At 39.1% G+C, this 216,487-nt stretch overlaps 10 protein-coding genes across 14 annotated transcripts; 7 read left to right on the top strand and 3 right to left on the bottom strand.

Moving 5' to 3' along the window:
* Window positions 1–6,875: 6,875 nt before the first annotated feature.
* LOC124856134 (protein bassoon-like) lies at window positions 6,876–32,935 on the bottom strand. Its single transcript, XM_047346358.1, has 3 exons — window positions 32,642–32,935; window positions 13,315–13,705; window positions 6,876–7,079 (listed from the first exon to the last, which is right to left on the bottom strand). Exons 1-3 carry the CDS (start codon window positions 32,818–32,820, stop codon window positions 6,876–6,878), a joined length of 774 nt encoding a protein of 257 aa, XP_047202314.1. The 5' UTR covers window positions 32,821–32,935.
* Window positions 32,936–34,028: 1,093 nt separating this feature from the next.
* bap1 (BRCA1 associated protein-1 (ubiquitin carboxy-terminal hydrolase)) lies at window positions 34,029–42,979 on the bottom strand. The gene is made up of 17 exons (XM_047346360.1): window positions 42,785–42,979; window positions 42,555–42,584; window positions 42,387–42,441; window positions 42,124–42,256; window positions 40,556–40,675; window positions 40,182–40,243; window positions 39,878–40,020; window positions 38,296–38,374; window positions 38,073–38,196; window positions 37,786–37,882; window positions 37,277–37,440; window positions 36,755–36,888; window positions 35,963–36,426; window positions 35,633–35,859; window positions 35,380–35,472; window positions 35,215–35,287; window positions 34,029–34,830 (listed from the first exon to the last, which is right to left on the bottom strand). The coding sequence occupies exons 1-17, from the start codon at window positions 42,822–42,824 to the stop codon at window positions 34,697–34,699; spliced, it is 2,172 nt and encodes a 723-aa protein (XP_047202316.1). The 5' UTR covers window positions 42,825–42,979; the 3' UTR covers window positions 34,029–34,696.
* Window positions 42,980–47,652: 4,673 nt separating this feature from the next.
* rad54l2 (RAD54 like 2) lies at window positions 47,653–70,434 on the top strand. Its single transcript, XM_047347612.1, has 22 exons — window positions 47,653–47,817; window positions 50,406–50,602; window positions 51,407–51,707; window positions 51,794–51,930; window positions 52,019–52,159; window positions 52,269–52,501; window positions 52,608–52,790; window positions 52,886–53,019; window positions 53,107–53,303; window positions 54,784–55,126; window positions 55,212–55,389; window positions 55,477–55,707; window positions 55,807–55,925; window positions 56,154–56,272; window positions 56,377–56,476; window positions 56,546–56,751; window positions 56,857–57,032; window positions 58,561–58,757; window positions 61,353–61,537; window positions 61,664–61,753; window positions 61,829–61,921; window positions 64,757–70,434. Exons 2-22 carry the CDS (start codon window positions 50,455–50,457, stop codon window positions 65,725–65,727), a joined length of 4,482 nt encoding a protein of 1,493 aa, XP_047203568.1. The 5' UTR covers window positions 47,653–47,817; window positions 50,406–50,454; the 3' UTR covers window positions 65,728–70,434.
* A 1,691-nt stretch (window positions 70,435–72,125) lies between these two features.
* Window positions 72,126–75,238, bottom strand: LOC124857073 (transmembrane reductase CYB561D2). The gene is made up of 3 exons (XM_047348173.1): window positions 74,912–75,238; window positions 74,789–74,826; window positions 72,126–72,786 (listed from the first exon to the last, which is right to left on the bottom strand). The coding sequence occupies exons 1-3, from the start codon at window positions 75,042–75,044 to the stop codon at window positions 72,283–72,285; spliced, it is 675 nt and encodes a 224-aa protein (XP_047204129.1). The 5' UTR covers window positions 75,045–75,238; the 3' UTR covers window positions 72,126–72,282.
* Window positions 75,239–85,122: 9,884 nt separating this feature from the next.
* Window positions 85,123–96,949, top strand: rassf1 (Ras association domain family member 1). Its single transcript, XM_047346835.1, has 7 exons — window positions 85,123–85,243; window positions 87,505–87,957; window positions 88,616–88,740; window positions 95,317–95,421; window positions 95,942–96,230; window positions 96,302–96,417; window positions 96,510–96,949. Exons 2-7 carry the CDS (start codon window positions 87,681–87,683, stop codon window positions 96,657–96,659), a joined length of 1,062 nt encoding a protein of 353 aa, XP_047202791.1. The 5' UTR covers window positions 85,123–85,243; window positions 87,505–87,680; the 3' UTR covers window positions 96,660–96,949.
* Window positions 96,950–98,237: 1,288 nt separating this feature from the next.
* On the top strand, window positions 98,238–101,995 carry tusc2b (tumor suppressor 2, mitochondrial calcium regulator b). The gene is made up of 4 exons (XM_047347990.1): window positions 98,238–98,397; window positions 100,061–100,308; window positions 100,635–100,755; window positions 101,204–101,995. The coding sequence occupies exons 2-4, from the start codon at window positions 100,160–100,162 to the stop codon at window positions 101,267–101,269; spliced, it is 336 nt and encodes a 111-aa protein (XP_047203946.1). The 5' UTR covers window positions 98,238–98,397; window positions 100,061–100,159; the 3' UTR covers window positions 101,270–101,995.
* Window positions 101,996–107,769: 5,774 nt separating this feature from the next.
* hyal2b (hyaluronidase 2b) lies at window positions 107,770–113,320 on the top strand. Its single transcript, XM_047348736.1, has 4 exons — window positions 107,770–107,931; window positions 108,270–109,252; window positions 110,971–111,057; window positions 111,146–113,320. Exons 2-4 carry the CDS (start codon window positions 108,302–108,304, stop codon window positions 111,533–111,535), a joined length of 1,428 nt encoding a protein of 475 aa, XP_047204692.1. The 5' UTR covers window positions 107,770–107,931; window positions 108,270–108,301; the 3' UTR covers window positions 111,536–113,320.
* A 7,934-nt stretch (window positions 113,321–121,254) lies between these two features.
* On the top strand, window positions 121,255–128,754 carry abhd14a (abhydrolase domain containing 14A). The gene is made up of 5 exons (XM_047347938.1): window positions 121,255–121,533; window positions 124,315–124,597; window positions 124,750–124,865; window positions 125,502–125,737; window positions 128,011–128,754. Exons 2-5 carry the CDS (start codon window positions 124,332–124,334, stop codon window positions 128,200–128,202), a joined length of 810 nt encoding a protein of 269 aa, XP_047203894.1. The 5' UTR covers window positions 121,255–121,533; window positions 124,315–124,331; the 3' UTR covers window positions 128,203–128,754.
* Window positions 128,755–132,199: 3,445 nt separating this feature from the next.
* On the top strand, window positions 132,200–143,686 carry LOC124856080 (aminoacylase-1A-like). 3 transcript variants are annotated; one of them, XM_047346272.1, is made up of 15 exons: window positions 132,200–132,359; window positions 132,696–132,841; window positions 134,054–134,118; window positions 134,200–134,304; window positions 134,398–134,492; window positions 134,651–134,727; window positions 135,949–136,038; window positions 136,957–137,013; window positions 137,198–137,271; window positions 137,860–137,909; window positions 139,228–139,372; window positions 139,461–139,529; window positions 139,652–139,731; window positions 142,965–143,025; window positions 143,136–143,686. In XM_047346272.1, the coding sequence occupies exons 2-15, from the start codon at window positions 132,715–132,717 to the stop codon at window positions 143,298–143,300; spliced, it is 1,260 nt and encodes a 419-aa protein (XP_047202228.1). In that variant the 5' UTR covers window positions 132,200–132,359; window positions 132,696–132,714; the 3' UTR covers window positions 143,301–143,686. The 3 variants fall into 3 exon arrangements, with proteins under 3 accessions (XP_047202228.1, XP_047202229.1, XP_047202227.1); XM_047346273.1 differs by lacking the exon at window positions 132,200–132,359 and adding an exon at window positions 132,415–132,560; XM_047346271.1 differs by lacking the exon at window positions 132,200–132,359 and adding an exon at window positions 132,424–132,580.
* Window positions 143,687–150,707: 7,021 nt separating this feature from the next.
* On the top strand, window positions 150,708–208,637 carry cacna2d2b (calcium channel, voltage-dependent, alpha 2/delta subunit 2b). Of its 3 annotated transcripts, none has more exons than XM_047347835.1 (38): window positions 150,708–151,163; window positions 160,441–160,522; window positions 180,149–180,265; window positions 180,695–180,754; window positions 183,881–183,925; window positions 186,985–187,120; window positions 187,801–187,932; window positions 188,034–188,091; window positions 188,190–188,240; window positions 189,056–189,155; window positions 189,255–189,416; window positions 189,526–189,636; window positions 189,739–189,817; window positions 192,916–192,965; window positions 193,113–193,202; window positions 193,307–193,372; window positions 193,514–193,588; window positions 193,673–193,747; window positions 193,839–193,910; window positions 194,054–194,125; window positions 196,106–196,167; window positions 197,910–197,986; window positions 198,079–198,139; window positions 198,213–198,310; window positions 198,392–198,482; window positions 198,568–198,630; window positions 198,718–198,821; window positions 199,555–199,650; window positions 199,770–199,861; window positions 200,184–200,231; window positions 202,319–202,390; window positions 202,477–202,629; window positions 202,704–202,756; window positions 202,903–202,958; window positions 203,333–203,456; window positions 203,571–203,680; window positions 203,786–203,868; window positions 204,642–208,637. In XM_047347835.1, exons 1-38 carry the CDS (start codon window positions 151,027–151,029, stop codon window positions 204,753–204,755), a joined length of 3,327 nt encoding a protein of 1,108 aa, XP_047203791.1. In that variant the 5' UTR covers window positions 150,708–151,026; the 3' UTR covers window positions 204,756–208,637. The 3 variants fall into 3 exon arrangements, with proteins under 3 accessions (XP_047203791.1, XP_047203792.1, XP_047203790.1); XM_047347834.1 differs by having other exon boundaries at window positions 150,709–151,163; window positions 199,552–199,650; XM_047347836.1 differs by lacking the exon at window positions 183,881–183,925 and having other exon boundaries at window positions 199,552–199,650.
* The last annotated feature ends 7,850 nt before the right edge of the window (window positions 208,638–216,487 follow it).

Genomic DNA, 216,487 nt, shown 5'->3' with positions numbered 1-216,487 from the left:
CTGGTTACGGTCCAGAGGATCGTTCCTGGGTCTCTGGGTCCTTCATCCTGGACCCTTCTTTGATTCAGGACTTTCTGTCGTCGCAGGCTGGACCTTCGGGGCCGCCAGGTGGCGGCCGTTAAGGAGGAGGTGGTAGAAGAGTATGCAGTTCTGCTTCTTCTGCTAACCATCTTCCACCACCAGGTGCTGCTGAGGTCTGTGTCTCTTGGGTGCGACAGGTGTTTCTCATTCTGATAATCATCGGGAGGAGTATAAGAGGACGAATCACCAACACTTCTTTGCCTGAGTGTTTTGCCTACAGCGGTACCACTACCTGGCCAAATCTTGAGTTTTGAAAAAAATTTTAATCTTGTACTTTTAGATTGAAGACAATCTAACTTACCGTTCGTCTCGCTCCTCCTAGGCTCCACGTCCAGTCAACGTCTCTGTCTGGTGACTGATCGCCCTCAAACCTCCGAAGAACCCGGATCAAGCTCCAGCTGGCAGTCCGCTTCTTCGGTACTCCTCCCTCGCATGCACTCCACCCTCCAACAATTCACTTCGCTCGGACCACGGAAGCTCCAGGTGGATCCTCAGAAGAAGCCGCCCAGGATCTTCAGACTCATCAGTCATCTCCCTGGCGGATCTAGTCCTCCCTGCACACCGTAAGCCTTCTGAATCTAAGACTGTTAACTGTCGTACGCCTAGTACTTACCTGACCTGTTTTTCTTCCCCCCACAGTCCTCCGATCCCCGTCAGAAGGCTCGCCCCGTTATTATACCGTAAAACGTAATCAAAAAATGTCTCAACAATGTATTTATATCAAGGGTGTGGACAGGTACGTGATCAGATTATTGCATCTTTTCTATTTTTTGTTTAAATCAGGTCTCCCTCTTGACTGAGGGCCCTCATAATGATTACTGGGTCTGTCAGCAGAACGTTCTTCCAAAAGAATAACATGTTTCAAATGTTTCCCCTCAAATGGATTTATTTGTTTTCAGCTGAATTGTACAGGATATTTGACACATGAAAGGGGAAAAAGTCTCAAGCTTCTACGCAGATTAACTAAAGAAGATGTAATTTTAATATTGAAAACAATGCTACAAACTTTATGTGAGCCAATAATCATCAAACATATATACACTTTGAGCTCTGAATATTAAGAGATTTATAGGTTTTAATTAGTGTTAATTAGAACTTTAAACCTAACCAGAATACTGTTACTGTGTTAATCTGTAAAACAGCTTTCCCATGTTTATAGTTTCTATGATTTTTTCTCAGCTTTTTCCACCTTATATGGATTCTAAAGTAATTGCATCAGTATATAATTGGGTCTCTTTGCTTTTGGTATTAAAATTGTGGCAGTCCATTACAACAGTGACTGATCAAATAAAAAAACTGTTTTCTGACGTCAGATTAGATAATTTACTGACCACAAAATAAAAATATATTCTTTTTACAAACAGACACCGAAATACAACAAAATCTATAAACAATTTAATGTTGTGATCTCTGAGTTTAAGTCGAGTTTTAAAGAGCACTATATAAGTAACCCAAAAATGAAAGTCAGTCAATCTCAGGTTTCCCATAATGAGAAACTACATTAGATTACAAATGTTTGATACTAAATATATGAATATATTTCACTGGATTAGCTACCATACACTGGCTTCCTTGGGAGAACATTAACCTAATTAGCCTTCATGAAAATTTAATCAAGCATAAATCTGTTCCTATATGCAAATAAAAAATGTTTAAAATAGGCCCTAAACAGTATTGGACTGTTAAAGAAGTCAATTGCAAGAACTGTAAGTACCAAACCACCTGAGGAGCTTTCAGTTTAAGGCACACAGTACTCTTTTGAAAGGTTTAGAAGTAAACACAAGTTAAAGTTTGAACTAAGATCAATACTTTAACCAGGACGTTCACAACCTATTGAGTTCATTTCAAATGCACCTACAAAAAAATAACAACTGTTTATTCATGACACTGCGGACAACTTGTTTTCCCAAGTTAATGCTGCGTTGGGAGCTTGAGAAAATCAATTGTGAGCCTCAGGATTACAACCTGGGCAGCATTAAATCAGTTAAAAGACCCCTATCTCTTACTGAGAAACCAGACATTTTAAAATATACTGTATGTCTTTATGTCACAGTTTTAGGAGCAGGAGAGCACTGAACATGTTTGCTTCAAGTCCAGAATGAAACGTTTCATTTTTTAACGTGATTGTCTAAGGATCATATCCATTATTTGAAATTGCTTGTAAAATATAAAACCTCTGAAGAAATTACATCCACAGCTATAAAGCTATGTTTATGTCAGCTTGTGCATTTGCCATAGGTTGTGGCGAAAGGCAACAACAAAAATTTTAAAAATGTATTTTTTGCTAAAACTTGCACTGACACTATGACTCGAGTATAAAACGTTTGAGTGCTCACAATGTTTAGGAAAGTGCTAAATTAATTCAGTCCATTTATAAATTCTGTTAATACTTTAATGAAACTGAGCTTCAACAACAGGATCCACCTGATCAACACAAACTTACGTTCAGAGGTTGTGTGACAATCCATGACCAAAACATCAAAATCTAGAGATGATTACAATTTAAAAAAAAAAAAAAACAATCTCCACATTGACTTAAATTTCAGATTTTAAAAGTACATTTTAAATACAACAAAATAATATATTTGATCATATTTTAACAACAAATGCTTGATTTTAACTTCGAAAGGTTTTCCGAGACTGAAGAACAAGTTTTTGGGGTTCTTTTTAGATATTGCCAACCATCACAAGCACAATGCCAAAAATCTAAAATAAAAATCTGATGCTTAAACATTTTTAAAACTTCCTGGGGTCATGGAAAATCTATAAGCAGCCCATGTCCTACCTGCAGTGGTATAAAACAGTCAAAGCGACCTCAGTTCTAAGAATCAGCGAGCAACTCTTATACTTGAGTGTAGCTAAGACAGTTTTATACTTTATCTTTTCCGCTCATCAATTTCGGAGTTTCAACACATTATTGGATGGTTTGTGGCTAGTGTCCTGCAGCTCATCAGCTCTGAATTGTAGTTTAATCCCAAAAACAAAGTCTGATGCATGTTAAACACTGACAACTAAAAGTTACTTTGCATGACCCACTTCAAAAATTCTACGGTTTTTGGACACATTACGATATATCGTTGACTTTTCTGAATCTGCTCCCCTTACTCAATTTTTCTAAAAATGTTTGATAAAGTGAGAAAAACTAACATTATAACCATAACAATTACCTGAAAATATGGTTAAATCCTATAAAAATCTACAGGAAATACATTTTTCAGTTCATCACTACGAGTCATCCTGTGTAAGGAGACATGTTATAGCTCTTTTTACCATCTTAATGTGCAGTAAGTCTGACAGGTCTTCACCATGCCTGTACTACTTCAGTTGCAGCCTTGCTCCAGACAAACTATTCTGGCATCTGCAGCTTTAAATCCAAGCGATGTGCTACTGCCAACTTTCATCACAAGATGACTTTATCTGCCTCCGTTCTCTTCAGTAGGTGGCAGAGAAGACCTTACCCGGGAGCTACAGGTCCTTCTCAAAATATTAGCATATTGTGATAAAGTTCATTATTTTCCATAATGTCATGATGAAAATTTAACATTCATATATTTTAGATTCATTGCACACTAACTGAAATATTTCAGGTCTTTTATTGTCTTAATACGGATGATTTTGGCATACAGCTCATGAAAACCCAAAATTCCTATCTCACAAAAGTAGCATATTTCATCCGACCAATAAAAGAAAAGTGTTTTTAATACAAAAAACGTCAACCTTCAAATAATCATGTACAGTTATGCACTCAATACTTGGTCGGGAATCCTTTGGCAGACATGACTGCTTCAATGCGGCGTGGCATGGAGGCAATCAGCCTGTGGCACTGCTGAGGTCTTATGGAGGCCCAGGATGCTTCGATAGCGGCCTTTAGCTCATCCAGAGTGTTGGGTCTTGAGTCTCTCAACGTTCTCTTCACAATATCCCACAGATTCTCTATGGGGTTCAGGTCAGGAGAGTTGGCAGGCCAATTGAGCACAGTGATACCATGGTCAGTAAACCATTTACCAGTGGTTTTGGCACTGTGAGCAGGTGCCAGGTCGTGCTGAAAAATGAAATCTTCATCTCCATAAAGCTTTTCAGCAGATGGAAGCATGAAGTGCTCCAAAATCTCCTGATAGCTAGCTGCATTGACCCTGCCCTTGATAAAACACAGTGGACCAACACCAGCAGCTGACACGGCACCCCAGACCATCACTGACTGTGGGTACTTGACACTGGACTTCTGGCATTTTGGCATTTTCTTCTCCCCAGTCTTCCTCCAGACTCTGGCACCTTGATTTCCGAATGACATGCAGAATTTGCTTTCATCCGAAAAAAGTACTTTGGACCACTGAGCAACAGTCCAGTGCTGCTTCTCTGTAGCCCAGGTCAGGCGCTTCTGCCGCTGTTTCTGGTTCAAACGTGGCTTGACCTGGGGAATGCGGCACCTATAGCCCTTTTCCTGCACACGCCTGTGCACGGTGGCTCTGGATGTTTCTACTCCAGATTCAGTCCACTGCTTCCGCAGGTCCCCCAAGGTCTGGAATCGGCCCTTCTCCACAATCTTCCTCAGGGTCCGGTCACCTCTTCTCGTTGTGCAGCGTTTTCTGCCACACTTTTTCCTTCCCACAGACTTCCCACTGAGGTGCCTTGATACAGCACTCTGGGAACAGCCTATTCGTTCAGAAATTTCTTTCTGTGTCTTACCCTCTTGCTTGAGGGTGTCAATAGTGGCCTTCTGGACAGCAGTCAGGTCGGCAGTCTTACCCATGATTGGGGTTTTGAGTGATGAACCAGGCTGGGAGTTTTAAAGGCCTCAGGAATCTTTTGCAGGTGTTTAGAGTTAACTCGTTGATTCAGATGATTAGGTTCATAGCTCGTTTAGAGACCCTTTTAATGATATGCTAATTTTGTGAGATAGGAATTTTGGGTTTTCATGAGCTGTATGCCAAAATCATCCGTATTAAGACAATAAAAGACCTGAAATATTTCAGTTAGTGTGCAATGAATCTAAAATATATGAATGTTAAATTTTCATCATGACATTATGGGAAATAAGGAACTTTATCACAATATGCTAATATTTTGAGAAGGACCTGTATATGGATGTGTGTAAATGGAAAAAAGTCATTCTATGCCCTCTAACTTCATCACTGATCATTTTAAAGGTTGATGAAGCTGAGCTTACAGTTCAGCTGTTGAGCTTAACTTTTATATTTTGTGATCATATCAGACCACCTCAAGGTTATAAAATCTGAATTTTAGCTGTTTAAAGACAAGAGATAAAAAAGGTCTTGGAGGTTCCAATCAGGAAAAACAACAGGTGGTATAAGTACTAAAGTACCCACCACATGTATTGGTGCCCAAAGTAAAAATGTGTTAAAAGCATTTTAAATAATTATTGCTTTATTGCAGTAGTATAAACTCAAATTAGAAGATTGACTGCAGTTCAGTTCAGATATTTTTTTACCTTCTTAATGTTCCTATTTATAGTGGCATTTTGGGTCCTCATCCAGCCTTGTTTGTCACAGTTTCAGTTATTTTAAACGGTTAACCCTAACTTTAACCCTAACTATCTTTTTCCGACTTAATAGCTGTACTCAAATTAAAGGTTGGATTTTTTATTTTTTTTTCGTAGTGATTTTTGTTTGTTTTCAGCAAAAAAATTTCTTTTATTTTGTGTTCGTGGAACAGGACCCAGGCATAGCCCGGAGCCTGGGAGGAGCATAATAACAATTTCTTAAATAAGAACAGAAAATCTTACAGGAGCTAAAGTAAACAGGATGAGGAAAGCAGCTGAGTGACAGGCATGTAGTCTGGGAATGAAATGGGAGGATCCAGCAGGGAGCAATAATAACAAGTGAGTTTAAATACTGAGAGATGATTGAAGAAATGACATAGAATGCAGGTGTGGGTAATCAGGAGGATATGTGGATCAGCTGGGGCAAAAGACAAGCAGGAAGAGTGGGAAAGAAGACTGATAAACATGAAAAGAGCTCAGCTTGAACACAACGAGATAATAAATCAAGGGAAAAGATAAATTGAGATGTAACAGAATATATAGGAAACGTAAAATGAGAATGAACTAAGAAACTAAGCACAAAGGAATAACAAATATGGCAAGAATATAAAACATAATCACCAAGGAAAAGAAGAAAACGCGGACATTAACAAAAACGTAAAACTCCAACACTGAAGTAACTAAGATTGTGCTACTGCAAAAAATGATACATTAATTTTTAAGGTTTTATACATATTTACCAAGCAGGGGTGTGAACAGATGTGAAGTGGCTGTATTTTGTAATTATTCTGTTGTCTAATAACTGAAATCTGTGTGACCCATTTTATTGGTGATGTCAGTCTTTATTTTAGTAATAAGTTTTAAACCAGAAAAGCTGGTTCTGACATGCAGTTTCTGGTCAAAGGAAGGCGGATCATATATTTTGCGTCTAAACACATTGTAGAGGGGGTGTTTATGCAGAATTTTATCTCCCTCTGGCCCGACACTAAAAGTCCTAATAGAAATAATTGTTTTTGCTGTGTTTGCTAAATGTGGTATGTTTGAATACTGCCACCTACCTGAATTATTTTGTGCAGAGGGGGAGAACCAGTGGGCCTATGTGTGGGAGTGTTTGTTAAAAAACAAGCCCTGTTGGGCAAAAAAGGGCTGAAAACATCTCCATTGTCTTCTTTACATTTTGAAACTGAACTATCATAATTTCATCAGTTTCTTTATTTTTTTAATTTATGTGTTTTGAGGGTGTCACCATCTCCATAACAGAAAACTAGCTGGCCTTGTGCAGAAATTACTTGTTTTATTTGATTGCACATTTTGTATTTTCTATTTTTCCCAGGTGCTGAATCGATGTAGAGTTGCTCTGCCGTGTTCTAAACACTGCAGCTATTATGGTTAATTTATGATGATGGTTTTCTCTCCTTTTCCGTCTCCTCCTGCTGCCACACAGCTTTTTCACACTGCTCACTCCTTTCAGCTGTGGCTTTTCAGGACCGGGCCATTGCTGCAGACAAAAGGAGGGTAGGCTCTATAAATAGAAACTGGACCAATTATAAAGCAGATGTTCCCCTGTATGATGGTAGGAGAATGGCGTCTGGGGAGTGTCTGTGGTATTTTCACTATAACTCCCTCTGTGCTCATGTTCTGTTGTTTGAAGCCTGTCTTCAGATGACCTCGTCTCTATGAATCTCTAGCTTCCACCTCCCCAACAACAATGGGTTTTTTTTAACTACTTTGCAACCACCTTTTTAAAAACGCTGAGCATATTCATTTCATCTCTAAGTTATCTCCTGCAGTTTATCACATGTGAACAGAAGTCAACTGCATGATTGCTTGCAGGTCTCAATTGTCAGACTAAATCTGTAAACAAAACTGTTCCTTTCAGCCTGACTGACAACCCTGTAACACACTGTGGCATATGACATCCATTTGTTGCTTGCTGTTTACATCTGAGCTGCATTCCCGTCATTAAGTTGCTTGACACAACACTGACTTATATTTCGAGCATACTCTTCATCTCCCATACTAATCTGCATAAACACAGCTAGTCTTTACTGTTTTTATCAAGAAGGAGATATTGAACTAAATGTTTTTTTAAAGAAACTATTACAATCTTTATGTTTAATACAGAGATAGGACAATCTGCGTGTTTGTGGTAAAATATTCACTTTATCTCAGCTGTCACCAGGGCCATTACATAGTCAAAACAGAATAAGAAAAACAATAATGCACATTTACATGCACTGTTGAGAATAACATAACCTGCATGCCTTTGGAAGAAACATGCATGGGAAGAAGTGCAACAAAAAGGACTGCGTAGCAGAGCTTGAAATCAGAGAAAAATCTCTCCTACAAGGCTGTAATGCTATCATCTCATCAACAAACTAACCCTTTTTGTGAGATTTTTTAACGCAAAAAGCTCAGATCCAGGATCAGCCTTATTTAGTTTTTATAAGGTATGTTTCTTCTGATAGGAAGTAATATAAACATTTTGTTTTGTCCCAGCTAGAGTCCAGCTTCAATCTGTGTAGAGAGGGTGATGACAAGAACAACTTACATTTTAAAAAACTCGGAGCTCATCACTAATGATAAATAATCAGGATACCGGTAGAAACATGCAAAAAGGGTTTAATTGCTGTGATGCTAATAAAGATTTTTCTATTGATTATTGAGATGGGTATAAATAATTTTGGACATGTCATTTTCTGATAAAATGTAAATAAAGCAGGGTTTTTTTTTTCAGAATTAACACTCATGTTAGATTGTTTTATCTTTTGAGAGAGGTCTGTCTCATTTCTTATCAGAAACAACTTTCTTGACTTAAGTGAAAACACTTTTAATGCCAGGGGTATGAATATGGATGGCCTGCATCTTTTAATTACTTTGTTTATCATCTGTTCTTGAATTTTCTCAGATGGGGACATAGTGGGTTGATTTTTGAGCTCTGCTAGCCTTCTTTCTTGAATCTAAAGATCTTGCAGTAATCAGCGATGGATGTTGCCACTGAAAATTACTCAGCTTCCAAAAAATGTGGTTAATCAAAGTTTTTATGCATATGAACAAGAGAGATGATTACTCTTTGCCATAGAGCAAGATTAGTTTTGATAGTTTTTCTTCACTTAATTTAAGACATAATTTCAAAAGTGCATTTTTAAAATACATTCTGGGGTTACCTTTGATATCAGTATGACCAAACAAATACAAAAAATCTTTAAAATTACTTTAATTACTATAATCTGTGACAGTTAATTCAGTTTAGACAAAGTATTTGTTAAAAGAACCAGACCTCTTTAAAGCAAGGCATGATCTCTGACTAAACATGCCAACAAGTGAGTATTCCTGGCATGAGTAAATGCTGCAGATATCCTTCAAAGTCCAGAGAGACTGTGCAATTTATTATGATCAGGGAAAACTATTCATAAGATCTTTATGACCTTGAACAACTAAATCCTAAATATTTGGGATCAAGAGGATTTGTCTGTGTGCTCCGGATTTCCTTTTCAGCATGGCTATCCAGGGCAGTCACCATCACAATAATCACAGTTCCAATCATCATCCTCAATATCATCATCACCTTGATCTGCCCATAATCAATTTCAATTCTAAGCGATAAGGCGAATTTCAGATAGGCTGCAGTGAAGCCAAAGCCCAGTCCAAGTTAACTAGGTTATGGGGGTAAATCTTCAGGTCTCCAGAGGCCGAGCGCTTTCCCTCAATGTCTCTGTTCCTGTCAGCATCTGTCCGGCTTACCGAGGCTAAGCTGAAACGTACCCACCTCCGCTGTTCTCTTTACTCCCTCGCTCTCCTTCACTCCCTGTCACGATCTATTTTCCACTATCTGTCTCCGCTTTGGTCCATGTGTTTTTTTTTTCTTATCCTTCCATTCCCACACCCTTCTTTTCTTTTCCTCTAACAATGGCAGCCTCCCAAGTTATACTACATTCATGCATGCAGACACTAAAGCCTAAACTCAGCCATTACCCAGTATATTTACATCAACGCTGCATGTGTTTGAAACAGAATCATTTACTTTCGATAACTGGGTACGTAATAAGCCTGCGGCTGCTCTCGTAGCCTGTAGGCCAGCATTGTTACAGTTCTGTCACATGACTCATTGAAGTTGATGTGAAACTTTGTGACTGGTGACACAGCCGCACTTGATTCACAGTAACACTGAGGCATGGCCTAATTCATATTAGGAAAGTGATTTATTTTAGGATCAAGGTGAAGGGCTTTCTTAGCTATCTGTTCATTAAAATAAATGTTTAGATGGACTTAAATGGTTGTTAATGAGGGGGGAAATCTGTTGAGTTTTCCGAGTAGCATCAAGTATTCCTAAAAACTATCACGTTCTTATAGAGGATGGACATACAGCTCCGTCACTTTTACTGGCAACTGTGGTAAAGATTAAAAAAGTCTTAAAATGAGCTCAGGCCCAATATGCATAATCATTTCTGGAGCTTTTCTTTGTTCACAAGATTGCAGTCCATTCCTGATATCTAGTGAAGACTACAGCTTCTGAATTGGCAAAGTCATTCACAAGCATCTTAGCAGATTTTCTGGATTATTCAGACATCTCTCAATAGCTTTCTTTCAGGGTCTTTGAAATGTTTTGCTTGGGCCTATACTGTATTTGATTGCTACAGCATAATCTCTCACTGATAAAAGCAGAATCCAGCCTTTAACTGGAGTACATTTATTCAGTGGTAGAAAAATCTCACATTAAGAAATAAATGCTTTGTACACAAATACTGATGCCAAACTTAGTACCATCCGTAAGAATTTATACAGTCAGTCAGTCATTTTCTACTGCTTATTCCATAGTGGGTCACGGGGGAGCTGGTGCCTATCTCCAGCAGTCTATGGGCAAGAGGCAGGGTACACCCTGGACAGGTCGCCAGTCCATCGCAGGGCAACACACAAACAACCAAGCACACACTCATTCATACACCTAAGGGCAATTTAGAGTTACCAATTAACCTAACAGGCCGGAGTACCGGAGTACCCGGTGAGAACCCACGCATGCACGGGGAGAACATGCAAACTCCATGCAGAAAGACCCCCGGCTGGGAACCGAACCCAGGACCTTCTTACTGCAAGGCAACAGTGCTACCAACTGCGCCACCGTGCACCGTTATACATTTATCTAAAATTTAATTCACACCCTTAAATTTTCTTTCTTGGAATTCTTGACTCAGTTAATAAGCATATGTGTTGACCTTCACAATATATCTGCAATGAAATGCTATCCTGCTGCAAATTCAATGATCAAATGCAATAACCTGGGTTTCCAAACCAAATGGCATTACAAACTGAATTTGACTTCATGATTAGACTGATTTAATTATATATTTTTGTATATAAACTGGATCTGTGCCTTGAGATTATATGTGATGGAAAATATTGCAGCAATGACCCCATCATATTATTACTTAATCTCATGCTGCGTTATGCAGACGCTCTGTCTGCACTAATGATGATTGACTTATCTTTGCATGCCGAATGCTAGAAGTTGCTGAAAAGGCAAGAGACCTGGGCCACTGTCTAGAGCTTTATTCTGTTAATAATTCAGCTACCAATTCTATAACCATTTTGATGCTCCCAAAGATAGGAACTGTCCTATCCTAAGCTGGTCAGGTAATTATTAATTATGGAAAAAGCAAAAATCAATTCAGTTAAATTCAGTTTTATTTATATATCCCCATTTCACAACACATGTCGTCTCAAGTCACTTTACAAAGTTCAATCAAATCATACAGATTTCAAGTCGGGTACATACTTAATCCTAACTATCAAACATCAAACACTGTAGTCAGATTCAGTTTATTGTTCAAACTGGTTTAAAGATTTTTCCATCTAAGGAAACCCAGCAGATTGCATCGAGTCTGTGACTTGTAGCATTCACTCCTGGATGAGCATGTAGCGATAGTGGAGAGGAAAACCCCCTTTTAACAGGAAGAAAACTCCAGCAGAACCAGGCTCAGTGTGAGTGGCCATCTGCCACGACCGACTCAGGGTTTGAGAGAACATCAAGGCTTTGATGGCAAAAGTTACTTACTGTCCTCATCCAGCTAGTACACATGAAAAATACAAAATGCTTGTGTGCATGGCACATGATTCACATATCAGAATTGTTTTTACAAAATAAACTTAATTTCTTCTCATTTATGCCTGTGAAATTAGTTTTTTAGAGACATAATAAGAAATAATGTGACACCAGCCTATGTTTGGAAATAGCTTCCAAAATCTCTACTTCCCTAAATGTGCCCATATCTACAGTGAGAGCAATTATAAAAGGTTTAAAATGACTAACACCATGACAAACCAGGCTGAGTGAGAAAGAAGTTTATCTTGACACCCCCCACAGAGACGAGGATAACAAGCGAAGAAAAAAAATTTCACTGTTAGAAAATTGCTGTAAATAAAAGATAAATCTATTCTAAGGCTTTATTTTAATGAGCTACAACAACATTTAATTTCCCTTTGGGATTAATAAAATATCTTTGAATTTGAATTGAATTCTACCCATTTTTAAATGTGGAGAGTGCTAAACATCACAAAACATAATGTACTGTCAACATTTAATAACAAGAATCTTTTACATTACCTTAATTATATAACCTGAACAATAAATTATTGCCATTTATATCTTAAATATGGTTATTTCCAGGTTTTGGTACATACACACATTTTAAGTTTTGCAAATTATATCCAACAAATCTGAAAAATCACGGCAAATTGTTGCTAGAACAAAAGGTTCACAGCTCTCAGCCAGCATGCAACTGATCTCACATGTTCCCTCTTGTTCAGCTGGTGCATTACAGACTGTGAAGCAGTCAAAGCCAACTCAGCAACAATAGTCATCATCAAGACAGCACATCAAAATTGATCAGAAAAATCTTTCCAGAGGATTAATATTGAACCAAAGAGCAATTTAAAATACCCCCATGCACTTATTTTATATGAAAATACCATTTGAACTGTATAATAAAATTTTTAATAGCATATCATGCTGCAGTTAGTATGTTTTAACAAACAGCAAAAAAATGGCAAAATGTTATTTAAAAAACTTTAGGGTTGTCAGATTGTTCTATTGTCCATTTTAAACCATTTAAAAAAAGAATGTTCTGTAATGCAGAACATTAACCAAGGACAATTAACAAGGTTTTTATTTTTCATTTTTATTTAGAAAATCACAAGCCAAGCAATAAAAAGTAATCATCATTTCAGGTTCTCTTCCTCATTCAGACTAATTTTGTGTACCTGAAGCAGTTGTGATGTCAGTAACACTGTTTCCATGTGAATGCATAATAGAACACATTCAGCATTACCACATAAACCACAGCATATCACATATGTTAAAATCTTAATTAAAGTCAAGTTTTTATAGCAGACATTTAGATTTTTCTTTTCTGTTTTATTTATTTATATTTTACTTTTTTAGGCATCACTGTTAGTGGTGCTGAGTGGAGTTATTAAGTGTTTTGTTATTTACTTTTAATCTCTGCCCCTGGTACCTTTTAACAAAATGCTGTTTTGCATATTTTTCTTTCTTTTTAATTAAATCCTGCTCTTTTCAACTCATATCTAGCTCTATATAACTTCTGTTTTTATATAAAAGTTTAGAAAAATTTGTAAATAAATAAAAATCGTAATAATAATTATACATCTTATGTAAAGGAAAACGCCAACAACAATAAAACAAGCTTAACAAAATCCCTTAAATGAACCCTGCCTACCTCTGTGAGGTGAGGGTTGGGGTTGAAGCCACACTGGTTGCACACCATGGAGTGGCACTGTGTGCAGTTGTTGAAGTTGGGTTTGTCGTCCCCAGTGCCCGTCAGGTCGGTGGTTTTGCAGACAGGACACAGTTTACTGCTGGGCATCGGAGCAATTTGAGGCACAGAATAAGGGGAGGTGGGGACGCTCCCACGATCTGGGGACACAGAGGGGGACCTTCCAGTTCTGCTGCCACCCAGGTCAACCTGCAGATTCTTCCTGGCCACATGTCCCTGGCCCTGCTCTGCTTGAGGCGCAGCATGTTGACTGGCATCGTGGGAGGCCAACCTGTCGCCTGGCCCATGGACGCTCTGCATTCCTGCTTTAGGCCCAGGGTCGGATGGAGATGGTCTGGAAGAAAAGAAAACGAGACCACCAAATAGGTTAGATAATCAGCCTGTCAATGGAAATATTTCTCTAAAGTTGCAAAAATAAAAGGAATAGATTTTTCTTATTACATTATAATTTTAAATATTACAATTTTAAGCTAAAGAAAGATGTTTGTGTTTTTTCAGCCTATTTTATTAAAAGCCTCATATTGATTAAAATGCTCCTGAGATTATTTCCAAGCAGTTCTGTCAAATGACTTTTTCCAAGCACCGATAATTAGTCTTTACCTTATTTGCACTCCAGTGTTGTGTACTGTTGTATAGATACCCTTGATACCCATACAAAGACATTTTTAAGTTACAGTAATAGTAGACCTTTAAACACAGAAAAACATACCAAGGTGAAACGTTTAACCAATGGCTCACCAGACAGAAGGGTAATAACAATAACATATCTGATTTTAATGCTGAGCCACACATAGAAGAAGACAGCCGTCAGGGTTTATAGCCTTGATTTAATTCAGACCACATTTACATGAAGCAGTTTTGTCCAAATAGACAGTTAAAAAATCATAAGAACCGCAAACAAAGTCTGTAAATCATGCAAAAAGCCCTGAAAGCCAAAAATGAAACATAACATCTTCATTTGATTCGGTATAAATGAACCAATGTCAGTAAAAAAACATGAGTGGAGCACACGTAAGAGAACTTGTGGATTCATTGTGCATTATAAGTCATGCTTCAGTGTAGCTCATCTGGTTAAGACGGTGTGCTTGCAACCAACAGGTCCTTTGCTCAGTTACTGCCTACCACAACAGGTTTTTTTGAACCAGTCACAGCTAAAAATGTATACATTTAGACTTCAAAAATATATTAACCCACTTCATTCTACTAAACACTTTTACTTTTGAACCACATATTCTCAAATATTAGCCTAAACTCCTTTGGACATCTTGGACATTGCTTAGACATATTTTCAAATCTAAGGGATTGCTGGGGTGTTAATTATGCAAAAGCAGTCACTGTGCACCACAACCACACAGCTTTCTAGGGTGAGTGAGGGACAGATTGCGGAGGCTGTTGAGAGAAGAATGGAGCAATGGTGACAGTTATTAAGGGTGAGAAGAAATTTGTGATTGAGGAGGATGATGTGCATAATTACATGAACAAAGAGGAATAAGTGAAGAGAAAACCATTTTTGTTCTATACTTTTAGGATCTGTACTATAATACACAAAATTCAAATTCAATTCAAAAATACCTTATTCATCCCAAAGAGAAATTAAATGTTGTTGTAGCTCATATTATGCAGGTTTCTTTAAAGAGCCATGTAGATGCTGATGGCTGTGGGCAGGAAGGATCTCCTGTCGGTCTGTCTTACAGCAGATCTGAAGAAGCCTCTGACTGAAAACACTGTTATACAACAGTCTCACCAAGAGGATGCTCAGGGTTCTCCATAATGTTCTTCATTTAAAAAAGAACGAAAAGTAACAGAGCTACTCCACCTTGAGCAGCGCAATTCTAGATTCAGAGAAGATTCAAAAAAGGGCTTAAAAAGATTGAGCTGCATTTGATGTTTAATTCGTGAGGAGTTTAGTTTTTTATTTGAATACATTTGTAAGTATCTTAAGAAATCCTGTATTTATATTTTACTCTATCCAGTTTAACATATTTTACCCCAAGGATTAATCCAAGAATGTCTGTTCATTGCTGAATTATCCAGTTCAGATGTGTTTATTATTTTGACATTTTGAACAAGAGATGATCATATGCAGTTCGAACTCATAAAAAAACTAAGACATTTACATAGTTTAGCTTCAACAGGAAGCTCCAAAGCAGATGCCAACTTCAATGTCACTAACAGCAAACATTCAAACTGTCAGGATATTTTTAAAGCTTCTAAATCATTCATGTCTTGTCCTAACCAGGTTCTTTTTTTCACAACTCACCCCAAAATGCTACCTCAAATTATTTAAAAGTGGCCGAGACTTTTTCTTTTATGTAACCGAGTGTCTAAAGGCACCCTGAAGAGCAGTCTTTGTCTTAGTTGACCCTGTCAACACAACAGGTCAACTCAAAAATAGTCTCCAAGGCCAAAGAGCTTTAGTTTCAGTTCATCTGACCAAAGGACATGCTTCCAGATGTCGCGTTCTGAGGTTTAGAGTGACCAAAGCACAGACAAGAGCTCGGCAGCAGCATGTTTAAAGGAGTCTTCTTACTTTATTTAAAGAATAATCCAAAGGTTTTCCAACGTAGCAAGAACGTAGCAAAATCACTGCAGATACAAGAAATCCAAAAACGTATGAAGTTGATACTGCAGGAACATAGTAGGCAAAGTACATAGACGAAGATAGGTGAGCAGAGATATGAACGGGGATTCGAACGGAAGGAACCAGCCAGGAACAAACAAAAACAGAGAGCTTATGAACAGAGGGAAGTGGAGTATGGACCAATGAGAAACTGAGGCAGGTAATCAGATGAGATGGAATTCAGGTGTGGACCAGGTAGTAGAGAACTGAGGGAATGTGAATAGTTGCTAAGTTAACAAGGCTAGAAACAAAACGAAACACAAGAGAAGCTAGATAAGAACATAACCAAAAGAACCTGACTACAAAAACAAAATTATAAATAACAAAGCTCAAGGAAACAGAACTAAGCAAAACTATGGACAAAGATAATAAACCAAAAGAGACATAAGAACCTAGAATAATCAATAACTAAAGTAAACCGAGAAAATAGAGGGAATAGAAAAAACACCAAAACCTAATAATTAACAAAGAACCCATAAAGAAACGAAAATAAACAAAACCTAAACTACAGAAAGGGAACCAGGACGAGGAGGAACAGAAATAAACTAGTAAACAAAGAGCGCAGGTGAACAACTATTTAAACATAAATAAACACAGATATACTAAAAGGGAAACTAAACTAGAAACTACAAGAAAGACAGGAGAACTAGAATACAACAAATATAATAATAGACATAAGAAAACCATAACAAATAATAGAAAATAAACTACTAAAAGAAGAAATTAGAGAAATTCCAAACTGATAGAAAACACAAGACCACAAAAAAACCAAAGATGTCGCTTCACGACACCAGTATGAATAATCTTCCCAAGATGTCCTGACTTTGCTAAGTCATTCACTAGCATCTTGGCAGTTGTTCTGGGGTATTCAGAGACATCTTGCACTAGTTTTCTTACAGGATCTCTGAAATCTTTGTTTTTGTCACAGAGTTTTCTCAACCAACAACTGAAACCCTAACTGTAGTTTTTGTATTATGTGTAAACTGAGAGAAAAATCTAAGTTATACTAACCACCAGCGGTTTATACTTCTGCTCACTAAAAAGGTCAGCTCTTAAGAAGGCTAATAATTTTGACAGTGAGATGCAGTATTTGGATTTTGTGGAATAATTTTATTTGAGTGCAAAACAAGGTAAGCATGGTTTATAAACATAGGACATTTGAAAAAGCTATGATAAAAATCCTTTACTTTGATATTTATTATAAATGTTTCTAAACTGAGAAAAAAAAAGTTATTTAAACTTTTACCTTACCACCCAGTCAGACTTTTAGACATTAGCGCAAACACTGAAATAGGAGCAGCGAATTTCCACTGTCACCAACCAAGCAGTACAGAGTAGAGGACACAGGTGTTGAATTCAACAGATACGAACCAAAACCAACCTCCTGAACTAACACATAAGGGCCCTTAAATACAGGTTTAGCTAAACCACACACACACAATAGGGGAAGACAAAATGGCTGCGACATAATAACAGGAAATAAATCAAAAACACCCCCTAAGGTTCCCCCCACTTGGCATGAAGCGTTTGGTTCAGTCCAATGAGGCCATCAGCAGTACTTCAGGAATCTCAGCCCTTAACCACACCTTTTGCCCATCAGGAAGGGGAAGCCAAACACCAAACACCCAGGTAAACTCAAACAAAGAAAAGAGTATTAATACAACATAGAACTGAAGTGACCTTGCAGTGTTAATATGTGTGCACTTCATATAAACATTGTAAGGTGATAGAGGAATTAACAAAGACACTATATAATTAAGGAATATTTAAAGTAATGACTACAAAGTAAATTAAAGGAAAACCAGAAAATAGTAGGATGTGGTTCTTACCCTGTGTGGCTTGCCATCACACACCCCTCCTCTTCAGGACTCTCGCTGATACAGCGAGAGAAATAATCAGCAACAAGGTTCTCCTTGCCTGGTATATGGCGCACCGTAAACTAAAACGATTGTAAGGCCAGGTACCAACGGGTAATTCGTCCATTTGTGTTCTTCCTCTTCTTAAGCCACTGGAGCGCCTGATGATCCGTCTCCAAGGTGAAATCTCTTCCTAACAGGTAGTACCACAGCCCACTTGATTGCTAATGCCTCCTTCTCCACTGTGGAATACCGAACCTCCTGTGGAAACAACTTCCGGCTGATGCCACTGGATGACGGTCTACAGTGGTTTCCTGAAGGAGAACAGCTCCAAGACCCCGATCTGAAGCATCAATTTGTAAGATGAACTTTTCATCAAAGTTGGGATTGTACAATACAGGTTGCTTACTTAATGACTGTTGGATGTCATAAAATGCTGTCACCGCATCCTCTGTCCATTGTATGTGATTGGGAGAGTGGGATCCCGTCATGTCAGTGAGCAGAGCTGCCCTATTCACAGTACCTCCCTATGGCAGAACTGGGGGATAAAACGGTGGTAGAGCCCAGCCATGCCCAAAAATGATCTAAGTTGCTTCCTCGTTTGGGGCAGAGGGCATGATTCCATTGCCTTGATTTTATCAGTCTGTGGTCTGATAACCCCCTTGCCGATGACATGCCCCAGGTATTCTGTCTCAGCCACCGCAAAGACACACTTTGATGAATTTACTGTCAACCCAGCTGATTGAAGACAATCCAGCACAATGCACAGATGTTCCATGTGCTCCTCCCAGGTGGTACTGTGAATGACAATATAATCCAAGTAAGCAGCTGCAAACTCAGAACAGTTATGCAATACCTGATCCATCAGCCGTTGGAAGGTGGCTGGATCTCCATGTAATCCAAACGGCAAGACTGTGAAGTGGAACAGCCCCCATGGCGTCCTGAACGCAGTGAACTCTCTGGATCGTTCAGTGAGTGGGACCTGCCAGTAACCCTTACACAAATCCAAGGTAGTCAGATACATTGCTTTTCCAAGACGTTCGAGCAGGTCATCAATTCTAGGTGTCGGGTAGGAGTCAAACATTGACATGGAATTTAGGTATCTGAAATCAATGCAAAACCTAATGCTTCCATCCTTCTTAGGCACCAAGACCACTGGGTTACACCATTCACATTTAGATTTCTCAATGATCTTTAGGGACAGCATCAGATCAACTCCAGCCTTTAATAAAGACAGCAGGCGTTCTGGGATTCTATAGCTTAATCGTCTCACACCTCGCAAAATAATATCATGTTCGACAACATTAGTTCTCCCTGGTTCTGTTGGAACAACGCAGATGTACATAGCTCTCTCACCTGCTGCTGCTTATCCTTGGGAAGATGGCCAAGGTCCAAATCCAGAGAGCCCACATGTGGTAGGTATTGCTCATCCACTTCATCCTCTTCAGGCACCCTCCGTATGAGCATTGCATCTGCCTTGTGTTCCATACGCTGCACCACTCTTTTAGGAGATTTATGTGCAAAACCTTTCTGGGACGCAACTGCCCTGGGGTGGATACCTCATATGTGGTGGGTTCGAGCTTCCTCATGACTTCATATGGCCCCTGCGACTTGGCCAACATTTTGTTGTTGTCGCTGGGGAGGAGTACAAGCACTTTTTGTCCTGGAACAAACGAGCGCTGTCGAGCAGACTCATACCAAGTCTTCTGTTGCTCCTGGACCTTTGACATGTGCGATTGGGCCAGCTCACTCATTTTCTCCAACTGCTCTCTCATCTGAATAACATAAGACACCATGTTATTGGGTACTGCCCCCTCCTTCTGTCCCTCCCAGATTTCTCTCATCAGAGAGAGAGGGCCCTGAACTTCATAACCATACAACAGCTCAAAGGGAGAGAAACCAGTGGATGCTTGCGGTACCTCCCTATAAGCAAAAAGGAGATACGGTAGCCACTGATCCCAATCTGTGCCATTGTCATTGATAAATTTTCTGAGCATCTTTATTCAAAGTTTGGTTACAGCGTTCTGTTATCCCATCGGTTTGAGGGTGGTAAGGGGATGTTCTCAGGCTCCAGATGCCCAGCAACTGATAGACTTGCTTCAATAAAGTAGACATAAAATTTGTTCCCTGATCAGTTAGTATTTCTCATGGAAACCCAACCCTTGCAAATAACTGCACCAAGCAAGATGCAATAAGTCTAGCCTTTATAGATTTTAAAGGGAACACCTCAGGATATTTTGTTGCATAATCTGTTACAACAAGCATGTAGCGATTCCCTGTTTTACACCTCTCCACAGGTCCAACAATGTCCATTCCAAGACGCTCGAAAGGAGTACCGATGACAGGGAGAGGTTGGAGTGGAGCTCTGTGGGGAATTTTAGCAGAGGTTATCTGACACTTTGGGCAACTTCTGCAAAACTGAGCCACATCTTTGCTCAGACCAGGCCAGAAAAATTGGCGTTTAATGCGAGCTAGGGTTTTGTGCTTACGTGGGTGGTCAGCCCAGGGGATTGAATGCCCCAAGGTGAGAATGGCATTTCTCACTGGTTGGGGAACCTCTAGCTGCAACATAGATCCCTGCTGACGATAAAGGATGTCATTTGCAAAATGTACTCGTCACCATTAAGGTCTGGCTCCACTCTGGGTTCCTTTAACTTTGCCTTCTGTAAAAAAGGTGTCAAAGACTGATCAAATTGTTGAAGTTCAGCAATATCCTTTGGAATATCAAAGCCACATGGTGGCATTGCTGGCTCAGTATCCATTGGTACGTCCACCGATGAAAACTGGAACTTCTCCTGCCTTTTTTGCCTGCGGGTCTTTCGTGGCTTCACTTCAGTAGTTTCCAGTTCCTCATTGAAAAAGGGCAGGGCAATCAGAATTTCAGAGCGGGGGTCGGTTCGCTTGGCCTGGGCTCTGGTAACAGCCACAGTAGACTGACCTTGCAGCTGATGAGTCTTACTAGCACTTGCTGACTCCAGATGGTGCTGCTGAGGAATCCGCCAGACATCCTGGGATGTTTTCCATGCATTATGGCTCCAGGCTTGTCCCTTCTTTCTGCCAGTGGCAAAGACATCCGCTAGCTCAGCTGCTTTCATTGCTGAACCAGGATCGTGCTCCCTGATCCAAACCTGCAGCTCAGAAGACAACATTCTCAGGAACTGTTCCAAAATTATAGTTACACCAATGTCATGAATGGTTTTACCCCTTGGCGGCATCCATTTTCCATAAAGTTCCTTCAGCCTTGCATATAACTCACGAGGGCTTTCATCTGGTTTGACCTCCAGGGACCTGAATTTTTGTCTGTATGACTCAGGGTTAATGTCATACTTCAAAAGGATGGCAGATTTGACTTTATCATAATCTAATGCATCATCAACGTCCATATGTACGTAGGCACCTCTAGCCCTACCAGTAAGCAATGGTATCAGATGAAAAACCCAATCAGATTTTTGCCACCGATAAGCTTTGGCCATACGTTCAAATGTGACCAAACAATTTTCAACATCATTGTCTTCAGTTAACTTTTCTAATCTACAATCTACTTGTGGAGGGAACTGAATAGCCGATAAAATGGTTGGATTAGAACCAGCTGACATTACCTCAGCCTGGTTCTGCTGAGCAGAGGTAGAAGGCTGATTGTCAAAGTCTAATAGATCAGAAATAGTTGCTGGAGAATCTGATATTGATAGTTGTATTTCAGACTGCAAAAGGTTAAACTGATGTTGAAGAACTTTAAATCGCTGTTCTTGACGCACATTTACCTCACTCTGTTTTGCATCTCAGGCGTCCAGTTGCCCCATATGAGCATGTAGCATAGCCACCAGATCAGACAGAGTAGGCTCCTTCTCTTCTCCCTCCATAGTTTCAGTAACCCCAGAGGCTCCATTTCCCTCTTCTTCTGCACCGAGTGGCTGAACAGATCCTTTTTTCTTGTCGCTTTTGCCACCACGATGCCTCCTCCTTTGATGGGGGGGTTGAAAATTGCCAAAGGGGGGGACAAAAAAACAAAAAACAAAACACTTGTGTCCAGTACTGCGTTGATCCTTCTCCTGACACCAAACAACATATACCTTGCGTTGTCAAGCCCGTCATCTTCGAAGATGGTCTCAGCAGCAGCTCGGCATCCAAAGTAAAAGGAGTGTGAAAATAAAGAGAGGACTAAAAGAGCTCAATTACATAAATTGTTAACCATTGTAAGTCATTGCCAAACTGGTTAAGCTGCTGCATAACTCCAACCTTGGTCAACTTATCTCAGGAGTCCAGTTTTCACCACAGTCAGCTCATCTGCACTGTTAGTCTGTCACATCTAAAAATCAACACAACTGTTAACAGTTCAGGGGCAACCTTTTTCTTCAATATCATCAGATACGCACTCTGTACTTAAGGTGCAAGAATAAATATTATGTAGCTGCTGTTCTCGCAAAGCACGGGGTAGTTTCACTTAATCACCTCCACTTGAACAGCTCAGACATTGAGTCTCTAGTGATTAATGCAAAGCCTCAGGCTTTGCTTAATGAGAACAACAGAGAAAAAGTTGAAAGTGGAAGACACCTTTTCATAAGATTCCTTTAGATACGGGCAAATAGGAGTCCACTGAGAACAACTTGTGCCCACTTGTCTAAGGCACAACAAATTGTCCGTATTATCACAAAACGAGTAAAGAGGCATTTGTACAATGACAGCTCGTTGTAATGGGAACACCGTGTAAAACCTCTCATTGTAAAGCAGCAGAGAGATGCTTCCATCCTTAGCTGTGGCAGCAGTACATTTAACAGGATCATGCTGCCATCTAAATTAAACTCATTAGCATCACACCTGCAGGGCAACATGAATTTTTAAAAGGAGTTCAACATTTTTGGGGAATACATTTAAACAGTGCAAAGGAGTTAGATGAGAACATTTACACCTCTCTCCTATTTGAACAGCAATAAGGGCATCGCTGAATGTGTCAACTGTGGAGAATGATCTCACTACACTGCTCAGGTATTGCGTTATAGAGGGCCTTGAGAAAGTAATTTAACAAATCTGGTATGCTCTCTTTACCCTGATACCTCTAAATAAAATCTAAAAGCAATTTATTTCAGAATTCATCGAATTAGTAAATTCAGTCACTGTGTGTAATTTAATCTCAGTATACAAACAGCTGTTTTACTGTTGCCTCAGGGGTTTCTTAGAGACTTTTAGAGTACAAACTGCATCAATTCAGTTCAGTTTGTTATACAAAAATGTGCACTCCACAAATCTGGCAAGACAAAAAGTAAATGTTCAAAGAAACCTATAAGAAATTACATGTAAAGTTTACAACAGACCATGTAGATGACACAGCAATAATAAAAAAAATAATAAATAGAAGAAACAAAAAAAAAAGAAGACAGTAAACATGTGGAAGAAGGTGCTCAGGTCAGATGAGAATGAAATTGAACTTTTATGCCTACATGCAAAACAGTATTTGAAGAGGAAAACTAACACAGCACCTGAACACACCATCACAATGGTAAATATGGCAGTGGCAGCATATTGCTCTGGGGTCATAGTACTGGCGTGGAAACTTACGTCTACAGCAGAACAGTAACACTAAGTATACAGCCAAAGCTACAAAACATTTTTGTATGTTAAAACAGCGCATTCAATGTCCTGACGTCATCATAATTGAGAATTTGTGCCAAGTCTTAATAATCAACATTTTCAACATTTAGAAAATCATGAATCCTTTTTCTTCCACTTCACAATTAAGTGCTACTATGTCACACGAGATCCCAACAAAATACATTTGTGGTTGTAATGTGACAAAATGTGAAAACATTCAAAATATATTTATACTTCTCAGAGGCACTGTAGGGGGAACACACTATGAGAGCTAACTAATGCTTAGACCAGGATGCAATGATGCCCTTGCTAATTAGGTAACAAGATGTTGGTGTCAACAACTGGGAAAACAAGGAAGGGTGTCACATCCGATGCTTGTAACATATTCTCCATCAAGCCTTGCAACATTGCAGGAAAGTTTTTACTTTTCTTAAACAACCTGAGTCTGACATGTAAGTACAATAAGTTCTACACTTAAAAATGAACCACTGTTGTGTCTAAAACAAACAGCACTGCAAAACCCAACATTAAATTGGATTTTTATGCGTTTGTTTTTACCTGCTACCTGGAACACAGGAACACTGGTTCACACTTTTTTGGCTGAACCCCAGGCAGCTTTTAATTTGGAGAAAAATAAATATTGTGACTATTATTATTATAAATAGACATGATTACTCATAAGGGCTGCAAAGACAATGTTTGTATTGCTCCTAAATAACAGAATATGTGGATTTCTTGTTGTGGTTTGTGTGATTGTTTGGGAATTAAACTACAAATTCAATTAATTACAGAGACCTAGCCCAAGCCATAACTGTGTGACACTTATAAAATGGTATTTTAGGACCAACAAAATAATTCCTAAAGAGCAATTAGCTGAAAGAATTGCACACTGTATTGCACACTTTATGTCTTAAAGACACCTTTAAATACTGTTTAGCTGCAGTAGAGTGTTTAAGGTCTGACACTTTTGTTCTCCTCTTGTTAACTTTACACATTTGTAAACATATATTGCACAATATGCTTTTAGCTCTAAGGACTGGACAGACATTTTGAGAAAGAGCTTCGTAAAGAACTTGGAAGAACTTCGTAAAGCTTGGAGCAGTACTGTGGCTTTAAACGAAAACAAGAAAGTCTGACTTCTTGCAAGCAAAGTAAGCAATTGGCAGATGTTTCAACTGTTACTCAACACATTAAATATTTACACAAATATTTCCACAGGACTCTGTGAAATGTGGGTAGATTAATGCTCCAAGGCAAACAATTAGGCTAATAATCATTCTTCCACCTTTACTAACTGCTGTAAAAGTTTCTTTTTATGTTTTTAAGTGTATTGTTGCTATTTGTATGTAATTGTTTTGCAATTTTAGCATGAACTGAAAAAAATCAAACATCATCTATAAATATAAAATAATATACAATAGTTGGTCCAGAGAAGTGTTTTTTCCTGATTGATAGACACTCAAAAGTTACATGTAATTGTGAAGTGGAGGAATGGTTTTCAAAACTGTAGAAATGCAAACATTAGAAGTAAGGTGTGCTGGGTATTATCCGTCTTTTATACTTATAACACTAAACAAAATCCAGTTCAACTAACTGCATTCAGAAGACACCTAGTTAGTAAAAGGAGTCCACCTTTGTGTAATTTCATCTTAGTATAAATACAGCTGTTAGGTGAAGGTCTCAAAGGTTTGATAGTGAACATCAGTGAACAAATAGCATCATGAAGAAAAAGGAACACAGCAGTCAAGGATAGAAGTTGTGAAGAATTTTAAAGCATGGTTAGGATATCAAATAATATCCTAAACTCTGAATGCCTCACACAGCACTGTTCAATCCATATTCAAAAATATAAAGAGTATGACACAAATGTGAACCCAACAACACATGACTGTAATCTAAACTGGCAGGCTGGGCAAGGAGGGCATTAATCAGAAAAGATGAAGTTAAGAAGGCCATGGGAGCTCTGGAGGAGCTGCAGAGATCCACAGCTCAGCTGGAAGAATCTGTTGACAGGACAGCTATTAATGGCATCCCTGGACTAAATACAGGACAATCCTGGAAGCAAACTGGTTAGAAGCTCATTTATGTGTTCGAATGTCCCGATCAAAAGTCCACTAGAGAATCTGCGGAAAGAAAATGGATGATAACAGATGGTCTTCACAATAAATGTTGAAGCCTCTGTTATTTGGAAGACTTTAATGAAAGGCTTAGGATCAACTTAATTTTTAATGTAAACACATAATAGCAGGGGATTTAAACAACAATTTGTTTTCACTAAAATCTAATCAGCCAAACGTATAGTACTTCAAATTGTGTTGCAGGCCATCTTTTCACTGAGCTATAATCAGTCACAAAAAGAACTACTGGTAAAGAAGAACCACTTTGAGAATCCAGACAGTAAACCGTCTCATCTGTTTTATAAACCAGGTACATTTTTCCTTTCTAAATGAATATAAAACACATATGCACGTTGTAGCTGTGAACATAATCTGATATGTGTTTACTAAACTTTAGCTAGATACTGTATATCAGTATCAGTTTCCATTTAACAGAGAGCCTATATGTTTCTTATTGATTTATACATCTTTCCACTGTAACTGAAACAGCCCGATTAGGGCTTTGGATTGAAAAGCTATCCTGTGTGCTCCATTTAGTAATATTTAAAGGTCAAAGCAGAAGTGTATCTCAGTTGTATGCAGAAGGGGCATTCATTGGGAGTTTTAAAATAAATACCCGAGCTTTGGTCGACACCCTAAATCTGCTCAACAAACATAACATTAATAGCTGGAATATTTTTTGTGTGCACATTCACTGAATGTCACATCAGATGAAGGCATTTTTTTTACCCAGAGGTAAACACCTTCAGCTTCATAATTAACCAGCAGGACGGATTTAATTTTGTCCTGCAAGGTGTTGTGGAGACCTTAGACACCAGAGAAAATGTAGTCAGAATGAAACAAAAACAGGAATGTGCATTCTGCCTAAAAATCGTGTAAATGTGGTTGAAAAGTAAAGGCTGACCAGCAGTCCTCATGAAGACATCTGCTGATGTCAAAATGTGGCAGAAACTTAAGGTTCATCAAAGGTCCTCGTCAAAGCAGAATTTTGACATGGCTGTTAAACTCAGTTTATACAGGCTGTATGAACTAAAAAAGTCATTTTAATGTACTTTGTACTTTGTAGGCCAAATATTAACAATGACTGGCTGATTTGAAATACTAATAAAAACTGGATGCCAAGTAAAAGAAAATCTGTGTTTTAATAGCAACACTGCGAAACAAAGCACCAACATGCAGCCTTTAGTCATTTAAGAAAAATAATCACTCAAGAGAATATGCTTTTGTGTTGTTACATATCAGAAGTTATGCATCATTAATTATCTTATCTTGCAATGACACATGATGATAAGAAATCCAACACACAGTTGAGGTTTAAACTACACACACACTCATCATAGTATAAATGTTTTACTGATTTGAGGCTTTTAATTGTGGAATGAATAAACAAAATACAGCTCCAAGGACTTGGTGCACATGTTTGAGCTTGGTTTTGATTTTGTCTAATCCACAAAGGGTAAAGGTTTTATATATATATATATATATATATATATATATATATATATATATAGACTCAAATACATACGTACAGTTCCACTATATTTGGTTACATGTTTCTTAGCAAGTTGTGCATTTTTGCAGCCATCAACAAGCTTCTGGCATTAGAGAAAATCCACTATAGATTCAAAGTTGTGCGTCCAGTCTATGTGTACAAAAGTCACTGAAGTTATTTGTTCTATTATCAAAACAAATGGTGAAAAGTACAACATTAATTTTTATATTTATGCGAATAATGAGGGTGTGTAAATGTCTGACCAGCAGTTTAATTTTAGGGTTATCACTGTTTTTTTCTATTAGTCTAAATTGTTAAAAAGTCTATAACAAAATGCCTTAAGGGAAATTAAACTATTCATTATTTGTGTTTTATAAAGTCTGCCTCAATTATCGCCAAAACATATTTCGTTACGGTTCACCACACTTTTAATTTCTACACACAGAATGTTTTACTAAATCAGAGGAGGCAAGCTTGTTTAAAGAAAACTTACACTACAGATAGTGTAGTGACTGCTTTATAGATCAGTGGCAAGTTGCATACCATCCATGCACTTACAAAATAAATCCAGCATAGTATTTATGCAGATGAAATATTCAATATGCTGAATGAAAGATGATCAGGGTTCAATTTAAGCCACAGCTTTTTGCAGCCCTTTACAACTAAGATATGCAATTTAAATTCTGGGAAACAGCATAACGATGATTATAAAGACTCCATAACCACGTATATGTTTTAGATATTTTATTCAAGTAACGCATCACTGTCAGTATGCTGCCAATCTCAAACAGGTATTGCAAGTATTGATTTTTTCGTACATAACAGCGGCATCGTAAATAATAAGAAGGAATTGCTTTTCAGATCATTTATTAGGGAACCATAAACATGTGGTATGTCAAGGCTAGGCAGGCTGCAGTGCTCTGACTGCTGAAGGTAAATAAATCATTAGGACATACTGTCTGAGCAATACATCTTACAACATGAAGGTATCTATTATTAACACAGACTTCAGTAAATGTACTTTTGTATCAGTTTAAAAAGTATAAATGATCCTAGGATGAGTTTAACAAGCAGACTTTTCAACAGTTAATCTCCATTCTTACAGCATAGAGACAAAAGCACAATTTATTACTAATTTAGCTTAAAATCTTTACAATTAAAACCACTGACAGGTGAAAAGCACAGATAATTACCTGTTTCAAGACAATTTTCTGCAAGAACAACCTTGGAATTAAGTGTCTTGAGCATGAAGCATGAAACTCATACATGCATCACTCACATTTTAGCATTGCTGCAGATCACCCACAACTCCTCATGGAAACCACATTCAAGGAAAACACACATGGGGACAGCTATGGTGTCTTGCAGCAGCTGATGCTCATCAAATGTCACCTCTAAAACAAACTGGATGGGTTGTCAGCCAGGTGTTCCTATAGAACAGGTTCCAAAAAGATCGCCGGCTGACCAGATGCAACTGCTGTTATTGTTGTTGTTTTTTTAATAAAAACACAATGGTGGCATATTTTGTTATGCATATCGTGCATCTTTCAACTCAAAAACGTTCAGTGGCAAATCAGAGCTGATACTGGTTGTGTAAAAACACAGCAAGAAGGCTAGATCAATTCCATGTTGTAATTTCACAAAAAAAAACTTGCAAATGTTTGATCCTCCCTAAAATGTATTCTGAATTTCTGTAGAACATCTAAGTGAAGGAAGATAGTTTTTCTACACACAAACAGTCAGTGTTTGCAAACCCTATTAAAAATCCTGACTGGTGGCTCTCTTGGTATTTAGCTGCAGTACTGTAAATGGAAGTTAAATCAATTTCAACTATGATTTATTAACACCACCCAGCTATATAAAAAGACTGGCAGCGTTTATAAATTCAGCTAAAAATAGGGGGTGCTGCTGTATGTAGTGCAGTGACCCACAATAGCTGATTGGGGATATCAAAACTAGAGATGCACCAGTTAACCAGCCAGAGATCGTGATTGGCCTATTTTCCCTTGATCCCCGCTGAGTGGTGATAGACAGGTCAAATACTGAAAAATTTTATTTTTTCCCTTCTTTTCATACAACTCTACCCATTTTTGGTCTAGTAACGCATCAGCCTATAATATGTTCTGGATGCACTTTTTTGAGTTGAGTGAAAATCAGATAAGACTTAGAAATATATGCTAATGAGAATCTCAAAACAACTACCTCTTTCAAGGAACCTGCAGCACAATTGCTCTTTTTGCATTTGTTACAGTCCTTAGAAATGTACTGCCAGAACAGTACTGCAGTAGCACACTGAGTGTGTTGCTGTAAACGGGAAATACTTGGAGCTTGTGTCAGAATGCTCTTCAGTAATGGTCAACATTGAGATGACTGTGCACTTAGAGAAAGCTGTTATGATAAGAGTAGAAAACAATTATTGTGGTGCTCACTGGAGCAGAGGGATCGGCCAAATATCTTTGCAGAAGACTCCTATAAGGAGTCTTCTGCTCTTACTGAGATTGAATGCAACATAATTTGGTCTAACACCGAGCAAAGAAGTCTTATGGATCTCACTTTTGAGTAAGGTAATATAAAAGATATAATATCCCTGTTCACATTACCAAGCAACTCGTTTCAATTAAAATGAAAATCTTCTGTCAAGTCTAAAGCCAGGCACTGTTTTATTGCTTCTGAAAGTTTCACAGGTTTATAAGGGAATATGTTAACACCAGATTCATAATCTCAAAAAAACCATTTAAAACAGCCATGTGCTTTATTGTTTCTCTCTTTCCTTCTTCTCATTTCTCATTCTGCCTCTCTGTTAGCACACTCAGTCTCTGCACTCTCTTTATAAGAAACCTAAGGGAGGATACTAGGAAGAAATCAAGATATAAAAAAATCATGAGATTACAAGGAAGCCATGAGCATTTAAATCAGCCCCACATAATACACAGGCCAGACAGCGAGTGTTTTTCTACACAGATACGGTGCAAAAGTATTTATACTACTTGAACTATTTCACATTTTTTAGGGATCTTATGGGATAGACCAACAGGAAGAATTGTGTAATTGTGAAGGAAACGGAAAATAATGAACAAATGTATTTTTCTGAACCAATATAAATCTTAACATTTGGGGCATGCATATGTATTCAACCCCATGTACTCTGATATCCCTAAATAAAATCCAGTCCAACCATCTGCCTTTAGAAGTGACCTACTTAGTAAGCAGAGCCACCCATGCCTAATTTAATCTCAGTATAAATTCAGCTGTTCTGCGAAGGCCTCGGAGGTTTGTTAGAGAACATTTGTGAACAAATAGCATCATAAAGACCAAGGAACATGGCCGACAGGTCAGAGGTGACAGGTAAGGGAGAATTTTAAAACTGAATGAAGTTCTAAAACATTGTTCCAAGCCTGATCTCACAGACCACTGTTAAATCCATCCACTCAAAAATGGAAAGAGTAGGGCACAACTGCAAAACTACCAAGACATGTTTGTCCACTTAATTGACAGGCAAGAGAAGAGGAGTAATAATTAGAATAGCAAACAAGAAGGCCATTGTAACTCTGGAGTAGATGCAGAGATCCACAGATCAGGTGGTAGTAGCTCTTGATAGGAAAACTATTAGTTGTGAACTCTACAAATCTGGACTTCAGGGTAGAGTGTCAAGCAGAAAACATGCCTTTCCTAATGAAGGACAGGGAAGCAGATCAGAATTTAAAGGAAGAGCAATATTTCTAAATATGGGGCTACAACAGAGGAAAACCTATTACAGGCTGCAAAAGACTTGAGACTGGAAGGAGGTTCATCTTCCAGTAGGACAACGACCACAAACCTACAGCCAGAGCAACAATAGAATGGTTTAGTTCAAAGCATGTTCATGTATTAGAATGGCCAAATCAAAGCCCAGACCTAAATCCATCTGAGAATGTGTGGCCAGACTTGAAAATTTAGTTTTGCAGAAACTCTCTAACCAGTCTGGCTGAGCAGGAGCTATTTTGGAAAAATGAATGAGAATGAATATCAGTCTTTGGATGTGCAAAGCAGGTAGAGACAGACACCAAAACTTGCAGCTGTAACTGCAGCAAAAGGTGGTTCTACAAAGTGTGGTTTAAGGGGGGTGAATACATATCCACACCACACTTTTTAGATGTTTATTTCTAAAGCGCTGAGAATTGATGTATCAATTCCGTCCACTTCACAGTTATGCACTATTTTGTGGTGGTCTATCACATTAAATTCAAATGGAATACAATAAAGTTAGTAATTGTGATAGAACAACAAGGAAAATTTCAAGGGGTATGACTACTAATGCAAGACACTGTAGACAACACTGAAGAAAGTACACGGCTTTCTCATAAAAATGTTACACCTCAGAATATGTCACTGCCATAAGTCATAGTCTCAAACAAAGCATCAACTCTATATCTTGTAATGAAGTAAATCTGTAAATCTATTTGCACACCAGCCTGAAACACTCTTGCACAGAGACAACAAGCAGGTGTGGCAAATCCATGATGCAGCAGCGTCTGTGTGTGTTAAACTCTACAACTGTTGAACTGTGTAATTAAGGCAATATCAGATCTTGTTATGGTAATCCCTAACCCGCACCCACACCAAAAACACCGACATGCAAGCTGTAACATGTGACCACAGACACGATCTTAGTAGGGTTAATATTTTAACAACCTACACTGCATTATTATAAGCCAACAATGTGGGTTTAAACATGGAAATGCTAGTAGGAGGACAGCACTGTCACAAATATAACTGGAATGCCACTGGATTTATTTCAGAGAGGAGATACAACACCACGTTCTCTAGAATAAATGACCCATTTCTGTCCAGGTGCACTTTTAATCTCACAGCATATTGATTTGAGATTGATATCTGGTAACTAAGACAGCTGTAGCATATGTGTTTTTGTCCTGCACTCTCAATGACGTTGGTGATATCTGATGGGAGCACTGACATCCTACACAACGCTGTCATCAGGGGAGACAGATGTCTGCTGCTGCCAAGGAGGAAGGTGTGTTTTTCAGAATGGCCCTGTATTTACTGAAAATCACGTCAAAGAAGCCTGTAGTAGAACCAGCCCACCCCTTTAATATCAATTGAAGGCAATTTGCATTTTTTCCCACTTCATTTCATTTTTATTATTAATATTCTGCAATTTGTGGTGAAAATTATATGTCCAAGATCCACGTTTTAACATTTAGTTGGTCCTGCTTGAATTTCATTCATGATACTGAATCCTCAGGACAGACATCGTAGAAAAGGGCGTAGAAATTCCTGTTGAAATTGCTTAAAGCTATATTGACGTGCGATTGCTTTTACATCTAAAGGTTTGCGTGATCGATTTAAAGCAAATCGTCAATGACAGATCAGATGCCAAAATAAAAGAGGTTTCAAGAAGAGGTTGTTAATAGTGTTGACAAGGGTATTGGAATAAATAATTAAGCGCCCATTCAGGTCTATCTAGACGCAGTCGGTTAAGCCTATATCTACGCTGCTGGCTGAACTAATGTACGCTACAACACGCTGCCATGAAGCCTCCCTGATTTCGCTTCATTGTGCCCACTTTGTGTGGTGAAGGCTCCCTAGCTATCGTGGCTACCTGTTAATCCCCGGGCCGGACGCAGCCCCACTTCCTCCGGCTGGCGCTCCATTGCTGGGCTTGATGAGCTGTCCAGAGTCCGGTGGTGCTGAAATGGAAGTCGGAGCCCCCGCTGTAGGGACGGCGGCGCCGGGCTGTCCCGCCTGTCCCTCCCCCTCCATACTGGCCTCGTTCCCCATTGCCACGGGATAGGTCTCGACGGAGAGAAACGGTGGTTGTGGGTGGTTTTTACAGCTGGGGTAAAAACTCGGATGGAACTCAGCGTCGCTCCCCTTCCGCCATCATCACCTACAATTCAGCATCCCGCACGGAGCACGCGCGCTGACGGCGAGGCCGAGGGAGCGCGCTGACGCAATGGGTAGTGACTTCTGTGGCTCGTACGTGCGCGTTCACAGGGCTCAGCTATCTTAAACCTAAACCCAGCACGCATTCAGCCTCCCCCTCCCCCCCAACCCCCTACATCAGGATTGGTTAGCATTTTATTAGAACAATTAAATGAATATTATATTTATGAATGATATTAATGATTTCTGATGAGGAGGAAACAGAGCGGGCCCTAAATTAAATGGGTCCCTAAGGAGAATTTGATTTGGAGCCACAATTTCAGTAAAGACCATTGCCCACCAGCTATCACAGCAACAATAATATCTATTTTAATCCAAGTCCAAGCTTTATTCCCTGCATATCATTATAAATTATATGGTTACTAGTAATCTCACAATAATGACTAGCAGAATTTGTTTTGAGCCTCAGTTAAATTGCTTGATTGAACTAATTCAGGCTGGCTCTGCCTGCATAAAAAAACAATTAGGGCCTATTTTACTGACTTTTGATGTACTTTGTTTTATGACCCCCTAAAATACATTAACATATATGCTGCTTATTGTTTCCTTGAGTTGTTTCGTTTTAATTTCAGAACATGGAGGGATGGATAGTAATCAGCCAGTTCGGACTCTCAGGCAGAGTTGTACCAAAGCATAGTAGATAGTACTATATAGCATAGTAGAAATACAAATTGTTGTGTACAAGTTTGTATAAAATGAAATGTGCAAAAATCCATAAATTATTAGAAAAAGCAATGAGAAGAGAAAACTACATTACTATTTACATGCAATAAGAACAAAAGCTAAATAGGCAGATTTTTAAAACTTATACAAAACATTAGTTACAGCAAACAGATCTGAAAGGGTCCCACATGGTCTGAATTACTCTCCCTAGCGTACAGCAACCATCACTGCAAAGGATGCATAAAATCAACCAATGTACAAACTTACATACAAATCCTATGACTTGTTTTATTAAAGCAACCCATTTATGTGTCTCTTACTCACCAACTGCTGGGATGTCATATTTAAAACTCCAAAAGTCAAAGAAATGTAGATTAGACTCAGGTGTTGTAACTAACTTTATTTCAGAATAAACAGGCGAGCAGAGAATGACTGAATTTATTATACAGGCCAATTAGCCAATTAACATATAAATATATATATAAAAAAAAAAACAACAGCAGAACACATTCAACTTATGACTCACTCTGAGATCCAGAATAGGTACAAACACAAAAAACATGTTTTTATATTTGCAGAACCTCAAGAAAGACACATGAACAAATAAAGACATTTAATAGAAAAAGGCATTTCAAAATCATATTGTCAGTTTTAAATAGTATATTACAGACTAAATTTCTCCACTGAATGTCTGGATGCTGAAATTCACTGAAAGAATAAAAAAGGCCCACCTATATATGACAAAAAACATTCAATACTTCATTGGCACTGAGGAAATATAACATTTTTGTTAATAGCTCAGTTACAGAGGTTTTACTTAAGCTTAAGCTCTATGAAATTACTGAAGACAAAAATGTGGAAAAGATCAGCCGGGAAAAATAATGCAAGCATTACTAACATTTACGTGTTCACGACCGAAAACAGTACATTTAATGAAGCAAAAAAACAACACAGCACAATACTGTCTAAAGGAATGGTTTTCAGAAGTGCAGCAACATCCTTCTTTTCCTTGCTGTGATTGCTTGGTGCTCATGGTGACTGTTTGTGATTACTGTCGTTTGGATTTGTAAGGTCGGGAGCGTTTCCTTCGATCGGGCTTCCTCTGCTTGTGCAGCCGGCCAATGCTCACTCCCTGCCGGCGGCGCACAGAAATGTTTTGCTCCACGAGGCTGGCCAACATGCCTGTAGAAGACGGACAGAGAAACCAGTGAAGGTAAGAGGAAACTCTAAGCTAAGTGGAAAGTATTTTTTGCTAATCTTAGGTGAAGTTGATGGAGAGGGAAAAAGGTTCATGTAGAATGCAACTGTAACCGTTATGGGCTGTTTTTGTCTAATATGAGAAATTCTTCACGTTTTAATCAATCTGTATAGCTAAGCAAGAAAGCATTATTCATTCTCTAAGAAGCACAGGTTAAAGACCAACTTCTTGTAAAATATTTTAAACATCCATCCATCCCGTTTCATCACATATTTTATTATTTCTGACATTTTGTGCGTTGTTTTTATACACTTTCTACATATTTCTTGCCATTACTATATTTACATAACAGCAAAACTAGTTTTTACCTTCTTGGGCCAACATTGAAATAAATGTGCAGATAAACTCGTCGTAATTGTGAGTCCTCCTCTGATCATCTATCTGCACAAATGAAAACATTTTGATTAAAAGCCAATAAAAACAAAGTATGACCAGAAACAGTAAATTCGAGGTGAATGAACAAATCCACTTACTTTAAATTTCTTTCTCTTTTCTACTTCCTCCTTAAGAAACACCTCATAATTCGCAATGTCAGCCTCTACACACTTGAGTAGTGCGAGCAGCTCCTGAAAAAGGCAATGGGGTGACCCCCTGCTTGTGTTTATGTGTTTCTACACATCAGCTTACATATTGGCAGCACAAGCAAAAAATAATCTGAAGTTGCTATGCAGTCCAAATATGCCCTGTAAGGATATGTGGTGCAGCATTTTATAACAAAGCACTTACTTTTGGAGAGTACTTTTCCCCTGGGGGTTTGCTGTCTGCTCCAGACTGTGTAACGTTGAGTTTTTCCTTGCTAGGTTTCACCTCCGCTCCATCTTCATTCTCATCTTCTTTCTTCACCGCTACAGACGGTCCCTCATCTCCCTCTTTTATGCCATCTTTTTCATCTTCTTTCACTTTGTGTTTTACCTTCTCAGGGGTGCAGAGCTTCGTGCCTTCAGCAGAATCTCCTGTACAGGTAATAAAGACAGATGCAGCATGAGGCTTACACATAAGGAATTTTAAGTTGTACTTGAGAAACTAGACTGCAATGTTCACTTCCTGTGCTCTCACCAGATGGAGGGAGAGCATAGATGACTCCGTCATCCTGTAGGTGTAGCAGTGACGCACTGACTGAAGGACCAAGTTCTCTTACAGCCCGATTATGTCTGGAGTCAAGCCTCAACATTTCATCCTCTCCGAACAGCACACGGGACAGATGGGACGCGACTGGGCTCGACGGCCGTGTGGCCGCCTGGGAGCGAGCCGGCGAGCGCAGCGGGGAGTTGAAAGCACTGCCAATTTCAGAGGCTGTGTCTGTACTTTCGTTGCTGGGTGTGGGAGAAGGCTGCGAGGCGGCCGTGATGCAGATACCCCCGGTGCGACCTTCAGTGCGCACAGACAAAGGGGTATTTACACCATCTTTTCTTTGAGCTTCCTTCTTCAGTTTCTCTGCCAACACATTGAGGGCAATCTGGCTCTCCATCCCAGTTCCAACTCGTCCCGTTCTGGACCGCAGGCTCGCCTTTCGTCTAAATCTAAAAAAAAAATTAAAAAAAACCATTTCAAACACCGTGTAACAACAAAGGTATTTGTTATTCAAACATTTAGCATTCTCCTTACAGTTTAACATAGTTTACACATCGCAACCACAAACTTCTGTGTGATTTTTTAAGGGATTTTGCTTATGGAAGGAACATTTTGTTGGTAAAAAATGTAACACAGCAAAATAGGAAGAGACTGTTCAGCTCTGATTTTGAAGCACTTCGCTCTCCCTGATCTGGCCACCACGTTTCTTAGTGGGAGTGGTTTTTTCATAATGATTGTGTTTTGTACGTAGGTCAGAAAGTTCAATTAAACTCTTGCCTGCTGGAAGCACTTGCAGAAGCTGCTGCTTCTTCTTCATCCTCATCAAATTCATCTTCATCTTCTGAGAACGATGGCTGGGGAGGGGCTGTTGCCCGAGAGCGTCCAACACCAGCTGCAAGATCTTCCTCCTCCTATGAATCACAGCATAAATGTCCACAGTCAGAGAAATTTTATTTCTGCATCAAACTGAAAACAGAAAATGTCAAAAAAAAAAACATAAACTGAAAGAAATTAAAATTCCAGATACAGGAATGATACTTAAGTTTCACAGACAGAAAATGGCAGGTATTGAGTTTAAAAGGTACCATATTATGTTTTCAGCTGAAGATAAAAGGTTTCCATTGTTTTAAATCAAATAATACGTTAATACTTTTTGGTTTTACACTGCTGGTCAGATGAAACAATTAGAAAATGTTTTCAAGAGAGCTGGACATTTGATGGTATCTTATCCAACAACTTACTGATTACTCCACTACATTAAAATCAAAGCACCAGGAATTAATGAACTTATGTTTGTACCTGCATCGGGGACTTGGCGTAGTTGTGGTTGTCGAGGAAGGCAGGCAGGCGCTGAACGATGGGGTTGACTCCTCCTGTTGGGGCCGGTGGCTTTCCCCTGACCTTTGAGCTTCCAGAGGGGCCAGCTCCATCCTTGGACTGAGCACCTAACTCGTCGACTGAATCTAGAATTGCAATCGATGTATTTTTATGAGTTTCACATTTATGATTAACCCAAACACAGGTGGCACGGAAGACTGTTGTGAACAGGAAAGTCTTGCCACAGATTCTCAGTTAAATTTAGGTCTGGTATTCGACCGAGCCATTCTGATGATCATTGTAGGCCAAGTTGCATGTTTAGGGTTGTTGTCCTGCTGGAAGAGGAACATCCACCCGAGTCTCTGTTCTTCACAGCCTCTTACAGCGTTCTTTCAACAATAACTTTCTTCTTGCCACTCTTCCATAGAAACTGTTTTGAGGCTTGAAAGATGACAGGACAAAGTTACCTAAAGACGTTCTTGGGACAGTACCTGCGTCTGCTTCCTTCTTGATGGTGTTTTCATCTGGAGAGGAGGAGTTCTGCTGCTTCTTGTCATGGACAACCTCAGGCTGAGTCAGCCGAATCATCTGAAGACAAGGCAACATATTTTAACATATTTTATTATTATGTTTTCCTTAAGACACAGACCTGACTTTGCAAGAATACTCAAGAAGATCTTGCTTGGGTACAGTTTGACGCCTCTGAATATAACTAATGCATTTCCACTGAGCTGTGAAGCAATTTATATTTGAAACTTAGCTTGGCCCAGTTCCTGACCTTCTGCAGACCCTCCAGAATTGTCTGTCGGTTCCTCTTTAGAATTTCCAGCTTAGACTCATACTTCATTCTGCGGTCAGGCACCACTGCCATCAGGTTGAAGCGGATATCATGGTACGGCTCACTGGAACGAGTAAGAGGAGTAGCAGCATAAGAATTAAACCAAAAAGGCTTGCATAGAAAGTAAAGCACTTCTGCTTTTGCTAAACGGTGCATGACTCACCCAGCAGTGGCCAGGCCGATCCTCTCCATAATGACACGGCGAGCCTTGTCAGTCCATTCCTCATCCTCTCCCCAGGGCCCTAAAGGAAAGTGTTATATATCTACATCATTTAAGAGCATACCAGCTCTAACGGCTCACCAAACAGCCCTAAATGAAATGATAAAAGTGAAAGTACACACATAATTTATAAGGTGGATAAATGCCTTAGGTTAAAATCAACGTCTTTGTTATAATTTCAGATGGAACGGTCATTTCATTTTGTATTTCAAATGAAACTACACAGGACCTTAGTTTGGGCAGGAAAATTACAGTATTGAGTAAATATTTTTGTTTTATTCTTAGACTGAATTTGGTTTTGTCACTATGTATGTATGTGTGTGTAGATAACCTAAAGTAAATAAAGAATGCTGTTCTAAAATGATGATTGCATTTATTAAGGCAAAAGAGCTACCCGAACCAATCTGGACCTACTGAAAAAAGTAATTGCTCCCTAAACCTAATAACCGTTTGTGTCACCCCAGCATTGTGATAAACGGCGAATCAGTCTTTTCAATCACTGTGGAGAAATTTTTATCTTCTTTACAGAATTGCTTTAAATTCTGCCACACTAGATGGGTTTTAAGCATTAATAGCCTTTTAACTGTGGCATCTTAATGAGATTTAATTCTGGACTTTGATTAGGCCACTCCACAACCTTAATTTTGGTTCTTTTCATTGAACCAATCAGATCACTGTAGTAATGCATAAATTGAGGACACTTGAGCTTAAGGTCATGTACTGGTAGGCTTATTCTTCATAAGGATTTTCTGGTATAAAACATAATTCATGGTTCCATCAAATATGGCAGATTGCAAAGTAATCCCAGACCATCACATTTCCACCATTGTGTTTGAGTGTCAATACAATGTTTTTTCCCTGTTCTGTAAATCTTATGCCAGATGCAACAAGAAGCTCACTTTTCTAAACGTTCTGTCTTGTCAGTCCACAAAATGTTTTACCTAAAGTCTTGTGGATCATCATTAAGTTTTGTGGGAGATGAGAGATGGGCCTTTTTGTTTAGCAGTGGTTTGTGTCTTGGAACTCTCCCAAAGATTGCATTTTTCTTAGTCTCTTTCTTATTGCTGAATTATGAGCACCAACCTTAACTGAGGCAAATGAAACCTGCTTTGCTTTAGATGTCGTTCTCGGTTTTTTTGTTACCTTTTGGATCAGTTGTTGATGCGCTCTTTGAAGAATTTTGGTAGGCCGACCACTGCTGGGAAGGTTTACCACTAATTCAACTTTCCTCCCTATGTGGATGATGGTTCTCCCTGTGGTTCAGTGCAGTCCCAAAGTCTAAAAAATGGCTTTGAAACACTTTCCAGATTGACTGATGTCAATGCAATTACTTTTTAACCAAAGAGTCAACGGAAAGCTTTTTCGTCTTAATAAATTAAATTAGCAGTTGAAACCTGCTTTTTGTGTCTTTGTCTAAAAGTAAAATTGTATTCATGATCTGAAACAAATAAACAAAACACAAAACAAACAGAAGACATCTATGAGGGAGTGAAGCCCTGTGTATACCCTATAACTAAAGTCTCACCATGATCAATGGGGTAAGCCTTGAGCCCATCAAGCTCAAAGAGGCGGTCTTTGATTGGAACGTAGCTGACAAAGTGGAAGGCTTCCATCGTCCGCACCGCACTGATCCCGTTCTGTTTCTCCGGCAGATGTCTGGGCTCCGGTCTCCATAGAAACATGAAAAAAGGACGTTTGAGAAAATCATAAATGAGCAAAAGCCAACGTATTACATAACGTGTCAGATCAGAAAAGGAAATTCTGTTTTTCACCCCCTTCAGACCCAAGGCCAGCAGAAGGTTTCAAGTGTATCACTGACGGTAGCCTACCTGGCATGGCTGTTATGTGCCCTGGCAAGCTCTGGAGCATTTCCTATAGCATAGCCTTTGCTCTGGAAGCAAAGAAGAACAAAAAGTTACTTGTGCAAATACATAATGTGTTAGAAGAAAGTGGAATGCTAAACAGAAATTCTGGATGTTGCTAAAATAAGGATTTGACAGAAAACATAAGGCCTAGGAAACAAAATGATAGAATACCACAATTAATATTGTGCAGTAATTTAATGGATATTTCAGTAACATTCATATGAGAAGCCATAATGTTTCATTTAGCTGTAAAAATTCCATTACGTTACAGATACCTATAAAAAAATTTTGAATCTTTTGAAAGCAGATGTTAATGGTTGAGTGGAGGGATAACCTACTTCAGGACTGAAGCCTTTAGTAAAAGCCTTTATGCGACTGAGGGTGGTGCCAAGCTCGACTCCGCTGCAGTTCAGAAGAACACTTAGCAAAGCGTGAGTGGCACATGAGTTTGGTATCAGCTACAAAAAGACAAGCAAATAAAAATGTTAAATAAAACAATGGCTAATAACTCTGTTTTTGGTTTCAAATTGACAGGTAAATGGAGGTTTTATTCTGTGGCATTTACAGTCAGATTTATTGTGAATTTTCTTTGATTTTACAACCACAGACTTCATTGTACTTTATTGGAATTTTATGTGCTAGATCACCAAATTAGTGCATCATTGTAAATATGTTTTTTTTTTCCTTTTGCAATAAGAAAAACATACATATATATTCTGTATGATTTGAGCAACGCTTTTAAAGCTTGGGAAAATGTTTTTTAACCTAACCCCACTTTAGACTTTTTACATTCTTGACCTGTCTGCTGTGGACCTTGGTCTTCTGGATAATGTTCGCTCACTAATGTTCTCTAACAAACCTCTGAGGCCTTCACAGAACAGCTCATACCAAGAATAAACCACACACAGGAGGACTCTATTTACAGATGGATTGGTAGTATGTCTATTTATTAAAATCCCAACAAAGTTTTTGTTGCCATGTGAGAAAATGTGAAAAATCTTACTTTGCACAAAATTGTAAACAGAATGACTTTGTTTTAATTGCCAGGCATTGGTCACTACAGTTTTGTTAAAAAAAAAAACATGAAGTATACTGGATCAAACTTGGGGTGAGTAGTATAGAACAAAATATCACTGGATCTTTATGTAAAAAATATTTTTAGGTGCCATGTTTGCTATGTTTTTACATAGTACCATAAAGAAATAACACAACATTTACATCAAACATTTCTGGGGAGATTTTAACCAGTTTTTGCAACTTCACCAACACGTGTTTGCCCACATATGATGCCCACAGCCGTCAGCATCTACAACAGCTCTTTGCGGAAAACCTCATAATGAGCTACAACAACATTTAATTTCCCTTTGGGATTAATAAAGTATTTTTGAATTGAATTGAATTGTTTAGTTAAGACCTGAAGTATACTCGGTCTGAGAATGTTAAATTAAATACGGTATTTTAATCTAAAACATAAAAAAACAACACCCGCGTAAAACGCACTCGTGCTACCTGAGAGTTAATTAAAACAGCTAATGGAAATGGAGGGAAAAAATGGCATGAATATTCTGTTTATAGTGCTTTCTACTCTCAAAGCCTTTACACACAACCGCGCACACATTCACACCCCATTGGAGTGCCTTGAAGCTATTTTGATGAATGATTTGCTTTAACTCAAAAACTCTTAATATTTCCGCTAACATAGAATCATAGTATTACAATTAATTACAATTTATTAAACATTCTAAAACTTAGTCATGCTTTAAATACCATCACACTCAAGATGTATCCTTTTCATTCATAAGAAATCTACATAAAAATGCAAGAACTACCTATTGAAAGGAAAATTATTAAAAGAATAGCTGCAACGATAAACATAATGTTAAATATATTTAAAACAAACAGTTACCTGATGAGCAAAGAACATATCATTTACAATTTCCTCATCTATAACCGAGGTCTCATCCACCAAGGTGTTGACTTTTCTCCTGGACCGACGCTCTTCAATCCACTTAAACAGGAAGATGAAGCCATAAACAGGACTGAAAAGGAAAATAACACATGTTTTTACAGCAAACTAAAAAAGAATATGAATATATTTATGTTTTTATATATTTACATGCTAGGTATGCCTTAGCAAACAAACTCATCAATATTAAACAAGTTACACACCTTTGACATTTGCTTTGCAGATCATAGATTTCCTCAACTTGGACGCCTTTGACACCTAAAGAGAAGCCAAAAACAACATTAAAAAGTTCGGATTTGTTTTACTCATGAATGAGTTACTGTTTGCAGGAGGTGTGTGAAGAATTGTAGCCTGTAAACCAAAATGCTTACCAAAATCTTCCACTAGCAAAGTAAACAATCCTGCAATAACAAAACATGAGATAAAACAGCTAAAAAAACACAGAATAATTGTTGAAAATCATTAAAAAATATTTTAGATGATTGCTTACTGTTCTACATTAAAGTTACTTTCTAGCCGTTTATTTCATAGCTACACTGCCCAGCTGGCTACATTTGAAAGCTAATGTTTGTTAGCCTAAATATACGTCAATATTCCTCACCTGGATCACTCTCCAGCTCCAGCCAGCCTTTGTTATTCATTTTGAACGTGTTCACAGAAGCCTAATATTTAAGATATATTCCAGTCCATGTCCAGAGGTGGCTAAATATATTTTATAGCTCAACCCCGTTTCCTCTGGCGAAACAAAACGAAGACAGCTCAACATAAACACAATAGAGAACACTGGTCGCTAACGAACTACATCATCAGAAGGCGACGCGACAGACGATTGTCACACAAAAGCGGTCCGACTTGACCGGGCTCCGGATCATCTCACCAAAAAGAGTCGGATCTTTCGATTCTCAAACGACTCTTAACGACTTCTACCTTTATGATTAGATATTGATATTTAATTAGTATGGGGGAATATACTAATGTGAATATACCCATGAGTTTGTTTGTCACCAAGAAATATTAAAGCAAATACCATATCTAGACTGTGTAAGTTTTGCTCTCCTCTGCATATGTGGGATATCATTTTCTTTGTTGCCCATTGTTTTGCAGGCAACTGGCTAACTGTTATCAATGCAAACTAAAAATGTATAGTACTGAATTGTATGTATTTAAACAATGTAGCAAAATGTTCATAGATGTTTTGAAATATTACACTTGAAAATGATTTGATGAGTTATAAACTGATATGCTGGCAAAAAAAAACAAAAAACTTTATTATACAAATTACTGCTGTTTTTTATGCTTGAAGAAGCCATGCCGGATTTGGAAATTGGAGGTTGGAGAGAAATTTTGGCTTCAGGCTTGTAGGGCTTTTTCCACAATAAATGCTCTAATGTCAAAGCACGGCAGGTCCTAGAGCTGTGCCCTAACTTGTTCTTTAAAAACACAGCAAAGAAAAAAAGTTCAGTTTTCCGCAGCCAGATAGATGGCCTTAGATTACCCACAATATCTCTTCCCGTGTAAATACTATGCATGAATATCTCATTCAATTCAGGTTATAATTCAGTTTGTTTATATACCTACGATTCACAGCAAATGTCACCCCAAGGAACTTTAGAGACAAACAACATACAAAAGTACATAATCAAATCATTATTCATATAGACAGATTTACATTCAGTTATATGCATTCCAATAAATCTTAGTTCTATTATGATGCAGTCAAATTCAGTTTTTAATGCCAATTGGTAAAATGCTTTTAAATCTAAGAAAGCCAAAATGATAGCATCTAATTATTCACTTTTCCACATTCCCTTCTTCTGAGTAAACATCTGGCAACAGTGGACAATTGACTGCATTGAATCGGCAGCTGTGCAGCAATCCATCATACCAAGCAGCCATCTGCTGTGACCAACTAGGGATCTGAAATGAGCAGACACACAAAAATCTCAGAAACAGTAGTCCAGGAGTAATTTCTTTGATAAAGAAAAAGCAAACTAAATTGCTGGAAGCAGTAGAACGTTTAGTTGCTGCTTCAAGAGGAGAAACGTAGCTAAGCAGATAAGTTCTGAGCCAGTACAAAAACCTATGAGATGAACAACAGGGTATATAAATTTAGTTGCTAAAAATTTTAAAACATTGTGTCTGTATTGTTTTGTCCTAAATTGGACATATTAAAAGCGAAGCTATTTCTATTGTTTTAAACATATTGTAACAATATTTTGACAGTTTTTTGGTCTCAATAAACCCTGACACACCTCAACCCTTGTTAAAGCAGTTCTTTCATCCCAACCACTGATAGAGTTGGTGTGACAGATCCAATTTTACACAGTCAGAGTCAGGAATAAAGAATAAACTGCAACAAGATTGACAGTGAAAAAAAGGCTGTGGATTGTGGTAGTCTAACTCTGATTTGAATTTCTAAGTTCAAATCAGCGGTGTCACCCAAGTAAGGCTAAATGGGTCAATAGCCATCCCCATAAATTTGCTGGCACCACCACGGGCTCCCCTGGGGGGAGGGCAGTCTTGGGTGCATCATATTTTTATGAATATGAAATTTGAATTACATTAATTTATTTAAAAATACTCAAACAATATTAGAAGGAAAATGACTCTCAAACAGGATCCAGTGCCTTGCGTTCATTGAAACATGGTGGCTGACCAACTAGGCACGACTTGTTCTATTTTTCAAGCAACAATACTTTCTCATTTAGAATAACACTAACCATGAAAACAATACCCACAAATAAATATGAGTAAGAGGGAAATCAGCATACAATTTTACCAATAGTTAAATTAAATTAACTTATTTATGGTACTTCTACAGGTCCTTCTCAAAATATTAGCATATTGTGATAAAGTTCATTATTTTCCATAATGTCATGATGAAAATTTAACATTCATATATTTTAGATTCATTGCACATTAACTGAAATATTTCAGGTCTTTTATTGTCTTAATACGGATGATTTTGGCATACAGCTCATGAAAACCCAAAATTCCTATCTCACAAAATTAGCATATTTCATCCGACCAATAAAAGAAAAGTGTTTTTAATACAAAAAACGTCAACCTTCAAATAATCATGTACAGTTATGCACTCAATACTTGGTCGGGAATCCTTTGGCAGAAATGACTGCTTCAATGCGGCGTGGCATGGAGGCAATCAGCCTGTGGCACTGCTGAGGTCTTATGGAGGCCCAGGATGCTTCGATAGCGGCCTTTAGCTCATCCAGAGTGTTGGGTCTTGAGTCTCTCAACGTTCTCTTCACAATATCCCACAGATTCTCTATGGGGTTCAGGTCAGGAGAGTTGGCAGGCCAATTGAGCACAGTGATACCATGGTCAGTAAACCATTTACCAGTGGTTTTGGCACTGTGAGCAGGTGCCAGGTGGTGCTGAAAAATGAAATCTTCATCTCCATAAAGCTTTTCAGCAGATGGAAGCATGAAGTGCTCCAAAATCTCCTGATAGCTAGCTGCATTGACCCTGCCCTTGATAAAACACAGTGGACCAACACCAGCAGCTGACACAGCACCCCAGACCATCACTGACTGTGGGTACTTGACACTGGACTTCTGGCATTTTTGGCATTTCCTTCTCCCCAGTCTTCCTCCAGACTCTGGCACCTTGATTTCCGAATGACATGCAGAATTTGCTTTCATCCGAAAAAAGTACTTTGGACGACTGAGCAACAGTCCAGTGCTGCTTCTCTGTAGCCCAGGTCAGGCGCTTCTGCTGCTGTTTCTGGTTCAAAAGTGGCTTGACCTGGGGAATGCGGCACCTGTAGCCCATTTCCTGCACACGCCTGTGCACGGTGGCTCTGGATGTTTCTACTCCAGACTCAGTCCACTGCTTCCGCAGGTCCCCCAAGGTCTGGAATCGGCCCTTCTCCACAATCTTCCTCAGGGTCCGGTCACCTCTTCTCGTTGTGCAGCATTTTCTGCCACACTTTTTCCTTCCCACAGACTTCCCACTTAGGTGCCTTGATACAGCACTCTGGGAACAGCCTATTCATTCAGAAATTTCTTTCTGTGTCTTACCTTCTTGCTTGAGGGTGTCAATAGTGGCCTTCTGGACAGCAGTCAGGTCGGCAGTCTTACCCATGATTGGGGTTTTGAGTGATGAACCAGGCTGGGAGTTTTAAAGGCCTCAGGAATCTTTTGCAGGTGTTTAGAGTTAACTCGTTGATTCAGATGATTAGGTTCATAGCTCGTTTAGAGACCCTTTTAATGATATGCTAATTTTGTGAGATAGGAATTTTGGGTTTTCATGAGCTGTATGCCAAAATCATCCGTATTAAGACAATAAAAGACCTGAAATATTTCAGTTAGTGTGCGATGAATCTAAAATGTATGAATGTTAAATTTTCATCATGACATTATGGAAAATAATGAACTTTATCACAATATGCTAATATTTTGAGAAGGACCTGTATATCCCTTCTGAGAGCCCCCATGTTTGTGAAGTTTTATGTGTATAGTATATTTATATATAAAAAAACACATACTGCTCCTTGTCCTTATTTATTTAAGTGTTTTTACACATTGTGGTTGTTGATATACGATGTGAGCGATGGAAACCAAAGTCAAATTCTTTGTATTTTCGCACAAACTTGGCCATTAAAGTTGATTCTGATTTGTGCTAAATGGGGTGTACACGTTTGAATCAATGTTTTTGATATGATGTTGTGTTTTCTATTCAATGGATTATCTAGTAATATGTAAATTACACATACCCCAGTCAAAATGGACTAACTCCAAACCTCCAAAATCTGTTGTCCTCTGGCTTGTAAATAGTTTCAAGTGACTGAATGAGGTTGTCTTTTGTAACACTGTGCACTTAAGCACAAAATATCTAATACCTGTGCCAGATTGAGGTTTATTTTTACTAACATGTTTCTTCTGAATTAATTAAAATTAATATTTTGGAGTGGCTCAACTGGAGTCCCGACCTGATAGAGATTCTTTGGAAGTAGCTAAACATAAGGGTTAAGGTTAAGAGGGCTTCCTACCTCAATGACATATAACTTTTCACCAAGGTTAAATCATCAAAACACCAGTGGAAGCATGCAAAAAGCTGGTCAGCAATTAGAATGGTAAATGGCCAGCGTATAATGCTTTATCAAGTCCGAGAATCCCAAAGCGCTTTACAACACAATCAGTCATCCACCCATTCATACACACATTCACACACTGACAATGTAGCCACAGCTGCCCTGTGGCTGACTGACAGAAGTTACTGAAATGCCAATAAATATGTTTAATTGATCATTAAGGGCATTCTGGATAATTTTGGACATGTCACTCTTGTTTCTAAATCAAGTTTAAATAAAGTCACTCGATCAACTTGATACTTGTACTAGTAATTACAAACGATATTGTAATTTTGATTTGTGTTTAAATTAAAGATTGCGTTTAAAAATTCACACCTTGCTCCTTCAGAGTGGCCCTGACTGAACGTAGGACTCAGGAACCATTGTTGTAGTTCCTTTTTCGGGGGTAGTATTTATGGTCACACTGAGAAAAATGGAAATTAGCAACGTTTATCGTTTCATTTACACAAATACAGTACTTTTCGACTGAATGTTGTCTGTATGCACTAGCAGGCTGACTTCCTGAATGGCAGAGCGCACAGAAGGTGAGCTCTAACTACACCTGGATGTTTGAGGGCAGCTGGCGCGCATCAATTAGCCGAGCGTGTTAGCCTCGCTGTGTTTTAGCTTAGCGTTAGCTACGTTACACCCACACATATATCAGATAATTATCTAGAAGAGACATCCAACTGAACATGAGGTATAATAGGAGAATTTAGTTCTTCTTCCAGCTCAGTGTGCAGTCAAACATTGCTCCCCTCGCACACTTTGAGCTTAGCTGTTTTTCAGCCGTTGAAAAAAAAGCCTTTGTTGTTGTGTAGTTAGCTAACATAGAGGCTTAATTCTGCTGGAGAAACAGCCGTATATCTCCGCGTGCAGCGGTGTTCCTCCTTGATTAACGAACCGGCTAACTGCAGTTTTTTTTTTTTTTTGTTTTGTTTGCACAGTGTTACCAACAGTAACACAAAGACAGCAGAGGTGGGTTAATGCTAACTGCTGGCTATGTATTCTAGCTCTGAGGCAGTGCATCCAAGTTTGGGTCTGGATCCCACTGTGAAAAAGGACACCCTTAGTTGTGTTAGAATAGTTTTCAAAAGAGTTAATTTAAAAGACATTTTGAACAATACCTAAATCAGATTTTTAAGCTAGAAATTAAGACAGTAACAGCATTTGAACACCTGAAAATTAGGGATAATGTACGTCCCTCAAATTACATTGAAGCCTGTGTTCAAAACAAAAATCATCATAAAATATGGCTCAACTTCCCATTTTTAAGATTTGACCTGAAACTCTCGGGAAATGTTCTTTGATGTGTATTATATCCTTTAAGCTATGAGTGTAAATGTACTTATTGGTATCAATAGGAGTTAGATTTCAGAAAAAGCAATTAAATCTTAAAGAGCGATCATAGTAATACACCTAGAATCAACATATAGCAAGGGTTTTGAACTGGTGCAAATTGAAACATAAAATTTCACCTCCCAACCCCAGCCCCCATGTTTCTGTGCACTGCCAGTCAGCTGGCTGAAATAATCCTCTTTCACTTTTCCGTCACCTATAAGACAGACAAGTTTGCCTCTCTGCAAACATTTCTTGGACGTTTTTGCTTGTGTTACTCTTTAAAGATCAGAATGGCATAACGGTACAATATTTGGAGCAATATGAATGTTGACTTGTAATTCAAATGCTAAAGGTAGCTGTTGTTTATTCAAAAAGTTTGCTTCAGTCATTGTATCAAAATTGAAGTACATATAGTGGCATAGATAAGCATATAGATAATTAACGTAGCTGTAATGACTACTATACTATTATATACATTATTTCAGCACAAGTAAATAACAGTGGTTGCTCTTGTGTTTTTAAAATAAAAATGATTAGATTATTTTATACTTTTTGCTTCATCATTTTGTGCTAATACTATTATATTATACGTAAGAACCTCATACCGGGCCATGCTTAGTTGTAAGAGGGCTTTATTCAGCCAAGATGCCTTATTTGCATAAATAAATACGAGGCTTTTAATTGTTGCTTAAGCGGTTTGAGACAGGGTGTCATTTGTGTAGGTATGTGGCAAAAACAATTACATTTATTCAGTATCAAAATGATGTTATAAACAGAAATGACACAAATAAAACTACCTATGTTCTTATACCCGCCTAATCTAGATGGTACAAATAATAAAGTTATTAAATTATTTACGATGCAAACTACTGACACTTACTCATTGTAAATTAGAAGTTCTTAGAGTGATTTCTCAAATTCTTCCGATTTATAGCTTCTTATTTTTTCTCTGTTTGCACAAAACAACTCTTAATTCAAAGGCTGTGAACTGGACAATTAAAAGCTTTCAATTAATGGCAATAATAAAACATGTATTCAGAAATGCCAACAAAGGCGCATAACAGCAACATCACATAGTTTCCAGGACAAAGGTAATACAGTTTAAGACATCAGAATACGTTGCTAACTTAAAATTGAGATAAACCCAATAAGGTCTATAGATGCCATAAATTGAAAAAGGTATCGGGGAAGAAGTTGTAGCTTTTCTTGAACAGAATGAAGAAGTCTTGAACCTTGAGGTACCTCATCGCAGAATCCTAACCAACACATTTGCATTTACACAGCATTAACACAACAGGCCTCACCCTCATCTAGTAAATACTTTAGCTATGTTTGTTTGTAGAGTTTTCTTTTTTTTAAACTAATAAACCCAGCACACATCATTTTACAGTAAAATTGGTGGAGATCATATTTTTTATTTTAGTAGAATTGTTAATACAGCTTTAAATATTTTTATCTGGCTTTTTTCTTCCTGTTAGATTGTGAAACCGTTGCACACAGTGAAAGGTTTGTGGACAGGGTTTGTTTTTAGTTCACTTCGTTCTCAGATGCTTGTTCAGTCATTTGAAAAATATGTGATTTTTAAGCTCCAAGAACATAATGTTTTTAACTCCTCACTGATCGGTCACTTACGTTTTAATGTTTTAGAGGCTAGCTTCATGTTCACAGAGTCCACTGATATCAGCTAACAATCGTGAAGTACAAATAACAAAAGATTAAACATTAATTTCTCTTAGATGTGTAGAGCCGTGACTGAGGGGTAACAGGATTTTTCTTATTCGCTTCTCTAAAGTTCCTGATGAAGGTGTGTAGGTAATACTTTGACAGCCCTGGAAGACAACATGTCTGATGAGGCAATTTCAGACAGTGACCTGGAGGCCAGCATTGACAGTGAAGAGGAATGTATGGAAAATGAGGAAGAGGAGGATGATGAGGACCTGGAGGAAGACGAGGAGGAAAATGACGGAGACGACGAAGACGACGGACTTGGTGAGCGAGTTTTTGTATTGAGCCATAACTCATTGAAAGTAGCGGTTAACCAAAACATATCTATTGAATCTTGAATCTTATTTTCATGACAGTATAGTTTGAAACAAAAAAACAAAAATTGGACAAGTTACGACATCAAATTGGAGATGTTTGTTTAAAAAGAACATTGTCATGCTTGATAAATTCTAACAAGTCATATTAGCACAAATCCCTCATTCCAACTGTCAAGCACAGTGGTGGAGGCATGATGATTTGGACTTGTTTTCCAATCACATCACCTTCTCACTCTGCACTTATTGACTGGGCCAAAACCGCATTGACCCACTCTATAAATCACAGCAAAAAACACCTTTTTCCAACCATATCACAGTACATTGGAGCTGTGTGGCCCGGTGGTGGGGGCATGATGATTTGGGCTTGTTTTACAATCTCTTGACTTTTTCACTTTGCATGTGCTGAGTGGGTCTAAACCAATGAAATGGAGCACAATCACCTTGTTCCACAGGAACTGTGAAGCATGATGATTTGGGATTGTTCTGCAGTTCCAGGACCTTTCTCACAAATCAAGAGTCCCTCAGTACACTTACTATTGTAAATTCAATTGTAAGGCCCCCTATCCGAAAGCTAAAGGCCAAATCAAAGTCATAACCTCAAAATAATTGAAATTATGTTGAACACAGACTCCCTCAAACCTTAAGAACCAAAGCAATGTCTTTTCATTTAGTTGTGTTTTGTCTGTAAATATTCATAACTAGACCTGTATTATTTGGGATTTACCTGTAATACAACCTTCTCTCATTGAAGAGCGACCTGCAAGTGCCCAGAGTCAAACCGATGGAACTGGGGATAGCAGGGACTCCAATTCAACTACCTCTGGAGAGCCTTCCTCAGAGCCTCCTTCCCAGCCTTCGTCCCGTCCATCCTCCAGACCTTCCTCTCGTTCTCAGCCTCCAACCAGCGCGGGGAACTCAAGTCAGAGCAAACCCTTGTCTAAAAAGAATAAGAAGGACAAAGCTTCTAAATTAACCAAATTACCCAAGTCTTCAAAAAGCTCCTCCAAACCTTCCAAACCAGCTAAGCCAGCTCACATGAGGAAGAATATTAGGTGGGTTTATGTGTGTGTCATGTTCAAGTAAATTGTGTAATGTTTTTTAAGTTCATGACCAGATTTCTTTGTATTTCTGCTTACAGAAAGCTGCTGCAGGAGGACCAGCTGGAAGCTGGGACTAAGGCAGCTCAGCAGGAGGAGATGGAGAGACGGAAACGGCTGGAGCAGCAGAGGAAAGACTTTCCTACACCAGCCCCAACTCTCGCAGACTCTCAACTAGGTGACTTTGCATAATCAAGAAATTATTGACAATGGTTCTGTAACATTTTAATCCTAAATGTCCTGTTTTCTTACTGTTTTTGCAACAGTTGACGCTGCAGCTTTGTTAGCAGAAGTATCTCAGTTGGTTCCAGCGCTCCAGGGCAAGCAAGATGTAATCTGTCTGGACAGTAGTGGTGAGGAAGATGAAAAGGCAGAGCTAAATTTGCCTGCCCTTGCCATTGGAGATGGTAAGTACATAAGTCTGACCAGCTCTCTTATTCAATGTTCCTACTAAGTTCAAGTAATATGGGATTTGATTGCACACTAACAGTGTTTACCTCCCTAATGATGATGTAGATATAATTGAACTCAGTTCAGGGGATGAAGACACTCTGCAGATAAGCAGCGAGTCGGCTGACGAGGAAGCCGATGCTGCTCACGGCTCAGAGGAGAGCAGCGGCGCACACATAAACGATGCGCTGAACATGCCTGACGCCCAGGGTCGAGTGCTGGTTAATATCAACCATCCTCCAGAGGAGAAAGATATTTATCTTGCCCCACAGCTGGCCCGAGCTGTTAAACCTCACCAAGTATGACTACAGCCACATTCTTCTCTTCTATCTGTAAAACTTAAAGGCTAACTTGAAGAAAGGGACGGTTCTATATGGTAAGCCTTTTATTCCCGTTTTCTTTAAGATTGGAGGAATCCGGTTTCTCTACGATAACCTCATTGAGTCTTTGGATCGGTACAAGACCAGCAGTGGCTTTGGTTGCATCCTCGCTCACAGCATGGGCTTGGGCAAGACTCTGCAGGTCATTTCCTTCATCGACATCCTTCTGAGAAACACGGAGGCCCACACTGTTCTGGCTATCGTCCCTGTTAGTAATGAACATGAACACATGTTGCAGAGTATTCTTTGTTTTTTGTTTTCTAAGTTTAACCTCTGAACTTTTTTTATTCCCCCCACATAAAGGTGAACACACTTCAGAACTGGCTGACAGAGTTTAACCTCTGGCTCCCACCCCAGGAGGCACTTCCCCCTGACACCGACCCTACATTTGTTACTGGCCGCACGTTCAAAGTTCACATTCTCAACGATGAGCACAAGTATGTAACATGTTGGCCGATCTACATGTGTAAGCGTCCACGGTCAAATATTTTGGCCATTAATCGGGCTGACTGTGTAACCCCCAGAACGACACTGGCTAGAGCCAAGGTTGTGGAAGAGTGGTCCAGAGACGGAGGTGTGTTGTTGATGGGTTACGAGATGTACCGCCTGCTGTCCATGAAGAAGAGCTTTGTGATGGGGAAGAAGAGGAAAACAAAGAAGCCTGCTGGGCCTGTCATTATTGACCTGGATGAAGAGGACAGACAACAAGAACTCATGAAAGGTGACCCCACGGATAAGTAATGTGTGTAATTATACCGTGCTTTGCAAAAGTACCAATACCCCTTGAACTTTTTCAGAAGAACAAACCTAAATGTAGAGATTCTCCCTTATAGACCAACACAGAGTTATGCATAATTGGTAAATCTCTATCAACTTTGGACATCTGAGGACTGAAAATGATACCCATTCTCCTTTGCAAAATAACTCGAGCAGATTGGATGGACTTTGACTAGGCCATGTCATTGTCTTGCATAGTAAACAATCACCCCATTCCCAGGTCTTTGCATCCTCCTTCATGTTTTCCTTCAGTATTACCCTGCATTTAGCTCTGTCCATTTTCCCACCAGCTGTGTTTTTTTTATCTGGGACCAGCTACTCTGTCTTTGCTGAAACGGCATGATGCAGCCACCACCATGTTTCATTGTGGGGAGGATGTGTTTAGGGACTTAGCCGTGTTAATTTTTGGCCACAAATAGCATTTTGAAAGTAGGCAACAAAAAATAATTTTGTTTTCATCTGACCAGAACACCTTCCTTCTTATAACAAACTCCAAACAACACTTCTCAGCTTTCTTCTTGCCACTTTTCCAATAAAGCAAGGGATTGAGTAGCCCACAACTTACAGTTATCCTGTCAGCAGTAGACAGTGAAATTTATTATATTATTGTGTGCAAATTGAACACTGTTATCAATATTACCAGAGTTTTGTTAAAATGTTTTATTAAAGGCGGAAGTTAATTTGCTAACAGTGAAGACAGTAGCAGAAATTACATTTTTTAACACCATTATTCTGATCAGCAGTAGTAGTTGTAGTATATTTATACTATAAGTATTAACAAACTTGACTAGTGCTTCTTATGAAATGATGTCATGGGCAAATTTCCATCTGCAAATGAAATGTCTTTAGGGAATTAGGAGGTAATATAAGCTGTTTAATTGGTTTGGGAAAAAAAGTTTTAAAGTTTATTTATTGTCAAGCTATTTCTCAGTTTATCTGTTGTGCCGATGCTTTACGCACAGTACAAACTTATAGAACTCCTGAGTATAATCAGACCCTTGGCTGCAAAACTGATAGTCCTATAAAACAGATAAGTTAGAAACAAGCAAACAGACAGACCAGTCAGGAGATCATGTTCATGATCTCCTGACTGGTCTGGACTGCTTATGTTGTTTTCTTCTACATGTAGCAAGAACAAAAAACACCTTTTGAAAAGCACTACGTGAGCACCACTCGGTGCTCTTTGGTGGTTGAAATATCCTACCGTTACTAAGCTTTTGAGAGGCAGTCTTCAAAACTTTTAATTTCTAGCAGTTTTAAATCAGTATTTCTGCCTGTGGAACATTTTATCAGGGGAATCATTAAAACCAATTATTGTTCCGTCCCTGGTTAGCAGAATCTCACCCCTGAGCTGTGGATCACTGTAATGCACTTTATGTTAATCACACATTTTTAATAATTTTGCTTTCATTCTCTTCCACCAGGAATTGAAAAGGCAATAACACGGCCCGGCCCAGACATTGTGATCTGCGATGAGGGCCACCGCATTAAAAACTACCACGCCAGCACGTCACAGGCCTTGAAGAACATCCGCTCAAGGCGCAGGGTGGTTCTGACCGGCTACCCACTGCAGAACAACCTCACTGAGTACTGGTGTATGGTGGACTTTGTCAGGCCTGACTTTTTAGGCACTCGGCAGGAGTTCAGCAACATGTTTGAGCGTCCAATCTTGAACGGTCAGTGCGTAGACAGCACACCTCAAGATGTTCGCTTGATGCGCTACCGCAGTCACGTGCTGCACAGCTTGTTGGAGGGCTTCGTTCAGAGGTGAAGCTTTCTCACTCAGCTTTTCCCTCAGAAACTCTACCCTGGAGGATACTTACATGTGTCTGTCTGTGTTTATTCTTCGCAGACGGGGTCATGATGTGCTGAGACACCACCTCCCAAATAAGGAGGAGTTTGTGATCCTGGTGCGGCTCTCTCCCATTCAGAAGGCGCTGTATACTGAATTCATGAAGCGCTTTCGAGAGGCAGGGAACAGCGGCTGGCTCGGTCTTAACCCGCTGAAAGCGTTTTGCGTGTGCTGCAAGGTCAGATTGTTTTTCTTTGTTTGGTAGCTGCCTCCATTGTTTTAGTCACTGACACAGCTTTAACCTGTCTCTTCTCAATGTGTGCAGATCTGGAATCACCCTGATGTCCTCTATGAAGCCTTGCAGAAGGAGAACCAGGCCAATGAGCAGGACTTGGACCTGGATGACATCACCTCAGCCAGTAACCCTCGCTGCCCTGCTCCCAATGCCGGTCTGAAGACAAAAGTAGCAGATTCGAGCAACAGCAAAGTCAACAACAGCTTGCCCCCACTCAATCCGTCTCAAGATAGAGCCAATCAGGTCATCACGTACGAATGGGTAGGTTAGGGGGATGCCATCATTTAAATGCTTAATGCATCTAAAGCATGCAGTTACAAAGGGAACCTAGCCACCTTTCTGTGCTTAACCTTTTCTTAGGCAAAGGACATCATGTCAAACTACCGAACGGGAGTTCTAGAGAACTCAGCTAAGATTGTTCTGCTCTTCCACTTGATTGAAGAAAGTGTCAGAAGAAGAGACAAGATTTTGGTCTTTAGGTAAGTCTTCTGTCCTGCATTAGAAATAATATTGCAAAATATTCAAGCCAAGATTTCTAAGGCACAGTCTAGTTTTCGAATGATGCGGATATTAAAAGTCCACAGGCCAAGCAATCATTCAAAATAAGCAACTTGAATAAATTTTACAGGGAATGTCTGAAGCCCGTTTTATTGGCTTTATTTCTGAGCCCAGTGAGTATTATGGATTCTAATCTGTGTGTCCAACAGCCAAAGTTTGTCCACTCTGACGGTCATTGAGGATTTCCTATCCAAGAGACCCATGCCCCAAGGCATCGCCTCCAGTGACAGCCAAAACCAAAACTGGGTTCGCAACCTCAATTACTACAGTGAGTTGTCCCAGATGGGCTTCTTTTCTCAAACCAGCTGCTCAGCAGGGAGCTTTGTGAGTTACAGCGTGTCCAGTTGTTTCAGCGATGATGTCTGTCTGCAGGACTGGACGGGAGTACATCTGCATCAGAGAGAGAACGGCTTATCAATCAGTTTAATGACCCAGAGAACAAATCAGCATGGCTTTTCCTGCTTTCGACACGGTAGGTCACTTTGTCTTTCAATCGCTACTCGTGCCTTTATTCTCTACTAAGTAGTGTTGTCTTCCACAGAGCGGGCTGTTTGGGGGTGAATTTGATCGGGGCCAGCCGCGTTGTCGTCTTTGACGCGTCGTGGAACCCCTGTCATGATGCCCAGGCAGTGTGTCGCGTGTACCGCTACGGTCAGAGGAAGCCTTGCTACATTTACCGCCTTGTCTGTGACTTCACCCTGGAGAAGAAGATCTATGACAGACAGGTGTCCAAACAGGGCATGTCGGGTAGGAAGCTCACATTTTATTGCTTGAACCGTTTCAAAGCCTTCACCTTTTCAGAAAGTTGCAATGATTTTCTGACACAGAAATCTCGCATCTTTCTTTTCAAAGACCGGGTGGTTGACGACTTGAACCCAGTGCTGAACTTTACGCGCAAGGAAGTCGAGTCGCTGCTGCACTTTGTAGAGGAGGAGCCTATGGCTGAGAAGATCTCACTGGAATCCCAGAGGAACTTGGAGTCAGTGATATATCAAGCCTGTGAGATTTACCCAAATCTCGTCACCAAGGTAGAGTTACTTGAAAGCTGTTCTTTCTTGTAACAAGTGCAGTAGCGGCATGCATTCTTCAAGATTGGTTGCTCTTAAAACCTAACAGGAGGTTTGGATGTTCTGCTGCTGTGCTGTAATGCTGCTTCAAGTGTGCAAAGGGGTTCAGGTCCTGATGGGAAAATAGAGGGTTAGGTTCATGGAAAACACAAATATCTGAAATATATCAAAACTGAATTAACAAGGAGGTCATTTCAGTTCTGTAAGACTGATTGGAATGTTAAAGTAGATGCTGCAGATGGAAAGTCAGTCGGTACTTGTTTTTATGCAGTGAACAAAGCACCTATTTTTAATGACACATGAAAAAACTCACCACCTGAACTAATGTCCAAACCTTGAAGGAGAGGGCATGTTCGTCCAGTTTTAGCTGCTCATCAGTGGCTTTTTCCTACTTTTGGGACTGAGGTAAACATGATTAATTACCTCTGTAATTAAATGCCTACATTTTTTGGGAAATCTGAAACTTAGAAGTTCTCAATAATAGGTTTCAAACATTGCATCTAATTTGCATGATAGCAGGAAAATATTTTATCGTGATGCTATTGCTGAACACTGTAATCATGCTGATTATGATTAACCCAACCATTTCTGACTCTTCTCTGTTTTATTGTATATTGTTATTGTTTCTTGATAAAAAAAAAATTGTCCATCCTTAAGTATGCCCATGTGTACTTTAATCTTCACATAAATACAGCTGTTCAAAGGTTTGTGCGAACAATAGAGAACAAACAGCATCATGAAGTTGTGGACAGTTTAAAGTAGGTTTACGTTATAAAACAATGTCCCAAGCTTTGAATGTGACGCAGAGCTCTGTTCAATTTCCACTTAAACTGACATGATGGGCAAGGAGAAGGTGAAACACGGTGGGGACAGCATGATGCTGTGGGGAAACTGTTCTTTCGGAAAAAGTCAGCCTCTAGATGTATAAAGCTGATAGAAACTCAGAGAGGTAGCTGTAATTGCTGTGAAAAGTGGCTGAGGTGGGCTGCATACAAATGCATGCTACACTTTTCAGAATTTTATTTATAAAACATTTTATTTTCTCTAACTTCACAGTTTTGCTGCACTTTGTAATTGTCTATCACATCAAATTCCAATAAAATACATTGACATTATCAATTACCTTTTTAAATCTAACCTTTTTAGTTTTTCTCCCTTTTCTACTTCAAGAAAATATAAAATGTTTTGATTTTATAGTTTTGTTAATATTTAATTTTTTTTTCATTGTATGTTTTCTGTAAAACTCCTTGGGTTTTAGTTGGATTTTTTGTGTAATTTGGCTTTATGAAAAATAACAAATAGGTTGTAATACTACATGAGAAAACACATTTCTCCAGTTTACCCAGTAAAATCCAACATAAAAAGACTTTAGGTTTAAGTAAGAAAGGAAGGAGAAGCAGAAGCCTCAAAACATCAGCAGCTTTAAATAACTCATGTGCTTCTCTGCGGATCTGAAGTCTATCCTTTTCTGTTTAATGTGTCCCTTTAGCCACCTTTCCACCACGAGTCGCTGCTCATGGATCGCAAGGAGTCAAAATTGACCAAAGCAGAGAAGAGAGCTGCAAAGAAGAGCTACGAGGACGAGAAACGAGCTTCTGTACCATACTCCCGTCCGTCGTACGCCCCCTACTACCCAATGAGTGAACATTCGCTGGCGAGCATTGCAGCGTTTAACCAACGCGGCTGGTAGGTTTCATCTACGCATTTCACCTTGGACTTTTTCCGTTGTTTATTGTCTTATTTTTAGATATTTAGATCTATAATCCATTTTTAACACAGTATCATTTAATAAACAGGAGTGACTACTACAAATCTCTGACTCGATGCAATCTGCTGGGTTTCCTTAAATAGAAAAACTTTTTATCCAATTTGAATAAATAACTGAATCTGACTGCACTGTTCAATGATTAGGACTAATTGGAATGTACAGGTCCTTCTCAAAATATTAGCATATTGTGATAAAGTTCATTATTTTCCATAATGTAATGATGAAAATTTAACATTCATATATTTTAGATTCATTGCAGACTAACTGAAATATTTCAGGTCTTTTATTGTCTTAATACGGATGATTTTGGCATACAGCTCATGAAAACCCAAAATTCCTATCTCACAAAATTAGCATATTTCATCCGACCAATAAAAGAAAAGTGTTTTTAATACAAAAAACTTCAACCTTCAAATAATCATGTACAGTTATGCACTCAATACTTGGTCGGGAATCCTTTTGCAGAAATGACTGCTTCAATGCGGCGTGGCATGGAGGCAATCAGCCTGTGGCACTGCTGAGGTCTTATGGAGGCCCAGGATGCTTCGATAGCGGCCTTTAGCTCATCCAGAGTGTTGGGTCTTGAGTCTCTCAACGTTCTCTTCACAATATCCCACAGATTCTCTATGGGGTTCAGGTCAGGAGAGTTGACAGGCCAATTGAGCACAGTGATACCATGGTCAGTAAACCATTTACCAGTGGTTTGGCACTGTGAGCAGGTGCCAGGTCGTGCTGAAAAATGAAATCTTCATCTCCATAAAGCTTTTCAGCAGATGGAAGCATGAAGTGCTCCAAAATCTCCTGATAGCTAGCTGCATTGACCCTGCCCTTGATAAAACACAGTGGACCAACACCAGCAGCTGACACGGCACCCCAGACCATCACTGACTGTGGGTACTTGACACTGGACTTCTGGCATTTTGGCATTTCCTTCTCCCCAGTCTTCCTCCAGACTCTGGCACCTTGATTTCTGAATGACATGCAGAATTTGCTTTCATCCGAAAAAAGTACTTTGGACCACTGAGCAACAGTCCAGTGCTGCTTCTCTGTAGCCCAGGTCTGGGGAATGCGGCACCTGTAGCCCATTTCCTGCACACGCCTGTGCACGGTGGCTCTGGATGTTTCTACTCCAGACTCAGTCCACTGCTTCCGCAGGTCCCCCAAGGTCTGGAATCGGCCCTTCTCCACAATCTTCCTCAGGGTCCGGTCACCTCTTCTCGTTGTGCAGCATTTTCTGCCACACTTTTTTCTTCCCACAGACTTCCCACTGAGGTGCCTTGATACAGCACTCTGGGAACAGCCTATTCGTTCAGAAATTTCTTTCTGTGTCTTACCCTCTTGCTTGAGGGTGTCAATAGTGGCCTTCTGGACAGCAGTCAGGTCGGCAGTCTTACCCCGTAACAGTATTTTGGTTTTTCACTTATTTTTATACCGCCAATTCACAACACGTCATACTTTACAAAGTCAATTTACTCGAATAATAAAGATTCCAAGTTAAATACATACAGTTGATCCTAATTATCAAACAATGTACTCAAATTCAGTTTATAAATCAAATTGGTTAAAACGTTTTTTCTAAGGAAACATAGATTGCATCGAGTCAGTGACTCCTCCTGGATGAGCATGTAGTGACAGTGGAGAGGAAAACTCCTATTTATCCTATTTAGGGAGCTCAGTGGATAGCAATGTCTAGGAGAGAAACGTGGTCAAACACTGAAAGGTAGGGCCCAGTGTAACTTTTGTAGAATGACAACATTAAATGTAGGTCATCTGAGGCAGGCTAGATGTAGCCTCTAGGAATACACACAAAAAAAGAGAATGTGAAGTTAAAAGTTCAAACAACAGCAAATAATGCAAAATTGGACAGTAGTTGGCGATTCTAACCGAAAGTGGCAAAGTGGTCTTTATGTTTGGAGGACCGATCCTGCCATAATTAAAAATATATACAGAAATAAATAAATGATTGGGGTTTTGAGTGATGAACCAGGCTGGGAGTTTTAAAGGCCTCAGGAATCTTTTGCAGGTGTTTAGAGTTAACTCGTTGATTCAGATGATTAGGTTCATAGCTCGTTTAGAGACCCTTTTAATGATATGCTAATTTTGTGAGATAGGAATTTTGGGTTTTCATGAGCTGTATGCCAAAATCATCCGTATTAAGACAATAAAAGACCTGAAATATTTCAGTTAGTGTGCAATGAATCTAAAATATATGAATGTTAAATTTTCATCATGACATTATGGAAAATAATGAACTTAATCACAATATGCTAATATTTTGAGAAGGACCTGTATGTACCTGACTGTTGTGAAGTGCCTTGAGACGACGTGTTGTGAATTGGCGCTATATAAATAAAACTGAATTGAATAAATCTATTTATGGAAAGCAAATAAGGCATGGCAAAGACTTATTCAGATACACTCAGACACAGAAAAATATTATATATATTATATTTGAATTTTGAAGCAGAATTGACTACAGGAACTGCTGTTCAAGTATGTGTTCGTATTTCCAGGAGCCATCTAACACGGCCAGATGACAAACCAGTTGCAAGTGTCCGGCCCATCCAGTCGACGCCAATCCCAATGATGCCTCGGCAGGTGGGAATGGGAATGGCCGGTTCCAGCTCTGCCAGCAGCCTTCCTCTCAACTTCCTGCAGAAAGCAGGAGTTTATGTGCAGAGGATTGTCACCACAACGGGTATTTAACTAATAACTACTGACATCAATCAGCAAATGAAATATTTAGTAATTCAAGCACAGCATTAACATGTATATGGAACTCTGGAGTATTATCAGTCTATATCATTTTCACCTGGATCCACAGACATTGTAATCCCAGGAGCCAACAGCACAACAGATGTTCAAGCTCACATCAGTGCAGGAGAGAGCATCCATGTCATTAGAGGATCGAAAGGTAACGTCAAGAAATCTCTTCAAGCAGAACATCTTGGTGAACCTTTTCAGTCATTTAATGTTCTCTCTAATACAGGTACTTACATCAGGACAAATGATGGAAGGATTTTTGCTGTTCGTTCTGGAAAGATCAGCAGAGCGGCAGCTGGAGCATCTGCTCCACCTAGAGGTGCAAACCTTTTTCTCATTTTATCGTCTTCTTTCACATCACTTTGCCTTTTAGTTGTCTTAGAGGATTACACAACTCAGAAGATTGGGTTCTCGTATTCTTAAAGCTCTTTTCTTGTCATGTACATTAGGTAAAGCCTGTTTTACATTTTTAATCGTGCAGCGTGGGGGGTAATGAATAAGGAAGTTTACTCACCTCCACAGACCAATACTTAATCCATAATTCAATTTAAATCTTTACTTCTTAGGGTGGTTTTATTTGCTGTAAAGAGGCAGCATATCAACTAAAACTCCAGAGAAAATGCGTTACATAAGAGGTAAAAATGGAGTCGTGTGTCATTGGGTGAAATTATAATAACTTGATCCCCTTCAAACAACCCAGGATTCTGGCTCGTAGATTGGTCAGGTTGTCATCTGGTTCACAGATCAATGAGTAAGATACTGCTGGTAACAAGTTATGTGTGTAAAGCACACCCGTCCACAGAATCACTTTCCTTCATCCCAACCTCTCCACCACCATGGGACAGACCAAAGAGGGCTCAAACAAGATCTGGACTGGGCTACAAAACCATCCGCGTGAAACTTGGTGAGAGATTGTGAGCTGTTCATGCGATCATTTGGAAATGGAAGACAAAATAATAATTTTTAATCATCCTTAGTCTAGAACTCAATACAGGGATCCTATACAGTCTTTAAAAGTCTCGAAAAGTTTGGAGTTTTTATATGTTTTTATATTTTCCAGGTCTGGATAAGTATCAAAGAAAGAAATTTCAGTACAGAAAGATGTTTAATTTTCTAGACAAAAGTCTACTATTGGTAAATAAATGCAGAGGTTTTACATTGATTTACATAAAATGGAGATGCCTTACCTTTGATTTGCCACATCACATGTTAATTTTGGACATTTTAACAGTATTTTGGTTTTTCACTTATTTTTATACCGCCAATTCACAACACGTCATACTTTACAAAGTCAATTTACTCGAATAATAAAGATTCCAAGTTAAATACATACAGTTGATCCTAATTATCAAACAATGTACTCAAATTCAGTTTATAAATCAAATTGGTTAAAACGTTTTTTCTAAGGAAACATAGATTGCATCGAGTCAGTGACTCCTCCTGGATGAGCATGTAGTGACAGCGGAGAGGAAAACTCCTATTTATCCTATTTAGGGAGCTCAGTGGATAGCAATGTCTAGGAGAGAAACGTGGTCAAACACTGAAAGGTAGGGCCCAGTGTAACTTTTGTAGAATGACAACATTAAATGTAGGTCATCTGAGGCAGACTAGATGTAGCCTCTAGGAATACACACAAAAAAAGAGAATGTGAAGTTAAAAGTTCAAACAACAGCAAATAATGCAAAATTGGACAGTAGTTGGCGATTCTAACCGAAAGTGGCAAAGTGGTCTTTATGTTTGGAGGACCGATCCTGCCATAATTAAAAATATATACAGAAATAAATAAATGCTCAATAAATAAATAAGCATATGATTAAATACACAAAAACACACAGAAAATAAATGAATTGAGAGCAATAATGAAATTATTCAATGAGACATAAATGTTCGTTTGTTCGTCGTCTTCCGCTTTATCCGGGACCGGGTCGCGGGGGCAGCAGACTCAGCAGAGACGCCCAGACGTCCCTCTCCCCAGACACCTCCTCCAGCTCCTCCGGGTGGAGCCCAAGGTGTTCCCAGGCCAGCCGAGAGACATAGTCCCTCCAGCGTGTCCTGGGCTGTCCCCTGGGCCTCCTCCCGGTGGGACGTGCCTGGAACACCTCCCGAGGAAGGCCTCCAGGAGGCATCCGGTATAGATGCCCGAGCCACCTCAACTGGCTCCTCTCAATGTGGAGGAGCAGCGGCTCTACTCCGAGCCCCTCCCGGATGGCCGAGCTCCTCACCCCATCTCTAAGGGAGTGCCTGGCCACCCTACGGAGGAAGCTCATTTCAGCCACTTGTATCCGGGATCTCGTTCTTTTGGTCATGACCCAAAGTTCATGGCCATAGATGAGGGTAGGAATGTAGACCGACCAGTAAATCGAGAGCTTTGCTTTTTGGCTCAGCTCTCTCTTCACCACAACAGACCGGCACAGCGCCCCCATTACTGTGGCAGCCACACCGATCCGTCTGTCGATCTCCCGCTCCATTCTTCCCTCACTTGTGAACAAGACCCCGAGATACTTAAACTCCTCCACTTGAGGCAGGAACTCCCCTCCAACCTGAAGAGGACAAGCCACCCTTTTCCGGTCGAGTACCATGGCCTCGGACTTGGAGGAGCTGATCCTCATCCCAGCCGCTTCAAACTCGGCTGCGAACCGCCACAGTGCATGCTGTAGGTCTTGGATAGAGGAGGACGCTGCTAATTGTCAAGCAGCTTCCAATAAATTAGAAACTGAGTGAGCCTAAAATGTGCAAACCATGGCCTGCACTTGTATAGCGCTCGATCAACTCCAAGAACACCAAAGCAATTTACAACAAATGTTTTTGTCATAAAGTCTTGTGTTATGTTAGGAAATCAAATCTTGTCTCACTCAGTGACTCTGTCTCTTCAAATTAAAATACAAAGTATCCCAGAAGTTAGCCATTGTCCATTTCTCTGCAAGGGAAAATATTTTAATAAAAATAAGCTTAGTGGCTTATCCGTTGTCTCAACGTCTGCTTCAGCTTTGAAAGAGGCTCTTGTGATAGAAGCCATAAAGTTATGCTTTGTAAATCATCATATTTTAACTCCATATATCCCATTCGGCCATTTCCTGTCATTATCAGACATTAGGGATGATTTCTTTTAAGGTCATCATTCATATTCATGACTTCATATTTTTCTCCTGAACAGACACCCAAGGCTCTCTGATCCACCCAGTGAGAAACGGCTGCTCATCTCCTGTGGATCAACAGCGGCGCTCCCCCAGTGTCAACCAGCGGCCCCACTCTCCTTTAAGCTCTGATTTTCTCAGAGAGCTCAGCCGCTACACGTCGTCTAGCAGCGATGCCATTGCCGGCAGGGGGAATGAATCATCATTGCTTTTGGACATGCCGTCTTCGACAACAGGTGACGGGGGCTCCTCTCAGACTGACGATCAAGGTCGGCAACTCTGCAACGACCTGCTGAGTTCAGCCGCGGAGATACAGCGAGGCGGCAAACGCAAGCGTGATGAAGGCCAGGACAACGCACAGACAGGAGGAAAACATGCAGCTCATTACCCTGGATTGCCCATGGCCTCTGGTGGGCTCAGTTTTCCACCAATGGGTCTGAACCTGGGGAACCTTGGTCACATGCGTCAGCCGCTTGTAATACCTGGAGGAGGATCTTCGTTCCTCCAACAACGGGGACAAACGATGGCTGACCTGCAGTCCATGTTCCCCTCAGTGGGCACAGACCTCCTGAGACAACCTGCTGCAGGGAACGGGCACCTTCCTCCCCCATCCTCATCCTCTGCATTTTCCTCTGCTTCCTCCTCCATTCCCATGTCATCAACAGTAACCTCCTCCTCCCTCCCATCTGCTCCGTTGCCCCCATACTTGATGAACCCCAACATGGCAGGCCTGCTTTCTTCAAGTTTTCCTCTCGGCTACAGTCAGCCACTGCTCTCCGCACCAAGAATGTTCCCTAACCCATTACTCACGGGGTCAGGGGGCTTCTCTGTGCCCAACTCCAACTCTGCTACACCCAGTTTCCTCTCTCATTTTAACAACCCCACCTCCAGCCTGCTGGGGGCCGCTCTGACGCAGCAAGACAGACTCCCGAGTACAGTAAACGGAGGGGACAGCTCTGATGATGATGTTATAGAGGTGACGGGACAGTAGGGTTGCAAAAAGTCTGACAAGGCATTTTCATACAGTTTTACAATTAAAGAAAACATTAGAAATTGGAATTATTATACAAAAATGAATAAAACTCAAAGGCAAAAGTCCTAAAATAAATCAATGATGTTTACATGCATCATGGTTTGAAAGTTCTATCAAATGTGATCAAGAGGAGAAAAATGTGAAACTCAGCATTGATGAGTTCACATCTAATTCAGATTAAATGTGAATAAATTATTCATAGGCAGAAAGTTAGCCAATTTCATTCATTATAATAAACATGTTACACAGGTTCTGTTTGACAAGGTGCCTTGCAGAAGTTTTCATACCCCTTGAACTCTTCCACATTTTGTCATAAAGCGGTCACAGAATTCAATGCAATTCATGGGGGTTTATGCGGTAGGCCGACACCAAGTTGTGCATAATTGTGAAGTCGAAAGAAAAATGATAGTGGTTTTAATTTGTTTTTACAAATAAAAATCTTAAAATGTGGCATGCATTTCTGTTCAGTCCCCTAAGGTCAGTACCACCTTTCTGCACAATTACAGCTGCAAGTCCTTTTCTATTCCTCTCTGGCAGCTTTGCTCATCTTTGATTAAAGTTTTTGCCTGTTCTTTTTTTTTTTTTTTTGGCAAAATACCTCAAGCGGATTCAGAATAGATGGAGTGTGAACATCATTATTTTAATTTCTCAATTGGGTTTATTTCTGGACCTTGACTAGGCCGTTCTGAAACATTGTACCTGTCTGACAGTATTTAGCTCCATTAATCTTCAAATCAACTTTGATTTGCTTACCTGTCCATGTTGATGAAAAGCATCCCTTAAACATGATGCTGCCACCACTGTGTTTCACTGTGTCGATGGTTTGTTTAGGATGCATTCTGCCATGCATAGCATTTTGCATGTAGGCCAAAAAGTTCAATTTTGGTTTCATCTGACCATAGCACCGTCCACATGTTTGCTGTGTCGCCTACATGTGTTTTGATAAACTCTTTAAGTACTGACTCTTCTTGCCAGCCTTCCATGAAGGACAGTTTGGGGGAATGCACAACTAATAGTTGTCCTGTCAATTGACTAACCTATTGACAGGATCTCTGCAGCTCCTCCAGAGTTATTATAGGAGTTTCTTTTATCTGATCTGCTCTGTGAAGTTGTATTTCTAGTAAGAATAAATTCCACACAGGTACACTTTATGTATTAATGAGGTGTCTTCTGAAGGCATTAAGCTGCATTGGATTTATGCTTGCCACACCTTTCAGATTTTTATCAGGAAGACATTTAATAACCGTGCATACTTTTTCTCCTCAGAATTATGCACTACATTTTGTCGGTCAAACAAAATCCCAACAAAATTAGGTTTGGGGTTATGTGACAAAATGTGAAGAGGTTTTAGGGGTATGAATGATTCCCTTTCCTAATGCTCCTCTTCAGTCAAACACACAGACTGATTATCTTCTCGAAAATTGAGAATCAGACCTTAATTGCTACAAATAGCAACAAAATCCTTATGCTGAATGTCTCGGACCTGTTCAACTGGAGCGTCGGGGGAGCGGGAACAGATCTCTGTCAAACGAGGACCAGCCGAATCTTTCTGGGGTGGCTCTCACGGCCTCTGCTACATTTTTACACAAGTGTCGCCAAGTAATTTCAGTTCCCAACTCTTCAAACATGTGATTCTAGCTGCTTCCTGTTGGCTTTTCTCATGATGTATCGTATAACAGCTGGGTGTGGACAGGTTTAACACTCTCCTGCTGAACACTAGTCTTCTCCATTCTCTGGAGCAGTTCCTTCTCTGTAGATAAAGGGGGTCTGTGTGTTTGTCAAAAAGTACACAATACTTAAGAGAATCTTTCGAGGCTTACCTTAAAAAGCGGAAATTTTAGGCATATTTTAGTCTTTAGCAGTTTGATAGACATCGTAGCAACCCCCCTGTTTAAAACGTCCATGTGACACTATAATTGGAAATGTTAAAACTTTGTAAATAACAGTCTTTATCATTGTTTAAATTGCAAGTCGATACTGTGCAGTGTGTAGATTTCGGTCATAGAGCGATTGTTTATTACAACAGTGACCATCATAAAGATAAACTCACCCCGGCTTTGATGAGTGAAGATATAAATTTGTTTAATATTTAGGATTTTCTTTGTTTCTCTCCAAACTGAAAAGAATGTACTTTCATGTTGTCAACACAGGGACTGGGACACGGGTTTGTACTGTGGGAACCCATTATTAATATTGGTTTTTTTTTTTCCTTCATCCACTCGAAAGGGTCTTGAGTTTTGAAATTCCTATTTAGTAAATAATTTTTATGTTTTAGACAGCTGGCGTTGTGAATATAAGCAGCAAATTTGAAAGCCAAATGAAGCTCAAACCAAGGAGTACTGTTACTAACTCGTTCACTTTATCTTTATTTAATTGTTGATCTTACGGGAGTTTCCCAATAATTTGCTTACAGCACTGGCCAGAGGTTTACATGCACTCATTGACATGAACATCGTACTCATTTTACTCTGTTCTTTTTTTCAGGGAGGGCTAATAATGCAACAGGCAACTTCAGTGAATTTTAAATACGGGAGCTGGGAGGCACAGGCTTGAGTTTATTGTGTTTTTCTCTGAACCAGGAAGGCCTAAATATATTCATACACCCCCGCAAACATTTGGAAAATGTCCCTTATATAGTTGCCTTGGAGCACATGCTTTTTGTAGCCATTAACAAGCTCCTGTCATAGCTTTGCTTGGATATTTGACCACTCTTCTTATCAGAGGTTGTACAAGGTATTTAAATTCGTTGGTTTTGTCAAACAGACGTGGCTTGCATCAGGGCCATTCCAAATGTTTAATGTTCGCCTGCTTTATCCTTTCTTAAACCAGTTTTGATGTGTTTGGGATTCTTATCTTGCTTTGAAACGTGATGTGTTTAAGGTTTGAAACCGTTTCAGATGAGGTAGGCATCCGTACTCTTGCAGCAAAACAGCCCCCAGCATAATGCTGCCACCGCCATGCTTGACAGTTGGTTGTGTTCTTTGTTTTGAAAGACTCACATTTCTCCTCTAAATATACCTCTTGTTGACACTGCTTCAAGATGTCAATTTGGGAGCAGCTACTTCTTTCTTGGTCAGCTGTATCTCAGTCTGTCAATTTTAAACAGGCTACACTGTTGACGGTATCGCCGGTGTTCAAGCAGCTTTCAGTGTACGATAGGCCTACGTTTTGGTGGTTCCTCGGCTGTTCTTGAGGATCTGAACCAATTTCATGTGTTGAAGACCATTTTTGGTCAAATGGTTGAACTGTGGGTATTCAAACAGGAAAATTATCCCAAACACACATGAAAACTAATTTTAGAATTGACTGACATTAAGCGTCTGCATTGGCCCACATTTAAAAGTCGAGCCTAAGCTTGTCATTCAACCAATTTAAGTAAACTCTGCCAAGAAAAGTGGTCAAATGTCCATATTCAAGTTTTTTGATGGTTAGAAAAAAAAGTATGTGGTTTCTCTGTACCTTGTTATGGGACATTAATAACTAGTGGGGGTGTATGTATATATTTGATGCTGTATGTATAATTTTGAACCTGTGTGGATTTGAGTGAATCCCTACTAAATTAAATTCAATTATATTTTAAATTCATTGGAGCTGATCTATTATCAGCCTGAGCAGAAAAACAGTTCCAATGCATCATTGAAAGCCCATTCATATTGAGGAATGTATGTAAACTTCTGCCCAGCATCGTTTATGGTCTTTTAACCTACACCCCACAGAAGGTCTCTCAGAACAAATATTACCGAAATGTAGAGGAACCACTGAATCTGCACAGCCTGAGTGGATGAAACCTTCAGTCAATGCAGCCACCTTCATTTAAACCTGATGACTTTGATATATATCAGTAAAGAGTCGATGCGGTGGCCTTACAAAACTGACAGTGCCGTTATGTGATGATAGCCGTTAGATGCAGTTTAAGTAGCTTCTGTCAGGAGTGTCACTGCATCTAGGTTGCTTTATGGCGGTTTAGGTCTCGTTTTTTGAATCCGTCTATTTTCTGTGTATTCTTCGAGTTGTTTAGATGTAGGAGAAGTCACTTTCCTCTGCTGGTAAACTGGGCTAAGCGCAGTGACTCTTAGCCTTTAGGAAACACTGGATAAGCTGAGACAACAGACCATTTCCTTCTGGAGTTGCATTTTTAGTTTTACATGTGGGGATCCTTCGTCCCGTCATTGAGTACTGTTTGCTTTTTGTCCGCTGCTGGCTCTTCTTTCTCCTCCCGGCTGCTTCATTTTAGTTCTGTCAGAAGACTTTGTGGATTTGTTTTCTGCGTCTCATGAGAACCTGTGATTTCTGATTTAAAAAGTGAGCTAGCACTTTGCATAAGGAACATTTCTGCATATGAACTGTGCGAGGTACATTATACTGACCCCTCTGTCATTTCTTTTAGTCTCTAGAATATTTTATTAAAAATAGTTTTTTCATGATGTCTAATTCCAGTTAATCCACTTGGTTGTTGAGTCCCTCATTTTGATGTCTAAAATGTACTTATTTATAATGTAAAATATGGTTTTTGTAACTGTATTTTTTTTTTTTACTTTTTTTGTTCCCTTTGACCCATTAATGGCTGACCTAGTAAAGATTTCATACATGCAGCCTAAATTAAATAAAAACTATGTGATATCAATGTTATTTCAAAAATAAAATAATCTTCTAATACAGTCTAAATTATTTCAAAGCATTTTTATTTTATGTCATATATTTCCCAGAGCAACCCACGACCAATGGTCACTATAGTTGTCTTCACATTGTGTGGAAAAAAATTACAAAGAAGAAATTTATATAGGGAAAACTATTTAAAACATGTAGGGAAAAACAAATATATGAAATGTGACAAGTTTACATGAGCTGGTGAAGCCTCAAGCCTATTGAAAAATTTATGGCTCAGGCTGAAAAGCAGGATCTGTGCTGGGGAATTTAACAATTAAATGAAAATGGGGGGAAAATGATATGAACAGATTATTCAGTGGTGTTATATGTTCAAAATGGAAATGATGGGCCAAGCACATTTACAGTTTTCTTGAACTTGTATCAAGGCACCTCAGTGGGAAGTCTGTGGGAAGGAAAAAGTGTGGCAGAAAACGCTGCACAACGAGAAGAGGTGACTGGACCCTGAGGAAGATTGTGGAGAAGGGCCGATTCCAGACCTTGGGGGACCTGCGGAAGCAGTGGACTGAGTCTGGAGTAGAAACATCCAGAGCCACCGTGCACAGGCGTGTGCAGGAAATGGGCTACAGGTGCCACATTCCCCAAGTCAAGCCACTTTTGAACCAGAAACAGCGGCAGAAGCGCCTGACCTGGGCTACAGAGAAGCAGCACTGGACTGTTGCTCAGTGGTCCAAAGTACTTTTTTCGGATGAAAGCAAATTCTGCATGTCATTTGGAAATCAAGGTGCCAGAGTCTGGAGGAAGACTGGGGAGAAGGAAATGCCAAAATGCCAGAAGTCCAGTGTCCAGTACCCACAGTCAGTGATGGTCTGGGGTGCTGTGTCAGCTGCTGGTGTTGGTCCACTGTGTTTTATCAAGGGCAGGGTCAATGCAGCTAGCTATCAGGAGATTTTGGAGCACTTCATGCTTCCATCTGCTGAAAAGCTTTATGGAGATGAAGATTTCATTTTTCAGCACGACCTGGCACCTGCTCACAGTGCCAAAACCACTGGTAAATGGTTTACTGACCATGGTATCACTGTGCTCAATTGGTCTGCCAACTCTCCTGACCTGAACCCCATAGAGAATCTGTGGGATATTGTGAAGAGAACGTTGAGAGACTCAAGACCCAACACTCTGGATGAGCTAAAGGCTGCTATCGAAGCATCCTGGGCCTCCATAAGACCTCAGCAGTGCCACAGGCTGATTGCCTCCATGCCACGCCGCATTGAAGCAGTCATTTCTGCAAAAGGATTCCCGACCAAGTATTGAGTGCATAACTGTACATGATCATTTGAAGGTTGACGTTTTTTGTATTAAAAACACTTTTCTTTTATTGGTCGGATGAAATATGCTAATTATGTGAGATAGGAATTTTGGGTTTTCATGAGCTGTATGCCAAAATCATCTGTATTAAGACAATAAAAGACCTGAAATATTTCAGTTAGTGTGCAATGAATCTAAAATATATGAATGTTAAATTTTCATCATGACATTATGGAAAATAATGAACTTTATCACAATATGCTAATATTTTGAGAAGGACCTGTACATTTAAAATGTTATTGTCCATCTACTTCATAGTGTGTCTTTGTTATTTTTTCATGGCCACTTGCTCTTTTTACAAATAGCACCATTTTATTTATTTTTTACTGAAAGTAAGAAGCATCTATATGAGAGTGTAAAAAGGACTGACTCACATTCCTTATCTGTATATTTTAATAGGACTTTTTATTCATTCAAATGTGGAAAGATCACAATGTAAAATTAGCATCAAAATAGACAGGAAAGTCTGTGACCTGCGAAGGAATAATATCAGTCTTTAAAGGAGTACAATGTGCTGATTTCTGTCCATGTAATGCACCTCCGTCAGGACTGCAGCCGTTTTTTAGCAATGTAAGCATTGGAGACTTGATTCATTATTATGACAGCGCTAAGAACGGGGCAGATTGCTGCCAGGTACCAGGCGTAAACCCCCACAGACGCCGTGAACCAGGAGGAGCAGAGCCCGAGGAGAAGGCTGGTACTGCCCAGCAGGAAGGTGACGAGCCCAGATGCAGCATGGTAACGCTTGAGCTTGGCGAGAGACCAGCCTTTGGCCAGTGAGTGGTAGATGAGAGGCACAGCTGCCAAAGACTGCACACACACCACACATACTGTGATCAGGCCCACTAGACCGTGCCACGAGGTGAAGTGGGCTTTACCGTTTAGGTATTTGTTGTAGAAGATAGCAGCCAGGCCCAGAACTGCACAACAGCCACAGAGGCTCTGTAGGATCCAGTGAACACGGCCTTTGGTCTTGTGTGGAAACCTCTTGATGAGGGAGCCGTGGGGTGAGAAGAGGAGGATGGCTTCCGTCATAAGGAAGCCAAACTAAAACAAAAAAAGAAAATAGATCAAAAAAGCATTACACAAATCAATGAAAATTGGTATAATATACTGAGACAAAACAGCTGCACCACTAAAAAAACCTGAAATGTTTGTAGAGAGAATGTTTATTGTTCAGCACTTCATTAAATTGCCATCTTCTAGGAACTAGGAGCACAAAACGTTCACTGATTTGTATAAACCAAACCAAAACTGCTCAATAGGTCAGTTCTTATTTTATAAAGTGTCAAATGTTTAGTTCTGTCAAAATTGCCGAACTTGTTGATGCTTTTTCATCCACTGTCCCTGTACTGTGGATGTCCCTGTACTCCAGGGCTTATTTTTCGGGCAACATTTTTTTTTTACTTAACCTCCGCCCGCAAGGGACAATTTAATTCAATTCAATTCAGTTCATTTATATAGCGCCAATTCACAACATATGTTGTCTCAAGGCACTTCACAACAGTCAGGTACATAAACTCCAAGTAATCCTAACAATTGAACAGTGCAGTCAGATTCAGTTATTTATTCAAATTGGATAAAAAGTTTTTCTATCTAAGGAAACCCAGCAGATTGCATCCAGTCAGTGACTTGCAGCATTCCCTCCTCCTGGATGAGCATGTAGAGACAGTGGACAGTCACTGGCGTTGACTATGCATGTCGTGTATGATTGTGTCGCCTACTGAGCCAAAGTGGGAAACCATTTAGAGTCTCAGGAAACCTTTGCAGGTGTTTTGAGCAAATCAGTTGATTAGGGTATGACACAATGAGTGTATAATATTTAACTTTTTCACAATATTCTAATTTTCTGAAACATTGAATTTTTTTTTTTTATTATTATTATCTGTAAGCGATAATCATCAAACTTAAAAGAAATAAATAAGCCTTTTCACCATATTCACATTTTGTTAAGATGTACCTGTATATGTATAAATGATGAGGAAATGCAACATTTCTGTGTGGTTATAAGTTTTTTTTTGTAGGCGGGAACTAGTCAGAGAGTAAGGATTCAGCTTGTCTATCACTGTTTTGAGTAAAACCTGCAGTTTATTAACCTTATTAGTTGAGAAATATTCCAGTTATTTTTCTCTCCTATTTTTACATTCCACACATTTTTTAAATCCCCTCTTACACCTTTCAATTTTTCCTTTCAATTATGCTGCTTGCACCAAGTTTAGTGTGACCAAGCATAAATTAAAAATCAATAGTCACAATACATATTTTCACTTATAACTGGATCTATCAATGTTTCATGCATTGGTTATCCTTGATTTGGGCAAATTGCATCTCAGGCACTGAGTTTTCTATTGCCTTTATGCATTTCTAGTCTAAGGGGAATGATCTGGCAATACATTAAAAAGAAAGCAAGCTGTTCAGACCTGGATTATTCTAAAGTAAATAGAGGTTATATTAAATGAAGCTGGGGAGTGATGAAACCTTTCTTCTATTTGTGAAAACACAATAATAAATGACTTTTGAGATTCTTATATTTATATGGTGTCTGCGTGAACGTTTCCATATTTTTAATGCTAAAACCACAAACAATGTTCTTAATTGGGGTTTTATATGATAGACCAACACAAAATAGTGAACAATTGTGAAGTTGGGGGGGGAAACAATATACATGGCTATGAAAATGTTTGACAAACATACATTTGAGAAGTATGATACGTGTTAAGCACTGTTGATCCCTCCTTACTCTGATGCCCAAAATCAAATCCAGTGCAGCCAGTTTCCTTCAGAAGTCAGTCTACATGTGCAAAGCTGATAGAAACATAGCCCCAAAAATGCTGTAACCCAAGCAAATGGTGGCTCTACAAAGGCTGAACACAACACATTGTACCTTATTTGTTTTTAAGAACCAAAATAAAACTCTGGATCTATTTGTTTCCACTTTACAGTCATGCACTACCCTACATAGCGTCAACCTATAATCACATAAGGTCCCAATAAACGCAGGGATGTTTGTGTTGGGGCTTGTTAAGTTTGCAGCTGAGGTTCAACTTACAGCTACTGTCATCAGGAAAGGATGCCATGAAAACCAACCTGAAATAAAAGCATGCAGGGTTGAAGATTAACAAAACGATGCACAAAGCCATGTTAAAAGGATGTAAACATTTAGCACACTCACTTGTTCCGGGTCGGGAGAGAAATGCGATAAAAACAGAAAAGGCTACGGAGATGAGGTGAGCCAGTCCCGCAGAGACTGCTCCAGTAAAACCGTAAAACCAAAATTCAGATTCCGCCTCCTTGTTGTGGATCATGTTAGAAATTGTAACGCCGGATCGTCTCCGACTCAATGAATGTGGAAGTGACGAATGCGGATGTCTCTCCCCGTACTTCAGCTCTATAACTCAAGGATCATCGGAGGACCCGGTGACTAAATCACTGTCACATAAATTTTACTTTTTAAAACTTCCGTCCGATCCACGTCGCCGCGTTGTCTCACTGCCTCGATGGGAAATATACAACTTCCGTTTAGACTTTTCAAAATAAATCTTTGGTTGGTTCATCCACTTCCTCTTTACGACTTACATTTCCCGTTTCACTATTTATTTCTCTAACTACTTGCTACTTCATAGCAAACTCACTACAATACCATACAACCACATAGTCAGATTCAGATCAAATTATAGTCAAACACAGTTGGTCCCTTAATGCCAGTTGGTAAAGAGTTATATTCAGAAGGAGGTTTTGTGCATCAAGTCTTTGCAGCAATCCTGAACAAGCATGTGGTGACAGTGGAGAGGACCTATTGCCTTTAAACAAGTATGATCAGCCATCTGCTAGAGAAAAAACAGAAAATTCAAAAAAAAAATTCGTAGAAAAAGAAACAATGACAGTACAGAATGATTGTAGACATAGCTCCATTAGTGATTCCCTCCTGGAAAAAAGCACTGCAACACACAGAAGTGGTGGGCCAGGCGTACTTTCTTGGGAATGGAAAAAAAAAAAAAAACAGAACAGTAAGTAAGTAAACTTTATTTATATATTTTCACAGATCAAAAACCCAACAAAGTGTTTCACAAGAAATACAAGCATAAAAACGCATATGATAAAAACATTAAAGAACTATATTAATACCCCATAAATAAATTTTTCTGCAGAACAGACAGTCCGGCATCTGTTTAAACATGTCAGTCTAAAACACTTATCTATGAAGGACAAAAAAAAAACTAAATACTACGGATAAACATGGGTCTTTAAAAAGGAACAAACAAAGCTGAAAGAAAGCAAAACTTAAAAGTGTTTCGTGATTTGATTTTCCTTCAGATCTCATTTAAGATGATGCTTAAAGATAAAGAATATTCTCTTAACTCTGATGGTAAACAGTTTTAGTATTTACAACCTTTAAATAGCCAGATGTTGTTCATCTATGAGGTATTTCACAGTCACCTCTACTAGTAATCCTTGGGACAAAACTATATCCAGTCCTATAAAAATACTCGCCTAAATGAGGTAGAGCAAGTGGAGGAATAATAAACATAATTCCCAGAACTCATCAAATCATGTTTCCTTAAAATGATGAAACGACGATTGCTTTTTGTCAGGATCGTAAATGACCAAGTGTTGTCAATCACTGAATGAAGAGGCTTCATAGCAGGTAAATACGGTCTCATCTGTGTACACTAAAAATACTTTTTTTCTAAAGTGTTTTAAATGTCTTTTGTTGTCAATTAGCTTTCTATAAATATAAGCAAATTTAATTAGATTGATCTTAGCCTCAAACTGAAGAACGCACAACAAATTTATTACAGATTACTAATCTTTTACCTATTTAAATAAAGCTTAAGCATCTGTATTATACTTTTTTTTCCCTAAATGTTACTCTGTAAACAGAAATTAAATTTAAACTTAAATCAGGGATGCTAGTCTTGTGTTAGACGCAAAAACGTTTTAATTGTCAAACTTTTATTCTGAAAGCAGAGTGTCCGGAAGAGATCTCTATCTAATTTGCAGTTCTTGAAAGAACAACGTCATGACTGACCTGGAGATCAGTTTATCGAGGTCTCAGTTAAAGATTAATTGAATGTAATTAAGGAAAAGGAGCTTATGGTCCTGTCAATAAATTGATTCACGTTGGCAGCAATTTTGGGATCTTTCTGCTCAGTGGCTTTAGGTACACTCAGATTTATTAATCCCAAGTGTATAAAATGGCAGACAAACATCATGAAACAGTCTGCAATTTCTCATACTTAGACTGCCAAATCCACATCCACCAGACAGTGTTCAGCTGTTCACTGGTTGTTGTGCTCCAGTTACTCCTTAATAGGCTTCCCCAGGGCCTCCACACACACACACACACACACACACACACACACACACACACACACACACACACACACACACACACACACACACACACACACACACACACACACACACTGGGGCTCTGGAGACAACAACATGCTCATTCAGGACTTTCTTCTCCTTCCTGACAGTATTCTGTATATGTACTTTATGCAAATTGGATGTGTGACAAAAAAATGATAGAAATTCATGTTATTTAAATTTTTACCAAAAACTTTCTACCACAATTCAGCAGTAATTTATGGGTTTTTGGAATTGGTATGTTGTATTAATATATAAAAAGTCTTATTTAATACTGCTAAACTCTTTATATGTTTTTTTTTCTGTTTCTCTCATTAATGTAACCCAAGAACATCAGCAGGAATCAGCAGGAAAATATTCTGATGTGGCAAGTCATGACATGTAAAATGTGGAAGTATTTTATTTTATTAGTCTCCAGTTTAAAAAACCTGTAATAAAACACTTCTGATGGCTGCTGATCATTCCAGCACACAAACATGAAGGAACTGTGATTGGATCTGTGACACTGGAAGTTTATTCACAAGTTTTTATATTTTATAAAATTTTTCAGAATGAAATATTCAGTTATTAAGTTAAGTATCCAATCAGTTTAAGGAGCTTCTCTTGAGTAATTTTGAAAACTTAAAGGGCTCTCTCAGGAGTTTTTCAGGAGTCGGGCTCGGTTACATAGTTCCAGTGAAAATAACTCTGAATTCTTTAGCATAATAAGATGTGATAAAAATGTAACGCTCTTAAAATTGTATGTTACACGTAACAGTTTGGGGATGGCTTTTTATTCCAACATAACTGTACACTAGTGCACAAACAAAGTTTGGATGAGTGAGTATGGTGTGGAGAAACTTGAGTGGACTTCACAAGGTCGGGATAAATTAAAGCGAAGTCAGGCCTTCTCCACCATCATCTGACATCAGAAATGTGCTTCTGCAAAAATAGTCAAAAATTACCATAAACACACTTCTCAACCTTGTGGAAAGCCTTCCAAAAGGTTACTGTAACCGTGGCAAACAGTGGGCTGACATCTATTAATACCTATGGATTAAAAACTGGAGATCACTCAAGCTATCCAGCACCCCTGACAGGGATGCCAAGAGGTCTGGGTACTCTGCACCACCGCTTGGCCCGTAGGCCTAAAGTCCCTGACCAAAGGCGCAGGGATGCGACCCTCTCATCCACCGGGTAAACCTGAAACATGAGACGGCTGTGCTGGGGGGAAAACATCTGGTGCCTCAGGAGAGGAAAGCACTGCTTCGCCAACACTGTTTACAGTAGGGGTGGGGAGCTGCTGACCTCTACTGGGGACATTATCGGGCGGTGGAAGGAGTACTTTGAGGATATCCTCCATCCTGCCGTCACGCCTTCCCTGGTGAAAGCAGAGACTGGGGACTCGGAGTTGGGTTCTTTCATCGCCCAGACAGAAGTCACCGAGGTGGTTAAAAAGTTCCACAGTGGCAAGGCTTTGAGGTGGATGAGATCCACCCTAAGTACCTTAAGTCTCTGGATGTTGTGGGGCTGTCACACCTCTTCAACATTGTGTGGCGGTCAGGAACATTGCCTCTGGACTGGCAGATCGGGGTGGAGGTCCCCGTTCACAAGGGGGACCGGAGGGTGTGTTCCAATTACAGGGGGATTGCACTCCTCAGCCTCCCTGGTAAGGCCTATGCCAGGGTATTGGAGAGGAGAGTCCGGCCAATAGTTGACCTCAGCTTCAGGAGGAGCAGTGTGGTTTTGTCGCGGCCGTGGAACACTGGACCAGCTCTACACCCTCTGCAGGGTGCTCGGGGGTTCATGGGAGTTTGCAGAACCAATCCACATGTGTTCTGTGGATCTGGAGAAGGGATTAGACTGTGTCCCTCGTGGTGCCTTGTGGGTGCACTCCAGGAGTACGGAGTCGGGGGCCCTTTATTAGGGCCTTCTGGTCTCTGTACAAGCGGAGCAGGAGTTTGGTCCGCACTGCTCTTTGTCACCGGTCTTGTTCAAAACTTTCATGGGCAGGATTTCTAGGCACAGTCAAGCATCGGAGGGGTCTCGTTTGGGGACTAGTTTGTGGACTATATTCGTGTCTTCTTTTTGCAGATGATGTGGTCCTGCTGGCACCCTTTAGACAAGACCTACAACATGTACTGGGGCGGTTTGTAAAACCGGTTGGCAAAGCTTTCAATTTACTGGTTGGTCTATGTTGCTACCCTGACCTATGGGCATGACCTATGGGTTTTGACCGAAAATTGAGATCCCAGATACAAGCGGCTTAAATGAGATTCCTCCGCAGGCCAGGGCGCTCTCTTAGCAATAGGGTGAGGAGCTCAGAGTAGAGCCGCTGCTTCTTCACATTGAGGGGAGTCAGTTGAGGTGGCTCGAGCATCTATACAAGATTCCTCCTGGACGCCTCCCTCAGGAGGTGTTCCAGGCATGTCCCACCGGGAGGAGGCCCAGGGGACGGCCCAGGACCTACTGGAGGGACTATGTCTCTCTGGCCTACACTATATTGCCAAAGGTATTGGGTCACACCACCAAATTAATGAATGTCAGTATTAGAATCACTTCCATGGCTGCAGGTTTATAAAGTTTGGTTTGACTGGTCTGCATAGAGTCTTTGGGATGAATTAAAGCGGTGGCTGCAATTCTGGTTTTCTCATCTAACTTTGAACACACTCCTAAACTTTGAGGAAGATTTTTACAGAATAGTTGCTATTGCTGGCAACAGTAGGTTCATCAACAAACTGGACCTTAAAGATTAAGAAAAGAATGTCATCAAAATTAATGTACAGTACAGACCAAAGGTTTGGACACACCTTCTCATTCAAAGAGTTTTCTTCATTTTCATGACTGTGAATATTGTAGCTTCACACTGAAGGCATCAAAACTATGAATTAACACATGTGGAATTCTATACTGAACAAAAAAGTGTGAAACAACTGAAAATATGTCTTATATTCTAGGTTCTTCAAAGTAGCCACCTTTTGCTTTGATTACTGCTCCGCACACTCTTGGTATTCTGTTGATGAGCTTCAAGAGGTAGTCACCTGAAATGGTTTTCCAACAGTCTTGAAGGAGTTCCCAGAGATGCTTATCACTTTTTGGCCCTTTTGCCTTCACTCTGCCAGCTCACCCCAAACCATCTCGATTGGGTTCAGGTCCAGTGACTGTGGAGGCCACGTCATCTGGTGCAGCACCCCATCACTCTCCGTCTTGGTCAGATAGCCTTTACACAGCCTGGAGGTGTGTTTGGGGGTCATTGTCCTGTTGAAAAATAAATGATGGTCCAACTAAACGCAAACCGGATGGAATAGCATGCCGCTGCAAGATGCTGTGGTAGCCATGCTGGTTCAGTATGCCTTCAATTTTGAATAAATCCCCAACGGTGTAACCAGCAAAGCACCCCCACACCATCACACCCCCTCATCCATGCTTCATGGCAGGAACCAAGCATGTAGAGTCCATCCGTTCACCTCTTCTGCGCTGCACAAAGACACGGTGGTTGGAACCATAGATCTCAAACTTGGACTCATCAGACCAAAGCACAGATTTCCACTGGTCTAATGTCCATTCCTTGTGTTCTTTAACCCAAACAAGTCCCTTCTGCATGTTGCCTGTCCTCAGCAGTGGTTTCTTGTAGCTATTTTACCATGAAGGCCTGATTCACACAGTCTCCTCTTAGCAGTTCTTCTAGAGATGTGTCTGCAGCTAGAACTCTCTGTGGCATTGACCTGTTGTCTAATCTGAGCTGCTGTTAACCTGCGATTTCTGAGGCTGGTGACTCGGATGAACTTATCGTCCGCAGCAGAGGTGACTCTTGGTCTTCCTTTCCTGGGGCGGTCCTCATGTGAGCCAGTTTCTTTGTAGCGCTTGATGGTTTTTGCGACTGCACTTGGGGACACTTTCAAAGTTTTCCCAATTGTTCGGATTGACTGACCTTCATTTCTTAAAGTAATGATGGCCACTCGTTTTTCTTTACTTAGCTGCTTTTTTCTTGCCATAATACAAATTCTAACAGTCTATTCAGTAGGACTATCAGCTGTGTACTGTATCCACCTCCTGCACAACACAACTGATGGGCCCAACCCCATTTATAAGGCTTGAAGTCCCACTTATTAAACCTGACAGGGCACACTTGTGAAGTGAAAACCATTTCAGGTGACTACCTCTTGAAGCTCATCAACAGAATGCCAAGAGTGTGCGGAGCAGTAATCAAAGCAAAAGGTGGCTACTTTGAAGAACCTAGAATATAAGACATATTTTCAGTTGTTTCACACTTTTTTGTTCAGTACATAATTCCACGTGTTAATTCATAGTTTTGATGCCTTCAGTGTGAAGCTACAATATTCATAGTCATGAAAATAAAGACAACTCTTTGAATGAGAAGGTGTGTCCAAACCTTTGGTCTGTACTGTACATGTAAAAGTAGACAGACATATACTTTTGAAAATATGGTGCATGTGAAGGCACCGACATATTTTACACACCACCGCGTATTCTCCATGTTTATAGCTGTTTAATGAGCTTTGAAAACACAAAAAACCTGTGGTATCTTGAGATGCCTACCTGACCATTGCACACAAAGATCCCCCACATGTATTTTCACAACCCAAAACAGATCTTTTATTTGAGTACCATGATCTCACATTTAAAAAAATTTTGGAGTTTGAATTCAGGTTTGAAGTTTTTGGGTTTTTTTTTCTTTACCCTCTCACTGTATTTTGGCAAGATAAACCCGAGTCCTCAGCCAGCCTTGTCGGTCAGAGTTTTATATTTTGTAGTTATTCAATTCAATTCAATTCAGTTTTACTTATATAGCGCCAATTCACAACACATGTTGTCTCAAGGCACTTCACAACAGTCAGGTACATACATTCCAATTAATCCTAACAATTGAACAGTGCAGTCAGGGTTAGTTATTTATTCAAATTGGATAAAATGTTTTTCTGTCTAAGGAAACCCAGTAGATTGCATCCAGTCAGTGACTTGCAGCATTCACTCCTCCTGGATGAGCATGCAGAGAGAGTGGACAGTCACTGGCGATGACCTTACAGCAATCCCTCATACTGAGCATGCATGTAGCGACAGTGGAGAGGAAAAAGTCCCTTTTAACAGGAAGAAACCTCCAGCAGGACCAGGCTCAGTGTGAGCGGCCATCTGCCACGACCGACTGGGGGTTTGAGAGAACAGAGCAGAGACACAAAGAGAACAAAGAAGCACTGATCCAGGAGTCCTTTCTATGGGAAGGAAAAGTAAATGTTAATGGATGTAGCTCCTTTAGTCGTTTCACCTAGAAAGAAAGAACAGATCAACTCTGAGCCAGTTTTCAAGGTTAGTGTCTGAAAGAGAGCACATACAGTTAGTTACAGTTAAGCTCAGTCAATTGCCATGTCTAGGAGAGAGACAGGGTTAAACACTAAAAGACAGGGTCATGTGGATCATCGGTAGAGGGTGAGCATTAAGTTGTTGCCAGCAGAAGCTCGGACGATTCCCCTCTCCAGAAAGGTGTCACAGGTAGACACAGATCCAGGCCAGGTGTAGCTTCTAGGAAGAGAAAAGAGAGAACAAAGTTAAAAGCTGAAATAGCAGCAAATAATGCAAAATTGGAGAGTAGTGTGAGAATGTAGCGAAGAGGGTGAAAGTGGTCATTATGTCCTCCAGCAGCCTAAGCCTATAGCAGCATAACTACACAGATAGTTTCAGTTCAGATTATTTAGTTAAACGGCGCTTATTTACAACAATGTCGTTTCAAGGCACCCCACAAAGGGTCCCACTGATGGTCATTGTTATACTAAAAACCACAAGGATCGGGATACCTCTCTCTGTCAGACTGATTATAACCATTGGAAAAGAGAAGGAGTCAAACAGGTAGCAGAAATGGAGGGTGTGTTTGCACCTCAACCATAACTGAGCCGGTTTAGGCTAAACCTGACTCCCCCTTACTCCAACCAACAGGGAGTGAGGAAGACTCCCTCCCTGATAACCTAAGCCACTCTAACTATAAGCTTTATCAAAAAGGAAAGTTTTAAGCCTAGCCTTAAAAGTAGACAGGGTGTCTGCCTCACGGACTAAAACTGGGAGCTGGTTCCACAGGAGAGGAGCCTGATAACTAAAGGATCTGCCTCCCATTCTACTTCTAGAGACTAGGAACCACCAGTAAACCTGCAGTCTGAGAACGAAGTGCTCTGTTAGGAAGATATGGAACAATCAGGTCTCTGATGTATGATGGAGCTAGATCATTAAGGGCTTTATATGTGAGGAGGAGAATTTTAAATTCTATTCTGGATTTAACAGGGAGCCAATGAAGGGAAGCTAAAATAGGAGAAATATGATCTCTCTTTTTAAATTTTCATCAGAACTCTAGCTGCAGCAATTTGAATCAGCTGAAGGCTTTTAACTGCATTTTGTGGACATCCTGATAGTAACGAATTACAATAGTCCAGCCTTGAAGTAAGAAATGCATGGACTAGTTTTTCAGCGTCACTCCTGGACAGGATATTTCTACTTTTGGCAATGTTCCGGAGATGAAAGAAGGAAATCCTAGAAACCTGTTTTAATATGGGATTTAAATGACATGACTTGGTCAAAAATAACACCAAGGTTTTTTACTTTATTACCGGAGGTCAATTTAATGCCATCCAGGTTAAGTGATTGACTAAGCAGTTTCTTTTTTAAAGACTCCGGTCCAAAGACGACAACTTCTGTTTTGTCTGAATTTAGAAGCAAAAGATTTAACGTCATCCAAGTTTTTATATCTTCAAGACATGCTTGTAGTCTATCTAACTGGTTGGGTTCCTCAGGATTTATGGATAAGTAAAGCTGAGTAAAGCTTACCTACATACCTACATTGCTCCGAATGTAGGTATGTTTATCATAGTCATTTTACTGACTAATAAAAATCAACACACATCTGCCTTAATTGCATGTTCTCTTGTCTTTCCCCTATTGAAGAGTGCCCAAGACAAAAGGGCATCTGTGTCAGGTCAGATTTATTCCTTACATAGACATGAGTTCATTTCTAATTAAATATTCCCTGGAATTTCAAACAAGATCAAATATTTTGTAAAAATAAATAGATAAACAAATAAAAACTGTATTTTAAAGGGATTGTTATGTGTAACCCGAATTTTGCCACCAAGGATTTTGTTAAAAACCTTTTCTGAGCGTACTTTCCCCACACCACCACTCAATCAAAAAAAATGTTTCTACTACTAGTGTACTAGTAGTTCTACTACAGTATTTAAAAGATTAATTTATTTTGATGCTTTTTACACAGTTTTATTGGTGGTGCGAATAAATATGGGAGATGATGTATGTCCAATTTGCATGCAGGAAATAAGAAGACCATATTTTATCATATTTTATTTTTCTTCAGCCATATTTTAGCCTGGGGCTTTTTCATCATTAAATGATTTCTAAATATTCTTTAATCCAATATTTAACAGTCTGCTCACATAAAATTGGGTTTCTTTATTAGGGAGAAATGTATCCTACTGTGTTTCTATCAGGTAAATGAAATACAATTTATCAGGTATTCTGTGTCATACTCTATAGTTATTAAATCGTCTTAAAGTTTATTCACAAATACTGCATTTATTCGTTTTTTTTTTTCTTTTAAAACAAATGACTTTGCCAAAAACTCTGGAAAAATTAATTAAGACCTCAAATTTTAATGGGATGCAAATTGAAGCCAATAAAAACGCTACTCACGAATTTAATCATAAAACAAATAATACATCATCAAAATAATCAAGTCTATTCAAATATAGACTTTATTTATTCATTTGTTTGTTTGTTCATTGAAGTCTCGGGTCATTTATAACCATAGCGCAGACTTGAATCTTCTTATAAAGTGGTATAAAGTATCAAAGGTTTATGACCGTGTTTGTTTTCATAGCCCCATCTGTTTACAGCATGCCTGTGTGCGGGTATGATGCGTGCAGCAGAGAGGATTCCTCCAGCAGCGCCTCTCTCCTCTCCGTCCACTTTAATGCCACATTTTGGCTTAAAGGATAATCCCACTCTCGCAATGTGCATGCGCAAACCCAAAGTGCGCAGGCAGATGAGGTGGGGCGCGCTTCGCTGATAATTCAACGACAAAAGTGCGCCCATTCTGCAAATATCACCTACAAACGGCGGTGGGGATGGAGTGAATGAGGTAAGCAGGTTTCTGTGAACAGTTTTGTTTGCCAAGAGATCTATCGGTGGAGTTGTTCTTGTCCCGTTCACAGATTGTGGGCTGCGGGATTAAACCGTGTTGTCCCGTTCCACGCAGGGGCTTTTGATGATTAAACGTGCAATTAATGAATGCTGATTTATTACATAGAGTAAGGCAGACAGAAGTCCGAGAAGGTAGGTATCACACCGTAGGTTTAGAAGATGTTGCTTACAATGAGTTGTTATTGCCCTGCGTGGATAATTGCACCGTGTGGTGACCCACTTGGCAAACACAGCCCCGGGGTTGTTCTTATTCTAGTCACAATAAGTTTGCTCCAAAAAGAAAATTCGTTCACTAGTTTTAGATGCTAATGGAAACATTTTAGGCTTCTCCATGTAACAGCGGAGAAGTAGTGAACCTGTGCTACTGCATGTGAGAAAATAATATTTAGTTTTTTGTAAATTTAGTAGACCACAACTGTTATCAACCAGACTCTTATATCCACCCCATACCTGCTGCTGTATATATAAAAAAACGTTTTCAAAAGCTTCTAAGTTTACTGTCCTTTGTGTTTTTATTTATTCATTTACCAGGTCTAATTTTGATCAATTCTGTGCTATTTAATAAATGATATAGTGTAGACAGTGTACAGTGCATTGCAGGTATTTTCACATTCTAAAGTGTTTCACATTTTGTCACAACCACAAAATTCAATGTATTTTATTAGGATTAGGTGTTTATTTGAAAGACCAACACAAAGTAGTACATAATTGTTAAGTAGTAGGAAAACGATTCTTGATTTTTGACAGGTAGAAATCTGAAAAATCAATAGGTTGTAAGCTATCGTTTGCTGTAATTACACCGGTGAGTTTTAAGGGTTTGGTTCCACGTGTTTCACAAATTTAAGGATTATGGTTTTTGCACAATTTTCTTTGCAAAATAGTTCAGACTTAGTCAGACAGTCTTTAGGGCATCTGTGAACATAAACTGTCAAGTATTGCCACTGACGATCAGTTTTATTTCGATAGTGTCTTAATCTGCTTGTGTTAAGATTTGGGTTTGAGTTCTACTTGTGTTCTTTGCACTGCCATGTTCTTTACTTGCTTTATTTCAATTCATTCAGGTTTACTGGATTCATTCTGTTTAGTTTTTGTTACTTCCCTGGATTCCTGTGTTGTGTTGGTTTATATATTTTCCTTTATAGATTGGGTTCCTCCAAGTTTTTGTTTAGTTAGTCTCGTGTGTTTGTTTACTTAGTGGTTTTCTGTTACCTCCCTGTACTACATGATCATCTGTGTTTGTTAGTCACCTTCCCTTAGTTATCTTCTCCACCAGCTGCTCCTGATTCTCTCCTTGATTACCTCCTCTAGTTTATTGGTCCATTCTCCTCCCTTCCTCAGTATTTAGACTCCCTGGTTTTCTGTTCACATCACTGGTTTGTCCTGTTAGTTCCCTGCCCCATGTCACTGTTTTGCTGTTTCACGTCTGCCTACTTGCCTTTGATCCATACTGTAAGTTTTCAGTTCAGTTATAAATAAATAATAAACTCACCTTCTGGTTCCGCCGCTCCTATTTGCACTTTGTTCCTACCAAATCCTGGCTGAATATGACACATACAGGCCATTTAAACATGAATATGTTTACTCTAAAGCATTCCATTGTAGTTCTGGCTGTATGTAATTGGTGAAGGTGAACTACCACAAAAATTATCCACTCTTTTCCAGGCTTCCAGGGTTGCCCTTGGTTTTGTTCTGTCTATCTTCCAACTCTCAGCAGCCTCCTTGTCTTTGCGGGGTTGATCTGGATTATACTTATCATCTTGTCCTACATTAATATAACAATATAATTCCTGGCATCAGATGACAAATGTTAATCTTTTGTTTTGCCGTTTTTGAAGATTGAGACAGAAACAGATTTAAAATGATCCTTTATGTTAAAACAAAATACAGTGACAGTCAGACGTTTATATACACTCAACATGGAGATGAATGTCAATAATTTGAGGCTTTTAATGAAATCATGATACAACTGTTAATAAAATATACAGAATTTGACTTCAGGTAGGTCAAATTCAAAGCATGATAGTTACAAAAAGTGTGGTTCAGGTAAATCTTACTAAACGTCATTTGACCAAATAAGACTGTACATGTGATCCTGCATGTACTGTATAATTTTGACACTGTATATTAGAGAAAATATATATCAAATTCAAACTTTTTTAAGATCCACTGAAGGTTTTCATTATCCTATATGTCTTCTAGGTTCAAACTGTAATGCTACCTGACTCTGGAAGTGGGCGGAAAAAAAAATGAAGCTCCAGTATGATGTGTGTGTAAATCCAACTCTGCTGTCACTTCATAAGCATGCACACACACCAGTACTCCCTCATGGACACCTAGTGCTTGCATGAAATTTCAGTTCCTGCATCAAGGACAGGATGGCTAACTGTGAGCTGATTGAGCTGAAGGACCTCAGTGTGAATGACCCCATCGAGCTGGCCATTCCATCTGCGCACATCGCATCTGCAAGCCCGGGCTTCGGCCGCATTGTCCGTCTGGTTGGAAACAGCATCAGCATCGAGGGTCCGGTCCATCATGCAGGAGAGGGTGCCGTAGGCCATGCCTTCCAGCCCTACAGCTACGCACATCTTACCTGGTGTGACTTGTGTGGAGATTTCATCTGGGGTCTCTATAAGCAGAGCTTGCGATGTGCCAGTGAGTACTTCCTTCAAGTCAGATCTATTTAAAGGCTGAGTTTATTTTTATCTACCAAGCAAAAGTGTCAGTAAAACAGGACCTCAAAGGTCTTTAAAGCCTGATATTTTACATCTTGAAGAAACATTGAAATAAGCAAGACCCCACTGTATTTTACTTTGAGTTATTCTGCAGGACCAGATCTAAGTAAATGCATAATTGATGTTTGTAAGTAATGGTTGCTGAATACTGCAGTGTCTGTCTATTTATATAGACTAAAGTAGCCTATTTTAAAAACTTTTGAAGAAGAAATATTACCAAAGACACATTGGAATTGGAGTTTTTTTGGTTGGCTTTGGATATTTTAGTTTTATTAATGCCTCAGGATGATAGATTTTCTCTCCAATCTATTTGGCCTAATCAGTCAGAGGTTCTGGCCAGTTTCATGTTCATGATAGGACCTGGGATTGCCTTTGCTTTTCTGTTTCCTTTTACTTCTGGCGTTTCTGTTGTATGCTCAGCAAAATTCAGCTGAAGCAATTACATTGAAAGAGGTGACAGTTTAGTCTGACGGTGCAGGAACAGATAATGCAATACACAGATTGTCAACTCCCATAGTTAAAGCAAAACAGAGGGACCAAAACTGCACCTTCCCTTGATATCTGTTTCTCTCCTTCAGACTGCAGCTACACTTGTCACTACCGCTGCCGACCGTTTATCCAGCTGGCCTGCAGCACACACGGAAGTGTGTTAACGGAGAGTGCAAACGACAATGAGGACTCCATTGAGACAGACACAAATGTGGTAAAGAGCAGCATAACTTGTAAACAGGAACACAATAATGCAGTACCTTGCAAAACAACTCTCATCCCTTTAATATGTTTACATTTTTCCAGATAACCTTCTATGTATTCTATTTCGATTTTACATGATAGATCAACACAAAATAGTGCATTGTGAAGTGAAAAGAACCTTAAATATAGTTTTCATAAAACAATACCAATAAAACTTTGAAAAATTGCCTTGAATTTGTATTCAGCCCTCTGATTCAACACTACTCACCTTTTACTGCTCTTACAGTGACCAGTTTTGGGGGTATTTGTCTCTACAAGCTTTCAGTGACTGACATTTTTGCCCTTTGCTTTTTGCAAAATTTCTCAAGCTCAGTCAGAATGGATGGATAGAGTCTCTGTACAGCAACATTTCCAGAGTTGCAGCAGATTCTCAATTAGATTTAGGTATGGACTTTGACTAGGCCATTTTTAGACATAAATATGCTTTAATCCAAATCCTTCAACTGCAGCTATGGGTGTATGTGTAAGGAGGTAGAAAAGAAACCATTGCCCCAGCATTTGTCTTTTGCAGTCTCTAAAAGGTTATTGTGTGTTTAGTGTGTATTTAGTTCCATCTATCATCCCATCAGCTCTGACCAGGTTCCCTTTCTGAGCTGAAGAATCTCATTCCCACAGTCTGATGTCGCCACCTCCATAAGGATAGAGTCTTCAGGGGAAAGCACAGAGTTAGTTTTCCATTTTGCATTTACTATTTTTGTTGTATTCCCTAAATGGCTTGTGGCAAACTACAAACAGGGATTTTAAGGACTTTCTTTCAACTCTTCCATTAAGGTCAAATTTGTTGAGTGCGCAGCAAATACCTTTCTTGTCAACAGATTATCCCACCTGTGCTGTGAAACTTTGCAGCTCCTCCAGAGTTACCACAGATCTCTAAGCTGCTCCTCTCATAAATCTTCTCTTTAGCTGGCCTGACAGTTTAGGTTGAAGGCAATGTCTTGGTAGGTTTGCTGTTATGCTGTACTCTTTCCACTATCGGATGATGGAGTGAGCAATGTTCTTTGAGATGTTTCAAGATTGGGATACAGGTCCTTCTCAAAATATTAGCATATTGTGATAAAGTTCATTATTTTCCATAATGTCATGATGAAAATTTAACATTCATATATTTTAGATTCATTGCACACTAACTGAAATATTTCAGGTCTTTTATTGTCTTAATACGGATGATTTTGGCATACAGCTCATGAAAACCCAAAATTCCTATCTCACATAATTAGAATATTTCATCCGACCAATAAAAGAAAAGTGTTTTTAATACAAAAAACGTTAACCTTCAAATAATCATGTACAGTTATGCACTCAATACTTGGTCGGGAATCCTTTGGCAGAAATGACTGCTTCAATGCGGCGTGGCATGGAGGCAATCAGCCTGTGGCACTGCTGAGGTCTTATGGAGGCCCAGGATGCTTCGATAGCGGCCTTTAGCTCATCCAGAGTGTTGGGTCTTGAGTCTCTCAACGTTATCTTCACAATATCCCACAGATTCTCTATGGGGTTCAGGTCAGGAGAGTTGGCAGGCCAATTGAGCACAGTGATACCATGGTCAGTAAACCATTTACCAGTGGTTTTGGCACTGTGAGCAGGTGCCAGGTCGTGCTGAAAAATGAAATCTTCATCTCCATAAAGCTTTTCAGCAGATGGAAGCATGAAGTGCTCCAAAATCTCCTGATAGCTAGCTGCATTGACCCTGCCCTTGATAAAACACAGTGGACCAACACCAGCAGCTGACACGGCACCCCAGACCATCACTGACTGTGGGTACTTGACACTGGACTTCTGGCATTTTGGCATTTCCTTCTCCCCAGTCTTCTTCCAGACTCTGGCACCTTGATTTCCGAATGACATGCAGAATTTGCTTTCATCCGAAAAAAGTACTTTGGACCACTGAGCAACAGTCCAGTGCTGCTTCTCTGTAGCCCAGGTCAGGCGCTTCTGCTTCTGCTGTTTCTGGTTCAAAAGTGGCTTGACCTGGGGAATACGGCACCTGTAGCCCATTTCCTGCACACGCCTGTGCACGGTGGCTCTGGATGTTTCTACTCCAGACTCAGTCCACTGCTTCCGCAGGTCCCCCAAGGTCTGGAATCGGCCCTTCTCCACAATCTTCCTCAGGGTCCGGTCACCTCTTCTTGTTGTGCAGCGTTTTCTGCCACACGTTTTCCTTCCCACAGACTTCCCACTGAGGTGCCTTGATACAGCACTCTGGGAACAGCCTATTCGTTCAGAAATTTCTTTCTGTGTCTTACCCTCTTGCTTGAGGGTGTCAATAGTGGCCTTCTGGACAGCAGTCAGGTCGGCAGTCTTACCCATGATTGGGGTTTTGAGTGATGAACCAGGCTGGGAGTTTTAAAGGCCTCAGGAATCTTTTGCAGGTGTTTAGAGTTAACTCGTTGATTCAGATGATTAGGTTCATAGCTCGTTTAGAGACCCTTTTAATGATATGCTAATTTTGTGAGATAGGAATTTTGGGTTTTCATGAGCTGTATGCCAAAATCATCCGTATTAAGACAATAAAAGACCTGAAATATTTCAGTTAGTGTGCAATGAATCTAAAATATATGAATGTTAAATTTTCATCATGACATTATGGAAAATAATGAACTTTATCACAATATGCTAATATTTTGAGAAGGACCTGTATTGTTACCTAACCTAACCCTGCTTTAAGCTTTACCAGAACTATATCCTTCACCTGTCTGCTGTGTTACTTGGTCTTCATGATGCTATTCGTTTGATAATGTTCTCTAATAAACCTTTGAGGTCCTCATAGAACATCGTTATTTTTACTGAGATTTAATGACATGGTGTTGGAACCTATTTACTAATCAAGTGACTTTTAGAGGCAGTTGGTTGCATTGGATTATATTTAGCGGTATCAAAGTAAATGGAGTGACAATACAAATGCGCACCATTATTACAACTTGTTTTTGCACATTTACCTTGTTCTTCTTTGATTGCACATTTTCCTATCTGCTCCCTACTTATGTGTAACTAAGGGCTGCTGTTACAAGTTAATTTCTCCATTGTGTGATCAATAAATTCTACCTTATCTTATATAGATTTTTATTTGTAAAAAAAAAAAAAAACATGTAATATTTTCCTTCCACTTGACAATTATGCTCTAATTTGTGTTGGTCTGTCACATTGTCATGTATTGTTAGTTAGGAGCTGGACCAAAGCGCAGACAGGAGCGTGGAAGAAGCATTGTAAAATGAAGGATTTAATAATTTAAAAAAACTTACAACACTGCATAAGGAGAAACAGACATGGAGCACATACAGAAAAACAGGCAGTATAACAGGAGGATCCAGTAATGAACAATGAGAACCAGTGAGCTTATTCTGAGGGGAGAGTAGAGAATGACACTAAATGCATGTGAGATAATCAGAGAATAATGGACAACAGCTGATGCAGAAGGAAAGCAGTGAGACTAACACAGAGGGAGCTGAACTAAGGCCTGGTTCACATGGCAGTGTTTTTATGCTAATTTTTGCCCCGATCTTCCCCTTCCAACATGCCCCTATCATGGGGACAGCTCTTAAGATAATCCTGCAGTGTGTATTGTGTTACGAGCAATCTAGTTTTCCTCTGAAGGATGTCGGGACCGCTCTGACCTCAAATCGGGGAAATTCAACATGTTGGATTGTCTTGGCCCAATGTCCTACTATGTTGGGTGTTCCAAGAGGGCAAATAAGCACGCAGCCTGTTGAATGTGACGTACAGCTAATCCGACAGCGATGTGACAGAAACACGAAAGAGAATTCTCTGAACTCACGTTTGATCTCGAGAGGGTTTGTGAGATTTCCCTTTTGGAAATCTGACTGTTCGTGAGTGAAACCTGTTTGTGTGTGGTGTGTTGTGTTTGTCGTGTGGCTGGACACCACACACCAAACCTGTTTTATCTATGATTTTTTATCGTCACATGTGGGGTCGCTCAGGTGATGATAATCAGATGACAATTTGAAAATCCTGCCGTGTAGACCAGGCCTAACACACAGAAAGACTTCTAACCAAAAGGAAATAAATCTAAATGCACAAAGAACAGAACACAATAATAAACTAAGAAACTAAACACAAAGGAATGAACAAATAGGGCAACACATAGGGAACACAAACAACAGGGAAATGATGAAAACAGAGACACAAAAGAAATCAAACAACTAACGATCATAACACACATAGAATCCCATTAAAATACATTAAGGTTCTTGGTTGTAATAGTACACTTTAATTCCTTAATGAGTTAGATTTTTTCATTCCTGGGAATGTTGAGTAACAGCTGTGTTACTTAGAAAAACAATACTGGAGGAAAATTTGCTTGTGCCGAGTGACCATGTATATATACTGGATGTGGGTATGCTAAAACAGATGGATGCCACCATGTCTGCTCACTGCCCACCACTGTTTATTAAAATATTCTCTGAGATGCTAGTTTGATTACTTTTTTTTACTGTTAGGACATCTGCGTAGAAGGTAATTCACAAAAGAGCTGTGACAGAAAACAATAAAAAGATCTCCTTATCTCTTTTTAAGCTCTTCAACTTCTCATGTAATAAAAATATATCTAACTAATGTTTATCCAACATATCTCCATTCTCAGACATCTTTTGAAAACAAAAATTTGGTCCCACTATACAAGAGGACAGTAAAGACATTATAAATAATTAACAAATATGTTTTTAAGTTCTTAACACTTAATAAACCCTTTATCTGTTATAAGGCCTCAATAAGATACTTTTCTTTCACTGATGCACAATCAGTATTTGGTAAGACATTTGTTACTTTTACCTTCTCTCTGACCCTTAAAATACTAAGTTTTAACTCCCTATTAGTGGTTGATAAAGTGTTTGTAGCTGTATTATTGTCTGCGTGTCAGATTTTGAAATATAGTGCTTTGTTGCTTTTTGCTATTTTGCTTTATTTTTAATGGTGTGCAGGCCAAATCTCATCACTTTAGTTTTAGGATTCTTAACCGGCATTCAGTCTGTGGAAAGCCAGCAGTGTATAAAGACTTGTATTTTAAACAAATTAAACTTTTTGTTAAAGTTAATGAAGAAACTGGAAACATTAAAGAAACTGATTCAGTGTCGCCATTTTTTCTCTTTTGCTTGGAAATTCTAACAAATCTCTATGATATATCAGTCTTAAAATAAAAAAATGTATGCATGTCTGAAATGGAAGATATTTTCCAGAATTTTGCTCTAAATATTATCAGAATAAATCAAACATAAAGTGCTAGTCATTTCCCCTGTTTTCCAAATAAAACATTTGACGTTTTTGGTTTTTTTTTTTACTTTTTCAGGTGTCAGCTGCTGGATGTTTTGTACTGACAGGTTTCTTACCTGTTTTGACAAATGAAGATTTTCTATGATCTATAGTCTATTGTAAGGTAATTTTGTTATATCAGAATCAGAAATAGCTTTATTGCCAAGTTTGTGCACACAAACAAGGAATCTGACTCCGGTACACTTTGCTCTGAGTGAAGAGCATTATTATTTTTGCAATATAAATGGAAATAAAAATGATAAAATATCTTTAAAATGTACATATAAACATAAGTGGATTTACATGAGTTTATATGGGTTATTTTGGTTTGATAAAGGGGTCATAGTCTTAAACAAAAAACAGGATTAGAATTAATGGAATTATGGTATGGCATTTTCAGAAAATATTCTTTAACTAGATTAAACTATACATAATATTTGAGCATTTTGATGAATATTTTGGGGACAGTGCAGGCTTCCCAGATACAGTCTGTTAGTCCTCGGAGCAGCCGTCCAGGCTTTGATTCCTGAACATGGGACCTTTGTCTTCCTCCCTTTACTCTCTGCCCATTTCCTGTATGTTTACTGTGAATAAAGGCTGATTGAGCCGCAAAGTCTTACAAAAAATCTGATCTACCAACAACAGACGATGCTTTAGAACATAGATAAGAAATGCTTTGTTACAGCAATATAGATACAAAAGGGGGTATGAACCTAAAAATACATTTTTCATGGATTTTAAAGTGCTTAAGTTTTCGATTTATTGTGTCCTGTTTTCAAAAAGGCTGTAGCAAAAGACAATGAAATAAAAAAAAAGTGTTTCATACAAAATATTCTGGCCTGCAGATTACAAATAACCTCAGGAGAAACGTTTTGCTTGCTGGGTGATTAAAGCATACCTGACGGAGGGTCAGGGTGGAGATGAAGGAAATGATAGGGGAACAGAGCAAAGAGAAGAGAGATTAGTGAGAGTAGTGAAGATTCTTAGAAATAAGTGGTGACAATAATCTAAAAGAAACATGTCCAGAAATATCAGGGGGGAGTAGTAAACCATGTGCCTCCTTCTACATTCAGGACGATATTTTTCCAGGGCTAAAACTATAATTCACAGCCTCAAGATCTTTCTTTCACAAAGGTGCAACCACAAGGCTTTGAAAGAGTTTAATTTGTCTTTTCACTTTTACTTCTTTGTTATTTCCCTCCATTCTTGATTCTTCTCAACCTATTTCCTTTGACTTAACTGGTTTCACTGTCATCCTTTTCAGGATGAGGAGACTGAACTGGGTAAACAAGAGTTAAGTGTTGGTGAGATTCACCAGAAGGTGAAGGAGTACAATACTCAGATTAACAACAGTCTCTACATGGTGGATGTGAGTCATAGTCAATTTAGTTCTGGAGTGTATTTTGTCCTGGTCAGAAGTGTGCATACATCCCTGAGAAGCATAAATGTATTTTAATGGTTGCACCTGAAGGTTTTTGCAACCATCAACAAGCTTCTGGAGTAATTTTGGCTGGACATTTGACCACTCTTCTCAGCAGAGAAGTCATTTCAATTTGTTGGTTTTAAGCATAGTGCATACATGTCCAATAGGGTGAGATCAGAGTTTCATCGCTAACCTGCGTTATAAATTCCAAAACCAGTTTTGATTAGTTGTCGGAAAAGCTACTTGAGTCCAGACTTTCTCAATCTGACCCAAACTGTCACCCTAAGAGGGTGTCCCTGTCCACAGAGGGGCCAAGTTAAAAAAAAAATTATTGAAAGACCCAAATTATTATAAAATTCATGCCAAGAATGGGTTTATGCGGACTTCTGAACTTTATTTAAATTGTATTTTCACAATTTGCAGATTTTTTCCTCCTCTAACTGTTGTGAATCTGTATATCTAACAGAATAAAGATGGGACGTACACTGGTTTCATAAAGGTTCACTTTCAGTTACTCCGCCCCATCTCTCTGCCACCTTCACGAAGCCAGAGCTGGACAAAGGAGAACGATCAGCAGGACAGACTGGAAAAGAGGCGGACCTCTTTCTACCTCCCCAAAGATGCGGCAAAGCACCTTCATGTCAGTTCAGAAACTAGAGTGCGAGAAGTCATTGAGGCGTTGCTCAACAAGTTCACTGTGGTGGACAATCCAGCGAAGTTTGCCTTGTTTGAACGTGCTGAAAAGCAAAGTCAAGGTAGTATGCCTGACATTAGGATGGTATTAAAAAAGAGAAAAATGCATTAAAAGTTTTGTGGTTTATTTTAGTGTTGATGCGTAAGCTGTCTGATGATGAGCGCCCTCTGTATCTGCGCTTGTGTGCTGGCCCCAGTGAATCAGTTTTGACTCTGGTTTTGAAGGAGAATGAAACTGGGGATGTAAATGTGAGTTTTCTGTTCAGCTATGAGGATGAGTAAACTCTTTATTTTACGGGTTGTTTGTGTGATTTTAAAAACAAAATTCCTTTCCATTGCAGTGGGATGCCTTCAGCTTTCCTGAGCTGAACAACTTTCTGCGAATTTTGCAGCGCGAGGAAGAAGAGCATGTGCGGCAGATCATGAAGCGCTATGCTCATGCTAGAGACATGATAAGGCACGCGATGGCCCGGGTAACTACCCCTGGTTGACAAAGAGAGATTCTAAAGAACCTCAAAGTTCAACATTAATAAGAACTTTCTCATGCCATGGAAATGGGAATCTTTACGGGTTATGTGAAAAGGGAGGACGGAGCTCAGTGATAGTGTTTCAGAATATAGTCTGTTAATGATGCAGGAATACATGTGTTTAAATGTAATGAGAGCTACTGAAAGCATCAAGCCATGCTGTATTTCCATATATACAGGCACTTTAATAAAGCTGTGATTTGGGTATGTGTATTAATGTGCAAATTATCTAATAAACTGATCATGATAACTTATAGGTCCTGTGGCATCAGTTTTATGATCCTGTCAAAGTGTGTGCTTTGGAGAAGAGTTTTCCCACTCACAATAACATGTTTTAGATCTTCAAGCACATGTTTTTAAAGATAACCTGAATAAATACAAAATGCAGCTTTTAATTAATTTCAGATATTAAGGGAAGAAGCTATCCGAATCAACCTTGGCCTATGTGGAAGAGTATTTACAACCTAAACCTAATAACTGGTTGAGCCACCCTTGGCAACAACTACTACCACCAAGAGTTTGTGAAAAGTGAAAATGAGTGTTTTACATCATAGTGGAGGAATTCTGGCCGACTCATCTTTGCTATTTCCCACTCCAAAATGTTAATTTGTTTGCCTTTCAGAAATATACTTTCTGGTGAATTCCTGTTTTGCATAACAGAAATCTAATTGAGCTTAAAATCACAAATTGATAGATGGGCATTCTCTTTCAGGATGTTCTGCTATAGAGCAGAATTCATGAATCTATCAGTTACGGAAAGTTGTCCTGAAGTAGCAAAGCTCCCCAGACCATCACACTTACACCACCATGTTTGACTGTCAGAATTATGTTCTTTTTTCTGAAATACTGTGTGTTTTACACCAGCTGTAAGAGGAAGCAGGCCTTCCAAAAAAGTTCTACTTGTGTTTTATCAGTCTACATAAAATTTTCCCATGATGCTTTTTTTCAACTGTGTTTAGTGGTATTTTTGGTCAGCAGGAGTTTTGACCCATGAATTTCTCCAATGGATACTATTTTTGCCCATTCCCTTCCTTATTGTTGAATCATGGACTCTGACCCTAACTGAGACAGGTGAGTTCTGTGGTGCTTTGTGCTCTGCATTCTTTTGTGACCACCTGGATACGTTGTTGCTTTCTAGGAGTAATGCTAGTAAGTAGGTCTCTCCTGGGAACGTTTACCACTGTTCCGTTTCTTCTGTTTGTGGATAAAGGCTCTTACTCAAGTTGGCTGGTGGCCCAAAATCTTAGAAACTGCTTTTTAATTCTTTCCAGATGAATAAGATGTAGCGACTTTATTTCTAATCTGTTCTTGAATTTCTTTGCATTGGAGCATGCTGTTTTTGAGGTCTTTAACCCTATATGTTGTCAGACAGGTTGGGTCTTTTTCTTTATTCTACAGCTCTGGCAGTAATTAGGCCCGTATGTGGCTAGTGAATTAGCACTGTGAGGTTTATCGCAATTAATTCATGATTGTGGTTTCCCACAGGGCCAGGCTGGTCCTATGGGACTACCCCCCCTGTCCACGTGGTGGCGGTAACGCACACACCATTCCAGGAGAGGACAGACGAAGAAGCAGTAACGTTAGCACAAACTGCTACTTTAGCTGTTAATGATAAGAGCTCTTTGGTCGTTGGCTGAAGTGACAACTCGCAAATTAATTGGAGAAATCTTTTCTTCTGCGAACTCAACGCTCTTCGTTTTAGGTAGGTTTACAGCGAGGCTGAAACTACAAGTGTTAGCTAACAAACTTGCTAATGTTAGCCTTTGTCAACGTTAGTAAACGTCATGTTGTTTAGAAGCTTGATGACCTAGTAAATACCTAGTAAAACATAGGGCTATTTGTCTTAGGGTAATAGAGTTGGGAGCTGCCAGGTCATAAAAGGACATTAAAGGTAGTTTATTGTGAATGTACAGAACAGGCCAGTCTCTTACTGAGCAGCTAAGCAAGTTAGCTACCACCTTGTCAACCTTACAAAGACTTTTAGAATCAGATCAGACGTCTTTTTTTTACGTTTTTTAGCTTACTTCGTAGTGCGTCACTTATATTTTGTGACCATATCTTAACCACATTGCGTGCTATTACAGTTGTCAATGCTAAGGTCACTCTTTCGCAATGAAATGAGGCATTAAAAGCTTGCACTGTCACGCTTTACGGCCCGGGTGTGATTTCTTGCATATTGACAGTCCTTATGACTTCCTCCTCTTCCTTTTGTCTTATCCATAAGGACCATAAATAAGAGGCAGGGCTGTGCAATTGGTCTTTTATATATATATATATATATATATATATGTGTGTGTGTGTGTAAGATATTTATTTGCAAAAAACAATCTTTTACAATATATTTATGTGAATATATGGTTGAATTAGGACTGCAACTAATTGAATAATGTGTTTACTTTTTTTTTTCAATTAACCAATTAATAATTGGACAGCAAAAGGTTCTTAATAGTTTTTATTTTACAGAATTTGAACCAGGGGAAGCTAAAGCATTCCACTTAAGTAGTTCTCAGTAGAGCATATTCACTGACATATAAAGTTTTTCATCTTAAATGCGCAATTTATATTTTTTCGTACAGATTTTGCTTACCGTAATTACTGCTGGATGGGTTGTTCTTTTACCAAATGGCAGGTTTTAAAGTCTGTATACTACAGTTAATGATTGTTCGATTTCTAAATAAGTTGATGATTATTTCAATAATTGATTAATCTGATTAATAGTTTCAGCCATAGATTAAATGCAGTTATTTTGTGTTGGACATTTTTTAGGTTTGAGCAATGTTTGTGTTTTTAGGGCTCTAACATGTATGGATTTGGAGATAAACCCCCAAAATAACTGATAGATTTAAAAATTCATTAGATCGCAAACAAAATAATGTGTTTAAAACTTTACATCCATATCAACCATCCCTACTTAGAAGTTAAAAATAATGCATCTATAGACGTATATCACAATACTGTTTTGGACATATAATGTCTGAGACACTGTTTTTCATTTGAGTTGTACAGGATATATGTCACATGTAGGATGGTAAAAGTTTTGAAACGATTGATCTAATTATTTTTACATCACAAAAACCTGGCAATATGACAGCGGTGTGTACACTTTTCACATTTACTCTATATTTGCACACTTTACGTAAGCAGCACTTTCTTTGCTTCTGCAGCCACATCTCATGGACATATCATGGCGAATGGCGATTCAGTGGCTTGCCTTATGCTTTTTAAGGATCAAGGCTCTCCCCGTCAATTATCTTTATCTAATACTTCAGTCTTCAAGGTTTTTGTTTTTTACAGAATAATTATATCCTCTGTAAGCGGTCTATTTCAAATGTCAGTTCCTCTCTTCATGTGTCCCTTTTCTTAAGGTTTCCCACCTTGAAGATCTCCATTTACTCCTATAAAATAACAGTGTATCACCACTGGTTGCCCTGTGACTCAGGGGAAATAATGTGCTGCAGCTGAAGATGGGGGGTAGTGGCTCCAAATCCAAAGGATTTTGGCCTTTCTCTGGCTCAGGCAGTGGAGACGATGCCGCCAAAGATGGAAATGAGCAGTCACTGACAAGAGCACGAAGTTTTCCTGGAGCGACTCCATTCGTGTTTACCAGACGAAGGTAAATATGTGCTCAGTATCCATAAATGTTAGGGAAAACACAGGGTCAGAAAAATGAGTTGGGTTTTATGATCAAATGACCCAATAAATCTCATACAAATGTTGAGAGAATTAATTTATTTAAAAGATCAATAAGCTGATTTTGTTTTCATTAATATCTTGTGTTGTGTAATTAAATTGAGCTTAAATTTGCTGCTTTCCGTCTAAGAAAAACCGGTTGTTTTTTCATTATAGTCATGTGTTTATGAGCTGTGGAAATAACTATAGTGAGCTCAAGAGGTCGAATACAAGGCCAATAAATATATTGCTATATTTTCCCCGCTGCAGCTCTATGTACTTCGACGAGGATGGTGACCTGGCCCACGAGTTTTATGAGGAGACGATTGTGACAAAAAATGGACGTAAACGAGCCAAGCTGAAAAGGATTCAAAAAAACTTGACACCTCAGGTGGGAAATCTCAATCATCAAAAGGAGAATTCACTTGTTCGGGCTTTTCCTGGCTTATTGAGAATATTTTGTTTCTTTTTCCAAGAAGTCTGACCTGCCCATTTTGACTTTATGATTTTTGTTTTTATATATAAAACATAACGAGTAAAACTGTGCCATTGGGTAGTAGTTTTGAGTTTAACCGAGAATGAAGCCATTACAAGATTTCATCCATTTAAGCATCCAACCATATAGCCTCAAGGGCATTAAAGTACAAGCTTTTGGGTGATGTGTTTGTAAACTGGTGGGAGCTCTGATGCCTTTAATGAATAAGGGAGGAAACTATTTTTTTGTCCTGCTACTCACTGACCAGAGCTAATCAAGGTAAAATTGGCCGATTGATTTGTGCATATCTAGTAAACACTAATTCTTTGTGTTTTCATTGCAAATCCCTTCTGTGTCCTTTCAGGGAATTATAAAGCTGGACCACCCGTGCATCCATGTAGATTTCCCCATTATCCTCTGTGAAGCCTGACAGTCTCCTGAGGGACTCAGACAAGCCACTGTGTCAGCTCCATCCTGGGTTTCTCCTTTTTCCCCGACCCCCACTCCCTGAAGATGGAAGCCAGGAACAACTTTAAATAACGTGATCTAAATTATCTGAAGCTCCTGTGTGAGAAGGCTGTTGCAATGTGTGCTGAGCCTCTGCATGTGACCCGTTGTTGGCTTGTGTGCAGCGAGACACAGGATGGACGGCCAGTTGGGATGGAGAGAAAAAGCAGAATCCTCTCATTTTATGGAGATCTTGGCTTGTGTGCATGTCGGCATGAATGCGTGCAGACAAAAGAAGAAACCTGTAAGAATTCTAAATATTTTTTTTTGCTGCAGATTGTTCTCTTGTACAACACATTGAACTCAATGAGTTTAGAGTAAAAGCAGTACTTGTTATTTTATCTATAGTGAGAAATTTGTCTGTGCACATTTACATTTTTTTGACACTATTCTGTCTTGCTTTAGTTTGCATGGAGAGGAAGTGGTTTGGGGCTGCAGCCTTGTGAGTTGGCAATCAGTAGCCACCCAAACAAATCTTAAGAGGATTAATATCATGTTGTAACAATTGAAGGACTTAAGTGACTACATAGTCTTGTTTGTACACAATAGCAGTGAGTCAAATAAGAGATCCTGATTTTTCTTTGCTGCTTTGGCAGGATGTGTTTCACATTTAATTTATTAAAACAATTTTTGTAATTACAAAATAAAATGTTGGCCTGTTGTGTTTTGTACTACTACATCTCAAAAGCTTAGCATAAGGTTGAGAAAATAATGTATTTAATTCATTTTAATTAGAGAAGCTCTTGTATGATTTTTTTTTCTTTATACATAGTGATATATTTCAGGCATTTCAGTTGATTTTGATGATAATTGCTTATAGCTAATGGAAACTTGTAGTTCAGCTAGAAAATTAGAATACTACATTACACTACAACAAGAAAAATCAGCCTGCTGCAAAGTATGTATGTACTGTACAGTACTGGCGCTCAGCTGGGGATTCTTTTTCATGAGTTACAGCATAATTGCAGAGCGGCATGGAAACGATCAGCCTGCTGAAGTGTTGAGGAAGCCCAGGTTGCCTTAATTTCAGCTTGTCTGCATTGTTGGGTCTGGTGTCTTTCGTCCTCTTAACAAAACTCCATAGTTTCTCTGAGCGGTTCTGGTCAGGGGAATTTGCAGGCTAATCCAGCACAGCGATACCATTGTCATTAAATCTGGTATTGGTACTTTTGGCAGTGTGCGTGAGTCCCCATTTCTCCTGGAAAATGAAATTGGTATCTCCATGAAGGTTGTCAGCAGAAGGAAGCGTGAAGTGTTCTACAATCTTTCTGGTAGATGGCTGCGTTGACACAGTGGACCAACACCAGATGACATGGCACTCCAAATCATCACTGACTGGAAATGTCACACTGGACCTCAAGCAACTTGGATTGTGTGTCCCTCCATGAATGCAAAATTGACTTTAATCTGAAATGAGGACTTTGAATCACTGAGCAGCAGTCCAGTCCTTTTTCTCTCTAGCCCAGGTAAGACTTGTGTAATGTTTTTTCTGGTTCACAATAAGCTCTTGAAACACTTCCACCTGGATGTACTTTACTTCACAATCCTCCTAATGCTCTGGTTATGCCTGTTGCTGGTGCACCTTTTCCTACCATGTTTTCCTTCCACTCAACTTTCCATGAATATGCTTGGATATGGTACTCTGTGGAGCGCATCGGTGAATTGTCTGCTGGAAAACTCATATTCGCCATTTTCCCAATAATTGTGGAAGCCATAACATACTTGCTTTAAAAAATCCTTGTTTTATCAGGCTAATGTGAAATTCACATTTTTTGAGAAATTTAAAGTTGGGTTTTAATTATTTGTAAGCCGTTATCATTAACAGAAATGAAGGCTTCAGATACATGATCTTGTTCAAATGGCTGAACATTCTAATGTATTTAATCAACACTCAATTCAAACAACGGTTTTATGTTTTGCCCTTAATATCTTTAATCCACTTAGTCATGGAAACTGAATTTAAATAAATTTGAACCTTTCCAAGGATTTAAGACTTCTCAAACATCCCAAACATTTTTACTCTTACAGAAGCCTTTCTTTCGCACTTATTAAAAAGTGTAAAATAAGACTGAATCATTGTTTGTCATTCTTAATTTGAGATGCAGTATATTTATGAAATTGACATTTATTAATAAGTGTGAAACAAGATGGTTCTGATAGACAAACTTGTTTTCCAGTAGTCATATAGGCAGCTGATGGGTGTATAAAACTGTTCCAGGTACATCGGAATACCTGAAGCAACCCCACATGATTATGCACGGTATTATCCATGTGGTTACGTTTTTGGCTTAAAAAACGTATATTTGGCAGGCTTTAACGAGGTTTTTGTGAATCTTGTATAATAACAGAACTCAGCATTTTGGGAAATGAGTTTAAAACAATCAACCAACTGGACCTGCAGTGGAAACAACACTCCTGACCTCCAGCTGAAGGGGGAAATTGCTGAGGCAAACCACTGTGCATAAGCTCCTGCTTACAAGGTCTGGATGAGTTTCAGAGGGAAGGTAGGGTCTCCTGCGGTCTCGATGGGAAAAGGACTTCTACAAAGCCGGCTAATATTGCTCTCCCTAAAATATAAGAAGAGGTCTTGGCCAAGATATACTCCACATAATTAATTATTTGAGTCTTGCTTTATCTATTGATATTGTATTATTGTGGTTTTATGACTTGGGGAAGGTCTTCTAGTGCAGTTATGGCTCCTTGTTTATTTTTTGACAGCTAAAATAACAGATAGTCTTTTTTTTCTTTAAAAATGACCCAGGAAACCACCCATCCTGGCTTTGCTGACCAATGTTTGGAGTTAGGGTATGGGCATGTAAGGTTTGGAGTCTGGTTTAATTTGAAGGCACCCACTCAAAGAGATGCTCTGAGCTCATTTAGCTGAGGACGTGTAAAAGTCAGCCATTAATCTTGTCCATGTTTTCTTTTAATAAAGGTTGGATTCAAATTTAGTGGGAAATATTTTAGTCCTATTTTGAAATCACTGACTGGAAACAGACCAGTTGCAATCCATTCAATATTAATAACAATATTAAGTAAGAGCCTTGCCGAAGGATTCATACTGTAACCCTGTTACAGTCACAAACTTCAGTATGTTTCATTGGGGTTTTATGTAGTAGAGCAACACAAAGTAGTAAATAAGTGACATAGAAGGGAAAACTGACATCTTCTCTTTTTTTCTAATTATAAATCTAATAAGTGTAATTCACATTGTATTCAGACCCCTTTTACTTGGATACCCCTAAATAACATCGAGAGGAGCCAGTTGAGGTGGCTCGGGCATCTATACCGGATGCCTCCTGGACGCCTTCCTCGGGAGGTGTTCCAGGCACGTCCCACCGGAAGGAGGCCCAGAGGACGGCCCAGGACACGCTGGAGGGACTATGTCTCTCGGCTGGCCTGGGAACGCCTTGGGCTCCCCCTGGAGGAACTGGAGGAGGTGTCTGGAGAGAGGGACGTCTGGGCGTCTCTGCTGTCTGCTGCCCCCGCGACCCGGTCCCGGATAAGCGGAAGACGACGAGTACGAGTACCCCTAAATAAAATCCAGTGCAACTAACTGTCTTCAGATGTCAACTACTTAGTAAATGGTGTCCACCTCTGTTTCACTTCATTTCAGAATAAAAAAAGCTGTTCTCTGAAAGCCTCAGAGGTTTGTTAGAGAACACTAGAGAGTAAACATCATGAAGATCAGGAAACACACTTTGAACATCTTACAGAGCTCTGTTCAATCCATTAGCCAAAATCAGAAAGAATATGGCACAACTGTAAGCTAACCATTACCTGACCCTCCACCAAACCTGCAAAGAGGGCATTAATCAGAAAAACCAAGAGACCCATAAGAAGTCTGGAGTAGCTACAGAGATCATGCTGTAGGGATGCTTTAATTCATCAGGGACAGAGAGTTTGTGGGAAGGAAGACAGAGCTAGATACAGGGCAAGAAAAAAACTGTTAGATACTGCAAACGATTTAAGACTGGTGAAGGATTTACCTTCCAGGAGGCCAACAAACCTGAATCTGTAGCAACACTTGGATTTCAGTTTCTCTTCATCCAGTCTAACTGAGCTAGCATGGACGTTTGCGATTGTGACATGACCAAATTGAAAAGAAAAGTCAAAAGGGTGCAGAATACTTATGCAAGACACTGTAATATACAGCATTCCTGATGCTAAGCAGTTATTCAGTGACAATCTAAAAAGGTCCCTGATTCGAATCCCAGCCCGGGGTCTTTCTGCATAGAGTTTGCACTTTCTCCCAGTTCATGTGTAAGTTCTCTTTGGGTTCTCTGGCTTCCTCCCATGGTCTCCCGTGTGTGTACATGCATGGTTATTTGTCCTGTGTGTCTCTGTGTTGCCCTGTAATGGCCAGGCAACTGTCCAGAGTGTACCCTGTGTCTCGCCCAATGTCTGCTGGAGAGGCACCAGCCGCTGCGACCCTACAAGGATAGGTGGGGATGGATGGATGGACAACAGACAGACATTAAATGTTACTGAAAATCCTGTCTTTCTACACGATTCAGACAGAGTGTCTCTCATAGCAGGTATAAACAGGTATAAAATTAAGCCAACACAGTCTCAGACAAATAACATAAAACAAAATTCATTGCAGCAATATTCATTAAAAAACTAAGCAAAAATAAAGAGGAGCGTCCTAAAAAATGATGAACACCCTATGAATCATTGCTATAACATGACATGACGTCTTCATTTCTGTCTAATTTAAGGCCAAAGATGACTTTTCTAGCATTTTCTCATGAAAACAAATTGAATCATCTATGGCTATTTAAGCAAAAAGTAAGTAATGATGTTTGTTCTTTTGTGTGTGGGTAAAGAGGTCAAAGAGAGGAGGAGTTTCCTGGATATCTGAAGCAGCAGTCCGTGAAGAACTTCAGGGCAGAATGAGTTGCTTTTTGACTGAGCAGCTTCAATTGCATGCATCTGCTGTAGATAGTAAACAACTAATCACCTTGACTGAGTTTCGTCAAAGGATTAAAGTGGAACCCGCTGCTGGTAAGACAGATGATCATGACTTCACTTCAAACTATTTAATTAAATCTACAGTCAGGTTTTCCAGAAATGTATACAAATCTCGCCATGACATAACATCTGTCTATTAAAACTCCTTTTTTAATGTAATATTCAATATTTTTGATAAAGTTTTTTCAGCTGAGTCATAATCAACAAAATTAACAGAAGAAACAGCTTGAAATAAATATAGATATGTGTGTAAGAAATGTTTTAAATATATAAAACTTATAACCGGTGCCATCAAGCGTTACTGGCAAGGACACTTACATCACTCGGGGTTTTGACCCCACTTTGCTTTGCAGAATTGTTTTAATTCATCAACATTGAAGGGTTTTCGAGGATGATCAACGTGTTTAAGGTCACAACAGCGTCCGGACTTTGTAAGTCGGACTTTGACAAAAGGACACACCAAAACCCTCATTAATTTTTAACTCTTCAGAGCTCAACTTCTGAATGGTTAAAATGGTTCCGCGGATCACTGTATTGTTGCTGTCATGGTTTAATCAATTACATGAAGTCATCTAAGTCTAATGTCAGAGACTAACACCAGAAAGGTTACTCCAGATCATCAAACTACAATCACTGACTGTAAGTATGATTTCCTTCTCAGAAATGTTTTGTCAGTTTTATGCCTTATTTAACATGACGTTCATCTTCCTAAAAGTTCAGCTTTTGTCTTGTCAGCCCACAGAATATTTTTCTTAACTTTTGGTGATCATCAAGCTGCTTTCTGGCGAATATGAGATGGGCCTTTGTGATCTTTTGGTCAGGACTGGATTTGCTCTTGAAGCTCTCCCATGGTTGGAATAGTTTTTGTTGGCAGGCCAACAGTAACAAGAGGGGAATATTATTTTCACACAGGGAAAGCCTGGCTTGGATCATTTTTTCCTTTGATAAATAAAATAGTTTGAAAACACATGTATGATCATCTAAAGTCAAAAATATTTTAGGTTATTTCAGGAGAAAGGGGAAAATACAATGAATGAGTAAACATACACTGTAGTTTTATAGATATGTTTTTTGTTTTGTGTTTTCAAACTTTATAAAAACTACACCAGAAACAATGTTCAGAAGTGGGGATTTTTGTCTTTTTTGGTGAACCTGGGAATTATTTAGCAGAAAAACCTGTCTGAGGCATCGACTGGATCAAACCAAAGATGTTGCTTTGAGGGGGGTCGGGGTACTGAGCTCTCGTTGGAATCCGGCTATATCCTTAAATTAATACTTGATAAAATTACTATTAGTAGTAGTATTATAGATTAAGGTTTAAAACTTATATTTTCAAGAAATAAATCGTTAGATTTGCTAAACTCAAAACAAACAAAACTTTAAAAAAATCCAGACTCCCCCCCCCCCCCCAACCTCCGGCAGCAGCTAAATGAGTTGTTGCTCAACGTTTACAGTCTCTCCCCATTCCTCCTGCCCTCATTCCTCTGGCAGACCTTTCTTTAAATACTCGAAATGGCTTGAACGGACTATGCCTGCTGCTTCTCACATGGCTAGGAGGAGGAAAGCTAACTTTTCAGACGTTTTCATGGTTGGACTAAATGAAAAGAGCAGGTCAGTGTGAAGTAAGGAGAAAGAAAGACGTTAGCTAAGTTAGCATCGCAGTTGTTAGTTTCAATGAAACTTTGAGCTAATGTGGCTAAGTGAGCTGTTAGCGGGCTGCTAGCTCTCCAAACAACGTAGAGGAAGTTTATTACTAATAAGGAAGATTAATAAGTGGGGGGCAGTTTGGTCGAGGTTTAATACTTTAAAGTTCTGGTTAATTTCTTGCTTTTGTTACAATAACACCTGTTTTTAAGCATTTGGGTAATTGAACTGTTATTCAGAACCCAGATTTTTCTGTCTAAATGTTGTTTTATTCTAATTTCACAGCCTTTCTTTGTGTCTTTCAGAAACAGAGGAGTGAAGGTGAGCAGGGAACACCATGGAGGCTGCATTCCCCTCTTTCCCCACGCCAGCTGACCGGCTGACCTGGTTGTTCCTTGCTCTGTTTACATCATGGATGGTCCTGGGTTCAGCAGACACAAAGCAGACAAGATGGCCATTATACTCCCAGAAGCCAGTTCTTCTTGTGTGGAACGCTCCCACTCAGGAGTGTAGGACACGACGAGGTGTTACGTTATCATTAGACCAGTTCGACATTGTGGCAACCCCCAATGAGGGCTTTGTCCGACAGAATCTCACAATGTTCTATAAGGAACGCCTAGGGCTTTATCCCTATTATGAGGCTGACAGCACTGCGGTGAATGGGGGCCTTCCACAGCTTGTCAGTCTCTCTCTGCACAATGAAAGGATGCCACAGGGTCTAGACAAATACATTCCAGACCATCAGGCTAAAGGTCTGTCTGTCATTGACTGGGAGGAGTGGCGCCCCTTGTGGATCCGAAACTGGGATGCCAAAGATGTCTATAGAAGGATATCACGGGAATTGGTGGCCCAAAAGAACCCTAGGTGGACTCCAGAGCAAGTGGGGAATGTTGCGAAGCAAGAATTTGAGCTTTCGGCCCGCAAATTCATGCTGGAGACCCTGAGACAGGCCAAAAATCTGAGGCCTAATCAGTTGTGGGGTTTCTATCTGTTTCCTGATTGTTACAACCATGACTACAAAGGCGGGCTAAAAAACTATACAGGACGTTGCCCTGCTGTTGAGATTGACCGCAATGATCAACTCAACTGGCTGTGGATGGAATGTACGGCCCTTTTTCCCTCGATTTACATGGGTTCTGTACTGCGCTCCACAAAACATGGACGGTTGTTTGTCCGGAACAGGCTGAAGGAGGCGATGCGCCTTGCATCTGTTGGGGATGGGTTGGAGCGTCCTGTTTTTGTGTATACCCGACCCACTTACAATAGCGAGATGACCCTTTTAACTGAGGTTAGTTGATCACAGCGCAAGGGTCCTTTCACACTCCTCTGTCTAGGAGATTTAGAAACCAGATTTAAAGACACTTCAATCAGAGATTTGTTGTTGAATTACAGTTTTGGTTAAAGTTTGACCTGGCCAATTCAGATTTTATATGTATTGGAATTATCTGTAAGGAATGTAGGTCCTTACCTAAACCCTGAGATTTCCAAAAGGTTGCCTGCATGTGTAAATCTCCCATGCCCCATGACAAACTGAGGTTGAAAGCTCAGAGAGGTAAAACAGACAACCTGTGCTGTAATGTGCTCCACGTCCTTGGTATCTTCTGAGTTTAACTTTGGGCCAGTTCACTGCCTTGCTAATTCAACGAAAGGCGGGTATGAATCGACATCCTGAGGGAGAAGGCTTCTTGTGCTTTTCCAAAAAATTGCAAAAGTATGAAATGGTGAGAAAGTAATCGGCGTCTGTAAGTCTAGCCTTCTGTTGGAGCTGCTACAGAAAATGTATTTTTCTCTAAAAAAAAGGTCAAACTTCTAGTCAAACTAGGACCAAACCAAATTATTGTGTTCTGTGTTACGTTTTTCTTGTCAGTTTCTCAGTACATCACAGACAGAGCCGGCCTAAGGCATAAGTGAACTATGCTTAGGGGTCTCCCATGAATGCTCGAATCTTAGACCATAGATCTAAAATTTTTAGCTTTGTTTGAGAACAAAAATACTATAAAATTAGATTTGAGGGTTTAAGCATAAATAAATGAAAATATTTAAAATTTAAGATTTAAAGGAATTGGCAATTTTACTTTGTAAAAGTACAAAGAATAATCTTGTTGCTTGATTATTGTGTTATCTTAGTTACAATATGAGGCTCTCTGTTTAATCTTTTCTCGGTGTTTGAGCTCAGTTTGTTTACCTTTACATCTTAGCAAATAACTAATTATCCATGACTGCTTTAAGGATCAGCCACTTAAACTTAACCCCTCTCCCAGATTCCACCAAGTCTGTATTGAAACGCTGTTTGTGACGATGAAGTTCTGAACAGGAAGAGGGGGCCCAAATCTAATTCTGCTTAAGGCAACTTAGAACCTTTGGTCAGCCCTGGTCTATAACATTTACTTTGTGGAAAAGTAAATTATTGCTTTTTTCTAGTTTCTTGTTGTGTTTGAGACTTTTCAAAACTCTTAAGTGTCTGAAGAGATCATTAATATTGACCTGGTGTTTTAACAAGGCCTTAATTAGCATATTATAACTTGAATGTGAACCAGTGTTTAGTCACAGGGACTTTCCAGAATGGGAGGGAGACACAAATTGGTTGGTACGTTTTACAATAGATATGTTAAAAATCAGGGTAAAGAAGATTTAAAAAGTCTTACACTTAATAATCTCAATTTTAGATCCTAAAATACTGAATTAATCAATTTTTTTCCCCTTCATAGTTGTAGCTTAAATTTTACGCCTGCTGAAACAGAACCGGCTTTATTGGCCAGGCTTCTGCAGATCAGACAAGAAATTTGATTGGTGTTCCATTTTGCTCTCAATGTACTGACTTTTTAAATATAAATGTATAAATTTGGTTGGAACACAAGGCAACAGGTTTATAGTTGGTCTGAATACAAGTTAGTCTGGATAATATAGCTAACTTTGGCCTGTAGTACTTATATTATTGTACTCTGTAATAATATTTTATGTAAACACATCTTCAACAACTAAAGTATACTTGTACATCCTTTGCAGACAGATTTGGTCTCCACCATTGGTGAGAGTGTTGCAATTGGAGCAGCGGGTGTGATCTTCTGGGGGGACACCTCCTATGCAACCAGTGTAAGAGCAGTACTTTCCCTTGTCCCCCGATGTTGTATAGGCTGCTGTTTTATGTTTTTCAGGTCATATCCATTTCTCTATGCTGCAGACCAGCTGCTCTACCTTGAATAGCTATCTGCTGGGACCGCTGGGCCATTACCTCCTCAATGTGACCACAGCAGCGGAGCAGTGCAGTCAGATGTTGTGCAAATTCCGCGGCCGCTGTCTTCGCCGCACACCGGACAGCGACGTGTATCTGCACCTCAGCCCCTCCACTCACAGGATCACGAGTCAGAGCGGGAAGCTGAAGGTCACGGGAGCCCCCAGCCAAGCAGAGCTGAAGACTTTCCGCATGCACTTCAAGTGCCAGTGCTACAGCGGGTACAGGGGTGAAGGCTGCGAGCAGAGAGAAAGAGGGCAGAATAGAGCCCCCTCTGTCTTTGGGACCTGGCCTCTCTGCTTTCTGCTTCCACTCGGACTTCTCTCTGTGCTTCATTGACGAAACCAAATAGCCAATTTATTCAGTGCTTCTGCCAGCACTGAAAGGGAAAGTTTTGGTTTCCTGGCACGGAGATTAAAATGAGCTTTGTTGTGAAAGTCGCTTTAAGAGCAGCAGGTACTCGGTGCTGGATTCAGAGATTAACATGGTAAAAGGTTTTTATTTCAACACACATTGTACTAAAACTACTCAGTGTTTTATCTCGAAAATGTTTTTTCTATATTTATTTTATGATAAACATAATGGATCAATTACAGCCTTAAAAACTGGAAACCTGCATTTATGTCTAGCATCATATAGCGTTGAAACAGTATTTGTATCGCATAAAACCATAATTATTAGGCGAAGACCTGATGTAGCCTCCATCTGTCATGTTCAAGAATCAACCTTTATATTGTAGTAGAGCCTTAAACATAAAATATAAAGCATTTTAAAAGAATAGTAGGAATCATGATGCCTATTTTACCTTTACAGAAACAGTGTGGCTGGACCTTCCTGTTTCGCTTCCGTTTGTGCTACAACAGGCTCTATTTTTATAGCCGCATTTTGTGCGAATTTTTCAGCGGCGTTTGGCTTGGTGCACTGATGCCTTTTTTCTTATGTACTTCGCAGTCAGATTAAATAAATTTGAATAATGTTGAAAAGTTTGTTTATTTCAATAAATCAGTTCACAGTGACACACATAGATTAATTATACATAGACTGATGTTTTTCAAGCCTTTATTTCTGTTAATTATGATGATTTTCCACTTAAAACACGACATTTAAGATTAGAAAATGACATCGAAGCAATAAAAAATAAACATTTATAAAAAAATGAAATGTATGTTCAATACCTGTTTAAAGGTAATTTTTTAAAGATACTTTAAATCTGACAAACAAGCCTCAAAGAAACTTATTTTAATTTATTGAATATGCCTATATATAAAAATGTGGCAGGAATATTGAAGATGAGCAGAAACAGATCAGTTTACACTTATTTTAACTGTGAAAACTAGTTTCACCAAAAAATGTATCACTGGCATTCAGGTAATGTCACTTCTGCCTTTTTTTTTTTTTTTGCTTCCCTATGAAAGGTTTTAGTTTTATATATTTGCATGCAATGTAAATATTTAGGGCTGATTTGAACTTGTTCCAGATGAAATTCACATTGAAGCAGAAATACTAAAGTATACTTCTCAGACGTTTTAAATCTCATTTGAAGCTGTAGCTTCTTTTAAACCAATTTATAAACTTGTTTTTTGAAAATCATCACGATCAAAACCAGATTAGCTGACTGAACAGTTTCATATCTCTATACTGACTGGTCTCAATAGTTCAATGCGCAGAAAGGTTTGCAATAGTCTTTCGTATGTGTCGCCATTTTAAAAAAATTTGCACTTTAAGTACTTTTTTCTTGGTAGATTAAGCTTCACTATGCATTTCTATTTGTTAAAAGTTGTCTTTTCTTAGCATATGGCAGCCTGTAAGCCTTCTGTCAGTGCAGAGCAGTACAAAATGTTTCAACCATGATTGTTCCTTGTTTGAATTATATTCCACTGTGTATGTTGTCCAAAGAAACTAATCTGTGATTGTCGCTCATTCCTTTGCATTTCTCCCGTATTGCTTTAGGGGACATAGGTACAATTTTGAACATGATTTCCTCTGTGCCACTCTGTTTTATAAGCGGCTTTGTCTCAGTATTTATAAGACTTACTAGAAATGTAAAATCTCTATTTTCCCAAAATGTACTGCTGTTTTTGTTTTATTGTCTGCCAAAATAAAAACAAAGTTATGTATCTTGAACATTTCATATTCATATTTTACCCTGCAGAATTTCATTATTAAAAAAAATATGGGTTCAGTATAAACCTGCTGTCTCTTGTTTCTTAGTGCAGATGGCCTTTCTCTTCAGGTTGAGCTTGTTTGTATTACTATATGTAATAATCAGCCCAAGCTTTATTAGCTTAGAAATGTTTACATCATTATTAAAGACATTTTTTTACTGTATTTTTTAAAAACGCAGTGGGATCTGAACAAATTAGAATATCATTGGAAAATGTATTTCTTTATTTAATTCTATTCAAAAATGAGCAAATGTTATGTTTACAGTGATATATTTTATGGGATTTATTTCTACAGGTCCTTCTCAAAATATTAGCATATTGTGATAAAGTTCATTATTTTCCATAATGTCATGATGAAAATTTAACATTCATATATTTTAGATTCATTGCACACTAACTGAAATATTTCAGGTCTTTTATTGTCTTAATACGGATGATTTTGGCATACAGCTCATGAAAACCCAAAATTCCTATCTCACAAAATTAGCATATTATTAAAAGGGTCTCTAAACGAGCTATGAACCTAATCATCTGAATCAACGAGTTAACTCTAAACACCTGCAAAAGATTCCTGAGGCCTTTAAAACTCCCAGCCTGGTTCATCACTCAAAACCCCAATCATGGGTAAGACTGCCGACCTGACTGCTGTCCAGAAGGCCACTATTGACACCCTCAAGCAAGAGGGTAAGACACAGAAAGACATTTCTGAATGAATAGGCTGTTCCCAGAGTGCTGTATCAAGGCACCTCAGTGGGAAGTCTGTGGGAAGGAAAAAGTGTGGCAGAAAACGCTGCACAACGAGAAGAGGTGACCGGACCCTGAGGAAGATTGTGGAGAAGGGCCGATTCCAGACCTTGGGGGACCTGCGGAAGCAGTGGACTGAGTCTGGAGTAGAAACATCCAGAGCCACCGTGCACAGGTGTGTGCAGGAAATGGGCTACAGGTGCCGCATTCCCCAGGTCAAGCCATTTTTGAACCAGAAACAGCGGCAGAAGCGCCTGACCTGGGCTACAGAGAAGCAGCACTGGACTGTTGCTCAGTGGTCCAAAGTACTTTTTTCGGATGAAAGCAAATTCTGCATGTCATTCGGAAATCAAGGTGCCAGAGTCTGGAGGAAGACTGGGGAGAAGGAAATGCCAAAATGCCAGAAGTCCAGTGTCAAGTACCCACAGTCAGTGATGGTCTGGGGTACCGTGTCAGCTGCTGGTGTTGGTCCACTGTGTTTTATCAAGGGCAGGGTCAATGCAGCTAGCTATCAGGAGATTTTGGAGCACTTCATGTTTCCATCTGCTGAAAAGCTTTATGGAGATGAAGATTTCATTTTTCAGCACGACCTGGCACCTGCTCACAGTGCCAAAACCACTGGTAAATGGTTTACTGACCATGGTATCACTGTGCTCAATTGGCCTGCCAACTCTCCTGACCTGAACCCCATAGAGAATCTGTGGGATATTGTGAAGAGAACGTTGAGAGACTCAAGACCCAACACTCTGGATGAGCTAAAGGCCGCTATCGAAGCATCCTGGGCCTCCATAAGACCTCAGCAGTGCCACAGGTTGATTGCCTCCATGCCACGCCGCATTGAAGCAGTCATTTCTGCCAAAGGATTCCCGACCAAGTATTGAGTGCATAACTGTACATGATTATTTGAAGGTTGACGTTTTTTGTATTAAAAACACTTTTCTTTTATTGGTCGGATGAAATATGCTAATTTTGTGAGATAGGAATTTTGGGTTTTCATGAGCTGTATGCCAAAATCATCCGTATTAAGACAATAAAAGACCTGAAATATTTCAGTTAGTGTGCAATGAATCTAAAATATATGAATGTTAAATTTTCATCATTACATTATGGAAAATAATGAACTTTATCACAATATGCTAATATTTTGAGAAGGACCTGTATTTCAGCTGGTCTCACAACACCTCTGTGAGACCAGCAACCTCCAGCTACAAGATCAGCCACATCTGCAGCCACTGAAGGTTGATGACAGCCCCAAGTTCAAATTCTGCTGCTCTCCAGCGCAACTCTGATTCTTCTGAGTTTCCACTGCCAGAACCTAGCTTCAGCCCCATATCCAACCACACCAGACAGCAGACCTCCGCGCTCACTTTCCCTGCACCTACGGTGAAAGTAATGGAGCCAACTTCACCTGGTTTTCAGATCTTGGAAATAAAACTAAAAAGGAAAAATCTAAAAAAAAAAGACCGCACCGTGCTTTGATTACAATGTATCAGCATGCCAGCAAAAGGTGGTGGAGGGAGAAGTTGAGGAACGAACGTTGGTGTGGCCGAGCCTATTATGATCCTGGGGTCTGTTACAATTGAGGCCAGAGGGGGCACTGAAAAGACACGCCCCGACCCAACTGCTGCTAATCCTTACAAGGCTGACTGACCTGAGGCAAATGGGGACAGGCAACCACACTGTCAGATTACTCTTCATAGGGGTACGGTACCACACCCCTTCAACACACACAACTGCCCAGCTTTCTCTCTCTACCCCTCCCATTTCCCGGCTGGGTCCTCAAACACACATGCTCACACGCACCCGTCCAACAAACGCAACCCTCTCTTTCTTCTTTTCCTGTTTTATGCAATGAAGAGCTGATTTGCAATGACTGTAATGACTTGACTAGACTGTAACATGCTATTTCAGTTTTGGAACAGAAATTTGAGAATTACATTGCAGCGTAGATTCAGTTTACCTCAAAAGCATAAAAAGTTTTTCCATTGTTTAATCTTTTAGGATCAGCAAGGAAAATATCATTTATGATAGATTCAGGAGCAACTTTAGCTGTTTTTAAGAAAGATTCACTTTCAACACTTCCAAAATTCAAAACCCCTCAATTTGACTATTGTCCTTGCCAGAAATAATACACTCTTAAATCTGAATATAATAAAGGTATTTAGTCCATCTTTCAATCTCTGCAGAAAGCTGTCATCATTGTTCAAAGCAGTGGTCCTCAACCTGTGGTCCTTGGATGCTACGCCAGAGGTCCACTGGCCATAGATTGTGGATCCTTTACTCATGTGTAGCAAATTACTCAAGGACCCACGGGCTATAGATTGTGGGTCCTTGAGTAATTTGCAATACATGAATAAAGTTTTGACATTTAATTAATGGCAATGAGAATACCTATTACATAAAAGATCTGAGCCAATAATGGGTTCTGACTTTGAAACTTCTGTGAGTTATAAACTATAACTCGGATGAGTTTAAATAGGTTCAAATAAATGTTAAATGTTTGGGGTAAGTTTCAATTCTGCAGTTTTGTTTTGTGTTTTTTTCTTTGTTTTGTTTTTGTGTTTGGGTATATCATAAAATGTGAACCCTAGCATAAAGTAATTGTCTGTATTTAAACTGAGCAGAGCAACTCTTAAATACAGCTGGGATCAAATTAAACCAAAAAAGAGGTTAAAACAGGATGTTCTCTGTCTAGGAGTAATAACAAACTCTCAGACTGTTAGAACTGCTGTTATAAATCGGTCTAAAGAATAAAGAAGAAAATAATCTGGATTCATGTGAGAGAAGACTGTTCCTGTGATTCTAAATTATTTGAGATCTCTTTGAATTGTGTGCACTTATTTTGAACAGGATCCTGACGGTTATCAAAACAAAACAGATCAATCAAAGCATTAAGATATTTCACTGAGAAAACATATTTTTGAAAAGAGATTGTTAAAAAAATTCCTTAAATTCCTCAGGTTTCAGTAAGTCGGTCGGTAATTTGATTTCATTAAAATATTCAGTAAATTTGATTATTTACAGTTTGATCAAAGAGGAAATTTTGTGTCTCCTTCTGTAATATTTTGTTGTTTTTGTTGTTGGAATAAATGAGTGTTTGTTCATGTGTTGCACTATACAATAATTCATGTTTAGCATAATGTGTCCTAATCCTAGATTGATTAAAACATTGACTTTTCAGGATAGTTAGAAAGCAACGTGGTTCTGAAGTAAATACACTGCCTGGCCAAAAGAAAAAGTTGCCAATTGGATTTACGAGCCTTCTATTAAAAAATTACTTCATGGGTGATTATCTATCAACTGACAAGTTATTTTACCCCAGCTGATGCAATGAGTAGCTTCTCATTTCTTAAACAACTATGTTGAAAGACACATCTTGTGATCAGGGAAAATATGTCACTCTGTCAAAGCATTGGCATGCATCAAACAGATAAAACATCTAGAGATTGCAGAAACGTCTAAAACTGGGTTGAGAACTGTCCAACTGTGCATTCTTAAAAACTGGAAGTGTAACCATCTACGAAGATGAAATGTGGCCGGAAAAAGCCCTGACTGATTGTGTTCAGCGATCTCTTAAATGTTCGGCCAAATCAGATCGAAGGCAAACAGTAGAACTCAGGGGTATGTTTAATAGTGAAAGTAACTATGCGCAGAGTGCATAGGTACCTCAAGGGATTGGGACTAAACAGCTGTGTAGCGGTTAATACAGGGTGTGTACTCGAGGGTTCATGGGAGTTTGCCCAACCGGTCCACATGTGTTTTGTGGACCTGGAGATGGCATTCGACTGTTTCCCTCGTGATGCACTGTGGGGTTGCTCCGGGAGTATGGAATCAGGGGCCCTTTATTAGGGGCCCTCCGGTCTCTGTACAAGTGGAGCAGGACTTTGGTCCGCATTGCCGACACTAAGTTGGACCTGTTCCCGGTGCATGTTGGACTCCGGCAGGGCTGTCCTTTGTCACCAGTACTGTTCATAACTTTTATGGACAGGATTTCTAGGCGCAGCCAAGGGCTGGAGGGGGTCTGGTTTGGGGACCAGTGGATTTCGTCTCTTCTTTTTTGCGGATGACGTGGTCCTGCTGGTCCCCTCTAGCCAGGACATGCGCTGGGGCATTTATGTCTAGCTCCTCCAAGTCCGAGGCCATGGCTCTCGACCGGAAAAAGGTGGGTTGTCCTCTTCAGGTTGGAGGGGAGTTCCTGCCTCAAGTGGAGGAGTTCAAGTATCTCCGGGTCTTATTCATGAGTGAGGGAAGAATGGTGCGGGAAATCGACAGGCGGATCGGTGCGGCTGCCGAAGTAATGGGGGCACTGTGCCGGTCCGTTGTGGTGTAGAAGAAAAGCGAAGTTCTCGATTTACCGGTCGGTCTACGTTCCTACCCTCACCTATGGCCATGAACTTTGGATCATGACCGAAAGTACGAGATCCCGGATACAAGTGGCTGAAATGAGCTTCCTCCGTAGGGTTGCCGGGCACTCCCTTAGAGATAGGGTGAGGAGCTCTGCCATCCGGGAGGGGCTCGGAGTAGAGCCGCTGCTCCTCCACATTGAGAGGAGCCAGTTGAGGTGGCTCGGGCATCTATACCGGATGCCTCCTGGACGCCTTCCTCCCGTGTTCCAGACATGTCCCACCAGGAGGAGGCCCAGGGGGTGGCCCAGGACAGGCTAGAGGGACTATGTCTCTCGCCTGGCCTGGGATCACCTTGGGCCCCCCCCCGAAGGAGCTGGAGGAGGTGTCTGGGGAGAGGGACGTCTGGGCATCTCTGCTGGGTCTGCTGCCCCAGCGACCCGGTCCCGGATAAAGCAGAAGACAATGAGTACGAGTACGAGCTGCGTAGCGATGAGAAAACCGGAAAAAAGGCTACAGTTGTCTAGCGAGCATAAATATTGAAATCTGGAGGATGAAGAATGCCATGTAGTCTAATGATTCCAGATTAAGCCTGTTCCAGAGTGATGGGCGCATCAGGGTGGAGAGAGAGGCAGGTGAAGTGATGGTCCATCATGCCTCGGACCTACTGTAGAAGCCTGTGGGGAAAGTGCACTGATCTGGGGTGGCTGCAGTTGGTCGGATGTGAGTTCAACATTATGTGCCCAAAGAATGAGGTGAGCTGACATACCTGAATATACTTATTCCATCAATGTATTTTTTCTTCCCTAATAGCACAGGCATATTCCAAGATGACAATGCCAGGCTAAATCTTCAGGCTAAAATTGCAAGATGAGTGGTTCAGGGAGCACGAGAGATTGTTTTCACAAATGAATTGGCTATCACAGTGTCCCGACCTTAACCCCATTGAGAATCTTTGGGATGTGTTGGAGAAGTCTTTGCGCAGCGGTCAGACTCTCCCATCATCAATACAAGATCTTCATGTAAAATTAGTCCAACACTTGATGGAACAAAATCTTGTAAAATTGCAGAAGCTTATCAAAACAACGAGTGTGTGACTTTCTTATGGGTGCTGACTTTTTTGTTTTTGGCCAGGCAGTGTATATTTTAACAATTTTGCAGTCTGTGGTGTATTTTCAGAGGTTAGGTCCACCTGGTTCTATGTACAGGTGGGTAGGACCAGGTAGAACAAACCTGGTTCTACCCACCTACCAGGTTTTTCCACACCTTCAGTTCCCATAGCAATGTTTAGCAGTACCACCCCTCCCTTTCTGAGTTTAAGACCGAGAGACAAAAAGGAAAAAAGGACTAAATGCATGTTTACATATTATTTAATTAAGGATAAAGCATAAAATTAATAAGGTTAATCAAATAATTTAAACATTCTTTAGATAATGTGTTTGTCTGCAGAATCATTGGGGATTCATTAGATTTATTTACACTCAGGAGGAACATCTAGCTCATATAAATGGTTATGCCAAAACTAATTTATTTAATTCTACGTACTTTCCATCATAACTTGTTGTTCTAAATCAGCAAAGAATGTGGGGGAAAACTGTTTAAAAAGTTTCCAGTATTGCACCACCTGTTTATAAAAAGCCTAATAGTTTTACAGATTTCAAAGTCACATTTCATCAGCAAATGATCCTACCAACATCTTAAAAAGATCATTTATGGAAAATAAACCAGACTTCCGTAACGTTTTATACGGAACCTATAACCATTTGAGTATGATGGAAGTTTAATGTAAAGCTTTTAAAATGTAAACATTAATCGATCAGCCTTTTTACTTTGAAAACTCAAACAGGTGCATGTTTGAGTTATGTCGCAGGAAATGGCGTACAGGGTTTAACTGTTGTTTTGTGCAGCTCGTAATAAGTTCCGATGAGCAACAGACGGGCGGTGTTGGGCGAAATTCTGTTCCCCTGAAATAATATGTTTTCCCTGTGTCGGGAGCGCGCATTGCAGCCAGAGAGGCGGATCCGACCGTCTTCACAGCTTTCCTGATGATTAGTTGGTTAAACGACGAAACGTATTCATGTCAATGTTGTTACTTTATTTTTAATCAACAGCTCCTAGAAAAATAAAAGGCTGGAATACTGTGTTCCTCTTAGATGTTCCTATAAACATTTTCCCTCTTTTTAAAAGAGAGGAAATATGTTCTCATACATGACAGGGACAGTATGTTTAATATAGGAATATGTGAAGTACTTAAATAATACTAGAGCTGATTATTTTAAACAAAACAACATCAGACATTACCATTATCAAAGCAATAGAAATATCTTTTATAAATCCAGTACTTTGTCATATTTTACATTAGAACACGATTTACCAGAAAAATAAGCTACACTCTCATTTCTTCAGGAAGCCTGACTTTTCGTGTCCAGCAGTGAGCATCCATTGTTTTATATCAGTAATAAAAAAGTAGAAATAAACACGACGTGTTGGAAAACAGTGTTTGGTGGCTGATTGATGACCGTCAAGTTAAAGTGAACATGATACAAGTTGGAAAAGACATGGATTCTTTTGGCGAAACAACACGAAGCTGTGCAAAAAAAAAACCTCACAAGACCAGGTTAATTTGGTATTTATTTTTAATTTTTCTAGGAGCTGTTGATTAAAGATAAAGTTACAACATTGACATGAATACGTTTCGTCGTTTAACCGACTAAAGCTGTGAAGACGGTCGAATCCGCCTCTCTGGCTGCAGTGCGCGCTCCCGACACAGGTGGAACAGATTATTTCAGGGGAACAGAATTTCGTACAACACTTGGACTTTTTTAAAATATATAACACCACAATTTAAATGTACGTGTCTTTACTTCTCTGTTTTGCTTCTAATATTTGGTCTGGGTTAAGTTTAATGAAGATCTGAAATTACATTGAATATATGTTCATATTTTTCGATTTCAAAAATTTGTTTTAAGCATTAGTAGCCATCAACCCCACGTCTGTCGGCAACAACCAGACATGGAGAAGAGATGAAGAAACCCAAGTCCTTTTATTTTTGAATGAATAGGGTTTAATTATCACCTCTCTGTTGGTATGTATCTTCTCTCCAAAAAGCCTCATTCTTCAGCACAAGTATTGACAAAAGGACAGCTACTGCTAGCTTAATTTGGCTAATTAACTGCTACTGATTATATGGGCTGCGGTAAAACAGTGTAAATCCATTGTCCCGGAGGATTAGCTGTAATCTATAGCTGGTGTTGCTTTTATCTGTTTAACATAGGGAGCCACTTCTACCTCGAAACTGTTCAAATGTACTCGGTCTATACAGGTCCTTCTCAAAATATTAGCATATTGTGATAAAGTTCATTATTTTCCATAATGTCATGATGAAAAGTTAACATTCATATATTTTAGATTCATTGCACACTAACTGAAATATTTCAGGTCTTTTATTGTCTTGATACGGATGATTGTGGCATACAGCTCATGAAAACCCAAAATTCCTATCTCACAAAATTAGCATATTTCATCCGACCAATAAAAGGAAAGTGTTTTTAATACAAAAAACGTCAACCTTCAAATAATCATGTACAGTTATGCACTCAATACTTGGTCGGGAATCCTTTTGCAGAAATGACTGCTTCAATGCGGCGTGGCATGGAGGCAATCAGCCTGTGGCACTGCTGAGGTCTTATGGAGGCCCAGGATGCTTCGATAGCGGCCTTTAGCTCATCCAGAGTGTTGGGTCTTGAGTCTCTCAACGTTCTCTTCACAATATCCCACAGATTCTCTATGGGGTTCAGGTCAGGAGAGTTGGCAGGCCAATTGAGCACAGTGATACCATGGTCAGTAAACCATTTACCAGTGGTTTTGGCACTGTGAGCAGGTGCCAGGTCGTGCTGAAAAATGAAATCTTCATCTCCATAAAGCTTTTCAGCAGATGGAAGCATGAAGTGCTCCAAAATCTCCTGATAGCTAGCTGCATTGACCCTGCCCTTGATAAAACACAGTGGACCAACACCAGCAGCTGACACGGCACCCCAGACCATCACTGACTGTGGGTACTTGACACTGGACTTCTGGCATTTTGGCATTTCCTTCTCCCCAGTCTTCCTCCAGACTCTGGCACCTTGATTTCCGAATGACATGCAGAATTTGCTTTCATCTGAAAAAAGTACTTTGGACCACTGAGCAACAGTTCAGTGCTGCTTCTCTGTAGCCCAGGTCAGGCGCTTCTGCCGCTGTTTCTGGTTCAAAAGTGGCTTGACCTGGGGAATGCGGCACCTGTAGCCCATTTCCTGCACACGCCTGTGCACGGTGGCTCTGGATGTTTCTACTCCAGACTCAGTCCACTGCTTCCGCAGGTCCCCCAAGGTCTGGAATCGGCCCTTCTCCACAATCTTCCTCAGGGTCCGGTCACCTCTTCTCGTTGTGCAGCATTTTCTGCCACACTTTTTCCTTCCCACAGACTTCCCACTGAGGTGCCTTGATACAGCACTCTGGGAACAGCCTATTCGTTCAGAAATTTCTTTCTGTGTCTTACCCTCTTGCTTGAGGGTGTCAATAGTGGCCTTCTGGACAGCAGTCAGGTCGGCAGTCTTACCCATGATTGGGGTTTTGAGTGATGAACCAGGCTGGGAGTTTTAAAGGCCTCAGGAATCTTTTGCAGGTGTTTAGAGTTAACTCGTTGATTCAGATGATTAGGTTCATAGCTCGTTTAGAGACCCTTTTAATAATATGCTAATTTTGTGAGATAGGAATTTTGGGTTTTCATGAGCTGTATGCCAAAATCATCCGTATTAAGACAATAAAATACCTAAAATATTTCAGTTAGTGTGCAATGAATCTAAAATATATGAATGTTAAATTTTCATCATTACATTATGGAAAATAATGAACTTTATCACAATATGCTAATATTTTGAGAAGGACCAGTATATAAGTACTCTGATGTGGTATGAGAATAAATCAGCACTAGGATTTAAATGATGTGTGGCACTTTGAAGGTATTATCAGAGGTCGGTTCAGTAGCCAAAAATTGTAGTCAAGAGTAGCACTAATATATTTTTATACAAATATATTTTTACTCAAGTAGAAGTAAAACGTAGGCATTAAAACATGACTTAGGTAAACGGCTGCTCAAATACCGAGTCACTGTAAACATAACACCAGATTTAATTTGTGAAAAAATAACTTTGGTCTCATTTGTTTGAAATAAACTCAGTTAGGCTCAGGAAGTCAGCCTTGCTGGTCATTCAGAATCAACTTTGCAAACATAAGTTGTGCTGTCGTTTTCTTCTTACACAGAAGAGGCTTTTTCTTGGAAACCTTTTAAAGACGCTCATTTAGTCTGTTCTAGTTGTACTGCCATGAATTTAGGTATATTAACTGCAGAGATGCTTTTTTATTTTTCTGGGTATGGCACAGTCTGAGCTGACAGTTTGACGACTGTCTAATGTTTTCTACTTATGAAAAATCGTCTGCTGTAATATACTTTAGATTGTTTTAGGAAATTACCGTACAATTGCCATTGACTAATTATTTTACTAATGTTGTCACACCTGCTAAATATCTATTACTCAAGTGTATTTAATTAGCAGCACTGATCTGCTTTTACTTGTAAATCCTTTAGAAACAGTAACAGTTTGCTTTAATTTTTTCCCATGACTCTATTTAATAATACTATATTTTCTTTCATTTTCATTTACTTTATTTGTTATGCACATGTTTTAGGTACTAACACATAGCATACACCATACAACATTTAAAGCTGAACCTGATTTGCAACTCTTATTTTGTGAAATATGACAAAAGCAGAAATGTTGTAAACTGGACTTCTTAGACTTGATGCATCCTCTGCAATTTTCTCCAGTCTTTCATCAAATTGAAATGAATTTCCTGCGTAATCGTCTGGTTGTGCTGGGCCTGGTGTTGTTGGGCACATTGGTGCTGTACCTGCTGCTGCCATCCATTCGCCAGGACACAATGGGGCCATCCATCGAAGCTCAAAGAACTGGGCTGGTGGCAGTTGCTGCTCCCCCTGGATCCCCGGCCCTCAATGTGTCCGTTCGCACAGGACAGCTTCCTGGAGACCCCCCACTATTCTTCCGAGAAGCTTTACCTGTTGATCGAGACGGCCAGCAGATACTGCCAAAGTGAGCAGATTTCTGAAAATACCAGTTTAACATGTCTTCACGTGCCTTGTACATCAACTGGAAGCTGCTCTTGATCACCTAGTATTTGATCAGATTGTCTTCCAGATTACTAGTTTTGACTTTCAGAGAAACAAGCTGATGTCTCTGTGCAGGCTGCAGATGGTCCTGCTGCATGGCCAAGCCTTTACCTCCAAAACCTGGGAAGAACTGGGAACCATGGCTGTGCTGGCAGCTAACGGATATCAGGCTTTAGCTATGGACCTGCCAGGTACCCTTTGAAGCGTACTTTAATAAAGTAGTAGTAATGTTGCTGTTGGTTGTAAGGATGCTATGAAAAAATTTACCTGATAGTTTAAATATACAAATTTAAATAGATGCATTACTTTGATCTCAATTTCAAAGGTAATCTAAAATTTGTGCCGTCCCTAATAGCTCAATGTTTTGCATAGGTTTAATTGAAAACTGCAGAAAATATTCATTGATTAATTTACTGGAACATTTAAACAAAAATAAACACAGGAACATTTTCTTTGTAGAATTTAGAGGATACTTTTATTTTTTGCAAAGTTTCAATAATAGTACAAGTTATATACAGTGGTTAGTTTAATAATGTATGTTTTTCCTCTGATAACGGTGCCCTCTTGTAGTTGAAATAATTTTTTAACTCAATTGTCATCAGTGCACAGTAATAAATTAATAATATTTTAAGAAACATTTTTTATAACTTATGTTAAAGATGAATTAATACCTTGCTGATTAGGAAGTGTGCCATGCTACTGGTACATTTAGGCTGCATCAAAACTATTTGATCACTTTTTTGTGTGATATGCTAGGAATGAAACACTTATTTCCCAGTTACATTTTATAATATATATATGTTATCGTTAATAAACTTTTCATCAAGGTTATGGGAAATCGCCAGACTCAGAGGCTCTAAAGACGGAGCAGAATCGGGTGGACCTCCTCTCGCGGTTCATGGAGTCCCTGGGAGTCAGGGCTGCTGTGCTTCTGAGTCCCTCGATGAGCGGACATTACTCCATCCCTTTCCTCATGAAGAACAGCGCACAGCTACGCGGCTTTGTTCCTATAGCACCAGTTGGTACCCGGAGCTACTCTGCACAGCAATACAAAAAAATCCCGGTGAGAGCACAGTGTGTATTAATTACGTGTACGTAGCACCAAATCAATAGAAAGAAAACATGCCATTAGATATTTTTTAGGTGAGAAAATAGATTAAGAAAATGCTTTCTAGAATTTGTGTGACTGATTTTCATGCCTGGACAAAGTGTATTAGGTAACCCTACATTCAATGAACGGAAAATACCAAAACATTACAGATAACTGAAAGAAAAACAAGTTTTTAGAACAGATATTGGACGGATTTAAGATCCTAAATTCCAAACGGGTCAAAATAATTTAAGTGAAACTTTTTTTATTTTTGTTTTCTGACTGGCCTTCTTAGTTTTTTGTTATTTATATTCTGGTCATACAGAAAGACATGCAGAAGCTACTATTCAGGCTGTAGCTTCTTCGTTAACCATAGTGTTATTGTTTTAGATTAAATCTGAACATGATTTTTGCTGCCATACATTCTCAGAATTGTAAAAGCTGTTTTACAAAAAATAAGAAGTTAACCTTTACGAGAACAGGTTTAATTTGAAAGCTGTATATACAGCTGAAACTATAGATTTACTCATACTGGCCTCGCAAACAAGTCTCAGCATTTTTGTTTTAGGGAAGTTGGGATTATTTCTATTTGCTAAATGCTAGAATAATGAGCACAGCAATCATTTAGAGATTTAACTTTCTTCAAAGTGAGAGGTTTACCTACATTTTCTTAGTATTTGGTAGAATTGCCTTTTAAACTGTATTGCTTGTGTTTGTGGTATCCCACCACACGTTTATAACAATAGTTTGCTGGAGTTTTGGCCCATTCCTCCGGACACAAGTAGTGTAACTGAGTCAGGTTTGGTAGCTACCCTGCCCCCAAACATCTTTAGAGCTCTGCCTGCAGTTTTTCTATGTGACTTAGATTCAGGCTCTGTGATCACTTTCCTTTTTGCAGCTCAACTTTATTTAATCCCACACAGTAGGGCCTGAACAGCAGCTGGGTATAAACAAGTAAGCAGAGCAGTATTCAGTTTTGAGGCACCCAACAAACTTCACTTGCATTTTGCTTTTAAAAAGGATAAAATAGGATAAGGTTAAGAAGGAAGCATGATGGCTGCAGGTATGAAGGATCTTTAAAATCTCTCCACCCTGCATTGAACAGAGGAGCCGTCCACCATTATGTTCCGATCCATCAAGGTGCCATGAAGCAGATGACCTTAGATTGCTTAATCTCTCCATCACGTCCCTCTGAATCCATCAGGGACACATGTCTGAAGTCATGTTTGAATTTCATGAAGTCATGATGTTATTATAATACAAAGTTCATCAGGATTTCTAGTGTGTATCCTGGCAATCACGTCATAGAGAACTTCACGTAGTACTTTAGTAGTAGCTGTGGATGTGACTACACGTTATAGATGTGTATACATGTATTATTAAAATTGTTTGCTAAATTTGAATTATTATTATGTAGACTGTCTTCACCTATATCTCCTTATCACTGTTGTTGGGCACAGAGTGTACATTTCTCATGATGACTGACTGCAAAAAAAACAGACATAAATGTTGGAGAGCTCAAAGCTACCAGACTTTCTTGCTATCAACTGAACCACAGTTGAATGTTTTTAAGTATACATTATTACATAATGCATATTTCTGTATAGCATAAAGCATTTATATTGAACAATCCTTTATTCTATTATAACTATTTAGTAGTTTTATGTAAAAAAAAACTTTCAAACTTTTTGGTATTGGGGTGCACTAAATCTCTAAACTATTAAAATCAGTAATTAGCTTCAATAGCTGTTGCTGAAAACGACCTTAGGCTAAATAGAAACCAGAAGTAGCCTATTGAAACCCAAAGGGAAATTCTTTATATTTATTTGCGTGAAATAAAATGTCAAACTTTTATTTCAACTCCTAATGAAGCCTGAGGTGTACATTTTGACGAAAAGTGGTATTTGGACAAAGCAAATGCAGTTGCAGTTTTACAGTCACCCAGCAGATGGCACTGTTGCAAAAAACATAAGGGGTCTAGAACTGCGGGTCTGAACGCGCGGGTCTGAAACTGCTGTTTCCGGGACTGCAGAGACATACTATTGGTTACACTGGGCTCACCACAGAGAGGTGTTCACTTTAAAAAAATTTTTTTTTTTACTTGGTGCTTATGCTTCCCCTCTGACAGAATGGCACCCTTGATATAGAGCCATATTGTCCATATAAAACGTGGCCTCTAGAAATACTGACTTTTACATCATCTAATCTCCCTTATCTCTTTCATTTTAAACTTGTTTCCTTTGCAGACTCTCACTCTGATTGTTTTTGGTGCCCTGGACACGAATCTGGGTGCCCAGTCTCACAAGAACCTCATCCAGCTTCCCAATCACGAGGTCCTGAAATTAGAAGGAGCTCGGCATGCTTGTTACATGGACAAACCCCATGAATTCCATCAAGGTTTGATCAAATTCCTTGACAAACTCAAGAAAGATATATAGCAGAGGAGTAGAAGGTACTAAAGATGCAAACAAAAGATGAGCAAGGAAAGGCAAAGAAAATCTGAATTTTGAGTTTTTGGAAATGCCAAAAAGTTTTACGTTAATTTCATTATCAACCCTTCAAGTAAGATCACGGGTATCAGATGGGATATGGGAGATCATATCAGATGACAGTGTTATGAATGTAATGGGTTTTTAGTAGGGGTGCACTGATGGCATTTTTCTGGCCGATAACCAATCTTTAAAAAGCCTGACCTCCAACTTCCGATTTTGGCCGATACATTTTTTATTTTTTTTAAATAATTGACACTGTCAGGTGTTATAAGGTCACAGATACACCTTGAATGTTCCAATCTTATCTTATTGAAAAACATTGAACAGTACCCATGAATCTATACAAACTTGGTGATAAGATCGGTTTAACATGTACAGGTGTTGGACAATGAAACTGAAACACCTGGTTTTAGACCACAATAATTTATTAGTATGGTGTAGGGCCTCCTTTTGCGGCCAATACAGCGTCAATTCGTCTTGGGAATGACATATACAAGTCCTGCACAGTGGTCAGAGAGATTTTAAGCCATTCTTCTTGCAGGATAGTGGCCAGGTCACTACGTGATACTGGTGGAGGAAAACGTTTCCTGACTCGCTCCTCCAAAACACCCCAAAGTGGCTCAATAATATTTAGATCTGGTGACTGTGCAGGCCATGGGAGATGTTCAACTTCACTTTCATGTTCATCAAACCAATCTTTCACCAGTCTTGCTGTGTGTATTGGTGCATTGTCATCCTGATACACTGCACCACCTTCAGGATACAATGTTTGAACCATTGGATGCACATGGTCCTCAAGAATGGTTCGGTAGTCCTTGGCCCATCTAGCACAAGTATTGGGCCAAGGGAATGCCATGATATGGCAGCCCAAACCATCACTGATCCACCCCCATGCTTCACTCTGGGCATGCAACAGTCTGGGTGGTACGCTTCTTTGGGGCTTCTCCACACCGTAACTCTGCCAGATGTGGGGAAAACAGTAAAGGTGAACTCATCAGAGAACAATACATGTTTCACATTGTCCACAGCCCAAGATTTGCGCTCCTTGCACCATTGAAACCGACGTTTGGCATTGGCATGAGTGACCAAAGGTTTGGCTATAGCAGCCCGGCCGTGTATATTGACCCTGTGGAGCTCCCGACGGACAGTTCTGGTGGAAACAGGAGAGTTGAGGTGCACATTTAATTCTGCCGTGATTTGTGCAAAACTGTGCTCTTACCCTGCTAATTGAACCTTCACACTCTTCTCTTACTGGTGCAATGTGCAATCAATGAAGACTGGCTACCAGGCTGGTCCAATTTAGCCATGAAACCTCCCACACTAAAATGACACGTGTTTCAGTTTCATTGTCCAACCCCTGTAAGTATTGGCAAGTCACCCAAATTAAGGAAATTGGGGCCAATCAATCTGCTGGCCCATCGATCGATCGGTGCATCCCTAGTTTTCAATTAAATGATCTTGGAAATATGAGACCAGCTTAGCACATTTTCTCAGTTTACTCTTGATAATAATAAAACTAGCGACGTGGTATTTGGATATTTACATGTGTGTCCTGTCTCTGGTTGCTTTTAATGACATGTCATGTGTTTGCTCATATGTTACTATTTTAATAGGTGGAGCACTGTAAATATGTAAATGTTGCTGTTGGCTGTATTTAAAAGATTTAGTTGTATGCTGACTAACACACACACAGTAAGCCAGTAACTAACACCGCTTCCAGCTAAACTAAATGATCAGAATGAAACTAATTTAAATTGTTTTAAAAAACCTTCTCAAATATTTAGATATCGTTAATGAAGTTGCAATAAATGTGGACAATCAAGCAAAAAGAAAAACAACAAATATTAAAAAATATATCTTGAAGCTGCTTGAAATAAGAAAACTACTGCATTATTTATATTTATGCAAAATATTAAGAGACACCGAAGGTTTTATGTCAGCGTTCATTTTTGTGTTTTTATAATGTGTGAATTCAGCTGGAAGAGACTTGTTCTTTGGATCATTGTCATTTGGATTATAATTGTTTTTTACACTGAAAAGAGAGCTAAACCTAATGGGGTTTTTGTTTTTTGTTTTTGTTACTTCTAATCTGTAATTCTCAGAAATGTGTTTTTACTTTGATATGTACATTCCACTCAGCAGCTTTATGTTTAAAAATAATTGGGGAAGCAGTTACAACATTGTGCAAAGATTTATTTATTTACTTTTTTTATTTTACAGTTTTGACTGGTATGTTTAATGCTGTGAATAAGTTGAAATAAATGTCAAAACATTAAGACTATTGCAATATTAAGGTGTAGTGCTTTCTTTTTTTTTTCCAGTGCGGGTCCTTGTATGTCACACTAGTATTTAAAAATAGAAAATGTTAATACAAAACCTAAATAGTAAGCACAGAATTAATATAAAATACACATAAAACTTTGTGTAAAAATGGTATATACAGAATTAGATTTGTATAAGCTAGAAATAAAATCTACGTAAATGGACGTGTATAGAATTAAGACTGTTATATTCTGAACTGGAAAGGTTTTATGGACATCCAACAGTGACAAATATTTGTCTAAGAAAGTAGATATATAGAAAATGCTAGATAGAATAAAATAATTTTTAGTGAAAATATATAACTAAACATGTCTAATTTTACTACAAGTAAAAGCTTTTCATTGTCTCACACCTGAAGTTGTATCTGGAAATTTGGGAATTACAATATAACAATCCTGAAAAGTTCAACAGTGCTTTAAACAATTAGTGGGTAGATGATAAATACTGCAGATATCTAGTCAGTAAGTCATTACTTCCAAGTAGAGGAGAACAGGGCTTTCTTCTTAACTAAAATAATATTTTATACATGCAAACTGGCATTTTTACAAGAAAAAAGAGTGTGACTTTTCATATTCATTAATTGGGCTTTAAGCTTCAGATACCCACAAGTACATTTTTTCCATGTCAAGCTATTTGAAAAATGTAATAAGGGAAATACTGAGATTTGTTACACATAGATAGTTTTTGTGTGTATTTCTAGTAATTTAACTGTGGTGTACAGCAAATGAAAACAAAAATGTCACTTTCTTTGAAAATTAGAATATCACCAAACACCAGTATAAAACAAATTTTATTTAAAAAAAATCTACCAGCCTACTAAAAGTGTATGTCCATATACTGTACAATATATGAACTCTATATTTGGTTTGGACTCAATAATAACTGCATCCGTGTAGCGTGGCGATCAGCCTGCATCTCTGCTGAGGTGTTAAGGAAGCCCAGCTTGCTTTAACATTGACCTTCTGCTCATCTGAATTGTTGGTTGTGGGTTGATATGACTTCTCAAGTCATCACTCACTGTGGAAACTTCACGCTGCGCCCTAGGCAGTTTCAATTTTGTAACTTCCCACTCTTCCTTCAGACTCTGAGACCTTGATTTCCAAATGAAATGAAAAATAATCTAAAGAGACATTTGGGCCGCTGAACACGAGTCAGTCCTTTTCTCCTCTGAGGTAAGATACTTGTGGAGTTGTCTGGTTCAGGAGTGGCTAAACACTTATGCATTGCTCTGTGAACAACCAGCTGCTTTAGCAATGACCTATTGTGGACTACCCTCATCATTCTGTGTGAATATGTAGCCTCTCTCTTGGCCATAACATAACATTTATGCATTTAACGATACGTTTTTATTTCCTTTTAGGTAATAGTTTGAAAATATAATTAAACTTCGGGGTTTCCTATTAGTTTCACTTTTAGAGTTGAATTACTGAAATAAAATAACCCCTCTATCATATTATTGATATGTCTCTTAGTGTTGAATGGGGATGTCAGCTTTGCAGTTGCGCTGCAACTATGACATGATAAACTGACTTGCCATACAGTCCGAAATGCGTTTGACTGCGTCACAGTTACAGAATGGTTTCGCCCATAGTAGGGGTGTTTTATTCACTTTTGAACATATTGTAAAAAAACAACGTTCTGTATTTACGAGTCTTAATATCAATATAAATGATTGAAAACACCGGGTCTTCCGTTGTTTGGCTTTTTAAAAGAACAAAGTGTTTTTTAGGAGTAAGGTGAAATCCCCCCTACTGGGTCTGTTTGTTGGTTGTCTGCCTCTGGTGAGTACAGTTAGTAATCATTACTGCTCCTTAAAAGTAAAATAAATAAACGTATATTTTGTTTGAAGTATTTCGCCGACAGTTTGGCTTGCTTACTACCATTCTAAGCTAGTTAACCTCAGGTTCAGCTCAGGTTACCTTAAACAAGGCTAGCCCGGTTCTTAGCGTGACTTTAGAGGGTCAGCTGAGAGCGGAAGGCAGGTAGAGTAACTGCTCCTCCGGTAGGCTCCAGATATAACCGGGTTCAGCGCTTTGGGTTTAAATATGTGCTATAACTATACACTTATTTCATGAATACTGTCAAGGTTTGCTGTAAACGTCTTTCATGTCTTTAAGGGGGTAAACAAATCACACCATGCTACCTGACAAGGACGGTCCAGCTGTTGGAGGGGGTCAGGGCTCCCCTGAAGGAGAGGACCCCTCTGTGGCCCTGTTCAGGGAATACCTTCGTCTTAAAACCGTCCACCCTGACCCCGACTATGGTGAGACTCTTTATGTCACAGCAATCTAACATTAGATATTAAAATATCCCAGACTAGTGTGCTTTTTTTTTTTTCACTTCTTGTTTAGGCTGCTTATATCTGATCAATACAAATATTTATCTGACACATTCCACAATGCAAACGTTTTGTCCATATCTTTACAGCTTATTCTCTTTTTGCTGTATCAGGTGTTGCATCACCTGCTCTTTTCTCAAAGTCCATTGGTTATCTTCATCAGTTACACATTAAATGCTCACAGTTTGGTACTAAGCTGAACATTTTCACCTGGAGTGAAATCTTATGGCCCTGAAATGGATTCAAACAAACAGTAGAAACCTGGAAATGATTGTTAGGAATAAGCATGGGCTGGTTTCTTGGGTTTTAGGTGAGCGTTGATACTTATGGTTTCACAAGAAGTTTTGTACCATGTCTGCTGTTTAAATTACTTCAAATCTTGTAATACTTTATAATGTTTTTTGCATTTAACTATTAGGTTTAAACAAAACAAAATAAATAAAATACCAAAATGCTATATTAAAACAGCTGGTGACGTTAAATAACTTTTACAAAAATGGCCTAAACAATTACTTTTCAAAATCTTTTAAAATGTACATTTGTTTATACACAACTAATACCTAACCCACATTGACCAAATCCATGTTTTTGGATCTTTTATCATGGAATCCAGCTAATATTGGAAACAAAAAGCAAGTAATTAATTGATTTTCATTTTAAAACTATATAATATTTAATTGACATACAAGTAATTTTTTTCATCTTATACTGTGACTGTAGGAGGCGCTCTTTCTTTAATAGAATTTAATGGATTTCTTTAAAATCTTTCTTTAAAATCCATCTTCAAACAAAAATTAAATAGTCTTTTGTTTTTTTGTTCATCATTATTGGTTTCTAATGAGAAAATCCAATTACCAAAACATTTAGTGTGCTATTACACAAAGAAACAGGAAAATCAGGCTGACAAACAGTGTTTCAGCTGATCCCACAGCATTTAGACATTCTCATTTCCCCTTATGGGTACCTAGAATCTCCAAAACATGCAAAATGATCCAAGAAAAATAATTTTTTTATTTGTTTTTTATGATTTAACTGAAGCAGTGAATAACCAACAGCAAAAAGAGTTGTGACTGGGAATTTTAACATATCTATTAATACTAAAACCATCCATTCTCCTGTGTTTTTATTCATTTCTAGATTCTGCTCTAAGGTTTTTGGACAGAATAGCTGAGGAGCTGGAGCTGCCAATGAAAAAGATTGAGGTGATTTACTCCAGATCAGATGCAAGCATGCTGTAAGCTTGTGACAGATGTTTCCTAATTCACCCGTTCCTCTGCTCTCAGATCTGTCCGGGAAGAGTTGTGTCGATCATGACATGGGAAGGAACGAAACCCACCCTAAAATCAGTCTTACTGAATTCCCACACAGACGTTGTACCGGTTTACCAGGTACGAGCTTGACAATCCATTTGTGAGTTCCTGTCCTGTTATTACCTGAAACAGATGAGTAAAGAATAGACCTGGTATCAATCTCTTCTCCAGGAGCATTGGAAATACGATGCTTTCAGTGCTATTAAAGATGCTGAGGGTAACATTTATGCCCGTGGATCACAGGACATGAAATCTGTGACTATACAGTAGGTATTTAAAAAAAAACAAAAAACTGTCTTGTGATCTTCTCTTGTGTTTATGTGCAGTGACAACAACCTGTTTTATCACTGAATCTGCACTCTCGTCAATTCGGACATTTTCTTTGCACAAAATGTGCTGAGTTGGGTTTTTGTTGCCTGTGTAGGTACATTCAGGCGGTCCGAAGACTGAAGGCGCAGCGATGGAAACCGACACGCACCGTGCATTTAATGTTTGTTCCTGGTAAGTGATTTGACTGGTTGCATGCTTCATACATCAGCTGTTTAGGACTTTAGGAGCTTATGCTCGGCTACACCATGTCATAAAGTGTCCTTTTACCTATTTTGCCAACCCAGGTAAAGCTATATGTAGCTTTGCAATACATGAAAGTAAATCTATTATTGCGGTAGCATGTCTTACATAAACATTTAGAAAACCCAGTCTTTACTTTGAGTACATTTATTCAGTCAAGAAGAAATCCCATTTAAAACAATAAAGGTTTTTAATCACCAAAATCACCAGTTGCAAAGTTGCAGAAGCATTTTTGCGATTTAATATTTACATTTTTTGGGATGATCAAAGTTTTTATTGAAGTTTTATTTAGGAAATTTCTGTCTTGTGTTTTGTTTCCCTGTGGTAAAAATATGGCATAACACAGAAGCCCATTTCTCTAAGTCACTGGATGAAAACCCAGGCTTATCTTGCCAGCAGTGACGGTGTGCAAGAAGGTAAGGGAGGTGAAAAAAGGCTCACTATTGAGGAACTACAGTCAAGAGTGGCACATTTGGGTCACCAAGTCTAAAGAACAGCAAATTGAAGAATCTACATGGCAACCAGTTGTTTTGGAGAAACAACCGGAGAAACATCCAGAAAGAAAAGCTTTTTTTTCTTCTACCATCAGAAACATAAACTACCAGATAATTATAAATGATCCTGGGACTTAATCAGGAACCCTGCAGATGTTCTTGGGCTGAAAGAGTGCAAGGCTTTATGAGCTCTTTGAAAGACCAGGCATGTTAATGAAGAATTTGGAGGACTCTGACTGGACGTCACTGGGACCTTCAGCTGGATTATGATCCAACACATATGGACAAATCTAAATGAAAACAAATAACTAGTGGGCTGAGAAAAGTGCATAAAAGAAGACCTAGGCCTCTGAATGATTGAAAGACTATGTGCAAAGAGGAATGGTAAATTATCCCTCTTTCTGTGTGCTCCAACCTTCAAAAATGTTCTAGGAATAAATTTACAGGTTGAGATGTTTTCTGCGAGATTATGCTACTGCAACAAAATATGAATTTGTTTTAAGGTTTCCCGCACATCTTTACCAAGGGTGACAATGAATGTGGCCAGCACTAAAACAAACAAAACTAGAGGGAACTGTTCAAATCTAAACAGCCTTTCTGTGAAAAGTCGTTGTGTTTTTAAATATTCGCAACTTTGACTGTGAGACTTTTCTTTCAGATGAGGAAGTTGGAGGCCACAAGGGAATGGAAGCATTTGTGACACATCCAGAGTTTGAAAAATTAAACATTGGCTTTGCTCTGGATGAAGGTATCTTACCTGTTTGTTTGTTTTTTTTGTACATTTCTCACATAATTCTTTATTTTACTTAAATTAAGAAATACATGTCTTTAGCTACTGAACTAAAATTGTGCCCACAGAAAAGTAGGTGTGAGAGTTGCAGTTTAAGTAAGGCAGAGAAACATTACTATTTGCTCTTGTAAAAGATCAATGCTCTGTAACACATCATAGCTGATAATAAAAGAAAAAATGAAGTGCCTTTTTCAGTAGCCCTTTGAGCCTTCTTCTATTTTTCAGTAGTTGTCAACAGGTAAGGTCTCTTTTCATAGGGATTCAGTGTGATCTGTTTTTACAGAAGGGGACCCCATATATTACTTGTAATAAAGACTGCTTGTAATGATTGTCTGAATTATCCCTTATCAAAATGACTACTTTGAAGGAATTATAAGCCTGAGAAGGTAGGGTACCTACAGAGTCTGAAAAAGTCTGATGTTTTGTCCAGGTATTTTCATGGTCTTGATAAGGCTGGAAAATTGAAGTATGGCATGGTTTTTTTTATTGTTCATATTTCCACTCTTTATTCTCCATCCCATAATGTAAAAGATCTGTCAGACTAACTGGTCTATCAGTTAGTGAGTGGTTATTGTGTTTTGTTGGAAATATTTGCCATAAATTCAAAGTGAACGTTAGTGTGTTTAAAAGTTCAGTGCCCAAAGATAAACCAGTTTGCATAATAGAAGTGGGAAAGTGGGTTTTATCTGAAATGGACCTTTTCAGAGACGGTAAATGTTCAGTTAAATCTAACAGCCTGAATTTTCTATTAAATGTAAAGCTGATTAAAATGTTTATTTAGTTTTTCCTCGTGTGTCTGGAGTGTTACTGTTGCTGATCTGACCCATATTTGACTCTTTTCATGCTGATCTTCTGTTTCTTGTTTGTGTTCTGGAGGTCTGGCCAATCCTGGTGAGGCTTTCACTGTGTTTTATGGAGAAAGGAACCCCTGGTGTGAGTACAAAACACACATAAGGATGTAAGGCTCCTGCACGTCTGGCCACTCTGTTTCTGTCCAAGAACAAAAAGAAAGCCTGACCATTGTAGAAGCTTTGTTGTTATGTTTCAAACTTTGATAGATGGCAGAAACATGGTAAAGTATTCCTTAAATAAAAACAGGATGTCTCCTTCTTTCCAGGGATTACTGTCCGCTGCCCAGGAAGTCCTGGTCATGGGTCGAGGTTTGTGGAAAATACAGCTGCAGAAAAGCTGGTAAGAAACTTTAATTATGGCCCACATTTCTTTATGATGCACTATGGAGACATGGCCAAATATTTTTGCTTAAAACATTTTTGTACACGTTGATGATTAACTAATTATACTGTAAATACTACTGTACAAATAGTGTAAACTGCAATACAATTGAATCTCTACTTCTCTAAGTTTTGGTTCTGGTCAGAAATGTAGCATTATTTTTCCCCAGCCATGTTTAATTTAACCCAATCTGCCTATTACAGCCTTGTTATTTCATTTACAGCAAAGCAATGGTAATATAGGACATGTGTCAATGTGCCCCATGGCAGCTGTGGCTACAGTGTAGTCCACCACTGTCAGTGTGTGAATGAGTGGATGACTGATTGTAGTGTGAAGCGCTTTGCGGCCTTTGGACTTGATAAAGCGCTATACAAGTACAGGGCATTTACGTGTGTTTTCTATTAGATATTTCCATTCGATTATTCGCAGTTTTATATAATCACAGATTCTGCCACATTTACAGTTAATAAAATCACTGGAACACAAAATGTCTTGTCGCAAAGATTAATTGAGACAAAACAGGTCAGTTTCTTTTCTGTGTTGCAGCGACAAGTCATCAACTCTTTTCTGGACTTCAGAGAGAAGGAGAAACACCGGTGAGAAAGTTTAAATTGTCCCGCTTTTAAATTTTCTTTTATAAATAAGAGCAGGTGAAAATCTGCTAATTTAAATAGCACATTGTTCATTCAAGACTAATGTATAAAATACTAGTAATATTAAATACGATAACATATATGATTAAAAAAAATCAAATAAAATGTAATTATATTGAGTTTCAAAGGTTGCTTAAGGCCCAAAATTAGTTCTTCGAGAGTCTAATTCAATTCAATTCAGTTTTATTTATATAGCGCCAATTCACAACACATGTTGTCTCAAGGCACTTCACAACAGTCAGGTACATACATTACAATTAATCCTAACCATTGAACAGTGCAGTCAGGGTTAGTTATTTATTCAAATTGGATAAAAGGTTTTTCTGTCTAAGGAAACCCAGCAGATTGCATCCAGTCAGTGATTTGCAGCATTCCCTCCTCCTGGATGAGCATGTAGAGACAGTGGACAGTCACTGGCGTTGACTTTGCAGCAATCCCTCATACTGAGCATGCATGTAGCGACAGTGGAGAGGAAAAACTCCCTTTTAACAGGAAGAAACCTCCAGCAGAACCAGGCTCAGTGTGAGCGGGCATCTGCCACGACCGACTGTGGGTTTGAGAGAACAGAGCAGAGACACAAAAAGAACAAAGAAGCACTGATCCTGGAGTACTTTCTATGGGAAGGAAAAGTAAATGTTAATGTGTAGCTCCTTTAGTTGTTTCACCTAGAAAGAAAGAACAGATAAACTCTGAGCCAGTTTATCTAATAAATCATAATTTCTCACCTTTTCCTTATTTTTAAATATTATTGTGCCCGTATGTGTTGAGTAAACTCATCAGTTCTACAACAGATACTACCAGACCAACAATGAAAGGTAAACTTTCATTTTAACAGTAGCAAAAACCTTCTGTATGTCTCATGATGATCTTTTCGGTTTTGGAGACTTCTTGTTTCATCTTGCGGCCTGCTCTCAGAGTGATCTTGCTTGGAAGTCCAGACCCGAGTATGTTGGCAGATTTGAATGCCCTCCACTTATAAACAATTTTCCATAGAGTGAATTGACTCACGTCAAGTTCTTTTGAGGCCTTTTTAACTCTCTTATCAGACTCAAATGCTGCTACAATGCACTTTCTGAAGGTCAACAGTTATTTCGATCATGTCATGGCGTTCATTCTTCGGTCTGGAGCACACAAATCTAAATGTCTGAGGTTTAAACAGGGCTGAGAAAAAATATTTTAATAATAAACAACTGCTGTATTATAGCCTAAATATCTAAATGTCCAAATATGTTAGAAAAACTGCCTTTGTTGTATCTGTCAGGTTAAACACCAGTGAGTGTTTCACGCTGGGAGACGTCACCACTGTGAATTTGACCATGGTTAGAGGAGGTGTGGCCTACAACGTCATCCCAGCTGAAATGGATGTCAGCTTCGACTTAAGAATCCCCCCGGCAGTAAACCTCCAGGTATGTAAGTGCACATGTTGCCTTATTCACATATAACTCCACAGTGACGAACTCGTGTGTTCAACGCAAACTCTAAAACCCCCATCAGGAGTTTGAGAAGCAGATCAAGCAGTGGTGTAAGGATGCAGGAGATGATGTCACATATGAGTTTGCTCAGGTCAGTGAATTTCCTCCAGGTTAGTCAAACAACATGGACCTGTATGATCTACTCCTGGCTGCTTCTCTTCTACTTCTGTCTGTTTTGTTGATTGAAACTCAATTTGTTCTTCTCTGTCGCAGAAACACATGAACCAGAATGTCACATCCACAGCTGAGAACGATCCCTGGTGGAGCACCTTCAGCACTGCCTGCAAGTCATTGTGAGTACATTGCAGGTCACAAGTTTACATACATACATCCTCTACAGGAATGTCAGATTGATTGGGGCTTTTAATTATTTATTTGAGTTTTTTTTTTTTTCGGGATGCCCTGAATACAAAAAAATACCTGGAATTGTATTTGAACACTGGGTCAGCAACTTCGAATTTAAGATGAGAACTTCTCTGTTCCATATAGTCAAAACTAAACATACCGGCCTAAATATATACAGTACAGACCAAACGTTTGGACACACCTTCTCATTCAAAGAGTTTTCTTTATTTTCATGACTATAAATATTATAGCTTCACACTGAAGGCATCAAAACTATGAATTAACACATGTGGAATTATATACTGAACAAAAAAGTGTGAAACAACTGAAAATATGTCTTATATTCTAGGTTCTTCAAAGTAGCCACCTTTTGCTTTGATTACTGCTCCATACACTCTTGGCATTCTGTTGATGAGCTTCAAGAGGTAGTCACCTGAAATGGTTTCCAACCGTCTTGAAGGAGTTCCCAGAGATGCTTAGCACTTGTTGGCCCTTTTGCCTTCACTCTGCGGTCCAGCTCACCCCAAACCATCTCGATTGGGTTCAGGTCCAGTGACTGTGGAGGCCAGGTCATCTGGCGCAGCACCCCATCACTCTCCTTCTTGGTCAAATAGCCCTTACACAGCCTGGAGGTGTGTTTGGGGTCATTGTCCTGTTGAAAAATAAATGATGGTCCAACTAAACGCAAACCGGATGGAATAGCCTGCCGCTGCAAGATGCTGTGGTAGCCATGCTGGTTCAGTATGCCTTCAATTTTGAATAAATCCCTACAGTGTCACCAGCAAAGCACCCCCACACCATCACACCTCCTCCTCCATGCTTCATGGTGGGAACCAGGCATGTAGAGTCCATCCGTTCACCTCTTCTGCGCCGCACAAAGACACGGTGGTTGGAACCAAAGATCTCAAACTTGGACTCATCAGACCAAAGCACAGATTTCCACTGGTCTAATGTCCATTCCTTGTGTTCTTTAGCCCAAACAAGTCTCTTCTGCTTGTTGCCTGTCCTCAGCAGTGGTTTCCTAGCAGCTATTTTACCATGAAGGCCTGATTCACACAGTCTCCTCTTAACAGTTGTTCTAGAGATGTGTCTGCTGCTAGAACTCTGTGTGGCATTGACCTGTTCTCTAATCTGAGCTGCTGTTAACTTGCGATTTCTGAGGCTGGTGACTCGGATGAACTTATCGTCCGCAGCAGAGGTGACTCTTGGTCTTCCTTTCCTGGGGCGGTCCTCATGTGAGCCAGTTTCTTCATAGCGCTTGATGGTTTTTGCGACTGCACTTGGGGACACTTTCAAAGTTTTCCCAATTGTTCGGACTGACTGACCTTCATTTCTTAAAGTAATGATGGGCACTCGTTTTTCTTTGCTTAGCTGCTTTTTTCTTCCCATAATACAAATTCTAACAGTCTATTCAGTAGGACTATCAGCTGTGTACTGTATCCACCTCCTGCACAACACAACTGATGGTCCCAACCCCATTTATAAAGCTTGAAATCCCACTTATTAAACCTGACAGGGCACACCTGTGAAGTGAATGCCATTTCAGGTGACTACCTCTTGAAGCTCATCAACAGAATACCAAGAGTGTGCGGAGCAGTAATCAAAGCAAAAGGTGGCTAGTTTGAAGAACCTAGAATATAAGATGTATTTTCAGTTGTTTCACACTTTTTTGTTCAGTATATAATTCCTCATGTGTTAATTCATAGTTTTGATGCATTCAATGTGAAGCTACAATATTCATAGTCATGAAAATAAAGAAAACTCTTTGAATGAGAAGGTGTGTCCAAACCTTTGGTCTGTACCGTACATGCACTCCCACTGATATTTGGATAAATGCTCCTTAACAAGTTGCACCTCAATCACACACTGTACATAGCATTCAATAAGCTTCTGGTGTAATTCTGGCTGAATATGAACATTTTCATATTCCCTCTTCTAAGATCACTCTTCATTTCAGAATGTGTTGAGCTCAGTTAAAATGATTGGATCTCTGGCACAACTTTGACTTAAAGCATCATATAGTCCATAAGCTTAATGTGAGCCTCCTTTATCCATGCTCAAACCAGTTTTGACGTGGATTTGTGACTATTTTCCTGTTGGAGCACCAAGCTGTTTCTGTTTCAGCTCTGCAGTTGTTGACTTCAGGCAAAGTTGAAGAATTTTGGAGGTTTCCTTATTTCATTCACTTTGTCCAATGCACAGAAGACTCTTGGCATGATCCTAATACCACCATGCTGGATAGCTCAGTCTTTGTCTGACCATAGAACATTTTTGCAGAAAGCATTTGGCTTGTCCTTGAAGGTAGCTCCATATTTCAGTCTAGATTGAAGGTGTCGATTTCAGGGCAGGGGCTTCTTTCTTGGTCGGGATCCTCTCCGTCGTTGTTGAAGTAAGACTCGTTTCACTGTAGACAATGACATAGGTGGTCCAGAAGCTTTGTAGACCTTTCCTGGAAATCGTAACCAATTTGTGTTTGGGTCATATTGTTGAGACTTGAGTGTTCTAACAAAACAGTCTGTCATTTTCTACCGCTTATTCCATAGTGGGTTGCTGGAGATAGGCACCAGGTTCTAACAAAACAATTATCCCAAAAAATAACACATCATAACTGGTTTTGGCATTGCCTTCCCAAAGCTACTTCTAAACGTTGGGTCAGACAAGAAACAGACAAGTTTAATTAAACTCCAACGATTCTACCAAGAACAGTGCTCAAACATCCATCTAAAATCAACCCAGAGGATTGTTAATGGCTACAAATAACATGTGGTCAAGGCTCAGCTTGCTAAGAGACATTTCGCAAAATATTAGTGTATGTTTATATTTGAGCCTGTGTGAATTAGAAAAAATACACAATAAATTCATACATATAAAAAATGGTTTGAACACTAATTCACTGTAAATCAGTTCTGCTGGTGTACAGTATGTGTGTAGCTTGCCTTCATAGAGTCCTCAAGCATAACATCTGCATATTGTCTAAGTGTATCATAAGTATTTCCTTGTCTCTGTATTTTCGTTTGGACGACCCTTGTAATGTGTTTCCTTCCTAAGTCTTCACAGATCAGCTGCAGTTGCTCATAAAATCCCTATTTCTGTGTTTGGCAAAGAACATTTTTATTTATTCATCACATTGCCTGGAAATGCTCTACATTTCTTATGCATCATACCTTCATCTCCACTGTAGGAATATGACTTTGGATAAGGAGATATTCCCAGCTGCCACCGACAGCCGTTTCATCAGAGCGGTAAGAATCAGAAAAGCAAATGGAACCTTTTTTGTTTAACATGTAAAACTAAACTACAGCGGTGACGGATTTCCTGTGTCTGAGTTAACAATTTTTTTTTATGACTCCAGGTGGGTATCCCTGCTATCGGCTTTTCTCCAATGAACAGGACTCCCATTCTGCTGCACGACCACAACGAGTATCTGAATGAGCGAGTGTTCCTGAACGGCGTCGGTGTGTACGAGAGGCTCATCCCCGCTCTGACAAGTGTTCCCGCCTCACCGGACGAGGCTTAGCTGAGCTTTAATCCTCACTGAAATGCATTTCAGTGACAATATGAATATTTAACTTGAGGAATTTGCAGAGATTACCAAAGAATAACAACATGTATACGATTAAGTCAAACTGAGCACTTAACCTTTGATACTTGTTAATTTTTGATGATTCTCAGGTTGTAGGCGGAGCACTGCAGTGAGTTTTGCATTACATCACATAGCATCAGATTTTACCAACATATTCACTGTATAAAACATCAACATATCCAAAAGAAAAAGATCACCTACTGTGATAAAGATTGTTTTCACTTGAACAACCATAGTGTGATAAATATCAAACATTTGTTAAATTGTAAATGACTATTCATCAGATAGAATCTTATTTAATAAATATACATTAATACATATATTTGTTTGTTACGTCTTTTGCTCAAGTTGAAGAGTTACAGATCTGTGCCAGATGTTACACTGAAATTAATTTGCAGTGCCCTGCGTGTTCATATCTCTTGAACCTTGAGGATTTCAATATGTTTGGATATGGAACAGAAAAGGCAAATTAGCACATCATTTTGAAGTGGAAGGTTGAATGCATTTGTATTCAGGCCCCCTGGAGTCAATACTTTGTAGAACCACCTGTTGCTGCAGATACAGCTGCAAGTATGTTGGTGTACGTCTCTACCAACTAACCTTTCTGTTCTTTCCAAAATATCTCAGGTTTAGTCAGATTCGACAGAGAGATTCTGGGAACATTAATTTTCAAGCCTTGCCACCGATACTCTGACCTGGCCTTTCTGGAAAACTGGAAAGAATAAAGCCTTTATGAAAGAAAGCCATAGAAAGACTGTGTTGTAATTTGCCAGAAGAAACAGCGTATGTTCTCTGGTAAGACGAGATCAAAGCTTAATGTTTTTGCTCTAACGCGAAACACTGCCCTAAAGACACCATCTCTAAGGTGAAACATGGTGGCGGCAGCATTAATGGGAAGTTTTATTTGTAACAAAATAAGAACAAAAATTCCTTACCTTTAATACATTCATTCATCTTCTATACCACTTATTCCATAGTGGGTCACAGGGGAGCTGGTGCCTATCTCCATCAGTCTACGGGCGAGAGGACAGGTTGCCAATGCATCGCAGGGCAACACAGAGACATACAGGACAAACAACCAAGCACACACTCATTCACACCTAAGGCCTATTTAGAGAGACCAATTAACCTAACAGGGATGTTTTTTGACTGTGGGAGAAAGCTGGAGTACCCGGAGAGAACCCACGCCTGGATGGGGAGAACATGCAAACTCCATGCAGAAAGACCCCCGGCCAGGAGTCAAACCCAGGACCTTCTTGCCGCACGGCAACAGTGATACCAACTGCACCACCGTGCAGTCCCTTGAATATAATGAGATAAAATGTGCTGGTCCCGATTCTGAGAAGGAACTAAATGCACTAAAGATATATTTACATTTTGAGATTATGAAGGAATTAAATCACAAAACTAAATCTCTTCCCTTGTGTCATAAAAGTGGCGTTGAAGTACATGGTTGTCATCAAACATTTTGCCATTGGGGTAACAGAAAAGAATGAAAATGAGAAGATGGCCTTACAAATCATATTGAAAACCTTTGTTTTTAGCTGAAATCGCTCATCGATAAAATGTTATCTTTAAACAGCTTAAAGTGGAAGATTTTAGAAATACTTTAAGACAAATCAGTGATTTGTCAGTGGCTGGAGTAATTCTTTACAGGCTGACAGTTGCTTAGGAATGCCAACATTTAAGGCATTTTTGTTTTCTTGTTGGCTTTGTTTTCCTTTGTGAAAGTTTTTAAGCAATCCATAGCAATTTAAATATTGAAATATTTAGGTTGTACAATTTAAGTTGTAGTGGGTAATTTAGTTTGGAAGATGCATTCAAATTTCTGCCTGAAATTCAGTTTTGACAATGTGTAATCGGAGAGTGCTTAGTTACAATTTGTGTTTATTACAAACAATCTCCATCTAAGGTGCTAATCTGCCTCAAGGAAAAAACCCTAAGATTTATAACTACATCAATAAATCATGTAAGCCACCTGTGCTGCCTTTAGATTGAACACCTCAAAGTTACAGTTGGGAGAGAAAAGAAGAGTTAGCTGACAACACAGACAGAGAGAGCTTAATCTGAAATTTCACAGTTTTTGGGCACTTTCTAAAGATGTACAGCATAATAAAATACTATCAGGGGAGCTTTATTTCAAACTAAAGTATCTGATCCACAGAGTGAAGTTTGCACAGAGGAGGAATTCACTTGAATTTGGTAGAAACAGATGACCTAAATGATGTGCTCCTCAGCCACTGCTGTCTTTTTATTGTAATGCCTATTGATGAATGTTTCAGTTTTTTCAGCAATCAGAAGGAAGCCTGTGATAACAGGGAGGTAAAAACATGTTCATCATTGTGAGGAGTCCTCAGGCATATGTTACCACTTATTTAGCTGAAAATACTTCAGGGGATAAGGAGATATTCATGCAGTAAGAATGATGAGTTTTATAGTCAAGTTCCTTCGTTGCTAAGACCCAGGGACCCAACACTGTAGTTTAAATTTTTGTGGTGATATGTCATTAGTTCAAAGTGGTCAAACAGGGTGGATTTTTCATATTTTCTTATGTTACAATCAAAACTGCCAATGAATGGCATTGAGATTTTCTGTGATATAACACCAAGTATTACATTACTCTGAAGTGAAAGGAAAAAGATAAATGCTGTGGAAACCTTTTGTATGTGAAAAATATGAAAAGCGTGGGGTCCGACTTTTACTCAACCTTGTTTACTCTAAGACCCCTAAAGAAAATCCAGTACAACGAACTGAACAAAGTACAGCTGTTTGCGATTTAATCTCAGTGTATATCCAGATGTTCTGTGACAGCCTCAGAAGAAACCCATTATCAGAAGACGTTTTATTTGCAGTTTACCACTAACCATGCAAATGACACAGCAAACTTGAGGAAGAAGGAGCTCTGCTCATGTGAGACCAAACATAAACACCTTGCCCAACATGCAAGGCATTATGTGTAGAGGAAAGCTAAAACTCCAACCTGAACACATCATCCCCTTTGTGATACATATTGCTGGCAGCATCATGCTGTGGGTTTTCTTGAGAATGTTCTTCCAACTGGATGACGAGCATAACTAAACATACTGCATGGCCAGTGCTACAGTGGAATGGTTCAAAGCATCTTCTTGTGTTAGAATGGTCCAGTCAAAGTTCAGACGTTAATCCAATTGAGAATCTGTGGTATTACCTGAAAATTTACAATAAATTCCTACATTTATTATAATATTGTTTATTAATACTTTGTATGTTATTTATAAGACATTTAAAGGTCCATTAAAATTCTAATATTTCATTTTCCCCATGCTTCCTAATGTTTCCTTTGAATAAAACCTAAACACATTAAGACTCAGTATAAATGTCTTTTATAAATGTCCTTTGCTTAAGGTTTTAGGTTGGAGGAGTCTGTATATATTGCATAATGTCTTCATATAACAAACATTTCCACCTAAAATGGGTCAGATTTCACCCAGATACAATGAGAATCCTGTTGGATGTGAACAGAATACTGAAAAGGAGAATTTAGCGCTCTGGGAACACTGAGCTCCCAAGCCTTGTTGCTGTAGCTCAGATCTGATGATGTCGATTTTTTCTTTGTTGCACATTTTAACATTTAAGACAAATATCTACTATTTATTATAATAATTAATGTTATGTTGTTAAGACTGGAAGCACAAATTATATTTTTCAGTCACTTTTGTATCAAAACTGTCAAATTTGCCTACAGTTTTAATTTGTGCACTCAAAATAGATCATAAAAAAGGATTACTTTCAATGTGTTATTTGAACAACAAAAATAAAAACAGAAGGAAGTGAGACATAATATATTTCATGTATTATGTTGTTTACATTAGGTTAAGGTCAGTCTCGTCTTCAGCTCAGCACTCTCTGGATTTGTTCTCTAATTAACTGTGCATTTCTCTCAGAGGGGGGACCATCAGGAAGACTGAGCAGCCAGTAATTAGTCTTCTCTCTCCCCAGGACATGACAGCAGCATTAACACATGGGGCCATCAGGGAGAGGAATAAAAGCAGAAGCCACATCCTTCCTCCCAGAGGGGGCAGGTGCAGTCATCCTGTCGGCTGTCGAGCATGTGAATGCCTTGCTTTGTTGCTGTTTAACAGTCTGTAGAGAACATGTGTCCTGACCTGTTAATTTTGGAAATCCTTGACTAACATGGAAAGGCAGAGTACACTTCAGAATCCTCCACAATGATTGGCTTTGCTATTAAAGATGTGTAAATGTTCTTAAAGTAAATTTGTCTTGTACAGCATTAGCCAAATCTGATGCTGGAAAGTTTAATTTATCCTGTGGTAAAGAAAAAATCCAACATTATTATTTTTTTATTCACCAGTGCAACACTGATTGGCACCCCTTCTGCAAATGCTGACAAATCCCTTTCTGCCAAATGGACAGTGCTCAGTCCTCTTTTACAATATTTCACAAGGTTGAGTGTACCCTACCCCACAGGCTTTCTATAGGACTTAGGCCCAGAGACCAGGGTGGCCATGGAAGAAGATTAATTATGTGTCAGACAGACCATTTCTGTCTTGATTCAGTCACATGTTTCTGTTTTGTGGCAGAGGCCAATACATTATTGTTTAAAATGTCCTGGTATTTTAAAGAGGTCATGATACCATGCACTCTAATAAGTTTTCCAGTATACTTAGGAAGAGAAACAGGCCCACAGCGTCACCACATTTCTGTTCAGAATTGCTGATTACTGTGGTCTCTGAGTAAATAAGAATTTCTCCACTTAACATCCCCTCTGGTTTCATTTGTGGGAAACCAGTAACAGATTCTGAGGCACAGTAACATTTCAAGTGTTGGACTATAAGAAGGACCCAGGCAGGGAGCTCAGACACAGAGATCAAACCTAGGTCATGCAGTCTGTCCATTCACCCTGCTGTGGTGTTCAGTTCCATCACTCACATAGCTCTCCTAAACATGAACAATCACCACAAGTATGCAAAAAAGAGAAATAAATCAGTTTCCAAATCTATTGAAGAAGTTGCCATGCATCCTAAAAAGCACCTCATTTGGACATGTGCAGCATTACAAGGTTCAGTTTCATGCTTGAGGGGAGAGCTGCTAAACCTCACAGATGTAGCAGTGAGTAAAAGAACATAAAGAAATCAGATCCTACAGTTGAATGGAGGCTCACTTTGCCATGTTGCTCTGCAGTCTACTGCTTCTGGCTATAATTGCAACCGAAGCCTTCTGTGATGGAAACAAGATTCTCCCTTAAACAAGGGATTAATTGTAGTCTGTCAGACACTGTGGTTTTGCTGGCACTGTACTGTACTATACTGGCCAACACATTCTCTTGCACTCATCCCCCACCTCCCAAGTCTTTGCAAATTCATGATCATCTGAACAAACAAAGAGTTGAATTGTGAAATGCAAAAATATAGGAAACAGATTACATTGTTCAGTTGCAGGTCATGAAAATAAATCAACTATTATCAACCACAATGAATGCAAATACTATATATAATGTATATATTATTGTATGATTTGTTCTTTTAAGTAACCTGCTAACCTTTTTTTTGTGTTAAATCACATTGTGAGCATCCAGTGCCAATCAAAAATAAACAGAAAACAACTGTTATTGGTGTCAGTTTCATGTGTTTAAACAACTCATATATGACAACAGTCTTGGCATGTTATTTATTGTGATAAAAGACTCAAATTAACAGAAAATTTTGGTATAAAATAAATCTTTCTTTCTTTCTTTTGCATATAGATTGCAAGTTCTCCACATGCATGCAAAGTACTCTGGTTTCCTAACACTGTCTAAAAAATATGCATTTTAGGTTAATTGGGGATTCTTATAAGAATTTAACTCCCGGAGTTTAATATTCAGATTAGCCTTAAAGCTCATTAGCTAAAATTATGGGCCTTGAAAAAAGACATGTAAGGATCTATGTAAGGTAAAAAAAAAGAAAGTATGCCTTCATATGTAACCTCAAAATTGTAGGTTTTAGAAACGGTTCACGAACTTGGCTTCACCTTTTTTAATAAATTAAGACAGTATGGAACACGTGGTTTGTGAGCTTCTTCTGAGGTGATATAATTTTTGAACATGGTTTAAACTCTAGAAATGGTAGAGGGTGTACTCTCTTTTTATCATGACTGGCGGTCGAATTTCAACATAAAGAAGAGATGAACACCAGATACTATATCTAGCAATATATAAAAAGTGCAAATCTAAAATACTTGAAAAACATTTACCTGAATGCCACATTTAAACCAGAGATAAAGACTAAAACTGAAGACTATATAAAACATTTTAAAATGTGCTGAGAGGAGAGCAGTCGGTTGGTGTTTCCTGACTGTCTTTTTGCACTGTCCGTCTTTTATTAAAAGACAACAAATGCAGATGGTGTCCAAAATTCTTTTATGAAAAACAAGCAGAAACAGATAAGTACCAGCAGATGAGTCTATGGATGAAATCCAAGCATAATGAGAATGAAAAGGCAGGTGAGTCTACGATCTGCTGGAGAGTTAATGTCAGAGTATGGACTTTAAAGCAGGGAATGAGAGACAAATAGGCACACTCGGTAAGGAAAAAAGGAAGGAAAAGTAAAAAAAAAAAAAAAAAACCACATTAATTAAATAAACAATAACACAGACTTAAAAAAGTATAGTGGTGGAAAGAACGTTTTATTATTGGTATGGCAAGAAGACCTTTACCGATGACCTTAATGGACTGTTTGGGGTGTATTCAGTGAGCATCTCAGCAACAAAAGAGTCAAGAGTTTAAATAAATTAAATCTTTCCAATTAAATATTTCCAGTCATCAATAGCAACGACAGATTTCTTCTGCTTTTCCTTTTTTTTTTTTTTTTTGTCGCAGTGTTTCAGATCATCGAGCAAATGTAAGAAAGCGTCAAAAAGAAAAATGCAGTTTTCATGTACTAACAGGGAAAAGGTATTCAAAACAACCTGGCCATGTGGGAAAATCCCATTGTTAACAAGACTTCCATCCATCCATCCATCAACCTGATGATGATCCATCCATCCATCCATCCTATAAACAGCTCAAAGTTAATATCTTGTGATATGTAATTTATTAAGGGGTTGTTCTGGGTTGTACATTTTTATTCAAACAGTTGCTATTTATTTATTTATTTATTTAAACATTCACTCGGGAAAGGGTTGGTGGTCATAGATCCAAAAATAAAGCAATGGCAAATCTCACGTGGCTCTGAAGAGATAAATAAAGCCCAACTAGATGCTGCTGCTGCTCTGTTGCCTGGTGAGCGTGAGCGCGCATGGATAGGGGAGAAACGGAGAGAGAGAGCTGTCGTGAACGCGCCAGCCTATGTGTTGGTTGGTGTGTGTGAGAGAAAGAGAGAGAGAGAGAGTGTGTGTGTGAGTGGGAGCAGGAGCAGAGACTCTGCAGTGTCTTGAGAGGCAGCTGCAGTAGTGCATCTCCCACCACCGTCCGCGATGCTTCCGCTGATGATGCCCGCCTCCTCCGCCTTCACCTGACCGCAGAAACCGAAATGAAGTCGTCGGGAAACTGATCCGGACGTTCACACCTGCTCGCTCGGTGTATCCCACCCCCACCCCCTCGCTCCTGTCTCTTGGTTCTCCGAAACCCCCCCAGGAGACAGTAAGGAGCGCTTCATCCACGCACCCAAAGCTAGTTGGCAAAATGTTTTATTTTTTATGGAAAATGGCGATAGGAAAAAGACCTCGCAGCATCGTCTGTTTAGTATCAGTACAAATTCTCCTGATTTTCAGCGCATCGTGGCCTGGAGCAGAGGGTCTCACATTCCCACAGCAATATACGTAAGTAACCCTGACTGGGAGAAAGGAACAGGAAGCAACTTTGAGCTCGACCACAGAAGAGATGTAACTCAGTCAGTCTGCTTCGTTTTCTGCTGTTACATAATTGTATGCTGTGTTGTTGGTGACTTCCATTAATATACACGCAGTGCTCTGAAAGGTGTTGTCCACACTGTGGCTCAGCATACAGCAGAGATCTTTACGCACCATTTGCAGGGAAATGTAGGCAATAAGATCTCAAGCATGCAGAACCCCCCTCTATAAAGTCTGTTTATTAAGTTTTATCTGACAGTAATGGAAAATAGTTTAATCTTCCCTGTGACTTATCCTTATATTTCCATATGATGAGTTACATCTTTGATTAGTTGCTGATCTTGACATTTTGCCTTCTACCAACTGTGTAGAGTTTGAAATACCGCTCATAAATCCATTTTAGTTAGGTCTGGGAGATGTGCTGAATTGCAAATTGAGCTGGTTTCGATTAGTTTAGATTCTGAGATATAGATTAGATTTTTTTCGGAGCTGTAAAACTTAAAAAGCATTGTGCAAAGCAATTTTTCCATATATTTACCACTGGAAAAAATGCTTTTCAGTGCTCAAGAAAGGTGTGGTTTTCCTCCCTTCTTCCTGCTGAAAACTGTTCCCCAATTTCCCCATTTTCTTCCTTTTTTTAAATGAACCTCTGCTCTTTGTTCCCAACCTTTAACTCGTTACTGTTGAGTACAGCTGGCGCCTTGCTTTGGACCGCAGTTCTCTGTCAGCCCTCCTCCAGGCTCAACAACCATGCTGCTCTGAGGAGAGGAAAGGAGCAGATGGTCAACTCATCTTCAGGGTTCATGACGAAGGATTTCTGGCCAATCACAACTGGAGATCTGAGGTGTATTTACCAGTTAGAACAGGGAGCTGTAAATCATATGGGTTGTTGATCACTAAAGGTGTGTGTGTGTGTGTGTGTGCGCGCGTGTGTGTGTGTGTGTGTGTGTGAAAGAGAGTGTTTTATGATGAATTAGGGTGTTGGAAATAGTGTATAGTCAATGCTTTCTCTTCCTCCTCCCCTTTCTTCTCTGGTGGTTTTTCTGCTGAGTGCTCTAAAACAGCTACCTTGCCCTGCACCCAAGGTGTCTTCATGTAAGCTAAGTGAAGCAGAGACGCTTCTCCAAAGAACCTCCTTAAAACTAGATAGATAGATAGATAGATAGATAGATAGATAGATAGATAGATAGATAGATAGATAGATAGATAGATAGATAGATAGATAGATAGATAGATAGATAGATAGATAGATAGATAGATAGATGATACTAACTCTATCTGGATTTAACTTTGACCACGTTTCCTTGTCCATGCATGATGCTGCCACCACCATGTTTCACTGTGAGGATGCTTTGTTTAGGGCAATGCACAGTGTTTGTTTTCTGATACACATAGCATGTTGGCTAGAAAGTTACGTCTGGGTCTCATCTGATGTTTGCTGTGTCTCCTGCATAGCTTGTGGAAAACTGCAGACTGCACGTCTTACGGTTTCCTTCATCCCTTCTACAAAGCCGTCAGTGGTGGAGTGCTCTGGTTCTCCACAACTTTTTCCCTGACCTGTTTGCTACGCTACTTGGTCTCCATTGTGCTGTTTGATCACTAATGGTTTCTAACAACCCTCTGAGGTTTTCACAGAACAGCTGGATTTATACTGAGAATATATTACACAGGTGGACTGTATTTACTATTTAGGTGACTTCTGAGAGGCTGGAGTTTATTTGTGCGTAGAGTAAAGGGGTCTAAATACTAATGCACACCAATTTTTCATATTTTTATTTATTAAAATGTTGTAAGCCATCTATTCATTCTAATTCACAATTATGCACTTTGTGTTGGTCTATACCAAAAAGTCCCTATACAAATAATTTAGGGTTTGCAGTTGTGACATAACAAATTGTGGGAAAAAAGTTCAAGACATACGAACTCTTTTGCAAGGTGCTGGTGATTGTTGTAGGATATAGTCTAAGAAATTGTGTATGTATAACCATTTTTCTGTAATAGATTTAATGCTGTAAAATGGAAATTATAGATAATATCCTCATTTGCATTTATTTAAAAAGAACATCTCTCTTAATATTGTTAACGATATACTCAACAATCTATACATCTGCTAAGCCTCATTAGGGGTTGTTGTGGCTCAGGTATTGAATAGTTGTTGCAAGGTGGGAGCTTTTTGTGGAAATCAGATGCTTTAATTAGAATAAATTAATCAAGCTTCCAGGATTGAAGACATTTAGTAAATCTGGAGAATTTTCTGTACAGGGCTGAAATGTAACAGTGAGTTCCTTTGTCCTTCAACCCGAAGGCAGCGTTGCATTTAAACAAAAGTGACTCTAATGAAAAAGGCAGCAATTTTAGAGCCATTTATGAAAAGTCCTGGCAATGGAGACTGTTCATCAATGCATACCCAAATGTGAGATAATCTGCCTAAACACAAAGAAAAAAATACAAACAAGGTGCAAAACCCATGCTATCTTTTGTGGTCTGTAGTTTAGTTGATTTTGCAATGAAGCAGTGGAGATGGTTGGCAGATAAGGATTCCCCATGGGTGATAATGATTGTAATCTGTAGTGAGATTAGGGTGCTAGAAGACAGCCTGGAGAGAGAGAAGTATGCCCTGAAGAGAAGAGGAATGAAAGTCACTAGAAGCAAGACAAAATACATGTGTGTGAACTAATGAAAGTGGACGAGTTTAAGTATCTGGACTCAACCATCCGAAGCAACAGGTGGTCCACAAAAAAGGTGGAAGAAGGGAATCCAAGCAGGCAAAATGAATGGAGATTCTGTTACAACCATTTTTAAATAAAATGTGTGGGTTTCATGATGATATCACATCGGAACAAAATGTACCCTGCAGGTGTGATTTTCAACATAGAAACATTTGCAATTTTATTGAAACTAAAATAATGTCAGTTAATCAGTCATTTTTCTACCGCTTCTTCTAAGTGCTCTGTATAGTGTTAGTCATGGTCAGTAAACAATTGCCAGTGTATATAATAAATAAATAATAGTTGACATTTTAACAAATAAAAACCTCTATATAAAGGATTTAAATGTTTATATATGTAAATAAGCTTCTATAACAGCACAGGCACAGAACAGAAGCAAAACCTTGTTCAATCTATGCCATGTCTGAAAAAAAGGAAAAGGAGATCCAACCCAGTTCTAGTATGTATAGTTGATAAATTAAATAACGGCATGCCTGATAAAGTGGCTGGTGAGCGTAGATGTTCGGACTGTATGACTGCAAAACAAGCCACTATCATCAGCCCTCCACCACTGTAAATAAAAGTTTGTATGAAGCATTTGTGCTAATATGTAAATGTATTTATCTGTGTAACTCACGTAACTTGCATGTATTTTCTAATTCACATTTTGCATGTAGAGAGACATATTAAAGTGTAGCCCAGGGGCAATTACATCTCTCACATTTTTTCCCTAAAAAAGTCAGCAGCTTCTTTCTTAAAATCTATTATTTATGACCCGTCAACGAACTGTCTATTTTTATGTAACCCTTGTAGTTCAAAATACTGTCAGGATCCACTGTTGGCCCTTGGGCGATTATGCATTATAAATCAGGCCCTCGCTGAAAATACTGTAAACACCTTTCTGCAGTGTGACATGTAGTAAACCTGCAGTTCTGCTGTTAAACTTGCAAGTCTTTTCATAAGCATTACAACTAAAATTAAAACTAACAAAACTAACAGCTTTATCTTAAAAGGTTTTAAAGCTGATCAGAGTGGTTTCACATATTTCTGGTTTTGGATTAGAAAACAGTCACTCGTTTATTATTTATTGAACGCTTTGATTTCATCAGACTATGTGGGTGATGTTTTTTCGATCAGTACTCAAAAACTAACCCTCATGACTGGGATGTATTTTTTTAAGTGTTATTCTGAAAATATCCAGTTTTGCCCCATATTGTTTTGTGAGGAGAAGGGAATGCTGTTTGCTTCTGATTTGTTTTAGAGCATTACGTTTTTTTACAGCTGCCTCAAGCGGAAGATTATTTCACTTTTAAATTTTGCACGGCCACGACATTCAGCTGCATCTTCACAATGGGCCATTACAGAGGTAGGGTCAAGTTAAAAAAAAGCTAGCTTGAGCTACACACTTTTTGCTCTCCTTTGGAACTTTCTAAATACCCAGAGCTCTTTTCACAAGAAATGTTAGAAAATAAAGTAACACTGTAATAGGGCCAGTGTTTTCATTATCAGATCTGAACTTTGTATTTCAGCTCAGCTAGAATAAAAAAAAGAGAGGAGGTATGATTTGTAACGTCTGAAAGGCTGTATCTTTCTGTGGAGCTGGGTGAGCTGAGAGAAGATTTGTGCCTCATCCTACCGTAGGAATAAGCCCAGCAAGGCATTAATCTGTTATGTTGTCTTGTAACTGCTCCAAGCTGTCTGACTGATAATGAATCCACTCTCTGGGCACTTAAAGCACCCAGGGTAGTTCTCCGGGCATGAGGCTGTGTTTCCTGGTTGAACTATCAACTATGTTCAGTTCTCAGAAGATGAAGGTTAAAACTGTGGAGGATACCAATAATTAGAAGGTGTTGTTCACCTTTACTAATGCAGCAACAAATATTCTCCATGTTTGTTTTTCTGCTGAGGACAGAATGACACAGTTTAAATCCTCTTTTAATGTCTTTTTATTTTCTCTGCTTCTACATGGCTCACACCTCAAGATGATGTTAACAAATATAAAAGATGTTAATTCTTACACTGTAAGATTGTTCTGATTTGATGTGTAAAAATGTGTGGGTTGCAGTGAAATTGCAGAATACTGTAGGATGTGATTATGCTCCTGCATTATATATTAAAATAGCACAAACGAGGATAGTAGGCTGTGTGTGTAAAATAATTGAGAAAGATCATTAGTATGAGTTTAACTTATTACGTGTTCATGTGTTGATACCAAGAGAGAAATTCTTTACCATTGCTGCTGCTATTGGTCCATTTCCCTAGCCTGCAGCTATTTTTATAAGTTTATACAGCCCTTACAGTTTTCCACTTTTTACTTTACGACTACAAACCTATGTGTGTTTTAGTTGGATTTTATGTGATAGTTGTGAACTGGACAGACACAGACCAAAGGACACTTTTTTTCCACAGCCCATACTTTGGTTAATGACCATTTGCTGCAAGTCATTTGGGGCGTGTACAGCCATGCAAAAATAGAGTTACATTTTGCAGGTCAGTTTAAAGTCTTGCCCCAGATATGCAATAGGATTTATTTCTAGACTTTGACTGGACCGTTCTATATGAATCATAATCAGCATCAACTTTATTGGCCATGTTTGTGAGCACAAACAAGGAATTTGACTTTGGTCTCAAAGTATATCAGCATCAGTCCAAACAACCACAATGTATAAAAACACGTTAATAAATAAAGACAAGGAGCAGTATGTACAAGTATGTTTGTTTTAGTTTTATTGTATAAAAGAAGAGGGAGGACGAGTTGTGATGGAGCAGTGTGCTTATTTGTTTCAAGGCGAGTGGCTGACTACCCTGGTTGTGAGGTGATCATTTTGTTCAACAGAGAGATCGTCTGGGGGAAGAATCCCTCTTTGTGGCGGCTGGTTTTTGCCATTAGTGTTCTGTAGCACCGACCTGACGGTAAAAGTCTAAATATCCTGTGACCAGGATGTGTGGAGATGACAGAGATGTCAGCTGCCTTTTCCTGATCCTAAACCTGTACAAGTCTTGGATAGAGGGAAGATCAGCCTCAATGATCCTCTCTGCAGACATAATTGTTTGTTGCAGTTTGGACCTGTCCTGTTTTGTAGATGAGCCCAAACCAGACTGAATGATGGCAGTGAAGAAGATGATCAGCAACTCCTGTGGAAGGTTGTACTTCTTGAGTTGTCGCAGGAAGTACAGTCTCTGCTGGGACTTCTTCTGAACAGTGTCTATGTGTGAGGACCAGCTTAGGTCTCAAGAAAGGGTGCTCAGTGTTGTTGGAAATGGACTGAATTTATATAGTGCTTTTCGATTCATACTAAATACTCAAACCACTTAACGCCAGAGCCACATTTACTCATCCTTAATTGCTAATGTGCACACATATTCATACAGTAGACAACCTGGGGTTAAGTACAGGGGTTGGACAATGAAACTGAAACACCTGGTTTTAGACCACAATAATTTATTAGTATGTTGTAGGGCCTCCTTTTGCGGCCAATACAGCGTCAATTCGTCTTGGGAATGACATATACAAGTCCTGCACAGTGGTCAGAGGGATTTTAAGCCATTCTTCTTGCAGGATAGTGGCCAGATCACTACGTGATACTGGTGGAGGAAAACGTTTCCTGACTCGCTCCTCCAAAACACCCCAAAGTGGCTCAATAATATTTAGATCTGGTGACTGTGCAGGCCATGAGAGATGTTCAACTTCACTTTCATGTTCATCAAACCAATCTTTCACCAGTCTTGCTGTGTGTATTGGTGCATTGTCATCCTGATACACGGCACCACCTTCAGGATACAATGTTTGAACCATTGGATGCACATGGTCCTCAAGAATGGTTCAGTAGTCCTTGGCAGTGACGCGCCCATCTAGCACAAGTATTGGGCCAAGGGAATGCCATGATATGGCAGCCCAAACCATCATTGATCCACCCCCATGCTTCACTCTGGGCATGCAACAGTCTGGGTGGTACGCTTCTTTGGGGCTTCTCCACACCGTAACTCTCCCGGATGTGGGGAAAACAGTAAAGGTGGACTCATCAGAGAACAATACATGTTTCACATTGTCCACAGCCCAAGATCTACGCTCCTTGCACCATTGAAACCGACGTTTGGCATTGGCATGAGTGACCAAAGGTTTGGCTATAGCAGCCCGGCCGTGTATATTGACCCTGTGGAGCTCCCGACGGACAGTTCTGGTGGAAACAGGAGAGTTGAGGTGCACATTTAATTCTGCCGTGATTTGGGCAGCCGTGGTTTTATGTTTTTTGGATACAATCCGGTGAGCACCTGAACATCCCTTTCAGACAGCTTCCTCTTGCGTCCACAGTTAATCCTGTTGGATGTGGTTCGTCCTTCTTGGTGGTATGCTGACATTACCCTGTATACCGTGGCTCTTGATACATCACAAAGACTTGCTGTCTTGGTCACAGATGCGCCAGCAAGACGTGCACCAACAATTTGTCCTCTTTTGAACTCTGGTATGTCACCCATAATGTTGTGTGCATTTCAATATTTTGAGCAAAACTGTGCTCTTACCCTGCTAATTGAACCTTCACACTCTGCTCTTACTGGTGCAATGTGCAATCAATGAAGACTGGCTACCAGGCTGGTCCAAATTAGCCATGAAACCTCCCACAATAAAATGACACGTGTTTCAGTTTCATTGTCCAACCCCTGTACCTTGCCCAGGGACACATCGACATGTGACAGAGTAATTGAACAAACAGCTGTCTAACGATATCTCAATGGCAAGAGGACTATGCTTCCCATTCAGCCCCAGTCGCCCCAGTAACAAGTAACAGTAAAAATTCATGTTACTTGTCCATAGAAAAATAAATTAGTCTTCTACAACTATAGATGACCAAAATAGCATTTTTCTCACTTCATCTTTTAAAATAAACTCTAGGAATGGATGTCACATTGCCAGAGTGAGTCACAGGCTGGACTTCACTTTTTGTGATAGGTTGGGTGACTACATGCACAGTGCTGCCAGTATTTTCAGACCACCGGGGTGCCATGCGGCATTTAATGAGCAATATTTTCCATCTGGACACCATAAAGGTATAACTGGGTAGGTGCTGCTGTAACAGTTGTCCTTTTGAGGTCTTCATGGGTCTCTGCATGGCCCTGATTTAACATAACCAGTAACGGGTTGGTTAACTGTGTCAATAAAAGGGTGGTTTAGCTTTTTTGAAGTGGGGTCGTATGGTGTACTTATGAGTAGCCAATTACTTACCTGCAATATATAGCAAATAATTAGAGTAATCTCAGTTTGGAGAATCAAGATGATGGTTCCTATTATAGAGTGAGGCTTACAGCTACGCGGATCAAATGACCAACATATGGACCCGTATGTGGCAAACACAATTTCATAGAGTCTTTTGCATGCAAACTCTCAATGTTCAATTTAGAGTGGGCTAAACCTAACGTGCATGCTTTTGCACTGTTGGTGGAAGCTGGATTACACTCAGATCTTTATCTCTACTGTTTAAACAGGTAAGATATTAACTACTATAATATCTACCTCACATATCTCACTTCAGAAATAACTAGTTTTAAGTGGTTTGGTTTCCTGGTTTTAATTTTTTTAAAGATTGTTGGTGGATCTAGTCTTCCATTTTAGGTTGTTTCTCTCTGTAGGAAATATTTAAAATCCTTTGATGTTGCACAGTTTTTTGTCTTGACTTCATGAACTTATTTGTATGTTTAACTATAATAACATAAGTCATCTAGTTGTGTTTTTGTCACCCTTGGATGTTTTGGATCACCACACGATTTTGTCATTAAAGATACCATGATACAAAAATCATTTTTGAAACGATCAAGGGAATCAATCATTCATCAAGGGAAAAAAAAATCTATCCAAACTAACATGGCCCTATGCAAAAACAGCTGATTGTGCTGCCCTGAACTGCCTTCAAGCATTTGCGATAACTGGTGCTGAGTTTTTTACATCAGTGTAGGGCAGTCTGCATAAGGTCATGCCACAGTATTTCAATCAGATTTAAGTTTTAACTTTGACTAGGGCAATCCAAAGCCATTCAGAGGTGGACTTGGTGTGTTTGGTGAGCAAAATGTATGGTTACCTTAGTTCCAGAAAGTTGTGCTGAAGCAGCAAAGCAGTCCCAGAGCAGCACACCACCACCACCATGTTTGACTGATGAGGTTCCTTTCTAAAATTTAACAGCACGTGTAATGGGATGAACACCTCCGATAAAGTTCTACTTTTGTTCTGTCAGTCCAGAGACTATTTTCCCAAAAGATCTTGGGGATCATTAAGGTGTTTTTTGGCAAACAGCTTCTTGGGGATGGACCTCTTGTTTTTTTTTTTTTTAGATCTTTAAAGGTTTTGGCACCGGAACTCTCCCAGGGATGCTATATTTGTCCAGTTTCCTTCTTATTGTTAAATCTGGTGTATCAGTCCTTAGATGTGTAACTGCTTTTTGTGATCCATCACTTGTCATTCTTGGGAGCCACCAACACACAAACTCACATGTATCCTGTTAATCTGTTTTTTTGTTGTGTGACAGTCAACCTCTGATGTTTATCCGCAGGATAATGCACTGGGCCAGGCGGATCGAGCAGGAGATTGACAGAGTCTTTCAGCACATCACTGGAGCTCAGCAGCTGAAAGGGGTGAGTGTGTCTTTTGAATTCTTACTCATTGCCGTGCAGCATAAACTCAATATGCAATGCATTGAGCAGAGGAGGTCAGTATGGTAAATAGCCACGAATCCATTAAGCTCCAGAGCTGCAGCTAAATAGATGCATTAAAAACAAGAAAACAATTCCATTCTTATTCATTTATTATGTATTTATTTATCTGTTTATTTCTTGTTTTAATAAGTTTTTTCTAGGACCTCTTTCAGAGCCACAAAGAAAAGCACAAATTTTTCATTGAGGTTACTTAAATGTCTTCCTAATAGCTTTAATGTTTTAGCAGTTTTCAGAATAAATGCTTTGTTTTTTAGGTGTAACAGCCAAATCTTGCTGAACTCATGTTTATTTTCAGTAATTGCCGTTCTTGCACATATTTCTGCAATGCTACAGTGATGCCTGAACACACGTTTACAGTGGTTGAATTTAGAAGATTTGGCATTATCCTTCATGACCTTTTGAGCCTATTAACTCCTAAAATCATGAATAACAAGACATTTTACTCTCTAACATCTGCATTTAATGAATGTTGACATTACATCATAGGAACCTGAATCCTAAAGCTACATATCCTCTAAATTGATTTCCATATCAGCTTTTATTGGTGTCAGGCATTTCCTGAAAATTAGACAGCATCAGTCATCATAATAAGACCACAACCCCAGAATGTTTTAGTCATGAACCTTTCCAGCTTCTTTAGGACATCCGTGGATTTTTTCTCTATGACCAGTTCAAAAAGTAGGTACAAAGATTCTGCAAAAAATCCACTGTTCATTGAAGTATTGAAAAAAAAAATGAAGAATGAAGACCACACCACAACATGAAAAATCCTCCAAATGGCCTCTGCAGGGTCTTGGAGACGTCTTTTGGGGGCCATCAAGAGGGCAGTGCAACCTCATTACGTGTGCAGCAAGAGTTTCTGAACCACTTTAGGGATGCGTAAAGCTTCTGTGATGAGTAAAAACAGTGGTTGCTTATCCATGTTGTATGTTCCACCAGGGTGGTTTAGTCATCACAGAATCTGAAGCATTCGTTGCCACACTGGCCTCATGCCTGGTTTACAATCTCATCATGACCACAATGGGGTGGCAACACTCTTAGTAGCTCATTTTACAGTAATGCTTTTGGGACTGCAACTGCTACGAACACTCTGGCTGCAACAAAGAGGATCTTCCCAAGCAGCTGGAACACACAATCGATGCTCTCCTATAAAACAAAACAAATGTGCCATGCTCGTGTCTCTTGTACATAAAGAACAGTATGCACTACTCTCCCTGTGGAATAAGAAGTACGCAGTAGTGGTTTCCTGTTGGAAGGCAGGAAAGCACTACTGCGTACTTCTTTCCAGCCAAATTTTCTTTTAGATTGCTGGAGAACTGGAGGAAGTTGTGAGTTCTTTAGGCTGCAGTATAAACTCAAAAAAGATTTGTCATGCTGTCAAAGAGAAGTCTTGACATCTTACTATGTAGTAAAGAGGGATAAGGAGGAGTAGCATTGCTTTAGAATGACATGCGTTGGAAAAATTGACAGTATATACCAAGAACTAAGTGTAGACTAGAGGTTTGCCTTTAAACTGAAGTGAGGTTTTCCAAATTTGCCGCCATCCTGGAGATCCTGGATCCGTTTTCCACTGGCCCCACTTTACTCAGTCCTCTTTGTGAGCATTTTCATTACTGATTTTTCCTTACCTACTTTTTGGATGTGAACAGACTACTGTTCACTGATTGGCCATCAGACCAGGAGAAATGAGAAGGTTTTCGAAGAGGTAGTGCAGGGAAAAGTTAATAAAGCTGAAGAGTGACTACAATAATATTAAGGATCACAATGACTAAAGCGAAATATAATTTTACTATTTATAAACCATTCACCATGCCTGAAGGCTGAAAGAAACAAAAAAGGACACCTTGTCAGCTTTCTCAATTATACGCAGACGGTGTGCTGTTTCTAATAACATCCCAAATCAGCCAATCAAAAATAAAATCAGCTGTTCAGACACACAAACATTTCCCACAAAACAATACCAGCATGAAAGAGCGTGTTTGGTTTGGACATTTATTGACGGTCTTTAAGCAAACCACCATCTGCAGGAGGAGGGAGCAGATAAAGAGCAACTGCCTGTAATCAGACTGCCTGCATCGGGTCAAATGAGAGAAAGTTCCGCTGAATCTGTGGAGCACAAATATCCAATATCTGACCTAAAACTAACTTCACTGCGGTCAGAAGTCAACGGTTTTGCACTTTTAAATCCTTCTCCTGGTTATTGCAATGGCTGAGACAAAAACGTCCTCATAAAGCTCAGAATTTTAACTCCTCCAGGCAAACTTTGGAGGATTAGCAGTCCAGACAGCAGTGTCTCTCCTCTCCACTTCTCCTGTCACACCTCCCTCACATTAAAACCCCTGAGCCTTATTTTATAAGTTCTGGCTGGGCTGGTTCCAGAAAACAATGCCAGTAGATTATTTTATACATGAAAAAAACATATATAAGACATTCTTGCATATACAATAATACAATTTGGTTTTCGTTTATTTATGTTTCCATTTCTATTTTCCTTAACCAATTTGCTTATTGTTTACCCAGTAAAGAATTTAATACACCTATAACAAAGACCAGGACAGCTGACCAGGCCTTTTAGTCTTGATGAAAAAACATGGCAGGATAGGATAAGGTAATAAAGGTAATTTGAAATACACGGGTTCTGTTGTACATTAAATCATTTATCCTTGGTTAGATTTTCCAGGTCCTCCTCAAAATAATGAACATTTAAGCATGATAAGGGCTCTTTAAATGTACACTTTTAACGGTGAGAGCCACTTTGCCCATGTTTTTTGAAAAATTATATCCTAAAACATCCTTGCACATTGCGTTGTTGCAAAATCATTTATTCTTTTTTGCATTAGTTTTGTTACTATATATTTTCTAATGTTCTGACGGCTTTTTTGTAGCTACACAGCCCATTATATATATATATATTTTATAAGAAACATTGTATAATATAATTATACATTTCCTATGTGTAGTCTGAATCTTACCTACAGATTAAGTAGACCTTTCGAGAAATAATAACATATCTGTCTTCTAATCAATATTGTCTGTATTGGTCTCCAACAAGAGATCAAAAACGACACAAATCCAATGTGTTTTCTGTGATTTTGTTGTTAAAATAGCATTTATAATATGTGCTAAGAAAACATTACATATTATTTGAACTATAAAACTGCAGATGAAGTCCCAGCTAACGCTTACTCAGTTATTTAACATCTGCTGTGTTTCACTTGATGGTGGGGGGAGATGCCCAACAAACAGAATCAGAGATCATATGCCGGAGGCCAGAACGCCATGCTTTGGAGAGGTGTGTGGGGGCGTTGCCTCAGCAGAGATCATCGCCACGTGTCCTTTTTGTTTGTGTCACTGCGGAGCAGATGGTCAGCCTGCAGTAAAGCCTTGATGTGACACTCACTTCTTCATTAGGTTCTCATCAATCTATGCTTGCATCTGAAATATGCTGGATATGTTAAAGAAATTGCTTATCCAGCCTTAGGAAGTGTTTTAGCTGAAACAAAAGAAACTGCACCAGGAACACCAGGAATAAATAGACAAATCCTGTGTTTGAACTACCCTGTCCTTCACCATATGGAGGCTACTGTAAATAAAGCTGTTAGTCTCAGGTATGATTTGTGATTTTTCCTTGTCAGAAAGCTAATTAGTATTTTACCTTAGTCTGTCACCATAGTAACTGATGCTGGAGACCTAACCTGACTGTTTACTCGAAAGTTTGTTGCTGTTGGGAGCTTGTGGATTAGAAACTAACATTAAATTCTTGTCTAATGAACTAAAAGATTTACAAGGTTTTTATCCAGCAGAGATGCAGAGAGCATCATCAATTACAAACCAAATCCCATCATGTGGCCATATTTACATCCACCTTGATCTTATAAAATATTTTGAGAATTGTTTATAATAACTAGCCAACTATTCCATGTTGACTGTTATGGAGGCTGGATGTTTTACAGTATATATATTATATTGTAGATATTGCTTCTGTTCATTTGTACAGAGTGTACTTTTATATTTTTTTCTTTATGTGTACCTTTGTGTAGAAATTATTGCAGCATTTGGCGCCTTCTGTTGCAGCACCTTCTTGCAAGGTGTTAAGAAATACACAAAGCATGATTTTCAAAATATATGTTGCGAAATCAATGTAGGTATAAAACATCTGTGTTGTTGCTTTAGAAAAGTAAGCAATTATTTCTCCTCCAACTATGATTATTATTTGATAAGAATCTAATGTAAGGAACAGACAGCCTGCAGATATCACTTGATACCATCATCGCTATTTTTTCTGTCACATCCGTCCTCAGCCTGGCTCATTAATATATTCTCCACAGAACCGATTTCTCCACAGATGGGACATAGTTCACAGAAACTCCCTGTTCATTACTGCATATTTCTATCCTTGTTTCAAGGTCCAGTAAAGTGTCTGGTCGGCACAGAAACCTGACGAAAGTCCTGCAGTTCGTATTAAGAATTCTTTCATTGTAAGAAAACTTTCACAATCTGTGCCAAATCCATCCATACACTCCTCTCCACCCACTCTCTTTCTGCATGACACACTAGGCATGTTTACATGGACACAAGTATTTGGATTAAAGGGCAGATCGGAATAAAAATGCGTCATGTAAAAACGGCAATCAGAAGATTCTGATCTGAATTGGCTCAATCGGAAATAAATTGTATAAGCGATGGTTTATGCTGATCCACAATTCCATCAAAACACTTGTTCCAATCGTCCCATTCTGACTGGGGCAAAATGACCTGACTGCGCACATGTGCCCTATGTCAACGTGATGCATTTCTACCTTTAGTGGCAGGAAAATTTGGAGGGATGCTAATTTCCTCCCGCTCTCTCATCTTGTAATGCAGTAACAGCAACATCACGTATTGCTGAGACTGTAGTTTAATTATGGAAAGCACTCAGAACCAACACACTTCTGCGTTTGTTTGTCTTTTTTTCAGCCCAAGTGGAAGTACAATTTATTCGGTTGTTTTGGGGAAATTTGACAACAGCGCATGTCAACGTGCTTCTCTTTTGAAATAATCGTGAAACATGCAAATGTCTGGGTTTTGGTTTGTGTGTGTGTGTTTTTGTGTTTCCAACATTGTGTTCAGTTTCCCAGATGGTACTGGAGTTCTCAGGTGCACTGGTGGACAGGTGCGTCTTGTTCTGCTGATTGCTTGGAGGAGTATTTAAGCAGGAGGCTGCCAGCACTTTGATGCGAGAGTGTTTGGTAACAAACTCAGCCACCTCTAGACTAAGCTTTGTTTTTTGTGCTCCTTGTAACCTTGTTTATGCTCCTTCGCAGGCTGAGAACCTGACCCTTGGATTTACTGCCTCAGAAGACTCTGTGGCTAAAAACTACCTACAGACTTCGCTTCCTGAATTATTGTCTTCAACTGGAATTCGCTCTGGCTGGCAGCCATCATGATTCCTTCATTTCTCTGCATCTGGACATTAAGCGTATCTTGTCCACCCTCCTACGTAAGCCATTACAACTTGGATTACCTCACGGTTTTTTTTGCTCCACCTCAGAACAGCACCAGGAGAAAACATCAAGACGAACACTGCTTATACGGACCTAAACCCCGAATCCCTCAACCCCTGGCGACCGGACTACATCAAACTAGTAGGCCATTCACTATCCCAGCTCAGAGTTTTTGTCACTAGTTTTTCGTCTTATTTCAGTCTCTTGTCTCACCAGTTGTCTTCCGTTTCCTTCCATACAGTTGGAGATTTACCCGTTCTTGTTCCTGATTATTAGTCACTCAATAAACATAATTTTACTGATTTTCGTTCTCTGGACTGTCCTTCTGCATGTGGGTCAGAGCTGTTTCGAACACAATGACAGCAAATGCACGTCATGATCAGATTATTTGATTTTGTGTCCATACAAACAGTGTATTAAGATCTATTTTTTTTTTTTGTTTAATCCAAACATATGTGAGTCTGAACAAGTAATTTTGCACATGTAAACAGTTTGTTTGTCATCTTCTCTCTGACGATTTCCTTGCGAGGTTGAGAGTCTGGTGACCATAAACCTTCAGGGGTTGGACAATGAAACTGAAACACCTGGTTTTAGACCACAATAATTTATTAGTATGGTGTAGGGCCTCCTTTTGCGGCCAATACAGCGTCAATTCTTCTTGGGAATGACATACACAAGCCCTGCACAGTGGTCAGAGGGATTTTAAGCCATTCTTCTTGCAGGATAGTGGCCAGGTCACTACGTGATACTGATGGAGGAAAACGTTTCCTGACTCGCCTAGATCTGGTGACTGTGCAGGCCATGGGAGATGTTCAACTTCACTTTCATGTTCATCAAACCAATCTTTCACCAGTCTTGCTGTGTGTATTGGTGCATTGTCATCCTGATACACAGCACTGCCTTCAGGACACAATGTTTGAACCATTGGAGGCACATGGTCCTCAAGAATGGTTCGGTAGTCCTTGTGTCCATCTAGCACAAGTATTGGGCCAAGGGAATGCCATGATATGGCAGCCCAAACCATCACTGATCCACCCCCATGCTTCACTCTGGGCATGCAACAGTCTGGGTGGTACGCTTCTTTGGGGCTTCTCCACACCGTAACTCTCCCGGATGTGGGGAAAACAGTAAAGGTAGACTCATCAGAGAACAATACATGTTTCACATTGTCCACAGCCCAAGATTTGTGTTAGGTATTATTTAGTCAACTCAGAGGTAAGAACGATACAGTCAGAGTTACTTGCAGCAAGGGTAGCCCACTTTGCAGTGAAACTACAAAGTTTTTGACACCCTATCTCTTTATTTATATGCACAGTTCAACAGACAGTTCAGACAGGGTGTATGTGTGTGAGACGGAAAGGAGACTGGTTCACACAGAGATAACAATGATCTCACACACACAGGGAGGAAGGCATAGTGCAGGTGCCTTGCAACACAAAGTTTTTACATGAGTGATAACAAGTTTTTGCACCCATCCAACAGTCCCTCCTTTTATCACAAGTAAAAACATTTAATATAAAAACGAGTAAGAAAAATACTTTGTATGAGCGAAAACCCACGGACGGTAAACAGATTATATTTTGTGGGAAATACTCATACGGCCCCGCCGCCCTCGGCGACCATTAAAAGTTAAATGTTGATTAATACTTGAAATCATAAAAATAAAAGAATAATACTTGAAATCATAAAAATAAAAGAATAATACTTGAAATCATAAAAATAAAAGAATAATACTTGAAATCATAAAAATAAAAGAATAATACTTGAAATCATAAAAATAAAAGAATTTAAAAATCTGCCCTGTTTATGTCATCATTGTACTTTTTCTCATTTCACTTAAGCAACAACTTCTTCCGATTTTCTGCTGTAAGGTCATTTTATGAAATACAATGTATGAGTACACTCAGGCTTTCGATGTGATTTATTTACAACATGTCATCATAATCGTCCCCTTCATTTTCGTGCATTTCTACCTGGTTCAGTGTTGCATATGCCACCATGAACAATACCAGAAATTCTGTAGGAATGGATGTGCGTCATGTTCTTCCGTTAGTGTTCTGAGATGGGTCCCGTCTGATGTCCATCTCTTCTGGTTCGGTATCACCTCCTGTGGATCCTGCTTTAGATAGAGAAAGAGTCCTGCTACCAGAATTAAGCTCAGGCTTATCAGTCCTGTCCACATGTTACAGAGAGCCATTTTATAATTGGGCGCAGATCAGCTGTTTTCTTCACCGGTTTGAGACGCTGGGCCATCTTTGAACCCGGACTTCCTCTGCTACCCCGTCGGTTGATCTGGCTCCTGTAACGGCAAAACTGGCTTACAGTGGCTTTTATGGATCCAGGAAGGCCTCTCTGCTATTTTCAGAGCTGTGGGCGTTGTCAGGAGTATTTGAAACGGCCCTTTCCACCGAGGAGTGCTCCAATCCTTCCGGTGGAGTGTCTTAATCAGGACCAGGTCTCCAGGCCTCAGGTCGTTCTGTGGGATAGGAGCAGAGATTATCGGCAGACCACTGGACATTTATTCTTCTTTTGTCTGCAACATTTTATTCATCCACTCAGCTAATGAAGTTTCCTGTTGTGCTTTCTCTATTTCATTCATGTCAGAGGGCAGAGAAAACGGTCTGCCATGTACTATTTCTTTGAGAATACAAATTCACATCAGCAACTTGGTGTCACGTGATCTCAGGCTCAGAATATAGTGGGTGGAGTTATACAATGATGTACAGTAGGTGGCAAATGGAGTAAGACCAGTTTGATTTGGAGTTATTCTCATCCATAATTAACCAGGGATAGGCATTCGGGCCATGGCCTCCCTGTTTCTTCCATTGTTTTCCTTAATCTTTAACTGAAACCCTAATGCATTAGAACTTAGTTCTATTAATTTATTTACAAAATGAGTTCCATTATCTGACCTTATAATCTGTGGGATACCATATGTGGGGAAAAAATGTGTCACTAGGTTCATCTATTACAACTAGGCAATATTTCTTCCCCCGTGTTTGCAACAAATTATGCATGATCTGCAAAAATTCTTTGAATAGCAGAAAAATTTATAGTGTAGCATTAATGCTTTACCAGATGTGACATATTCCCCCCTTGACACGTGGGTCTTCCCAATGTGTCACTGTAGCCGCTGTGTTGTATAACTTTTTTGGGAGGATTGGTTTATCTTCTATCTGATAGATGTCATCTTTTTTCTGTGCTCCTCTCTTTAGCCAGGCCTTTATTTCTGTCTTGGGTGCTGACTGTTGGGCGTCTTTCAGCACGTCCGTGTCTATAAATAGCAGATCTGACATTTTCTCTTTAATAGGTTGAAATGAGTTAGTTCTGTCCCTAATGATGTTTTAAAACCTCTATTTTGCCAAATCTTATCATGGTGATGTACTGATCTGAAAACGTATTGGCTGTCTGTGTATATAGTAAGTATTTGTCCCTCATGTAATTCACATGCTCTTACTACAGCATATAATTCTGCTGTTTGGGCTGAGCATGTATTGGGTAGAGATTTAGCTTCTATTATTCTGTCGATGGTTGTTACTGCATAACCAACTCTATTCTTTCCATATTCATCTTTAGATGCTGAGCCATCTACAAACACAACACATGAATCTGGTATAAGGGTTTGAGAAATGTCTTGTCTGGGTTTTGTGTCTTCTTCAACTTTTGCTTTATAAGAATGTGGTTTTCCATCTTCTGCAGTAGGTATTAGAGTACTTGGATTTAAAGGGCACATCTTTTTAGAGTTGTGTTTGGCTGTGATAATAATAGCGATGTCAGTATGATATGCCTTGCATGTAGCGTCAGGTGCTTCTCTTAATATTCCTGACTTCTTGTATTACTGGCTTAGTACCTTCTTCAGCTTCTGGCTTTAAGGGGTATTGGCGGACTGATAGCCTTTTTTCAGATATTAGTTTAACCTTGTATGGTGGGAACCACTTTATAAGCCCTACATCAGTTGATGATTGGGACCACAGTTCAGGTGGGACAGCAGCTAGGGCAGGGTGCATGTTGCTCTCTTTGCTCTCAGCTAAGCCCTGTATTTGTCCCTCTGCCTCATCTAAATGTGTCCTTGGATGGACTTTGACTCTCCACGCCAGAATGAGCTTCCAGATTCCTGTATTAGGATCCACTTTTGACAGTGTCAGTGCTGTTCCTGCAGAGGTTTAAAGCCTCTGTTTTTCCAAATTCTTATTATTCTTTTTTATCATATTTTATAAAGTAAGTCCTTATTACATTTAAAAATGAGATCAATATTTTTGGTAGTTGCTATTATTATAAATAATGCTTGGTTTAGTTCTTATTAAAAATAAAAACTCACTCACTGATGAACACAAAAAATGAAGGGCATATTATATCTTATAATCTTAGTTTGTTTTACCCAGTTTTATAGATACAACATACAGTTTCAGTCAGCTTTGTATTTAGTTCAAGTAACTAAAGTTTGTTTCAATTAACTCAAGTTTTCTCTATTTCAGTCCAGTCCAGTAATTTTGTTAAGGTTAATTTCATCTTATGTTAAGTTTGAGTCTAATTCAATCATTTTGAACCTGACTGGAAAAAGTCTAAACGTCTGTTAAAATCTTTTTGTTTTACCATAGAGAACTGACCTAATATTATTATGGTAATGTTGAGGACTCTAATTTTTACATAACATGAAACAGACATTTATTTCACAAGAACAGAAAGTCAAACACAGACATTTGGCCACATGAAAGTTTAAATAACCTGTTTGTACAAGAATTGTGAAAAATTGAAGACGGATCTATGAACTTTCTTATGGTTATCAGTATTTTCAATAGAGGTAGAACCTTTGCCATCTTTATATGATTTTTCGAAAAAGATTCTGGAAACCTTATTAAGATATAAGTTTGGCAAAGATCATCAGAACATCAAACCTTTATTAGCGTTTTTAAGGTCCCTCAAAGATGCATTACAATGAAATCAGTCATTCCCATTCACACACATTCACACACATTCACACACTACTTACTTATTTCTCTGTCAGTGTCATTTTATTTGCAAAAATTTGAACATAATTTGACTTCTATTATTCTTAAAATGCACATTGTTTCCTCATAACCCCTTTTGTTTCCACTAGGTCTGTTTTGAACGCTTCAATTCTTTTTTATTCACCAAGAATCAATAAGGTGGTCTTAGTGGGTCCACCTTAAAGGTGTTATCTGTTGGGTGTCATGTTATCATTGTCAGGTCAGTGAGGTTCATAGGTCAGTCAGAACCTTGGTCATTTGGTCTGTGCTCATAATGTTTCATAGATCCAGCCTATGATTAGTCAGCAAAACTTCCACCTATAGGAGAAAAATTGATTGTTAATGAATGAGCTGCATTTCCTAGAAACACTGTCTTCCTCCTGGATGAGCATCACCTGTTGAAAAACTTTCATCACTGTTTGTTTCACATATTCAATCAGATCTTTATATTATATCAGTAGGTGAAGTTGTTAGTATCTCATGTAGACTGACATATACTGTTGCATTTGGAGAAGATATCAGATTAAATAAACATAGTTAGAGCTTCAATCCAGGTTCATTTTGTGTCTGCAGACTTTAGCCAATTTTTCTTTTCTTTTTTTTTATACATAAAGAGCAAGATTCAAAACATTTTCAAAAGGCAGATTGTGGCAGAATGTAGACAAAACTGCTTATTGATTGACAAAATAACATTCAAGCACACAATCACCATATTAAAAGGCTCTACTTCTAGAGAATCACTAAACTTCTGAGGTCCGGTTTTGGCCCGAGGACCTTGAGTTTGACACATGCAGGGTAGAGTTACAATTTTTTTTCAGACCTTTCAGCAGAGACAGGCTTCTGCTGTTTGCAGAAGTTTTATCTTTGTTTTCAGGCAGCTGCATCTCTTTGTCAAGGTCGTTTCACAGAGCTGAAATTTAACTTCTCTCAAAGAGGAAAAATCAAGAATGCACACAATCTGAGCCAAATATGGAATTATTTCCCTGTAAAATGAATCTTTTGCATTTTATCATGATATTGTTGGTAGTATAACACCATAGAATGATTTTTAAAGCACCTGTTTCTCACTAATGCTTGCCTACAAAATCTTTTACTCTCAGATTACTTCTTTAACAACTCTAGTCATTGTTCACTGGGTTGTCCAGTTGGACAGTTTCCATGTTGTCCACATTGTCACCTCCTCTTTTAACTTATTTTACCACGTCCTCTAAAACCACCTCTTAGTCTTTATAATTTGGGGCTACCTTGGTATTCTAAACTGGGATGGGTGGCAGTCCGCCCCCCTTTATTTGTTTTCAGTTAAGCTGAAAGTTTTTTTCTGTGCTTTTCTTAAGGCCTCAGTATTATGGCTATGTCAGTTAAAAGCTGCTCTTATTGTTGTTTTTTTAATTAAACTTTTTGTTTTAATCTGTTTATCAACTGTGAGCATTCAGGGACTGAAAAGTCCCCTTTGAAATTATAATCTGGCAAGGTTTTTTATTGTCTCTTGAATCTTTTGAATGCATAATCTCCAGTTTAAGATCCCCGTGTAGTTTTAGGATTTCAGTGATAATTAAGTTACCTGAAAATCCGTATTTTTATGCCATCGTGTACATATTTCTGTTAAATCAGAGATTTTTCTCTGTTCTTTCCCCATTGTTCTTTGTTATTTTTCTCTTTTTAGTTTTCATTATTTCTAATTTTAGATCCCCTTGTAATTTTAAGACATCCTTTGTATCTAATTTGCCCAAAAACCCATGTTTTTTATTTTTTATCTATGACAGATCATACCTGCTCCTTTTACATAGTTCTCCATAAACTTTACCTCCCCTTCTAAGTCAATTAGTTTACTTTGTTTCTTCCCCATTATGTTTTATGTTAGTTTAATTGTAGTATAAATGTCCCAGATAAAAGGTCACTGGCCTGAGACTTTAAGGAGAGGACATTAACACGGCCTTCTACTGCGACTAATTCGCAGCGGTGTTAATTTTCTGGAATGAAATCCGACCTGAATCTCCAAAGTCACCAGTACGTAGTTTTAATCTGGGCAAAAGAAAACACAGGACTAGCAGAATCCTGCTATGATTCTATTAAAATGCTTAGTCCTCCATACACACACAACACAGTCACACAGTTAGTTTCAGGTACCTTGTAATTTTTCTAAGTTAACTTGGTGTTATTTTATGAGCTCAGTTTACTCCGTTCTTTTTACTTTTATAGCGCTTATTCTATTCCCTTGCAGGGAAATAACCCTTAGTCGTTTTATTTGGCCCCCTTCTTGGCGGGGCCCTACCTTAATTTGTCACTATTCCTTTCACGGTGGAATAAAACCATCCCAATGCAGCGTCCTTACCGGCGACGCACTATCAACGACTGTTAAGTACTTTTCTTCTTTTATTTATATAGCGCTTACTCTATTCCCTCACAGGGGAATAATCCTCAGTCGTTTTCTTTATTTAATCCCCTTCACGGCGGGATTGTACCAAATTTGTCACTATTCCTTTCACGGTGGAATAAAACCATCCGAATGCAGCGTCCTTACCGGCGACGCACTACCAACAACTGTTAAGTACTTTTCCTATGAACTGTATTTTAAAACTGTCTCACCTCGGAGTTGACTTCTTGGTGACTCTCTGGACCCTGTGAGAGTCACCCCGCGCCGAGGAAGGCGATAACCCACTGGCCAGGTGTGAATTCACACACACCGGGACTTTTAGCCACTCCGGCTAATGGAGGCTGTGCAGCAGTGCTTCGCTCGACGTCAGGCTTCCCCCACGGATCCCAGAGTCACTGTTAAAGCAAAGAGAAATAAGGTTATTGAATGAATCCGGCTACGAAGGACCAATAAATGTTAGGTATTATTTAGTCAACTCAGAGGTAAGAACGATACAGTCAGAGTTACTTGCAGCAAGGGTAGCCCACTTTGCAGTGAAACTACAAAGTTTTTGACACCCTATCTCTTTATTTATATGCACAGTTCAACAGACAGTTCAGACAGGGTGTGTGTGTGTGAGACGGAAAGGAGGCTGGTTCACACAGAGATAACAATGATCTCACACACACAGGGAGGAAGGCATAGTGCAGGTGCCTTGCAACACAAGGTTTTTACATGAGTGATAACAAGTTTTTGCACCCATCCAACAATTTGTGCTCCATGCACCATTGAAACCGACATTTGTCATTGGCATGAGTGACCAAAGGTTTGGCTATAGCAGCCCGGCGGTGTATATTGATCCTGTGGAGCTCCCGACGGACAGTTCTGGTGGAAACAGGAGAGTTGAGGTGCACATTTAATTCTGCCGTGATTTGGGCAGCCGTGGTTTTATGTTTTTTGGATACAATCCGGGTTAGCACCCGAACATCCCTTTCAGACAGCTTCCTCTTGCGTCCACAGTTAATCCTGTTGGATGTGGTTCGTCCTTCTTGGTGGTATGCTGACATTACCCTGGATACCGTGGCTCTTGATACGTCACAAAGACTTGCTGTCTTGGTCACAGATGCGCCAGCAAGACATGCACCAACAATTTGTCCTCTTTTGAACTTTGGTATGTCACCCATAATGTTGTGTGCATTTCAATATTTTGAGCAAAACTGTGCTCTTACCCTGCTAATTGAACCTTCACACTCTGCTCTTACTGGTGCAATGTGCAATCAATGAAGACTGGCTACCAGGCTGGTCCAATTTAGCCATGAAACCTCCCACACTAAAATGACAGGAGTTTCAGTTTCATTGTCCAACCCCTGTACGACCTATACAGCAGAGCAGCTGCCTGTAATCTTTGACAGCAGACTCTGTGTGAACATGAATTTAGGTGAAGGCAATATTAAAACAGAGGTGAACTTTCAGGATCAAGAGCACATCTTTTTTAGAGGTCTTCAAAGAGTATTGCTACAATTACATTGCTATAATTATTATTTAATGCTGATCACAAAAGAGAGAAAGTAAATCTTGTGCTACATAAATTTAATTCTACACATATTTTAAATGCAGATTATAAAAAAAAAACTCTCGTCTGTGTGCGTTGGTTTCTGCAGTTAATAAATTATTCATTCAAGCTTTGAAGATTTATTAGGTTTTCAAATAAAACCAGAAAAAAAAGATGTCTCTAATTCCTACATGTCTTCTGGTCACTCATAAAATCCTCTGTGCTGTAAGAAATCATGAGTAATACTTTGTGAAGGTAGTTGGGCCATATTTTAGTTCATCTAAAGTTAGACCACACGTAGTCTTAGAAGAACATAGAAACAAGATTACAGCTGGATGATGTTGGAATGTGTTGCCCTGTGCTTTAGATGGATTAGTTATCTTGTGCATTGAAAGACATTCACACCGGCTGAGAGTTCATTGTATTTTATTGATGTCTTGTGCGATAAACATGAATTACCACATGATTATGAAGAGGACAGAAAATGAGACAACTGCTCTGTTAAGGTTTGCAGTTCCACAAGCAAGTCTATCTCAAATGCAGACTGTAAAATTCTTAAGAAAATCTCTAAAAACCCTAAAATGTCATCTTGGGACATACAGCAAGATCTCACTGCTGTTGCTGTGAAGTACATGTCTGTACAATCAGAAAGAGACAGCACAACATTTAACTTTCATGGGAGGAAACCTTTGCTTTTTTAGAAAAACATGGAGGCCAGACTGAAGTTTGCCATAGAGAACATAGACAAAGACCAGGACTTTTGGAATAATGTTCAGTGGACAGATAAATCTAAAACTGAATTGTTTGGATACCAGAACTGAGGACATGTTTAATGTGAACCAAATGCAGCATTGCAGGATAAGGACATTAAATTAACTGTGACGTTTAGAGGAAGATGTTTCACGGTTTGGGGATGATTTGCTGCAGCATGATCTGACCAGGTCACCATTATAGCATCAACCATGAATTCATCAGTTTATCAGAAGATGCTTGAGGAAAATGTGAGACCATCTGTAAAAACAAATAAAAAAAATAAAACTGAAGCAGAACTGGACTCTGAAACATGACAATGACCCCAAACATACCAGTAAATTCATCAAGAGCTGACTGAGAATGAGGAAATGAATAAAGTCCTGGGCCAAGTCAAATCCCAGAACTTTATCTCATTGAGATACTGTGAGGTGACTTGAAACCAGCTGGAAATTCAAAGAACCCCCTAAACATCTCCCTGCTGAAAGTGAGGAAGGGGGCAAACGTTTCTCAGATTAATGTCAGTGGCTGTGAGATGCCTACAAGAACTGACTTGTTATTCGAACCAAACGGGGTAAAACTGGCAATTAAGTGGTAGAGTGTTGTAACTTTTTCTGAGACATCGCAGTTTTGTTTATATCTTTTATAAAATGTGTCTAGAAGGATCATTTTTGGTGTTTACCTGTAATTAAATCAATTTCTTTTCCAGAGATAAACATAGAAAGGATAGTTCGATATTTGAACATTTGAAAAAGCTGAATACTTATCAGAACTGGGAAAAGTGTATTTCCTCAAAGTTAAAAAAGTCCTCATAGTTGTTTGTCTGTATACACTTGGCAGTACAGCTGATTTTGATTCTGATTAATTTTAAGCCACAGTTTTTAAAGGATTATGAAAAACAATCTGGCAGATGCAGATGTTTTGTAATTCTACAAAAAAAGTGCATTTTTAAACAGATAAAAAAAATTTCTTACAATAAAAGGACTTTGCAGATAAATCAGATCTTTTTGCCACATGCTGTTTTGGACTTTTTATAGCTAAAATATTTTTTTTCACTCAAAATTATTTCAGAATGTAAAACACAATGTGTGTGAATATGTTTAAAGCGAAAAAAAAAGCCATGCTAGGATTTGGACTGAACGCCAAAACATAACAAATGTTTCCCCTTTTGGTCAGTACTCCATAAAAACATAAAAAGAGCTTTGCTTGTGCAAATTCATGAGCAATAGAGCTTGGTCTACTGCCAGAATTGTTTTCCACTTTGGAGTTTGGGCAAATTTCTAAATAGTTCATCTCTGTATTTCAGCAAAACACATGCATAACACATAATGCTTTTGTAAAGCACTACAAAACCTTCCACATATAATTATTGTATTCAAAAGAATCTAAGCCAAGGTTTTTGACTCAGAAAATATGCTTATGCCCTTATGAAAGTAAGTACAGAACATTTCATAATTGTAAACTAGCCTTAAAAATGCATTAGGGTTAGTTATGAAAGTGTATGTGATGATGTTGGCCTTTACATTTACTTTTTCCTTCAAACCCTTTTAATAGTACATAGAAAAAAAAATCATCGCCACACATTATTGCCATGCAGACATATAAAAAGAATACCCTGAGATTTATGGGAAAAGTCTTCTGTTTAGAAGATACCTACCACTTTGATTGTTCAGATCTCTGATGATGAGATGTCTGTTATGATTTGGCTTTTTCTGTTTGCTGTGACAAAATGCTGAGGTCTCTGACAAGGTACTGTTTGTGAATCTAATCTGAAACTGCCTGTTTGGTCAGTTAGCATACTGTTTAGCAGTATAAAACTTTTTTGTTCACATCCTTGGATTTTGAACAGGAGCAGGGTCATCCTCACAACAGGTCTTAAGGCTGTAAAGGTAAGAGCCAAACTATTACAAGTTCTTTATCAAGAAGCTACTCATCAGTATTGGCAATCTGAGACTTAATTAGCATGCTGCAAATTGGCTCATAAAGATCCTCACATAAAACCACCAAACTGAAACATATGCTGCAGACTTTGTTGTAGCACTGTTTTCACAAAAACTGTCTTCCGGTTTAGTCATACAGTTTAATCTAGGATTTTGAGACTGTTTTGCTAACTGATCTGCATTAAACACACTTTAAAGGCAAGGACATTACTGTTAGTAAGATACCCAAATCCAGGGGCAAGGCCAGCTGGGGTGGCGCCCTCGGCAATACCCTTGATATGCCAGGCCAGGTAAAATGCAAATAATTGTCTGGGACTCTGGGGGTAGGATGAAATACAGTTTTTCTGCACGAATAGTGATCATGAGGCTTTAGCCTGCTGGCCTGTTGTCAAAGGTGGGCAAAGAAGCCACTTCTCTCCAAGAAAAGCATCAAAGATATTCTGCTGACGTTCTGCATGAAGTACCAGGACTGGACTGTAGAGGACTGGGGGACGGATATTTTCAAAAGAGTAGAGGCAGGTGTTTACAAACACTTAAAAGTCTCAAGATTATGAGCAATTCCTATATGGATTGGTAAATATTTCCATGGTGAAAAGGTGAGTGGAAAATGTGTGACACCACCAAGCACTAACAAGAGGAATGCGTCACAAGCAGTCAGGTTTGGGCCAGAAACTCACATCCAGTAGGACAGGCCAAACTTTAGAAGTCTTGAAAAAGAAAGGTCAATGCTGTAAATATTGATGCTTTGCTTAAGCTTACCGTTTTTCTCAATAAAAGCTTGGAAAAAGATCCAACAACACCTTGTACTCGTACTCGTCGTCTTCCGCTTTATCCAGGACCGGGTCGCGGAGGCAGCAGACTCAGCAGAGACACCCAGACGTCCCTCTCCCGAGACACCTCCTCAAGCTCCTCCGGGGGGGAGCCCAAGGCGTTCCCAGGCCAGCCGAGAGACAAAGTCCCTCCACCGTGTCCTGCTGGGCGGTCCCCTGGGCCTCCTCCCGGTGGGACGTGCCTGGAACACCTCCCGAGGAAGGCGTCCAGGAGGCATCTGGTATAGATGCCCGAGCCACATCCTCTCGATGTGGAGGAGCATCGGCTCTACTTCGAGCCCCTCCCGGATGGCCGAGCTCCTCACCCTATCTCTAAGGGAGTGCCCGGCCACCCTACGGAGGAAGCTCATTTCAGCCGCTTGGATCCGGGATCTCGTTCTTTCGGTCATGACCCAAAGTTCATGGCCATAGGTGAGGGTAGGAACGTAGACCGACCGGTAAATCGAGAGCTTCGCTTTTCGGCTCAGGTCTATCTTCACCACAATGGACCGGCACAGCGCCCTCATTACTGCGGCAGCCGCACCGATCCGTCTGTCAATCTCCCGCTCCCGCTCCACACTTGTGAAGAAAACCCCGAGATACTTAAACTCCTCCACTTGAGGCAGGAACTCCCCTCCAACCTGAAGAGGTCAAGCCACCCTTTTCCGGTCGAAAACCATGGCCTCGGACTTGGAGGAGCTGATCCTCATCCCAGCCGCTTCACACTCGGCTGCGAACTGCCACAGGAGGGTGACCGGAGGGTTTGTTCCAACTACAGGGGGTTCACATTCCTGGTAAGGCCTACGCCAGGGTATTGGAGTGGAGAGTCCGGCCGATAGTCGAACCTCCGGTTCAGGAGGAGCAGTGTGGTTTCCGTCCCGGCCGTGAAACACTGGACCAGCTCTATAGCCTCTACAGGGTGCTCGATGGTTCATGGGAGTTTGCCCAACCGGTTCACATGTGTTTTGTGGACCTGGAGAAAGCATTCGACTGTGTCCCTCATGATGCCCTGTGGGGGGTGCTCCAGGAGTATGGAATCGGGGGCCCTTTATTAGGGGCCATCCGGTCTCTGTACAAGCGGAGCAGGAGTTTGGTTCGCATTCCCGGCACTAAGTCGGACCTGTTCCCGGTGCATGTTGGACTCCGGCAGGGCTGCCCTTTGTTCATAACTTTCATTGACAAGATTTCTAGGCGCAGCCAAGGGCAGGAGGGGGTCTGGTTTGGGGACCAGTGGATTTCGTCTCTTCTTTTTGCAGATGACATGGTTCTGCTGGCCCGCTCTAGCCAAAACTTACAGCATACCCCAACGACACCAAAGCATTCATATATGTTTATTTCTGTTTCTGCCTCTGTTTACGGTGCATTAATTCTTAATCATGCTTCTGGTAATCCACCAAGTCTTTTGTACATGAAGAAGCCCAACTTTACCAACTTTGCCGGGAAATCCTTGCAAATCTAATGCAATATAGACTACTCCCTAATAGATTGTTTCTGTTGTTCAGAGAATACAGATGGGAAATACAAATTTTCAAAAATGCTTTCCTGAATTCTGCAGAGAGTTACGAAATGTCTGCTGTCTACAAAAAATACATTACTTCTGCAGAAATATACTTCACAGAATAACTCTGACTGGCTGCTGCTGTTGTTGTGTTTTATGTATTTATGTACAGATATACAATGAAGAAAGGCGACGGTTCAGTCTGGTGAAGAATCAGCCTCGTAGGATCGTGGAACAGGTGGCCTTAGATATCGAAAAACTCCTGGCAAAGAAGCGCAAAGCACTTGATGTAAGCATATCAAATAGTATGCTTAGTGCAAAACCAGTTTATGTATTTGTTTTATTTGATCTCAGACAGGAAGAAGTTATGCAGACTTGAGCAAAAAAATGCAACAGTTCCTTAAAAATAACCTAAAAATGCATTTAATTATTTTTTTAATTAAATCAATTTGTAGATTATTGTATTTGTTCTCACAAGACTTTTTTTTTTAACTCAGGTAGATTACAAATCAAAGTCATCTCTCTAAAACAGAGTTAAAACATTAAATAAAGATAAAAGGGTTTCATTGTCAGTTTTTTTAAAATACGTCAGGATGTTTCCTACCTGGTAGAAAATACTACCAAGCCTGGTACAAACCAACATTCATCATGGCTGGCTCATGTATGAGTCAGACATGTTGTTTTTCATACTGCTTTAATATGATGTTTCTTTGTCTAGCGTTTAGCGAAGGAGGCAGAGCGGCTGCAACGGGAACATCTATGGCAAGATGGACTCAAGGTCAGAACACAGTTCTTAATTTATTAATTCAATGTTGCTGAATAGTGGTCTGTTTTAATTGGATTTAAACTGTATTTCTAATTATGTTTTTGAAATATATGGCAAAGCTTTTAGTTTCCTGCTCTATCTATGTTCCAACAATAATGTTCTTATAAGAAATGAATTATAAACAAAAAAACAAGATTTTGGCTGAAATGAGCTTTCTACAGCTGGGCTCAGCCTTAGAATGAGGATATGGACCTCCCTCATTCAGGGGAAGCTCAAAGGTGAACTGCTGCTCCTCCCCATTGACTGGAGAAGCTTGAGGACTGCTGGAGGGACTTTCCAGACCCATTCAATAAATCTGAATATTGTTGAAAAGTTCATTTATTTCAGTAACTTAGCTCATTAAATTAAACACATTATATAGATTAACTGCACACAAACTGGTGTTTTCAAGCTTTTATTTCTGTTAATTATGAGGATTTTCTGCTTACAGCCTAAAAAAAACATGGCATTTAAGATTAGAATATCTGATCAGTGATATTCTAATCTTAAGTGATCATTTGTGATCAGACCAATAAAAAAAACTTTTTTAATACAGAAATGTGGGCTTTTTGAAAGATAAGTGGAAGAGAGTGGATGGATGGATGGATGGACCTGGACTACTTACTATATGACGCCTATGGTTGCTATGAACGCAAAGCAGAAAGACATTAATATTGTTTACCTATTTGCCTTTTTATTGTCAGTCAAATTGTCAATGCAGCATTCACCAACATTATCACATGTTTTCCTAATATCATGCAGATCTAACCTGTGGTCATTCTTGAAGAGCCATCTGTCGGTGCCAGATTCTCATGGTATAACCTGGAGTAAATCTAAGTTGGCTTCATGTCCAATTTCCAACAAACATGCTTAACACGATCTCATTGCTTTTACTTAAAACAGTAAAAAAAAAAACGATTATTCAATTTATATCTGTATTGACTTTGACTAGGAACCTTTGACCAAACTGTTGAATTTGTCTGTCTAGTGAGCGAGGGAGGAGTGCAGCAACCTTCACTCTACAATTAACTTTAGCATAAGTGCTGAGCATGTGTAAATTAACTCCTAGAGATTTCATAAGTTACAAACAAAAATCAAAATTGATTTGCACAAATAACTCTTGCTCAAGACATTTTACTGAAATATAATTCCATACATATAACTTTTTCTGTTTTTATTACTAAAGTGTATACTATACAGTAAAATTTGTTTTTTACCAAAGTAAATTTGTAAGATTCACAATATGTTGTCATTTCATTTAAAAGAAATAAAAACTTTCAATAGAAAAATGATGTATCTGTAGGCAAAATTGTGTCAACTCAAGTTAACTTTATTATCCCCAAAGGCAATTTGTAGTGCAGACAGCAGTGAAAACATAAAAAACAGCCAATGTTGACCTGGAATTGAGCAGGCTAATACCAGCGGGGATAAATAATTATTTCAGTCTCTTTGCCTTGTAATATAGCATTTTGTATCTCCGTCCTGATGGTAAAAGGGAGAATTCTGCCCACAGAAGATGGCTAGTATCAGCCAAAATGATCCTAACTTTCTTTAAGGACCTAGAATTATGAAGGTCACTCAAATCATATGCCAGCAATTTACTCCAGATTTTGATAATACTTCGCAGGCGATTCTTATTTTTGATGGAAAGTGACCCATACCGTACCATTCTAGTTGAATTATCGAAATTAAATGTAAGGAGGCAATTATGGATCATTAAAATTTAGTTTTTTAATCACCCTTGGGGAAGAAATCATGGTAGATTTAGCATTGTGCATTAACACTTGTATATTAATGGATAAAAACCAGCAAATGTCCATGGAAGGATATTTCAAAAATAATTTCCCCTCTTGCTTTTGTCTTTACGTGAGGACAGCGAACTGAGAGAGCTACTGTGCTTGGATGATTTGTAATACAGGCTTAGGTTTGGACCAGAGATAGTGTTTGATAATCAGAAAAAGGCCAAAAATAGGAACACCCCTGAGTAGATGCTGAAGCATGTCGTGCCTCTTCAGAAACTCAGACTAACAGATGGTGATGGTCCACACAGCCTGTCCACTGAATCATAATGTGACAGTTGAGCAGAAAACCAGTGCTGTACAATATGAGACATTTGGTAGTTACAGCTTTGCAAACAGAGCATTTGCTACTTTTATTCCTCTTTCAAATTCTGTCAATTTTAGTTGTTAGCACGAAGAACATTGCAAGTTTAAAGCTTAATTTTGGCATTAAATAACGTTTTGTTTGCCTTTGTTAATATTCTGTGAACTGAGTAGTGAGAAGGATGGAGGAGGGTTGTGGATGGACTGACTGGTTCATGGTCTCTTGTTGAAAATAAACAAATAAATCTGTTTTTGTAAGAAAAGGACCAGCTAAGCTCAAGTATATTCCACTGTGTAATTAATAATTTAAGAGCAGAATTAAAGCTAGTGTTAATTATTAGTACCCTTTTGTAAATACATGGAAATGCAAGTCCTCTACTCATGCACATGGAAATCTCTCACCTGTATGTAACTGTATATAGCTACAGTTACATATGTAACTATTTAACTATATGTAACTCTTTGTTACATATAGTATGTCAAAAATCATAGATAATCTTATATCCTATGATCTTATTTTACATATAGTAGCAAGTAGTTACTATATGTAACTGTATAATAACTTTGGGGCAATGTGCTGTTTTCCCTTTACTGTCATTAAAAGTGCCCTCAGTCCACCTGAGTGACACAATATCAGAAAGGATAGAGAGAAGTGATTGGGTACAACTTCTGGAAATCTATGTTTCTGTAAAAATTCCAGCAATAAAACAAAACATATTTCTACAATTGAACTAAATACTTGTCTGTTAAGATTATTATTAAAATTATGTTTACTATTATTTCTTAGACCTTTAGACATGTTAAAAATCACTCTTTAATGTTGCAATGGACATGCATTGTTTGAGTTTGATTTAAATTAGCAATGCATATTAAAAGTAATAATATTTTGCAATCTTCTGTGAGTCCAGAAACTCATTTGACATGTGCATACACATGACTACTCATCCTCATAACGTTTCACAATCTTCATCATATCTTTCCATTTGCTTTCCTGCAGGAGCTTGACATGGCCTACTATGACTCCAAAGCTGATTTGGAATATGTAAGTGCTGGACAGACAAATTTTGTCAAGCTGACAAGGGTTAAAGGGCATATTTCATAATTTGTTTTTCCCTTTCAGTTGTGTTTAAGCTTGTTTTTTTGTGATTAATTCATTTCCATGCCTAAAGTTGAGGAATATGCTAAAAAGGCTGCTGAGACTACACTCAAAGCTGGTGAAGATGTCAATAAACTGAACGATTAACTCTCTCTAACACAATGTCCACCCATGACAAAAGTAGTGATAACAAACTCTCCAGCTCAAATTTGACTTCATTATGTAAATATTTAAATGGGGATTTATCCAGTAAGTAGGAGGAAGTCAACAGCACTATTACCTGTGAGCAGTAGGTTGGAGACCTAACAAACTAGCACCTTACCCAGGAATTTAAAAGTGCTCTGTGAGGAGCCCACTATGCCTGTAATTCACCTCTGTGGCAAATGATTGCTTGTGACAAAAATTGTAATTCAAAATACAAAAATCTGGAAGCATTCAGAAAGACTTTCTGCAAAGCAATTTCTGCTCTGTTTTGTCGCTCTGTTGTGCATAGGTGTAACACGTTCCTCCCAACAATGCATGTCACCACAATGGTTTACATTATACTGCTGAGGATTTACCTGCACTCCAGTAATGTAGCTGTCAAAACATTTTTCTGAGGAAACCGTCATGTCACTCAGAAGAAAAGTCTACCTTCTAAAAAGTCACTTTAAGATTATGCAGCAAACGGTGGATTAAAGGGAAGTTACTGAGCTACAGTCAAACACTGCTTTATTTTCCTCAGATACAGAAGAAAATAATAGTCATAGCTTAAAAGCAACTTTCTGTGCCTAAACACTTTAAATATTGTTTGTTTATTTATTTATTTAAAATTGTGTCCTGTCTGGCAGAATAGCGCTCAGAATTGTTGTCTGACTGCCAAGAAAAAGCCCAACAGATTTACTTTCACAAGTGGAGCATTACACTTCACGCTTTAAAGCTCTGCTTGATATTTATAAAAGAAACTTTATTAGAAACTGCTTTGGGATTATTTCACTTGTTACAGACACGGAGACAGAAAATGAAAAGGAAAAAATAAGTAGCACAAAAGAGAGAGAGGTGGGGCAAAAGGGAAAAGGGGAGAATAGGACAAAAGAATGGAGGAGAGAAAGAAGGATGAAGAGAATATAAAATAACGCCCTGCTTGTTTCTACACCTGTAGAAACATTTATATTAACAGCTTTTTTACCAAAAAATGCACGGTAGTTTTGAATGCAAGATGTATTTAGTGGTAAATGCGGCTCAATATGGAACATTTGTGTATCTCTTAACACCTTAATCTAAACACCTGTGGGTCTGAGTGTGAGCATGCTTGTGCATACAAAGTTTCTCTATAAAAAAATGCAATAGCGAGTGTGAGGAGCCACAGACCTGCCCCCTGGACCTGGGACAGATATGGAGGAGATCCGTGCCATAGACATCCAAAGGCCCCCCAGAGCACAGGAACCCCAGGAGAACCATTGCCGGGACTACTGCAACCCCCTCCCAGAGAAAAGCAGGGGAGAGTGCCGGGGGAACCACACAGAAGCCACAGTGCAGAAGTCCCAGTGAGCTACAGCGACGAGCCCACCGGCCCTGCCGGCAGCCGTCTACGCCAGAGCAGATCCAGCCATTGACCCAGAGACCCGAGACCTCGGGACATATCACTCCCCAAGCAGAGGCCCGACAGAGCTCAGGGGTCCAGGCCCTGGCAAGCAGCCACTGGGAGTGAGCCGGCATACACCAAAGCACCCAGCGCCAGACACCGAGAACCACAAGTACACCGGCGGACAGAGACACCAATCACCGGCAGGTAGTGTGGCGGGGAGGAAATAGAAACTGATCCAGGAGAGGGAGCAGTCCAAGATCCAACATGGCACAAAAAACTGGCACACAAAGTCACTATCACACATTCCCATCCTCATGCATACACATAAAAACACTCGACCCAGGAGGTGGTCCCCTTCCCTCCGGGGGTGGAGACAGGCAGACCGCCCCAGCACTTGAACCTGGGCTCGGCTAGCCTTGGCTGGTGCCTGAACCTGAGTGACCCCGGCCCAGACCCCGACCCCAGTCCCCAACAACTCCTATGCTCATCAGGAGAGGGGGCCATTTACAAATGAGGGGTCTACATGGTCCAAACTAGCCCGCCAACCAGAGTCGCCACAGGATGAAACAGTCCCAACCCCTTAATGAATTCTGATCACAACCCCATGAGCCCCCCACCCCCCATGGGTCAGTGGTTATTAAACTTGAGTTGGACATCAGCAGATATTTTATATTGACAGAAGACACAATAAATGTGAAAACTGAAAAATCTGATAAATATTATGCTCACGAATAACACCCAGCCTCACATTGTTGATCTCCCTGCTCATGCTATCTGCCAGAACCATGGCATAAACTGTGCCCTCGGGTTTGGGTTGTTCCTTCCCCTAAATCCAAGATTCCAACATCCTCACTTCTTTTTTTCTGTCTTGCAAAAAAGCAGCCACACATCCATTCAACATATTCCTGTTAAAAAGGTATTTTTTTCAGGAAATAATCAATTCTGTGACTGACAGACAATGGCATTACAGATCAAATGTGTTTCATACATTTTTAAAGTACTTCCTGTTCTTTGTTGCAAAAAAAAAAAAAAAACTGCTTTTAAAAACAGTAGCAGGATGAATTATTTTGTTTGCATTTCATAGATTTAAGATTTATATGTTTTCTTATTCCAAAACATGATATTTACCCTTTAATATTGTGAACTGTCAAAGGAGCAGTTAGAACTTACCTTGATCTAAAGGGAGAGTGGTGGCCTATAAGTTAGAGAGCAGGACGTTTGCGGCCCCTGGTTTAAAACACAGAGCACCACTCTGTGTTCCTGAGCAAAACCCATAGCCCCAGAAGGCTCCCCGGGCGCTGCAGTGGCAGCCCACTGCTCCCTAAGGGTCTGGTTAAATGCAGAGGACACATTTTATTGGAACGTACAATTGCAATGACAAATTAAGTTGATTATTATAAAGGTTTTTACTTCAATTGTTACACTGTTGTTTTGACAGTATTCCGTGGATGGAGAGGCTGAGGTGGAAAACCCTTCCCAACTCAAGCTGGAGTTTGTGTATGATCCAAACTTCAAAAATAATGTCAACTTCTCACACACAGCAGTTCAGATCCCGACAGATATTTACAAAGGAGGTGAGTGGTGCTCCCATTATTTCATTTTAAAAGCAGGATCCTGGAAACTTGCTTCTCATTTAATATTCTTGTTTGTCACTAAGGTTTAACCTCAGGCTCCACAAGTTAAATCAGAACTTTAATACACTTTAAATGTTTTTTGTTTTGCACCTAATTCCTTGAGCAAAACACACCATCTCCATGGAAAATAGACCTCTAACTTTTAGATATTTTAGAAATGTTATTACTGTAATGCTATGCAACTGTTTTATGTATAGTTATATTTTACTTACCATTTTAAGTTTTTTTTTTTTATATAATCTATAACAAAAAGTAATGGAAAAATGCAATTCTGGAAGTTTTTATCTAGTTAACATAGCACATTTATTGCACATTTATTTATTTTTTACTTATTTATAATATGTAAAAAAATATCTAAAAGATATATGGTTCATGTTTATGGTTCACATGAGTCTAAGGAGCATTTTCTCATTTTAAATGTATGCTCAGGATATATAATAAATAAAAAGGCAATGAAAAGATACATCTCTTTTATATTTTAAGATGTGTTAAACCTTATTTTCATATTTATGCACATTTTATTTATTTATAAAATGTAAATAGAAACCTAGAAAATACATATGGTACAAGATGTATATGCTTGTGTTGAGTCTGTGGAACATTTTCTCTTTTACCCTCAGCTCCAGACATCCTGAATGAGCTGAACTGGACTCAGGCCCTGGAGAGAGTGTTTATGGAGAACAGCAGGGAAGATCCATCGCTGCTATGGCAGGCGTTTGGGAGCGCAACAGGAGTCACTCGCTACTATCCAGGTGGGACTTTACCAGCTGTCTCTGTTCTTAAATGTGAACTAACTTTTAAATTCATAAACCACAAAGTTCTATTAAAACAGAAAGTTATTTATTTATTGCAGCATCCCCCTGGAAAGCGCCTGATAAAATCGACCTGTACGATGTCCGAAGGAGGCCTTGGTACATCACGCTGCTTAAAAACCTCTGGATATGTTGGGTAATCATAGATATAAAGTAGATAAAGGTTTAGATTTTTGTTCCATCTTTCTTTTTCACAGGTACATCCAGGGGGCCTCATCTCCCAAAGACATGGTCATCCTTGTTGATGTGTAAGTACAAAGTCATATTTTGGAGGTTTTTCAGAGAAATTGTAGAGGTCTATATGGAAATGTTGACCTGTGTTTAGTTAACGTTTCAGAACAGTGGAAGGTAACCTACAGGTAACCTAGGTTTTAAAATTATTTTATCTTGAAATTCATACATACACAGAATGGAAAGCTTTCTGGTTTTTGGAAACATGATCAGTCTAATTTTTTATTCAGGAGATCACATATGTATGTCATTACGAAATGTGGCGGTGTTGGGTGTTTTTGACCGCACAGTTCACAGTTAGTTCAGTGTTTTTAGGTTTGAAAGCCCCACCCCGACTCCTCCAAACATTGTTATTGTCATTGTGGTGAAACAGTTCAGTCTCGTATTGACATGAAGCTGTTCTTCAGCAAGCAGTTTAAGATAGGTGGTTCCTGGGTTGTTCCTGAAACATCCTAACCAGTTTCATTTTATGTGATGGTGACAGTTTAGATCAGATAGCTGAAACTTGGACAAAATTAGGTGTTCCACCAGGACAATGATCCTAAACACATATGAGATCAGGTTTAGAAATGGATAAAGCACGCTGACATTAAGCTTCTGGAATGGCTCAGAACTCAGCGTTATGTCTAAAATCTGTCGTTGCCTGGAAAACCTACCCCCTGAAATGAACTGTGCCAATTCCATGCAACTACACAGCTAACTAAATCTATCTTATTAACCAAATTATTTGACCAAATTGTGTATAACTTTCACATAACTTTAATGGACTCACAACTATCAAGCCTTTCAACTGCCTCAACTCACCCATATGTTGTCTTCTGTGTTTGATCAGGAGCGGCAGCGTCAGTGGACTCACGCTCAAACTGATAAAGGCGTCGGTGATGGAAATGCTGGACACTTTATCTGATGACGACTACGTCAACGTAGCCAGGGTTGGTATCTGCATGTATTCCTGCCACTTGCTCTGTCATTAATCATCTTATCTCTTCATATTTCTACTTGACTACAGACTTTCTCCTCCTGTGTTTCAGTTCAATGAGAAGGCTGAGGCTGTGGTCCCTTGTTTCAAACATCTAGTCCAGGCTAACGTGCGAAACAAAAAGATTTTTAAGGAGGCCGTGCAGCAGATGCAGGCCAAAGGCACCACCGACTACAAGTCTGGGTTTCATTTTGCCTTTAACCAGCTCCTTAACGTGAGTTACTCAGTGATTTATTTTACCAGGAAGAAAATGAGCTCCAACCGTACTATGTTTTGCCTCACTGAACTGACCTGTCATGCATATATATTACTGTATTTTACAGAAGACAAATGTCCCGCGGGCTAACTGCAATAAAATAATTATGCTGTTTACTGATGGAGGGGAGGATAGAGCTCAGGATGTCTTCCTGCAATACAACTGGCCCAACAAAACAGTCGGTGTTATCATGATATATTCCAAGCAATCTTCTGTCCATAAAACTGATGCTTTTTATTATCTGAATCCCATTTAATTTCTGTCTGCCTCCCCCACCAAGGTGCGCGTATTTACTTTTTCCGTGGGTCAACATAACTACGATGTGACGCCTTTACAGTGGATTGCTTGTACTAATAAAGGTGAGCCGACATTTTACTTTCACCATGTTTTATATCCATTTATTTGGTAAAATGTCACCATACAGAGTGAGTCCTTCAACAGTATAAGGAGACAGCAGCTCAGAGACCAAGTCAGCACTGAAAACATGATCATAAACAGTAGTTATATAGTTAGCCCATAGGGTTTGAATAATTTTTTTTGTAGACACATTCCTGCCTTTTAAAAATATTTTTTAAGCATTCCCTTTGGATGTTTTAATACATTGTCTCCTTTTACACATATTTTCTCCTGTAGAGAATCGCTGTTTATATGTTTAGCCACATAAAAAAAAATCATTGAAAGCCAGAAGCCTGCCTGTCCTAGAGCCTAATGACAGCCCTTAGAAAGCACAACAGTATTAAAGTTTTGTTTTTCTTTTTTTCCCAATTTTGTGAAAACTATAAAAGATTATAGTTTAAAGACATATTTCCAGTGAATGGTTGGTTAAAAAACGTGGCATATGTTGGTATAATGTGCTGTTATGAATGTGATGAAAACAGGCTCAAATCTGAAGTCAATCATGGAGTAAAACACACAAGGATCAGGAAATAAACAAAGGGATCCAGAGACTATATATACTATATATATATATGCACACTGAAGTAAAGTATACATTAAAAAGATGCTTGAGTGACATTAAAGTAGAAGCTAGTAACAAATGTGCCATCAATGATTATCCCACAAAAAACTCAAGATCTCTTTCAGTCGATTTTTCCTATGTGGATTGATGGCTGGATGGATAGCTGACCCAGTCTTCCCCAAAAAAGCGTTATATGGATGGGGGATACTGAGATGCAATTCCTAAAGTAGGGAAAGAGGGAGAAATATGCAGTCCATCTTAAATTATTCAAGAAAGGGACCTACAAACCTAGATTTCCTTTACTCCAATTGACTCAAAAATATTTTTATACATTTAAATGGAATCTTTTAGGATTAGAACAATATCACCTTACAACATCAATATGAATATTGATACAGGGCTTAGACAACAGCAGAGAAAAACAGCATAAACTTAAATATTTTTCTGCTAAGTAGGAGAGCTTTAAACTCTTGAGGGAGACGGTTACAAATGCTCAGTTTTACAAATTTACTGAAAAACCTTTGTTTTATTTATTCCTTTGTTTACTTTAGTGTGTGGGTGTATTCATTTTCTAGACTCTGTACTGAATATAAACTGAGTGTGAGAATTCTATGGTCTATTACAAAGAGTAATGAAAAAAATGTTTGTCTAGTTATTATAACACATTTATTTTACATTTATTGCACATTCTGAGATTTTTACATCTCAGCTGAAACCACAACAAAAAAAAAATTATCTTGTATCATTTACAGAATAATATTTTACACAAATGTGAAAGAAAAGTAGGCAATGCGAATATTTTCTTGATGCAGTTTCAGTTTTGTTACTGACCTTTGATTTTCTTTTAAAATCTACCTCGTATGCAAAATCATAATTTTAAATTTATATGTTCTACATGCATTTTGCACACCATTGGTTGTTAAACAAATACAAAAGGGGAGAGCACTAAAAAAACTGTTGTGTGAGAACCAGTTACACTAGCATCTTATAGCACCTTTCAAAGGTATTCATACAGCTTTCCTTCTTCCACATTTTGTCACATTACAGCCACAAACCTGAATGGATTTTATTTGAATTTAATGTGAACAGATCAATGCACAAAGTAGTGCATAATTGTAAAGTGGAAGAAGAATGATCTATAGTTTCTGTTTTTTTACAAAAAGAAAATCTAAAAAAGTTTGCAAATGCTTTGCCATGAGGCCCATGACTATGGAGGAGTTGCAAAAAAAGTGATCTGGTCAGATGAAATGTCACGATAATCACCTGTTTGTGTTTCGTTAATAACACCCACCTGTTTTCCATGTAGTTCTTTTCATCTCAGTTGTATTTAAATTTCTGTTTTCTGTCCCTTCATTGTTGGGTTCTCTGTTGCTGTCTCCCTGGTTCCTGTGTTTCCTTCCTGTCTGTAAGTTCATCATTCTGTTCGTAAAACCTATCCATCTACCATGCATCTGCCAATGTCCTGTTACTGCTTTGGTCCTCAACAACTGCAAAATATGACATGAGATCAAAACTGAACATTTTAGTCTACATACAAAACACTGTGTGGCAGAAAGGTCACACTGCACATTACCCTAAACACACCTTCCTCATGCTTAACACGGTGGTGGCAGCATCATGCTGAGGAAATAATTTTCTTCAGCAGGGACAGAGAGGCTGGCCAGAGTATATAAGAAGATGGATGGACCTAGCTACAGAACAATCCCGACAGAAAACTTTAAAAAAAGTGAAGGCTCACCTTCGAGCAGGACAACAAGACCTTAAACATACAGCCAGCGCTATAATTTAATGTTTTATACCAAACCACATTTATGGGTTGGAATAGCCCTGTCAAAGTCCAGAGATTACTCAATTGAGAGTCTGACCTATTATTCAAAGAAAAATTTGAAAAACATGTCAGTCTGTAGGTGTGCAAAGCTGGTAAAGACACATTCCAAGACTTGCTGCTGTATTATTTCAAACAATGTTTTTAGAGGCAATTAATCTAAAATTTTGTAAGAAAATAACTTGAACATTTATAATCACACAATACATACAGTATGATTTTGACTGTAGGGTACCGATAAAAAAACATGGTTGATTTACAACAATGTGAGCTATTTCTGAGCTTCATAAAGGTAAATAAAAGGAAAAAAAATCCGGATGACTGGATTTGATTTGATTTGATTTGATGAGACTGGATTGGATTGGACTGGATTGGCACCAGTTTAGTATTTTAAATCCATAATTTGTGTTCTTTGGGAGCTTTTACGCTTCCGGCTGACTTTTTTGATTTTTTTCGTCTGATCTGAGCCAATACGCTAACATTTAATGCTGTGTAATATTCCTCTTCAAGCTCTCTGCTCTGTGAGATTTAGGTGTCTGAGTCACAGTTTTAAGTAACATCTACTCAAATCTGGAATATTCATGAGTCACACAATGTTTTTCCTCTGATCTCACACATGCGCTCTCTTTTCTTTCTCTCTGTCTGTCGGTTTTTCCCCCTCTGTGGCCTGCCAGGCTACTATTTTGAGATCCGTTCCATCTGTGCCATACGGATTAATACCCAGGTGGGTTTGCTTGGTTTCTCTGATGCAGCTGATCCCCCACTTGAAGCATCCATGCTCATTTTGCAGCTCACCCAGTTTGTGGCCTGATGCTGGATTTTTATTGTGTGGCTGCGGCCAGTCACAATGGCTGTGTCTGTGTTTCATCAGGAGTACCTGGACGTGCTGGGGCGCCCCATGGTTCTGGCAGGCAGCGAGGCCAAGCAGGTTCAGTGGACCAATGTGTATCAGGATGCTCTGGTGAGATTCTGACTGCATTTCATCAAAAACAGCAAATACAGTTTTTGCACTGGGGAAAAAATATTTTGATTTTACGTAAGTGGTTCTAAACTTCTTCTTTGAAGGGTCTTGGCCTGGTAGTGACAGGAACTTTGCCTGTGTTCAATCTCACCATGAATGGAAACTCACAGGTAGCAAAACTTTAAATTTACCCGCAGTTTAGTTTGATTGTTTCATTGAGAAAAAAACAACAAATAATGTCAGGAGCTTAAAAGTCCAGGTATTTCTGCTTCAAACCTTATCATGTGTTTACTTCTTCATGGTTGGTCCAGAATCAGCTGATATTAGGTGTCATGGGAGTGGATGTACATCTAGATGAGATAAAGCGACTGACACCACGTTATAATGTATGTACAGCTTCACATTTGTTTTTAAATTGCTAAACAGAGCAGGTTAACACGCTCTTGACTCTCTTCTTGTCTCTGGAACAGCTGGGAGCCAATGGATACATATTTGCCATCGATCCAAATGGATATCTGCTCCTCCATCCTAATCTTCAACCGAAGGTGACCTATGTGTGGGCGTTGAGAAACGTATGTTTCATGTTTTATTTTTTATTTGGAGGTGCTTATTTGATGTCTGTTTGACTCCTCGCAGCCTGTGAACGTCCCTGAACCTGTGACCCTGGACTTCCTGGATGCAGAGGTAGAAGACAGTAATAAAGAGGAGGTGAGCAGCACATGAAATTACAACATATTAATAGTTAACAATTAATATGTCTCCCTCCAATCCTATTTGTACATGTAACTACAGTACCGCTCAACATTTCTGGGATCAGACAAAAAATAATTTGTTTGACTTTTGTTACTCAGATTCGACGATATATGATTGATGGAAGACCAGGGGAAATGCAGATAAAAACTCTCGTTAAGTCTGTTGATGATGTAAGTAAATTAGAAAATATTTCTATTTTAAGACTTTGCCATTGCATACTTGATAAATATCTCGATTTCTAAAAGTAAATCCAAACTTTTACATTCCTACATCTGTCCTTTCATTCGTCACTTGTCCATCTAACCATCCCTCCCGCCCTGCCTCTGTCCAACAATCCATTGTTGAAAAAATTATAGAAATCTTTCCTCTGACTCTATCCAAATATTATGCTTCTGAATCATAAATAGTTAACATAAAACAGAATTTTCTTATTACTGTAGTTTTTCATTTGAATGGCTACCACTTGGTGTCACTATAGACTATGGTTCAGACAGCGTTATGCAGTAGTCTTACGAAACAAGATGCTTACACAGGTAAGCAGATGTAGGTTGTTTTTCTTTCATTATCCACGCAATATGTTAAGAAATGAGAAGAAAAATCGTTTGATTTTTACGTGACATCCCCTAGAACCTCTTTCCACATAAGATTAATTTAATTTCTCAAGTCAGATCAACTTTTATCCAAACTGAGTGTTGCAGAAATGATTGGATAGAAAAAAAACATCACACATAATGAGTTAGAGGATTATGCTGTCATTCCTGCAGGCTAAAATAGGAAGTAGTTCTGCACTGAAATAAATATATAATGGTGATATATAGGTGGGACAGGCAAACATCCAGAAACAGAATAATTAATCGACATCTGAAAATACAACTCTTATTTTGCCACGTATCGCTTTTTCCAATTTGTTAAAACGCATCAGTCAGCAAAATTCAAAGCTAAGAAATATTGCAAAGGATACCTTGAGGTTAGAACGACAGTGACCTGAAGCTGAAGAATCATATTTGTGTTGCTGTGTCAGTATTCTCTGGCAGATGACTATCAGGAAGCCTAAAAATGTAAAAGAAGATGCTAAAACATGAACTGTATTAATATTGGAAACCTAATCAAGTTTGTTGAGCAGAAAACCAACAAAAGTCTTTTTTGAGAACAGTATTAGAGAAATGTTTTTTTGAAATTTTCTGACATTTTTGCTCTTTATACGTTATAATGCTGTATAAAACCTATAAACAAATTAATATTTTGGTAGGTAGCATAATTTCACATTGAATTATTTATACCTTTTATTTAGATCAGTATATTCAATAGGAAACCAAAACGTTATTTCAATAAATAATTGTTTTTAACAAAATTACCAGTGGCACAATTATTGGTATAGTCCTTTTAAAACAAATGTGGCATTTTTTTTTATACTTGGTTCTATTGGCAAACTGGGATGTATAAAGTATTGAAAGCAGGGGTACCAACAATTGCGCCGCCAATGGTTTTGTAAAATCTATTGTTTTTTTTAACGAGATTTTTTTCCTTCCCTGAATAAATGTAAATGAATGAGACTGTTTTGTGGAATCCAAAACAATTATCAGCAGTCAGTATCATACCTCTGGTCAGAGTCTCTTGCTGAGATTGTTCATACTTCTGACTACTGCATGTAATGCGACGACTGCTAAACTCCACAGAGTCTCACCTTTAAAATCAGATTGAAAAAACTCTTTCACAAATAATACAGATTGTGAAAATATTTTTCAAGAACTGAATGTTGGTAGCACTGTTGCCTTGCAGCAAGAAGGTCCTGAGTTCGACTCCTGGCCGAGGATCTTTCTGCATGGAGTTTGCATGTTCTTCCCGTGCATATGTGGGTTCTCTCCAGATACTCCGGCTTCCTCCCACAGTCCAAAGACATGCCTGTTAGGTTAATAGGTCTCTCTAAATTGCCCTTAGGTGTGAATGAGTGTGTGTATGGTTGTTTGTCTGTGTGTGTCTGTGTTGCCCTTCGATGGACTGGCGACCTTTTCCAGGTGTACCCCACCTCCCGCCCATAGACTGCTGGAGATAGGCACCAGCTTCCCCATGACCCACTATGGAAGAAGCGGTAGAAAAAGACTGAATAACTGTTTGATATTATTTGTGCAAACACACCCGTATTGTTGCAGCGATACATCGATGAGGCATCCAGAGGCTACACCTGGACTCCCATCAATGGCACTGATTATAGGTGAGCTCAAGCAGATATATATATATCTTTATACAGTACAGACCAAAAGTTTGGACACACCTTCTCATTCAAAGAGTTTTCTTTATTTTCATGACTATGAATATTGTAGCTTCACACTGAAGGCATCAAAACTATGAATTAACACATGTGGAATTATATACTGAACAAAAAAGTGTGAAACAACTGAAAATATGTCTTATATTCTAGGTTCTTCAAAGTAGCCACCTTTTGCTTTGATTACTGCTCTGCACACTCTTGGCATTCTGTTGATGAGCTTCAAGAGGTAGTCACCTGAAATGGTTTTCCAACAGTCTTGAAGGAGTTCCCAGAGATGCTTAGCACTTGTTGGCCCTTTTTCCTTCACTCTGCGGTCCAGCTCACCCCAAACCATCTCGATTGGGTTCAGGTCCGGTGACTGTGGAGGCCAGGTCATCTGGCGCAGCACCCCATCACTCTCCTTCTTGGTCAAATAGCCCTTACACAGCCTGGAGGTGTGTTTGGGGTCATTGTCCTGTTGAAAAATAAATGATGGTCCAACTAAACGCAAACCGGATGGAATAGCATGCCGCTGCAAGATGCTGTGGTAGCCATGCTGGTTCAGTATGCCTTCAATTTTGAATAAATCCCCAACAGTGTCACCAGCAAAGCACCCCCACACCATCACACCTCCTCCTCTATGCTTCATGGTGGGAACCAGGCATGTAGAGTCCATCCGTTCACCTCTTCTGCGCCGCACAAAGACACGGTGGTTGGAACCAAAGATCTCAAACTTGGACTCATCAGACCAAAGCACAGATTTCCACTGGTCTAATGTCCATTCCTTGTGTTCTTTAGCCCAAACAAGTATCTTCTGCTTGATGCCTGTCCTCAGCAGTGGTTTCCTAGCAGCTATTTTACCATGAAGGCCTGATTCACACAGTCTCCTCTTAACAGTTGTTCTAGAGATGTGTCTGCTACTAGACCTCTGTGTGGCATTGACCTGTTCTCTAATCTGAGCTGCTGTTAACCTGCGATTTCTGAGGCTGGTGACTCGGATGAACTTATCGTCCGCAGCAGAGGTGACTCTTGGTCTTCCTTTCCTGGGGCGGTCCTCATGTGAGCCAGTTTCTTCATAGCGCTTGATGGTTTTTGCGACTGCACTTGGGGACACTTTCAAAGTTTTCCCAATTGTTCGGACTGACTGACCTTCATTTCTTAAAGTAATGATGGCCACTTGTTTTTCTTTACTTAGCTGCTTTTTTCTTGCCACAATACAAATTCTAACAGTCTATTCAGTAGGACTATCAGCTGTGTACTGTATCCACCTCCTGCACAACACAACTGATGGTCCCAACCCCATTTATAAGGCTTGAAATCCCACTTATTAAACCTGACAGGGCACACATGTGAAGTGAAAACCATTTCAGGTGACTACCTCTTGAAGCTCATCAACAGAATGCTAAGAGTGTGCGGAGCAGTAATCAAAGCAAAAGTTGGCTACTTTGAAGAACCTAGAATATAAGACATATTTTCAGTTGTTTCACACTTTTTTGTTCAGTATATAATTCCACATGTGTTAATTTATAGTTTTGATGCCTTCAGTGTGAAGCTACAATATTAATAGTCATGAAAATAAAGAAAACTCTTTGAATGAGAAGATGTGTCCAAACTTTTGGTCTGTACTGTATATATATAGAAATGAATGCATTTAGGTAATACAGATTTTTTCCATTTTTTCTTTGTCGGGATGCTGGCACCTGCAGCCTTGGTCTGGTATTACCTCCTTATAATGACTACTACATCCAGGCAGACCTCAGCGATGTGATGCTGCAGCTCCAGTGTGAGTACAGGGAGTCTGTTTGCTCTGTGTTAAATGTCATGATAACCAACAGAAAGGAGAGGTAAATGAGGCATCTCTGTTTTGTACTTTAGATATGCAGTCGTTGTTGCCGAGCTCCTTTGAATCCTCCGGGCATGTTTTTCTGGCTCCAAGGTGACCGTCTTTACTTTCTTTGATTTCTTTTTATATAAAAGAATTATTCTCATTTATGCTTTTGTGTCTGCAGGGAATACTGCAAGAACCTTCAGCTTTCTGATAACAACACACAGTTCCTGCAAAACTTCCTCTCTCTCATGCTTGATATCTCCCCAGAGTCTGATGAATGTGAGTGCACAGACTGTAGCAGTTCACTCTTGGCTTTAGACACACTCAAGAGAGATAATCGGTCTCTTTTTCTTGTTGCAGGTGACCAAGCTCTCATCCACAACCTTATCCTGGATTCCAGGATAATTGGTCAGCTTGCTTCTCGTGTTTGGAAGAACAAGGATCTGAATGCGTGAGTTAGCTACACAGTGCACAAAAAAACTGAACCCTACTCACCATTGTCAAACAAACTAATGCTGACTACTTAAAAATTACAGGTATGGCTTCCTGGCTGTTTTTGCATCCACAGATGGAGGAATAACACGTGTTTTTCCCAACATGTGCGTAAAATTAGCAACAGAAGCAGAAATGTTTAATATGAGCACTGATTTTTTGCTTTAAAATGGTTAATCATTTCTGGTCCATAGAGCGGCTGAGTTGTGGGATGAGGACCCAGAACCGTTTAATTCGGATTACTACAGACGAAGCCTGGATAATAAAGGCTACATGTTCAAGCCTTCACTGAGACCCTGTGAGTATCACAGCAAAATGCTCTCGTTTGTCTTCAAGTATGTGCATCTCCAGTAAGTAGAATATTGAAAAGTTTCCTTTTTTAGTTAAATAGTTCAAAAAGTAAAATTCATATGTTGATTCATTTCACTCTGTGATTGATTTCAAGCAGCTATTTTTTGTCAATTTCTTTGTTAATTTTTGACTTAAAGCTAATGAAAGCCCAAAATGCAGTTTCTCAGAAAATTACAAGGACCAATTAATAAAAAGATTTTTATCGCTGAAATGTTATGTTATGACCTATAAAAACAAAGAGAAGTCTGCTGACTTGACAGTTGACCATAAGGCAATTGGGTAAATCCTCCTGAAGACGGGTAAGCTTGAAAAGGTCATTACAAAAGAAGCCTGCAGTTCACAAAGTCATGTATCCAAGTCTGGTAATGGAAAGGTCCATCATAAGCAACAGGGACTGCCACAGCCTTGCATAGATTGTGAAGCAAAAGCCCAATCAAGAGTTTGGGTATTGGAGTATGGTCAAGAGGAGGATCAGCCAACAGTGCAGACGAGCTAGAGGCTGCTATCAAAGCAACCTGGGCTTCATTATTTACCTCAGCAGTGCCACAGGCACTGGTTTATGCAATCCACTTTCTGTTAGTATAAGCTCAGTTTTTTTCTTTTCTTAAAATCGTCACTGTTAATGTCGTTAAATACAATAACTCAAGACAGTTAGTGTATGTGTTTGTCGTGAACAGCAGACGACGACCCTTTTGGAGCTGAAAACGGCACCACAGGAATCCTGGTTAGTTCAGCTGTCGAGGTCAATTTAGGAGGTAAACTGCTCAAGCCTTCAGGTGAGAAACCTCTTTCCATTGATCTTTATGAAACCACAATATGAAAACTTTTAATTGAAACATTTTCATCTATTTTTGCTCTTTCTGTTGTTCACCTGGTTTTTTCTCCTGTCATAAAGTGATTGGAGTGAAGCTGGACCTGGAGGCGTGGGTGGACAAGTTTAAAATCCTGGCCAGCAACGTGTCGGATAACCGGCAGGGGTCACACAAGGTAAACCCATGGTTTTCACTCCTTAACTACAGTGTAAGAACATTCAAGCCTTTAGCTCAGCTTGTGTATTTTATTTAGGAAAAAAACATTTTCCTCCTGCCTTTTCACTTCCTTGATGTGTGATCTTACTTGTATGTGCTGTTTTAAATCTCTATATGCTTGCTTTACTTGTGCTTGATTTGTTGTTTTTATCCATTTCTTTTGTTTTTTTATTTTTAAAATTTCTTTAGAACATTGAGTTTACAAACGATGTATGAAATGTGCTCTACATCTATAAATAAAATTGACCAGAACTGTTCTGATCTTGTTTTTTCCTGAATAGTGTGGGCCATCCAGAAGCTGTGAGATGGACTGTGAAGTAAACACAGATGTAAGAACTTTTCTTCTTTTCAATTTTGACACCAGTGCTCACTGTGTGGACATTGACTAATATAAATAGTTAATATTAAGATAATGCTGCTGGCAGAACAGATTAGCAATCTCTTAATCAGGAGCAACACAATCTACATTCCTGCTTTTGTTTAATTCAGGTTACCAAATGATGGAGATACAAGTGTTATATAATTTGCTTCATTTAAAATGTATTTTAAATTGTAGTAAATCATTTGGATTGTTTTCACACATTTAAACCTAAACCAGCGCCAAGCTTTTTTCTTTTCCTGTCTTTTTCTACATTATTTTGGTTTGCTTTTATTTTACATTTGAGGACCCCAAAATAAATTCCCTTTAACTTTGGTGATTTATAGATAAGCATATATAAAGCACCCTCAGGTTTTTTTGAAACTTTGGTAAAGATTAGAAAAATGAAAATAGTAAAATCAATAAATATTTTATCACAGTAGCGCAACCTACATCTGAAAATATTTGAGAAGCCCAGCCGTTAATTTGAGTGCGCTGAAAGAAGGCTGAAATGTGTTAAGAAATAATTACTGGTGCCACACCAATTGACACTTCTGACATTTCCTACTAAAGAAAACTGATTAAAGCATGTTTTGTTATGTTCTGTACCTTTTTAGGTTCATTAAAGCTTAGAGTAACATTTGATTAGTAACCTTAATCTTCCTGTTTTTTCAGTGTCATTTTGTCCTGTAAAGTGTTATTAGGCCTGCAACAATCATTTGCACAACATTTTAAGTATTCACTAGTGGTGGTAGTCAGATTACAAAACACCCTAAATTCAGAGATGGCAACCACACAGTGCTGTGATACCTAATTATAAATAGAACCTGTCTGACAACATGAAGTAGGCCAAGAGATCTTAAAAAGCAACAACTCATGCCTCATCTAAAGACATTCAAAAACAGATTAGGAAGAAATAAAAAGACATCTATCTGTCTGGAAATGGTTGTAAAGCCATTTCTAAAGCTTTGGGACTCCAGTGAACCACAATCACAGCCATTATCCACAAATGGAAAAAACATAGAACAGTGGTGAACCTTCCCAGTAGTCCAGACCTCTGAAATTACTCCAAGAATTACTCCAGAAGGTCAAAAAAGAACACAGGACAACATCTTAAGACACTGCAGACATTACTTACTCCAGTTAAGGTCAGTGATGTTCTAAGAAAGAGGCTGGAAAATGGCATCTTTGCGTGGGTTCTAAAGCCAAAACACAATGACTTAAATCATGATTGCCAAAAAACATCTTGATGATGTCCAAAACCTTTTCGAAAACATTCTGTGGACTGATTTAAAACTAACAGAGCATTTCAGAAAGAACATTGTACCGATAGGAAAACATGGTGGTGGCAGTGTGATTGTGTGGGACTGCTTTGCTGCCTCTGGACCTGGATGACTTGCAGTGATTGATAGAACCATATGTTCTTCTCTCCAGAAGAAAATCCTGAGAATCTTTGGCAATCAGTTGCTCACCTTTAGCTCAAGAACACAACACAACAATGGAGCACCAGAACGCTCCTCTTCAGCAAACAAGAGTTGAATAGTTGCCAATTATCACGGTCATTTTGGGTTTACAGAGTAATTACTTTTACACTTACCAGGTTGCATTGGATTTTCCCTTAATAATTTCATTATTTTTAAAAACTGCATTTTGTATTTACAGTACATGATTACCTTTGTCGAGTTTTAAAATTTGTTGAAACATTTAAGTGTGGAAAAAAACAAGAAGTCTGTAAGCAAGCAAATACTTTTTTACAGCACTATAGAGTCGCTAAAGCTCATTGTGGTTTCTATCAGACAACTAGCGACAAAAAGTGCACAACAGTAAGGACATTTAATTGAAGCACGTTTTAATTTTATACAATTAACACAGAGGAAGGATTGAGTCTGCAGTTTCTGATGCTGTTCTCAGCAAAGAATGGATGAAACGATCACAACTTAGCACCCTTCAGGCACAAAGTGCTCATGGAAGACAAGTAGTTTTCTTAAAACTGTTAACAATGGTGGAAACAAACATGAGACTTTCTGTGAAGTCTAACCGATGGCGTGTTGTTTGCAGGACTTGCAGTGCTATCTCATCGATGATGGCGGCTTTCTTGTCATGTCCAATCAGAGAGATCACTGGAAACAGGTGGCTTTTTTATTTTCAGTGGTTTAAAATGATGCAAAAACCTTGAATACAAAATAATTATATCATATTTTCACATTTGGTCTCAGATTGGTCTATTTTTTGGGGATGTGGACCCTTTCCTGATGTATGCGCTCTACAACAACTCCATCTTCGCTCGTCGACAGTCTTTCCAGTACCAGTCTGCATGTGAAATGGTCAGCAGAAGCCACACTGGAGCAGCACCAAGAGGCATCTACGTGGTGAGTCATGCAGGCAGGGCTTAGATACTGGTAGGTGAGCTGCACTGTTGTTTTACTCTTCATTGTCCCTGCAGCCGTCCATAGCTGATGTCTTGAGCTTGGCGTGGTGGACGTCCACACTGGCATGGTGAGAGCTCTGCAAATCAAGTAAAACTAGAAGCACCAAAAATTCTTCAAAATCAGTTTTTAAATCAATCCGGATACACTACTGTTCAAAAGTTTTAGACACCCTTTCTCATTTACTGAAGCCATTTTTATGCATGTCTTTTTTAGGTCAGTGCTCCAGCAGCTTCTGTATGGACTTGTCTACAGCAGGTGGCTCTACCAAGGTGAATCAATTTGAGTGTTGAAATCTATGAATGCAAAGATTTTACAACTTTAGCTTCAGTAGTTACAATTGGATTCGTGATATCACCAATGCCTGAAGCAGCATGCTTAAGATCAAGGCGTTTTTGACTGTATATTTGAATGGACTACATTTATGTAGCACTTTCCTGCTCATACTGACCACTCAAAGCGCTTTACACTAGAACCACATTCCCCCATCAAAATAAAGAAAGCTGCACTCACAACATTCTGATTGCAAGACTAGGAGTCTCCGCTTTAAGCCACAGTCACCCCAAAAAGTATTCACACCCATTGAAATTTCCACATTTTACTATTTAAATGTAAGAACTTGATGTCTGTGCATTTTGTCTTTTAGATGACATCTTTGTTGATGGCTATGAGACAAAACAAAGCAGCTGTGTGACCATCCATAGCCAGTTCTACTTCACAAACACCACCAACTCCTACAACATCCTGCAGGACTGCGGAAACTGCTCACGGTCAGCGCTTTCTCTAGCATGAGGAAAAAATGTTTGAGTGCATTTTGTATCTGTGCTCTTAGGCCAGCGCTGTCCATATGGGGTTTACTAACTATCCATCATTGTCTCCCACAGGCTTTTCCACTCAAAGCGCATAGAAAACACCAACCTGCTCTTTGTGGTTGCTGAGACACTGCCCTGCAGCTCCTGTGAAATTGAGAGACTGTCCCAGATCAAGAGGGAGTGTATCCTTTTTGCCCTGGCATACTTCCTGTGGTGTTTTTAACTCAGCTGAAAGTGGACATTTCAAATGTGAGTCCAGTTCATTTTCTTTAACTTAATGCAAACAGTTCAGGAGGAAAATCCATGTGAACTACTGAGCAATGCGCGATATCGTAGAGGCCCAACTTCATGCTTTGACTACAGTGCCTTAGTAAGTAGAACCGATATGTTTTTGTTGTAAGTTCTAAGCAGGTAATGGAAGATTATGCAGAACAAAATATGATTTTTTGTTTTGGTCAGAAGAAGATTTAGTAAACAAGTATTAGATATCAGCTTCTTACATGAGTTACAAAATTTTAATCACACTAATTAGACATTGATTGAGAGACACACAGTCGATCCACTGATATTTCTTTAAGAAAAACGGGGAAACCTGTTTTATTGCGGTTTATATTACTTGTTTAAAATTGTTTTTAAAACAAATATTTTTTTAAGTACTGAAGGTTTTGCATGTGGCTTGCTTATTCTATCTCTCCTTGTTGGCAAAATGTTTGCATGTTAATAAACTGAATGGTAGTAAAACTTAAGACCAAATCAGCTCCATCACAGAAGAAGATGCAGGTCATTCTGTCATACAGTCTCTCTTTTCAAATGTGAACAACAGCAAAATAAGAAACAAAGTTCCTTTGCATATGGTTAAAAAATGCCCATCTCAGCAAAAGTGAATCAAGTCAAACCCAAAACATAAATGTATGGTGCCTTTAAAATACTTTAAAGTACACAATTGGGACAGTCTTCCCTTTTTGGACTTGTGTCAAAAACAGGATTTGGCAAGCTTGCAAAACAACAACTCTGTGCTACAAATGACATACTGCATAGTCCAAAATAAGACAAAAGTTCTGTTTATCAAATGCAGACACATTCAGAAAGGATTTTCTTTTCAATTTTCTATGGGAAAATATGTTTTTCTCTTTCTTTCGGCAGGAAAACACGTCAGAGTGTGGACGGGGTTCTTCATTGCAGTCCTCTATAGGAGTTGTTCTCTTCATTCAGCTCATTCTGCCTCTCTTTCATCTCTCACACATCCAAACACTCTGACATGTTCCCTGTCCTCGGATTTAGGCTCAGATTCACAGAAGGTCAGATCAAACAGCAACTGTGACGTTCTTTTTTCTTTTCACCGACTACTCACAGTGTATTGTGCTTTGAGTGGAAAGCCCTGGCTTAGCTCCTGAGATTTATTTTTTGCCTCACTGCTTATATATTTCTTGGTTTTTGAAGGGCTTGAATGTGAAAGTTTGGAGGGAAATGTGTCGAGTCTGCATGCAGCTTAACCTTGTTAAGAATATTAGATTTTATTTCTATTTTCCACATGTAACAAATAAAAAAATGTCACAGAGGCAGTCAAAGTTTACCTTGAAAGAAGTGGATAACAATTAATTAAAAACTCGCTTGTTTTTGTATGCTTTCAATTAATTGAGATTATTATAAAAGGTGCAAAAGCAAAGTATGGAAATATACCGATAAATGCGAAGGTTCTGCATTCCAACTTTGTACTGTACTTTAAAAGCATTGCAGCGTTTGTGTCTTACACTTGTTTGTACAGAAACTGATCTAAGGCATTTATCATCCCTGAAGCCTGTAAATGTATAAATAAGAGTCGGGGGCTGGATGTACTTTAGACATCCAGCTGTTGTTTTCTCAGATGTTGCTTGTGTTGTCCTAAAATTACCCCTGTGGCATTTGGTCAGTTTCAAAACTAAATCAGTTATATAACCGAACACATGCATGGAAAACATTTGTAAAGTGTAAACTTTGAAATGTCTTTGAGCAAAGAAAATCTGATCATGAAACCCAATTTCTGCACTGGAAGTGTGCAGAACTTTTACTGGTTGAAAAGTATGAAAATATAAATCTGCAAAGTTATGGTTTTCACATGCATGGGTTTTGAAACAAATTACGTACCATATTTCCCTTGTCCATGTTTCTGGGTGCATGTTCAGTCCTTGTCCATGTCATTTTACGTAAGGTACAGAAAGCTGCTGCAGCTACGGGTGTTTTTACATGATGGTGTATCTGGGTCTTATCCTCACATTCATTCCTGTGTCTTTGACTCCACCTCTGAGCTTTGTTAAGACAGTTTCAGTATTGTTCTGTGGTTCAAACATGACAGGACTCTCATTGACTTCACTCTCTTCTCCAAAGCATGTCTTCATCTTCTATGTCTTTACATTCAGCCAGATTCATCCCAACAAAGCTATTGTTCTCAATGCTTGGGAAAAGTCAATATAATAAAAAAAAAGGACATGTATTTCACGATACATATCAGTAAAGAAACATCTTTGCATTTTGTTGTGTTGTAAGATTAACCATTGGCTTTATTGAAATGCTTCACAGCTACTCGCGGGGTTTTAAAGTGCTTCCAGTCCTGTTAGATGTTGTCCAAGAAGGTAGAATCAAACAACAGGAGATCGATTTTATTAACTATTAATGCACAGAAATTATAACATTGATTGCAATAATGCTATTATACCGACCCTCGATGTTCGTACTATGATCAAAATGAGTAATTCTCAATGTGTTTCACTGATGTAGCTAATGTCAGTGTGTGGCCAACATGTTTTATGCGTCAGCTGTGTGACTGGTGGGACTCTAAGAAATATTTTTGTAACTTGTGTCGTCACAATGTTGTCAATTTTATATTTATGCACTTGTGTATGCTTCTGTATGAAGAATGTAGCTTAGACAGCTTTTGGTGTTAACAATATGTTGTCAGTATGATTAACGTGTTTTTTGAAACCTCTTTCTTGATTTTAATTGTTTGGCATGATTCACTGTGGCAGAAGGCTTCTGTTTTATTATGTGTACCTTAACAGAAACCTAAGTAAAGACTTTTTGAACAGTATAACAGTATAAGACAATGTTCACAAATAAAAGCATTATCGTTTGTGCTTTTAGGGCATTGGTCGCAGCATTTATACGTTATCAACCTCAACCCTCCTCAGTACAAGGATAGTACAGCCAGGGAATACTACAATAGTTTGAGAAAGGTTTAGATCTAACAGTAAACCCTATAATGCAAACAACAACCGCCAATAAACACACATTAATTGGACAGTATTTAAACAGAGGTTCTACCTATTTGCAAAACCCCAAGAAAAACATTGAGTTTGATAATAAAAACTTGGGTTTGATGTTTTTTGATACAACAAAAACATTGTTTTAATATCATAAGAATATCATCCTCTGTCCTCTCTTAAGGTTACATCAACTGAAGATTTACGTATACCTGAAAATTTGTTATTGCACCGTAAAGGAAGAACATTTTTTGCGCTGAAAAAATTGTTAGCTGATGAATGGAAAACATCCTCCAACGTGAAGAGAACATATTGCAGATAAGAGATGAGAGGTTAAAGTACACATGGTGAAATCCAGAATAAATCTCCTGTAGTGATTCATGCTTTCTTGTCTTTTTAAGTCATTGTTTGATCTGGCTGCCGACTTATCTGGGGTATATTTTTAAAAGATTTTTCAAAAAAAGTGTTTGTAAACCAATGTTTTTCTCAGTCAGCCTGGTGTTCCATCCCGCAGTGCCTTGTTGCACTCGTCATTTTGGATTACAGGAGCATCTGAATCTTGGCTGTGGATATTCAGTATGAAACACACCCTGGAAAATTGGAGCAGTCCAGCTATAAAATGACTCCTTGGTTCCAGGGATTTTAAAAGATGCTCATTTTGAACATTTGTAAAAGGAGCACAGTTGGGAAAAAGCACAGCAAGAGAATAATCTGCAGGAACCCCCCTGAGGTTTTCAGATGGACAGAACTTGACAGGAACTAACCTTGCTGCCATCCTGCTTTGTTTCATTGATTTCTACACTGTGGTTCAGGCTTAAATTAAAGAATAGACTCTAGATTTCTACTTTGTCCCATCAGCGCACCATCAGTTTGTATATTAGGCATCTATTGGAAAGATTTGCATATCCGTTGCGACAGACTGAATTAAATGAACAAGTGTTTACTTAAACAAAAACTGTTCTGCATCTCTTCTGGACCCAAGCATGGCGGGGACTTGAAGAACAAAGATCTTCTGTAGGTCTTCTGTAACGTAACAGAAAGAGAGTTTGAGGTACTTAGCAGCCTACATTGCAATGTTGACACAGCTAAGGTATTTTATTTTAAATGACTGGTATTCACTTGCATGATATTTTGAACACTTTACAGATATGTGTACAAAGATACTGATGAGTATTTTACATTCAAGTCTGCATCCAGCTATGCAGCTATGTGGCTACACCCTTTTTAGATAAACTGCATGGAAGAGGAGGCTGCAGATGAAGCTGAAAGTGTGACTTCAGTGAAGCCTACAGGGACTGACGGCATATAGGCGATTTATGTATTTTGCAGCTAATGAATGAACAGAGAAGGTAAGGTTCTGAGTAACATACTGCCCATGAAAATTGTTTTTATGTGGGAAACAAATCTTCAAATTAAATGTGAAACACTGAAAGTTATTTATGCATCTATAGGTTGTATATGAAAATAAGGCAAAGGCACACTTTAGAACAACCACTTATTCTGTCTGTTAATGTTAAATAAAATTTTAGTATTGTTTTTTTATTTATGTGATATTTTATAAGTTGAACATGTCAACAAATAACAGATAGGAACTGAATGTATTTAAAGTTTCTGAGGGTACAGAAGGTATAAATGGATATATAATAAAATACCCTGTATGTTTATGTCCTCTGATTTTTTTTGAGAAACAAACAGTAAGATTGTTTTTTGCTGTAACTTTGCTGACGTTGATATTTACTCTGGAACATTTCCTCTCTTTGTGCCAGTCTCCAATGCCACCGCATTTTGTAAAGGCAGCGTGAAACAGTCAGAACATAAAGGATGAATTTTGTCAGTCCCATTATGAAATAGATATTTAAATGTTTATATATTTGGTGATTAAAATGCTGTTGATATTTTTCAATTCTGCCCCAAATGATTATTTATTAGACCTTTGCATTTTTGTCATTTATTATACTATCCACAATTGATCAATGAATGTGTAATATCCTTCATATCTTACCTAGTTAGTAGCTGATTGAGTAGACAATCCATTTGTCAGGCCAACTTTTAATGATAAGTTTTAACAGTTTTTTTGTGAAATCAAAATATAACATACTAATAAATATATACATACTTTTAACAATTATTTAGTTAAAAGTTCTTTAGCAAGCTGCATTTTGACCACCCCCTTTTTGTATTTACAATAGGATTTAGCTTGTTTCTCACTGAATATTTGACCTCTCCCTCAAACTTATTGTTTCCTGCCACAGATACAAATATTTTGTCTGTATAGTTGAGAAGTCAGGACTTTCCTACAGCATGTTGGCCTGGTTTGTCCAATGCACCACCACCACTGGCAGCAAAACAGCCCCACAGCATGATGCTGCCACCACCATGTTTGACCATGAATACGGTGGTTTTAGGTTTGAAATCCTAACTCCTACAAACATTCTTGGTATTGTGGCCGAAAAGGTCTGACTCTTTCTTGTCTGACAAAAACATTTCCAGAAACTTGTATTTATCTGTACTTTTTTTTTCAGCTTTAATGTGCTGACTTTAGGTTTTGTTTTTTGGATTGGCACTCTCTCATTCCATGGCAATGTAAACTTGCATCACAATGGACAGTGATAGTTGAATCTTGAACACATTTTGGTGTTCCAACAGGGCAATGATCCAAAACGCACATGAAAGTTAGTTTCAGAATGGATAAAGAAGGCTAACATTAAGCTTCTGGAATGGCCCAGATATATCTTAACGCTATCTAAAATTTACAACTAAAAGCTGGTTGTGATGCAGGAGACTAACCAGTTTAAATGAACCCTACCAACACTACCAAGAAGAATGGTCAAAAACAGAGTGGTCCCTCATCAGCTTGCTATGAGATCTTTAACCAAATAACAGTGGAAGTGTATGTCTATATTTAAAACTGTATGTACAAATCTGACTTGTTGGGAAAAAAAATACACAAGCCAAACTTATGCAAATCAGTTCATTCTGAGAAAAATGGTTCAGGTGCATCATTAAAACTCAAAGTGAACAGAAAATGAGTGTGTAAACTTTGAATGCCATTGTATTTTACTGCAGCAACAATCATCAATACTGCATTTTTTCTAATGCTCAGATTAACACCACAGATTAACACGGCTGTCACCACAAAAAGTATAAGTCTGATGAAATTTGTTGATGAAAATGTCCAGAAGAACAACATGAATCTAAAAGTTATTTTAACACTTGCCTTTCTTACTAATCCAGGGCTTTAGATGACACTTGAGCCTTTCCACTCCTCTGCACAGTCATTTCTACCCAGCTTAACGTTGTACGCATTTGTCTCCTGGCTCTAGAGAAGTCTTCAAGTGGAGACTCTACAAAAGAATCATCCAACAGGCATAACTCTGGGCCATCCTCTGGGCTTTTATGTTGTCTTTACTAGGAAATGTAAGGCATGGTTTAGGAGCTAATTTTGGTCCTCTATGAAGTCTGTCCAAGACACTTCTTGCAACCCCCCCAGTTCAGTCACACCAATATATTTCCACCACACATAACTTTCTGATTAGTTCCGTGTTTTGTATAGCCTATGATTTACAGTTATCAAGCCACGATTTTTGATATATCACAAATATCTTAGATGTGAGTTCGTGATGCTAAAAATAGGGAAAATTAAATGCTGCAATTCAAATGCGGTATGTATACAGTATGTTTTCATTAATAAAATGGAAAGGGCTACAATTATTCAGTACATCATAATTTAAAACAAAATAAGGCAAATTTCTCATAAGCAGTAGGAGCATAGGACAAAAAAGAATGGGAATGTTTAAAAGGATAAAGTAAGACACTGGCAACTGTGGTTTTTTTTTTTTGTGTTTTTTTATTTATTCTTAATTTGGAGTTAAAGTGTCTTTTGATAGTAAGTTCCTATACGACGTGGCTTGTACCGGTGGCACCCTTACTCCAAAAATGATGGGTGCTTGGTGAATGGTGGTTCTTGGTGTATAAATATTTTTTACATTTTTATTTTACCCCATATTTGTGCAATGGTGATATGTTGAGCTTTAATCTTAATAATAATTATTATATAATAATAAAGACCAAATTGTTTGCATGTTAAAACTATGCAGTTCACAGAATATATGCATAATTTTTATCATTAATGTGAATTTTCCATTCAGGAATTGTGCTTCATGGTGTATTGACCTCAGAGACTGTTTTTACTCTTAAGCACTTAGGCTTATCTACAAAGGCTCAAAGTGCAGATAATCTGGATTATTTAATGGTTATTTCTGTCCCTGCCTTCAGCAAAGGACTTTAATTTTATTGTAGGTAATTGTCATAATGGGTTGTGGAACGGAACCGGAATGCAGAAAAATGCTTGGAAGCAGCATGGTAAATTTGAGAATCTCTTTTCTTTCATAACAAAAATGGTAGAACTGACATATATACTGAGAGAGAAAGGAGTGTGAACCAAGGAAAATGGGTGACAGGTAATCAGATGAAATATGAAACAGGTGTTGAACAGGGCTACCGAGGAGCTGAGGAGAATAGACTAATGACACACAGGTGAGGCTGACAGCAGGGAAGGTAAACAAGAAACTAGACTAATAAACAGAATCTGGGGAAATACTAATCGAAAGGAAAACCAAACACATGAACCCAAAAAATGAAAGTAATAAACAAACCACTTAACAAAGAAAAGGTAAACAAAACATAACTCCAAAAAAACTGAGCATGACAGTAATTGGTTTAGGTTATGTTAAAATATTGTTTTCTTGTTTAGAACTACTGAGTACTAGAATATTTATAGCAAACAAAATGATTATTATTTTATGTACTGCTAAAGACAGCCAGGGCAAAATGTATTTAAAGAGATTACATGTAGACTGTACTTAATTATTAAGACAAATTAACTTGAACTGTGCGCAGTATGTGTGTGCTGTTGCTGAGCACTGAAAACCTACTGCATCATGATGCTAAGTTTGCTATGCAACTAATGAAAGTAAAGGATTTCATTCAGATCTTATATTATTACATTGTGGTGAACAGTACTTCCTTTCTTTTTTGCAAAGAAAAAAGCTCTGACATGTAAGGAGGTTGCCAGACAATTAAGACATGTAAAAACCAAAAAAACAGTGCTACAATGTACAGGCATCCAGTGCAGGGAGGACAATATGGTAGAAATGTGGTCACATCACCTTTTTCTGGATGGACAGCAGCGTTTTGGACCAGCCGCAGACAATGAAGTAGAGAGTTGTCCCTCCCAGTATAGAGAGACTTGCAGTAATCCAGTCTAGAAGTAACAATAGAGTTAATCACCCTTTCAAAGGCACTATGAGGTAAATAAGGTTTGATTTTAGAGATCAACCTCTTATGATAGAAGCTAGACTGGACTATTGCACTTTTTGTTTATGTTTGTTTATCAATTTTAAAACCATTATTAAAAAAAATCTAAGATGCAACTTGCATTGTCAGGAAAGGAATGGCCTGTGATTGTCAGTCGGCTAGGGTATCAAACAGTTAAGGAGGATAAGGCACTCGAAGGAAAGATGATAGGTCACCGACCTTCAAAGCTTTGGAGTGTATGGGATGTTTGGCTTCAATACCTCCATAAACCCATCCTGGCAGCTCTCTGTAGTGTTATTTCAATGACTTACACCTTCCATTCATCAGGCATTGTGCTTCCTTACATGGATTACCTAGGCATATGCCAACTAATTTAGCTATGATATCAGAGCATCAGTGTTTGGCAAAGTAAGCTGAATCCTATTGTCATTTTAATATATCATGCTGGGTTCACCCAGCCACACAAACACTTCATCCCACATAACTTCAACACATGGGAAAGATGAAGAATTCAGGATAGAGGAAGACTGATGTTTATTCACTGCAGGGCACGACTTCTTCTGCGGTAAAACATATTTTATTTTCATTTAATTAGGATGAGGATTAGTGTCTGTTTTAGTCTCAGATTAAATTTGCCTTTAACTATTTGTTTTACACATACGTATTACAACAGTTTATATGTGTGTAAAACTGATAGTGTCAATTTGTGTGTGGTAAATCCTAAACGTATTCAAAACTCAGGCTAAAATGAATGAGCAGATATAGTTGGATAAACCAATAGAGACCTTTTACTTAATGCAAATGTTATATATGTGTAAGAGTAATACTGGCAAAAGGTACATAGAGGAAGGATCTTAAGTTTGAACAGAACAGTGCTATTTGGTAGTCTTTTTATATTTAGAGAAAAATACCACAGTAATATATTTCACTATGTTTGTGTGTGAGAAATGAAAAGATCCATGCTAAGATTGATAAACTGTTGGCTTTCTCCAGTGGGTTTGGTAAACACAGACCTTTATTCACAACACAGGAACACTGAATGTCAGAAATGCTGACTTGTATTCAGGAGCAGGTGTCAAAAGGAGGCAGCTGTTTTAAAATGCTATTTAAAGACATGTTGAATGGCCGCTTCACCACGAAGGATTTGAGAAATTCTGCATGTATTGCTTTTATTGATAATAATTACAAAATTATTTTTACAAAACACTTTCACTTCAGTATTATTTAATAAAATTTAAATACACTGTCTGGCCTCTTTTATTAGGTACATCTGTCCAAGTGCTTGTTTACACAAAGAGTGAACCAGCCAATCACATGGCAGCAGCTAAATGCATGTGATTGGCTAAATGCATTTAAATGCATTTATGCATCTCGACAAAGTTAGATGCATAAAGTGTGATGTCTGTCTGCATTTCAATTTCAGCCTTGTTAAAAAAAAAAGTGGATTTGAGGGACATTGAAGTTGGATTGGTTGTTGGGGGCAAATGGGCTGGTTTGAGTATTTCAAAAACTCATGATCTATTGCCATTTTCAAGCACAACCATCTGATGGATTTAGAGGATGGTCTGTAAAACAAAATCTCCAGTGAGTGGTGGGTGTGTGTACAAAATGCCTCAATGATGTGAGACAACAGGGCAAACAAGCTATGCAAAATACCATCTCAAAAGGCACAACATGTCCAACCTTGAAGCAGATGGGCTATAGCAGTAGAGGATAACAACAGGTGCCAATCCTGTCAACAAAGAACAGGAAACTGAGACATCAATTTGTAGGCAAACCTAGTTAAGGTCTTGAATAATTAAAGTGCCTGTGATACGCTTTTCCCACAAATGCAGAAATTTTAATAAAATATCTTAATATAGAAGAAATTTGGCAGTAACATTATATTACATGTTAATATTACATGTTGACATGAGATTAGGATTAAAGACATGATAAAAGACAATTGTGACACAAAATAAGCATATTTTGATGTTAAATTTTGCAAGTCCGAAGTCGCCCAGAAATGACGTGAAAGGGGAAGTTTCCGGTCATTCATTGTGTGAGCGTCAATGATAAACTCTTCAGGTAGAAGCCACGTTAAAAACAACGTTAATATGGTGAAAAGGTGCATTGCTGGTGATGGCAGCAATACTACGACAGCAGCCATTATTCTGCACTACAGATGGGTTGGTCCCACCAAGCACAGCCAGTTAGGATCAGAGGACTATTCAGCAAACTGTTTCGAACAAGAAACCTCTGATTTCACAAGAGAAATGATGTCAAAGGTCAAGATATCTGACATACAAAGGAGAATGTTGAAGCAGAGTCTATAGCCATGCTGTTCAGTGCATCTCAATAAAAGCCAGTGATAAATGCGGTAGCAAGTCCAAAACAACTCATTCTATGGAATTTAAACCAGTTCATTTTCTGCTTCAATTTTAGTTTTATGCATCCAGATATTTTCCTGTTTTGTTCTTCAATGGTTGAGTTCACTGAGTGCAGCGGAGCTATATTTGTTGCTTAGGTTAGTGCATTTAATGTTTAATTGTTTGATTTAGAATATCTCAATTAATGTGTATATCCCAGTAACTGAACTAACTGATCTAATGTAAACAATTGTTCATAAATACACGTGTGTATATAGTCTGTCTTAGTGACTTATTTTGAAAATGCTGATGTGCTTGTTCTATTTCCTGTTGATGTGGTATCATTCATGCGGCCGTGCTCTGGCATCTGGAAAAAATAGACTGATCAATAGATGGCCGTCCGCACGCCGCAGTACTTGTGCTCTGCCACTTTATGAAAGCTGACTTTCTTCTCCTGACTCTGCTTCGTCTTTCTCTGATAGTGATGGAAATATATCTAAAGAGACATCAGATTCTTTGCAACTGCCTGCATTGTCCGTCATTGTAGCAGCAGTCAGTTTACATTCAATTCGATTCAATTCAAAAATACTTTATTAATCCCAAAGGGAAATTAAATGTTGTTGTAGCTCATATTATGAAGGTTTCCTCAAAGAGCCGTTGTAGATGCTGATGGCTGTGGGCAGGAAGGATCTCCTGTAGCGCTCCGTCTTACAGCAGATCTGAAGAAGCCTCTGACTTAAGACACTCTGTTGTTGTAGGACAGTCTCATGAAGAGGATGCTCAGGGTTCTCCATAATGTTCTTCATTTTATGAAGAATCCGTCTTTCCACAATGATCTCCAGAGGTTCCAGAGGAGTCCCCAGAACAGAGCCAGCGTTCTTTATCAGCTTGTTGAGCTTTTTTAAGTCCCTGGCTCTGATGTTGCTACCCCAGCAGATGATGGGTGGAGATCACACTCTCCACAACAGACTTACAGAAGATATGCAGCATCTTGCTGCAAACACCAAAGGACCTAAGCTTCCTCAAGAAGTACAGTCTGCTCTGTCCCTTCTTGTAGATGGCTTCACAGTTGCATCTCCACTCTAGTCTGTTGTCCAGGTGAACACTGAGGTATTTATACTCCTCCACCACCTCCACTTCTTCTCCCATGATGGAAATAGTTTTTGACTTATTCCTGTTTCTCTTAAAATCTACAATCATCTCCTTTGTTTTAGTCACGTTCAAAATGAGATGATTGTTTCCACACCATGCCACAAAGCGGTCCACCACCTTCCTGTACTCATCTTCTTGTCCATCTCTGATCCACCCCACGACTGCAGAATCATCCGAGTATTTCTGCAGATGACAGGAGTCTGTCTTGTACTGGAAGTCTGAGGTGTACAGAGTGAAAAGGAATGGTGAGAGTACAGTCCCCTTTGGTTCTCCTATGCTGCTGACTACCTGGTTAGACTCATAACCCTTCAGTCTCAAACTGTGGTCTGTTTGTCAGGTAGTCTTTGATCCAGGAGATTGTTGAGGCTCCACCTGAGTCTTCTGGAGTTTCTGACAAAGAAAATCAGGTTGGATTGTATTAAATGCACTGGAGAAATCAAAGAACATGATCCTCACAGTGCTGCTGGCTTTGTCCAGATGACAGTGGGTTTGTTGAAGCAGGTGTATGATGGCATCTTCAACTCCACAGCGATAAGCAAACTGAAGGGGGTCCTGATGGTTTACTGTTTGCTTACTCAGGTGGGCCAACAGGAGTCTCTCTAGGACCTTCATGATGTGGGATGTCAAGGCAACAGGTCTATAGTCATTGAGGACTGATGGGTGATTTTTCTTTGGTACCGGAACAAGACAGGAGGTCTTCCACAACACCGGAACCTTCTTCTGGGCCAGGCTAAGGTTGAAGAGGTGCTGCAGAATCCCACAAAGCTGCTCTGCACAGGCCTTCAGGACTCTAGGGCTGACATGATCTGGACCTGCAGCCTTATTCCTATTCAGTCTCTCCAGTTGTCTCTTCACCTGACTTCTTGAGACACACAGGTGGAAGGGGAAGCATGCCAGGGTTCCCCTTTGACATCATAAAAGAGCACAAAGGAATAGT

The sequence above is a fragment of the Girardinichthys multiradiatus genome, chromosome 20 (assembly GCF_021462225.1).
Source record: "Girardinichthys multiradiatus isolate DD_20200921_A chromosome 20, DD_fGirMul_XY1, whole genome shotgun sequence".
NCBI classification, from domain to species: domain Eukaryota; kingdom Metazoa; phylum Chordata; class Actinopteri; order Cyprinodontiformes; family Goodeidae; genus Girardinichthys; species Girardinichthys multiradiatus.
Note: the sequence above shows the minus strand (reverse complement) of the source record. Positions and strands in the feature narration are given on the sequence as shown.

Bases quoted from the DNA above. Each gene is read 5' to 3' on its own strand.
- bap1 (XM_047346360.1), bottom strand. From the start codon at position 42,824: ATGAATAACAAAGGCTGGCTGGAGCTGGAGAGTGATCCAG. The intron at 42,442-42,554 runs GTAAGCATTTTG...GCTTCTCTTTAG, and splicing joins TTTGCTAGTGGAAGATTTTG to GTGTCAAAGGCGTCCAAGTT. The intron at 36,889-37,276 runs GTACAAACATAA...TGTGATTCATAG, and splicing joins ACGCCAAGTCCCCGATGCAG to GAGGAGGAAGATCTTGCAGC.
- LOC124856134 (XM_047346358.1), bottom strand. From the start codon at position 32,820: ATGGGGAACGAGGCCAGTATGGAGGGGGAGGGACAGGCGGGACAGCCC. The intron at 13,706-32,641 runs GTAGCCACGATA...CTTTTCTTCCAG, and splicing joins TCCGGCCCGGGGATTAACAG to ACCATCTCCATCCGACCCTG. The intron at 7,080-13,314 runs GTAGGCAGGGTT...TTTTGTCTGCAG, and splicing joins CCAACCCTCACCTCACAGAG to CAATGGCCCGGTCCTGAAAA.
- cacna2d2b (XM_047347834.1), top strand. From the start codon at position 151,027: ATGTTTTATTTTTTATGGAAAATGGCGATAGGAAAAAGACCTCGCAGC. The intron at 193,373-193,513 runs GTAGCAAAACTT...TGGTTGGTCCAG, and splicing joins CCATGAATGGAAACTCACAG to AATCAGCTGATATTAGGTGT. The intron at 198,631-198,717 runs GTGCGTAAAATT...TCTGGTCCATAG, and splicing joins ACACGTGTTTTTCCCAACAT to AGCGGCTGAGTTGTGGGATG.
- LOC124857073 (XM_047348173.1), bottom strand. From the start codon at position 75,044: ATGATCCACAACAAGGAGGCGGAATCTGAATTTTGGTTTTACGGTTTT. The intron at 74,827-74,911 runs GTGAGTGTGCTA...CTTTTATTTCAG, and splicing joins TCTCTCCCGACCCGGAACAA to GTTGGTTTTCATGGCATCCT. The intron at 72,787-74,788 runs GTAAGTTGAACC...TTTTTGTTTTAG, and splicing joins CTTTCCTGATGACAGTAGCT to TTTGGCTTCCTTATGACGGA.
- tusc2b (XM_047347990.1), top strand. From the start codon at position 100,160: ATGGGGGGTAGTGGCTCCAAATCCAAAGGATTTTGGCCTTTCTCTGGC. The intron at 100,309-100,634 runs GTAAATATGTGC...TCCCCGCTGCAG, and splicing joins TTCGTGTTTACCAGACGAAG to CTCTATGTACTTCGACGAGG. The intron at 100,756-101,203 runs GTGGGAAATCTC...GTGTCCTTTCAG, and splicing joins AAAAAAACTTGACACCTCAG to GGAATTATAAAGCTGGACCA.
- hyal2b (XM_047348736.1), top strand. From the start codon at position 108,302: ATGGAGGCTGCATTCCCCTCTTTCCCCACGCCAGCTGACCGGCTGACC. The intron at 109,253-110,970 runs GTTAGTTGATCA...CATCCTTTGCAG, and splicing joins AGATGACCCTTTTAACTGAG to ACAGATTTGGTCTCCACCAT. The intron at 111,058-111,145 runs GTAAGAGCAGTA...TCTATGCTGCAG, and splicing joins ACACCTCCTATGCAACCAGT to ACCAGCTGCTCTACCTTGAA.
- rassf1 (XM_047346835.1), top strand. From the start codon at position 87,681: ATGGCTAACTGTGAGCTGATTGAGCTGAAGGACCTCAGTGTGAATGAC. The intron at 88,741-95,316 runs GTAAAGAGCAGC...CATCCTTTTCAG, and splicing joins TTGAGACAGACACAAATGTG to GATGAGGAGACTGAACTGGG. The intron at 95,422-95,941 runs GTGAGTCATAGT...TATATCTAACAG, and splicing joins ACAGTCTCTACATGGTGGAT to AATAAAGATGGGACGTACAC.
- LOC124856080 (XM_047346272.1), top strand. From the start codon at position 132,715: ATGCTACCTGACAAGGACGGTCCAGCTGTTGGAGGGGGTCAGGGCTCC. The intron at 137,014-137,197 runs GTGAGTACAAAA...CCTTCTTTCCAG, and splicing joins TGGAGAAAGGAACCCCTGGT to GGATTACTGTCCGCTGCCCA. The intron at 139,732-142,964 runs GTGAGTACATTG...TCTCCACTGTAG, and splicing joins AGCACTGCCTGCAAGTCATT to GAATATGACTTTGGATAAGG.
- abhd14a (XM_047347938.1), top strand. From the start codon at position 124,332: ATGAATTTCCTGCGTAATCGTCTGGTTGTGCTGGGCCTGGTGTTGTTG. The intron at 124,598-124,749 runs GTGAGCAGATTT...GTCTCTGTGCAG, and splicing joins GGCCAGCAGATACTGCCAAA to GCTGCAGATGGTCCTGCTGC. The intron at 124,866-125,501 runs GTACCCTTTGAA...CTTTTCATCAAG, and splicing joins TTTAGCTATGGACCTGCCAG to GTTATGGGAAATCGCCAGAC.
- rad54l2 (XM_047347612.1), top strand. From the start codon at position 50,455: ATGTCTGATGAGGCAATTTCAGACAGTGACCTGGAGGCCAGCATTGAC. The intron at 55,127-55,211 runs GTGAAGCTTTCT...TATTCTTCGCAG, and splicing joins TTGGAGGGCTTCGTTCAGAG to ACGGGGTCATGATGTGCTGA. The intron at 55,926-56,153 runs GTAAGTCTTCTG...TGTGTCCAACAG, and splicing joins GACAAGATTTTGGTCTTTAG to CCAAAGTTTGTCCACTCTGA.